Source organism: Cololabis saira, chromosome 17 (genome assembly GCF_033807715.1).
Source record: "Cololabis saira isolate AMF1-May2022 chromosome 17, fColSai1.1, whole genome shotgun sequence".
NCBI classification, from domain to species: Eukaryota; Metazoa; Chordata; class Actinopteri; order Beloniformes; family Belonidae; genus Cololabis; species Cololabis saira.
This window is the reverse complement of record NC_084603.1, coordinates 1,719,915-2,008,272: the sequence shown is the minus strand read 5'-3', so window position 1 is coordinate 2,008,272 and position 288,358 is coordinate 1,719,915. Positions and strand designations below refer to the sequence as shown.

Genomic DNA, 288,358 nt, shown 5'->3' with positions numbered 1-288,358 from the left:
CTGAGTTGCTGAGGGGAGACCACTTTATATATGTTAAAGCAAGAAAAAAACACACTTTATAAATGTTAAAGCAAGAAAAAACCTGGTTTTCATTATAGGTCTCTTTTAAGGTTCTGCGTTAAACCAACGGCGTTGCCATGACGCCGTAGCCTTGACATGGATGCACGGATTAACGGAGCTGTGAAGACGGCTTTTTCCATTATGACATTTTCGTCCGGTAAACTTTAATCCCAGCAGTCACGGCATTTAATTCACACATGCGCTGTTGAGCTGTTGCAATTTCTTTCTTTTTTTGTACTTTAAATGGATATTGAAAGGCATATTTGAGTTATTTATTTCTTAGTTATTTATTTCATACAAATAACTTTTTTTTTTGTTTTTGCCCAAAAAATTTATGTTTTCTTGGACACGAGAATAACTACTGCCATGTACTATATTATTCTTCTTTCATGTGCAATATTCGATTAACCCGGTTCTGTCTGGTTCTGTTTCTCCTCCAGGGGTTTGGACCCAGAGACCCAGTGAGACGGACCAGATATTGTGATACCAGCCTGAGAACCAGAACCCGTCGTCCCTCCGTCTGAAGGTTCTCCAGGACCGGGTCGTCCTCCAGGACCGGGTCGTCCTCTGGGCCAGAACCTGCCGTCTAGACGGCTCTGCTCCGGCCCGGTTCTGGTTCTGAGTCATCGTCCCGCTGCAGGATGGCAGGTCTTTGCTGTCTGGCTGTGACGGCTGCTCTGCTGCTTTTACCCAGAACTGATGGTACGACACACACACACACACACACACACACACACACACACACACACACACACACACACACACACACACACACACACACACACACACACACACACACACACTAGCGTCTGCCAGCAGCTGATCAGTCACCAGTTCAGTTTGAAATGTAAACAACCAGGAGCCTCGTAAACTAAGGGCAAGTTTCCACATATCCGGGTATTTACAAAAACAGATATTTTCCCCTCTACGTTTATAAAAATCCCATCATTTCCAGGAACCTGCATAAATATCTGTTAAGGTGCTATGATCATCCAAACCTACAGGGGGCAGTGTAACGAGAAGATAAAGTCATGCTAGCCAATCAGAATCCTGGAAAAAAACATCAACAAATGACACGAGTAACTTCCAGTTACTTCCAAGATGAACCAGAGTCTTTGGTTTGGAGTGACAGAGAAGTGGAGTTATTTTTAAGTGTGACTTTAGAATATAAAACAGGTAAAACACAAGAAAATATTGACGGTTACAAACTAATTGTAACCACAGGTGTCACTCATGACGCTGGTGACGTTTCTGTCTCATCATGTGACGTTCTGAAGAATAAATGTCCGTTTCTCTCCGTTTACAAGCAAACGTGAAGACGGAGGTTTTAAAAATCTGCACTTTGGAGACTTTGAGCTTCGTTTTCGTGTATACGAACGAACAAAACGCATGAAAACACCACCGTTTTTGCTACGTGGAAACGAGGCCTGAGAGTGTGGCGCACAACAATCGCGCTTACGCCACTTTCTGCGCTACTTTCGGACGTTTTTCATCCACAAACTTAAGTTCTGGTGTCGGTTCTTAAAATACAAACATGATAAAAGAGTGTAACGCTGAATATTAACAAACCCTTACGAACTTAATAATAGAGATGCACCGATAGCTGGTCCAGAACCAGCACTGGAACCAGTTTGGTGGGAAAGGGCTATAATTGGCCGTGATCTGGTGGATTATTGTTGTTTGGTTCTGTGATTGATCCCTGATTGGCTCGTTGTTTCCTCGTTTCCACCTCCTGTGAGGTGATGATGAGGTCTTATCTGAGGTTCCTGTTGGGACAGGAAGCAGCTCCTCCCAGCTGCCAATCACTGCCCTTCCCAGGCTGATAGGAGGTGGGCGGAGCTACGACTAGCTAAAACCAGCTTAGAGCAGCCGCCGGTGATGGAGCCAGGAATCTGTGCAGGAAACAGAGACTGGTCTTATCGACTGGTTCCCAGCAGCTCTCACCTCTGAGGCGTTAGCGTTTAGAAGGTCAGGGATCAATAATCTGTCCTTAGAAACACGACATGGACCAGAAAAGGTTTGGGAATCACATTCAGTGCCTTTACATGGGAAGTTTAATTCCTCTTCAGAATTAAAATGAAATCCCATTTAAAATTAGTAAAAATGACCATGTAAACACTTAATTCTGAATGTAAATGGCCATTCTGAATTAAACTTAATTCCGAAGTAAGTGGCTGGTTTATTCCGATTTTAAATCTGAATAGAATAATTACAGATCATGTATAAACTCATTCCTCTTTAAATTAATTCCGGTCTTTCTTTCTGCTCGTTCCCTCCCCCATCTGTCTCCATGATCTTATATTCCACTGGGCTGGTTTTCCTAACAAAGTTTCAAGATGCAGCAGCAGTAAACGCTGGTCAAGAGCAGAGAACATTTATTTAATAAATAGAAATCATTAAAAGAACAGATGGAAACAGGAAACATCAAAATTATGAGCTTTTCAAAGTTGTAGCGGCTAAGTTAGTTTTTCTTCCGGTAGTTTAACTTCCGGTCCCCCCCCTATCCAATCAGAACCTTCCCAACCCCCAGACCTGTAGGGGAATTGGAGAAAGACCATCAAACGTGTTTCCATGGAAACCTCCATTCACAATTACTATTTCCATGTAAACTCCTAGGAAAATATTTTAATTCTGAATTATTTAATTCCGAATAATTAATTCTGAATTAAAAAACATCATGTAACCGTGGCCGTTGTTGACATCAGAGGAGAATCTTCCTGCAGCTGAAGGTTAAACCTCTTCCCAGCATGCAAAGCGTCTGCAGATAACAGTCCAGTTTGAGGTGTTGGTTCTCTGCTACAGAGCTGTCAGCTGAGTTTCCTGTAGCAGCTGATTATGAGTTTCCCTGCGAGCCCTCGGCCCCTCGTCCCCCTCGTCCTCCAGCAGGAAGCTGTTGGAGCGATTGTTGCCACTCTCACTTCCCCTCCTCTCATAAACCACTTCCTGTATCACATAAAGCACTTCCTGTATAGCTGCTGCCGGCGGCGCTGACTCCAAACAACCATTGTTCTCCGGACGTTTCCCTGCTGTATCTCTGCTGTTTCCCTGCTGTATCCCTGCTGCTCCTGCTGCCCTGGAGACCCAACGCTTTGAAGCTGCTGCTCCGGGACGGATCTCAGGGACCGGTGGGACCCCGACCCGGGACCGGCAGGTCCACACCGGATTGGGGGGTCTGCTTGAGACCTGGGGCCGGATTCACCAATATGTTCTTAAGAACGATCTTAAGAAATGTCTTAAGACAGTTAATAAGAAAAGTTCATAAGAAAGTTCTTAAGTCCAATTCCTCAATATTTTCTTAAGAACGTCTTAAGAACTGTCATTTATTACGAATTTCTTATTTTTCCCACTTAAGAACTTCTTAAAATATGGCTGTATCCGAAATGGCATACTAAGAACTACATGCTACATACTGCAAAGTAATTACTGCATACTAAATGAAGGATTCAGTAGCCGCTCCAGCAGACCGTTCACACAGAAGTAGCAGCCAAGTAACCCAGAATTATATCATATTTATATTATATTAATAATATTATTATTCATTTCATTATATTCAGTCGATGCACCAGAAGCGAGACTTCACAATATTGCGGGTCTTTGTTTGTGCAAATGTGTTGAAAAAGATGATATTAGAGGCTTATTATTATTATTATTATTATTATTATTATTATTATTATTACCTTTTCACACAAGAAATTTTAACACAGGTCAAGATTGTCTTAAAGTTAAGAAAAAAGTCAAGAACAAATTTGAGAATTTCAAGAATACCATTTATTTTATTAAGTATTTTCTCAACTTTCTTCTTAAGTTTCTTTTTTGGAGAATATGACTTCTTCTCTTTTTTCTTCTTAAGACTGAACTTAAGAAAAATTGACACTTAAGAAGATTTTTTTCTTAAGAATGTTTTGTGAATCCGGCCCCTGGTCTTAGTCTCCGGGGTCTTCGGCCCAGACGGGCCCGGACCTGCAGTCTCCTGCAGCTCCGAGTCGAGGTCGTTTGAACCCACAGACTAGTTTGCACCATTTAATTAGCAAAGCAATAAAGATAAGAGTGAGACACAGAAGGAGAGGAAAATAAAAATAAATAAAGTACATAAAAATAATAACAGAGTGACTATTTGCACCAGGGTACAAATATCAGCCCCACTAGCTGAACTATTCACTCCCTGTTGACATGAAAACAAATGCGCATGTGCACCTAAAATTGGAACCATGTCAAACAATAGAGCCGGGAAAACGTCTGCTCTCACACTTTTGTACAAACAATTTTTGCTTTTTTGTCATTGTAAGATATTTTGAAGAGATTAATTGAAGTTTATCCAAAGTGGTGTGAATACCTGTCACCACTATTGAGCTGATGGATTTATTTTTTTTATAAATATTTTTTTTTCCTAATACATGGGTGCAATAGCATACATTGATATTGGTATCAGGGTTTTAAATAGCCTAAGCCAAATAATAAATATGAATAAATAAATAAAGGGGTGGGGTTAGTGTGTGTGCACGAGTGTGTCTTATGTATCACTCAGAAAGCGTAGGAGAGTCCATATATTGCGTTAACGCTGGTTAAACCGCCGGTCGGTGTCTGGTGGAAACGGGGGCGGAGTCAGGCCGTCACATGACCTGGACTCAGAGCTGTCAGTCAAATATGAGCCGCAGGTCTGTTATCGTTATGGATGACTGATCTAATGTTGCATCTAAAATTAGAAAAGATCAAACACACTAAGAGGGTCCAAAGAGCGTTTTTTATAATGTTTGGAATCCATTAATAACATTTTGAAAAGCTCAAGACACTTCCTGAGAGTCCCTGAGGGGACCTGGACCTGAACCTGGTCCAGGTCCAGACCTGAACCTGGTCCAGGTCCAGACCTGGACCTGAACCTGGTCCAGGTCCAGACCTGAACCTGAATCTGGTCCAGGTCCAGACCTGAACCTGAATCTGGTCCAGGTCCAGGTCCAGACCTGAACCTGAATCTGGTCCAGGTCCAGACCTGAACCTGGAGGAACCACCTACTGAGAGTTGCCACTTGGTTTAGATTAGAAATTTAGAAATTTGGAAGAAGTTTGGTTGCTATGCAGGAATGTATTAATTTATTTATTTACTCCGTGTTTTTTTTTTTTTTTTTTGTATTGACAGATAAATACAAAAAAAGGTACAAAACTTCCGGATAAAATGCAGTTACAAATTAAGGACAGTAAATTATATATCAAAATAAAATAGAAGGCTTGAGGTTTAAGGAGGAAAAATAAATAAAAACAGAAGATCAGAAAATATATCTTTCACATAGGCTTCTCATTTTAACCACTTTGGGGTTTATGTGTTTAAGACTGAATACGATATTAATATTGCTTTGAGAACAACTATATGTATATTTATCCTTCCAAATACAAATATAAAACTAAAATTTCCTCGTGTTTTGTCAGATAAACAGCGTGTGACGTCGGGGTTTCTGGTAAACGGCAGATGAAGAGTCTGTTCTGCTGACTCAGGTTTCAGTCTGACTTCATCACGGGAGGAGGAACTTACCGGCAGGGCCGTCGCCACGGCAACCGGGGGGGGGGGGGGGCTTAGTTCAGGTCCAGACTTGAAGACGTGAGTCTGTGTTTCACTCTGAGGAAGAGGAGGGAGAGGAGTCTGGCTCTTTTTGCTGTTCTGTCGATCCTTCTTAGTACCGTAGTTTCTGCACTATAAGGCTCTTAAAACTTTATCTAAAATCATCAGTGCACCCCATGTATGAATGTTGTTCTCACTGACCTGGAAGTTTCATGTCTCTGAGCTCAGAAATCTGTCATCATGTTTTACTTTGGTAGTAAAGTTGCTCCGCTGGATCGATGTCGGAACGTTCAGACACGTTAAAGTCAGTCCTCGGTTGGATACGGTTGTAACCCCAGTTTTCAAATCTATATAATCTAGTTATAATCAAATGTTTGAATCCAACGTTGTTCCAGCCTCAGACTAACTTCAGGTGACCGCTATCGCTAGCAACGATGGACCAATCAGAGAACAGGACTCTGGATTAGTGGAAGACTAAGGATTTAAAATGTGAAAGTAGAAAAGCCCTGGCTTTAGTTCTTCTTCTTCTGAGGAGACGAGCAGCAGCAGCAAGGAGGGTCCATGAAATCCTCATGAAGACAGGATTGGGGGGAAAACAGGCTCGTGCACTTTTAAAAACACCTGGTGTGTCCAAATCCTGGGAGATTTCTCTGCACTTATGTCCCTTCTTATTGAGTTGCAGTCTCGTATCCCACAGCTCCTCACAGACTCACAGCCAAGATCGTTCTTTCCTCCATGTTGATCGTCTCTGATCATCAACCTGCACGTTTTTTTCACCCTCCACCTCCTCCAGACAGGAGGACAGTTTCTTCCCCCAAGCTGTTGCTCTGATGAACTCTCAAGATTAATAGAATCTCAGAGAATCAATCACCGTGCAATAATAACAATAATAACAGTAATTATAATAACTCTTTCACGTGCTGTAACAATGCACCTTCCAACAATAATCATGTCTGCCTCATTCTGCTGCACCTATCACTTTAAAAAAAATGTATATATGTTTTATTTAGAGCCGTCATTACATGTGTACCTCAAACTGCTGCACCTTTCACTTTTTTAGTTGTATATATGTTAATAAGTGCCACATTTGTTTATTTACTGTTGCTACTTTTTAAATCTGGGTACAGTGACTACGTTTACATGCAGTCAAAATTCTGGTTATTGCTAATATTCCGGTTACTGAAACATTCGGAATATTCCGTTTCCATGGTGATTAATCATTCAGGATATTTGGATCAAACCAGCGACGCACGGAGAACATCATGGCGCAATTACCGTCATTTCCGATTCTTCTTCCTGTATCCAAATTCAAAACAAATCCTGCTTCACGCAACTTTTCATGATGTCGTCACAGGGCGGCACGGTGAAATTAAAAAAATTTAAATTCGCCGCGGCAGGCGCCCTGTTGCGCGGTGCTGAGCTCGGCGGCAGCACATACACATGAAGGGGAAAGCCGGCGGCGGCCGCCACTTTGCGCGTTCTATGTGAAAGGTGCTTTCCACCTGTACTTTGGGTTATTTGTGTAAACTAAACTCTCCTCTTCGGGCGCCGAGCTCGGCAGCAGAGCAGTCTGGTCCTGGCAGTGGTAGCACATAGACCAGGGGTCAGCAACCCAAAATGTTGAAAGAGCCTTAGAATGAAGGCAGCACATGCTGCATGTTTCTATATTAGTTAGAACTGGGGGAAGATTTATTTTCATTATGCACTTCGAGAAAAAAGTCGAAATGTCAAGAAAAAAGTCGAAATGTTGAGAAAAAAGTCGAAATGTGGAGAAAAAAGTCGAAATGTGGAGAAAAAAGTCGAAATGTGGAGAAAAAAGTCGAAATGTCGAGAAAAAAGTCGAAATGTCGAGAAAAATGTTGAGAAAAAAGTCGGAAAATGTCGAGAAAAAAGTGGAAATGTTGAGAAAAAAGTCGAAATGTTGAGAAAAAAGTCGAAATGTCGAGAAAAAAGTCGAAATGTTGAGAAAAAAGTCGAAATGTCGAGAAAAAAGTCGAAATGTCGAGAAAAAAGTCGAAATGTCGAGAAAAAAGTCGAAATGTTGAGAAAAAAGTCGAAATGTCGAGAAAAAAGTCGAAATGTCGAGAAAAAAGTCGAAATGTCGAGATAAAAGTCGAAACGTCGAGAAAAAAGTCAAAATTTTGCAAAAAAAGTTGAAATGTTGAGATTAAACAGGAAAGGAAAAAGGAAGAAAAAAAGAAAAAAACGAAGAAAAAAATGAAGAAAAGAAGAGAAAAAAGGGGAAAAAAAAGGTCAAACATGTTTGAAAAAGCTCCAGGAGCCACTAGGGCGGCGCTAAAGAGCCGCGGGTTGCTGAGCCCTGACATACACATGAATGGGAAAGCCGGCGGCTGCTTTGAGCGTTCTATGTGAAAGTTGCTCTCCACCTGTACTTGGGCTTATTTGTGTTTGTGTAAGTTGAAAGTACCACTAAACTAAACCCTCCTCCTCCTGTCCCGGTTCCAGCTGCGGGCCAGAACCCGGACCACGTCCTGCAGGGGACCGGGGTGAAACCCGAGGCCCGCTGGCCCAGTGAGGACTCCACGGTGGCCCCGGAGGATCTGCCCCGGTTCCTCAGCTGCTACTGCTCCGGTCACTGTCCTGATGACAGTACCAACAACACCTGCTGGTGAGTTCTGACCCGGTTACAGTACCAACAACACCTGCTGGTGAGTTCTGACCCGGTTACAGTACCAACAACACCTGCTGGTGAGTTCTGACCCGGTTACAGTACCAACAACACCTGCTGGTGAGTTCTGACCCGGTTACAGTACCAACAACACCTGCTGGTGAGTTCTGACCCGGTTACAGTACCAACAACACCTGCTGGTGAGTTCTGACCCGGTTACAGTACCAACAACACCTGCTGGTGAGTTCTGACCCGGTTACAGTACCAACAACACCTGCTGGTGAGTTCTGACCCGGTTACAGTACCAACAACACCTGCTGGTGAGTTCTGACCCGGTTACAGTACCAACAACACCTGCTGGTGAGTTCTGGTTCTGACCCGGTTACTGTCCTGGGATAGGCTCCAGGATAAAGCGGGTATAGATAATGGATGGATGGATGAAATCTTTATTTCGAGCATGAAATAATTATAAAAACAGAAAACAATTACACAAAACATTCAACAAAATCAAAAAGAAGTAAACCTTCATGCCCGAAAGGGAGTAGCAGGAACTATAAACTTCTACCCCTGGTTTCTATTTCAATTTTACTCTAATACAAAATAAAAAATATATATATAACAGCAAACTTTACTTTATCAAAAAAAATATTACAGCACTTCATTACAATCTTATACCTGAGCATTATGAATAATATACATATACAACATACCGTATTTTCTGGACTATAAGCCGCTACTTTTTCCATAGGTTTTCAACCATGCAGCTTATACCAAGGTTTCTATTCTGTGGATTTTTCTTCCACCGCAGGGTGCTCTAACCGGAATTAGAATCAAAACTAAGACAAAATAAATGCAAAGAAGAATACGCTACTTCTTCTTTAGCAGATAGAAGTAGAAGCAGATTTCAAACAGATAAATAGATAAATAAATAGCGGTTATTTTCTCTTGGTTCTGTCCCGTTTTAATCAGCAAAGTTGCTGCCGTGTTAAAAGACACTGTTAGGAAAGATCTATTTAGGTACAAACATGTACATCATTTACAGTTCAGAATCCTTCTGTACATGTAGTAAATATCTAATCTAACAACATAAATATCTGCGGCTAAATATCTTTTCTTTTTTTTTTAAATAGAGCGGATGCGGCTTGTATGCAGGTGCAGCTTATAGTCCAGAAAATACGGTATATATATCTTATCATAAACAATATACCTGATAGAGCTGAACAAATAATTGCATTTGTGATAATATCGCGATGTGATAAAACGAGATTTTCTAATCGCAAAGGCTGCGATTTGACCAGATCACGTGATCGGGTCACGTTGCCGGCAGAGAAAAAAAGTCAACAGTGTCCGCGTGTCCGCCTGTAACCTACTGTATCTACCATGGCCTCAGTGTGAGGGCTCGGTCAGGCGGGGCTTTATAAATATATTAAATACAGGACTGTCTCAGAAAATTTAAAGTTCTTTATTTTCTGTAATCCAAAAAAAAAAAAAAAATGTCATCCATTCTGGATTCATTACAAATCAACTGAAATATTGCAAGCATTTTATTTTAATATTGCTGATCATGGCTTACAGCTTAAGAAAACTCAAATATCCTATCTCAAAAAATTTGAATATTCTGTGAATCTTAATCTTAAACTGTAAACCATAATCATCAATATTAAAATAATAAAAGGCTTTAATATTTCAGTTGATTTGTGATGAATCCAGAATGTATGACACTTTTTTTTTTTTTTTTTGGATTACAGAAAATAAAGGACTTTATCACAATATTCAAATTTTCTGAGACAGTCCTGTATGTATGTATGTATATATATATGTATATATGTATATATATATATATATATATATATATATATATACACACATATATACACATATCTTATCATAAACAATATACCTGAGCATTATAAATATTACACCATCATTACTATGCCATATACATATAGAATCCCAGTCCCTAAAAAAAAAAAAGGTTGTGGTTCCTGTTGTCATGATCTCACATCACATTCAGCCTCACAAACATGAGAAACAGCAAATAAAGACGGAAACATCTTGAAGTAAAATAAATTAAAAATTAAAATTTAAAATTTAAAATATATAAAGGTACTGGTACCTTTTGTCTTTATACCTTTATACCTGTACTCAGGTATAAAGGTATAAAGGTACCAGGTACCTGTGTGAAGCCCCGCCCTCTCGGGGCAGGAACATCATCAGATCTGCTGATGATAAACTGAGTTTCTGGTGGAGCGTTGCTGCCCCCTGGTGGAGGGAGCAGGTCAGACACAGCAGTGATGGAGTTCTGCTGTTTCCATGGTGATTATTGATGCTGACGGGTGGAGTTTTTGTCAACCTGTTCTAGTTTTAGTCGTGTCTTTGGGTCCAGCTATCATTTCAGTTTTTATTAGTTTTAGTCTCGTTCATTCTCCTTTTAGTCGTGTCAAGTTTCAGTCGACTAAAAGTCTGAGCATTTTAGTCTTATTTTAGTCAGAATTGTCCAGGACTATTTTAGTCTAGTTTTAGTCAAAGATTCTATTTAGCCAAACCCATTTTACAACTAAAACAAGGTTATCTTATTATTATATTATTGTTACTTTATTGTTAAGATCTAAAGACTAAACCAGAGGAAACTACTGAAAACATGAACATTAAGGATCTTTGGTAGAACATTTCGTCTGGTTTTGGTCAACGGAAATGAAGACACATTTTAGCAGAGTTTTTATTTTGTAATCTACATTTTAGTCTGGTTTTTATTCCTCTAGGATATTGCATTATATATTTAATTATCGTTATCGTCACATGACCAGCGTTTTCGTCTCATTTTCCTGGTGATAAAGGTTCGTTGACGACGATATTTAGACATAATTTTCGTTGACGAAAACAACTTTAGTCTGAGTGAGAAGTAGAACAAGAACCTGCTGAGTCAGCTCCAGGTTGATGTATTGATCAGGACCAGCTGCTGAGTCATGTTTTCTCTGTATTGATTGTATATTGATCTCTGTATTGATCAGGACCAACGGCCAGTGCTTCGCCATCATCGAGGAGGACGACCTGGGAGAAGTTCTGCTCACCTCCGGCTGCATGAAGTACGAGGGGTCCGACTTCCAGTGCAAGGTGGGATCCTATTAATATTTAATTTATATTATATATGCAGATGCGGCTAGCGAGCCGCGGGTTGGCGTGTTTATCCGTGTTTTTGAAACCTTGAGTGTAAATGTGATGCAGCTGCTTCAGTCCTGGTTCTGCTCTCTGATTGGCTGCTGCTGTGATTGACAGTTCTGGTTCTGCTCTCTGATTGGCTGCTGCTGTGATTGACAGTTCTGGTTCTGCTCTCTGATTGGCTGCTGCTTTGATTGACAGGACTCTCCCAAGGCCCAGACCAGGAGATCCATCGAGTGCTGCAACACGGACTTCTGCAACCGGGACCTGCAGCCCACGCTGCCCCCGGAGGACCCCTCGGGTAAGAACCAGAACCAGACTAGTTCCTGGGTAGGAACTGGTCCCGGTGAGACCTGGTCCCTGTAAGACCTGGTCCCGGACCAGCTGATGTTAAGGTTGGGGGTCTAACACCTCTCTCTCTCTCCAGAGGGAAGCCCCCACTGGCTGGCCTTCCTCATCTCCATGACGGTCTGCTGCTGCACGCTGGTCTGTGTCACCGTCGTCTGCTACTACAGGTACCACCAGGGACCAAGAAAGGGGTCCTAAAGTCTTACAAAGTCTACATTTATTAAAATAGGGCCTTTAAAATGTCCTAATTAGTCTTAAATCTCCATCCAAGGGTCTTAATTTCAAACTCTAGAAGGAATGTATCCAGTCATCAAAGTTTACTTCATCGTTTTGAGGGGAATCTCCTGCAGAGGTTCTAAATCTGTGTTGCCAGGTTGGGCAGGTTTCAGCCCAATTGGGCTGAAAAATATATATTTGCTTTTCCTGGTTTTTACTTAATATTTAGGAGAAATTATTAACTAAAAAGTTTCCATTACGGCAGAGAAAAGTAGAAACATACACAATAAACTCACTGATATTTTACTTTCTTTAATCTGCTCAAGTTAAATATATACGATTTGTTTGGAGCCTGAACTTTTTTGGGGCTATTTAGTGGTGATGTGAAGCTTGAAATGTATTACACATTTAATAATTTATGGTTTTAACATAGAGAATGTTTGATTTGAGCTGGTTTTTCATTATTTCGGCGGGTTTTACATCTCATTTGGGCAGGAACCTGTCAGATCTGGCAACCTGGACCTCAGCTCTGGATTTCTTAGGGACTGTTGGTCTTAAATTTAGTTTGAAAATTGTATTAAAGGTCTTAAACTTACCTCTGTGTGTGATTTCAGGTACAAGTGGCAGGCGGAGCGGCAGCGTTACCCCAAAGATCTGGAGCAGGAGGTTTTCATCCCGGTTGGAGAATCTCTCAGAGACCTGATCCACCAATCACAGAGCTCCGGCAGCGGCTCGGGGCTCCCCCTGCTGGTAGGAGGATGCACAACCGTACTGAGTGTCACAAAACATCAGAAAAAGAATACAAATAAACAGTCATTAAACAAAATCAAAAATAAATAAACCTTCATGCCCGAAAGGGAGTAGGAGGAAGTAAAAACTTATGAGGTCCTACCCCTTGTTTCTATTTCAATTTTACTCTAATACAACATAGAAAAATAAAAATAAAAACAAATATAACAGCAAGCTTTACTTTATCAAAAGAAATATACCTATTATTACAAATATAAAAATATTACAGCACTTCATTACAATATTATACCTGAGCATTATAAATAAATGATATACCAGAGCAATTATAAATAATATACATATTATATACACATACAACATATATATATATATATATATATATATATATATATATATATATATATATATATATATATATATATATACATATATATACATATCTTATCATAAACAATATACCTGAGTATTATAACTAGGGTTGTCCGGATCAGGATTTTTTAGCTCCCGATCACTTGAGTTTGAGTATCTGCCGATCCGATCACTTTTTTTGGCTCCCGATACATTTCCAATACTTTTTCCCGATCAGATACATTTTGGCAATGAATAATAAAAAAAAAAAACAGGACTAAAACTAAATAATCCCAAGTTTCTTTTATTGTCCATTGGAAACAACATGGACATTTATTTCAACAAAGCTTATCAGCTCTGGTGCCAGAAAATGTAAAAACATGAAATTGTAAAGTAAAACAAAAAGTGCAGAATAGTGCAATAACAAAATAAATAAATTTAACTTCCAAAGAGGTAGCTGAATGACATTCAGTCAAACTCACAAACACAAGAAAATTAAAATACTTTTTGTCTTAACCTTAGTGCAACATTCTGAATGAATGAATGAATGAATGAATGAATAGCAGCAGTTTAATGAACATGAACAAATGGAACATTTCACAATTCAAACATTAAACCATGTTAGTTTCGTGCCGGCCGGAAGTGACGTTAAATGCAATGATATATAAAACGATTTAAATTTATATTAAAAACATTAATAACTAGGTTTGTTCCCTTACTTTTTTGTCCGATACCGATGTTTTGAAAATGACGTGATCGGGCGGGCGATTTATCGGGACAACACTAATTATAAGTATTATAATATTATACCATCATTACTTTGCCATATACATATAGAATCCCAGTCCCTTTATACTACAATACTATAAGTTACTATACATTAATACAGCGTATGTTGCCTTTCCCAGATAATTACTATATATTAATACTAACTATCAACCCTATAAATGTATAAAAATATATAAAATAATAAAATAAGTGTTCTGACCCGTTCTAACCCGTTTCCCCCCCCAGGTCCAGAGAACCATCGCTAAGCAGATCCAGATGGTGCGTCAGATCGGTAAAGGCCGGTACGGGGAGGTCTGGCTCGGCCGCTGGAGGGGAGAGAAAGTGGCCGTGAAGGTTTTCTTCACCAGGGAGGAAGCAAGCTGGTTCAGAGAGACGGAGATCTACCAGACGGTTCTGATGAGACACGAGAACATCCTGGGTACGGAACCCACTCCTTATGTCCCAGAGATCCTAAAACCTCTTAGAAATAAGGCCTTTAAATGTCTGAATCTGTCTTAAATCTCAATCCAAGGGTCTGAATTTTAGAGGGAATGTATCCAATCATCATTAAAACGTTTATTTAATCGTTTTGAGTAGAATCTCCTGCAGAGGGTCTAAATCTGTGTTGCCAGGTTGGGTTGAAAAATATATATCTGGGCTGCTTCTCCTGTTTTTTTGTAATTATTTAGGATGAATTATTAACAAAAAGTTGAAACATACACAATAAACTCACTGATATAATATTTAATCTACTAAATGTAATAGTAGTCTTTGTTTGGAGCCTGATCTTTTTTTGGTTCATTTGTTTATGACTTGAAATTTATTACACATTTAATAATTTAGGGTTTTAACATAGAGAATGTAGGATTTGGGCTGTTTTTGTCATTATTTTGGCGGTTTTTACATCTCGTTTGGGCTGGAACCTGTCAGATCTGGCAACCTTGAACTCATTGCTGGATTTCTTAGTGACTTTTGGTCTTAAATTTAGTTTAAAAATGGTATTAAAAGGTCTTAATTTTAGAGGGACTGTATCCTGTCATTGTTAAAAAGTTTATTTAATCGTTTTGAGGAGAATCTCCTGCAGAGGGTCTAAATCTGTGTTGCCAGGTTGGACAAGTTTAAGCCTAATTGGGCTGAAAAATATATATCTGGGCTAGTTTTCCTGGTTTTTACTAAATATTTAGGGGAAATTATTAACAAAAAAGTTTCCATTACGGCAGAGAAAAGTGCTGAAAAATATATATTTGTCAGCCAGATCTGGCAACCTCGGATTTCTTAGATTTCAGTCTTAGATTTGGTTTGAAATGGCATTTAAAAAGTCGTAAGTCTCCTTTAACTGCTACTCCCCCCCCAGGCTTCATCGCGGCCGACATCAAGGGCACCGGCGCCTTCACGCAGCTCTTCCTCATCACGGACTTCCACGAGCACGGCTCCCTGCACGACTACCTGAAGCTGACCACGCTGGACACGGCGGCGCTGCTGCGGCTCGCCTTCTCGGCCGCCTGCGGCCTCTGCCACCTGCACACGGAGATCTACGGCACGCAGGGGAAACCGGCCATCGCCCACCGCGACCTGAAGAGCAAGAACATCCTCATCAAGAAGAACGGAACCTGCTGCATCGCTGACCTGGGGCTGGCCGTCAAGTTCAACAGGTTGGTAGTACGACTCTGGTCTGTAGAGAACCTGCAGGTCTGGATCCAGGCTTTTTGAGGGGTTTTTGTGTGTTTTTATTATTTTTTTATTGGAAGTAGTTTCACCAGATCCAACAATAGTACAGCAACATAAGAATCAGAATCAGAATCAGAAAGGGGTTTATTGCCAAGTTTTCACACGAGGAATATGTTATGGTGATTGGTGCAACACAATACAAATATAAAAACAAATATATAAGAGATAGAATAAAATAGAATGAAATGTATAAACAATAAAAAGTATAAACAGTAAAATAATAAAATAAAATGTACAAAATGAGGTTTTAAAGTGCCGGGTGAGTCTGTACAAAAGTGACTTAGAAACTTAGGATAGGTAAAAAGTATAAACAGAAATGTACAATGAGGGAATGTACAACAGGGAATACTTCCATCTTTTTACCCCCCCCCCCCCCATGTTCCCATCGAGTCCCCGGCATCACAACAGACTAGTGGTGGGAAAAAAATCGATATTGCAATATATTGTTGCGCTCTCTGTCGCAATAAATAATCAATAAACTGACGGCAAATATGGATATTTTATTCCAACACACATAATGGATTTATGCGGTTGTCACCGCACTATTGTTCATGTACTTTAATTTGTCCAGCTGTGTTTACATTTACCAGACTAGGAGGCAGTGAAGAAATATACAAATGCACTTTCTTTGTACATTGTAGGAAGTTTTGGCATTGAATAAATGCATCACTACAGACGTTTTGCTTTTTATGGGTATTTTTTCTTTTTTAGTCACATATATCGTGATATATCAATGAAATTTCTTACAATATATGGAATATGGTAGATATGGTGTATGGTGATATTATTGTTATCGTGGGCCACGTATCGCCACAGTGTTGAATCATGAGTTACCGTAACGTCCCAGCCCTACAACAGACCCGTAGACAAGAAACACAACCAAATATAAAGAAAAAGGGAAAAAATACATAAAAAATAATAATAAGAAAAAAGAAAACAAAAATTAATAATTAAAATGAAATAAATGGGGGGGGGGCTCAGTCAACACATCCACACAGAGACTCAATATGACTCAGCAGACGTTTCCAGGTCCTTTAATTCCTTTTGTTATTGATATTGTTATTATTGTTTATATTGTTAATATTATTGTTATTAATATTATTATTATTATGTTGCCGTAGCGACACCAACGAGGTGGACGTCCCCCTCAGCACCCGCGTGGGGACCCGGCGCTACATGGCCCCTGAAGTTCTGGACGAGTCGCTGAACAAGAACCACTTCCAGGCTTACATGATGGCCGACATGTACAGCTACGGCCTGGTGGTGTGGGAGATGGCCCGGCGCTGCGCTACGGGGGGTACGCTAACACGCTAACACACACACAAACACACATATACACACACTAACACACACATGTACAGCTACGGCCTGGTGGTGTGGGAGATGGCCCGGCGCTGCGCTACGGGGGGTACGCTAGCACGCTAACACACACATATACACACACACACACACACACATGTACAGCTACGGCCTGGTGGTGTGGGAGATGGCTCGGCGCTGCGCTACGGGGGGTACGCTAGCACGCTAACACACACAAATACACACATATACTAACACACACATACACAATAACACACACACACACATGTACAGCTACGGCCTGGTGGTGTGGGAGATGGCCCGGCGCTGCGCTACGGGGGGTACGCTAGCACGCTAACACACACATATACACACACACACACAGTAAATAACCCCCAGTAAATGCTATAACTGTTGAATGGTTTGACATAGAGAGTCGTATGTGGTGTCATCGGACTTAGTTTTGAGTCCTTCACCTTTATTGCCGAAAAATACAGCAATGTACACAAATGGGCAGCAGCCCGCCGTGGCACTCTCAAAATTTCTACGAGGAATTTTTCTAGTTAGTGCCACGGGGCATGCGCCCCCATTCAAAGCGGATGGGAGAACGTAAAAAAAAAAAACGGAAAATCTCCTTTTTTCTGAGTCACTTAGCTTTCTCATACCTGCACGTAGAAATGTCATTCAAACTTCAAAACGGGGGAAAACTTCTCTTCTCTCCAAAACACCAAACAGTTCTTTCCTAAGATGTACACTTTCCAAGATATGAGCACTCAAGCGAGGACTGGAAATCACTTTTTCGTCAAATCTAGAGTGTGGAATGTCTGTTGGTAGAGTGGGAGAAACAGCAAAAAGTAACCCAAATTTTTATTTGTAACTCGAGCTCACGGCCAAACCGTAAAAAAGGAGACAAATAATCTTTTGTCAGAATGTAGACATAGGTGTTGGGATTCATAAAATGTGACTTTGACAGGCGGGGTATGCACAAAATTTAAACGGGGGGGGGGGGGGGGGGGGGGGGGGGGCTAGAGCGGCGCCAATACCTGTCTCAGTCCCCATTCACTGTAATGTAATCAAAAGTTTTCTTCAAAAGAATCTCACTCTGTCTTCGCACTGAGCTTACTCACTCATTTTAAGGAATATCTGAATAAAATTAAGATTGTCATATACACATATACGGGCAAGCTAGCACGCTAACACACGCTAACACACGCACACACACACACACACACACACACCAGGACCACGGTTCTACAGAGTTCAACACATTTAAAACAACATAAATACGTGACAATGAAGCTTCTGGTCGTTTATTTGTTCTGATCCGGTTGTCATGGTAACCGTGTCTCCCTGGTCGTCACAGTAACCGTGTGTCTCCCTGGTTGTCATGGTAACAGGCCTGGCGGAGGACTACCAGCTTCCCTACTACGACCTGGTTCCGTCTGATCCGTCCTACGAGGACCTGCTGGAGGTCGTCTGTGTGAAGGAGCTGAGACCAACGCTGTCCAACCGCTGGACCGGGGACGAGGTGAGGCCCCGCCCCCTCAGCTCTGGGCCCCGCCCCCTCAGCTCTGGGCCCCGCCCCCTCAGCTCTGGGCCCCACCCACTCGGTCTGAGTGGGCGGGGCCTGGCTAACCCTGCCACTTGTCTCTTCTTTAGTGCCTGCTGTCGGTGCTAATGCTATGTGTCTCCTCCTCCAGTGCTAATGCTACATGTCTCCTCCTCCAGTGCTAATGCTAACACTACGTGTCTCCTCCAGTGCTAATGCTAATGCTACGTGTCTCCTCCTCCAGTGCTAATGCTAATGCTACGTGTCTCCTCCTCCAGTGCTAATGCTACGTGTCTCCTCCTCCAGTGCTAATGCTACGTGTCTCCTCCAGTGCTAATGCTACGTGTCTCCTCCAGTGCTAATGCTACGTGTCGTCTCCTCCAGTGCTAATGCTAATGCTACGTGTCTCCTCCTCCAATGCTAATGCTACGTGTCTCCTCCTCCAGTGCTAATGCTAATGCTACATGTCTCCTCCAGTGCTAATGCTACATGTCTCCTCCAGTGCTAATGCTACGTGTCTCCTCCTCCAATGCTAATGCTACGTGTCTCCTCCTCCAATGCTAATGCTACATGTCTCCTCCAGTGCTAATGCTACGTGTCTCCTCCTCCAGTGCTAATGCTACGTGTCTCCTCCTCCAGTGCTAATGCTAATGCTACGTGTCTCCCCAGTGCTAATGCTAATGCTACGTGTCTCCTCCTCCAGTGCTAATGCTAACATGTCTCCTCCTCCAGTGCTAATGCTACGTGTCTCCTCCTCCAGTGTTAATGCTAATGCTACGTGTCTCCTCCTCCAGTGCTAATGCTAATGCTACATGTCTCCTCCTCCAGTGCTAATGCTAATGCTACGTGTCTCCCCAGTGCTAATGCTAATGCTACGTGTCTCCCCAGTGCTAATGCTAATGCTACGTGTCTCCCCAGTGCTAATGCTAATGCTACGTGTCTCCTCCTCCAGTGCCTGCGGTCGTTGCTGAAACTCATGTCCGAGTGTTGGGCCGTCAACCCGGCGTCCCGTCTCACCGTCCTGCGGGTCAAGAAGACGCTGGCCAAGATGGTGGAGTCGCAGGACATCAAGATCTGACCAGGACCCTGAAGGGGGCCGGAGGACCGGACTGGAGAACCGGACCGGAACCAGGACCCGCTCTGGAGGGGGCGGAGCCAGGACCCGGGACTCCGCCTCCTCCTCCACCGCCGGCGCCGCCACGCTTTCTGTGAAAGCCAAACAAACTATGCTAGTCAAGTGGGAGGGAAGGGGGCGGGGCCAAGGGAGATAAGCCCCGCCCCCTCGGGAAGAAGCCCCGCCCCCAGCAGCCTCCTCTCCAGGACTGAGTTGCTGCCATCCGGACCCGAGTCCTGATTCTGGTCCTGACCTGGACCCGAGTCCCTGTAGCTCCTAGAATGTAGTAATTTCCTGAAAATGTAATAAAACCCAATAATGTAATAAAATATCCTGACTGATATTGTAATAACATTTTTACCGACAATATAATACCTTATTACTTTATTGGGAATTTATTACATGGAACTCAAAGTCGGAAATTTAACCCAATATTCATTCTGGTGTTTAAATCCAGCGTATAAAACATTATTAGATAATTAAAACACAAAATGTAGAACTCTGGACTGAAAATTAACATATATATTACATTATTTGTCAAGTATTACATTATCAGTTTTGGAAGAAAAAAAAGACCCACCTGAAAATGTAATAAATTCCCAATAATGTAATAAGGTATTACATTATCGGTAAAAATGTTATTACAATATCAGTCAGGATATTTTATTACATTATTGGTGAAGTTATTACATTATTGGATTTTATTACATTTTCGAATGAGTTAAGTGCTAATTTTATTACATTTCCAGACTTTATTCCATCACAGGAGCTACAGTTCCCCCTAGTTAACCAACGGTACTATTCTCATGTGAATCTAATGTGTAAATAAAGTTCGGGCTACGCCGCCGCTAGGCTAGGCTAAGCCGCTATGCTAGGCTACGCTAGGCCGAGGACCTGGACCCGAACCCGTCACCGTGAAGCCCCTCCCCCGGGGTGGTTGCCATGGAGACGTCTGCCGTCCTGTTGGACCGTCTGTCCACTTCCTGTCCGTCTGCCTGTCGTCACGGAGCGTCTCATTGGCCGGGGCTGCTGCTGGTGGGCGGAGCCTAGTCCTCGTAGCTCCTCCCACCGAGGCTCGGCCCGTCCAATCAGAGCGGCGCTTCATTTTAATTGTTGACTTTTTGATTCTCATTTATTCAGAAATTTAAAGACGATTTTTCGCTGAAAAAAACTGGAAGTTCATGTTACACGCAGCAAGGGGGCGGAGCTTATGTGTGGCCCCGCCCACCCGGCCTGCGGCGGTCACAGGCGGAGGAACCGGAACCAGAACCAGAGGAACCGTAGGAACCAGAACCAGAGGGAACCGGTTCCAAAGTTGGTGTGAAACCTGGAAGAGAAAAATGTTTTTTTTTTGTTTTATTTTTTACCTTTTGGAGGTTTTTTATCGTCACCAGATGTGGAGTTCACCGTGTTGCCATGGAAACGTCATTTAACGGTTTAATCAGCTGTTTGGTCTGTTTTATTTTATTTCTTTATTGAACAAACGTGAACAACGGAAGAGATTTAAGTCGTTTGTCGTAAATGTTGAACTTTGAAGGTTCTGACCCAAGTGGCATTTTATGTCTCCATGGAAACGGGATTTCTGATAACTGATCGGACCTGAAAATGCAAAAGTATCGAATTATATTATCTATATATATATATATATATATATATATATATATATATATATATATATATTATGTGATAAACTGCAGATGGAGGCGGGTTCGGACCCTCGTCATTCATGACGTCACGCACATTCAGAAGTGAAACGACATCACATAACAAACATTTAAATTCATTTAAGTTTATTTTTATTTCCAAACTTCTGAACCACAAAGTCTTGCTAGAACCTTAAAACCTGAGAAACGTGTTCTGGTTCCACCGCCTGTAGCCGGCCGCTCCGCGGTCATGTGACCCGCCTCCCAGCGTCGCCGTGGTAACCCTCACCTCTGAGCGTTGCCGTGGTAACCTGGTAACCCTCCGATCCGGGGCGTTGCCATGGTAACCCTCACCTCTGAGCGTTGCCGTGGTAACGGCGCCTGTCCCCCGTCATGTTTCAGTGTTTGTTATTTTGTACAGCATCCGGTCTTGGAGCCTCAAACTCAGTAAACCGTCTGTTAATGTACCGATTTTTAAGTAAATAACCTTATTTTAGTAAACAAACCTCCGAGTCGACTCTTTCTTCATTTATTTTGTCTCTTTGTGTTTAGAGTTTATAAACTTTTCAGTTCAAGTCTGGAGACTCAACAAGGTTTGTAAAGATCTATAAATGTGGTTTTTAACATACAGTACAAACAAAAGACGACATCGAGTTACAATGATGTATCTAGCTGTGTGTGTAAATGATATAATGAAAGTAAATAAATAAGTATTAATTATAAAAATAAATAAAAATATTTATCATATAGAGTTATATAATATAAAGTAATATATGTAATATAATAGCATATAATAATATAATATCCTAATATAACAATTTTTATAATAAAATGATATCACCATACTATACTATAACATCCCATGAGATCTCATAACAATATACACTATAAAACATATCTTTAATGCCAAGAATAATTAGAATTAGTAATATATATATATATATATATATATATATATATATATATATATATATATATATATATTGCAAAGAGGGGCGAGGTTGGACCGGGGCATATAAATATAAATAACTGGTTTGCTGTTTTTCTTTTCATATCAGGACATGAAACAGAAGCTCAAATCTGTTCAAAATTTACTTCTGAACTTTTTAAGTATTACTTGGAATTAAATGTTTTAGGCCTTCAGTGTGTCCGAAATGCCACACTAAACAGCATATACTCAAAAAGTATAGTTAAGTTCAGCACACCTTTAAGGAAGCCCATTTCCACCAGTAAAAGAAAAAGATAAGATGAAATCTCAGCCTTAAAGATAAAAATATCCCCACGGTAATTCATGACATAAAAAGTCGAAATGATGGGATAGAAAGTCGAAATGTCAATTTTATATATTATATGGATAGTTCATACTATTGTGTATGTACTAATGTTTTGGATACACTAAGAAAATCTCACTGTTTTTGCTCCTCATTAGGAAGGATGGGATTTCAGGTATTTTCTTTTATTCTCACTTTCCAAAGCATGTCTAAATTTATATAATACACCAATTAAATTTTCCCATTATCAATAAAGCTAAAGGTTTTAGTTGTAACATTTTGACACATAAAAACGTTTGAAATGTATAGAATATAAAGCGAACCCTTTAATGGAGCCAGTTATCAGTTTTCCATCAGCTCTGCAGCTCCACCTGCTGGTGACTCGGTGAAACTGCAACATCCGGGACTTTCAGATATTTATATCCATTACAACACAAGTTTTTCCAGAGACCCGGAACATAAACCCCATAAATATATTAGAGATTATGAAGCCCAAAGTCCTTAATAGTGATGTATTTGACTTCTGGACACTCCCACTAAATAAACATCTTAGATTAACATCTTAGGGTTCATACACATTTTAACCAACACGTTTCCATGACTATACATGACCTCTAAAACAATGTATGAATAAAGAAATAAAACTGTCAAGTCCATGAGGAACTGTGACTTCAATAAAAAGGGACAAAAGTGGAGAGAAATCTCTCAGAATTTGGACACCTGGTGTGTTTAAAAGTGGTAGAAATTTGATATTCTTTTGCTCTTAATAAAATGAGCTAAAAACCAGTTCAGAAAGGTTAATAAAATATTTTGTTAACTATTTACAGTGCATGACTTGCAGAAAAAATGGAAGAACTTGAGGGACGGAGATAAAGCCAGGGCTTTTCTTTGAACCAGGACAGATACAGGACTGCCTCAGAAAATTAGAATATTGGGATAGTTATTTTCTGTAATGCAATTAAAACAAAAATGTCATACATTCTGGATTCATTACAAATCAACTGAAATATTACAAGCCTTTTATTATTTTAATAATGCTGATTATGGTTTACAGTTTAAGATTAAGATTCCCAGAATATTCTAATTTTTTGAGATAGGATATTTGAGTTTTCTTAAGCTGTAAACCATGATCAGCAATATTAAAATAATAAAAGCTTGCAATATTTCAGTTGATTTGTAATGAATCCAGAATGTATGACATTTGTGTAATTGCATTACAGAAAATCACAATATTCTAATTTTCTGACAGTCCTGTAGTTTATCCAGGTCTCAAACTCCAGCATCAGACACAAGACAAAAATTGGGGTTATAAACTATGAAGCTTATGCTGCGTTCCATTTACCTCGGAAGTCGGAACTGGGAATGACGTCACAGCCGAGTTATCAGCGTTCCAGTTACAAAGTAGGAAAACAAGTTTGTAGTTCGCATATACCACATGAAAAATGTAAATTACACTATAGCAGCATATATAAGCCGAACAATACTTGTATACGACTGATTTAGTGTGACCAAAACTAGAATGAAGTGCTACGAATTTTTACAGAGCTCTCTTCTACTGTTTACAACCGGGGCCAGCGCCGTCGTATAGGGGGGAAAGGTGGTGACAATTATAAGGGCCCACAGCCCACAAGGGCCCACACAGGGCCCCCCAGTAACCTATGAAAAAATTATTATGCATACATAATACACAATATATACTCATACTAATTGATCCAAATTCAAACAGAGCCACCAGTCACACAATATTCTCTAATTTAAATCACTTTGATAATTCCTTTTGCCCCTTCCCTTCTTAAAAATGGTTTGGTCCACCCAGCTCTGTGCGAGTGAGCAGCGCGCTGAGGCGAACGTGAGACTGGACTAGATGTGTAGACAGCTGGATGCAAGGACGGATTATCATGACCACGGGCCCTGGACACAAACTCGCTATGGGCCCCTACCTACAATAATATCCTACGTGCACGGTGCATGCCCTCCCCAATCACTCATTTTGGTCACACAATGGCACAGAGAATCCACAATCACACCGTGTGATTGTGATGGCGGAGTGGCGGAGCGTGGGTCTCAGTACAGAGGGGGCGGAGCATTCTCCATGGCCCTTATGATAGTCATTTTAACGTTCAACAACATCTCATCCTACCCATCAAACTACATTTATTCTCACTTTTATTGAGCCAAGCATATAGGCCTATGCTGCAGAAAGCAGAGTAAAGTCACAAACTTGTTCAGAAGAACACACACACACACACACACACACACACACACACACACACACACACACACCGGCCTGACAGCTGTCAATCACACGCCGCTGACTCGGACTGACTCAGTTCCATCTTTGATACAGTTTAAATACAAAAAAAAACCATTACACATATTTAGAAAGATAGACACAGCGGTCTATAACATAATTTCTGAGCTCTATAATAGAGAATAGACTCGGCGGTCTCGTTGACAACAACACAAAGCTCATTCAAATAAGTAGGTGGTCAAGAATACCACAACTTTCTGATAAAGAAATTATTTATGAAGGTTACACTGACTCACCAATGGTAGTTGACTCTTCCATAAAACTTTGTACATGCTTAGTCCTCTTTTAAAGTTTAGCGCTCATCTCTTTCATGGCCGCAAATTTGCCGAGTCGGCAAATTGGCTCTAACTGTTAAGGCTGATTTATGGTTCCGCGTTACACCAACGCAGCGCCTACGGCGTAGGGTACGCGGCGATGCGCGGAGGCGATGCGTCGATTTAACGCGGAACCATAAACAGGCTTTACAGCAAATCAGCGTTTGCTCACGGCCCTGATGCGTTCAGGACAGTTGTAAAGTAAGAATTAGTCTACACTGACCGCACAATGCACATTTTATCGTAATAATAGCCTACAATTTACGATTATATATGAACGTATCACACAAAACGGGGCCCTATCATTGGGCCCTATGAGTTTGTAAATTTATTTTAATTTACACATAAAAAAAAAAAAAAAAAAAATGTTTGAAAGCCGAGGGCCCCCATTGGCTCCAGGGCCCTGGGCACTCGCCCACTTTGCCCATGCGGTAATCCGTCTATGGCTGGATGGTGGAAAGTTATCATGCCCCCCAAAAAGCACAAATCCGGGCACCAGAAAAGGTTAGAAAAGGAGGCCCGAAATAAGAGCAGCAGAGCAGGGGCCCAGGACATAAAACTGTTCTTCAGTTTATGTGTTTGTCTGCATGCTCAGTTAAAAAGACGAAAAGAAAACTGGCAAATGGGCGAGCCTGATTTATGGTTCCGCGTTAAATCGACGGCGTAGTCTACGGCGTAAGGTACGCGGCGACGCGCACTGTACGTCGCGTCCCTGCGTACCCTACGCCGTATGTTCTGCGTTGGTGCAACGCGGAACCATAAATCTGCCAGTGTCCGCCACTCATTTGCTTCCAGCAGTTTCCTGCAGCAGCAAGACGCTGCTCTCTGCTGCTCCGTTAACAAAGTAACGATGGATATTCAGAAGTGGTTCAAGCACAACCACGCCAGCAAGTTTACAGGACTGTCTCAGAAAATTAGAATATTGTGATAAAGTCCTTTATTTTCTGTAATGCAATTAAAAAAACAAAAATACATTCTGGATTCATTACAAATCAACTGAAATATTGCAAGCCTTTTATTATTTTAATATTGCTGATTATGGCTTACAGTTTAAGATTAAGATTCCCAGGCTATGTTAATTTTTTGAGATAGGATATTTGAGTTTTCTTAAACTGTAAACCATAATCATCAATATTAAAATAATAAAAGGCTTGCAATATTTCAGTTGATTTGTAATGAATCCAGAATGTATGACATTTTTGCATTACAGAAAATAAAGGACTTTATCACAATATTCAAATTGGCTGAGACAATCCTTTATATTTGTGGTTATATTTATTTTTGTTGCTATGTTTTATTTTCTGTTGCTAGATTGTCTGATGGGTGAGGTAGTCCAGACTAAATGTAGCATTTTCTTTGTTCTGCAGCGATATTGCTGCAATAAAGCATTTGAAATACACTTTAAATATTGTTTGACTGGTATCATTCTACTTGAAATGACTGTCATGTTTAGTGATGGTTTTGAGCTGTATAGATAAAATTAGTTTGAATTTCTATGTTTTATTTTCAGGGTGAGAAACAACTGTTTCTAGATTGTCTGATGGGTGAGGTAGCCCAGACTAAATGTAGCATTTTCTTTGTCTGCAGCAATATTGCTGGAATATAGCATTTAAAATACACTTTAAATATTGTTTTGCTAGTATCATTCCGCTTGAAATTATGGGAAAATGCATAATTTAGTGTTGAATAACGTGCCAGGCATGTGCACCCCCTCTGATCTGAGATGCAGACTAGTCATCATTTACTAGAACCGGCCCTGGTTGAAACTATTATCTTACCCTGATGAGCCACAGCTGCAGCTACTAGCTCATCCGGCTGGGCTACACTCAGGACTGGACCAGTCATGAATAAAAAAAGTCACTAACTGAACGTTACTAATAACGTTGCTACTACAGTGACTGTCTCTGTCTGCAGTGGATTGTATTATGACACATTTAAGCCTAATCAGTAATTATTTTTTTAGCCTAATCAGTAATTATGAGCATCAAACGAACGTCCGTTACGTTATCATGATGTGTTCAATGTGGTCTTGTAAAGATGTTAGTGCGACATTTGAGTAGCCAAGAACAAAACAAGTTTTGTTAGATTTGTTGTTACAGCAATAAAAAAAAAAAAGGGGCCCACGGCAATATTCTTTAAGGGGGCCCAGAATTCCTAGCAATGGCCCTGACCGGGGCAGCCATCTTGGAATGTGAACTCGGGGTGGTGAAGACTCTCCCACTTTCCCAGTGGGAAATCCCACTTCGAGGGGCATTCCAGTTGAAAATTCAGACTAGGAACTGGGAAATCCCCACTTCCGAGGACAAATGGAACACGGCATTATTCTCTACTTGTCCTCGGGCTTGTTGAAGCAGGTTTATGGATCAGAACCACTCAGACTCAGGTTGGGGTTTATCAATCACGTTTATTGATCATTTATTTATTTATCCTCGGGCTTGTTGAAGCAGTACGTGAGGCAGCACTTCCCGCAGTAATGACGGTCAAAGTGACTGGCCATGAACACGCCGGCACCGCACTCGTCAGCCGGACACTCGCGCCGCAGACGGTGGATCTTCCCGTTCTCGTCCACCTGGAGATAGAGACGGGTTTAGATTCTCAGACCCACCAGGACTGAACCAGAACCGGGCCCAGGTTCCCCCCACCACGTACCTTGTAGTACTTGAGCACGGCCAGCTTGACCTTCTTCCTCTTGTGCTTGTTCTTCTTGGGGGTCGTGTACGACTTCTTCTTCCTCTTCTTGGCTCCACCACGCAGCCTCAGAACCAGGTGGAGGGTGGACTCCTGGAACAGAGAAGAACCGGGTCAGAACCAGAGGAAACAGAACCGGGTCAGAACAGACATGCATCAATGACCCTTTTCTAACCGGAATATGATCAATAACCCGGTTCCACGGCCATGTAAACACCAATAACCCCTTTGAATAACCAGAATTTGCTCATATTCCAGTTTTTAAAACCCCAATATGAGCCCTGGGTTACTCCTTTTAAAACCTGAATATTGGGTCATGTAAACACCAAATGTGGAAGAGTATCAGGGCCAGGCAGGAGAAAAATTTAAATATTTTAGAGGGAGATTTCTTTCATTATATAAAAGTCGAAATGTTGAGAAAAGTCAAAATTTCATGAATAAAGTTTAAATGACGAGAAAAAAGTCGAAATGTTTTTCAACTTTATTCTCGAAATTTTGACTTTATTCTTGAAATTGTACTTCATTTCGATCTTTTTCTAAAAGTGCACTAATATATATATATATATATATATATAAAAACTTCAACTATTATTTCTCCTGCCTGGCCCTGATTCTCTTCGGTAGATTTCCCCACCAAAAGGAACCGGAATCTGTTTTCTGTTCTGTTCACAAGGAATCCTGGTCTTTTGAGTCCAGGAAGTTCTTCTAAACACGGAGAAACAAGACCAGGAGGAGACTAATCACTTCATAAATGTAATGAAGGATATGAACATTTCTGCATTTGTAGACGGTAGAAAGTACCGGGATAGAAGATTTACAAGAAGGAGAGAGAAAAGTTGAAGCAGCATTTGTTTTGAATTTGGATACAGGAAGAAGAAGCAGAAATGACGGGAATTGCGTCATCACGTCGCTGGTTTGATCCACATAAATAATTAATCACCATGGAAACAGGGGTAACCCTGTTAGCTCAGCATGGAAACACATTATTCCCAATGTTTCAGTAACCAGAATTTTGACTGATGGAAACGTAGTCAGTGACTTCCTGAAACTCCTTCAGCCGATCGAGTCACATCAAGACCCAGAAACTACAAACTAGTCTTTAATATTCATGACAGAAAATGTAGTAACGTTTGTTAATTCTGGCTACAAACACGGTGGAGGCCCAACATTTAAAGCCCCTAAAAAAAAATATATATATACACCACTTAAATAAAAACTATACCATTGAGCAAAAGGCCCTTCAAAACTGTCATCTCTCCGTCCAATTCCGTTGTAAAAACAGGGTTTTACGTCACTTTATTAATAATTATTGGACCAAAGAAAAATCAGCAGCAACTAGATATAAATAAAAAGTACTTCAGGTACCGTGGAGGGAGTTTAAAAACTGAAGTTTTCTGCAAAAACGAGCTCTTTTGACTAGTTTAGCTGATAGTACGGTTGAAGGTGGAGCCGTCCACATTTCTCCAAAACAGCCTTTTTTCATAATTTATGGTTGGTTTTGGGATGAATTGTATTCCAATTTTTAGAAACCGCTTAACCATTTAAAAATGAATAAATAAATGCTTCCACGGTTGGAACTGCTGCCGAACTGACTTTGTTTTGGAAGTACAGGATTTCTGCCGGTTTGGGGATAAAAATACGCTGCACCTTCACGACACTACAGGTGTTCATTTTACTAATAAAGTTTTATAAATAATCCAGTGATTTAAATATTGATACAAGTAGAAACTTGGCTTTTTCCATTGATGTGAACGAGAGACGGATAAACTGGATATTCTGACCCGGATGTTTCTGATTGGTAGGTCAGGGACCAATCAGAATAAAGGCTGCTACTAGTTTAACTAGTGATGGGTTAGAAGAAGAACCTTTCAGTGTTTCCATGACGATTAAAGATGATTATTGTAAGTGAATCTGACCTTCTGGATGTTGTAGTCGGACAGCGTGCGTCCGTCTTCCAGCTGCTTCCCAGCGAAGATCAACCTCTGCTGGTCGGGAGGGATTCCTGGAAAACAGAGACAGAGTAAAGACCTAGAACCAGAACCAATTTAAACCTCCAAACTACAGGGTTCCTACACATTTTCAAGGTCAAATTCAAGCATTTTCAAAATCTTCCAGCGCCTTAATCGCTGGGGTAAAAAATCTACAGGAATATATAAACTCATAATTATTTTTTCTGCTTTTTATCACATGTACATTGTATCGTGCTGTAAACATCTAGTTATGTTTCATCTGACTGATTTTATTTCTCCTTGTAATAACTAAACTATACAGTCAGATCCCAATTTGGTGAAAGACAGTTATAATTTCAAGCACTTAAACTACAATTAAAGCACTTTCCAGGGCTTGAAAAGATGAATTGTCTTTACCATCTAGTCCTATTTGGAATAAGCCACTGTTAACAGCAGGAAACTAACAATACCTGCAACAACATTACCCAGGTGGGGCAGGTTGGAAGGGATGGAGATATTGTGCCATTTAATGAGATTACAACAGTTTGGTCTGGACGACCGCATATTTTCAGTTAAAATCTATTCTTAAACATTTTAACCTGATCCAGCTCCTGTAAAAGCCGCCTAAAACATCTATCCAAGTTAAACCCAAAGTAAATGTAAAGCTGTTCTTGAACCATTTGAAGTTCATGGATGGTTCTGGTTCTTTTGAAAGGTAACGCTCTGAAGTTTTTCCCCCAACTGCCAGAATCTGTAACTATAACTAGAATTCAGTAATCTCAGTTTGAACACACTGAAATAAGGTTTTTATTTGTTTGGTAATCAGATGAATCTGTGACTTATTAGCTGGAAAACACAATGGCACTTCATCATGAAGCCTTACTTAAGTTCAAATTTGATAATACCGTCAAAAATGAGTATTTTACACATGTTTTATTAAGATTATGTCTAAACCTTTCCAGAAATGGCCATGAGACGCCAAAATGCCCTAAATGTTCTGCTGGACTGGACTCACCCTCCTTGTCCTGGATCTTAGCTTTCACATTCTCGATGGTATCGGAGGGTTCAACCTGGAAACAGAACAACCAGGTCAGCGACACAAACACACAGAACTAATCATTTAACCCGTATTTATAAATAACTATAATTATACTCACACGTAACTGATTATATATTTGTACACACATGCCCATATAAATATACTTATTTACACCATATTACACTTATACATAAATACATACACACATAATTATCTGCCCATTTCTGTACATAAATATAAATAAATCTACCAACTGATTTTAAACACGTGTTTACCGTGCAGCAGTTAGCTTAGCCACTTAGCATCGCTCAAACAGTTAATTTAACACCAGTTTAACACCAGACAGCCGGAGTTTTAACACCCACACTGCGTCTTTTTACTCTTTAGCGGATAAAACCGTGATAAAAACTAAAGTTAACCGACATTAGAGTAGTTTATTCATCACGAACCTCGAGGGTGATGGTTTTCCCCGTGAGGGTTTTCACGAAGATCTGCATCTTTGCACCTGCAGAGAAACAGAGAGGCCGTTAAAGTCTCACCTGGAGGATAAACCGCACCTACAGGTGCAGATTTACCCGGTATTAATCAGGTTTTTGAGGGTTTTTTAGGGGTTTTTATCGGGTTTTATGGCGGAGCTTCTCACCGCCGCCTCGCTCCGGTCGCGGGTCCTGAAAAGAGAGATTTCAGCGGCGGCCGCGGGGTTTCCTACCCGCGCTTCCACGGGTCAGGGTGGCCGCGGCGATGCCTGATCGAAAATAACAAAAATAATAAAACTCGGCTAAAGAAGTTGCTTTTTTTGTGCATTTTTTAGAAAAATAAAAGGACAACAACAGAATAATATGAACAACAAAACACACATAAAAAAAACATTATACATATATATCACTTTGTCTTTGTCAATACATATAAGATTTCATTCACTACATGGACAGAAGTACAGACGTATTCAGAGAAAACATACACAAAAATGATGTTATGGGTCATTAGGGCTGTTGTTTGTTTTTAACTCACCCATTTTTTCCATCTTTCTTCAAAAATATAAACTTGAGTCTCATTGTTTTTTTTCATTTACAAGATCCTTCCATTGAGAATTAATGAAATGATCATCCTTTAACCAATTTCTTGTTATTTGTTTCATTAATGCTGCTCTTAAAACTAAAAACAAGTGAGTTTCTTTCCTCTTCATTTCTTCTGGTGTTGTTCCAAGTAATAACACCAGTGGATTTTTATCAAAAGAAACAGAAAATATTCTCCAATAATATAATATAGTTTTCCCAAAATTCACTTCTAACTAAACACGACCAGAATACACGACTGTGGTGTTTTATCTGCTCCTGCATTTTCTACAACAATTTGAATTTAGATCACATTTGTACTTTGAATTTGGGGTGTCCTAAAATATCTGATTTAAATCTTCCACGCAAACTCCTTCCAATAATTTGAATTAGTTGTTTCATATGTTTTTACACATTTGTTCCCAATCAACAGAAGAAATATTACAAAGAAGTTCATTCTCTCATCTATTTTTAACATTAAGATCAATTTGCTTAGCTTTATGGTCGATTTGTATTATCTTAACTATTTTACTTAAAAAAATTGTTTCAGCTCCACAGTCATATATTTTAAGCATATATTTTATCAAAGGGTTTATATCTTTAGTAGATTTCCAAAGTCGCTTTTATTTGGATGCAATATTTTACTGTTTTACAATTATATTTTGTTTTATTATTATCAGTACAGTTATCAACCAAAGGTTTTGTTTACATATATATATGAAGGTCAAAGAGTTTACATGAGGTAAATGTACGTATTGGTTCTATTGTTGTCAACCGATAACTTGTGCGGATGGTGTACCAAATAATTATTTTATTTTATTTTATTTTATTTTATTTTATTTTATTTTATTTTATTTTATTTTATTTTATTTTATTTTTTCTGGAGGGGGTTATTTGACTTCTCAGAATGTTTGAGAGACGAAAGTGAAAATCCCTTTTTTTTATCCCCTTACAAATGCATCTTCTTTTTGATTTCTTCTTGATTTATTTATTTACTTGGTATTAGTTTTGGATTGACTGCACATCGGATTTTGGTTGATGATTTGTTTTACTTATTCATTGATTGATTGATTTTTTATTTTCTCCTTCTCCTCCTTTTTTTATGAAAAACAATACCTGATTGATACTGTAATACTGTGAATCTTGTATAACTGACTTTATTTCTTTAATAAAAAGTTTAATAACAAAATAAAACTTGGCTAAAGTCGCTTTTATTTAACACATAATTTCATCTCATCCCCCTCGGTTTCCTACAGAAATTAAATCTTACAGTTTTACCCCGAACATAAATATCATCACCATGTTACGAACAAAATACTTAACATTTCCAATTACTCCCAAAGCAAAAGAACATTTTAAAACCTGAAATGGTGTAAACCATCCAGTGATTTGGTATTGAAATTAATAACTGTGTATTTTGTGATGAATGTGAAACCACTGATCATTTATGTTTTAAATGCTTATATTCTAATAATCTTTGGCAGGATATTCATGACTGGCTTCCCCCAAAGGTTTTTGATCTGCAGGATTTCTCACCAAAATATATTATTTTTGGACTTTCAATGGACAAAAATAACCAACGATGACGTTCTGATTAATAATATCATAATTCTGAGTAAATTCCACATCCACAAATCCAAGTAAATGAAAGTGAAACCTCGATTTTGTGTTTTCCATAAGGAATTCCTTCACTTTTCTAACGCCCTTAAACTCATGACAAAAAGAAATGCAAAATCAAACTTCAAAAATCAACTTTTGAACATAATTGTTGAATATAATTTATTGGATAAGCCCCTTTCATTATTTTCATTTTCATTTTATTTATTTTCTTTTCCTTCTGTTTTCTCTCAAATGCATCTGTTCCTTGAAGCATTTTGATAAAGTTTGATGGCTTGTTGTTTGTATATAAAGATATTTTTCAATAAAAAAAAAATCACACATTCACGACAAGTGAATTCAGATTAATATTCAAAATATTAAATAAGACTTACTTTGAATGAATTAATGAATGAATTTTTTTCGAACATGTATATAAAAAATAAAAATAAGAATAAACAGTAACATCTTCATATGCACAAATGTTCTAAAAAGGAGTAGGAAGAAGTTTACACTTCTCCTAGTTCCTACCCCTTTATAACTCTATGAATTTACATTATTGCTATTATTATATCTACACAATATCCATATATATAATCTATATAAATACTATGTAAACATGACTATTACTACATAATTATCCATATAAGTATATAGAAAATATAAATATTACATAAATATTAAATCAATATCTAGAAAATACAAATATTATATAAATCTATATAAATATACACTATATAAACTACATAAATATCCCTATAAATATATATATGCTACATACATAATAAATATATAAAATATATTACATAATTGTAACTATCTCTCTCAACATATAATATATACTACATAAATATCCACATAACTATCTAAACTTATCTTAAGCAAGTATAATATACAATTTTTCCCTATTTTATTTGTTCATCACTCTCCTCGTTAACCCATAACTTTATTTTATTTTTATTTTTTTAAACAAAAACAAGCTCCTTTTCGCGGTTTCCATGGCGACGTCAGTAATTCAGTGTGACATTAACGGTGTTATTAATACACATCTTACAGTTTATAATTGAGAACTGAGAAAAACACTAGAATATTCGGAGATAAAGAGGGAGATTTCTAGAAAGTTCCCTCGACGTCCAGCAGAGGGAGCCAGAGATCCCACCATGTGGAGCCTGTTGTGATTTATTTATGGTTTTATTTATTTAATTACTGACATAAATCACTGACATAACCGACGCTAAGTTATTAAATTTGGGCCTCGTTAAGTTTCCAGTGTCGTAACTGAGTCTTAAATGCCAGGAATGTTTAGATGAGACAGGAATGTGTTTCTAACTGGATAAAAGGATTTATTTTTTTAACTTAATTAGCAAATCTTGCCAAACAAACACCAACATGGTAATAGTGTGGAACAGAAATACAATGATGGAGAAATTATAAAAATATCTAGTATGAATAAGAAGTCATAATATAGATAATGAAGGTAACAGGCATAATAATAATAATAATAATAATAATAATAATAATAATAATAATAATAATAATAATAATAATAATAATAATAATAATAATAATAATAATAACAATAATAATAATAATAATAATAAAAAAATAATAATAATAACAATAATAATAATAACAATAATAATAATAATAACAATAATAATAATAATAATAATAATAATAAAAAAAATAATAATAACAATAATAATAATAATAATAATAATAATAATAATAATAATAATACAAACAATAATAATAATAATAATAATAATAACAATAATAATAACATAATTAATAATAATAATATAATAGTAAATATATTGCTTTTTATGTTGTTTATCAAATAAAGAGATTTAATGAGAGAATTTAATTCTAGTAGAAAAGGGTCAAGTTTAGGAAATAGCACCAGCAAATCTTTGTTTGTGAATAAAGAATTTTGCATAAATAATGATAAAATTCAATAGGTGTTCAAGAGCACGATCTTTAGGATAATCAAAGTAACAAATAATGCAGGTCCTCTACAGACCACTAGGGTCCAGATCCAGACCTGCAGGTCCTCTACAGACCACTAGGGTCCAGATCCAGACCTGCAGGTCCTCTACAGACCACTAGGGTCCAGATCCAGACCTGCAGGTCCTCTACAGACCACTAGGGTCCAGATCCAGACCTGCAGGTCCTCTACAGACCACTAGGGTCCAGATCCAGACCTGCAGGTCCTCTACAGACCACTAGGGTCCAGATCCAGACCTGCAGGTCCTCTACAGACCACTAGGGTCCAGATCCAGACCTACGTCGCTGCAAACATCAGTTAATAAATATTATTAAAACGGATGTTCTCTTCCTGTTAGAGTTCTCATAAATTACGACTTTATTCTCATATTTTGAGAAAAGTTTGTCCTTTTGTTCTTTCTCCCTCTCATTTAACTCTCTATTATAGTTTAATCTTCCCTCATCTTAATTACTGCAACATTGTTTGGGCTTCGACACATTCAACATATATTAATAAATTACTGATAATTCAAAAAAGGTTTCTCAGAATGAATCACATGCAAACAGATATGAGCGTCTGCTCCCCTTTTATTAAATATTAATTATTATCTGTCAATAAAATTAACATTTTAAAAAAATGTTTATTTATGTTCAAATTTAAAAAATATATACAAGATCTTCCTTCTTCTTCTCATAATTTCTTTTGTGTTAATTCCGATATTCATTCTTATGCCACAAGGAAAAGATGATTTTAATTTACCGTTTAGTAGAACATTAAACATCAATCTTTCCACTTGTGGAATTCACTCAATAAATCTCTTAAATCATCACCATCCTTGCCAATATTCAAAAAACATTTAAAGAACTTTCTTATTGTTTCATCTTTGTAGTGTTTATTATTTAATCTGAGTTACATTTTCTTGTGTTTTTTTAGTTTTTTTTTTACTCCCCCTTGTGTAGCTTTTGTTGTGTTTTTTATTCATATATGGAAAAGATTCTATATAAGCCACCAGGCTTCTTCCTTTCCTTGCATGTTATTTCAATATTTTCATATTATTACTACTTTATTCTCATATTATTATGACTTTATTCTCATAATATTACTACTTTATTCTCATAATATTACTACTTTATTCTCATAATATTACTACTTTATTCTCATATTATTATGACTTTATTCTCATAATATTACTACTTTATTCTCATATTATTACTACTTTATTATCATATTATTACTACTTTATTCTCATATTATTATGACTTTATTCTCATAATATTACTACTTTATTCTCATAATATTACTACTTTATTCTCATATTATTATGACTTTATTCTCATAATATTACTACTTTATTCTCATAATATTACTACTTTATTCTCATAATATTACTACTTTATTCTCATATTATTATGACTTTATTCTCATAATATTACTACTTTATTCTCATATTATTACTACTTTATTATCATATTATTACTACTTTATTCTCATATTATTATGACTTTATTCTCATAATATTACTACTTTATTCTCATAATATTACTACTTTATTCTCATAATATTACTACTTTATTCTCATATTATTATGACTTTATTCTCATAATATTACTACTTTATTCTCATAATATTACTACTTTATTATCATATTATTACTACTTTATTCTCATATTATTATGACTTTATTCTCATATTATTACTACTTTATTCTCATAATATTACTACTTTATTCTCATATTATTATGACTTTATTCTCATATTATTATGACTTTATTCTCATAATATTACTACTTTATTATCATAATATTACTACTTTATTCTCATATTATTATGACTTTATTCTCATATTATTACTACTTTATTCTCATATTATTACTACTTTATTCTCATATTATTATGACTTTATTCTCATAATATTACGACTTTATTCTCATATTATTACTACTTTATTCTCATATTATTATGACTTTATTCTCATAATATTACTACTTTATTCTCATAATATTACTACTTTATTCTCATATTATTATGACTTTATTCTCATATTATTATGACTTTATTCTCATAATATTACTACTTTATTATCATAATATTACTACTTTATTCTCATATTATTATGACTTTATTCTCATAATATTACTACTTTATTATCATAATATTACTACTTTATTCTCATATTATTATGACTTTATTCTCATAATATTACTACTTTATTCTCATATTATTATGACTTTATTCTCATAATATTACTACTTTATTCTCATAATATTACTACTTTATTCTCATATTATTATGACTTTATTCTCATAATATTACTACTTTATTCTCATAATATTATGACTTTATTCTCATAATATTACTACTTTATTCTCATATTATTACTACTTTATTCTCATAATATTACTACTTTATTCTCATATTATTATGACTTTATTCTCATATTATTACTACTTTATTCTCATAATATTACTACTTTATTCTCATAATATTACTACTTTATTCTCATATTATTACTACTTTATTCTCATATTATTATGACTTTATTCTCATATTATTATGACTTTATTCTCGTAATTTCCAAATTACATCTTAGTTTGGCCCTAACACTCCGTCGTAGTTTTCAGCCTGTTTTAGTTCAGTTCCCATAAAGATCAGAATACGAGTGAAACCTCGGAGCGTCCGAGTCCGTCCCAGTCTACCCGAGTCTTTCTGGAGTCAGAGTTTGATAAGTCCTGGAGGAAGCAGCTGGAGAAGAGAGGAAACGCTCCCTCAGCTTCCTGCAGGTCCTTGTGACCCTGACGGGGGTCATGAGGACCTGCAGGGTCCTCCAGAGACCTGCAGGGTCCTCCAGAGACCTGCAGGGTCCTCCAGAGACCTGCAGGGTCCTCTATAGACCTGCAGGGTCCTCCAGAGACCTGCAGGGTCCTCTATAGACCTGCAGGGTCCTCCAGAGACCTGCAGGGTCCTCCAGAGACCTGCAGGGTCCTCTATAGACCTGCAGGGTCCTCCAGAGACCTGCAGGGTCCTCTATAGACCTGCAGGGTCCTCCAGAGACCTGCAGTGTCCTCTATAGACCTGCAGGGTCCTCTATAGACCTGCAGGTCCCTCCAGAGACCTGCAGGGTCCTCTATAGACCTGCAGGGTCCTCTATAGACCTGCAGGGTCCTCCAGAGACCTGCAGGGTCCTCTATAGACCTGCAGGGTCCTCCAGAGACCTGCAGGGTCCTCCAGAGACCTGCAGGGTCCTCCAGAGACCTGCAGGGTCCTCTATAGACCTGCAGGGTCCTCCAGAGACCTGCAGGGTCCTCTATAGACCTGCAGGGTCCTCCAGAGACCTCCCGGGTCCTCACAAGTCCACCTAACCCGCCACCGCTCACACTGGCCGGTCCAACAGAGGAGTCTTTGTTCCGGAGGTTTTGGTCCAAACCACATCAGACTGAACAAACAAACTCCCACCAGTCTATCAACACACACTGATTACCCAGCATGCTCTCTGGCAGCGCTCTGTTTGCTTCACTCTAGGAAACAACTCCCTCCTCATATCTGTTCTCTGTCTCTGTCTCTTTGTCCCGCTGGAACCGACTCTTTAGACAAATGTTTTTGTGTGTAAAATAAACTAAAATCTGTGGTTGTTCTTAGTTTTAGGCAACAATGTCCTTTGGAAACTGGTACCAACTCTTTACTGGACCAGAAGAACCGGTTCCAAGGTGTTCCACCTTCCACCTGCCTGCTGTGCTGTTGCCGTCCCCAACCCCCAGTCTGGCCTTCAGCAGGAGGGTCCCCCCTTATGATCCAGGTCCTGGTCCAGGTCTCTTCCCTCCTAAAGGGGAGTTTTTCTTGCCACTGTTTGGTTTAAGGTTTTTCTCCCACTAGGGGAGTTTTTACCTGCCATTGTTTATGTAATAATTGCTCGGGGGTTTATGTTTATGTTTATGTTCATGTTCATGTTCTGGATCTCTGGAAAGCGTCTAGAGATAACTGTTGTATTAGACGCTATATAAATAAAATTTAATTGAATTGAATTGTTTCCTGGTGTTGTTGTAACGGTGTTGTAGTGACAGTGTGGTTTTAATTGTGTTTTTATGATGGTGTTGTTGTGACGGTGTTGTTTTTGTGATGGTATTTTTATGATGGTGTTGTTGTGATGGTGTTGTTGTTGTGATGGTGTTGTTGTGATGGTGTTGTTGTTGTGATGGTGTTGTTGTGATGGTGTTGTAGTGACGGTATTGTTTTTGTGATGGTGTTTTGATGATGGTGTTTATATGACGGTGTTATTGTGACGGTGTTGTTTTTGTGACAGTGTTATTATGATGGTGTTGTAGTGACGGTGTTGTGATCGTGTTGTGATGGTGTTGTTGTGACGGTGTTGTTTTGATTGTGTTTTTATGACGGTGTTGTTGTGACGGTGTTGTTGTGATGGTGTTTTTGTGACAGTGTTGTTTTTGTGACGGTGTTGTTTTTGTGATGGTGTTGTGACGGTGTTATTATGATGGTGTTGTTGTAACGGTGTTGTTTTGATTGTGTTTTTATGACGGTGTTGTGATGGTGTTGTTGTGACGTGTTGTTTTTGTGACGGTGTTGTTATGGTGGTGTTTTGATGGTGTTGTAGTGACGGTGTTGTTATGACGGCGTTGTTTTTGTGATGGTGTTTTCATGACGTTTTGACGGTGTTGTTGTGACTTTGTTGTTTTTGTGAGGGTGTTGTTGTGATGGTGTTGTGACGGTGTTGTTGTTGTGACGGTGTTGTTATGACGGTGTTGTTTTTGTGATGGTGTTGTTGTGACGGTGTTGTGATGGTGTTGTGACGGTGTTGTTGTTGTGATGGTGTTTTTATGACGGTGTTATTGTGACTGTGTTGTGAAGGTGTTGTGACGGTGTTGTTTTCGTGATGGTGTTGTGACGGTGTTATTATGATGGTCTTCTTGTGACAGTGTTGCTGTGACAGTGTTGTGACGGTGTTGTGACGGTGTTGTTGTGACTGTGTTGTTGTTGTGAATTTGTTGTTTTTGTGATGGTGTTGTGACGGTGTTGTTTTGATTGTGTTTTTATGACGGTGTTGTGATGGTGTTGTTGTGACGGTGTTGTTGTTATGACAGTGTTGTGATGGTGTTTTTACGACGGTGTTGTGACGGTGTTGTGACGGTGTTGTTGTGATGGTGTTTTTGTGACGGTGTTGTTGTGACGGTGTTGTTTTGATGGTGTTGTTGTGACGGCGTTGTAGTGACGGTGTTGTGATGGTGATGTTGTGATGGTGTTGTTATGACGGTGTTGTGACGGTGTTGTTGTGACGGTGTTGTGATGGTGTTGTTGTGACGGTGTTGTTGTTACAGTGTTGTTTTTGTGATGGTGTTGTTGTGACGGTGTTGTTGTGACTTTGTTGTTGTTGTGATGGTGTTTTTATGACGGTGTTGTTGTGACTGTGTTGTTGTGATGGTGTTGTTGTGACAGTGTTGTGATGGTGTTTTTACGACGGTGTTGTTGTGACGGTGTTGTTGTGACGGTGTTGTTTTTGTGAGGGTGTTGTTGTGAGGGTGTTGTTTTTGTGATAGTGTTGTTTTGACGGTGTTGTTTTTGTGAGGGTGTTGTTGTGAGGGTGTTGTTTTTGTGACGGTGTTGTTGTGACGGTGTTGTTATGATGATGTTGTAGTGATGGTGTTTTCATGACGTTTTGACGGTGTTGTGTTGACTTTGTTGTTGTTGTGACGGTGTTGTTATGACAGTGTTGTTTTTGTGACGGTGTTGTGATGGTATTGTTTTGATTATGTTGTTATGACGGTGTTGTGACGGTGTTGTGATGGTGTTTTTATGACGGTGTTGTTGTGACGGTGTTGTGAAGGTGTTGTTGTTACGGTGTATGTTGTGATGGTATTGTTTTGATGGTGTTGTTATGAAGGTGTTGTTTTTGTGACGGTGTTGTTATGACGGTGTTGTGATGGTGTTGTTGTGACGGCGTTGTAGTGACGGTGTTGTGATTGTGTTGTTATGACAGTGTTGTGACGGTGTTGTGATGGTGACGTTATGACGGTGTTATGACGGTGTTGTGATGGTATTGTTATGATGGTATTGTTGTGACTGTGTTGTTGTGATGGTGGTGTTGTGATTGTGTTGTTATGACAGTGTTGTGATGGTGTTGTGATGGTGTTGTTGTGACGGTGTTATGACAGTGTTGTGATGGTGTTTTTATGACAGTGTTGTGATGGTGTTTTTATGACAGTGTTGTGATGGTGTTTTTATGACAGTGTTGTGATGGTGTTTTTATGACAGTGTTGTGATGGTGTTGTTTTGATTGTGTTTTTATGACGGTGTTGTTGTGACGGTGTTGATGTGATGGTGTTGTGATGGTGTTGTTGTGACGGTGTTGTTATGACAGTGTTTTGACGGTGTTGTTATGACGGTGTTGTTGTGACAGTGTTGTGACAGTGTTGTTGTGACGGTGTTGTGATGGTGTTGTGACGCTGTTGTGATGGTGTTGTGATGGTGTTGTGATGGTGTTGTGATGGTGTTGTGACGGTGTTGTGATTGTGTTGTTGTGACAGTGTTGTTGTGATGGTGTTGTTGTGATGGTGTTGTTGTGACTGTGTTCTTGTGATGGTGTTGTGACAGTGTTGTGACGGTGTTCTTGTGGCGGTGTTGTGACGGTGTTGTGATGGTGTTGTTGTGACGGTGTTGTGACGGTGTTGTGATGGTGTTGTTGTGATGGTGTTGTTGTGGCAGTGTTGTGATGGTGTTGTTGTGATGGTGTTGTTGTGGCAGTGTTGTGATGGTGTTGTTGTGGCAGTGTTGTGATGGTGTTGTTGTGGCAGTGTTGTGATGGTGTTGTTGTGATGGTGTTGTTGTGATGGTGTTGTTGTGATGATGTTGTAGTGATGGTGTTGTTGTGATCTTGTTGTTGTGATGTTGTTGTGACGTTGTTATTGCGACGGTGTTGTTTCCTCATCAGGGTCAGATTCAGGGGAACGATAGAGCTTTGTGTTGGTAAACGAGTGGAAAGAGACGAGGACAGACGAGCTAAAGATGGTTTGCTGACTCACGGTGTCCTGGCTAACGCCATTGATCTGTGTGTGTGTGTGTGTGTGTGTGTGTGTATGTATATGTGTGTGTGTGTGTGTGTGTGTGTGTGTGTGTGTGTGTGTGTGTGTGTGTGTGTGTGTGTGTGTGTGTGTGTGTGTGTGTGTGCGTGCGTGTATTAGAGTGTTAGAGAGAGAGAGAGAGAGAGAGAGAGAGAGAGAGAGAGAGAGAGATGCTATCCCAGCATGATGCAGCTTCTTTCCATAAACACAGGAAAGAAGGATGTTGAACTCATCATGAACCCGTTAATTACTTTATCTTTATTTATTTATTCTTTATTTCATTGATAAAATAAATCAACAATTTAATATAAGCACAAACGTTTTTAAATTCTGAATGAAAGGGAGCAGAAAGAAGAATCTTATTTAATCTGCCCCTTTTTCCCAAGAAATCAATTTACAAAGAACGTAAATTAAAAAACAACAACAAAGTAAAGAAAAAACTAAACTAAAATATCTGCCGACAGACACAGACACAAACATTCCTTTTTAGTTACAATTCAGTTAATCCCATTCAACACCAACAAACAATGTTTATACCTTTCATGACGATGAAACGTAACTAACATATTTCATTTTATTTCTTAACATACTGGCTTTAATTGTTCTTTTGAATGTAATGTTTGATTTGGATTCTTTGTTTTTTTATTCAGATTGTTCCATAAACTGATTCTTTCACAGAAACACAACGTTCCATCAGTTTAGTCCTGAATCTTGGTTTTTAAACATCTCTGTTCCTTTTAAATTTTACTTGCTTTCTCTTCTTTCAAATCTTTTCTGAATGTTGATTGTTAAAGTTTTCTTATGAGCTTTAAACATAATTTGCAGAATACTTTAATCTACTAGTTTATGAAATTTCAACAGTTTTAGCTGAAGGAATAATGGATTTGTTGGATCTCTATATCGTTTGTACTGATTATTCTTATGGCATATATTCTTATAACGTGTTATTAACCCCATTAACAACAGAAAGAGCAGAAAACATCCCTCCCTCGTCCTCGTTCTGTCGTCCTCAGCCGAGCTCGCTGACCCGAGTCGATCAGGGAAGTTCACGGTCCGGTTGTCCTGAATACCAGAACCAGAACCAGAACCAGAGACGCTGTTAGACTCCAGAGGAGCTGCAGGTCTATAATAAAATACATCTAGATGTAGATCTAGTTATAGATCTACATCTAGATGTATTTTATTATATTTTATATATATATATGATTGAGAAAACTCCATTAACTACTTTTGACAATAACTATTTAGTCTACAACTCTACATAAATGATTCCATGACGTGAGTCATGTGACTAATGTCAACTTTAGAGCGGAAAAACCAGCTAGCTAGCTGTTTAAGAAAATAAAATTCATTGCAAAATTGACTTGGCTATTTCATATTTAACTAGTTAGACCTGAAGGATAAATTAGTGACAATAATGAAGCCTAAAGCTGGAGATTGTAATGTTCCAGCTCGGCCTAACGTTACTCCTTCCACGTCTGACGAGGACAAAGTTTCATCAACCGTTAACACGTGTAGCTAAAAACCCAGTCAGGAAATGGTTAATAAGGTGATATAAGCAGAATAAAACACTTTCAAAAGTTATTATTATAATAACCCAGTCAGGAATTGGAGAATAAGGTGATAGAAGCAGAATAATTCACATTAAACATTTATTATAATCCAGGTTTAAAACTTGACACATTAAAAACAAAAGGAAAAGAATAAGAATTCCAAGCGGGACCTCCTCTGTTTTTCTCTCATCCAAGGGATAAAAAAGGTTGAAGACGTCTGGTCTACAACACGCTGTAAACAGTCAGACTGTTGCCAGGCAACCGCTGCAGCTGCTAGCCCCCCCCGGGCTAAAGATAACCCTGAACGGGCCACGACTACTGAGACGCATTTTGTAATAAACGTCCCAAATGTAATGACTTTTTCATTTCATTTTGTAATAAAGCCGCATTTTGTAATAAATTTTGTTATTGCATTTTGAGAACATTATTATAAAATGCACTTTCAACTTTTTGTGAAATTTGGAAATGTAATAACATGGTGCATTATGTAATAATACCTATTATTGTTGTTTGTCTAACAATGAATTTGAGTGAGTTTTGTTGTTTTTTATGCAATTTCCCTCAGAGCTATGTAGCCCAATAAATCTATGTATAAAACTCCAAATATAACTTTAGTTTCCTATTTGAAGTTTGGAATTATATCGGACAATAACAAACGAATAAACTAACTAATTGTTTTAATTGTTATTACATAATGCACCATGTTATTACATTTTATAGAGAATAAAAAAGTTGCAAGTGCATTTTGTAATAATCTTTTCAAAATGTAAAAACTTATTACATAATGCGGCAAAATTTATTACAAAATGCGGCTTTATTACAAAATGAAATGACAAAGTTATTAAATTTTGGACGTTTATTACAAAATGCACCGTTATTACCAAATGCGTCTCAACAGCCCGTTCTTTCTGCCGTCTCATGAATGCTGGTGTCAGGTTTTCCCAGGGGCCCTGAACGCATCATTTCCCCACAACGATGATGGTGTTGTTTCTAAACGAGCTATTACTCATGATGAGTAAATAGCACGTTTAGAAACCAGTATTACTCATCTGTAGCTCTGCTGCCGCCCAACGTGGAAACTTACACCATGGATCAACAGGACTTCCTGTTTAAGGAACTTCAGCTTCTCTAAAGTTTTAATCTGATAATCTGACACCCCTTTTACACCAAAACCGGTTCCAGACCTGGTTCTAGTTCTGGTTCACGGAGAACCGGTTTACTTTTCCCGTTAATAACACGTTACTAACATGTTAATAACCTGTTATTAATGGCATGTTATTAACATGTTAAGGGGGGTGGGCCGCAGGCAGGTGGAAGCAGCAAGGGGATGACCAGAGGGGGTGGGGGACTGCAGGCAGGTGGAAGCAGCAGCGGGATGACCAGGGGATGGGGGGGGGGGCGGGAACGCAGGCCAGCACGCAGCTCCCGAGGCTCCGGCCTGCAAACATGCACAAAAGAGAAAAAAGGGGGGCCGGCACAAGAAACTACAGGAACGATGGACAAAAATGATAGCTATGAGATATTTATAATAAATAAAAATGGAAATGGAGAAGAGAGGAAGGGAAGAGGAGAGGAGAAGAAGGGTGAGAGGCACCGCCCAGTGGATCATGTCGGTGCCCCCTGCAGCATAAGCCTATAGCAGCATATCTACCACCAAGCTATATTTGAGACTAACTATTATAGTCTTGTTCTATAGCTGCAACTATGACTACTGACTCTAACACACTAGAGTTTACACTAACTAGAGATTTACCAACACCAGCTAGAGATTTACTAAACACTAACTATAGATTCTGGTCCAGAACCAGAACCTGGAACTGGTTTGGTGTAAAAGGGGGGTCAGATTATCACATTAGGACTTTAGAGAAACTGAATTCCCCTAAACAGGAAGTTCTGTTGATCCATCATGTAAGTTTCCATCCGTTTCTTCAGATTTGGTTTTATAAACCTGAGTTTACCTAATTATTCTCCCGGCAACCAGGACCGGTTCTGCTGGTTCTGCTGGTTCTGTCGTGTACTTTAACGTGTACTGTAACGATCTCCTGGAGGAGGTTATGGGTCCAACTCCCACTCAAACCTCCAGCAGCAGGAAGGGGGTACTTAGGTTTGCCCACGTGGTTTTTTTCTCTTTTTTACTTCCTTTTTCCTCTTTTGCCACGTGTTTCCTCTGAAACTTGTGTTTTCGAAGCATCCGGACCCAAACGGGCCGTTTTTATTAGTTTCTATCAGACTGGATTAAACATTTTATTAATATTCAAATATTTTTATTGATTTTTTCACATAAAACATTCAAACACGAAGCAGCACAATAACACACAGAGCCTATGGGGGGGAATAAAATAAGTAATGTGATATTGATAAGTAAAATAAAAAAAATAAATAATAATAAAAAATAAATAAATACAATAAAATCTAAAATAAATAAATACAAAAATTAAATTAAAGTATAAGAAAAAACAAACAAAAAAACGTTAAATTATAATTAAATGGATTGCACATTTGAATGCAATTTTTTCTGATTTTTCTGATTTTTTTCTGATATGTAAAGTGTGGAAATAATGAGTAAAAATAGAATAGAAGAATAGAATAGAATAAACTTTATTGATCCCCCAGAGGGGAAATTCACTTTTTCAGCAGCAAACACACACACGCTCAACAATTTATACAAAAAATACACAACAGTATGAAAAAGGTATAAAAACAGTATATCCTAAAAAAAAACACAATAAATAGCTAAGTAATTAAAAAGAGCAATATAAAAAAAAGAGCAATGTGCAAAAGAAATATTAAACCTGAAAAAAAGGAATAATATATACATGTGCAAAGAGACAAAAATACCAGTATTTAGAGAGAGAAGGTTATTGCATCAATAAATAAAAATATATCAATAAATAAATAAAAAAAATAAATACATAAAAAAAAATTCAACAAAAGAAAAAAAACAACAAACAAAAAAATAAAAAATAAAAATAGAAAAACAAATAATATATACATGTGCAAAGACACAAAAATACCAGTGAACTATTTACTAAATAACACACCAACACCGTCACAAAAAATAAATAAAAATAAAAAAACGAATATATATATATATATATATATATATATATATATATATATATATATATATATATATATATATATATATATATATATATATATATATACATATTATATACATACAAAATATATATATATTTTATGGTCAGCATTTAATGTAAATTGCTTTTCTTCAAGTAATGCCTCATTTCACTCCACAAGTTCAGTTTAAAAGTGCAATAACTTTTAAACTCTTTAAACAGAGCAAAACATATTTTAATTCACATTATTTGTCTCTGATATGTAAAGTGTGTAAATAATGAGTGAAAACAAGTGTAAACCTTGTAGTTTTAGTACTCAGAAGTGAGTATTCTGGTAAAAGTACAGCGTGTTTTTAGTTATTAAAGATCTTACATCAGAGCAGAAGTTTGTGTCTGGTATTTAGGTGTCGGGTTACAAGCCCCGCCCCCTCGCTCTCTGATTGGCTGTTACCTACGTCACTCAGGGCCGGGGCCGGCGCTGATTGGCTCCGCGGTCCTGGAGGAGAAGAACCGGAATCCCCGGCCCCAGCTGGAGCCGCAGAACCAGAACCATGGCGGAGCCGGAGCAGCAGGTTTCCTCCACCGAACCGCTGATCCAGCTGGACTCGCACCACTACGAGCCGGAACCGGACCCGGAACCGGAGCCAGAACCAGCACCGGTACCAGGGCCGGTACCGGACCTGTTCAGCCTGGACGACATCGTGGACCTGGTCGGGGGCGCGCAGGACGCGCTGCAGCGGCACATGGCTGCAGATTCTGCAGAACTAGAGCCGGAACCGGGACCAGAACCAGGACCAGACTCAACCACAGGCTCCGGGGCCCGAACCGAGCCCGGAACCGAGCCCGGTACCGGGCCCGGGACCCCCCCCGGACCCGGGACCGGACCCGGAGCAGAGCGGCCCGCCCCCGGGCCGCGCGCCGCAGCTTTCGCCCCCGCCGAGGATTCTCTGCAGGATCTCTCTGCGGCGACGCTCCGACCTGCAGCCCCGGTACCGGGTGAGTCTGTCCGAACCGAGCCAGAACCAGAACTCACGCTTTAATCACGTTTTAATTAAAAATGTTCCGTAAAAATCAATTTATTTGGACGGTTTTATCTGCGTCCGATAATGGAACTGGGCCTGGTTCCGTTATCGGACAAACGCGTTCCTGTCACTGTTTACGCCTCGATTTCTGTTTATTGGTTTTATGTATTGATTTTTATTGATTGTTTTATTTTGTCTCTTCTTTCTTTTCTTATTTTATTTAAATTTTTAAATTTTTCTATATTTTTTCATGGCATCTGATAAAGTGAGGAAGGGGCAGGCCTTAACTGTTTCCTCTCCAATACATTATTTTGCCGTTGTGCTTTATTGTTGATGGGGTTTTTTATGTTCGAGACGAAGCCAACATAAATTAAATTAAATAAATTAAAAGAAATAACAATAAATAAACGGAAAATGCCGTTAAAACGGATTTCTGGTGACCGTTAACCCTGGTTCCATTATCGGACAACCACGTTACCGTCTGTGTTTACGCCTTTATCTTTGATTATTGGTTTTATTTATTGATTTTTTTTTGATTGTTGTTATTTTTTCTCTTCTTTCTTTTTCTTATTTTACTTAAATTTTTAATTTTTTTTAAATATTTTTCATTATATATGATCATATATAAAGAGGAAGGGACAGGCCTTAACTGTTTCCTTCTCCAACACATTATTTGGCCGTTGTGCTTTATTTTTAATGTTTTTTTGTGTTCGAGAAAAAGCCAACAATAAATAAATATAAAAAAATAACAATAAATAAACGGAAAACGCCGTTAAAACGGGTTTTCGGTGACCGTTAACCCTGGTTCCATTATCGGACAACCACGTTCCCGTCAGTGTTTATGCATTTATCTTTGCTTATTGGTCGTTTTTATTTATTTTTTATTGTTCTTTTATATCTTCTTTCTTTTATCTTCTTTTATTTTATTTTTATATATTTTTTCATGGCATATATATGATATAGTGAGGAAGGGCCAGGCCTTCACTGTTTCTTCTCCAACACGTTGTTTTGCTGTTGTGCTTCATTTTTGGATGAGACTGTTTAAATTGTTTTGCTTTTTTGATATTTCGACGCTTTTAATTTGATTGTTTTTGTTGTGTTCGAGTTAAAACCAACAATAAATAAAAGTAAAACGCGTTAAAAGGGTTTTTAACGTGTCCGATAATTGAATCAGGGCCGCTCCTCCTTGTGTTAACGCGGTGGCAGCATGATGGTGCAGTAACAGTAACGTGGCTGCTGGTTTTGGGCTTATAAAGACGTGGGGAGGGATTTTGGTGAGTGTTTAGCTCTGGCTGTCGGGTTATAAAGATGTCGGGGGGTTAGAATGACATTTTGGGGGAGAAATAAACAGTATTTAGGGTTTTATGGGGGTGGAAGAAGTGGAAGTGAGAAGTGGGCGAGGCGTCTGTCCGATAATGGAAGCAGGAGCCGCTGCTGCACCAGAGATTAGTCACAACAAAGGAATCCGCTGCGTCCACTCCCAGCAGACCTTTAACACCATCATCCTCCACCTCCATCTTCCCCTAAAACCTCCATCATCCTCCATCTACCTCCACTCCCAGCAGACCTTTAACTCCTCCATCTACCAGCTCCTTCCTCCACCCAAACCTCCATCCTCCACCTCCACTCCCAGCTAGCAGACCTTTAACACCTCCATCCTCCACCCAAACCTCCATCCTCCACCTCCTCCACCCTCCAGGGCTCCTGGGGGGGTTGTTGCTGATTAATGACGGTTTTAATGACGGGGTAAATGAAGCTGCAGGGCCGGTTCTGTTGTTCTGCAGGTTTAAAGGCCCAGGAGAGGTTGGAGAGGTTGGCAGAGGCAGGAGAGGTTGGGAGAGGTTGGGAGAGGTTGGGTGGGGCGGCCTGGCGGCGCCGGAGGGTGGAGGATGAGGGTGGAGGAGGGTGGAGGCTGATGGAGCCGGAACAAAGAGACACATGAGAGTCAAAGAGAGAGTCGTTCGTCTCCTGGTGTCGGGTCTCGTTACTGTGACGGAGGAGGGTTGTCGGGTCTAAACCGCTCTGCCAAGGCCCCGGGGGGTCCTGTGGTGGGCCTCGTAAAGGCCCCTGGTACCCTAGTAGCAGGGTACCAGGGGCCTTTACGTGGTCTAGCTGGACCAGGGAGCGGTCCAGCTATACCACGTAGAGGCCCCTGGTACCCTGGTATCCTAGTACCAGGGTATACGGTTTGATGTACATGAACGAAAATCGGTACACACCTGTATCATGTCGCAACTAAAAGAAAAGTCTCTTGGCGCCATGGCCGAAACCGAACAGGGAGTCGGCCATTTTGAACATTCTGAATTAATCGCATAATTTTGGAGCAATATATTTATATCAAATTTATCGCCAGGCCTGCCTTGCATGCAAAATTTGGTGACTTTTGGGGAACTATCAAATATGGACCAATCAGAGGAAGGGGGGTGCGCTTTTTGGCGTCTATCGTCGCCACGGTAACACTTTTGAAAGAGAAAAGTAATGCGCGTAGTCGCAGGATGGAGACGCACATTTTGATGTATAACACATCTGGGTGCACGTTACGGTTCGGGCAGTATTAACTCTCAAAGGAATGGCATAGGGTACCCTGGTACTAGGGTACTAGGGTACCAGGGGCCTCTACGTGGTCCCGCTGGACCACAACAAGGCCCGTGGTATCAGTCAAGCTAGGCCACGTAGAGGCCCCTGGTACTAGGGGTGTAACGATACTGAACTGAATAGTTTCTCTCATGTATGACTTGACTTTTTTCTTTTCCAGAAATTTAACAACTAAATTTAAATAAATAAATAAAAGTAAATTAAGGGCCAATCCCAATGTTCACCCTACTCACTACCACTAGCCCTCAAAATGAAGCCACTTGGGTAGGGCTTTATAGTGTTCTCTAGGGATTGGGACACCACTTGCTCTGTCACTGCATGGTTTATATTCGGGTACGTAAGCGGCCCTGGGCATTTCATAGATTTTTGTGAGATCAGGTTGAAAACGTTGCAGCTTCACATTATGGCGGACATTTCTCATTTTATAGTGAATAAAATCAATATTTTGAGTTAGTTTCTGCATAGAAATGCGTTTTGATTACATTTCTAGCGAGAAATATATATTTTACTTTCATAATATTCACTCAGTGAATGTACATAATCACTCGCTTGCTTGTTGTTAAATCGAGGCACAGCCTACGGCTTAGGGTACGCGGCGACGCGGACCGTACGGCGTAGGGTACGCCGCGCGTCGCCGCGTACCCTACGTGTTGGTGTAACGCGGACCCACGCGGAACCATAAATCAGCCTTTATTCTGGCGAGATCTGAAAAAACTTTGCAACAACGAGCAAGCGAGTGATTATGTACATTCACTGAGTGAATATTATGAAAGGACTCAATACCGAGTCCGATGACACCACCATGAGCCTTTATGTCAAACTATTCAAAAGTTATGGCAGAAAGTAGGAACTTACAAATATGGACCAATCAGAAGAAGGGGTGATAAAATCCCTAGGACTAGTTCGTTCAAATATGATGTGACAACGGTGAACAATCAGTCATTTGATTCAAGATGGCCGACTTCCTGTTGGCGTTAGGGTTTCGGTCCAGGATATAATTGTATAAATTTTCAGGGGGCGCTACAGAGCTGTTAGGCCACGCCCATTAATGCAAACCATTAAATATCACATTTTTGGCTTGCATGCAAAATTTGGTGACTTTTGGGGCACGTTTAGGGGGAAAAAAGGCCCTCATTTCATCGGAAGAAAAATTCCTACAGATACAATTGGGCCTTCGCTCTGTCAGTGCTCGGGCCCTAAAAATAAACTATGAAAAGTCCCAAACTCCAAATGTTATTTATCTTCTGCCAGAGCTAAGAGCGTCGTGATCGGGACCAAAACGGTACTAGTTTCTTCTGAGCGTAGTCAGATTTTGGTAAAACGGTACTAGTTTCTTCTGAGCGTAGTCAGATTTTGGTAAAACGGTACTAGTTTCTTCTGAGCGTAGTCAGATTTTGGTCGGCGGGTCGAGGTCGTCACGTAATCCCGCTGCACCAATAGGATGTTACTAGTAAACACAATATATTCATATTAATAACCCAATATCAGCTACAGTTTGTCACCTCCACAACACGGATCGTGACATTTTTGTATCGCGGCAGATATATTGTTCCACCCGTATGTGGTACCAGTTCCCCCGCTGACGTCTGTCCACCAGGGAAGGTTTCATCACGTCTGCAGATCCACAGGTACAACCCTGAAATATTCCCCTCCTGTCGTCTGATTGGTCGGATGCCTGGAGGCTTTCCAAAAGGGGGCGGAGCTAAAGCTTGGAGTCTCCGCCTCCGAACCGCTGCATCAGCAGACGTTGTTGTTGGGACGTTTTTGTGGCTTGAATTGATCTTTTTCCTGCCGCGGTGACGAGGCTGTTACGTACGTACGTGGTGGTTGCCATGACGACACCGACGGTTCTTTTATAGTTTTTTTATTATTCCATCTTTCATAACGTGTCTCCAGAAAACCCGGGTCTGCGTTTCCTGGTCCGGAAGAACCAGCTAGTGGGCGGGGCTTGTTCCCAGTGACATCACAGGGGGCGTGGCCACATCTCCTGGTACGGTTGTGGTTTAGCCACAACGTACGACTTTGGTTTTGTGATCAATGGCCACGGTTACATGATGTTTTTTAATTTGGAATGAATGAATTAAACTATTTTCCTTTAACAGACTATCACACTAAATTACATATTTTTATTACATTAAAAAAAGTCTAATCAAGAAAGGACATTTTCTATTGTGGGTGGAACTAAAAAAACAACAGTTGTTTTCGGTAGGAATGATTATCCGGTGGCACTTTAGCTTCTGCTAACCGCTAAAAAACATTTTTCATGCTGGTAAATGGAGTTATAGCCACAAAACATCAAATGTAGGAGCTGATACAGACCATAATGTGGTCATGTGACCTTTGTTTTTATAGTTATTGTTGTCTCTGGCTCGTTAATCTTCACGCTGGTTTTAGAGGAATTATTGCTATGAAGTTGGAGGAAGTGACATCACGTCTGTAGCCCCTCCCCCCTCCGAGCCGGAGGCTGATGTCACGGTGCCGTCGCCGTGGAAACGGTGTTAGCTGGGGTTAGCTAGCCGTGACGGTGCCGTCGCCGTGGTAACGGTGACAGACAGACGGGCTGCTGACTGGAGAGAACCGTCGGGTCAGAACCAGCAGCCGCCGGGCCTCGTTTCTGGGTCACCGACATCAGTCAGGTGGATTAACCTGAGACACACACACACACACACACACACACACACACCGGGAGGATCAGAGCTCAGTGTTTTCACCCGTCGTCTGCTCCTCCGTCTGTCCTCACTGGAACGGGTCGGAGACGACGTCCTCATCCGGCTCAGCGGAGAGATCTACGGTCGTAAACATGTTTACCTGGAAACATGTTCACTCCTCGTCACCTGTATCTCCTCCAGTCCTCTGGAGGTGAAACCAGAACATCTGCTGTCTTTTTTAGCCATTTTCTTGGACCAGAATCAGAATATTTCAGGTTGTTTGAGGTGGAGCCTGAGATTCCCCTCAGGCTCAGATCAGACCGGTTACAGGTCCAACCCAGTTACAGGTTCAGTTACAGGTTCAGACCAGTTACAGGTTCAGTTACAGGTTCAGACCAGTTACAGGTTCAACCCAGTTACAGGTTCAGACCAGTTACAGGTCCAGACCAGTTACAGGTTCAGACCAGTTACAGGTTAAGTTACAGGTTCAGACCAGTTACAGGTTCAGACCGGTTACAGGTTCAGACCAGTTACAGGTTCAGTTACAGGTTCAGACCAGTTACAGGTTCAGACCGGTTACAGGTCCAACCCAGTTACAGGTTCAGACCAGTTACAGGTCCAGACCAGTTACAGGTCCAGATCAGACCAGTTACAGGTTCAGACCAGTTACAGGTCCAGACCAGTTACAGGACCAGATGGGGCCAGATCAGAATCAGAATCATCTTTATTGGTTTCCAGGTTTGAACATTGTCCAACAAGGAATTTGACTCTGGTTATTTCGCTGTTTACACAGTAAATAAACGACTAAGGTGCAGCAGTTTGAGGTAGAAAAGAATGACAGCTCTGAATAAAATAACATGTATACAATTATACAAAACTAATTATACAAAAAATTATACAAAAAATACAAAAAAGTGAGAGGTGCAGTAGAGTGAGGCAGACATGATTATTACCGGAAGGTGCTTGTTACAGCGGTAACTGATATTGCTCTTTTTATTGCACGTTAGGGCTGGGCGATATATCGAGATTTTAATATATATCGATATATTTTCAAATCTCAAATATTTTCAAATATCGTTTATATCGATTTCTAAAAAAAAAAAAAATTTTTTTTTTTTTTTTTACATTTTTTTTTTAATGATTTTGATAAAGCTTATTTTGTGACAAATTGACTTGAATGTTTTATTTGAGATTGTCACAAATGTTTTGTTATTTGCACAACTGTCAACCTCAGTGGAAAAGTCTGCCTGTTACTGTCTACATTGTATTAATTACAGTGTATTTTAATGTAATTGTTATGCAGGAAAGGGATATTTGTTTTATTTTATTCAAGAAGCATTTTTATTCTATATATGCAGGCAGTTTATTTTTATTTCATTTGTTTTATACATGTTGATATTGTGCAGACCTCTGTTAATAAAGGAACCTGTGTGACATTTGGCACGAGGCTTTGTATTAAAACTGACTGTTTTTTTAAGGGTTTGCCTCAGAAAAAATGAAGCTAACAGAGATGCTAACAGAGATGCTAACAGAGATGCTATGCTATAATGCTTTGGGGGAAACCCCAATTAAGGCACAGAAAAAATATCGAGATATATATCGAGTATCAACATTCAGCTAGAAAATATCGGATATGACTTTTGGTCCATATCACCCAGCCCTATTGCACGTGATTGGTTGGTTACTCTGAGACTCTAGTTGTGAGAGTTCATCAGAGCTGGAGGTTTTAGTGTCCAGAGCTCTGTAGATCCGTCCAGAGGGGAGGAATTGGAACAGTCTGTGTCCTGGGTGTGAGGGGTCTGACTAGGGCTGGGCGATATGGACCAAAAGTCATATCTGGATATTTTCTAGCTGAATGTTGATACTCGATACATATCCATATTTTTTCTGTGCCTTAATTGGGGTTTCCCCCAAAGCATTATAGCATAGCATCTCTGTTAGCATCTCTGTTAGCATCTCTGTTAGCTTCTCTATTAGCTTCTCTGTTAGCATCTCTGTTAGCATCTCTGTTAGCTTCATTTTTTCTGATCAAACCCTTAAAAAAACAGTCAGTTTTAATACAAAGCCTCGTGCCAAATGTCACACAGGTTCCTTTATTAACAGAGGTCTGCACAATATCAACATGTATGAAACAAATGAAATAAAAATAAACTGCCTGCATATATAGAATAAAAATGCTTCTTGAATAAAATAAAACAAATATCCCTTTCCTGCATAACAATTAAATTAAAAGACACTGTAATTAATACAATGTAGACAGTAACAGGCAGACTTTTCCACTGAGGTTGACAGTTGTGCAAATAACAAAACATTTGTGCAAATCTCAAATAAAACATTCAAGTCCATTTGTCACAAAATAAGCTATATCAAAATCATAAAAAAAAAAAAAAATGTAAAAAAAAAAAGAATTTTTTATTTATTTTTTTTTTTAAATCGATATAAACGATATTGTCTCGTACCATATTGTGTTTGAAAATATATCGATATATATTAAAATCTCGATATATCGCCCAGCCCTAGGTCTGACCGATCGGTCCAGATCGGTCCAGATCGGTTCAGATCGAGGGGGTCAGACTGAGGTGGACCCTGAGATCCCCCCAGGCTCAGATCAGACCAGTTACAGGTCCAGATCTGACCGATCAGACCAGACCGGGGGTTCAGACTGAGGTCCAGGTCGTCCCAGTCCTCCAGCTCCAGGCCAGTTTCCCTCTCTCTCCTCAGACAGGAACATACGGGTCAGCAGGTTCTGATGTCTGACACATTCATCAATATTGTTGTTGTTGTTTTTGTTGTGTAACGGAGGAACGAGAGAGAGAGCAGGCTAGGGTCTCTACAGGGTACATATATAGGTATATTTATATACATATTGATGTATAGAGGGTCTGCATTTATGATTTGACCGTTTAACGTTAGCTACCCAAAAATCCAACATTACCTGGTACAAAATGGGAACCACAAATCCACGTTTCGGTGTCTGGAATCCAGTTGTTTCTGTGAATTGCAGAGATCCATTTGTCTCTTAAGCTTATTTTTCGGCAGTCTGTAAAACGATAACTCTGATTTCTTGCTAAATCTATGAGTACAGTCGATCGCACAACAGCTCTTTCCCATTTTAGGTGTTTTCCAGTTGCTCAAACTGAAAGTTTACGCTGACACTCAGTCTTTCTGACACTCAGTCTTTCTGACACTCTGTCTTTCTGACACTCAGTCTTTCTGACACTCTGTCTTTCTGACACTCAGTCTTTATTCACTCAGTCTTTCTGACACTCAGTCTTTATTCACTCAGTCTTTCTGACACTCAGTCTTTATTCACTCAGTCTTTCTGACACTCAGTCTTTATTCACTCAGTCTTTCTGACACTCAGTCTTTATTCACTCAGTCTTTCTGCCACTCAGTCTTTATTCACTCAGTCTTTCTGCCACTCAGTCTTTATTCACTCAGTCTTTCTGACACTCAGTGGTTTAACCCGCCGTGAAGTTGCATCTGTGACGTCATGCACAATCCCTCTATATGTTCTGTTAGTCGTTAGAACAACCCTCAGCAGTAACAGCTGAAGTGTTGATGAGGGGCGGAGACAGCCGTCGGACCAGAGTTCCCGGAGTTCCCAGGGTTCCTGGAGTTCCTGGAGTTCCTGGTTCCTACAAACAGCTGGTGATTGTTCCGTTTCAACATCAGAGCTACTTTTAGCTCAGCTGAGCAGCAGCGGGTCAGAGTTCAGGGTCCGAGACCCAGAGAGGAGGCCGTCGGCTGCAGCTAACGAATATCCATTATTCTATGAAATATTCCATCAATTAATCGGATAGAATAGAACACTTTATTGTCACTATTCATGGGGACAGTGAGATTAAAAGCAGCATCACCTTTCCAGTGAAAAGAGTGTTGAATTATATATACAAGAAATATAAAATAATATAAAAAGGTTAAGGTGCACATGTGGTGGAATATTGCACAGATAAAGTATTGCACAGTAAAAACAGTAATTGCACATGAAGATAAAACTTACTTTTGCTTCATTAAAGCCCAATTATAAATATACAGTAGAAAACAAGACTGTTTTCTATTTCTAAGACTGTTCTTTTATGAGAATAATTGACATTTATTTACATATTATGCAAAACTAGTTTGTTACATTTTCCAATAGAAATAAATAAAATCATTTAAAATTAAACATTTCCTGAAACATAAAAAGAAAATTTCTAAAAAACATCTTAAGTATCAAAAATAAAAAATAAATTAAAAAACAGATAATTAACATTAAAACAAACTACACCAGTTTAAGCTGGTTGTGATAACAGTGTTGTTCCTCCAATAGCCAGGATTTAAAAAGGTTGGTGAAAAAGGTCAGAGGGGGAAGTTCTCGTATCCTGCTTCATTCCAGGTGTGAGAGAACTGAAAAAGAGGCTCGACTAAAAGCAACTTTTTCTAAAAGGAACTTCCTCTTACCTTCGCTTTGCTGCGTTTTCTCACCGTCACTGTTGTCGGTCCGTCTGCTGAACTGAAGACGTCGTCTTCTTCCTCTTTATAAGGGACACGTGTGTTAGTGAGTTGTGTCACGTTAAAAAGAACCTGTGCCAAACGTGAAGTTTAAGTGTATTTTTTATTTAAACGAGGCTTTGAGGCCGAGGAAACTCCAGTAAACGCCAGACTGAGTCCCGGTTACGATTAAACTGACGTATATGTCCACTTTAACTTCCTCGTCTCATAACTGGTACCTTAAAGATGTTAAAGCCTCTCTGTAAATATGTGGTCAACGATTTCCCAGAATCCCCCAGACTGTAGTCCATGTTGGAGGAAGATTTAATTTGGAGTGGCTGCAGGAATAAAACAGTAAACGGTAAGAAAACATACATACATACATACATACATACATGCATGCATGCATGTATGCATACATTGCATACTGTATATACATACATACATACATACATATACATACATAAAAAATTAAGGGGAAAACATCAGAAACAGTAATTTTTCTAATCAGCAGATCTCGTTGATCTGAAAATGTGATTTTTCCTTCACGTCGACCTCTGAACGTCTCAGCAGGACTGACGTCCTCGGAGACGTCCGTTAGCTTAAATAACCTGGTTTCTGATGGAGGTCTGGTGTCATGGCAACCGTAGATGATTGACAGCCCTGCCCTCCGCTAATGTCTGGAAAAACTACACTAAATAGAAAATGCTAATAAATAAAATATCACAGCAGTTCTTCAATTCACTTGGATGGTTTCTTTTCTTTTAGGACGGTATGAACCTAAAATATTATGATGTTTCTCATCATCTTAATTTCATTTGTTAGCAAACCTTCCTCTGTCACTTTACAGAAATCAACGACAGTTTTTCCTTGGTTGAAAGTTGTTTATAAAAATGATGATTTTCTGCTTTAATAACGTGGTAATGAGCTGGAACAACCTCAAAACTCCAAAATCTGGTTTCTGGACTGGTTTCTGTACTGGAGTCTGGACCGGTTGATGACTCTGATTATTGATCTTTAGTCTGGAGCTCGACTTTTCCCTAAAAAGGGTATCGTTTACTGATTGGGAACATAAATCAGTGTGTCATCAGCGTATAAACTCACACTTGTATTGCTCAACACCAGATGACAATGATTTGTTATGTAGAATAAAAAGAAAAAAAGCAGCAGGGGTCCTCATCCAGAACCCTGTGGTACTCCAGTTAGTACAATCCATGGTTTCCATGGTGACGGTCCTCACAGATGCCCCCTCCTCTGGACCGGGGTTTTCCATGGTTTCCATGGTAACCCCAGTCCATGCAGCTCTTTCAGCGGTTGATAAATGTTGGTTCTTGGAGCGTTGGGGGGTCAGGGGTCACGGGGTCACGGGGTCACGGGTTCCAGCTCAGACTGGTCTTTTACTCCCACAGATGGTTTACTGATATTCTGAACCAGCAACCCCCCGATCTCTCTAGGAGTGACTTTATGTTAATAAATGTCTCTGTCTAAGGACATTTAATATCAGCATTTTAACTCTGGTTTACCGTTCACTCATTGAATCCATTCTTACATTCAACATCTCATTTGCTCACCAGCAAACACAAAACCAGCACACACAAAACCAGCACACACAAAACCAGCAAACGCAAAACCAGCAAACGCAAAACCAGCAAACGCAAAACCAGCAAACGCAAAACCAGCAAACGCAAAACCAGCAAACACAAAACTACCAAACACAAAACTACCAAACACAAAACCAGCAAACACAAAACTAGCAAACACAAAACCAGCAAACACAAAACCAGCAAACACAAAACCAGCAAACACAAAACTAGCAAACACAAAACTAGCAAACACAAAACCGGCAAACGCAAAACCGGCAAACGCAAAACCGGCAAACGCAAAACCGGCAAACGCAAAACCGGCAAACGCAAAACCGGCAAACGCAAAACCGGCAAACGCAAAACCGGCAAACGCAAAACCGGCAAACGCAAAACCGGCAAACGCAAAACCGGCAAACGCAAAACCGGCAAACGCAAAACCGGCAAACGCAAAACCGGCAAACGCAAAACCGGCAAACACAAAACCAGCAAACACAAAACCAGCAAACACAAAACTAGCAAACACAAAACTAGCAAACACAAAACTAGCAAACACAAAACTAGCAAACACAAAACTAGCAAACACAAAACCACCAAACACAAAACCAGCAAACACAAAACCAGCAAACACAAAACCAGCAGACACAAAACCAGACTCTCCCGATTAATACACCAGGCCAGCTAAATATGCAGATCAAACACACTGATTAGTATTTCTTGGTTTTCTATTGTAATGTGTCTTGATGAATGTGTGAACGTGTTTGAGCAAACCCGTCAAAGAGGAATTTCCGTCACCATTGGGACAATAAAGTATTCTAATCTAATCTAAAACATTCTGATGGTTTTTGTTGATAAAGATCCTCGGTTCCTCGTCCCTCAGAGACTCGTTCCTCCCGGTTCTGCGGACGGCGTTGAACCGGTGACTCTGTCATCACAGGACTGACGTTAGCAGCCGGCGGCGGCGCTGATCCGATCTGATACCGAATACCGTTCCGCTCTAACTGGACCCCCCACTGGCTCCGTCTGAAGGAAATGCTACCAAACCGTCCAGTCAGTTCAGTCAGACCTGCAGCTCTTGGGCGTCAAACCCGAGCGTCTGAAGACCCGGTTTCCACGGTGGTTTCTGTTGGTCTTATTTCTTTATTTAACCAGATAAAAGACCCATTGAGATCAATATTCTTCCACCAGGGCGACCTGGCCGAGGAAGCAGCAGCAACACGTCCACAAATAACACACAGATAACAGCAATCACTAAATAAACATTAAAATGAGAGTGCAAACTGTTTTAGCGATTAAAGTGCAGTAGTGATAACTTCAGTAACATGTAGGAGAAAACAACAACTTCCGTAATAATTAAAAAACACAGGCACTGCCTGTCTGAAAGGATTCTCGTTGTCGGTCTTTTAGGAAAGAGCAAAGGCTTCAAGTGAAACAAGTTCAGGCATTTTCAGTTTCAGAATTGGCCCCAACACTGAGCCTTGAGGTACACCCAACTGAACACATTGCATTCTACATGCCAAGCAATTCATAAACCAAGTGGTGGCTTGTTTGGAGATTCCCATCTTAAGAAGAGTTTTTAACAGACAAGGTAAAAAAAAAGAAGAGTTTTTAACAAGAGACTTTGGTCCACAGTGTCAAATGCCTTGGACAGGTCAATGAACGGCACAAAACGTTTTGGTATCCAATGCCTCAAACACATCATTAAAAGCTTTTAGGGCAGCAGTAACAGTACTGTGCTGCTTCCTGAAACCTGACTGAAAGGGGTTTAAAATGTTGTTTAAGTCTAGAAATTCCCTCAGTTGATCACAGACCAGTTTTTCAAATATTTCTGCCAAAATGCATAATTTTGAAATTGGCCTGTAGTTTTTCACAACAGTGGGTTCACCTCCTTTTAGCACTGGGAGGACGAACGCAGATTTCCACATCTTAGGGAGTTTGTTTGTGCTGAGGCTTAAGTTAAAAATACTACTTAAAGGTTCAGCAATTAAGTCAGGGGTCAGTTTTAAGAAAAATGGGTCCAAATCATCAGGACTGGCTGATTTATTTGGAGTCCAACTTCTTTAACGCATTACAACCTTCAGAGGTGACACAGATACGAAATGAAAAGAAGAATCAACCGAGGGACGGCTTTCAATTACTGGTTCTTTTGTGTGGCTGAAGTTTTTGGAAACATGATTCGATGATTCAATAGTGTCCTGCTCTGATAAAATCTTCATTGAAATAGTTTAGCAGGCGTCTTTGTCGTCGGGTTTGAAGGATGTTTGACCAAAGAATGTGTCAGTTCACTAGAGGACGTAGTTCCAGAAACATCTCACAACATTCCACAACTTCTCCGGATCATTTAGATTCTTAGTGGTTTCTCTCATGAAAAATTCTGATTTGGTTTCTTAATTAGGGATAAAAGTAAATCCTATCAGCCTCTGTTTTAGTTCTTCCTGCTTTGGCCCAGGCATGATCTCTCTTTTTAAGGAGGTTTCCAATTTCAGCGGAAAACCAGGGATTACCTCGGCCCTTTATCCTAAACTTACGTAAGGAAGCATGTTTATTGATTATCTCCAAGAATTCAGCGTGAAAGAAATTCCAGGTCAAGGGAGTTTGGCATTTTTGACCAGTGCTATAACACAGTGGTCACTCAGGTCATTCCCTACGTCAGTAAACTTGCAGTATAACGCCCCTCACAGTAAACTTGTGAGGGGCCTTGTTAAGATCAAGGAGAGTTGATCTTGAAGGAGATTTAATGTTAGGCCGAGTTGGGCTTTCAATTAATTGACTTAGGGTGATTTCACCTCTGTCCTGTTTGAGTCCCAGTTGTTCCGGAACAGGGAGCGTTTCCCCCTAAAGATCGGATCGTTTGGTACATGTGAACACAGCAATCGCGCTCTGAAACGGCACGAAACAAGCGAGCCGAGATCCTAGGAGAGGTTAGGGTTCGGTTCTCGGCTCGCTTCCATTCCAGACCTGGAGCGGTTCATTTGTAGTGAGAACATAATCCACACAGAAACCGATACAACTCCATTCATGTGTATGTGCGACCGCGGCGCAAGGAGAAGAGTCAGCGCAGCCTCCACCACCTTCTCTCCTATTGGACGTGCCGCGATGTCGTCAGCACGGAGAAATTAAAAGATGTTCAATTCGGGCAGGGAGGCGCGGCGCAAACGCCACGGCAGAGCAGTCTTGCGCCGGTAGCACATACATGAATGGGATCGGTGGCGGCGGTCTGCGCTTTGCTATGCGTGTTGTTTATCCCGAGGTACGGAAGAGGAAACTCCTTCCGGGTTCATTTGACCAATCGGAGAACAGTTGGTTCATGGCATTTGTTAACAGCTTTGAACCGCTACAGACGTTTGCCTTGTGAACACAAACGTAAAACGGAACAACTGTATCGATTTAGCCCCTGAATCGGAACAAAACAAACGGGCCACAGGTCTGAAAGCATCCTTAGAGCAGTGAGTTGCAGATGGATTTTAGGCCGTCAGAGGCTGATGATAACCAATCCAGGTTCAGATCCCTTACTAAGACAAACTCATCTGAGTTTAACCTGACGTGGTTGTTCAGAGCTGAGGGGGGGCTATAACAGCCAGAACTGTGAGGGACTGGCCCTGAGGAAATTAGTTTTAATGCCAGAAATTCAAACTTTTTGCTAATCTTGGTGGACTTAATGGTCTTGGTGGTTCTGGTGGTTCCTGGTATCGATGTTGATGGTTCCGGCTGGGAAAACTGGATGTTTGTCTGAAGACTAGACTGACATGAACCCCCAAATCCTCCCAGGGGGGTCTCCCGTCCTCCTCTAATCCGTCTGCTGATCTCTTTCTCTCCTCAGATGAACCTTCACCCTCTAAAGCTCAGCCTCCAGTTCTGATGCAGTTCCCCACAGGTGAGTCCTCTGGTCTGGTTTACGTCTGCACCCCCCCATCATGACCCCCCCGTGACCCCCGACCCCCCCCTCGTCTCTGGTCCCCCGTCCTGGAGACAAACCTGCATGAGTTTCCTCTGGATGTTTGTGGTGTTGAGTCTCGTGGCTTGTGTTTGTGCATCGTGGCCCCTGATCCTAGTCTGTGGCCCCCCCTGCTAGTCTGTGGCCCCCCCTGTAGACTAGACTCACCCCTAGACTAGATCCTTCTTGGTAACCAAGAGATTTCTTGGAGTTTTTCTGTGTGAAAATAATTTCTATGGTTATTTGGGAGGAATCATGTCCCGGCGCTGCTGGTGGTTGGATCCCCGGGTACCAGGGCCCTCGGGTCCCCGGGTACCAGGGCCCTTGGATCCCCGGGTACCAGGGCCTCGGATCCCCGGGTACCAGGGCCTCGGATCCCCGGGTACCAGGGCCCTGGGATCCCCGGGTACCAGGGCCCTTGGATCCCCGGGTACCAGGGCCTCGGATCCCCGGGTACCAGGGCCCTGGGATCCCCGGGTACCAGGACCCTGGGATCCCCGGGTACCAGGGCCCTCGGATCCCCGGGTACCAGGGCCCTTGGGTTCCTGGGTACCAGAGCCCTTGGGTTCCTGGGTACCAGGGCCCTTGGATCCCCGGGTACCAGAGCCCTTGGGTTCCTGGGTTCCTGTCCTACAGAAGAGTATCAGGGTCAGGCAGGAGAAATAATATTTGAGAGGGGAAGATTTTCTTTTATTGTCAACTTCGACAAAAAAGTTGAAATGTTGAGAATAAAGTCAAAATTTCGAGAATAAAGTTGAAATACATTTCAACTTTTTTCTCAACATTTCGACTTTATTCACGAAATGTTGAGTTATTTCTCGACATTTCGACTTTTTTCTCGATTTTGACTTTTTTCTCGACATTTCGACTTTTTTCTCGAAGTGCATATTGAAAAAAAAATCTTCCCCTCTCAAATATTATTTTTATTTTTCTCCTGCCTGGCCCTGACACTCTTCCGTAGTATCCTGTTAGGCTGTACATGACCAAATATTGGGGTTAGAAATGGACTAACCGACGGTTCCTGGGTTAACGGGTCACCGGCACCAGACCGGTACCGGCAGGACGGTCTCCATGGCAACCAGACAAACGCTGCGTCGCTGGACAAATGGAGCTCAGATCTCCACTTGACGTCTCTTCAGATATATTTTTTGATTGAAAACGTGAACCGACAACTTTACATTAGTCAGGTTCTTCAAAAATACTTACGATGTTTTCTGGACGTCTGTTTCCTCGGCTCGGAGTCGGAGCTGCAAACCAGCTGATCGGTTGACGGGTCCGAGTTCGGCCGGCACCATGAACAGTCTGGAGGTCTCGATTAATAACTACACGCGTCTCATTACCACGTGTGAGGCTACGACGCGGCGAGGCTATTTAGCCTGTTTTTAAACGTCTCCAGCGACAAATTTAGCAACTTTATTCACATTATTTTTGCTCGTTTCTCAGTGAGCAGACGGTGCTGCCGCAGCTACCGCTAGCTCAAGGCAGCACCCCCAGCTGCAGTCAGGGTTTCTTGTTGCAGTAAACGGTGGTCAAGAGCAGAGACCATTTATTTAATAAATAGCTTGGAGGACCTGGAAATAATTAAAAGAACAGATGGAAACAGGAAACATCAAAATGGTGATCTTTTCAAAGTTGTAGCAGCAAAGTTAGTTTTTCTTCCGGTAGTTTAACTTCCGGTCCCCCCCCTATCCAATCAGAACCTTCCCAACCCCCAGACTTGGAGAGGAATTGGAGAAAGACCATCAAACGTGTTTTCATGTAAAGCCTGGATTATGGTTCTGTGCTACGCCAACACAGAGCCTACGCCGTCGCCGTGACGCCGTCGCCGTGACGCCGTCGCCGTGACGCCGTCGCCGTGACGCCGTCGCCGTGACGCCGTCGCCGTGACGCCGTCGCCGTGACGCCGTCGCCGTGACGCCGTCGCCGTGACGCTGTTGTGAATCCATCTTTTCCTGAATGGTTTATCCGACAAAGAAAGGAGCGCTGAAAGTTCACGACTGCTTCACGAACCGGAACCAAAAATGCGTCGCTACCAAGCATCGCGGCGCAACCTGCAGCGTAGGCTCTGCGTCGATTTAACGCAGAACCATAATCCAGGCTTAAACCTTAATTCGGAATTACTATTTCCATGTAAACTGGAAGGAAAATAGTTTAATTCTGAATTATTTAATTCTGAATAATTAATTCTGAATTAAAGAACATCATGTAACCGTGGCCATTATGATGCTAACGTCCATCAGCTAGCAGCGTTTGTCTGGAACCAGGGCCGGGCCGTGTGGGTGTCTCTCGGGTTGGAGCATGACTTTGACGTGTGCTGCGTTCTCCCCCCCCCACCCCCTCTCTGAAGAGCTTGGGCAGGGTGCCCCCCCCGGTGCCCCCCCCCGCCCCCGTGTCCCCCCTGTCCCCCCTGCACTCCCCCGACTCCCTGGAGGAGCTGTCCCTGACGGAGAGCCCCAACCAGGCCCCGCCCCCCCCTCCGGGGGGCCCCGCCCTCTCCCAGCCCCCCCCCGGGCCGGGCCGCCCCCAGACCCGGGACCAGGACCTGCTGGACTCGCTAGCAGGGCCGTACCTGAGCCTGGGCAAGGACCCGGGGCCGCCCCACAACAACGAGGACAGCGGCGTCTCCGTCTCCCCCGAGGACAAGCTGGGCCCGTCCCCCGTCAGGGCCGGCCCCACAGAACCCTGGGAGTCCCCGTTCCCGGCCCCCCGGGGCCCCCTGGACCCCCGGGGCCCCCCGGCCCCCCCCCCAGAACCAGGACAAGGACCAGGACCAGGACCTGTCCGACGAGGAGGACCTGATGTCGGAGGTGAAGAGGAACCCGTTTGAGTTCCAGGGGTCGGAGTCCCCGACGCCGGACCTGGTCCAGTACGGGACGACCGCGGGGCCCCAGGAGGGCGTCCCGCCGGCCCTGGAGCCTGAGCCCTTGAGCAAGGCGGCAGCTCCCACCGCGTTCAAAGACGAGGAGGACGAGGAGGACGCGGTTCTGCCGCCGTCGCTGCCCGACATCCTGAAGTCGTCCCCGCTCAACCCGGACAAGCTGGACTCGGGCTCGTCGGAGGGAAGTCCCGAGCAGAGCCCGGTGTTCGAGAGGAGGATGATGGAGTCGCCCAACCCGCCCATCAACCTGTCGGCCAACAACCCCTTCGCCTTCGAGGCCAAGGTGTCGCTGCTGAAGGAGATGACGGAGCAGATGGAGGCGGAGCGGGACTCGGACCAGGTCCGGGTCCAGGACCAGGACCAGAACCTGGGCACCTTCGACCTGGTCAAGGAGGCGGAGCCGGTGCCGGTGCCGGCGGCGCCGGCCCGGGTGGAGCAGCAGGACTGGTTCTCGGGCCGCGGCGACGCCCCTCCGCCCCACCGGGCGGCGCCCGAGCCCTTCGAGCCGCTGGACTTCCTGGAGAAGAAGAAGAATCCGACGGTGGTGGAGGACTCGGACTCGGAGTCGCCCACGGCCGACTCGCTGTCCCCGGTTCTGGAGGCCATGGCTAAAAACCCGGCTAGCTTCCAGGTGGAGGCGGAGCTAAAGGGGGCGGAGCTAAAGCAGGAGGAGGTGGAGCCAGAGGAGGAAGTGTCGGAGCACGAAGTTTCGTCCGAGGAGTTCGAGTTCATCGAGCGGCCGCCGCGCGGCGTCATCGACGACTTCCTGGAGGCGCTGGACACGTCCAAGTTCGCGGCGGCGGCGCCGCCGGAGATCCCGCTGGACGACGACGAGCTCGGGTTCGAGGCCAAGGAGACCACACCCACTAAAGAGCTGGCCACGCCCCCTAAAGACCTAGCCACGCCCCCTAAAGAGGCGGAGCCAGAAGAAGACTGGGCCTCGTACCGCCTCCTCACCCAGGCCCCGCCCCCCCAGAAGAGCAAGGCCGAGCTGGAGACGCCCGAAGCCACGCCCCCCGCCAGCAAGGTGGCCCCGCCCACAACCAGCCAGGTGGCCACGCCCCCAACCCTCGCCGGCCAATCAGAGCAGCCGACGGCCCCGACGAGCAGCAGGAAGGGCTTTACGATGCCAAACGTGAACCTAAGAAAAGGTAAACGACATCGTCGGGGGAACCGTCATCATCCATCCATCTGTCATTCCTCCATCCATCATCCCTTCATCCATCCATCCCTCCATCCGTCCTCCGTCCTTGGTTTCCTCGGTTACCTTCTTCCATCCAGCCAACCAGCAGCTTTTATTTTCCATCCCATAATTCCCTCCACGTCTCTTTTCTTTTGCATCTTTAGTTTTTTATTTGAACATTAACTTCTGCATTTTGTAGCTAGTTTGGTTTTCGTGCTCAAGTCTTGTCTTGGTTCTGTTGCATTTTGTGCGTTTGACTCATCATTTATCATTTTCATCTTTATGTTTTACAAATGTGTCAAATGTTTTTATGATTTTAATGATCTGGTGACATTTCAACGTTGCTGAGGTGATAATTATCAATTAATAATTATCACTCCATCGTTAACGGAGGACTAGAACAGGTGAGAAAACCGGATTCCTGGGGCGGAGTATTGGGGGCCTGGCCTCGGTTATACTGGGGGCGTGGTCTCTGTTGTGGGGGGGTCCCCGCACAGTACATCCAAGTGATCGCCATCTGGCGCTCGAACCCGGAGACTGTTAGGGGGGGCTGATAAGAGGGAGGAGCAGAGGAAGGCGTTTGAATTGAGGGAATTGTGTGTGCTTATCAGTAAGTGTCTCTGTGAAGCGATGAGTCCGTCCGTGAACCCCCGCCCAGATCTGCCAAATGTCCTTGATGTTATCAGGCGGCTCGTACAGTTCTGAGACAGGGATCCGCAGGTGTTCGTGGGAGAGGGGAGGGTTAGTGGGGGCAGAGTCACCTTGTTTACATTCCACCAGGGAGATTGTGACCAGGAGCGATCGGCCCAAGACCGCTCTGTCAAGAGCAGATTATAGAATCAGCAATTATTTTGAAAACAGGCAGCGCAGTAATTTTCCGTCTGCCTTCCAGTCTCTGGTTCATCAGCGGCGACTCCAATCAGACGAATTGTGATCAATTCCGGCCAAGCTGAGCTCCCAACTTCTCCAGCCTGCGGTTCTGTTCGAGAATCGCATCCAGCTTACGGGCCTGCTCCCCAAACGTAAAAGTCAGAGCGCTGATCGCTTTGCTTGATCCATCTGCCACGTCCGGCAGCTCTGAAAGAGCCAAAACGGCTGCCGATGACTTACGCGTTTGTCGATACATCAGGAAACCCCCTCCTCCGATCATGAGGATAATCAGGAGAAATCCTGCTATCATAAATCCAATTATGAAGCATCTTCTACGTCCTCGATGGACATGATCGCCAAGCACAAAGGCTTCCAATATTTGTAAGAGTCCATTGTATATCCAGAAAAAAATGTCCCATCCAGGCAAGAGGGCTCCCTTACCCCCTGACTTCTTGTTGCAAAAATTTGGTCAATTGTGCTGAGAGACCAGTTAATCAATTCCATAATTGTAATTTCGGAGGAGTGAAAAGAAAAGAACTCTGAAGACGAGACAAGCAAGCAGTAGCATATGTATGTTTTCTGTGTAAGTCCATTTAGTTTAGTTTTTTTTAATCAATACTTTAAAAGCTCAGGGATGTTCAAGGAGCAACCTGTTTGTGAACTTTCTGAAGATTATCTGCACTGTGAATTTGCACTGTCAGTTCTGTTTTCGAATGGTTGCAATTTAATGCTTTTTTTGTTTTTGTTTTTTTATCCGATTAATCGAAAAAATACTCGACAGATTAATCGATTATTAAAATAATCGTTAGTTGCAGCCCTAGAAACGACCATAAAAGGAAACTGGTCCTGTGTGATGTCATGAAGAGCCGACGGTAGAAAAAACTCTCCAGAACGAAGTGACTCAGCAGAAAACCTGGTGGTGCAGGAGAGTATGTGTGTGTGTGTGTGTGTGTGTTTGTGACGTTACCGGAGCCTTCGGCCGGGTCTGAGTTCTGGATCAGAACCAGAACCGTTTCAGAGTCCTGCAGAACCTGCAGAACTGCTGAGTCATGAATAACCTCCAGCGTCGTTGGTGTAGCGAGTGATTCCAGGATTTGTGTTTGAGCTGCAGACGTGTGTGTGTGTGTGTGTGTGTGTGTGTGTGTGTGTGTGTGTGTGTGTGTGTGTGTGTGTGTGTGTGTGTGTGTGTGTGTGTGTGTGTGTGTGTGTGTGTGTGTGTGTGTGTGTGTGTGTGTGTGTGTGTGTGTGTGTGTGTGTGTGTGTGTGTGTGTGTGTGTGTGTGTCCTCCTGCACTGCGACACTGCAGATCCACTAAAAGGTTCTCAGACCAGAAACTCAGCAGATCTTCAGTTACAGCAGCTGGAGCCTCGATCGGTTATGGATTATTGATCCATTATAGATTAGTTATAGGTTATAGATGGGTAATAGGTTATAGATAGGTTATAAATGATGTAGGCTATAGATGGGTTATAGTTTATAGAATGTAAAATGGAAGAGCAGCAGCGCCCCCTGGTGTCCAGAACCAGAACCAGAACCAGAGTTTATCTTTAGGAGGAGATAAACAGCTGTTTTATTCTGGGCCCGCCCCCAGGGGATTATGGGTAATCAGAGCAGGGCGAAGGTTTCTGTCTCAGATGGAGGTGAAGAGTCACTGACACCAAGGAGCAGGACACTCCCAGAACCGGGACTAGGACCAGGCTCACGGTCCTGGTTCCTGGTCCTGGTCCAGTCTGGTTCCTGTCTCCAGGATGTTTCCAGAACCAGAACATGAACATAAACCCCCGAGCAATTATTACATAAACAATGGCAGGTAAAAACCTGGACCAGGACCAGGTCCTGGATCATAAGGGGGACCCTCCTGCAGGAGGCCAGACTAGGGTGGGGGCCGGGACTGCAGGCCAGCAGCAGCTCCTGAAGCTCCTGAAGCTCTGGCCTGCAAACACGCACAAAAAAGAAAAGGGGGCCAACACAAGAAACTACAGGAACGATGGACAGAAACGATAGCTATGAGAAAGTCCCGGCTCCGGGCGGGTCTGGGCTGGCGGGGGAACTCCTCGTCGGTCCTGGGGTGGAAGTAGGTTCGGGTCGGGCCAGTCCTGGGTCTGGGAGGGGGAACTCCTCGCCGTCGGGGGTCCTGGGGTTGAAGTGGGCCGGTCCTGGTCCCGGTCCTGGTTCCGGGCCGGTCCTGGTTTGTGTTTCTGGACAGGTCCAGGCCAGTGCTGGTTCTGGATGGCTCCTGGTCCTGGTTCTGGTCCTGGTCCTGGTTCCGGACCCCCTGATTGGTCCTGGGTCTCAGGGGGCGGGTCGTGTCTCCAGAAGGATCTGAAGCGTTGGTGTCATCTGCCTCGTCAGCAGGAGGGGGAGAAGAGGGGGGGGGGGGGGGTGAAGGGGAAAGAGGTGAGAAAACCCTGGGGGGGGGTGAGGAAAGGGGGCGGAGCCTGGAGAGCCAAGTTAAAGGCGCTGCATCAGAGCAGCAGCAGACGATCAGCTGACTCGTCATTCCCTAACCCCCCCCCTCCCAGAGGAATCCTGCCCCCCCTCGTAGCTCCTCCCCTTCATTAGCTCCTCCCCCTCTCTAAGCCCCGCCCCCCGGCTCCCCCCTCGCTCGTCCTCCTGCAGACTCTCTCTCCCTCCGACTGCTGGATGAGCTTCTCCTGCTGAACCGTCATGGACAACGACTCGGCGGAGAGGAAGGAGCCCCCCCAGGCCTGGAGGGCCCAGGGTAGGACAATACCCCCCCCAGAACCAGAACTGGACCCGGGACCCCCCCTGGTACCGGGTCTGGTCCCGTTCTGGTTCTGCTTTAGAGTTAATGAGTGTCTGAGGATCGGAGTGTGTAGCTGCAACTAGAGCCGGGTAGTTATTCCCCCCCCTGTAACCCCCCTGTTAGAGGGAGGTTACAGGGGGGGGGGGTTCTGGATCAGGTCCTGGTCCTGGTTCTGGTTCTGGCCCAGGTCCAGGTCCAGAACCAGGTGTGGTTCTGCAGCTATAAGGACCTTTAGACCGGTGTGCTGGTGAGACCAAAGGTGGACTGGAGGGATGACATCACCATCTGGCAGTGCTGTGATTGGCTGACGGGTCGAGGGGGGGAGGGGGGGGTGACGTGTGTGTGTGTGTGTGTGTGTGTGTGTGTGTGTGTGTGGGGGGGGGGATAGGGGTGGGGGGGGGGGTGATGACATGTGTGTGAGAGCTGCAGCAGCTGATCTTTCTGGGGGGTCTGGTTCCACATGGGTCCACATTAGTCCGTGTGCAGGATCAATACGAAGATTTTCTGCTGACTGATTGATTGATTACCTGCTGACTCAGCGGGGCTCGGTGCCAGTACCGGTACCGCTGGTCCGGACCGGCTGCTGCTGCAGCTGCTGCTGCTGCAGTCCCGTAGAGGCGTCTCTGCAGCAATCACAGCTATTGATCAGCAATCAGAGCCATCGCCTCCACGCCGCCGTCAGCTGATAGTCACACTGTTGAGTCATCAGACGCCTGGAGGGTGTGTGTGTGTGTGTGTGTGTGTGTGTGTGTGTGTGTGTGTGTGTGTGTGTGTGTGTGTGTGTGTGTGTGTGTGTGTGTGTGTGTGTGTGTGTGTGTGTGTGTGTGTGTGTGTGTGTGTGTGTGTGTTTCTATTTTATTTTTAAAGGAAAAGAACATATTAATAACATTTTCATGTAAATATGCTAGTTATAGCCAGTGGCTAATTAGCATCTTTAGTCCCAGGTTGATGTAAAAGACTCACACACAGTCAAGAAATGATGACACAGCAGTAAAATACAGAGTCTAGCGTGCGTGCGTGCATGCGTGCGGTTGTGTGTGTGTGACTATGTGAGCGTGTGTGTGTGTGTGTGTATCTGCCTCCGTGACCTTCAGGAAGCTGCTGCTCAACCCTCTTGATTGATGGGTGCAGGTAGCCGGTTGCCATGGCAACGCAGCGGCCCGGGCAGCTCCAGCTCAGACGTCGGGGTGAAAGGTCGTCCGTCCTGTTGCATCATCTATCTCACACGGTGGCGTTGTGGGCGGAGTCGGGGGTGCAGGGGGCGGGGCTTCAGCTCCTGCAGGGAACACTGAGGCGTTCCCAAGCCGGTTCCCAAGACGGTTCCCAAGACGGTTCCCGGGGCCTCGGCCCTGTTGGACACGCCGGGAACCTTCTCCCCAGGGGGGTAGAAGGTTCCTAGTCAGAGGAACCATCTCACTGCTGGTTCCTCCGTCTGGTTCCTCCGTCTGGTTCCTCCAGACCACCTGTGGCCCCCACAGGTGGTCCCCACAGGTGGGACCACAGGTGGGGACCAGGTGGGGACCAGGTGGGGACCACAGGTGGTCTGTGGGGGCCAGGTGGGGACAGGAACAGGAACACGGTCCACTCATAAACCCGGGTGTGAATCTCGTTGTTGGCGGTGAAACCACATCTTTGTTTCTGGCGTTGAAGCTTCTAAATAAAAGGTATATTTTTTCAGACTTGATCGCAATGTTTGTAGCAGATTCGGTTATTAGGTCTTTATTTCTCCAGTGTAGATGGTCCTATAAGCAAAACCTACATGTAACAACTGTTAATCCCCCAACTTCTGATCATGATAACGTTAAACACTTTACAAGGGACATAACCGAACTTGATCAATAGTCATATATACTATGTAGCTTCTCTCTTTTCTGAATTTTCAATGTAAAAAAAGCTGTCACTTTAAATTTTTCAACAACCCTGAATTGGTTTTAAATTGTTTGACTTTCAAGTATTTTAATTAATAAAGTAAATAATAAAATAAATAAAATTTTTAAAAAAGGTTAATTTATTGATAAACAATTATTATAAAATGTGCCACTTCCTACCGAAAAAAAAAAAAAATCGTCCAACCAGGAAGCAGATCACACTTTGCCATTACACACTTCTAATACAATATTTAAAGTTTTACCTAGACTTACTTTAAAATTTCTACCCTTCAGCGGAGTAAAAAGGTCACATAATTTACGTAATGTCATACAAATTAACTCATGAATAAAAAAAAATATCTCTTGAAATAAAAGAAAGAAGTTTCTGGCGTTGAAGCTTCCCTGGATTCTGCTGATCTCCCAGCATGCACCTGGGCTAGCCTGTAGCTCCTTATATGGGCAACGAGCTGGAGCAGACGTTTATCTTTTTATTTCAGCAGTTTGGATTTGAATTAATGACTTTTATCTGGCGTGGAGGCGCCGTGTTCACCACGTCCTCCGTGACCCGGCTCCCTTTCAGAATCAGAATAATTATTGTGTCCAACAAAACATTCCTTTTTTGGGCATAAACCAAAAAATACCAAACATCTTTAGACGTACGAATCGATTTTTAGGAATTTAAATGAGAATCGATTTAGAATCAGAAAATTAATTTTTTTCAACACAGGCCTATCATCCGTGGTCCTGGTACCATATGAATCCGCCTCCGTTGCTCTGCAGGAAGTTGCTCAGTGATTTCATAAAATAAAAATAAATAAAATATATTTTTTTATAATAATAATATCAAAACACAAAATAATACAAAACAGGTAGTCGGTGGGTATTTTAGGAGAGAGACAGCAGCAAAAAAATGAATACAAATAAATAAATAAAATTAAATAAGGACAAAAAAAAATGTTATTTAAAAAAAAAAAGTTTTTTTTAAATAAATATTATTAATGCATATTTTATTCCATCTCCTAAATCCAGGAACAAGGTTTAATCCTAATTATTAATGTTCCTAACATACTTAACCTTCCGGTATTTTCTTACAAGTTGTCTCTTTATCTGTTTATGTCCTTCTGGACATAAACAGATAAAGAGATTATTCAATAAATTATTCATTTATTCATGAATAAATAAATAAGGAAAAATGATAAATGTTTTTTTTAAATGACATTTTTTTTAATAAATATTATTATTACATATGTTAAGAATAGAATAGAATAGAAGACTTTATTTATCTCCCAGAGGAGAAATTCAGTCCCGCAGCAGCCAAAAAACACACACGCTTTATACAAAAAATGTAAAATAGAAATGACCAATAAATAGTTAAATAATAAAAAGAGCAATATAAAAAGTAGAAAGAGTATGTACAAGAGAGAAAAACATTAGTAAACACCACAAAAATTGATATTTACAAAAAAAATTACAAATATTTTCAAAAATATTTTAAGATAAATAGATTATTCAATACATTATGAATGTATTTGTAAATAAGTGAATAAATAAATAAAACAATTTTTAATACATATTATTAATACATATTTTATTCCATCTCCTAAATCCAGGAACGTGTCATAATCCAAGTTATGAATCATCAATCAATGTTCCTAACGAACCTTTTTACAAGTTGTCTCTTTATCTTTTTATGTCCTTCTGGACATAAACAGATAAATAGATTATTCAATACATTATTATATTATTCAATAATTTATTCCAGGAATCCAGGAACGTGGCAGTCCTAGTTATTAATCATCGTTATCGGTTTATCTTGTTTATTTCCTCCGACATTCCTGCTGAGTCACGTGGGCGGGTCTCGTTCGTTCGGGGGGTGTGATGACGTCAGCGCCTGGAGCAGAGGCGTTGACGTCACCGCGCATGCGCCGTCCCGGTCAGCTGCAGGCTGCTCAGCGGAGCTGCAAGATGGACGCCGAGCGCGGTCAGTTTCTGCTCAGTTTCTGCTCTTTAATCTCCGCGGGAGCGGGGATTCCGGTCCGGGTTCGGGGGGGGCGGTTACCGGGGGGGTTAGCGGGACCAGACCCGGGACCTGCCGGCGGGTCCGGGGGCAGGACGGGTCCGGAGCGGAGGTCATGCTGGACGGGACCGGGGGGGGATTAGGGAGGCGGGACCACGTGACCACGTGACGGTATTTTTAGCCGCTAGCCCAACATGCTACCATAAGTAGCCACGCTCCGCTTTTGGACCAGGACCCCCTCTGCGCATGCGCGGTGGTCCCCACCAGGGTCTCCTCCCGTCCCTTAAATAAGGAATTGTTACGTAATTTGGAATTAAAACCAATACGTATATTTATTATGCTCTTATTTATTGATGTCATAATACAGGACTGTCTCAGAAAATTAGAATATTGTGATAAAGTTCTTTATTTTCTCTAATGCAATTTAAAAAAAACAAAAATGTCATACATTCTGGATTCATTACAAATCGACTGAAATATTACAAGCCTTTTATTATTTTAATATTGCTGATTATGGCTTACAGCTTAAGAAAACTCAAATATCCTATCTCAAAAAATTTGAATATTCTGGGAATCTTAATCTTAAACTTTTATCACAATATTCTAATTTTCTGCGACAGTCCTGTAATTGGGAATTAAAAGTCCCGTATTGAACCAATACGGACACATATTATGCTCTTATTTATTGATGTCATAATAAATGAATGAATTAACATTTTCTTGAACTTGTAGATAGAACTTCACATTTTTAGGTCGTTGTCACAACTATTCCATATTTCTCTTGCCTTAATTGATGTCCAGGCCTGTCTCAGAAAATTAGAATATTGTGATAAAGTTCTTTATTTTCTGTAATGCAATTAAAAAAAACAAAAATGTCATCCATTCTGGATTCATTACAAATCAACTGAAATATTGCAAGCCTTTTATTATTTTAATATTGCTGATTATGGCTTACAGTTTAAGATTAAGATTCCCAGAATATTCTAATTTTTTAAGATAGGATATTTGAGTTTTCTTAAGCTGTAAGCCATGATCAGCAATATTAAAATAATAAAAGGCTTGCAATATTTCAGTTGATTTGTAATGAATCCAGAATGGATGACATTTTTCTTTTTGTAATTGAATTACAGAAAATCACAATATTCTAATTTTCTGAAGCAGTCCTGTATATTATACTCTTATTTATTGATGTCATAATATATGAATGAATGAACATTTTCTTGAACTTGTAGATAGAACTGCACATTTTTATGTCGTTGTCACAACTATTCCATATTTCTCTTGCCTTAATTGATGCACATCTCTTTTTAATATTAGTTCTTGCTGTCGTCGTCTCAAACATGAGTTTCCCCTCAGGTCATAGTTTCTTTTATCTGGAACAAATCCTGAATGCAGTTTGGAAGCAGTTTCCGCTGGACTTTAAAGGCAAATAAAACAGTTTTCTGCTCTGCTATATCATGGAAGAGTATTAGAGTATTATATTTAATAAAGAGATTATTTGTTGGTTCATATTAGTCAGACCTATTAATTATCCTTAAAGCTCTTTTCTATGGCCGTTTTAACATTAAAGGCTAAGTTTGACTATCCAGAATTAACATTACAGATATTTACAACTGCATTGTGACTAGTCTGAATCGTATGACAAGCCGTTTTAATATTCAACAGCTAGACTGGATATGTGTTGCAGATATCCCCAATTCCTAGTCAAAAAGAGCATTTCAGATATCTACAGTTACATTCTTCCTGTCCACAATTGTTATTTCAGATATCTACAACATCATTCTGGAGGTTTCTAATTACAGATATCTACTATTCAGTTGCAGATATCTGTAATGTGAATTACGGATATCTGCAACTGAATTACGACTAGCTGTAATTCCTGTTTCAGATATCTACAGTTTAATTCTGACTAGTCATAATTCCACTTCAAGATATCTTTAATTCCCCTCAATTCAAGATATCTACATCGTCCTTTCTAGATATCTTAAATTAAGTTTTGACTAGTCAGAACCAAGTTGTAAAATAAAAAAAACTGGAATTACGACTAGTTAAAATGACGTTGTAGATATCTCAAACTGGAATTACGGATAGTCATAATTTAATTGTAGATATCTGTAATCAAGTTATAGATATCTTGTAATGAATTTTAATTAGAGATATCTCAAATTGGAGATATCTTTAACTTCCATTCTGCCTAGTCACAATGTAATTCAGACTAGTCAAAATGCAGTTGTAGATATCTGCAACGTTAATTCCGGATAGTCAAACTTAGTAATTAAATATTAAAATGTATACTTGTATACTAGCGTCGACTCGCCACCCGTCCCTTGAAATACGGAATTGTTACCTAATTGGGAATTAAAAGTTGCGTTCCGTATTGAACCAAGTATTTATTGATGTCATAATCTACAGGTGAAGGTCGGAAAATTCAATCAATACAGTGATAATTAGTGATGCACCGATTGTTCGGTAACCGAAATTGTTCGGCCGAAAATGGCAAAAAAACACTTTCGGTGTTCGGTGGAATAAGTGGGAAAAAACGAACAATTAATAACGGCGTTGTAATATAAATAGACTGGCCGCTCCGTAACTGTTGCAACACAAACATAAATCGTTGGCCAACCAAAAAGTAACCACATAAGAATTTTACCAACATTCACCAGCAGGTGGAACCAAAACAACATAAATCAATCTATTACAGGTTTAGATGAGGAAATCAAACAGGAAGAGCGTGGAGTGAAGTGGTGCAAACATGTCAGCAGTGTGGAAGTATTTTAGAGTGGCAAAGAATAAAACAAGAATGGCTGTTTGACATGAATGTTCTGCTCAAATATCTAGAGGGGAAACATCTGCAAAGTCTTTCAGCTACAAGTTTGATTTATCATTTGAAATGATAAAAAACCCTGAGCGCTTTAATGCATTTTTATTGTTTTAAGGCCTATGTTACAATGTTCAGTCAGTTAAGCCTAACGTAAGCTCAAAGATGGCCAAAAAATTTATTTTGCTAATTTATTTATTTTAAGTTATTGTTCTTTGCTGGTATAATGTCTGCTGGAATATTTAAGAAATGCTGGAAATTAAAAAATGTTCAGTTTTTTATGTTCAACAAATGTTTTCTAGCTTGTAATTTTGTAAAAGATATTTTTCTTTTAAAAGCCTAAATCAAATGTATTTGATTTATGCAATGGTGAAAAAATTGGCTAAATAAATGAAAAACTGCGAAGAACCATGTTCGGTATTCGGCCAAGTGTTTATTATTATTTTCGGCTTCGGTTTCGGCCACAAATTTTCATTTCGGTGCATCACTAGTAATAATAACCTCACTCAGTGCACTAATTTGATTAAACCAAAAAAGTATAAAGAAAATCAAACATTCATAACTCCTAACAGATTACAATTCACTGACAAAAACATTAGTCACATTCTACAACAACCTCTTTCTGCTTTACAGCTCTTCTGAGTATTTTATTAAAATCAACTGTATTGGAAATGAAAACTAAATGTTGTGGAAGTTCCAGTTTGTGATTATTGATCTGCACATCAGTGTTTCTGAAGCATCAGTTTTAGGTTTAAAGGTGAAAACATGAATCTCCAGGCTCGTCTAGTGACTGAGCTGAGAAGAGACTAGTAGTTTACGTGACATAGAAATGTTTTTCAAAAATCTAATAATGCTACAACAAGTCTCTCACTGACTCATCCATGACAATTGATTGTGCATTTTTTCCACGCTGTAATGCAGAGCTAATCTATAACTGGATTACAGATATCTACAATTAAATTATGACTTCCGTAATTCCAGTTCAAGATATCTACAACTTGGTTCTGACTAGTCAAAACTTAATTTAACGTATCTAAAAAGGACGATGTAGATATGTTGAATTGAAGGGAATTAAATATATCTTGAACTGGAAACATGACTATAGTCAGAATTAAATTGTAGATTTCTGAAATGCTCTTTTTGACTAAGAAGAATTGGATTGCAGATATCTGCAACACATATCCAGTCTAGCTGTTAAATATTTAAACGGGTTACCATATTCCACCCGTCCCTTGAAATACTGAATTGTTATGTAATTGGGAATTAAAAGTTGCGTTCAGTATTGACTCAATACGGACATTTATTATGCTCTTATTTATTGATGTCATAATCTACAGGTGAAGGTCGGAAAATGTGAATATATTGCAAAACTTCATTTGTAGTAAATTCAACTAAAGGTGAAACAAATATATTATTTCCCACTACATTCAGAGTGAGATATTTCAGGTCCCTGGACCTGGACCTGTGGGCGGGGCTAAGCTCACCTTGATTGACATGTGCTGGTCTAATATTGTCTCTTTGACCTGCCTGGAATCTGGTGAAATCTGAGCATGCTCAGTAGAGCTCGGATCAGCTGTCCGTCAGGAGACCCCCATGAAACGGGTCTTTAGTTCTCGTCTCCTGAACCAGAACATTTAAGAACCCAGAACTTACAGGTTATAAAGTCACTATTTCATTAAAAAAATTAATTAATGAAAACTTTCTACATTTTTGAGTTCCTAAAGGCAAGGCAAGTTTATTTATATAGCACAATTCAACACAAGGTCATTCAAAGTGCTTTACATCAACATTAAAAGTGGCAAGACACAATTAAACCTAACAAAATAAATAACAAATAAAATGATAAGAAAAGAGGTAAAATAATAAAAGCAGCAGTTGTTAGTCAGTAAGGGCAGTAGATCCAGCAGGTTCATCTCATTCTTAAAATGGCAAGAATTACGTTTCTATACGGTCAAAACGTACAAAAACCGGGTCAAATACAGGATTACAAAAGTAATCTATAACAATTCGTACGGTGAATTAAACCAATTTGACAATTCTACGCCACAATGCCTGTATTCAGTTCTTATTTCACACAACTTACAAGAATTATGTTTCTCTAATTTCTAAACGAGTGTAAAGTCAGTTTTGTTTTCTTGTGTATTTTCAGGGTCCCGATTTAATTTAATTATTTTATTTTAGGCACATTTACAACAATTCAGTCCAAAAATACTTTATTAATCCCCCAAAAATAGAGATGCATCGATCAGAATTTTGAGGGCCGATCACAACGTGAAATCCATACATTTTCATGTTCAACACTGACATCGTATTATTAGGTATAAAATGAGGAGATGGGAAAGTATCAGGAATTGTTTTATTGCAGGCTGATGTGCAATATTTCACTCTAGAGACGACTATAAACCTTAGTTTTCCTGTGGAAAAAGGAATCAATCTTAAAATTAAAAACCAATTATGAATTATTATTGTCAAAGCTTTAGCATCCGCTGCATGTGAGGAAACTGTTGTGGGTGAAGCAAAACTCTTCACACTAGAACTCCAAATGTCTAACTCCGGTGGACATTCATCAGTGAAATATTTACGACTCTGCAGAATGTACCGGGGTCCAAGCAGCTAACGGCGTGTTTAAACCCGACGTCTGCTACAACAGAAATGATGATCAAGACGCATGAATCCATCACCTGACGATGTAGTTCTTTATGTTTCTTACTGTTGCTGCTGTTGGTTATAGGTCTCTGTTACAGCGGCGTTAGCGGCGTTGCTGCTGTTGTTTCTGCCTCAGCGGCAACTTTGAAAACTCAAAATGAGTTGTGAAAAACATGTGAGAAACTTTCAAATGTCTTATCAGCTTCGTTATGTTGAAATTCTTCTGTAACATACGGGGGTTGGTAGTCTAGTATATACAGAGGTTCAAGCCAAGAATGGTAACCTAGATGAACCAGCTTGGGCCCCTCAGCAAGGCATTAACCCTAACTGCTCCACGGTGTGTATCTCAGATTTAAGTCTCTTTGGATAAAAGCGTCTTCTAAATGACAGTATTGTAGCGGCTAACAGCCTGTCCTAACTGCATGCGAGCGTCCGACTGTCGCGCCGCACTGCGTGGCATCGGACGCGCTCTGTCCACACTGAACGCGTTATCGGCCCCACGTTCTACCACGTTGTTTTGATTGACAGCGGAGACTCGCCTTTTAAAATGCTGATTTATGGTTCCGCGTTACACTAACGCAGACCTTATGGCGTAGGGTACGCGTCGCCGCGTACCCTACGCCGTAGATTTTACGCGGAACCATAAATCTCCCTTTATTCACCCGCCCGAGACTCGCCTTTTATTCGCCCCACCAACCGCCCGTGTGCTCCCTTTGCAGCTCTCTGTCCATCTCCCTCCAGCAGCTGCCACTTTATTGAGGTTTTTGTAGTGAAATGAGGAGGAATCATAGAGATAACTTCTCATTTCAACTAACTGGATCAGCCGTTCCTCATCATGACTGTTTCCTGCAGCGCTTTCAACCGACTTTTAACGCAGGCGGCAGGAAGAAAATATAAGCAGGTCTACCGTCCGACCAAAGTGGGGAAAAAAAACGAACAAAATAACGGAGTGTGGTGACGCAATCAAACAGCGAACAGCGTGAGTGACCGGCGTGTTCGTGGTGTTAAAGCAGCAAACATGTCAGATCATTACTGGGATGTGGGAAAAAGCAGAGGACACGAGAAATGATCAAATAGGTACCAGATCTTGTTGGATCCGGCACAAATTAAGCCCTAATAAGATTAAGATAAGATTCTTATTATATCTTATTATTTTATCAGAACCTTCCAGCCTGGCGATCTCCCTCTAGCAGCTGCCACTTTATTGAGGTTCTTGTATTGAAATCACTGTTTCCTACAGCGCTTTCACTTTTTTTTTCAACTTTCAACCGGCTTTCAAAGCGAGCGACGGGAAGAAAATAGAATCAGGGCGTGCGACAAAAGTCCAGCTCAAAACGACGCCGCGTCGCTCGCAACCAGTGTAGACAAAAAATAAAAAATAAAGCAATGGAATTGTTTTTGACGCTGACGCTCGCTCGCGTCGCATGCAGTGTGGACACGGTGTAAGCCTAAAACTTAAAGCCACTGAGGGGCTGCATAGAAAGGCTAAATTTAAGAGGAGGTCACGCCCCCTTTAGATGTGACCACGCCCCCTATAGCGGCGGCCACGCCCCCTCGGGAGACCTGAGTCTCACGCCCGGGCGGCAGTTTGTTGTTGTAAACGTCATCAGATCGGCTTTGAATGATTATTTAGAGAACTCTGATCAGATGGTTCAGATTCTCCGAGGTTCTGATCCGGGTTGAGGACTCTGGGTCGGGTTTCCTGGACGTGGAACCAGCAGACCTCAGGTCCTCAGGTCTGGTCCTGCGTGTTTGGGATGCTTCTCAAATGTGTTGTTTTACCGTCTCCGTGGCGACAGCGCCTCCTCAGCGGGTTTTGATGCAGTAACTGGTCCCTGGGACGTCCCTGAACGTCTCGCCCCGTCTGACCCATGTGACCCTTTCTCCCCCCAGTGGTGGAGCTGCTGTACTGGCGGGACGTGAAGACGACCGGCGTGGTGTTCGGCGCGGCGCTGCTGCTGCTGCTGTCCCTGACGCTCTGCAGCATCGTGAGCGTCTGCTCCTACGTGGGTCTGGCTCTGCTGTCCGTCACCATCTGCTTCAGGATCTACAAGGGAATCCTGCAGGCCGTGCAGAAGTCCGATGAAGGACACCCGTTCAGGTACGAGACCACACCCCTAAACCCCTACAGGTGAGACCACACCCCCCTCTGGCCACACGCCGGCCGACTCCGTGCTCCCAACTCCGTGCGCCTAACAGTTTCCTCCCTTTGTTGAAATGTCCGTATTGCAAGTCGCCCTGTTGTCGTCCTTTTTGGTAAAATGTTACCAAACTTTCGAGCGTTTCTGCCGCTTTGTCCCCGTGTTTCCACTGGAATCGATAAGGGAATCGTTTGCAAAAAAGGCAAACGACTCCAAGGAAGTGAAACACTGGGAACTGGTTCTCAACAAGAACCGGTTCTCGATTTCCATCCCTAATCCTGGTTCCTGTTTCCCTATTTATTCTGGTTCCTGGTTCTGATCAGACCTGCAGACTGCAGCTGCTGCGTCGTCTCTTGGTGGTTTCAGAGAGGCAGCTTTGGTTCAGTCCTCCTTAACGGGTCTTAACGGACCTGAACGGACCTTCAGGGGTCTTAACTGGTCTGAACTGGTCTTACTGGGCCTCCTGATCCGTTTCCATCCGATTAATTAGTTGAGATCAGAAAGTGAGCAGCTTTTAACAGTTTACAACGTTTCTGACTCTAATCTGCTCAAAGCTGTTTGAGGTTGGAGTTGAAATCCAGCTCCTCTGGTTCTGGTTCTGGTTCTGAGGAACCGGGTCGTCCAGAAACTCTGAGGAGTCTGATTGAGTGCGTTTACATGTGTAATTCCTCTTTAACTCAGAATTAAAATTAAATCAGATTTAAAATGAGTAAAAATGACCATGTAAACACCTGATTCCAAATGAAAATGGCCATTCTGAATTAGACTTAATTCTGACGTAAGTGACTGGTTTATTCTGATTTAAATCTGAATAGAATAATTCCAGATCATGTTTACACTCATTCCTCTTTAAATTAATTCCGGTCTTTCTTTCTGCTCGTTCCCTCGCCCGTCTGTCTCCATGACGCTTAAATTCCGCGCTGGGCTGGTTTTCCAAACAATCCCGGCACGGTGCATCCGAGTGATCGCCGCGGCTTCGTGGCGCTCGAACCTGGAGACCGTGTTGGGGGGGCTGATAGGAGGGAGGTGTGGTTATCAGTAAGTGTGTGTAGCGGTAAGTCTGTGAACTTCGCCCAGAGCTGCTCTCAGCCATTGACGGCCTGGTGCAGTTCTGATACAGGTCCACAGATGTTCCTGGGAGGGGAGGGTTAGTGGGGGCAGAGCATCTTGTTTTCATTCCACCAGGGAGATTGTGACTGGAGCTGCCTGCCAGGCTTCTCTGTCAAGGTCAGATTATAGAATCAACAATTGTATTGAAAAAACAGACAGACTCCAGTAATTTCCCGTCTGTCTTCAGTCCCTGGTTCATCAATGGCGACGCCAAACAGACGAATTTATGATCAATTCCCGCCAAGCCGAGCTTCCAACTTCTCCAAGGTCTTATCCATCTTCCCAATGAGCTCAAAGACACCGCCAGCCTGCGATTCTGTTCAAGAATCACATCCAGCTTGCAGTTTTGCTCCCCCAACGTTAAAGTCTGAGTGTTGGTCCAGAGTTTATCCCCTCAGCCTCGTCCGGCAGCTCAGAAAGGGCCAAAGCAGCTGTTGATGCCTTACGCGTTTGTCGGTAGACCAGGAATCCCCCCACTCCAATTAGCAGAAATCCTGCTATCATAAATCCAATTATGAAGCGTCTTCAATGTCCTCGACAGACAGAATCGCCAAACACAACGGCCTCCAATGTTTCCAGGAATCCATTGTGTATCCAGCAAAAAATGTCCCATCGGGGCAGGAGGGCTCCCTTACCCCCTGACTTCTCGTCGCAAAAATTTGGTCGATTGTGCTGAGAGACCAGTTAATCAATTCCATGATTGTAGAGTTTCAGAGGAGTGAAAAGAAAAGACTCTGAAGATGAGACAGGACAAAAGCAGTAGCAGGGCAGATTGATAAGGGAGAGGAGCAGAGAAGCGTCCGCCTTCGCCGAGAGCCGGAAGCGGCTAAGTTAGTTTTTCTTCCGGTAGTTTAACTTCCGGTCCCCCCCCTATCCAATCAGAACCTTCCCAACCCCCAGACCTGGAGAGGAATTGATTTAATTCTGAATTATTTAATTCAGAATTATTCATTCTGTCCCCCACAGGCAGTACCTGGACCAGGAGGTGGCTCTGTCCGAGGACACGGTCCACTGGTCTGGTTCTGGCCTGGTTCTGGTCTAGTTCTGGTCTATGTCTGGTCCTGGTTCTGGTCTGGTTCTGAGTGTTTCTGAGTGTTTCTGTCCCCCACAGGCAGTACCTGGACCAGGAGGTGGCTCTGTCCGAGGACACGGTCCACAAGTACAGCGACCTGGTTCTGGCCAAACTCAACAAGACCATCTGTGAGATGAGACGCCTGTTCCTGGTGGAGGACCTGGTGGATTCTATCAAGGTACTTCCTGGTTCCTGCTGGGGGCGGGGCTAAGCTGGGGGGCGGGGCTAAACTGTTCCTGGTGGAGGACCTGGTGGATTCTATCAAGGTACTTCCTGGTTCCTGGGGGGGCGGGGCTAAGATGAGCTGTCAATCACCGGGCCACGCCTTTAGCAATAATGTAATAAAATCATGAGCGAATAATGTAATAATGGCTTTGTGCATAATGTAATAATGTAATAACTTTTTACATTATGAGCTTTAAAGGGGCCGCTCATAATGTAATAACAGCTCATATTGTGATAAAATTGTGATGGTGACATAGCCTATAGAGGCTATTTATTTGCACCAGTGTTTATTTTAATGTGCACCTTTTGCTATAAAAAACAAAACAAAAAACAGTCAATGAAAAATGAACAATAGGAAGCCAAGAGGTTTATAATATTACAAAGTTCACTCTCACTCAATTGACATAATTTGGATGGGTAAATTATTCACAAAAATGAATAGTAAATGGAAAATAAATTGAGTCTAAAGAATAAATATATATTTTTTAAATTATTATTGTTTTTCATTTACAATTTCACGGACCGCCTGCAATACCACCACGGACCACCAGAGGGACAGGTTGATAATCCCTGCATTAAGCAAATAGGCTTCTCTTCCTGTTAATGTGGCCCGCCGCGTATTGGGGGCGGAGTTATAGCATCTGAGTTTTCCAATGAGCCGCCACGTGTTGCAGAAATACATTACATTATGCGCAAAGCCGTTATTTTGTTATGTGCTCATGATTTTATTACATTAGGAGTTGTTATTACATTATGAGTTATTACATTATGAGCTGTTATTACATTAGGAGCTGTTATTACACTATCAGTTGTTATTACATCGTTGTTCCACGCCCCCGACCGTCAGCTGACTGTGTCGTCTCTCTCCAGTTTGCTGTTCTGATGTGGATCCTCACCTACATCGGAGCTTTGTTCAACGGCCTGACGCTGCTCATCCTGGGTGAGTTTCCCAGCATGCACTGGGGCACCGGACCTGCGGCGCTGGTTCTGCTCCGTTAGCATGTTTCTGCTCCGTTAGCATGTTTCTGCTCCGTTAGCATGATTCTGACGTGTCTTGTTTTCCTCCAGGTCTGGTCGCCGTGTTCAGCTGCCCCATCGTCTACGAGAAGCACCAGGTAACCGCCGTCCCACAATGCACCTGTCTGGGGGGGAGGGGCTGCTGTTAGTGACGCTAACTTTTGTGTGTGTGTGTGTGTGTGTTCCAGACCCAGATCGACCACTACGTGGGGATGGTCAACAACCAGGTCAAGGACGTGATTGGAAAGTGAGTTCTGTGACGTGTTTTTTATTTATTTTTATTTATTTATTTTTAATATATATATATATATATATATATATATATATATATGTGTGCGTATTTAATTTTTTATTTAAAAAAAAAAATATTATTATTGTTTTTATATATATATATATGAGTATTTTATTTTTTTATTATTTTTATATATATGAGTATTTTATTTTTTTATTATTATTTTTATATATATGAGTATTTTATTTTTTTATTATTATTTTTATTTATATATGAGTATTTTATTTATTTTATTTTTTCACCATTGATGTTTCATTGAAGGTTTGCAACAAACAATGTACAACAATCAGTCATTTCAGTTCACGACCTGTGCAACATCAGCAGCTCAGTCCTGCATCATCAACATACAACAACAAATGACAGTTAAAGAAAAAGTTAGAAACATAAGAAAATAAATATTTGATTTATTTTGAAATATTTATCTGTGATATAAACGCTGCTGCTGTTGTTGTTGTGGCTGTGATGTCATCACGTGGCCCCGCCCCCTGACTCCGCCCCCTCTCTCTCTCTCTCCTGCAGGATTCAAGCGAAGGTTCCCGGCATGAAGCGCAAGGCGGAGTGAAGAGGCCGGAGGAGGATTCAGGAAGTCCTGACAGACGGACGGACGGACAGAGGGGGGACTGGGGGGGCGTCTTATTATTGTATTTGTCGATTAATAAAAAAAACTTTATCCAGTTGACAATTCCTTTTTTTTTTTTTTTCCTGAGAAAATCGTCGCCGCGGCAACGCTCGGCTTCGTTTCGAATGTTTTGTTTCTGCGAGCGACGTGAAAACTTCATCTAGAGCTGGATTAGGCCCCGCCCCCTCCTCCCACTGCATCATGGGAGATCTGGAGCTCCTCCCCCAACTGGTTTCTGTGGTCTATATTTTGTTATTTTAACTCGTTTCCCGTCTGCGTTAGCGTCGGCGGCGTTAACGTCTCCTTCTTCATCTCTTTTCCCGCTCGTAAAAGTATTTTTTGTGAATTTTTCTTCGTCCACGAAGCTACGTTTCCTCGTTAGCGGTGAGGGACGACTCCTGGGGGAGGAGCCACCGGGGAGGGGCGGGGTCAACAGGGAGGGGGCGGGGTCAACGGGGGGGCGGGTACTAAACTAAAACCTTCATTGCTTCTCAGTAACTGTAGCTAGAAACATCTAGTAACGATGTTGGCTCATCGTCGTAACTTCAGCCGCCGCTAGAAAAACCCGGAGGATTGTTTACGTTCATCGGAAAAGAGAAAAACCTTTTCAGCATTTTCTGCTCGCGGAGAAACTGGCGGCGACTCCGGGAAACCTCGACGCATCTGTTTGTTCTGCAAGTTTAATTGTGAATGATCAACTTCTTCTTCATACTTCAGTGGTGACGACTTAAAGCTCCCGGCCGGGACAAGTGTTTGTGGAATGCTTTGTGAGATGTAAACAGTTATCAATAAAGCTTCTAGACAAAGACAAGCCCCGCCTCCTGGTCTCTCTAAGCCCCGCCTCCTGGTCTCTCTAAGCCCCGCCTCCTGGTCGCTCTAAGCCCCGCCTCCTGGTCTCTAAGCCCCACCAGAGATGTTCAATAAACATATCTACCATGAACCTGTTCCCAGCAGGACTGGGGATCGTCTAAGGTCAAAAGGTCAGGGTTCAGATTTCTCCTTTTTCCAGGTTAAAGTATATGAAGTCTGTACTGACTGGGTCATGTGACTAGTCCTGGCTGAATGAGTCAGCAGCTGACTGCTGGTTGCCCCGGCAACAAGAACCTTGCACTTCAGGAACATTCCGGGTTGGCTGTGAGAAAAACCCAGAGTTTTGCCTTGTGACAAGTTCTCAAAGAACTCTGATTTGTGAGAAAACCATAGCTCCTAGCAGAAAAATAAAGATATCGTGAGAGACACAGAACCCGCCAGATTCTGGCAATCTTATTTTTATTCAGATATTCCTTAAAATGTCTGAGTAACGGCAGTTCGAAAACAAAGTGAGATTTTTTTGAAGAAAACTTTTTATTACATTGCAGTCAATGGAGACAGGTGCAGGAATTCACGTGGCCGTTAGCCCCCCCGTTTGAATTTTGTTCCTACCACGCCTGTCAAAGTCACATTTTATGAATCCCAACACGTATGTCTACATTCTGACCAAAAATTGTCTACCTTTTACGGTTTGGCCGTGAGCTCGAGTTACAAATAAAACAAAATCAAGTTATTTTTTCACTCTAACTGCCACTCTAATAACTGAAAGCCGCACTGTAAATATGACAAAAAAGTGATTAACTGTCCTCGCTTGAGCGCTCATATCTTGAAAAGTGTACATTTTAGGAAAAAACAGTTTCAGATTTTCTTCAGTTTTGAAGTTTGAATGACATTTCTACGTGTAGAGTATAGAGTATCTTTGGCCCCGCCTCCTGGTCGCTAAGCTCCGCCTCCTGGTCTGTATTGATAAAATAAAAATAAATACATAAAAGAAACAAAACTTTGGTGTGACAGACTTCATAAGAAAAGAAAGATTCCCTTAGTACTCCCACAATGGGGAAATTCTTTATCTCTGCATTCTCTCCCATTTTCTAGTTGAACTAGAAGCAGTGGTCGCCATGCAATGGCACGGCGCCCGGGGAGCAGTAAGGGTTAAGGGCCTTGCTCAGGGGCCCAAGGTGGTTTGACCTCCCCTTCTCTGTAACCACTAGGCTACCACTCCCCCATAATATACGGAAGAGAATCAGGGCCAGGCAGGAGAAAAATAATATTTTAGAGGAAGATTTTTTTTATTGTGCACCTTGAGAAAAAAGACGGACGGACGGACGGACGGACGGACGGACGGACGGACGGACGGGTGGATGGATGATGGACGGATGGATGATGGATGGAAGGATGGTTGGATGGATGAATGAATGAATGGATGGATGTATGGATAAATCAATCATTCTGTTTCTCAGACATCAACTAATAACTTTACACCGAAATGGTGACGATTATCTTGTATGAAATACAAAAGTGTGAGTTGTTTGAAATGTAAATAAAAATAAAAACTCCAATAATGAGAAAAGGACCAGAGGAGACACAAATTAACTTAGATAATAAAACATTGAATAAACCACAGCAGGCCGCTGGCGCCCTCTGCTGGTGGAACCTGGAACAGCCTTAACATCTGCAGGAAAAGTTAGAAGTGTTTTAATCCTTTTATGGGGTTTAAAGTGCAACCATCATTTCAGTTCGTGTCAGTTTAATAAGGAATCAGCTGAGTTATCCTCATGTCACAACCTGCAAGTATTGCAATCTGACGTCTTCCTGAATTCAATCTATCTGAGATGAAACGTTGAATTTGTGGCATTTTCCTGATATTTGTGGCATCGGTCCTGAGGCTGCAGATAAACTACGGACGTTCTCCTGAATCTGCATCATTTTACCGATCAAAACACTGAAGTTCAGGTGTTGAACTCTACAGAAATTAATCTTGGAAAAACTTTTTTTGGGAGGAAAACTCGAATAAGTTTATTTATTTATTTGCTAGTAAAGATATTGAATAGATGATGGAAAACCATCCACCTCTGACCTTCTTGTCTTCATTCACTGGTCTTTACTCACTGTTATTTATTCACTGTTATTTATTCTGGATATTAATGGAGTGAGACGATGGAAGAGACTGAGAGAAGCTGCGTGAAGAAAATCTAACTTCCTCCAGACACAAGAAATCAATTTATCGTATCGATTTATGGTTATAGTACCAGTAATACCAGTAATAGTACCAGTCTGGTCTGGTCCTGCAGGTTCTAGACCTGGTCCTGCAGGTCTTAGACCTGGTCCTGCAGGTTCTAGACCTGGTCCTGCAGGTTCTAGACCTGGTCCTGCAGGTCTTAGACCTGGTCCTGCAGGTTCTAGACCTGGTCCTGCAGGTTCTAGACCTGGTCCTGCAGGTCTTAGACCTGGTCCTGCGGGTCTTAGACCTGGTCCTGCAGGTTCTAGACCTGGTCCTGCAGGTCTTAGACCTGGTCCTGCAGGTCTTAGACCTGGTCCTGCAGGTCTTAGACCTGGTCCTGCAGGTTCTAGACCTGGTCCTGCAGGTTCTAGACCTGGTCTTGCAGGTCTTAGACCTGGTCCTGCAGGTTCTAGACCTGGTCCTGCAGGTTCTAGACCTGGTCCTGCAGGTTCTAGACCTGGTCTTGCAGGTCTTAGACCTGGTCCTGCAGGTTCTAGACCTGGTCCTGCAGGTCTTAGACCTGGTCCTGCAGGTTCTAGACCTGGTCCTGCAGGTTCTAGACCTGGTCCTGCAGGTTCTAGACCTGGTCCTGCAGGTCTTAGACCTGGTCCTGCAGGTTCTAGACCTGGTCCTGCAGGTTCTAGACCTGGTCCTGCAGGTCTTAGACCTGGTCCTGGTCCTGCAGGTTCTAGACCTGGTCCTGCAGGTCTTAGACCTGGTCCTGCAGGTTCTAGACCTGGTCCTGCAGGTTCTAGACCTGGTCCTGCAGGTTCTAGACCTGGTCCTGGTCCTGCAGGTTCTAGACCTGGTCCTGCAGGTCTTAGACCTGGTCCTGCAGGTTCTAGACCTGGTCCTGCAGGTCTTAGACCTGGTCCTGCAGGTTCTAGACCTGGTCCTGCAGGTTCTAGACCTGGTCCTGCAGGTCTTAGACCTGGTCCTGCAGGTCTTAGACCTGGTCCTGCAGGTTCTAGACCTGGTCCTGCAGGTCTTAGACCTGGTCCTGCAGGTTCTAGTCCTGGTCCTGCAGGTTCTAGACCTGGTCCTGCAGGTTCTAGACCTGGTCCTGCAGGTTCTAGACCTGGTCCTGCAGGTTCTAGACCTGGTCCTGCAGGTTCTAGACCTGGTCCTGCAGGTTCTAGACCTGGTCCTGCAGGTTCTAGACCTGGTCCTGCAGGTCTTAGACCTGGTCCTGCAGGTCTTAGACCTGGTCCTGCAGGTTCTAGACCTGGTCCTGCAGGTCTTAGACCTGGTCCTGCAGGTTCTAGACCTGGTCCTGCAGGTTCTAGACCTGGTCCTGCAGGTCTTAGACCTGGTCCTGCAGGTTCTAGACCTGGTCCTGCAGGTTCTAGACCTGGTCCTGCAGGTCTTAGACCTGGTCCTGCAGGTTCTAGACCTGGTCCTGCAGGTTCTAGACCTGGTCCTGCAGGTTCTAGACCTGGTCCTGCAGGTCTTAGACCTGGTCCTGCAGGTTCTAGACCTGGTCTTGCAGGTCTTAGACCTGGTCCTGCAGGTTCTAGACCTGGTCCTGCAGGTCTTAGACCTGGTCCTGCAGGTTCTAGACCTGGTCTTGCAGGTCTTAGACCTGGTCCTGCAGGTTCTAGACCTGGTCCTGCAGGTTCTAGACCTGGTCCTGCAGGTTCTAGACCTGGTCCTGCAGGTCTTAGACCTGGTCCTGCAGGTTCTAGACCTGGTCCTGCAGGTTCTAGACCTGGTCCTGCAGGTCTTAGACCTGGTCCTGCAGGTTCTAGACCTGGTCCTGCAGGTTCTAGACCTGGTCCTGCAGGTTCTAGACCTGGTCCTGCAGGTTCTAGACCTGGTCCTGCAGGTCTAGAACCTGCAGGACCAGGTCTAGTTATAGTACCAATAGTACCAGTTATAGTACCAGTTGTAGTACCAGTTGTAGTACCAGTTGTAGTACCAGTTGTAGTACCAGTTGTAGTACCAGTTATAGTACCAGTAGTACCAGTTGTAGTACCAGTTATAGTACCAGTTGTAGTACCAGTTGTAGTACCAGTAGTACCAGTTGTAGTACCAGTAGTACAAGTTATAGTACCAGTTATAGTACCAGTAGTACCAGTTGTAGTACTAGTAGTACAAGTTCTAGTACCAGTTATAGTACCAGTAGTTCCAGTTATAGTACCACTTGTAGTACCAGTAGTACCAGTAGTACCAGTTATAGTACCACCCTGTGTGTGTCATGGTGTTTCCATGTACCTTGGTGAAGTTGTGCCAGAAAATCCTTCTACACTGTGTTGAGGTGTCACATATGGGATTAGTGTGTCTCGCGGCACATTGAACATTAACAGTAAAATACAATGATTTGTTTTTTTCTTCTCATCAATCTCATGATTCAAATGATACATTCCTTCTTGTTCTTGTGTGTTTATATTAGTTGGAGGACCAGGTGATGTGGTGAAGAGGTACCAGGAAGTCCTTGCCATTTTCCAGACGGGGAAGAATATGGCCAAATCCTTTGAGAAGTATGGAGTAGAGAGACTTACTATTGTGAGGACTGCAGCGATTGCCGAGCTCGCAATAGCTGCTCCAGAAGAATATGATCAGGTGGAGAAGGGGGAGACGGTGGCAGACTTTGCTAAAAGATGCAAGGAGGTTATAAAGGCCACTGAAGTAATTTCTGCTACAATAAATAAAATGAAGGATGATAGAATTATGCCAGCCTATCATACTGTGTTATTGTATTATGTTACTAAATAATGTTTGTTCAAAGCTCTCCTCTGTGAATTGTTGTTACGTATATGTTATCACAGATATATATATATATATATATATATATATATATATATATATATATATATATATATATATATATATGATGTATACATATAACAAATGTTATCTGTTAAAATCTGTTTGATTTTGTTTTAAATAAAAAGTGTAAACTTTTTTACATGTGATTGCTTCATTTACTAATGGTTAACTATGGTTAAGTAATGCTTATGAGGCAGTTAAGCATTAATAATGTGTTACCTAAGGGATAAATGTGTTACACTTTACAATAAGGGTCCAGCAAGCCTTTACTAATGGTTAAGTAATGGTTATGAGCCACTCCTATACATTTATTAAGGTTTATGTCAGGTTACCGTTCATAAGGTCAGGTAAGCTACCTGATAACATACACAGCACCATTAGGAAATGATTACTTAAGACTCTAAATAGTTGTTTAATAATGCCCGTCCAGTAAACATGTACACCATTAGTGAATGATTAGTAGATGTATTAGGTAGCTGTTACTTAATGCATATTCACTCCAAATAAACACCATTAGTAAATGATTACTAGGGACATTATTAACGTTTTACTTATGTATTAACTAATGTATTAATTAATACTAAGTAATGCATACATGAGGATAAATAATTACATCATGTAACATTTATTAATGCTTACTAATGTATTAATTAACTCTGAGCAGTAGGCATTAATTAACTGCTTATTAATGCATTAACTAATATGCTAATTAATGTTAAGTAATACTTAATAATGGTTATTTAACTATTATTACACTGTTAATTAATGCTTAATAATGGATTAACTAACTGTTTATTAATGCATTAACTAATATGCTAATTAATGTTAAGTAATACATAATAATGGTTATTTAACTATTATTACACTATTAATTAATGCTTAATAATGCATTAACTAACTGTTTATTAATGCATTAACTAATATGCTAATTAATGTTAAGTAATACATAATAATGGTTATTTAACTATTATTAAACTGTTAATTAATGCTTAATAATGCATTAACTAACGTTAATTAAGGGACCCTTATTGTAAAGTGTTACCACCAGTTGTAGTACCAGTTGTACCAGTTATAGTACCAGTATTACCAGTTATAGTACCAGTTATAGTACCAGTAGTACCAGTTATAGTACCAGTAGTACCAGTTGTAGTACCAGTTATAGTACCGGTTATAGTACCAGCAGTACCAGTTATAGTACCAGTTGTAGTACCAGTAGTACCAGTTGTAGTACCAATAGTACCAGTTGTAGTACCAGTTATAGTACCGGTTATAGAACCAGCAGTACCAGTTATAGTACCAGTTATAGTACCAGTAGTACCAGTTGTAACAGTTGTAGTACCAGTAGTACCAGTTATAGTACCAGTAGTACCAGATGTAGTACCATTAGTACCAGTTATAGTACCAGTAGTACCAGTAGTACCAGTTGTAGTACCAGTAGTACCAGTAGTACCAGTTGTAGTACCAGTAGTACCAGTTATAGTACCAGTAGTACCAGTTATAGTACCAGTAGTACCAGTTTTAGTAACAGTAGTACCAGTTATAGTACCAGTAGTACCAGTTTTAGTAACAGTAGTACCAGTTATAGTACCAGTAGTACCAGTTATAGTACCAGCAGTACCAGTTATAGTACCTGTTATAGTACCAGTAGTACCAGTTATAGTACCAGTAGTACCAGTTATAGTACCAGTAGTACCAGTTTTAGTAACAGTAGTACCAGTTATAGTACCAGTAGTACCAGTTATAGTACCAGCAGTACCAGTTATAGTACCAATTGTAGTACCAGTAGTACAAGTTGTAGTACCAGTAGTACCAGTTATAGTACCAGTAGTACCAGTTATAGTACCAGTAGTACCAGTTATAGTACCAGTTATAGTACCAGTAGTACCAGTTATAGTACCAGTAGTACCAGTTGTAGTACCAGTTATAGTACCAGTAGTACCAGTTGTAGTACCAGTAGTACCAGTAGTACCAGTTGTAGTACCAGTAGTACCGTTATAGTACCAGTATTACCAGTAGTAGTACCATTAGTACCAGTAGTACCAGTAGTACCAGTTATAGTACCAGTAGTACCAGTTGTAGTACCAGTAGTACCAGTTGTAGTACCAGTAGTACCAGTTGTAGTACCAATAGTACCAGTTGTAGTACCAGTTATAGTACCAGTAGTACCAGATGTAGTACCAGTTATAGTACCAGTTATAGTACCAGTTGTAGTACCAGTAGTACCAGTAGTACCAGTTATAGTACCAGTAGTACCAGTTGTAGTACCAGTAGTACCAGTTGTAGTACCAGTAGTACCAGTTGTAGTACCAATAGTACCAGTTGTAGTACCAGTTATAGTACCAGTAGTACCAGTTGTAGTACCAGTTACAGTACCAGTAGTACCACTTGTAGTACCAGTAGTACCAGTAGTACCAGTAGTACCAGTAGTACCATTAGTACCAGTTATAGTACCAGTAGTACCACTTGTAGTACCAGTAGTACCAGTTATAGTACCAGTAGTACCAGTTGTAGTACCAGTAGTACCAGTTATAGTACCAGTAGTATCAGTAGTACCAGTAGTACCAGTTGTAGTACCAGTAGTACCAGTTATAGTACCAGTAGTACCAGTTGTAGTACCATTAGTACCAGTTGTAGTACCATTAGTACCAGTTATAGTACCAGTAGTACCAGTTGTAGTACCATTAGTACCAATTATTGTACCAGTAGTACCAGTATTACCAGTTATAGTACCAGTAGTACCAGTTGTAGTACCAGTAGTACCAGTAGTACCAGTTGTAGTACCAGTAGTACCGTTATAGTACCAGTAGTACCAGTTGTAGTACCAGAAGTACCAGTTGTAGTACCAGTAGTACCAGTTGTAGTACCAATAGTACCAGTTGTAGTACCAGTTATAGTACCAGTAGTACCAGATGTAGTACCATTAGTACCAGTTACAGTACCAGTAGTACCACTTGTAGTACCAGTAGTACCAGTTATAGTACCAGTAGTACCAGTTGTAGTACCAGTAGTACCAGTAGTACCAGTTATAGTACCAGTAGTACCACTTGTAGTACCAGTAGTACCAGTTATAGTACCAGTAGTACCACTTGTAGTACCAGTAGTACCACTTGTAGTACCAGTAGTACCAGTTATAGTACCAGTAGTACCAGTTGTAGTACCAGTAGTACCAGTAGTACCAGTTATAGTACCAGTAGTACCACTTGTAGTACCAGTAGTACCAGTTATAGTACCATTAGTACCAGTTGTAGTACCAGTAGTACCAGTTGTAGTACCAGTAGTACCAGTTGTAGTACCAGTCGTACAAGTTGTAGTACCAGTAGTACCAGTTGTAGTACCAGCAGTACCAGTTGTAGTAACAGTAGTACCAGTTGTAGTACCAGTAGTACCAGTTATAGTACCAGTTATAGTACCAGTAGTACCAGTTATAGTACCAGTTATAGTACCAGTAGTACCAGTTATAGTACCAGTTATAGTACCAGTACTACCAGTTGTAGTACAAGTGGTACCAGTTATAGTACCAGTTGTAGTACAAGTTATAGTACCAGAAGTACCAGTTGTAGTACCAGTAGTACCAGTTATAGTACCAGTAGTACCAGTTGTAGTACCAGTAGTACCAGTTGTAGTACCAGTAGTACCAGTTGTAGTACCAGTAGTACCAGTTGTAGTACCAGTTATAGTACCAGTAGTACCAGTTATAGTACCAATTATAGTACTAGCTGTAGTACCAGTAGTACCAGTTATAGTACCAGTTGTAGTACCTGTTGTTGTAGTACCAGTAGTACCTGTTATAGTACCAGTAGTACCAGTTGTAGTACCAGTAGTACCAGTAGTACCAGTTGTAGTACCAGTAGTAATACTTGTAGTACCAGTAGTACCAGATGTACTACCAGTAGTACCAGTTATAATACCAGTAGTACCAGTTGTAGTACCAGTAGTACCAGTTATAGTACCAATAGTACCAGTTGTAGTACAAGTTATAGTACCAGTAGTACCAGTAGTAGTACCAGTAGTACCAGTTGTAGTACTAGTAGTACAAGTTATAGTACCATTAGTACTAGTTATAGTACCAGTAGTACCAGTTATAGTACCAGTAGTACCAGTAGTAGTACCAGTAGTACCAGTTGTAGTACTAGTAGTACAAGTTATAGTACCATTAGTACCAGTTATAGTACCAGTTATAGTACCAGTTGTAGTACCAGTAGTACCAGTTATAGTACCAGTAGTACCAGTTGTAGTACTAGTAATACAAGTTATAGTACCATTAGTACCAGTTATAGTACCAGTTATAGTACCATTATTACCAGTAGTAGTACCAGTAGTACCAGTTGTAGTACTAGTAGTACAAGTTATAGTACCATTAGTACCAGTTATAGTACCAGTTATAGTACCAGTTGTAGTACCAGTAGTACCAGTAGTAGTACCAGTAGTACCAGTTGTAGTACTAGTAGTACAAGTTATAGTACCATTAGTACCAGTTATAGTACCAGTTATAGTACCATTATTACCAGTTGTAGTACAAGTAGTACCAGTTATAATAACAGTAGTACCAGTAGTACCAGTTATAGTACCAGTAGTACCAGTTATAGTACCAATTGTACCAGTTGTAGTACCAGTAGTACCAGTTATAGTACCACTTGTAGTACCAGTAGTACCAGTTATAGTACCAATTGTACCAGTTGTAGTACCAGTAGTACCAGTTATAGTACCAGTTGTAGTACCAGTAGTACCAGTTATAGTACCAGTAGTACCAGTTATAGTACAAGTTATAGTACCAGTAGTACCAGTTGTAGTACCAGTTATAGTACCAGTAGTACCTGTTATAGTACCAGTAGTACCAGTTGTAGTACCACTAGTACCAGTAGTACCAGTTGTAGTACCAGTAGTACCAGTTGTAGTACCAGTAGTACCAGTTATAGTACCAGTAGTACCAGTTATAGTACCAGTTATAGTACCAGTAGTACCAGTTATAGTACCAGTTATAGTACCAGTAGTACCAGTTATAGTACCAGTTATAGTACAAGTTATAGTACCAGAAGTAACAGTTGTAGTACCAGTAGTACCAGTTATAGTACCAGTAGTACCAGTTGTAGTACCAGTTATAGTACCAGTAGTACCAGTTATAGTACAAGTTATAGTACCAGAAGTACCAGTTGTATTACCAGTTATAGTACCAGTAGTACCAGTTATAGTACAAGTTATAGTACCAGTAGTACTAGTTATAGTCCCAGTAGTACCAGTTGTAGTACCAGTAATAGTACCAGTTGTAGTACCAGTTGTTGTACCAGTTATAGTACCAGTTGTAGAACCAGTAGTACCAGTTATAGTACTAGTAGTACCAGTTATAGTACCAGTAGTACCAGTTGTAGTACCAGTTATAGTACCAGTTGTAGAACCAGTAGTACCAGTTATAGTACTAGTAGTACCAGTTATAGTACCAGTAGTACCAGTAGTACCAGTTGTAGTACTAGTAGTACCAGTTATAGTACCAGTAGTACAAGTTGTAGTACCAATAGTACCAGTTATAGTACCTGTTATAGTACCTGTTATAGTACCAGTAGTACCAGTTGTAGTACCAGTAGTACCAGTAGTACCAGTTATAGTCCCAGTAGTACCAGTTATAGTCCCAGTAGTACCAGTTGTAGTACTAGTAGTACAAGTTATAGTACCATTAGTACCAGTTATAGTACCAGTTATAGTACCAGTAGTACCAGTTATATTACCAGTTGTACCAGTTGTAGTACCAGTAGTACCAGTTGTAGTACCAGTAGTACCAGTTATAGTACCAGTAGTACCAGTTATAGTCCCAGTAGTACCAGTTGTAGTACCAGTAGTACCAGTTGTAGTACCAGTAGTACCAGTTATAGTACCAGTAGTACCAGTTATAGTACCAGTAGTACAAGTTGTAGTACCAGTAGTACCAGTTATAGTACCAGTTATAGTACCAGTAGTACAAGTTGTAGTACCAGTAGTACCAGTTATAGTACCAGTAGTACCAGTTATAGTACCAGTAGTACCAGTTATAGTACCAGTAGTACCAGTTATAGTACCAGTAGTACCAGTTGTAGTACCAGTAGTACCAGTTATAGTACAAGTTATAGTACCAGAAGTACCAGTTGTATTACCAGTTATAGTACCAGTAGTACCAGTTATAGTACAAGTTATAGTACCAGTAGTACCAGTTGTAGTACCAGTTATAGTACCAGTAGTACTAGTTATAGTCCCAGTAGAACCAGATGTAGTACCAGTAATATTACCAGTAATAGTACCAGTTGTAGTACCAGTAATAGTACCAGTTGTAGTACCAGTAGTACTAGTTATAGTCCCAGTAGTACCAGTTGTAGTACCAGTTATAGTACCAGTTGTAGAACCAGTAGTACCAGTTATAGTACCAGTAGTACCAGTAGTACCAGTTGTAGTACTAGTAGTACCAGTTATAGTACCAGTAGTACAAGTTGTAGTACCAATAGTACCAGTTATAGTACCTGTTATAGTACCTGTTATAGTACCAGTAGTACCGGTTGTAGTACCAGTAGTACCAGTAGTACCAGTTATAGTCCCAGTAGTACCAGTTATAGTACCAGTTGTACCAGTTGTAGTACCAGTAGTACCAGTTGTAGTACCAGTAGTACCAGTTATAGTACCAGTAGTACCAGTTGTAGTACCAGTAGTACCAGTTGTAGTACCAGTAGTACCCGTTATAGTACCAGTAGTACCAGTTATAGTACCAGTAGTACAAGTTGTAGTACCAGTAGTACCAGTTATAGTACCAGTAGTACAAGTTGTAGTACCAGTAGTACCAGTTATAGTACCAGTAGTACCAGTAGTAGTACCATTAGTACCAGTAGTACCAGTAGTACCAGTTATAGTACCAGTAGTACCAGTTATAGTACCAGTAGTACCAGTTATAGTACCAGTAGTACCAGTTGTAGTACCAGTAGTACCAGTTGGGTAACACTTTACAATAAGGGTCCCTTAATTAACGTTAGTTAATGAACTATTAAGCATTAATTAACAGTTTAATAATAGTTAAATAACCATTATTATGTAATACTTAACATTAATTAGCATATTAGTTAATGCATTAGTAAACAGTTAATTAATGCCTACTGCTCAGAGTTAATTAATACATTAGTAAGCATTAATAAACGTTACATGATGTAATTATTTATCCTTATGTATGCATTACTTAGTATTAAGTAATACATTAGTTAATACATAAGTAAAACGTTAATAATGTCCCTAGTAATCATTTACTAATGATGTTTATTTGGAGTGAATAAGCATTAAGTAACAGCTACCTAATACATCTACTAATCATTCACTAATGGTGTACATGTTTACTGGATGGGCATTATTAAGTGGAGAGTGCTAAATTCAAGCCCTGCACGCTGATAGTGGGATGTACCAGAAGGACCAGTACGGTCCAAATGAATGTTCATTTCCAAAAATGATTCACCCCAAATGTGTCCATTTTTATTTAGCATTTTCCCCTCTTTTCTCCCAATTTAGCCTTGATAATTCCCTGTGTGTGTCATGGTGTTTCCATGTACCTTGGTGAAGTTGTGCCAGAAAATCCTTCTACACTGTGTTGAGGTGTCACATATGGGATTAGTGTGTCTCGCGGCACATTGAACATTAACAGTAAAATACAATGATTTGTTTTTTTCTTCTCATCAATCTCATGATTCAAATGATACATTCCTTCTTGTTTTTGTGTGTTTATATTAGTTGGAGGACCAGGTGATGTGGTGAAGAGGTACCAGGAAGTCCTTGCCATTTTCCAGACGGGGAAGAATATGGCCAAATCCTTCGAGAAGTATGGAGTAGAGAGACTTACTATTGTGAGGACTGCAGCGATTGCCGAGCTCGCAATAGCTGCTCCAGAAGAATATGATCAGGTGGAGAAGGGGGAGACGGTGGCAGACTTTGCTAAAAGATGCAAGGAGGTTATAAAGGCCACTGAAGTAATTTCTGCTACAATAAATAAAATGAAGGATGATAGAATTATGCCAGCCTATCATACTGTGTTATTGTATTATGTTACTAAATAATGTTTGTTCAAAGCTCTCCTCTGTGAATTGTTGTTACGTATATGTTATCACAGATATATATATATATATATATATATATATATATATATATATATATATATATATATATATATATATATGAGTTTGAGTTTATTTTATTTATAACAGGGACAATACATATTAATGAACATATACATGTAAATATGCAAGATTATAGCCAACGGCTAATTTTCATCTTTAGTCCCTTATATATATATATATATATATATATATATGATGTATACATATAACAAATGTTATCTGTTAAAATCTGTTTGATTTTGTTTTAAATAAAAAGTGTATACTTTTTTACATGTGATTGCTTCATTTACTAATGGTTAACTATGGTTAAGTAATGCTTATGAGGCAGTTAAGCATTAATAATGTGTTACCTAAGGCAGGGGTTCTTAACCTTTCTGACCTTGGGGCCCAATTTCTTCAGTACAGAGTGGCCCGGGGCCCATTAAATATTAAAATTGTATAGCGGGGGTATTCAACTAAAACTTTGTATGTATGTATGTATATATATATATATATATATATATATATATATATATATATATATATATATATATATATATATATATATATATTATGTGTGTGTATATATTCAAGTAGCCTCATAGTTGTATCAACATCTGCACCTGACTGTTATATTAAAAAAAGTACATTTCAAAAATATTTGCCATGTGTAACTTGAATTACACATATTTTTTTCTCTTAAAAATAAAATTGATTTTATTTTATTTTTCAAATGCTATCTTATTTTATTTCTCTACCAGCAGTTTGAATTTCCCCTTTTCTTTGTTAATTGTCTCAACACATTTTATAATAAATGAATATAAACACATTTTAGCAATTGAACAGTTTTGTAGTTTGTCTTTCTTCCCCTTAATCTTATGCCCCCACTTTCTGTCGTTCAGTGAGAGAACTGAGCTCTAATTTCTCCTGCCAGGACTTTAAATCTGGGCTGGATGGTGTCAGGTTCTCATACACATGTGAAGGTGCTGGTGAACCTGGAACGATATTTAGTTTTAATTATGTTCATTGTGGAGAAAGCTGCTTCACAGCTGTATCTGGACTCAAACATGGGTGTTTTAAGATTTTATTTATTTAAGATATTAAATTAATCAGTTGTCTCAGCGTGTCAGGCTTCATCCGAGCCTGATCAGCTGCGCCCACAGCTCTCCGCGCTGCAGCCCAGTCACTTTCCGATGCTTTTGTAACAACAGTCCAGTCCAGCAGACACCCACGCATCTACCATCCTTCAGCAGTAACGACGGAGCCCGCTGCTGCCCGAGCGGCAGCGGGCTCCGCGGCCGCGGGGACGCGTCGGCTCCCGCTCAGCCGGGCGGCTCCTCCCGCTCTCCGGCCCGCCTCTGCGGGCAGCTCCCCCGGGAGTCTCGTCTCCTTCTCGGCTGCGAGCCCCAGGTCTCGCCGTCCGCCCCAGGTGTCCGCCACGGAGCTGCCGCCGGGCAATCACTGGCAAATCACGCCCCCCTTCCCCTTTCTCATGGTGGCTTCAATTACGTCCGCCTTAAGCCTGAATAATGGTTCCGCGTAAATCGACGCAGAGCCTACGCTGTAGAATCCCTGATCCTGGTGGATCTAAACGTACTCTGTGCAAAATAAATGATTTTTTCTGTAAATACACACCATTTCTCTTACTATTACACGTACAGCTAGCTGAGTGTCTTCTCCTCATTTGGTCGGGAGTTGCTATGCAGTCCCACGGCCCTCGCGGCCCACACTTACAAAACAGAATTTTTTTTGCGGCCCTCTAGAGGGCGCTCGCGGCCCAACGTTGGGCCGCGGCCCTATGGTTAAGAATCACTGACCTAAGGGATACATGTGTTACACTTTACAATAAGGGTCCAGCAAGCCTTTACTAATGGTTAATTATGGTTAAGTAATGCTTATGAGGCAGTTAAGCATTAATAATGTGTTACCTAAGGGATAAATGTGTTACACTTTACAATAAGGGTCCAGAATAGTATTTACTAATGGTTAATTATGGTTAAGTAATGCTTATGAGGCAGTTAAGCATTAATAATGTGTTACCTAAGGGATAAATGTGTTACACTTTACAATAAGGGTCCAGAAAAGTATTTACTAATGGTTAATTATGGTTAAGTAATGCTTATGAGGCAGTTAAGCATTAATAATGTGTTACCTAAGGGATACATGTGTTACACTTTACAATAAGGGTCCAGAATAGTATTTACTAATGGTTAATTATGGTTAAGTAATGCTTATGAGGCAGTTAAGCATTAATAATGTGTTACCTAAGGGATAAATGTGTTACACTTTACAATAAGGGTCCAGCAAGCCTTTACTAATGGTTAAGTAATGGTTATGAGCCACTCCTATACATTTATTAAGGTTTATGTCAGGTTACCGTTCATAAGGTCAGGTAAGCTACCTGATAACATACACAGCACCATTAGGAAATGATTACTTAAGACTCTAAATAGTTGCTTAATAATGCCCATCCAGTAAACATGTACACCATTAGTGAATGATTAGTAGATGTATTAGGTAGCTGTTACTTAATGCTTATTCACTCCAAATAAACACCATTAGTAAATGATTACTAGGGACATTATTAACGTTTTACTTATGTATTAACTAATGTATTACTTAATACTAAGTAATGCATACATAAGGATAAATAATTACATCATGTAACGTTTATTAATGCTTACTAATGTATTAATTAACTCTGAGCAGTAGGCATTAATTAACTGTTTATTAATGCATTACTAATATGCTAATTAATGTTAAGTAATACTTAATAATGGTTATTTAACTATTATTACACTGTTAATTAATGCTTAATAATGCATTAACTAACTGTTTATTAATGCATTAACTAATATGCTAATTAATGTTAAGTAATACATAATAATGGTTATTTAACTATTATTACACTGTTAATTAATGCTTAATAATGCATTAACTAACTGTTTATTAATGCATTAACTAATATGCTAATTAATGTTAAGTAATACATAATAATGGTTATTTAACTATTATTACACTGTTAATTAATGCTTAATAATGCATTAACTAACTGTTTATTAATGCATTAACTAATATGCTAATTAATGTTAAGTAATACATAATAATGGTTATTTAACTATTATTAAACTGTTAATTAATGCTTAATAATGCATTAACTAACGTTAATTAAGGGACCCTTATTGTAAAGTGTTACCACCAGTTGTAGTACCAGTAGTACCAGTTATAGTACCAGTATTACCAGTTGTAGTACCAGTTATAGTACCAGTTATAGTACCAGTAGTACCAGTTATAGTACCAGTAGTACCAGTTGTAGTACCAGTTATAGTACCGGTTATAGTACCAGTAGTACCAGTTGTAGTACCAATAGTACCAGTTGTAGTACCAGTTATAGTACCAGTAGTACCAGATGTAGTACCATTAGTACCAGTTATAGTACCAGTAGTACCAGTTGTACCAGTTGTAGTACCAGTAGTACCAGTTATAGTACCAGTAGTACCAGTAGTACCAGTTGTAGTACCATTAGTACCAGTTATAGTACCAGTAGTACCAGTTGTACCAGTTGTAGTACCATTAGTACCAGTTATAGTACCAGTAGTACCAGTAGTACCAGTTGTAGTACCAGTAGTACCAGTAGTACCAGTTGTAGTACCAGTAGTACCAGTTATAGTACCAGTTATAGTACCAGTAGTACCAGTAGTACCAGTTATAGTACCAGTAGTACCAGTTGTAGTACCATTAGTACCAGTTGTAGTACCAGTAGTACCAGTCATAGTACCAGTTGTAGTACCAGTAGTACAAGTTGTAGTACCAGTAGTACCAGTTATAGTACCAGTAGTACCAGTTGTAGTACCAGTAGTACCAGTAGTACCAGTTGTACCAGTTATAGTACCAGTAGTACCAGTTGTACCAGTTATAGTACCAGTAGTACCAGTTGTAGTACCAGTAGTACCAGTAGTACCAGTTGTAGTACCAGTTATAGTACCAGTAGTACCAGATGTAGTACCATTAGTACCAGTTACAGTACCAGTAGTACCACTTGTAGTACCATTTGTACCAGTTATAGTACCAGTAGTACCACTTGTAGTACCAGTAGTACCAGTTATGGTACCAGTAGTACCAGTTGTAGTACCAGTAGTACCAGTACTACCAGTAGTACCAGTTGTAGTACCAGTAGTACCAGTTATAGTACCAGTAGTACCAGTTGTAGTACCATTAGTACCAGATGTAGTACCATTAGTACCAGTTATAGTACCAGTAGTACCAGTTGTAGTACCAGTAGTACCAGTTGTAGTACCAGTAGTACCAGTTGTAGTACCAGCAGTACCAGTTGTAGTACCAGTAGTACCAGTTGTAGTACCAGTAGTACCAGTTATAGTACCAGTTATAGTACCAGTAGTACCAGTTATAGTACCAGTAGTACCAGTAGTAGTACCATTAGTACCAGTAGTACCAGTTATAGTACCAGTAGTACCAGTTATAGTACCAGTAGTACCAGTTGTAGTACCAGTTATAGTACCAGTTGTAGTACCAGTTATAGTACCAGTTGTAGTACCAGTAGTACCAGTAGTACCAGTTGTAGTACCAGTAGTACCGTTATAGTACCAGTATTACCAGTTGTAGTATCAGTTATAGTACCAGTAGTACCAGTTGTAGTACCAGTAGTACCAGTAGTACCAGTTGTACCAGTTATAGTACCAGTAGTACCAGTTGTAGTACCAGTAGTACCAGTAGTACCAGTTGTAGTACCAGTTATAGTACCAGTAGTACCAGATGTAGTACCATTAGTACCAGTTACAGTACCAGTAGTACCACTTGTAGTACCATTTGTACCAGTTATAGTACCAGTAGTACCACTTGTAGTACCAGTAGTACCAGTTATGGTACCAGTAGTACCAGTTGTAGTACCAGTAGTACCACTTGTAGTACCATTTGTACCAGTTATAGTACCAGTAGTACCACTTGTAGTACCAGTAGTACCAGTACTACCAGTAGTACCAGTTGTAGTACCAGTAGTACCAGTTATAGTACCAGTAGTACCAGTTGTAGTACCATTAGTACCAGATGTAGTACCATTAGTACCAGTTATAGTACCAGTAGTACCAGTTGTAGTACCAGTAGTACCAGTTGTAGTACCAGTAGTACCAGTAGTACCAGTTGTAGTACCAGTAGTACCAGTTGTAGTACCAGTAGTACCAGTTATAGTACCAGTTATAGTACCAGTAGTACCAGTTATAATACCAGTAGTACCAGTTATAGTACCAGTACTACCAGTTGTAGTACAAGTGGTACCAGTTATAGTACCAGTTATAGTACCATTAGTTCCAGTTGTAGTACCAGTAGTACCAGTTGTAGTACCAGTAGTACCAGTTATAGTACCAGTAGTACCAGTTGTAGTACCAGTAGTACCAGTTATAGTACCAGTTATAGTACCAGTAGTACCAGTTATAATACCAGTAGTACCAGTTATAGTACCAGTACTACCAGTTGTAGTACAAGTGGTACCAGTTATAGTACCAGTTATAGTACCATTAGTTCCAGTTGTAGTACCAGTAGTACCAGTTGTAGTACCAGTAGTACCAGTTATAGTACCAGTAGTACCAGTAGTAGTACCATTAGTACCAGTAGTACCAGAAGTACCAGTTGTAGTACCAGTAGTACCAGTTATAGTACCAGTAGTACCAGTTATAGTACAAGTTATAGTACCAGAAGTACCAGTTGTAGTACCAGTTAAAGTACCAGTAGTACCAGTTATAGTACAAGTTATAGTACCAGTAGTACCAGTTATAGTACCAGTAGTACCAGTTATAGTACCAGTAGTACCAGTTGTAGTACCAGTAGTACCAGTAGTACCAGTTGTACCAGTTATAGTACCAGTAGTACCAGTTGTAGTACCAGTAGTACCAGTAGTACCAGTTGTAGTACCAGTTATAGTACCAGTAGTACCAGATGTAGTACCATTAGTACCAGTTACAGTACCAGTAGTACCACTTGTAGTACCATTTGTACCAGTTATAGTACCAGTAGTACCACTTGTAGTACCAGTAGTACCAGTTATGGTACCAGTAGTACCAGTTGTAGTACCAGTAGTACCGTTATAGTACCAGTATTACCAGTTGTAGTATCAGTTATAGTACCAGTAGTACCAGTTGTAGTACCAGTAGTACCAGTAGTACCAGTTGTACCAGTTATAGTACCAGTAGTACCAGTTGTAGTACCAGTAGTACCAGTAGTACCAGTTGTAGTACCAGTTATAGTACCAGTAGTACCAGATGTAGTACCATTAGTACCAGTTACAGTACCAGTAGTACCACTTGTAGTACCATTTGTACCAGTTATAGTACCAGTAGTACCACTTGTAGTACCAGTAGTACCAGTTATGGTACCAGTAGTACCAGTTGTAGTACCAGTAGTACCACTTGTAGTACCATTTGTACCAGTTATAGTACCAGTAGTACCACTTGTAGTACCAGTAGTACCAGTACTACCAGTAGTACCAGTTGTAGTACCAGTAGTACCAGTTATAGTACCAGTAGTACCAGTTGTAGTACCATTAGTACCAGATGTAGTACCATTAGTACCAGTTATAGTACCAGTAGTACCAGTTGTAGTACCAGTAGTACCAGTTGTAGTACCAGTAGTACCAGTAGTACCAGTTGTAGTACCAGTAGTACCAGTTGTAGTACCAGTAGTACCAGTTATAGTACCAGTTATAGTACCAGTAGTACCAGTTATAATACCAGTAGTACCAGTTATAGTACCAGTACTACCAGTTGTAGTACAAGTGGTACCAGTTATAGTACCAGTTATAGTACCATTAGTTCCAGTTGTAGTACCAGTAGTACCAGTTGTAGTACCAGTAGTACCAGTTATAGTACCAGTAGTACCAGTTGTAGTACCAGTAGTACCAGTTATAGTACCAGTTATAGTACCAGTAGTACCAGTTATAATACCAGTAGTACCAGTTATAGTACCAGTACTACCAGTTGTAGTACAAGTGGTACCAGTTATAGTACCAGTTATAGTACCATTAGTTCCAGTTGTAGTACCAGTAGTACCAGTTGTAGTACCAGTAGTACCAGTTATAGTACCAGTAGTACCAGTAGTAGTACCATTAGTACCAGTAGTACCAGAAGTACCAGTTGTAGTACCAGTAGTACCAGTTATAGTACCAGTAGTACCAGTTATAGTACAAGTTATAGTACCAGAAGTACCAGTTGTAGTACCAGTTAAAGTACCAGTAGTACCAGTTATAGTACAAGTTATAGTACCAGTAGTACCAGTTATAGTACCAGTAGTACCAGTTATAGTACCAGTAGTACCAGTTGTAGTACCAGTAGTACCAGTAGTACCAGTTGTACCAGTTATAGTACCAGTAGTACCAGTTGTAGTACCAGTAGTACCAGTAGTACCAGTTGTAGTACCAGTTATAGTACCAGTAGTACCAGATGTAGTACCATTAGTACCAGTTACAGTACCAGTAGTACCAGTTGTAGTACCAGTAGTACCAGTACTACCAGTAGTACCACTTGTAGTACCATTTGTACCAGTTATAGTACCAGTAGTACCACTTGTAGTACCAGTAGTACCAGTTATGGTACCAGTAGTACCAGTTGTAGTACCAGTAGTACCAGTACTACCAGTAGTACCAGTTGTAGTACCAGTAGTACCAGTTATAGTACCAGTAGTACCAGTTGTAGTACCATTAGTACCAGATGTAGTACCATTAGTACCAGTTATAGTACCAGTAGTACCAGTTGTAGTACCAGTAGTACCAGTTGTAGTACCAGTAGTACCAGTTGTAGTACCAGCAGTACCAGTTGTAGTACCAGTAGTACCAGTTGTAGTACCAGTAGTACCAGTTATAGTACCAGTTATAGTACCAGTAGTACCAGTTATAGTACCAGTAGTACCAGTAGTAGTACCATTAGTACCAGTAGTACCAGTTATAGTACCAGTAGTACCAGTTATAGTACCAGTAGTACCAGTTGTAGTACCAGTTATAGTACCAGTTGTAGTACCAGTTATAGTACCAGTTGTAGTACCAGTAGTACCAGTAGTACCAGTTGTAGTACCAGTAGTACCGTTATAGTACCAGTATTACCAGTTGTAGTATCAGTTATAGTACCAGTAGTACCAGTTACAGTACCAGTAGTACCAGTTATAGTACCAGTAGTACCAGTTGTAGTACCAGTAGTACCAGTAGTACCAGTTGTACCAGTTATAGTACCAGTAGTACCAGTTGTAGTACCAGTAGTACCAGTAGTACCAGTTGTAGTACCAGTAGTACCAGATGTAGTACCATTAGTACCAGTTACAGTACCAGTAGTACCACTTGTAGTACCATTTGTACCAGTTATAGTACCAGTAGTACCACTTGTAGTACCAGTAGTACCAGTTATGGTACCAGTAGTACCAGTTGTAGTACCAGTAGTACCACTTGTAGTACCATTTGTACCAGTTATAGTACCAGTAGTACCACTTGTAGTACCAGTAGTACCAGTACTACCAGTAGTACCAGTTGTAGTACCAGTAGTACCAGTTATAGTACCAGTAGTACCAGTTGTAGTACCATTAGTACCAGATGTAGTACCATTAGTACCAGTTATAGTACCAGTAGTACCAGTTGTAGTACCAGTAGTACCAGTTGTAGTACCAGTAGTACCAGTAGTACCAGTTGTAGTACCAGTAGTACCAGTTGTAGTACCAGTAGTACCAGTTATAGTACCAGTTATAGTACCAGTAGTACCAGTTATAATACCAGTAGTACCAGTTATAGTACCAGTACTACCAGTTGTAGTACAAGTGGTACCAGTTATAGTACCAGTTATAGTACCATTAGTTCCAGTTGTAGTACCAGTAGTACCAGTTGTAGTACCAGTAGTACCAGTTATAGTACCAGTAGTACCAGTTGTAGTACCAGTAGTACCAGTTATAGTACCAGTTATAGTACCAGTAGTACCAGTTATAATACCAGTAGTACCAGTTATAGTACCAGTACTACCAGTTGTAGTACAAGTGGTACCAGTTATAGTACCAGTTATAGTACCATTAGTTCCAGTTGTAGTACCAGTAGTACCAGTTGTAGTACCAGTAGTACCAGTTATAGTACCAGTAGTACCAGTAGTAGTACCATTAGTACCAGTAGTACCAGAAGTACCAGTTGTAGTACCAGTAGTACCAGTTATAGTACCAGTAGTACCAGTTATAGTACAAGTTATAGTACCAGAAGTACCAGTTGTAGTACCAGTTAAAGTACCAGTAGTACCAGTTATAGTACAAGTTATAGTACCAGTAGTACCAGTTATAGTACCAGTAGTACCAGTTATAGTACCAGTAGTACCAGTTGTAGTACCAGTAGTACCAGTAGTACCAGTTGTACCAGTTATAGTACCAGTAGTACCAGTTGTAGTACCAGTAGTACCAGTAGTACCAGTTGTAGTACCAGTTATAGTACCAGTAGTACCAGATGTAGTACCATTAGTACCAGTTACAGTACCAGTAGTACCAGTTGTAGTACCAGTAGTACCAGTACTACCAGTAGTACCACTTGTAGTACCATTTGTACCAGTTATAGTACCAGTAGTACCACTTGTAGTACCAGTAGTACCAGTTATGGTACCAGTAGTACCAGTTGTAGTACCAGTAGTACCAGTACTACCAGTAGTACCAGTTGTAGTACCAGTAGTACCAGTTATAGTACCAGTAGTACCAGTTGTAGTACCATTAGTACCAGATGTAGTACCATTAGTACCAGTTATAGTACCAGTAGTACCAGTTGTAGTACCAGTAGTACCAGTTGTAGTACCAGTAGTACCAGTTGTAGTACCAGCAGTACCAGTTGTAGTACCAGTAGTACCAGTTGTAGTACCAGTAGTACCAGTTATAGTACCAGTTATAGTACCAGTAGTACCAGTTATAGTACCAGTAGTACCAGTAGTAGTACCATTAGTACCAGTAGTACCAGTTATAGTACCAGTAGTACCAGTTATAGTACCAGTAGTACCAGTTGTAGTACCAGTTATAGTACCAGTTGTAGTACCAGTTATAGTACCAGTTGTAGTACCAGTAGTACCAGTAGTACCAGTTGTAGTACCAGTAGTACCGTTATAGTACCAGTATTACCAGTTGTAGTATCAGTTATAGTACCAGTAGTACCAGTTACAGTACCAGTAGTACCAGTTATAGTACCAGTAGTACCAGTTGTAGTACCAGTAGTACCAGTAGTACCAGTTGTACCAGTTATAGTACCAGTAGTACCAGTTGTAGTACCAGTAGTACCAGTAGTACCAGTTGTAGTACCAGTAGTACCAGATGTAGTACCATTAGTACCAGTTACAGTACCAGTAGTACCACTTGTAGTACCATTTGTACCAGTTATAGTACCAGTAGTACCACTTGTAGTACCAGTAGTACCAGTTATGGTACCAGTAGTACCAGTTGTAGTACCAGTAGTACCACTTGTAGTACCATTTGTACCAGTTATAGTACCAGTAGTACCACTTGTAGTACCAGTAGTACCAGTACTACCAGTAGTACCAGTTGTAGTACCAGTAGTACCAGTTATAGTACCAGTAGTACCAGTTGTAGTACCATTAGTACCAGATGTAGTACCATTAGTACCAGTTATAGTACCAGTAGTACCAGTTGTAGTACCAGTAGTACCAGTTGTAGTACCAGTAGTACCAGTAGTACCAGTTGTAGTACCAGTAGTACCAGTTGTAGTACCAGTAGTACCAGTTATAGTACCAGTTATAGTACCAGTAGTACCAGTTATAATACCAGTAGTACCAGTTATAGTACCAGTACTACCAGTTGTAGTACAAGTGGTACCAGTTATAGTACCAGTTATAGTACCATTAGTTCCAGTTGTAGTACCAGTAGTACCAGTTGTAGTACCAGTAGTACCAGTTATAGTACCAGTAGTACCAGTTGTAGTACCAGTAGTACCAGTTATAGTACCAGTTATAGTACCAGTAGTACCAGTTATAATACCAGTAGTACCAGTTATAGTACCAGTACTACCAGTTGTAGTACAAGTGGTACCAGTTATAGTACCAGTTATAGTACCATTAGTTCCAGTTGTAGTACCAGTAGTACCAGTTGTAGTACCAGTAGTACCAGTTATAGTACCAGTAGTACCAGTAGTAGTACCATTAGTACCAGTAGTACCAGAAGTACCAGTTGTAGTACCAGTAGTACCAGTTATAGTACCAGTAGTACCAGTTATAGTACAAGTTATAGTACCAGAAGTACCAGTTGTAGTACCAGTTAAAGTACCAGTAGTACCAGTTATAGTACAAGTTATAGTACCAGTAGTACCAGTTGCAGTACCAGTTATAGTACCAGTATTACCAGTTATAGTCCCAGTAGTACCAGATGTAGTACCAGTAATATTACCAGTAATAGTACCAGTAGTACCAGTTGTAGTACCAGTAATAGTACCAGTTATAGTACCAGTAGTACCAGTTGTAGTACCAGTCATAGTACCAGTTATAGTACCAGTAGTACCAGTTGTAGTACCAGTAGTACCAGTTATAGTTTATATATATAGTCGGTCCTGATGGAACTCTCCATGGTCCTGATGGAACTCTCCATGGTCCTGATGGAGCTCTCCATGGTCCTGATGGAACTCTCCATGGTCCTGATGGAACTCTCCATGGTCCTGATGGAACTCTCCATGGTCCTGATGGAACTCTCCATGGTCCTGATGGAACTCTCCATGGTCCTGATGGAACTCTCCATGGTCCTGATGGAACTCTCCATGGTCCTGATGGAACTCTCCATGGTCCTGATGGAACTCTCCATGGTCCTGATGGAACTCTCCATGGTCCTGATGGAACTCTCCATGGTCCTGATGGAACTCTCCAGGGTTAATGCAGTAACTTATATGTCCACTAGAGGGCAAATAAGCAGTTGTAGTACCAGTTATAATACCAGTTATAGTACCAGTAGTACAAGTTATAGTACCAGTAGTACCAGTTGTAGTACCCGTTATAGTACCAGTTAAAGTACCAGTTATAGTACAAGTTATAGTACCAGTAGTACCAGTTATAGTACCAGTTATAGTACCAGTAATAACAGTTATAGTACCAGTAGTACCAGTTGTAGTACCAGTTATAGTACCAATAGTACAAGTTATAGTACCCGTATTACCAGTCGTAGTACCAGTAGTACCAGTTATAGTACCAGTAGTACCAGTCGTAGTACCAGTTATAGTACCAGTAGTACCAGTTGTAGTACCAGTGGTACCAGTTATAGTACCAGTTATAGTACCAGTAGTACCATTTGTAGTACAAGTAGTACCAGGTATAGTACCAGTTATAGTACCAATTATAGTACCAATTATAGTACCAGTTATAGTACCAATTATAGTACCACGTATAGTACCAGTTATAGTACCAATTATAGTACCAGTTATAGTACCAGTTATAGTACCAGTTATAGTACCAGTTGTAGTACAAGTTATAGTACCAGTAGTACCAGTTATAGTACCAATTATAGTACCAGTTATAGTACCAGTTATAGTACCAGTTATAGTACCAGTTATAGTACCAGTTGTAGTACAAGTTATAGTACCAGTAGTACCAGTCGTAGTACCAGTTGTAGTACCAGTAGTACCAGTTGTAGTACCAGTAGTACCAGTTGTAGTACCAGTAGTACCAGTTGTAGTACCAGTAGTACCAGTTGTAGTACCAGTAGTACCAGCTATAGTACCAGTAGTACCAGTTATTGTACCAGTTATGCCGCTTTTGCACTAGTATCGCTTCTCCACGGTTCTACCCGCCACGGCCCCATTCTGCGCTTTCGCACTAGGGCTGAGACGGGTAGAGCCGCTCCAAGTCGATACTTTTTTCTGTAACCATTTCAGCGAGGTTCTATGGATGTCACCACATGTATGTGTCCACTTCTTCTTCTACGGTCCTCCTGCTGCAGTTCTGCATCTCCTCCAGGCTCCGGCAGGGGGCGGTGTTGAGCTGCGGAGCTTCGTTTATAAACCTCCTCCGAACCGAGAAGAAGATCCGGACTGTTTTGGTTTATTTTCCTCTTGCAGCTGTTTTTCTGTCAGTTTGTCCTCTGCTGTCTCCGTTTTCCTGCAGTGTTTTTTTATCTGGTTTTATCCGTTATAATGTCGGAGGATCTGCGCGCGCAGCTGGAGAAACATCTGCAGAGTTTAAACATCCAGACGAGCTGCGTGGAGCATCCGCCGGTACGCCGGACTCCGTTAACGGGACCGTGTATTTAAGGGTGTCCTTCCTATTATGGCTCATTTAAGCAATTATTAATGTTTTTAAAGGTCGTTCCTGATTCAGAAAGGGACATTCTATTATTCGGCCTCGTTTATTGGAATAAAAAACCCTTACAAGTGTTGTAATTTATGTCTTTTTCTTTTTAACTTTTGACCGATAGCAGACACGTGGCCACATATACAACCTATTTTTTTAAAGTAAACAAATGTTTTATAAACATTTACCTTAGCCGAACTTTTCTGCAAGTTGAATTGAGCTTAAATCGGTTGAAGAAGCTTCTAAACTTATTTCCTTTTAGTTTCATAAGTGTTTTTGGACGTTAAGACGTCACAGTCTGGCAAAGTGCTGCTGGTTTAATTATGAGCTGCACTGCTGATCAATTATCCTACATATCTGCATTTTTATAAGGGTTAACACAATTTAATGATAGTTTTGGTCAGGTTTTCTTAAACTTAAACACAGTTTTAATAACTGGTCTGACAGGTTTGCTTGATTTACCTGCAGAGGGCGCCAAAATACAACTTATTGGTTTGACAATTACAGGAAACTTAAGAAAAAACAGTTTATTGTACAGGGTTCCTACACATTTTTCAAGGTCAAATTCAAGCACTTTTTAAGCACTTTCAAGGATTTCAAGCTCCCGTAGGAACCCTGTCAATAAGATGAAACATGACTAGATGTTTACAGCACGATACAATGTACATAATTGTGATAGCATTAAAAATAATGAGTGTATATATATCCTGTAGGTATTTTACCCCAGCGATGAGATGCTTGAAGATTTTGAAAATGACCCTTGAAAAATGTGTAGGAACCCTGCCCTAACCTTAACCCACAAAACTCAGGTGTTCTTGCTCCTCAATTCAATTCAATTCAATTTCATTTTATTTATATAGCATCTAATACAACAAAAGTTGTCTCTAGACGCTTTCCAGAGACCCAGAACATGAACATAAACCCCCGAGCAATTATTACAGAAACAATGGAGGTAAAAACTCCCCTAGTGGGAGAAAAACCTTAAGCCAAACAGTGGCAAGAAAAACTCCCCTTTAGGAGGAAGAAACCTGGACCAGGATCATAAGGGGGGACCCTCCTGCCGAGGGCCAGACTGGGGGAGTCGGGGACGTCAGCAGCACAGCAGGCAGGTGGAAGCAGCAACGGGATGACCAGGGGTGGGGACCGCAGGCCAGCACGCAGCTCCCGAAGCTCCGGCCCAATCAGCAAGTCCCAGGTTGGGGTGCAGGGTCGGGGAAAGGTTGAGAAGGGCCAGGGAGAGGAGTCTTGACGGACAAACCTCTCCCCCGCCTGACCGGGCTGTTACCCTGACCGGGCCGTTACCCTGCCCCTCTCACTCCCACGCTGCAGGATCTGGTGTTGTGCATTCAGAGATGCTCTTCACCACCAGCAGAGGATGCTCCTCTGTGATGTCACTAAGCCCCGCCCTCTCCCCAGGTGTTCACCGTGGAGGAAATGATGCCTCACCTCCAGGAAGTGAGCGGTGTCGTTACCAAGAACCTGTTCCTGAAGGACAAGAAGAAGAAGAGCCTGTGGCTGGTGTCGGTCCGTCATGACCGCCAGGTGAGCACGTTTTACCTGTAGCTGTAGCTCCTCCCACTTAGCTCCCGAGGCCACTCCCACCATCACCTGAGGCCACGCCCCCTCCCTTCCTGTCTGCAGGTGAACCTCAACGACCTCGCCAAGAAACTGGGCGTCGGCAGTGGAAACCTGCGCTTCGCCGACGAGGCGGCCATGTTGGAGAAACTGAAGGTATGAAGGGGGACGTTAGCTGGTTGGTTAGCTCCTCCCCCCGTAGCTCCCCCTCACCTGCTGTGGCTCCTCCCCCTCAGGGGGGCTACAAACCAAGCCAGAAATCTGGGTGTAATTGACTCAGACCTGAATTTCAACAGCCGTCTAAAGTTTAGTTAAAGAAACTTAAAGAAAAGTCTCTTGGCGCCATGGCCCAAACCCAGGAAGTCAGCCATTTTGAATTAATCGTGTAATTTTGGCGCAATTTATGCCATTCCTTCGGCCGTTAATACGGCCCGAAACATAATGTGCACCCAGGTGTGTTATACATCAAAATGTGCGTCTAGATCCTGCCACGATGCAAATTACTTTTCTCTTTCAAAAGCGTTACCGTGGCGACGCTAGACGCCAATGATGAGGGCACAGCAGCTTGGCCTCGTTCAGCTTCGGGTCGGTCCGAAGGCGTTCACGTCGAGGCTGCAGGGTCCCTAGTTCTCTGGGCTCGGAACCGTGTGGGTCACTCGTGCAGCGCTGCCAAACGGACACTCCTTCGGTCACGAAAGGAGAAAGCCGGCCCTTGGCTGGTCCTGGTGCTACAGCAGACCTGTAGGGTCATGATCCTGGAGGAGGGACGTCCTTGGCTGGTCCTGGTGCTACAGCAGACCTGTAGGGGAGAGGAAAAGGCAGAGAAAAGACCAGAGAGAGGGGGAGCCTTCTCTTTTATATCTGCGCCCAGGAAGTCCATGCTCCTTCCTGCAGCTTGGGGTCCTTGTCCAATCACAGTGTGGTTCCTTATCACCAAGGGGCCACATATGCAAATCCTGACTGAGCTTCGTGTCCAGGGGTTTTTCCGTTGTTCCAAGCCGTGTGGCCACGGTGTCGTAAAACTTTAGGGTGGTCGAAGGCCCGAAATCCGGCCTGGTAGCCTGGTAGCCTGGTAGCCTGATCTCACATTTCATATGAGTTCATATCAATTCATAATTCCCATGAGTCCAGAATCATACATGAATTCATAATCACATGGGCGGTAGCCCAACATAGTTATGATGATGAGTTTTATTTGAACAGCAAAGGCACTTTTTATAGTATTATTGACCTAGGAATGTGGGGGGAACCCAGGGGGGGGGCGCATGAGTGCGAGGGCCCGTTCATCACTGCATGCAGCTTTAATTGTGTCTTGCCGCTTTTAATGTAGATGTAAAGCAATTTGCTTCGTGTGCTTTACCTCATTGCCTCATTACCTCGTGTTGAATTGTGCTGTACTAATAAACTTGCCTCCCCCTCACCTGTAACTCCTCCCCTCACCTGTAACTCCTCCCCCCAGGTGGGGCAGGGCTGCTGCTCCGCCCTGGCCGTCCTGTTTGACGTGGACCGGAGCGTGAAGCTGGTCCTGGACCAGGACCTGGTCCAGGGAGACCACCAGCTGGTCTGGTTCCACCCCATGACCAACGCCGCCTCCCTGGGGATCCGGCCAGACGACCTGCTGCTGTTCCTGAGGGGGACGGGACACGAGCCGGTCCTGGAGGGGTTCCAGTAGACCTGGACCTGGGTCTGGAACTGGGCCTTGAGCTGGACCTGGACCTGATTAAAAACTGGACCTGGACCTGATTAAAAGCTGGACCTGAACAGGAACTTTGTTCTGCGTTACAAGCGTTTGTGTTTGCAGTGAAACGTGAATCTGCAGTGGAGGCGACCGGGATCTTCTTCTGTTCCAGTCCTTCGTGACCCGGATCAGAAACAGGTCTGGTCCTCCCGGAGTCTGAGGGAAACCTGGAATATTGATTAAATGTTTTATTAAAGTCTCAGACGTCCCTGTCGTGTTGAGTGGTTTATGTTCCAGATGACGTGTTGGAACCATAACCAGAACCCTAGTGGTCTCAAACGTTACTGATGTTCCACAACCTCCTGATTGGTTTTAACTTTTCAACAGGAAACCAGACAGAAGCAACAACAATCAATAATAAATGCTAATCAATAATCATACATAATACATGCTAATCAATAATAAATGCTAACCAATAATAATAAATAAGCCCAAAACGGCTTAGCTCCGCAGGCAAGACCTGATAGTGCCTTATGTTCCTGGCAGAGCTCTCCGTTCTCAGAGTGCAGGTTTACTCGTAGTTCCTAGAGTATCTAAATGTAGATTTGGAGGGCGGGCGTTCTGCTATCAGGCACCATTACTATGGAACCAACTTCCAATCTAGGTTAAGGAGGCTGACACCACCTCCACCTTTAAAACTAAACTTAAAACCTTTCTGTTTAGTAAAGCCTATAGTTAGTGTTTAGTAAACCTCTAGCTGGTGTTGGTAAATCTCTAGGTAGTGTAAACTCTAGTGTGTTAGAGTCAGTAGTCATAGTTGCAGCTATAGAACAAGACTATAATAGTTAGTCTCAAATATAGCTTGGTGGTAGATATGCGGCTATAGGCCTATGCTGCAGGGGGGACCGACATGATCCACTGGGCGGTGCCTCTCACTCTTCTTCTCCTCTCCTCTTCCCTTCCTCTCTTCTCCATTTCCATTTTTATTTATTATAAGTATCTCATAGCTATCGTTTTTGTCCATCGTTCCTGTAGTTTCTTGTGCTGGCCCCCCTTTTTTCTCTTTTGTGCATGTTTGCAGGCCGGAGCTTCAGGAGCTGCGTGCTGGCCTGCAGCTACCCCCCCCCCCCTCTGGTCATCCCTTTGCTGCTTCCACCTGCCTGCCTGAATTGAATAAATGCTAACCAATAATAATAAAAAATGCTAATCAATAATAAATGTTAATCAATAATAAATGCCAATCAATAATAATAAATGCTAATCAAAAATAATACATAATAAATGCTAATCAATGATAAATGCTAATCAATAATAATAAATAAATGCTAATAAATAATAAATGTTAATCAATAATAATGCTCAATAATAAATAACACATGCTAATCAATAATAATAAATGCTAATCAAAAATAATACATAATAAATGCTAATCAATAATAAATAATAACTGCTAATCAATATAATACTAATCAATTATATAATAATCAATAACTAATAATGAAGACCAGATCTCCAGTTTTCCAGTAAATGTTTTAATCTCTTTATTCTACAGCATCGTAGAAAAATAAGCTTCAAAAATACCAAAAACTCAACAAGATCAAATCTGGCAAAGCAACAAGTCAAAGACCCCGCCCACATCTAAGGCCACGCCCCCTCCGGGCCGCCAGGGGGCGGAGTCAGCTCAAGGTCCGTTAACGAGGAGCAGAACCGACGGAACCGGTGGAACCGACGAGGAGAACTAGGCAAGAAGCAAAAGAAAAACTAGCGTAATCAGTCCAGAAATCCAAAAGGCCACATTTGTGAAGAACCACGTGACGTCCGGGTCGAAGAGTCGGAGTTAGTTCTAATCAGAAACCAGTTCAGTCCGGTTCTGGTTCTGATTCTACTCCGGAAACTCCGGCCCGAATAAGACCAGAACCTAAACAGAACATTCACCCGTCAGAACCAGTTCACTCAGTTCTCAGAACTTTCTCTGTAAATTATCTCTAAAGTTGTAAATTCAGGTTTTTTTCTCCCAAATTTAGCAAATGAATAAGTTCGTAAATTCAGGAATTTAAGAAGTTTTATAAAATCTGATAGAAAATAAAATCTTGAGTTTCCTCTGAAAAATCTGTTTTAAAGCTTTTTAAAGTCTGAACTTTTTATATCGTTTCGTAACATTAAAGTCGGAGTTTTCACTTGCAAATTTACGAATTTCGTACGTTTTTAAAGTTGATAAATGAGTTTTATCTCACATATCTGCATCCATCCATCCATTTGCCGCTAACTTAAGCAACATTTATTTAGCTACATTTATTTTTCTTTCATAAATTTAAATTCAACTTTTAGATTCATAAATGTAGCTGTTTTTCCAAGTTTAAACCTGGAACTTCCAGTTAAGTTTGGTGGCTCCCAAAAGGGGGCGTGGTTTCATGCAACTTCCAGTAAAAAAAGCTAAATTTATTGAGCTACGTTTATATTTCTTCCGCAATTTAAATTTATCTTTTAGATTCGTAAATTTAGCCATTATTCTTGTTTAAACCTGGAACTTCAAATTACGTTTGGTGGCTCCCAAAAGGGGGCGTGGTTTCATGCAACTTCCAGTAAAAAAAACAAAAGTTATTTAGCTACGTTTATTTTTCTTTCGTAATTTAAATTAAACTTTTAGATTCATAAATTTGGCCGTTTTTCTAGTTTAAACCTGGAACTGTCAAATCAAATTTGGTGGCTCCCAAAAGGGGGCGTGGTTTCATGCAACTTCCAGTAAAAAAAACAAAAATTATTTAGCTACGTTTTATTTTTCTTTCGTAATTTAAATTAAACTTTTAGATCCATAAATTTGGACGTTTTTCTAGTTTAAATCTGGAACAAGCAAAATGTATTTAGCTACGTTTATTTTTCTTTCGTAATTTAAATTAAACTTTTAGATTCATAAATTTGGCCGCTTTTCTAGTTTAAACCAGGAACTTCCAGTCAGATTTGGTGGCTCCCAAAAGGGGGCGTGGTGTCATGCAACTTCCAGTAAAAAAAGCAAAATGTATTGAGCTACGTTTATTTTTCTTTCGTAATTTAAATTAAACTTTTAGATTACTATATTTAGCAATTTTTCTAGTTTAAACCTGGAACTTCCAGTCAAGTTTGGTGGCACCCAAAAGGGGGCGTGGTTTCATGCAACTTCCAGTAAAAAAAGCTACATTTATTGAGCTACGTTTATTTTTCTTTCGTAACTTAAATGTAACTTTTAGTTTCATAAATTTGGCCATTTTTCTAATTTAAACCTGGAACTGTCTAATCATATTTGGTGGCACCCAAAAGGGGGCGTGGTTTCATGCAACTTCCAGTAAAAAAAAGCTACATTTATTGAGCTACGTTTAGTTTTATTTCATAATTTAAATTAAACTTTTAGATTACTATAGCTGTTTTTCTAGTTTAAACCTGGAGCCCAAAGGGGGGCGTGGTCTCATGCTACGGCAGAGTAGCCAGGTGTAGAGTCCCAGACGGCGTTGATGACGTTTGTTTGGGAACGCTAGCAGAACGCTAGCAGAACGTCGGTTGGAGATAAAGTTTCTGAAGTTGGAACGACGGGAAGTTTCCAGCTAACGCTCCAGGGGCGCTACATCCTAGCGCCCCTGCGCTACGTCCTAGCGGGCCTAGCGCTCCTGCGCTACGTCCTAGTGGGCCACAGCCGGGCTACGTAGGCGCTGCAGGCTAAGCAGTGGGGGCGGGGCGTCGCGGCGGGGAGCCGCTGGCACAGCGAGCAGGGCGGGGCCCCGAGGGGGAGGGGCCTGAGGGCCCGCTGGTGGGGGGCGGAGCCACTCTGGCGGGGGGCGGAGCCACGCGGGAGCGTCCGGTAGCCGGCGTCGCGGCGCCAGTCGCCGTCGGGGGGGACGTCCAGGCGGAGCGGCTGGGCGGGGCCTTTGGGAGGGGGCGGAGCCTCAGCAGAGAGCTGGCGGTGGAGGTGGCCGTTGGGGGCGGAGCTGGTGGGGTGGTGGGCGTGGCCCCGGCGGCCCAGGGTCCCATACAGGCTCTGCTGGTCCAGCAGGAGACCCGGTCCAGCCCTGGAAAGGGGGGGCGGAGCCTCGCCGGAGCCGGCACAGCGGTGGGCGTGGCCTGGAGGGGCGTGGCCCCGGCGGCCCAGGGTCCCGTACAGGCTCTGCTGGTCCAGCGGTGGTCCCGGTCCGGACCCGGACCGGGGGGGCGGGGCCCGGCGGGGGAGGGTCCCGTAACTCAGGGCGACGCTGCGGAGGCTCGGACCCGGAACCAGGACCTGGTGCTGGTGGGGGGGGCCGGACCCTGGGGGGAGAGAACGGTCAGTTACCATGGCAACCAGAACCAGAGACAGAGGGAGGAGGACCAGTTACCTGAGCGGCCCCAGGTGTAGGAGGACCCCCCCTCGGGGGGCCGGTGGAGGTCTGGGGGTCTGAGGGTCCGCGATCTGCAGGGGTCCTGGAGACGGAGAGGGGGGGGAGAAACCGTTAACAGGATGAAACACACCCGAAAATAAACCCGAAAAAACCCGAAACACACCCGAAAATGAACCCAAAAAAAACCCAAAACACACCCGAAAAAAACCAAAACAAACCCGAAAAAACCCAAAACAAACCCGAAAAAACCCGAAACACCCGAAAAAAACCAAAACAAACCCGAAAAACCCCCCGAAAAAACCCAAAACAAACCCGAAAAAACCTGAAACACACCCGAAAATAAACCCGAAAAAACCCAAAACACACCCGAAAAAACCTGAAACAGACCCGAAAATATACCCGAAACAACCCAAAACAAACCCGAAACAAACCCGAAATAACCCAAAAAAACCCCGAAACACACCCGAAAATAAACCCGAAAAAACCCGAGACACACCCCAAAAAAACCTGAAACACACCCCAAGATGGAAACAGGAAAAACACAAGTTTGAGGTTCCGGACCAAGTTGTCGCTGATTAATCTTTCGTGAAAATCTCCAATAAAAAGCACGAACAAGAGCAAAAATTCAAACCGACTAGTTTCCCGGGGAAAACCTGGACTAAACTAGACCTGGACTGAAGTGGACCTTCTTCTTCCGGCTCTCGGTGAAGGCGGACGCTTTTTCTGTTCCTCTCCCTCCCTATCTGCCCTGCTAGTGCTTTTGTCCTGTCTCGTCTTCAGAGTCTCTTCTTTTCACTCCTCCCAAACTCTACAATCATGGAATTGATTAACTGGTCTCTCAGCACAATTGACCAAATTTTTGCGACGAGAAGTCAGGGGGTAAGGGAGCCCTCCTGCCCCGATGGGACATTTTTTGCCGGATACACAAGGGATTCATGGAAACATTGGCAGCCGTTGTGTTTGGCGATTCTGTCTGTAGAGGACGTTGAAGATATTCATAATTGGATTTATGATAGCAGGATTTCTGCTAATTGGAGGGGGGGGATTCCTCGTATATCGACAAAAGCGTAAGTCGTCGACAGCTGTTCTGGCCCTCTCAGAGCTGCCGGACGTGGCTGAAGGAATAAGCACTGCGACTAACACTCTGACTTTAACATTGGGGGAGCAAAACTGCAAGCTGGATGTGATTCTTGAACAGAATCTCAGGCTGGCGGCGTCTTTGAGCTCATTGGCAAGATGGAGAAGACCTTGGAGAAGTTGGAAGCTCGGCTTGGCGGGAATTGATCACAAATTTGTCTGTTTGGAGTCGCCATTGATGAACCAGAGACTTAAGGCAGACGGAAAAATACTGAGTCTGTCTGTTCTTTGCAATACAATTGTTGATTCTATAATCTGGCCTTGACAGAGCGGTTTGGCCGATCGCTCCAGTCACAATCTCCCTGGTGGAATGTAAACAAGTGACTCTGCCCCCACTAACCCTCCCCTCTCAGGAACATCTGTGGACCTGTTTAAGAACTGACCGAGCCGTCTGATAACATCAAGGACATTGGCTGAGGAGCAGCTCTGGGCGAAGTTCACGGACTTACCGCTCACACACACAGACACAATGATAAATACACCTCCCTTCATAGTCAACGCCTTCCTCGGCCCCCCCCTCTTATCAACCCCCCAACGCAGTCAACAGGTTTGAGAGCCGCGCCACTGGCCGCGGTGCTCACTTGGGGTACTGTGCCGGGACCCCCCCCGCCACTAGATCCCCCCCCCCCCCCCCCCCCCACACACACACACATGTGCAAGCCTTGTGATGATGATGTTAAATTTTTATGTTGCTTTCTGTGCTGAGGTGGTTTTTTTGCACTTTCACACTGTGTATTTATACACAGTGTGAAGAGGCTTTTTTTCCCTCCCCCATCCCAGTGTCATCCTTTCTCTGATCTGATCTCGCCAGTTGACTCATGTTGTTATTGTTTTGTCTGTTGTCTTGATGGTTGTACTGGTCGAATTTCACTGTGCTGGGACGCCAGCTCAGCGATAATAAAGGCTATTCTATTCTATTCTATTCTATAGACCTGGACTGAACTGGACCTGGACCCAGCAGGACCAGGACCAGAGTGCTGGGAGTTTTTCCAAACAATTTACCGTATTGGCCGAATATAAGACGACCCTGATTATAAGACGACCTAGGGTTGGCGATATATCGAGATTTTAATATATATCGATATATTTTCAAACTCGAGACAATATCGTTTATATCGATTAAAAAAAAATATATATATATGATTTTGATATAGCTTATTTTGTGACAAATTGACTTGAATGTTTTATTTGAGATTTGCACAAATGTTTTGTTATTTGCACAACTGTCAACCTCAGTGGAAAAGTCTGCCTGTTACTGTCTACATTGTATTAATTACAGTGTATTTTAATTTAATTGTTATGCAGGAAAGGGATATTTGTTTTATTTTATTCAAGGAGCATTTTTATTCTATATATGCAGGCAGTTTATTTTTATTTCATTTGTTTTATACATGTTGATATTGTGCAGACCTCTGTTAATAAAGGAACCTGTGTGACATTTGGCACGAGGTTTTGTATTAAAACTGTTTTTTTAAGGGTTTTCCTCAGAACAAAAAGAAGCTAACAGAGATGCTAACAGAGATGCTATGCTATAATGCTTTGGGCATTCAGCTAGAAAATATGGAGATATGACTTTTGGTCCATATCGCCCAGCCCTAAGACGACCCCCTCTTTTTCAAGACTCAAGTTTGAACAAAAGACTTTTTGAACACCAAATTCAATTTTAATATAGAAAATAATTACAGTACATCTGAAACAAATGATTAGAACAATATATTGGTGAGAAATATTGGAGAGAAAAAGCACTTACGTCTCTCGCCCCGATGTTCGTCCCACTCAGACTGCGGGCCAGGCGGCGGATGTTTTCTGCGCTGTAGTTCAGGTCTTCTCCTGCAGGGGGCTGCAGAGACACAGGGACATCAGAACCAGAACCTGCAGCTACTTCCTGTCGGAACTACTTCCTGTCTGAACAACGTCCTGTCTGAACAACATCCTGTCTGAACAACTTCCTGTCTGAACAACTTCCTGTCTGAACAACTTCCTATCGGAACTACTTCCTGTCTGAACTACTTCCTGTCTGAACAACGTCCTGTCAAAACAACGTCCTGTCAAAACAACTTCCTGTCAAAACAACTTCCTGTCTGAACAACTTCCTGTCTGAACAACTTCCTGTCAAAACAACTTCCTGTCTGAACAACTTCCTGTCAAAACAACTTCCTGTCAAAACAACTTCCTGTCAAAACAACTTCGTGTCAAAACAACTTCCTGTCAAAACAACTTCCTGTCGGAACAACTTCCTGTCGGAACAACTTCCTGTCGGAACTACTTCCTGTCGGAACTACTTCCTGTCGGAACTACTTCCTGTCTGAACAACTTCCTGTCAGAACTACTTCCTGTCTGAACTACTTCCTGTCTGAACTACTTCCTGTCTGAACTACTTCCTGTCTGAACAACTTCCTGTCTGAACAACTTCCTGTCTGAACTACTTCCTGTCTGAACAACTTCCTGTCTGAACAACTTCCTGTCTGAACAACTTCCTGTCTGAACTACTTCCTGTCTGAACTACTTCCTGTCTGAACAATTTCCTGTCTGAACAACTTCCTGTCTGAACAACTTCCTGTCTGAACAACTTCCTGTCTGAACAACTTCCTGTCTGAACAACTTCCTGTCAAAACAACATCCTGTCAAAACAACATCCTGTCAGAACAACATCCTGTCTGAACAACTTCCTGTCTGAACAACTTCCTGTCTGAACAACTTCCTGTAGGAACTACTTCCTGTAGGAACTACTTCCTGTCTGAACAACTTCCTGTCGGAACAACTTCCTGTCGGAACTACTTCCTGTCGGAACTACTTCCTGTCGGAACTACTTCCTGTCGGAAAACAACTTCCTGTCGGAAAACAACTTCCTGTCGGAACTACTTCCTGTCGGAACTACTTCCTGTCGGAACTACTTCCTGTCTGAACTACTTCCTGTCGGAAAACAACTTCCTGTCGGAAAACAACTTCCTGTCGGAAAACAACTTCCTGTCGGAACTACTTCCTGTCTGAACTACTTCCTGTCTGAACTACTTCCTGTCGGAACTACTTCCTGTCGGAAAACAACTTCCTGTCGGAAAACAACTTCCTGTCGGAAAACAACTTCCTGTCGGAACTACTTCCTGTCGGAACTACTTCCTGTCTGAACTACTTCCTGTCTGAACAACATCCTGTCTGAACAACTTCCTGTCTGAACTACTTCCTGTCTGAACTACTTCCTGTCTGAACTACTTCCTGTCTGAACTACTTCCTGTCTGAACTACTTCCTGTCTGAACTACTTCCTGTCAAAACAACATCCTGTCAAAACAACATCCTGTCAAAACAACATCCTGTCAAAACAACATCCTGTCTGAACAACATCCTGTCTGAACAACATCCTGTCAAAACAACATCCTGTCTGAACAACATCCTGTCTGAACAACATCCTGTCTGAACAACATCCTGTCTGAACAACTTCCTGTCTGAACAACTTCCTGTCTGAACAACTTCCTGTCTGAACAACTTCCTGTCTGAACTTCCTGTCTGAACAACTTCCTGTCTGAACAACTTCCTGTCTGAACAACTTCCTGTCGGAACTACTTCCTGTCTGAACAACTTCCTGTCTGAACAACTTCCTGTCTGAACTACTTCCTGTCTGAACTCTTCTAACCGGTACCTTGTGCGCGGGTCCGACCCGGCTCCTGTAGGCGAATCTCTCCAGCTCCGCCGTCGGGGTTTTGGACCGACCCGGTTCTGACGGCGTTCTCCTCGGACCTGTGGATACAGGAGGTTCATCAGGGTCAGTACCGGCACCAGAACCAGAACAGAACCAGCACCGGTACCAGAACCAGCATCGGCACCGGTACCAGAACCAGAACAGAACCAGCATTGGCACCGGTACCAGAACCAGAACAGAACCAGCACCGGTACCAGAACCAGCATCGGCACCGGTACCGGTACCAGAACCAGAACAGAACCGAGCTCCAGAACCAGCCGCCGTACGACTTTTCTGCTAGCTTAGCTAACTTAAGCAAAATCTATTTTTCCTACGTTTATTTTTCTTTCGTAACTTAAATGAAACTTTTCAATCCATAAATTTAGCCGTTTTTCTAGTTTAAACCTGGAATTGTCAATCAAATTTGGTGGCACCCAAAAGGGGGCGTGGTTTCATGCAACTTCCAGTAAAAAAAGCTACATTTATTGAGCTACGTTTATTTTTCTTTTGTAATTTAAATTAAACTTTTAGATTACTATATTTAGCCGTTTTTTCTAGTTTAAACCTGGAGCCCAAAGGGGGGCGTGGTCTCATGCAACGGCTAGCTACGTTTATTTTTCTTTCGTAACGTCTGTAAGAAATGTCCAAAACTGGTACTGCAGTCACTTTCAAAATATTGTTGAGCGGCGTGTACCCTCCCCCTCCTCCCCCCGACCAGAGGTTGCCAGGTCGGCTGCAGAATGCAGCAGGAACGTAGGCTGCCATGGTTGCCATAATTAGAGCCGAGCTGGCAACCCGGATGCCTAAACAATACTGACTTGGTGATTGGGAGATAGGTGGAGGGTGGAGCTTCAGAAACAATACTGACTTGGTGATTGGGAGATAGGTGGAGGGTGGAGCTTCAGAAACAATACTGACTTGGTGATTGGGAGATAGGTGGAGGGTGGAGCTTCAGAAACAATACTGACTTGGTGATTGGGAGATAGGTGGAGGGTGGAGCTTCAGAAACAATACTGACTTGGTGATTGGGAGATAGGTGGAGGGTGGAGCTTCAGAAACAATACTGACTTGGTGATTGGGAGATAGGTGGAGGGTGGAGCTTCAGAAACAATACTGACTTGGTGATTGGGAGATAGGTGGAGGGTGGAGCTTCAGAAACAATACTGACTTGGTGATTGGGAGATAGGTGGAGGGTGGAGCTTCAGAAACAATACTGACTTGGTGATTGGGAGATAGGTGGAGGGTGGAGCTTCAGAAACAATACTGACTTGGTGATTGGGAGATAGGTGGAGGGTGGAGCTTCAGAAACAATACTGACTTGGTGATTGGGAGATAGGTGGAGGGTGGAGCTTCAGAAACAATACTGACTTGGTGATTGGGAGATAGGTGGAGGGTGGAGCTTCAGAAACAATACTGACTTGGTGATTGGGAGATAGGTGGAGGGTGGAGCTTCAGAAACAATACTGACTTGGTGATTGGGAGATAGGTGGAGGGTGGAGCTTCAGAAACAATACTGACTTGGTGATTGGGAGATAGGTGGAGGGTGGAGCTTCAGAAACAATACTGACTTGGTGATTGGGAGATAGGTGGAGGGTGGAGCTTCAGAAACAATACTGACTTGGTGATTGGGAGATAGGTGGAGGGTGGAGCTTCAGAAACAATACTGACTTGGTGATTGGGAGATAGGTGGAGGGTGGAGCTTCAGGCCAAAACAAAAAATGACAACATAAACATCAGTTGAGGGCTGCAACTCCTCTTTTTAAACTGTAATATCCTGGCTTGAGTGCTGTTGTCAGTGACATAAGTATTTGAAATTAACATGATTTTTAAATGTCTGTTGACATATCGGGGTCATTTTATGATTCGTTTTATTATTGCTCTTACATACAGCTCCTTTAAATTGAGCAACGTTTATTTGTCTTTTGTAACTTAAATTAGACTTTTAGATTCATACATTTTGCTGTTTTTCTAGTTTAAACCTGGAACTTCCAGTCAAGTTTGGTGACTCCCCAAAGGGGGCGTGGTCTCATGCAACGGCTAGCTACGTTTATATTTCTTTCGTAATTTAAATTAAACTTTTAGCTACATCGTATCTGATGTTCGTACCTGTCGTTCCGCCACCCGTTGGGCCGGCGCCACGGTTGCCCCGGTGCATGCTGGGAGGAGCTAGCAGACTAGCCTGGTACAGCGTCTCCAGCTCCGACATGTCCTCGCCAGGCCCCGCCCCCTCCACAGGCCCCGCCCCCCCGAACCCCCGGGAACTCTGGGAGCCGTAGTATCGGTTGACGTTCTCGGCCCAGCGCTCCACCGGCAGAGCGGGGGCGTGGCTCCGGACGGAGGGCGGGGTTAAGGTCTCAGGGGGCGGGGCCCAGGTCTCAGGGGGCGGGGCTAAGTGCCGGTCCGGAGGCGAGTAAAAGGGCGACGACATCGGAGGAACGGGGAAGTCCACGTCGTCGGGGGGGTCCAGGTCTAAGCGGGACCGGTTCCTGTCGTCGGGGGGGTCCAGGTGGGACCAGTTCCTGGTCGGGTAGGAGGGGGCGGGGCTAAGAGAAGGGGCGTGGCTAGCAGAAGGTGACGTTGACTCTGGATAACCGCCGTAATACGACTCCTGCTCCGTCATTGGACGACACCTGCCGTCAGTCACGACGGGCGACGGGGTCCGGGACCTGGCGGGGGGCGGGGCTTGTGCTGATGCTCCGCCCCACCGGGCGGAGAGCTCCACCTCCTCCCCAAAAGGGGGCGGAGCCAAGTTCTCCCCAAAAAGGGGCGGAGCCAAGTCCCCCGGGGACACGCCCACACACAGAGCAGGGAGGGACCTGGAGCTGCCGAGGGGTTTCCCGCCCCGAGAGCAGGGGCCCCCGTTGGTGGAGGGGGCGGGGCCAGACGCAGGGGGGAGGGGCTTGACCAGGCAGGTGACCGGAGGAGGCGGGGCCACCATGTTGGAGGAGGAGCCAATGGTTGATGGAGGGAGGGGCTTAATGCGGTGAGCCGAAGGAGGCGTGGCCTGCTGGTCCACGCTGGCAGCTGATTGGTCCCCGGGGCTGTCAGTCAGAAACACTCGGACCGGGAGAGACTCTTCACTGGGGGGGAGAGAGAGAGAGGGAAACTTATTATGGAAAGTGTTAAACGCTTTTATGTTGTGTGTGTATATGTCTGTGTGTGTGTGTGTATGTCTGTGTGCATGCGTGTGTATGTGCATGTGTGTATATTATATTATATATATATATATTTATCTATTGTCTCTTTGCTTTGTTCTGATCTTTTACTTATTTTCTCTTTTTCTTTACTAATTTTTATGTTTATTTTTATTTTATGTGGAAACAGCTGCTACAACCTGGAACATGCACAAGATTAATGTCTTATTGTGCATCGTCCCTGGTTTAAAATAAATAAATACATTACAATTATATGTGTGTGTGCATGTGTATATGTGTGTGTGCATGTGTGTGTATATGTGTGTGTGTGTGTGTGTGCATGTGTGTGTATATGTGTGTAAATGTGTGTGTGTGCGTGCGTGTGCGTGCGTGCGTGCGTGTGTGTGTGTGTGTATATATATATATATATATATATATATATATATATACATATATATGTGTGTGTGTAGCCCAGCAGTCTGTCTGTAACAGATGGTTCAAGCGCTGACCAAACAGTCCTGTGTGAGTGTGTAGGCGTAAACGTGTGTGCATGTGTGTGTGTATATCTGTGTGTGTGTGTGTGTGTATATACATGTATATGTGTGTGCATGTGTATGTATGTATGTATGTGTGTAGGCGTATACGTGTGTGTTTGTATATGTGTGTATACGTGTATATGTGTGTGTGTATATCTGTGTGTGTGTGATTGTGTATACGTGTGTGTGTGTGTGTGTGTGTGTGTATATCTGTGTGTGTGTGTTTGTGTATATGTATGTGTGTAGGCGTATACGTGTGTGTATACGTGTATATTTGTGTATATGTGTGTGTATGAATGAGGGTACGGGGAGTGGGGGGTAAAGGGGGATTGTTTCTTTTCTCTTTTTAATGTAAAGCACTTCATGTTGCATTTTATCTGCATGAAAGGTGCTATATAAATAAAGTTTAAGTGTATATGTGTATATGTGTGTATACGTGTGTGTGTGTGTGTGTGTGTGTGTGTGTGTGTGTGTGTGTGTGTGTGTGTGTGTGTGTGTGTGTGTGTGTGTGTGTGTACGTGTGTGTGTGTATAATGTGTATCTACATGTGTGTGTGTTCTGGTGATGTCAACAATCTCAGCAGGTCGTCACTCTAACGGAGCCGGTCGTCACGACGACAACGATCAGCAGAATCTTCAGGTTAAAGCTCCGATTCTGCAGCTTTAGAGACTAAAACCAGTTTATGTGAGATCAGGGGGCGTTTCCATGGAAACGGCAGCTGTTTTCACAGCGGCCGTCGTCGCTGAAGCGCGAGGTCGACGAGTCGACACAGAAACATCTCACTGCTGCAGAACCCGGACCACAGGGGGGCTGGAGGCCCCTGGACCGGCCGTTAGCGGGTTAGCGGGTCCGTTAGCGGGTTAGCAGGGCCGTTAGCGGGTTAGCGGTGTACCTGGGCTGTTCCCGCCGCCGCTGCTCCTCCCTCTGCTGCTGTTCCTCCTCCCGCTGCAGCAGCTGCAGCCGCTGCTGCAGGCTGCGGCTCCTCCGGCTGCAGCGCTGCAGCCGGCCGTGGCTGCAGGCTCCGCCCCCTTCCGCCGCCGCCGCTAGCTTAGCTGCAGCGGTGGTGGGCGGGGCAACAAAACAAACAACAAAAACATGACAAAAAAGGAGAAAGAAAAAGGATAAAATGACCAAATGAAAAGAAAAGATGCAGAAACTCAACATGATTCATGAAACGGAAACAGAGAAATGAAATCAGGAAAACGCCACGGAAACAAAACTGAATGGAAAACACTGGAAAAACTAGACGATCCATGTGATCCTGCTCCTCCTGCAGGTACGTGGGGTCATTAGAGGTCACGGACGGCTGGGATTGGTCCACTTCAGGGAGGTGGGAGGAGCTTATTCACAGTCTCCGCCCTGGGTGGGAGGAGCTCACGTAGAAGGGGGCGGAGCTAAAGGGGATGTTCTGGAGCAAATCGCCGCTCTGACGGGATTCTGTTCACTCGAGTTTGAGAACGTTTGATCTAAAAGATGATTCTTTTAGATGTGTATTAGATGTGTTTGTGTGACGGAGGGGAGGAGTTTTAAAGAGTGGGAGGAGTTAAGGTAAGTAGGCGGAGTTACGGAGGGGGCGGAGCTTACAGACGGCCTCGTTGACGGCCGACAGCGCGGCGGCCACCTCCCCCGCCTGCTCCAGACGCACCGATTGGTCCAGAAGAAGCTCCGCCTCCGACACGCAGCGGTCCAAGCTGTCCACTTTCCCTGCAAAAATACACACATTATATACACACACACACACACACACACACACACACACACACACACACACACACACACACGTATTTATTATTTATTTAGATCCATGTGTGTGACCTGATTAAAGAGTCTGGGCTCTGTGATGTCATCCAAGCCCCGCCCCCTCGACCTGGCCCCGCCCCTTCGCCTGGCCCCGCCCCCTCAGCGTTGCTGCTGAGTCATGCTTTGTTTTGTGAGTCGGATCAATGGGGAACATTCCTGCTGTTCAGAACTCCTGCTGACCGAGCAGACGGGGGGGGGGGGGGGGGGGGGGGGGGGGGCTGACCCCTGGTGACCCCCCAGGTCTCTGACCCCCCCAGGTCATATTTACATTACTGGTAACCGTTTTTTTTTTTTTTTTTTAGAATTTTTTTTTTTTTTAATGATTTTGATATAGCTTATTTTGTGACAAATTGACTTGAATGTTTTTTTTGAGATTTGCACACATGTTTGGTTATTTGCACAACTGTCAACCTCAGTGGAAAAGTCTGCCTGTTACTGTCTACATTGTATTAATTACAGTGTATTTTAATTTAATTGTAATGCAGGAAAGGGATATTTGTTTTATTTTATTCAAGAAGCATTTTTATTCTATATATGCAGGCAGTTTATTTTTATTTCATTTGTTTTATACATGTTGATATTGTGCAGACCTCTGTTAATAAAGGAACCTGTGTGACATTTGGCACGAGGCTTTGTATTAAAACTGACTGTTTTTTTAAGGGTTTGCCTCAGAAAAAATGAAGCTAACAGAGATGCTAACAGAGATGCTAACAGAGATGCTATGCTATAATGCTTTCGGGGAAACCCCAATTAAGGCACAGAAAAAATATCGAGATATATATCGAGTATTGCCATTTAGCTAGAAAATATCCAGATATGACTTTTGGTCCATATCACCCAGCCCTATGAGATATAATGAGCGTATACCACGGCCTGTCTGGATGACCTGCTTAAATATTCATATTTAATTTATATTATATATATTAACCTCTCCCACTCTGTTAAAAACATCCTGTGTTCATATTCATCTTCATATACTGGCCCCCCCCAGGTCCAGGTCCAGGTCTAGACCCCCCCCCCCACCTTGGATCTGCAGCTGGTCCAGGTCCAGGAACTTGCTGGGTCGAGGGTTGAATTCCAGCGCCGCCTCTCTCTCCTTCTCCTGCCGTCTCTGCAGCTCGTCCTCCCTGGCCCTCCGGAGGACCTCGTCCTGCAGGAGGTCCAGCTCAGACCGTCCACCGGGGGGCGCTAAAACAAAAACATAACCATCAATCAGCTGGTCCAGCTCCGACCCTCCACCGGGGGGGCGCTGCAGGAGACAAACAAAACCAGATCAATGATCCCGGCACAGTACATCCAAGTGATTGCCGCGACTTCGTAGCGCTCGAAACCCAGAGACTGTTGGGGGGGCTGATAAGAGGGAGGGGCCGAGGAAGGCGTTGAGTTGAGGGGGGTGTGGTTATCAGTAAGTGTGTGTGTGTAAGCGATGAGTCCGTGAACTCTGCCCAGAGCTGCTCCTCAGCCAATGTCCTTGATGTTATCAGACGGCTCGGTCAGTTCTGAAACAGGTCCACAGATGTTCCTGAGAGGGGAGGGTTAGTGGGGGCAGAGCCACTTGTTTACATTCCACCAGGGAGATTGTGACCAGAGGCAATCGGCCAAACCGCTCTGTCAAGGCCAGATTATAGAATCAACAATTGCAAAAACAGGCAGCCTCAGTAATTTTCCGTCTGCCTTCAGTCCCTGGTTCATCAATGGCGACTCCAATCAGACGAATTTGTGATCAATTCCCGCCAAGCCGAGCTTCCAACTTCTCCAAGGTCTTATCAATCTTGCCAATGAGCTCAAAGACCGCCGCCAGCCTGCGATTCTGTTCAAGAATCACATCCAGCTTACGGTTTTGCTCTCCCAACGTTAAAGTCTGAGTGTTGATCTCCTTGCTTGACCCTTCAGCCACGTCCGGCAGCTCTGAAAGAGCCAAAACAGCTGTCGACGTCTTACGCGTTTGTCGGTATACTAGGAATCCCCCTCCTCCGATCAAGAGAAATCCTGCTATCATAAATCCAATTATGAAGCATCTTCAACGTCCTCGACAGACAGAATCGCCAAACACAACGGTTTCCAGTATTTGTAAGAATCCATTGTGTATCCAGCAAAAAATGTCCCATCGGGGCAGGAGGGCTCCCTTACCCCCTGACTTCTTGTCCCAAAAATGTGGTCAATTGTGCTGAGAGACCAGTTAATCAATTCCATGATTGTAGAGTTTCAGAGGAGTGAAAAGAAGAGACTCTGAAGACGAGAAAAACAAAAGCAGTAGCAGGGCAGATAGATAAGGGAGAGGAGCAGAAAAAGCGTCCGCCTTCGTCGAGAGCCGGAAGAAGCATGGTGGATTTTAGTGTGAATGGTGGATTCACACTAAAGGGTCACAAATCACCTGACGCCTGCATCGGCATCGTCTGTGATAGGACGCTGCCTCGGCGTCGCTGCTGCTCATTTGCATAAAGTTTTCATACATTTTTCTACTTCAAATTGAAAAAAGTCAAAATGTTGAGAGAAAAGTCAAAATTTCATGAAAAAAGTTGAAATGTCGAGAAAAAAGTCAATTTTGAGAAAAAAGTTAAAATTTTGTGAAAAAAGTCGAAATGTCGAGAAAAGTCAAAATTTCATGAAAAAAGTTGAAATGTCGAGAAAAAAGTCAATATTGAGAAAAAAGTCAAAATTTTGTGAAAAAAGTCGAAATGTCGAGAAAAGTCAAAATTTCATGAATAAAGTTGAAATATCGAGAAAAAAGTCGAAATGTTGAGAAAAAAAGTCAAAATTTCATGAATAAAGTCGAAATGTTGAGAAAAAAGGCGAAATCTTGACTTTATTCTTGAAATTGTACTTCAACATTAATCTCGACATTTCAACTTTTTTCATGAAATTTTGACTTTTCTCAACATTTCGTAGCAGCTCTCATAGACATGAATGGTAGCAGCTCTCATAGACATGAATGGTAGCAGCTCTCATAGACATGAATGGTAGCAGCTCTCATAGACATGAATGGTAGCAGCTCTCATAGACATGAATGCTAGCAGCTCTCATAGACATGAATGCTAGCAGCTCTCATAGACATGAATGGCAGCAGCTCTCATAGACATGAATGGTAGCAGCTCTCATAGACATGAATGGTAGCAGCTCTCATAGACATGAATGGTAGCAGCTCTCATAGACATGAATGGCAGCAGCTCTCATAGACATGAATGGTAGCAGCTCTCATAGACATGAATGGTAGCAGCTCTCATAGACATGAATGGTAGCAGCTCTCATAGACATGAATGGTAGCAGCTCTCATAGACATGAATGGTAGCAGCTCTCATAGACATGAATGGTAGCAGCTCTCATAGACATGAATGCTAGCAGCTCTCATAGACATGAATGCTAGCAGCTCTCATAGACATGAATGGTAGCAGCTCTCATAGACATGAATGGTAGCCGGACGCCTCTGTGACATTTTCAGTGTGATTCCAGGGTTTAGAGCCGTGCTGATGTCCTTCCCCACCGGCGTTGGTGATGGAAGCAGCACCGGGGTTCTGAGGGTCCCCCTGGTTCTGGTTCTGGTTCTGGTGTGTGTGGGGTCTGAACCGGGTCGTACCGAGGCTGGAGGCGCCGACGTCCTGCAGCAACGAGCCGCTGCTCCGGGACCGGAGGTTCCTCCACGACGACGACGGAGTCGCCCTCACGCCGCCGTCCCTGGAGACGAGACAGACGTTAGCATGGAGACACTCTGGTACCAGACCGCCTGGTACCGCCCAGACGGTGTGGTACCACTAGGGTCACCACCTTTCAGAAATAGAAATTTCAGCTGCGCAGGCGCCAAAAAAAAGTCCCAAAACTTCTAAACTGCATAGAAATGTATTTATTTTATATGAAAAAAACAAAATGCTTTGATTTAAAGTTTAAAGTGCTTTAATAGCATAGAACTTGCATTACATTACAGACAGCCAACCATGTAGCATGGCAATATCCTCCTATAATAAATATAAATATAGCTACAAGTGAAGGTCGGAACATTAGAATATGGTGTAAAAGTTAATTTATTTCAATAATTCAACTAGAATATCGTGTAAAAGTTAATTTATTTCAATAATCCAACTAGAATATGGTGTAAAAGTTAATTTATTTCAATAATTCAACTAGAATATGGTGTAAAAGTTAATTTATTTCAATAATTCAACTAGAATATCGTGTAAAAGTTAATTTATTTCAATAATCCAACTTAAAAGGTGAAACTAATATATTACATAGTCTCATTACATGCAAAGCAAGGTATGTTAAACCTTTATTTGTTATAATTATGATGATTGAACTGTTTATTGATTTCATAAAATAAAATATATACAAAATATAAAAATGAATAAATAAAATATACAATTTCTTTTAGATTTTTTATTTGGGGTTTTCATAAACTGTAAGCCATAATCATCAAAATTATAACAAATAAAGACTTGAAATATCTCACTTTGAATGTAGTGGGAAATAATAATTTATATTTATAATTTAATAATAATATTTGTTTCACCTTTAGTTGAATTTACTAAGAATGAAGTTTTGCAATATATTCTAATTTTCCAACTTTCACCTGTATATCATGACATCAATAAATAAGAGCATAATACGTGTCCGTATTGGTTCAATACGGAACACAACTTTTAATTCCCAATTACGTAACAATTCCGTATTTTAAGGAACGGGTGGCGAGCCTGGGTACCGCCCAGACAGTCTGGTACCGCCCAATATTTTGGTACTGCCCAAACCGTACAGGATACTGTAAAAGTACAGGGGTGTCCAACCAATAAGAGGCTAAAAGCTGGTTACTGTGTTACTGCAAAGAGCCACATCAACTACCCATGATCCCTCACTCCCTGCTCTCTCTGAGACATAAAAACACCATCAGAAAACGGAAAGGTGGAATCCTGCAATCTGATTGGTTGTTAACTAGGGGTGCGACGGCTCAGGTAGCCCTAGGTTCGGTTTCGGTTTTTGGGCCACGGTTTCGGTTTGTGTTTTGTGCATAAATAGAGCTTTTTTTTCCAAAATGATCTGTTTATTTTGCTGTCACTTTCAAAATGTAAATTACTATAATTCTTTTAAGTCAACAGCCTCTTAATCTTGACAACTCAGTACAGATAGTACAGTACACACTATCCTAAATACAATAGTATAAAACAGAGCCATCTGGGAGATTTGCGAGGCCCTGTGCGAAATGGCATGGGGGGGCCCTCGCGCGTGAGCGTAGCGAGCGCCCAGCGAAATTTTTGGGTTTTTTTGGGTCGGATCGGGTGTCTATATGCGCAATTTTAACTCTCCAATTAGCAAAATACTGGATACCTTCCCCTGCCTCATCATCATTTGACTTGCCTCGACGGGGGGCCCCACGGCTGCTTGAGACCCGGTCGGATTGGTGATTTTTGTAACAATTTTATCAAACGAGCCTTTCAGAGAGGCATTAAACTCTTCCATTTTCTTTAGTTTTTTTTCTTTTTTCGTCCCTGATGGAAATTTCCTGAATCTGTCTCGTTCTCTCGACATTGTGTGACAGTTTGTTCCAACTCCACCGTGTGGATCAGAGCAGCTTGTGTCTGCGCTTGGTCTGATCAGTTGTATTGAACAACAGACACGTGCATCATTGCACATATATTTTATTGATATGCACAGACTACTACACATTTAGGTCTGTAATGGAATGTGACTGTTGATATTTATAAGGGAAAAAACGAAAAAAAAAAAAAACGAAAAAAAAAAAAAAAAAAAAAATTTTTTTTTTTTTTCAAAAACGGCCCATAGCGCGAGGCCCCTTGGGGCGCGAGGCCCCGTGCGGTCGCACGGTTCGCACACCCCTTGCGGCGGCTCTGGTATAAAATATCTTAAAGAAACTCTTTCAAGGGGCACGGGGGAGCAGCTGGTAGTGCAGCCGTCTCACAGCAAGAAGGTCCTGGGTTCGATTCCCGCCGGGGACGCTGTGGGCGCTGAAGTGCGTGTTAGTTCCCCCATGACTTCAGTGCCCACACCCTGGGTGGGGTTGGCGAAAGGATCTTTCTGTGTGGAGTTTGCATGTTCTCCCCGTGTTCCCCTGGGTATCTAATGTTCTCTACCCTCACAAAAACATGCAACAGTCCTGGGCTCTACTGCCCCCTCTGGCCAACCGGGGCGCCAGATGGGGTGGGGAGGATCCGGCCGGAATAACGTGATCCTTCCACGCGCTACGTCCGGCCGGAGAAACCCCACCCTGTCTGGTGAAAAGATGATGCTCACTCCTCAGGTTTAGGAGGAGACCTGAGCTCAGTGCGGGGCCCTCCCGGGGTTGGTAGAGGGAGCCATGTCCAGGACTGTTAGGTAGGAGCACTGGGTGATAAAATGGGGAAAAAATCGGGATAAAAATATTTAAAAAAAAAAAAAAAAAAGAAAAAAAAGAAACTCTTTCAAAAGTAAAACAGTTACTGAACACAACACTTTTAAATGGTAAACTGCTCTTTATCCCTTGACTACCTATATACTCTATACAGTAGTATTAAATATAGTTGAACCGTAGAGGGAGAACCGAACAGTTCGGTTTAAACCGAGAACCGTTGCATCCCTATTGTTAACTGTGGTATAATGATCTGATTGGTTGTTAACTGTGGTATAATGATCTGATTGGTTGTTAACTGTGGTATAATGATCTGATTGGTTGTTAACTGTGGTATAATGATCTGATTGGTTGTTAACTGTGGTATAATGATCTGATTGGTTGTTAACTGTGGTATAATGATCTGATTGGTTGTTAACTGTGGTATAATGATCTGATTGGTTGTTAACTGTGGTATAATGATCTGATTGGTTGTTAACTGTGGTATAATGATCTGATTGGTTGTTAACTGTGGTATAATGATCTGATTGGTTGTTAACTGTGGTATAATGAGCTTATACCACGGCTTCTATTCTAAAGCCTCATCACTGCAGATCATTCCACGTCAGGGAAGCAACAACGTTTCCATGACAACAACCAACTGGTACAGATTTGTTGACGGTTGCAGCAGGTAGCAAAAAGTAGCTGGTGTTAAAGTTTATTAGTGCCACGGCTGCGCCACGAGGCACGACTCCTCCAGAGCTCCGCAATGTGCGCCTTAATCGGGAATCGATTGGTATGACTTTTATTAGCGATTGGCGTGCACGTTTTTGCGCAACGTGCACAAACGTGCGCTTTTTGCGCCATCCGGAACGCATTGCAAGAACTTTGGGGCCTCACCACTCGCACACCGTTACTCGAAAAATTCTGAACCGATTTAGAAAGTTGTAGGCTCTGAATTTACCTACAGTCCTGTGGATTTTCAGAGCGATGGCACAAATAGTTTTTGCACGAAGTGCAAAAACAATTCCAAATTTCCAAACTAATGGGGAGATTTTCCCATGTATTTCTATGGCACCATTCAAAGCGGACGGGAAAATGTCGAGAAAAAAGACAAAATTCACCTTTTTTCTGAATCACGTATCTTTCTCATACTTGCACGTAGAAACGTCATTCAAACTTCAAAACGGAGGAAAACTTCTCAGTTCTTTCCTAAAATGTACACTTTTCAAGATATGAGCCCTCAAGCGAGGACTGGAAATCACTTTTTTGTCAAATTTACAGTGCAACTTTCAGTTGCTAGAGTGTAGTTAGACTGAAAAAAAACCATGATTTTTTATTTGTAACTCGAGCTCACAGCCAAACCGTAAAAGGTAGACAGATAATTTTTGGTCAGAATATAGACATAGGTGTTGCGATTCATAAAATGTGACTTTGACCGGCGGGGTATGCACAAAATTTAAATTGGAGGGCTAACAGCCACGCCAATTCCTGCCTCGGTCTCCATTGACTGCAATGTAAAAAAAAACATTTCTTCAAAAAAATCTCACTTTGTTTTCAAACTTCCGTTACTCAGATATTTTAAGGAATATCTGAATAAAAATAAGATTGTCAGAGTATTCCGGGTTCTCTGTCTCTCACGATGTCTTTGTTTTCCTGGTAGGAGCTACGGTTTTCTCACAAATCAGAGTTATTTGACAACTTTTCACAAGGCAAAACTCTGGGGTTTTCTCACAGCGACCCTTCCTCAGGTTCGAGGTTCTTGTTACCGCGGCAACCAGAGCACAGCTGCTGAGTGATTAGACTGAGCATGACTGGTCACATGACCCAGTAAGTAAAGACTTCATATAATTTAACCTGGAAAATGGAGAAATCTGAACCCTGACCTTTTTACCTTAGATGATCAGCACTCCTGCTGGAACTGGTTCATATATATATATATATATATATATATATATATATATATATATATATATATATACATATATATATATATATATATACATATACATATATATATATATATATATATATATATATATATATATATATATATATATACATATACATATATATACATATACATATACATATATATATATATATATATATATATATATATATATACACACACACATTTGTATATTATATATACAAATTAGCCCCGCCCCTCCTTCTGATTGGCCGATATGTTATAGTCCAATATGCTTTTGAATGGTTTGACATAGAGATACATGGGTGGTGTCATTGGACTCTGTATTGAGTCCTTGACCTTCATTGGTGCAAATTAGCCCCGCAATCATCCGGCAGTAGTCCCGTGGCACTTCAAAATTTCCCGGGAATTTTGTCTAGTTTTATTAATTATGCACGTTGACGGTTCTCACCTGTCTGTCAGGTCCAGGCTGACGGGACTGCTGCTGTTCCTCTCGCTGCTCTCGTAGCCGCTCTCCATCCTCTGGATGAGCCTGGGGGGCGGGGCTGGGGGGCGGGGCTCCGGCCGGCTCCTCCCCCTGGAACCCGGAGGGGGGCGGGGCCTCCCCGCCTCGGGGGGCGGGGCCAGAGGGGCCCCGGGGTCGCCCAGGGGGCTGTACCCCGCCTGCCGCCGCCGCTCGCGGGTGAAGATGTTGTCGATGTTGAGCGTCTCGCGCCGCGGCTTCCAGGCCGGGCGGAACCTCGCTGGCCCCGCCCCCGCTGGAGGCCCGCCCCCCCCGCAGACCCGGATCTGGACTCGCCGGACCTGGACTCGGTCTCCCAGTCTTGGAGGCGGGGCTCGGAGGAGGGGCGGAGCCCGGCAGAGAGTGGGCGGGGCAGGGGGCGTGGCCTCGGCTGTGATGCAGGATGCTGCTCATGGTCTCCCTGAAGTCCCGCAGGCGGTGGGAGGATGATGAAGATGAGGAGGAAGAGGAGGGTTTGGGAGGGAGATGAGGAACCGGCTGCTCCCTGGAGGAAGTCTCTCCTGGGGGGGCGGAGTCAGGGTCAGGGGGTGGAGTCAGGGAGAAGAGGAGCAGATGGGAGGAGACAAACATCATCATCATCACGGTTCAAACGCGTTAGCAGAGACGTAACTGATGTTAGAGACGTAACTGACATTAGCAGAGACGTAACTGACGTTAGCAGAGACGTAACTGACGTTAGCAGAGACGTAACTGACGTTAGCAGAGACGTAACTGACGTTAGCAGAGACGTAACTGACGTTTGCAGAGACGTAACTGACATTAGCAGAGACGTAACTGACGTTAGCAGAGACGTAACTGACGTTAGCAGAGACGTAACTGACGTTAGCAGAGACGTAACTGACGTTAGCAGAGACGTAACTGACGTTAGCAGAGACGTAACTGACGTTAGCAGAGACGTAACTAGCCACACAGACATATACACACACAGCCACACACACACACACACACACACACACAGCCACACACACACACACACACACACAACAGCCACACAGACATATACACACACCACACACAGCCACACAGACATATACACACACACACATAGCCACACAGACATATACACACGCAGCCACACAGACATATACACAGACATATACACACACATATACACACACACACACACACACACACACACACACACACACACACACACACACACACACACACACACACACACACACACACACACACACACACACACATATATACACACACACACACACACACACACAGCCACACAGACATATACATACACACACACACAGCCACACAGACATATACATACACACACACACAGCCACACAGACATATACACACACATACACACAGCCACACAGACATATTCACACACACACACAGCCACACAGACATATACACACACACAGCCACACAGACATATACACACACACAGCCACACAGACATATACACACGCAGCCACACACAGCCACACACACATATACACACACACACACACACACACACAGACATATATACACACACACACAGCCACACAGACATATACATACACACACACACAGCCACACAGACATATACATACACACACACACAGCCACACAGACATATACACACACACACACACAGCCACACAGACATATTCACACACACACACAGCCACAGACATATACACACACACACAGCCACACAGACATATACACACACACACACACACACACACACACACACACACACACACACACACACACACACACACACATATAGGACAGATACACCGGCTCTTTTGCAGTGATGTAATGACGTAGCTCCCGTTAGCACCCGAACTGTGGAAAAGCAAACCCCCCCGGTACCTAGGGTATCCAGGCTGCAGAGCGAGGCGTGGAGCCCGCCGGGCCGTCGGTGCTGAAGGTTCCTGGGAGTCTGACGGGTCACCGGCCAGGGCCTCATGGCGGGCGGGGTGTTGGGGGGGCTGACGGCCCGAGTAGCTCTCCGTCGACGAGTCGGTGCGAGTGTCGCTGGAGATGGAAGGCTCTCGGCCTGTAGGGGGAGAGGGGGGGGGGGGCAGAAATGTGTTCAGGTACAAACAACCGTAACAACAGAACTGCAGACGCAGCTGCTCCTCCACCAACAGCTGCAGGGGCAGGTGTAGTTACCTGAGCGGGGGCTGCTGTTGCTACTACTACGACTCCTAGCTGTGTTGTAGTTACCCGAGTCTTCGCTGCTGTCGTAGCAGGTCTTGCTGAGGCGGTGCAGGTCCAGGTCCTGCCCCGCTACCGGCACCGGCGTCCCCCGCGGGTCGGCGTACAGCAGCAGCAGCGGCTGGTAGCGTCCCCTGATGCAGCGAGACACCACGTCCTTCCACTTGGGACCGATCTGGGGACGGAAAAAAGATCTGAGGACGGAAAAGATCTGAGGACGGAGACCAAGCTAAGAGAGACGCGAGGACGAGGACGTCCCACAACCTCAGACCTGAGGCGATGGAGGCGGGACGACCACCTGACACCTGTGATCCTCCTCATAGCTACAGCGCAGCTGAAACCGGGCCACGTGACAGGAAGTGATCCCAAACACAGCAGCAGATCTACACCACAATGACGACATATAGACTAGGGCTGCAACAATTCGTCAATGTTGTCGACAAAATCGATAATCAAAATTGTCGACGATGAATTCCATTGTTGACAATTGTCGGCAGACATGTTTTTTCCCAATGGAGTGAGGCGTCTCACTTCAATAGCGTCAATTTGAAGCCTTGTACTGTATAATAATTGTAAAAACAAAAGAAAAAAAAAGGTTGCTACTTCGCGGATTTCACTTATCACGGGTTCTTTTTGAGAAGTGGAGACGTGGACGTCCAACCTCAATAAACTGAAGCAACGTGTTCGTATGACACAAACTCGACAAGGTCCAACGTGTGTCCGTTTTCATGTGTAGGACAGATAAAACCTAACGGACCAAACTTCCTCCGCAGCTTTGAGAGACAGGAAGTCGCTATATCTAAGGTGGATCTACAACTGTTCCCAGCATCTCTATTGTCTTCATTATTAGGCCTGTGTTGAAGAAAAATCAATTTTCCGATTCTAAATCGATTCTCATATTAATTCCTAAAAATCGATTTGTATGTCTATAAGATGGATTTTTTTTATTTTTTCATCGTTGCATTACAACTTTTGGTATTTTTTTGTTAATGCCCAAAAAAAGGAATGTTTTGTTGGACAGGAAAAATAACTAGTGCCATGTTTTACGTCTGTGGACCATGTGACATCCAACAGGAAGTGACACAAGTCTGACGTGTAACTTCCTGTTCAGTCTCCGGGTGGGAAGCAGCTACAGGTGAGCTGTTGGAATGGAACCTGCGGCAGGATCCTTATTCCAGGAAACAACAATAATAATTATTATTATTATTAATATTATTATATTAATAATAATGACAATAATATTATAATAATATATATTATTATTAATTATGAATATATTACTCATATTATTATAGTAATATGACAATATAATAATGATATTATTATTATTATTATTATTAATAATATCATATGATCATAATATTAATACATTAATAATTATAACAATATAATAATAATCATGTTATAATAATAATATATAATATTAAATATTAATGTACTATTAATAGTATAATAATATAATATTAATAATAATAATACTAATATTAGGAATAATAATTATAACAAAAACGTTAATAATAATAATAATAATAATAATAATAATAATAATAATAATAATAATAATAATAATAATATCAATAATAATGATAATAATAATAACATTATTATTATTAATAATAATAATAATAATAATAATAATAATAATAATAATCAACCTTATTATAGATTTAAGGAAACGGCTGAAGAGTCATCAGGTCAAAACAACGATGGAGCAGCAGCAGAACCGAGTCCCCGGTCAAAACAGTCCAGGTCAGAACAGAACCGAGTCCCCGGTACCAGTCCCTGGATCGGAGGTCTGGGTCGTTAGCTGGAGTCCCGGTTCTGGGCCGACGCCCCGGAAAGACCGGAAAGGCCCCTCAGAAACAGCACACGCTCCTTTACCGGCCTGGAGGCCGGAGCGACGGCGGTCGACACGTTTGAGCCCGACCCGGTCCGGTCCTGGAAAAATCCTGTTTTCCCTGGTCGATGTTGTTCCAACTCTTCCTCCCTTTCCAGAGCGGCGCTGACCCGGTACACGCCCCGATAGGTCGACCCGGTTCCCCCGACACGCCCGATACGCAGCGGCGTCCCGGCGGCAGGACGGACAGAGAATGACAGTCAGCAGTGTGTGTGTGTGTGTGTGTGTGTGTGTGTGTGTGTGTGTGTGTGTGTGTGTGTGTGAGTATTTCCATGTGTGTGTGTGTGTGTGTGTGTGTGTGTGTGTGTGTGTGTGTGTGTGTGTGTGTGTGTGTGTGTGTGTGTGTGTGAGTATTTCCATGTGTGTGTGTGTGTGTGTGAACACTCCCTCCCTCGTCCAGCTGCTGGTCAACAATAGCGGGAAATCCTTGTTTTCACAACCAGCAGCAGAACCAGGTTCAGAGTTATTAAAGGGGGGGCTCATGTTCATCACTGACGTCGTATTATTAGGTATAAAAATGAGGAGATGAGAAATTATCATGAATTGATTGTTTTATTGCAGGCTGATGTGCAATATTAAACTATAGAGACTCATGTAGTTTACCAGCTTCAGCTTCCTAATAATTATGTAACACATACACAGCAGATATTTCACTCTCTCAGGCCCCGTTTCCACGTAGCTTTGTATTTACAAAAACGGATATTTCCCCCTCTACGTTTATAAAAATCCCATCATTTCCAGGAACCTGCATAAATATCTGTTAAGGTGCTATGAGCAGCCAAACCTACAGGGGGCAGTGTAACGAGAAGATAAAGTCATGCTAGCCAATCAGAATCCTGGAAAAAAACATCAACAAATGACACGAGTAACTTCCAGTTACTTCCAAGATGAACCAGAGGAAGTGGAGTTACTTTTAAGTGTGACGTTAGAATATAAAACGGGTACGGGTGCTCCTGCTCGCGTCGGCGGCTGGGGCGGCTCTGTCTCTCCGGGCAGGCTGGCCCCTCGCCAGGTGGGGGTCGTTGGCCTGGAGGGCGAGGGCCTCCTGGCCACATGTCTGGCCCGGACCGGGTGGCCGGGGATTGCCTGGGTCGCGGTCCGCTGCTGCGGGATCTCTGGCTGCCTCTTCCCGTAGTCGTGGGGGGATTCTTGAACAGAGTCGCAGGCTGGCGGCGTCTTTGAGCTCATTGGCAAGATGGAGAAGACCTTGGAGAAGTTGGAAGCTCGGCTTGGCGGGAAGTGATCACAAATTCGTCTGATTGGAGTCGCCATTGATGAACCAGAGACTAAAGGCAGACGGAAAATTACTGGAGTCTGTCTGTTTGCAATATAATTGTTGATTCTATAATCTGACCTTGACAGAGCGGTTTGGCCGATCGCTCTGGTCACAATCTCCCTGGTGGAATGTAAACAAGATGACTCTGCCCCCACTAGCCCTCCTCTCTCAGGAACATCTGTGGACCTGTTTCAGACCTGACCGAGCCGTCTGATAACATCAAGGACATTGGCTGAGAGCAGCTCTGGGCGAAGTTCACGGACTTACCGCTACACACACACTTACTGATAACCACACCTCCCTCATTCTCAACGCCTTCCCGGCCTCCCCTCTTATCAGCCCCCCCAACAGTCTCCGGGTTTCGAGCGCCACGAAGGCGCGGCGACCACCTGGATGTACTGTGCCGGGATCCCCCCCCCAGTAATCCTCCCCCCCCATACCCACATGCAAGTCTTGTGATGATGTTTGTTGCTTTGTTTGCCGAGGTGTTTTTTTGCACCTTGACACTGTGTATTATACTCAGTGGGAAGTTGTTTTATTTTTCTCCCCCCGCACTTTGAGATTTTCAGTAATGTAAAAAGCATTATAATAAAAAAAGTTATTATTCATATTATTATTATGAATCCATTACCTGATGATGTAGTTCTTTATTTTTCTTGCTGTCGTTTATAGGTCTCTGTTAGAGGTTGAGTTAGCGCCGTTGCTGCACCTCCTGTTGTTTCTCTGCCTCAGCAGCAACTTTGAAAACTCAATATTCTCCTTCATGTGAGAAACTTTCAAATGTTTTATCAGCTTTGTTGTGTTGAAATTATTCTGTAACATTCCTCCCCGGGGTATCTCTATATCTATTTTTGCACATGTAAATTAAGATATCAAGTGTTAAAGTATGAAATTCTTTGTTTTGTTGTTTTGTTTTCTTATCTTCTCTTGAATTGTTGTTTTTTACATGTACAAAATAAAATAAAATAAAATATCCTTTAAACACCTCGCAAACTGCAAATTTGTTGTTCTTTTCGGACATTGTAAAACTCCCGGCGAGGCCACTTTCAGTGTTGATGCTTTGTAGAGAAGGCCACGCCCCCATATGACACCTGGGTCTGAGGTGTGGGAACACACGCCCCGGCGGCGGTTTGTTGGTGTAAACGTCATCAGATCAGCCTGATTTGAAATTATTCTGAGAACTCCGATCAAAAACCGATCGGGGCATTATTGATCGATACCGATCGATCGGTGCATCTCTACCTGACGTGCGCGTGTCCCACTGACCTCCTTGACATGCGCGTCGTCAAAGTACATCCAGCGGCGGATCCTGGTCTGGAAGAAGAAGGTGGAGTAGTGTTTCCCGTAGTAACAGACCACGCCCACCAGGTAGAGCTCCGTCCTCCTGGCCTTCTCCTCCGTCACCCGGTAGAAAAGCTGGAAACGGAGAGAAGAGACGCTGATACTTCCTCCCTAATGAGCAGCAAAAACGTGCGTCCCAAACATTAGTACGTACTCAATAGTATGTACTATCCATACTCAATAGTATGTACTATCCATATTCATTCTGGAGAAATGTATTAGTGTGGATTTATGGACACTAGCTAAGCAGAAACTTCCCACAATGCAATGCAGCGGTGTTTGGTTGCTAAGTGCTGCAGATACTTAGCAACTACAGCTGGGTATCATCACTGACCTCCCAAGTCGATACGATTTCCGATATGATATTGATATCGATATTCTAGTTACAATAACAATTTTGCTTTGGCAATATATCGTGAATATATCGTATCGTTGGCCGAATATCGTGATATATATCGCATCGTGATATATATCGTATCGTTGGCCGAATATCGTGATATATATCGCATCGTGATATATATCGTATCGTTGGCCGAATATCGTGATATATATCGCATTGTGATATATATTGTATCGTTGGCTGAATATCGTGATATATATCGTATCGGTGGCTGAATATCGTGATATATATCGTATCGTTGGCCGAATATCGTGATATATATCGTATCGTTGGCCGAATATCGTGATATATATCTCATCGTGATATATATCGTATCGTTGGCCGAATATCGTGATATATATCGCATCGTGATATATATTGTATCGTTGGCTGAATATCGTGATATATATCGTATCATTAGCTGAATATCGTGATATATATCGTTGGCTGAATATCGTGATATATATCGTATCGTGAGCAGAATATCATGTATCGTATCGTGAGATCAGTGTATCGCTACAGAATAAAACACTTTAAATCAGTTATATGAAGTCATTTTTTTCCCTCTTGAGTCACTAAAGAATTCGATACGATTCGATATTGATATTCTAGATACAATACCAATTTTGCTTTGGCAATCGAAGAGATTCTCAAAAAAACTAACGGTTGGTAGAGGGAGCAATGCCCAGGACTAAAAAAAAATACATTTTTTTAACTCGATACTTGGATTTATGTATGGATAATCGTTCCTACACACGTATATCGATAAAATATTGATATATCGATATTTCTAACCCACCCCTATCAGCAACCAACAAAAATGGAGGACAACGTTAGCGGTACCAAGCTAAGCTGCAGCAGCAGCTACAATTCAAATGTGAGGAATTAGCTGTGATTTCACTTTGGTTTCCATAAGATATTAACCAGATGATTCAGCATTTATCACATTATTGTGTTTACGAATGAGCTAGCTACAGGCAGCCAATGATAGCTAGTGCTAATGTTATTGTTTTATGGCATAACGTTAACGTTGTGTGTGTGACAGGAGTTGTTACCATGGTAACAACTCCCCCTCCCAACGCCAGGAAGTGGCGTGTGGCTCTGAGTAGTACTTCCCAATTAATGCTACTACTGATATTTACTCAAAAGTGTGCCGAACTTGAGTATACTTTTTGAGTATATACTGTTTAGTGTGGCATTTCGGACGCAGCGAGGGTGAGGCCCCGCCCCCAATAGGGGGCGTGGCCTCGGTACTCACGTCCCCCAGCCGCAGACACGTCCCCAGCGAGTGGATCACGTCCTCCGCCAGGTCCGAGTTCTCAGAGTCCCAGACCAGACCGATGGTGACGATCTCCGGGGTGTTGAGCAGAACCCGGGCGATCCGGAGCTGCTGGCCGCACTGGCTCTGGGGGAGGAGTCAGAGGTCAGGGGGAGGAGTCAGAGGTCAGGGGGAGGAGTTAGAGAGTTAGGGGCGGAGTCAGGGCGATCCAGAGCTGCTGGCCACTCTTGGGGGGGGGGGGGGGGGGGGTTAAAGGTGAGGAGTCAGGTCTAAGGGGGAGGAGTCAGGTCTAAGGGGGAGGAGTCAGGTCTGAGGGGGAGGAGTCAGAGAGAGGGGGAGGAGTCAGGGCAGAGTCAGGGGGAGGAGTCAGGTCTGAGAGGGAGGAGTCAGGTCTAAGGGGCGGAGTCAGGTCTAAGGGGGCGGAGTCAGGTCTGAGGGGGCGGAGTCAGGGCGGGACTTACGGGGCAGCGCCGCAGATCCCCCATGCTAGCGTTGCGCAGCAGCTCCCCGAACATGCTGGGCGTCGCCTTTTCCCTCGACTCCAGCATCTGCACCGCCTGGTTGCTTTAGGTAAAAAGTAGAAGAAGTATGAAGTAAAATAGTACAAAATAAAATAGACTAAAACTGTATATATACAAAAAAAAAGTGCAACAGTGCAAACATATAGATGGAAACGATGGCATCACGTAAAATGTATGTTCTGAAGTTTTCTTTTGAAAATCCCCAGAACTCTACACCATTCTGATGACTTCCTGTCAGCGACCTGCCGCCCTGGTTTATTTTTTGATTGGTTGATCGATCACAGAAATAACTGATTAATCAAAAACAACTGGACCTCAACTTAATGATTGACGACCTTCTGATGACCTGCAGTCATGTGACTTTTGGAACTGGACTGAGAGTCTAACGTCTGGTTCTGGGTCAGAACACGGGTCCTGACCCAGAACCCGGTTCAGAACCCGGGTCAGGACCAGGACCCGGTTCAGAACCGGGTCAGGACCAGGACCCGGTTCTGCAGCAGGAGAGACTCACCACAGCGACGTGGTGGAGATGTAGTGAACCATCTGGACGAAGGGGAGAGGATCTGAGGAAACTCCACAGCTGCTGCACACACACTGGAGGATGTACACACATATATACACACACATATATAAATATATACACACACACACACATATATATAAATATATACACACACACACATATATATAAATATATACACACACACAAAAACATCAGTCACATTTGCAGTACAGCTGGACAAAAAATATATTGATACAGAAATTTATCACGATACTTTGCCAGCCGATTCGATATCGATATTCAAAATTTGAATATTGATTTTTTTTTTCAAATGTATTTATTTTAAATATAATAAATCATGTTTCATAAAGGTTGTAAATCCAGAACGACTTTATTGTAAACATGGGCTTAAATAATATTGTTAGTGTTAATTTAATATCATGTACATATGAAACAAATATGCAAATATGTTGTAACTCTAGCTTCTATAGTTACAACATTATATTATAAATGTTTATTTTTCATAATCTGTTAAATTTTCTGATTCTGGTTCAGCAGCAGTGACGCATCCATGTTTACATGTGAACTCTGAAATGTGGATTTCCTGATTCATTTAGTATTTCATAATTTTCTGTTAATTTGCAAACAAACTATTTTAGTGGATTCAGTCAATAAATTCTGAATTGTAACGTGTTGTGGATGAAATGTCCTGCAACATATCGATTATTGCTGTATCGTGATATTATCATCATCGTATCGTGATATTATCATCGTCGTATCGTGATATCATCATCGTATCGTGATATTATCACCCTCTTATCGTGATATTATCGTCATCGTATCGTGATATTATCACCCTCTTATCTTGATATTATCACCATCTTATCGTGATATTATCGTCATCGTATCGTGATATTATCATCATTGCATCATGATATTATCATCATTGCATCGTAATATTATCATTGCATCATGATATTATCATCATCGTATCGTGATATTATCATTGCATCATGATATTATCATCATCGTATAGTGATCTTATCATCGTATCTTGAAATCATCATCGTATCGTGATATTATCATCATTGTATTGTGATATTATCATTGTATCGTGATATTATCACCATCTTATCGTGATATTATCATATCGTGATATCATCGTATCGTGAAATCATCATCGTATCGTGATATTATCATCATTGTATTATGATATTATCATCATATTGTGAAATCATCATATTGTGAAATCATCGTATTGTGAAATCATCATCGTATTGTGAAATCATCATCGCATTGTGATATTATCACCATCTTATCGTGATATTATCATCATTGTATTGTGATATTATCATCGTATCGTGATATTATCACCATCTTATCGTGATATTATCATCATTGTATTGTGATATTATCATCATATCGTGATATTATCACCATCGTATTGTGATATTATCATCGTATCGTGATATTATCATCATCGTATCATATTATCATCATCGTTGGCAGAATATGGAGATAGTATCGTATCTAGGAACCTGCTGATACCAGCCCTGTAAGACGTTTAAATGTTCTTCTTAGTGACCTGAATTATGGGATGTTTTGGAGAAGCCCATACTCTGGCTGCACTTTTTCCTCTCTGTTGTTAGATAATTGTACTTCTGCACTTTAATTACTTCAAAAGCTTGTTAACTACAGTTTCACTGCTTCAATAACTAATTTTCTCAACACATCTCTGATTAATTTTGTCCAGCATCTGTAGCTGTAGAATCTGTCCAATCAGAGACATGTATGTTGTGTAATTGATGTTTTTAGTTTCCAGTTCCATTAATTCAATCGAAGTAAATAAAACATCACAATATGTCACCAAAACATCTCTGTCCCTTTTTAGGGATATAGAACTGTATCGGATTATATCGAATCCTATCATTGGCTGAATATCGTGATATATATCGTATTGTTGACTGAGTATCGTGATATATATTGTATTGTTTGTCTGAGTATCGTGATATATATCATGTCATGAGCTGAATATCGAGATATATATTGTATCGCCGGAGGAATATCGTGATATATTGTACCGTGAGCTGAATATCGTGATATATATCGCATCGTTGGCTGAATATCGAGATATATATCGTATCGTGAACTGAATATCGAGATATATATCGTGTCGTTGGCTGAATATCGTGATATATATTGTATCGTTGGCTGAATATCGTGATATATATCGTAACGTGAGCTGAATATTGTGATATATATCGTAACGTGAGCTGAATATCGTGATGTCGTATTGTTGGCTGAATATCATTTTATATATCGTATCCTTGGCGGAATATCGTGATATATATCGCATCGTGAGCTGAATATCGTGATGTATATTGTATAGTGAGCTCAATATCGTGATATCTTATAGCTGTCTGAATATCGTGAAATATATCATATCATTGGCTGAATATCGTGATATATATCGTATCGTGAGCTGAATATCGTGATATATATCGTATAGCTGTCTGAATATCGTGATATATATCGTATCGCTAGCTGAATATCGCGATATATATCGTATCGTGAACTGAATATCGTGATATATATCGTATCGTAGGCCGAATATCGTGATATATATATTGTATCGTTGGCCGAATATCGTGATATATACATCAGCTAGATAGATATTCAACCAACGATACGATATATATATCACGATATTCGGCCTACGATACGATATATATCACGATATTCAACCAACGATACGAATATCATGATATATATCGTTAGCGGAATATCGTGATATATATCGTTGGCTGAAGATCGTGATATATATCGTGAGCTGAATATCGTGATATATATCGTATCCTTGGCTGAATATCGTGATATATATATCGCATCGTTGGCTGAATATCGTGATATATATTGCATCGTTGGCTGAATATCGTGATATATATTGCATCGTGAGCTGAATATCGTGATATATATCGTATCGTGAGCTGAATATCGTGATATATATCGTATGGTGAGCTGAATATTGTGATATATATCGTATTGTTGGCTGAATATTGTGATATATATCGTATCATTAGCTGAATATCGTGATATCATATTGTTGGCTGAATATCGTGATATATATCGTATCGTGATATTGTATCGTGAGCTGAATATCGTGAGATGTATCGTATCGTGAGATCAGTGTATCGCTACAGAATAAAACACTTTAAATCAGTTATATGAAGTCATTTCTCTCCCCTCGAGTCACTAAACAGAAGGAGGCGGAGCTTGGTGAAGGGGGCGGGGCCTTCATCCAAGTGAAGGAGGCTCCGCCTCCCCCACATAAAAGGGGCGGAGTCTCACCTGCTCGAAGAGCGTCATGGCGAACTTCTGGTGGGGGATGCAGGTGGGAGTCGTACAAACGTCCTCCTTGGTTTCCTCGGAGATGTGGAAGTGGATCCTCATCAGGATGTTCTCCTGCAGGGAGAACCGGGTCAGAACCGGGTTCCTGGATCAGAACCGGGTCAGAACCGAGCCAGAACCGGGTCAGACTTACGAAGCACTCGGCCGCGTCGTCCATGACGCCCAGCTGGAACTTCTGCTGGTCCTGGAAGGTTCTGGCCAGAGCCGAGCGGAGATGGTCGGAGGGAAGAACCTGGTCGGAGCTGAACTGGAACTGGACAAACAAACTCTGGAGACGAGACATTTAAATGTTTATTTAAATGTTCTTTATTTAAATGCTCTTCATTTAAATGTTCTTTATTTAAATGCTCTTCATTTAAATGCTCTTCATTTAAATGCTCTTTACTTAAATGTTCTTTACTTAAATGCTCTCAATTTAAATGTTCTCTATTTAAATGCTCTTTATTTAAATGCTCTTCATTTAAATGCTCTTCTTTTAAATGCTCTTCTTTTAAATGCTCTTCTTAGGGACCTGAATTATGGATGTTTTGGAGAAGCCCTGGTTCTGTGTTAATAATTGTTGCCAGACGAGATGCCTCATGTTCAGTGACGAGCTGAAAAAGCTGTCGAAGAATCTGTTCAGAACTCTGGCTGCTCTTTATAACTCTCTATTGTTCCAGTAATTGTAATTCTGCACTTTAGTCACTTCCAAAACTCGCTAACTACAGTTTCGGACCGGGCTGAGATCGGAGATCGGACCGGTGTTCTGCCAATCCTTGCTACCCGTCCACAAATGCTACTTTGTGGTTCTACAGTCGATTTTCAAAGTTTGATTGCCCATCATTTCTTGCACCAAAATTGGATAATATGGGATGTTGAGTATTTGATCCTTCAAAATAAACTACCCATGACATGAATTGCATTACACTTTGTGAACATTATACGATAAAGAGAAAAAAAAAACAATTCTATCGCTTTATTTGATATTCATTCAGTCATTGGCCTTTATTTAACCAGCAGGTCATTAAGAACATTCTTATTTACAATGAGGGCCTGGCAAGAGACATTGTAGCTCTGCATAGGTAGTAGGGCTGGCGATATGGACCAAAAGTCATATCTCGATATTTTCAAGCTAAATGGCGATACTCGATATATATCTCGATATTTTTTTCTGTGCCTTAATTGGGGTTTCCCCCAAAGCATTATAGCATAGCATCTCTGTTAGCTTCATTTTTTTCTGAGGCAAACCCTTAAAAAAACAGTCAGTTTTAATACAAAACCTCGTGCCAAATGTCACACAGGTTCCTTTATTAACAGAGGTCTGCACAATATCAACATGTATAAAACAAATGAAATAAAAATAAACTGCCTGCATATATAGAATAAAAATGCTTCTTGAATAAAATAAAACAAATATCCCTTTCCTGCATAACAATTAAATTTAAATACACTGTAATTAATACAATGTAGACAGTAACAGGCAGACTTTTCCACTGAGGTTGACAGTTGTGCAAATAACCAAACATTTGTGCAAATCTCAAATAAAACATTCAAGTCAATTTGTCACAAAATAAGCTATATCAAAATCATAAAAAAAAAAAAAAATTCTAAAAAAAAAAAAAAAAAAATTTTTTTTTTTTTTTTTTTAGAAATCGATATAAACGATATTGTCTCGTACCATATCGCGTTTGAAAATATATCGATATATATTAAAATCTCGATATATCGCCCAGCGATATATCGAGGGTATATATATATATATATATAATAGGTAGAAAACCATTAGGTAGCATTTTTTTGATAGGGTAGCAAAAATCAACGGGTAGACACTATCGGTTTATGCAGCGGTAGCATTTTTCGACTAAGTAGCAGAAATCGACAGAACACCTGGTTTGGACCGGGCTAATTTCGGCCCGGGCCACCGGGTCTCACCTTGAGAGCACAGAAGATGCAGGATTCCTCCAGGCACTTGTGGGTCGTCAGCTGACGGAAACTCCGGCGGAAAATGTCCAGGTGCCACAAAACCTGCAGACCAGGAGACATGTGGTGAGGCTACGGGGGGGGGGGGGTGACACCTGGAGGCTGCTCTACCCAGCAGTCCCCCCTCTGACCACGGGGGGGCAGCACATCATAGTTCCTGTAGCAGCTTCTACACAACATCTGGGGACAAACATCTGGCTTCTAGTGGAGATGCAGTTCCTCTCCTGACCACTAGGAGTCTCCAGGTCCAGGTCCAGAGCTCGTACCCGAGCATCAGGCCAGTACTGGCGTCGCTACGGCAACCAGTCATTTCATTACAGCAGCAGAAGCTGCCGTCCTCCGGGGGTCATGTGACCCTGATCCCAGGATTCATGAGGATCTAGAACTCTGCAGGAGTCGAGACCCCCTCGGAGTCCCCCCCTGACCTCGACCCCCCCGGGGCGCAGGAATCCAGACGGACAGGAAGTTCTGGTATTTAACAGATATTTGAAAATCCTGCATGAATCCTTCAGCCTGAGCTGCTTCTCTAGACCATCACTGATGTCTGTCCCTGCTGGCGTTGGGTTAGCCCTGACCGTAGCGTCTCTCTAGTTCCTGGAGGCAGTGGGGGGGGTTTAGTGGGGGGGGGGGGGGGGGGGGGGGGTTCTCATTGTCGCCTCAATTTAGTTAAATGAAGCAGAAACAACAACAACAACAACCAGCAGCAGCAGAACAAAACCCAGCGTGAGCAGAGATTCCTCTACGTCCTCCTTCCTGCCCCCCCCTAACCCCCCTAACCCCCCCCCTGGTTCCATATGTTCCTCCGGACGGCGCCGCAGCGCTCAGGTGACACCGTATGGACGGGCCTGGGGGGGTGACGTCAAATTACGGTGTAGAACTAGAGTCTGCAGGATGAGGAAGAGGAGGATGAGGAGGAAGAGGAGGATGAGGAGGAAGAGGAGGATGAGGAGGAAGAGGATGAGGAGGAAGAGGAGGATGAGGAGGAAGAGGATGAGGAGGATGAGGAGGAAGAGGAGGATGAGGAGGAAGAGGATGAGGAGGAAGAGGAAGAGGAGGATGAGGAGGAAGATTGACTCAGCTCGGTTCAGGTCCACCGGCACAGGTCTGGTTCTCTTTAAGGAGAACTTCTGCATCTAGTGAGATGCATGCACTTACGGCAAGATGGAGTCTTCTTAGACGTAGCTTTCTTAGTATTAATAGTAGTAGTAGTACTAATAGTAGTAGTAGTTCCGTAGTAGTAGTTTCCCTTATAAATATCAACAGTCACGTTCTATTACAGGCCTAACTGTGTACTAGTCTGTGCATATCAATAAATATGTTCAATGATGTTCAATACAACTGATCAGACCAAGCGCAGACACAAGCTGCTCTGATCCAGACGGTGGAGTTGGAACAAACTGTCACACAATGTCGAGAGAACGAGACAGATTCAGGAAATTTCCATCAAGGGATGAAAAAAGAAAAAAACTAAAGAAAATGGAAGAGTTTAATGCCTCTCTGAAAGGCTCGTTTGATAAATTTGTTACAAAAATCACCGATCCGACCGGGTCTCAAGCAGCCATGGGGCCCCGCGTCGAGGCAAGAGATGATGATGAGGCAGGGGAAGATATCCAGTATTTTGATAATTGGAGAGTTAAAATTGCGCATATAGACACCCGATCCGACCCGAAAAACCCAACCCCATCCATTTCGCACAGGGCCTCGCAAATCTCCCAGACGGCTCTAAGTACAGGACACCCCACACACATACGGGACCCGGTCCTGACTAGCGAGTCCCCGATACCATTTTTTTCACAGCGAGTACTAGTATTTTAATTTGTGTACTTGCCGATACCGAGTACCGATACGATACTTCTAACTGGGCTAAAAATGCAATGAAAAATGCAATCAATTGGAAGACAGGTTTTATTTGCGGCGTATTCTCCTTCCCTCTTGTTGACACCTTAGCATTAGCACGTAGCTTCAGTCTGTCTTGCTTCTGTCGTCATCCCTTATTTTGAAACATGTCCAACTGCTGACGTCCTGCTGGGATTAATTGTCACTATCTTTCCTGAAACGGCGCTGCCATTCTCACTCACGTATCAATCTCTTCTCATCACCACGCTAAGCTAGCGTACAAATTTATTTTTTTCTTCCGACGAAATGAGGGCCTTTTTTCCCCCTAAACGTGCCCCAAAAGTCACCAAATTTTGCACCAAGCCAGGCCTGGTGATAAATGTGATATTTAATGGTTTGCATTAATGGGCGTGGCCTAACGGCTCAACAGCGCCCCCTAGAAAACTTTGTGCCTCAAGCCCCACAATACGGTTTGACGTACATGCACGAAAATCAGTACACACCTGTATCATGTCACAACTTAAAGGAAAGTCTCTTGGCGCCATGGCCCAAACCCAACGGGAAGTCGGCCATTTTGAAGATTTTGAATTAATCGCGTAATTTTGGCGCAATTTATGCCATTTCTTCGGCCGTTAATACGGCCTGAACCGTAACGTGCCCCCAGGTGTGTTATACATCAAAATGTGCGTCTCCATCCTGCGACTACGCGCATTACTTTTCTCTTTCAAAAGCGTTACCGTGGCAACGCTAGACGCCAAAAAGCGGACTCACCCTTCATCTGATTGGTCCATATTTGATAGTTCCTACTTTCTGCCATAACTTTTGAATGGTTTGACATAAAGAGTCATGGTGGTGTCATGGGATTTGGCCCCGATACCAATACTGGTATCAGTATTGGTATCGGGGCCGATACTGATATCGGTACCCCCCCCAGGTCTGCCCCCCCCTCTTACCTGCAGGGCAGAGTTCAGGAAGCAGCTGTTCTTCCCCGGTTCGTTGCTCAGTCCCTTGCTGGGGGGGAGGGAGGTGGAGGTGGGCGGGGCCAGGACTGGGGGCGGAGCCAGGACCCCCCCCACGCCACTGCCCCCCCCCACCGACGAGAAGTAGTTCCTCTTCCAGGACATGGTGGCCTCGCTGGTCCGGATCAACTTCCTGTAGTCCGGTCCCGTATCCGGGGAAACGGGATCATTAGTTCCTGGTGACCATGAAACGGTAGCAACTAGTTCCCAGAACTGGTGGGGAGTTTGGGTCCGGTCAGAACTGGGAGTTGATCAGAACTCTGTCCGGTCCAGGTTCTGCTTCAGTCTTCAGGTGACGGTAGGAACCTCTTCCTCATCCTCGTCTTCATCACGTAGCAGGAGCTTCAGGACCTGCAGAAGAAGAAGATGTTTAACTAGACACAAAATTCCCTGGAAATGTTGAAGTGCCACGGAAATCACTCCGATTTGTGATCAAACCGTAGCTCGTAGCAGAGAAACAAAGACATCGTGAGAGACACAGAACCCGGCAGATTCTGACAATCTTAATTTTATTCAGTTATTCCTTAAAATGATTGAATAAGCTCAGTGCGAAGACAGAGTGAGATTCTTTTGAAGAAAACGTTTGATTACATTACACTGAATGGAGACTGAGACAGGTATTGGCGCCGCTCTAGACCCCCCCCGTTTAAATTTTGTGCATACCCCGCCTGTCAAAGTCACATTTTATGAATCCCAACACCTATGTCTACATTCTGACAAAAGATTATTTGTCTCCTTTTTACGGTTTGGCCGTGAGCTCGAGTTACAAATAAAAATTCAGGTAATTTTTAACGGCTTCTCACACTCTACCAACAGACATTCCGCACTCTAGATTTGACGAAAAAGTGATTTCCACTCCTCGCTTGAGTGCCCATATTTTGAAAAGTGTACATCTTAGGAAAAAACTGTTTGGTTTTTGGAGAGTAGAGAAGTTTTCTTCCGTTTTGAGGTTGAGGTTTGAGGTTTTTCGTGTTTTCTCAAAGCTGCAGGACTAGTTACGCGTCGAAATTTAAACGGAAGAATAAACTAGAAAATTTCCTCTGAGAAATTTCGAGAGTGCCACGGGGGGCTGCTGCCCATTTGTGTACATTGCTGCATTTTGCAGGCAATAAAGGTGAAGGACTCAAAACTAAGTCCGATGACACCACCCATGACCCTCTATGTCAAACCATGTAAAAGTTATTGGACTATAACATATCGACCAATCAGAAGAAGGGGCAGGGCTAATTTGCACCAATGAAGGTCAAGGACTCAATACCGATTCCAATGACACCACCCACGACTATGTCAAACTATTCAAAAGTTATAGCATTTACTGTGTTTGTGTATGTGTATAAGGGGGGGTATTTGATATATATATATATATATATATATATATATATATATATATATATAAATATATATATATATATATCCATCCCATGAACCGGTTCCCAGCAGGACTGGGGATCGGCTAAGGTCAAAGGTCAGGGTTCAGATTTCTCCATTTTCCAGGTTAAAGTATATGAAGTCTGTACCGACTCAGTCATGTGACCAGTTCTGGGTCAGTCTAATCACTCAGCAGCTGAGCTCTGGTTGCTAGGGGCAACAAGAACCTCGACTTGAGGAAGGTTCCAGGTTGGCTGTGAGAAAAACCCACATTTTGCCTTGTTACAAGTTCTCAAATAACTCTGATTTGTGATCAAACCGTAGCTCGTAGCAGAAAAACAAAGACATTGTGAGAGACACAGAACCCGGCAGATTCTGACAATCTTCATTTTATTCAGATTTTCTTTAAAATGTGTGAGTAACGGCAGTGCCAAAACAAAGTGAGATTTTTTTGAAGAAAACTTTTGATTACATTACAGTCAATGGAGACCGAGGCAGGACTTCGCGCCGCTTTAGCCCCCCCCGTTTAAATTTTGTGCATACCCCGCCTGTCAAAGTCACATTTTATGAATCCAAACACCTATGTCTACATTCTGACCAAAAGTTATTTGTCCAGCTTTCACGGTTTGGCCGTGAGCTCGAGTTACAAATAAAAATTCAGGTTCTTTTTTTACTGTTTCTCCCGCTCTACCAACCGATACCCGCACTCTAGATTTGACAAAAAAGGGATTTCCAGTCCTTGCTTGAGTGCTCATATCTTGAAAAGTGTACACCTTAGGAAAAAACTGGTGTTTTGGAGAGAAGAGAAGTTTTCCTCCGTTTTGAAGTTTGAATGACATTTCTACGTGCAAGTATGAGAAAGTTACGTGACTCCGAAAAAGGTGAATTTTGGCTTTTTTTTTTACGTTTTCCCATCTGCTTTGAATGGGTTTTTTTGGCCTGTTTTTTGGGAATAACTTTGGGAAAAATGGGAATTTCAACACCAAAAGTCATAGCAGACTAATCCCGATTGAGCCGCATATTTTGATATATGATGCGCCTCGGTCGTCTGAAATCTGTAGGAGGAGTAGCGAACCGAAATCTGTCCGGAAAATGAATAATAAACAGATGAGCGCCAGAGGCAACTGCTCCTCCATTGCTATGGCATAGCTGTGGAGGAGGAGCCTCTGGCGCAGCCGTGGCACTAATAAAGACTAAAGGCACCGCAGGAGCCTTTTACACTAGGAACTCTTGACACTGGGAACCGTTCCTACGACAAGCCGTTCCCAAGGGAACCTTACAAGTCAGCAAACTAACAACTAACTAACTGAACTAAATGTTTCTACCGGAAACCGCCCACCACAGGCCCCGCCCACCGCAGGCCCCGCCCACCGCAGGCCCCGCCCACCGAGCGACCAGGTGATTCTGATCTTTCAGTATTTGTACAGTTAGACCAACACAATGTTCTCTTTTTCTTTGGCTTCTTCTCATCAAATAAAGGACGACAGATTCAACAAGGTTGTATTTATGTAACAATAAAACTAACTTGATAAGATGAAGTTTATCTTGTTTTACACTAAAGAAACTTTGGAGAGTAAATGTGTTTACAGTCAACAGGGAGGAAAAACTGATGACTCTGCAGGAAAAGAGAATGTGAGTGTGAGTGTCAGGGAGAGTGTGCATCAGTGTTTGTATGTGTGTACATGTGTGTGTCAGAGAGAGAGTGTGTGTGTGTATCAGTGTGTGTGTGTGTGTGTGTGTGTGTAGGTGTGTGTGTATCAGTGTGTAAAGAGCAGGTCAGGAGGAGGTGAGGATGGATTAGTCTGATCAGACCGTCTGGACAGATTACAGGTCTGTGTGTGTGTGTGTGTGTGTGTGTGTGTGTGTGTGTGTGTGTGTGTGGATCAGCTGTTCCACGTCGTTTATAATAAACGGTCGACTGATTATATTGATTATCTGTAAATCTGTTGATCCTTTAATTCACAATAAGTGACACTTTCAGTCCAAGACTGTCATTTACACACACACAGACACACACACACACACACACACACACACACACACACACACACACACACACACACACACACACACACACACACACACACACACACACACACACACACACACACACACACACACACACACACACACACACACACACACACACACACACACACACACACACACACACACACACACAAATGTATCACCAATGTCAGGCTGGATAGACTTTACAACAACATATATAGTCCATGTTATACTTATTTCCTTCTTTATGTGCATTTTAAGTTCATACAATATCATGATTGGTCTGATCTGTTTTTATTTTACACCATAACTGAAATAAGACACATTGAAGTGTGTGAAGGTCGAGCCTCGTCTATGACACGAGACACGACAGTCTCTCCGGCCTCTCCATACACATAAGGAATGGGTGATATTTTACCGTTCACGATAAACCGTCAAAAAAATTCCCCACGGTAAGAATTTGTATCTCACGGTAAAAATGATAAATTCATGTTGATGATGTTTTTGTGTAAAGCCGGATTTAAGGAAGGAAGGAAGGAAGGAAATGAGCAAGAAAGAAAGAAAGAAAGAATAAATTCCCGTTGATGATGTTTTTGTGTAACAAACATGGTGGATCTGAGAGTGAGATAGATTTATAGTTACAAAGGTGGAGTTGTATTTTTTCTATCGTCATTTTTATCGTTATCGGGATAAATGCCAGAAATTATCGTGATACATTTTTTAGTCCATACCACCCATCCCTAATATATATATATATATATATATACATATATATATATATATATATATATATAGTGGGGCAAAACAGTATTTATTCAGCCACCAACTGTTCAAGTTCTCCCGCTTAAAAAGATGACAGGTCTGTAATTTCCATCATCAGTAACTTCAACTATCAGAGACAGAATGGAGGGAAATAATCCAGGAAATCACATTCTAGGATTTTTACTGAATTAACTGGTAAATTTGTGTTTGCGTTGCGTTTACAGAGACCTGAGTTCTCCTTCACGTCTCTACAGCTCTGTCTGTTTTTATTTTGTCTCAGGTTGGAGACGCTGACGTTCACCGATCGATCCATCAGACCGATCGATCAGATTGATCGATTGGGGAACGGATCTCTGCAGGTTGGATCTCCTTTCTGTTGAAACTGGTTATGTAAGAGCAGCTGCTGCAGACACAACAACACACACACACACACACCCTCTAATCACCTCTAATTCTCTGCAGGGCTGCCAGAGACACCGCTAGGAATTCTGGGAGACGGAGGCGGGTACCGGGTCAGTACCGGGTCGGTTCTGATCCGACCCAGGGAGCAGAACTAGGTATTGGTATTAAAAAGGTCCGGAGGAGACCAGGACCGGTCCAGGTGGAGTTCTGCTGGAACCGGGTCCAAATGTCTGGTGGTGACCCACTAGACTAGACAGGAGACTCAGACACCTGTGATGACATCACAGGGGGCGGGGCAGTGTCGGCGCCATGGGGGGGCACTAGGCATGGGACGATATGAAAATTTCATATCACGATATTAGTGGACAAAAATATCACGATTACGATATTATCACGATATTAGCGTGTCGCTTATAAAATTCTTAAAATGCAAGGAAAAACACTAACCGTGGATCCACTGGTTCCTTCAGAACATTTATTCTCAAATCATTCTCAACACAGTGACACTTGAGGTAGAGAACAAATAGTGTACTGTAAATGTTATGCATTACAAAGTGTAAACTATAGTACCGGTACCGGTACTTATTTGAACTTTCTTTTTTTGTAAGAAAATACTTCCCTGAGAGTCGAAAGAAATAAGTGACAAATAGAAATAAATTGACAAAGTAGAGCCAAATGCACACTGATTGTATTACTCTCTGAAACTTTAACAGTGGCTGGCTGCCTGCTACTTAGTACGGCTCTCTGGAAAAATAATAAAATAAAGGCACTGCTCTGTAGTATACAAAACAAAAGCTGCATGGCCAACACAAAGATTGAGTGAAAATAAAGTGCCACAGTAGTCAAATGCACACGGATTGTACTACTCTCTGAGAAAATATTAAATAAATAATAATAATAAATAATATTAATAAAATACATGAAAAAAGTAACACTGGCTTCTACCTGGCTGGTAGCCTTGTGTGACCAAAAAAATAAAAAAAATAAAAATAAAAATAAAAAAAATAAAAAATTGGCGATAATTACAGTACCCCACGATAACGTTATCGCGGCCGTTTTTCATCGCGATATACGATAATATCGTATATCGCCCCATGCCTGGGGCACCAGGGGGCAGTGCCCGCTTAATTCAGTCACTGTGCCCCCTCACTTTTCTTATTTGGCAGTAAACAAATTTCCCGAAAGCTAACTATTGCGAAGCCGGAGTGCACTGTGGCAAAGAAGTACGTTGCTAGAGTGATTGAGCAGACTGATGGGAAGATGACCGCGTCACGACTCCTCTCAGCACCACCAAGTGCTTCAGGCCATGCCCGCGGTTTTGCTTGCCCTCAAACTCTCACTGACACTGGGTGCTTCCACCGCCATGTGTGAGAACTCGTTCTCAGTTCTCAAGAACATTTTTACCCACCACGGGCGGACAATGACGCACGCTTGCAAGGCTCATCTCATACAGCTGCTTTGGAACGAGACCTGACGAGGAGGCTGAGTGGAATTCAGCACCTGGAGCCGCAGACTGCAGCTTTTCTAAGCGCACTTTCTCCAGTGCGACTCAAAATGTAAATATAAATCAATGCATAGTTGTTCTTGTTCTATATGCTATATTGAAAACATGTATGTGACCTCGTGTGTTACGAGTAAAACGTTTTCAGTCAAAGTAAAATGTGCGCTTCCTTGCATTATTTACACCTAAGTGATTTGATTTCTCCTCATGTTTTAGACAGATTATTAATAGGAAAGCAGTGAGAATGCACTTTTTTCTTTAAAGTGCTTTTCCTACACGACTGATTTTGTGCCCGCCCTAATAAGCCTCGTGCCCCCTCTGAATATTTGCTCTGGCGCCGACCCTGGGGCGGGGCCAGTTCTTCAGACACCTGTGGTGACATCACAGGGGGCGGGGCCAGTTCCTCTGGTCCAGGTGATGGTCTTACTGTCTCCTCCAGAACCTCCAGACCCAGAGGAGGAACCGGGAGACGGAGTGGATCAAACCGGGCCAGTTCTGCTGCCCCACATGTCCAGATACAGAACACACGTGTATTACTGACATCAAGCAGCGGTCGGCACGCAATGTTTTACATTTAAATGAGGACAAAACGGAGAGCGTTTTGTCTGGAGACGCTGTGACGGCGGATCTTTGGCTCTTCGTCCGGATCTTTCAGGCCCAAAGTTAGAATTTGACCGACGATGTTGTGAAGACGAGTTTTAGTTTTTATCAGTTACGTCTTTTAGGCAAAGTGAGAACATTTTTGAGAACCCACCAGAACCCCAGAAACTGGTTCAACTGGAGGTCTGGTTGGTTCTCTCTTCCATTCAGAACCTCAAACAAAGACCCTAAAGGTTCCAGGAACCTCCAGGAGAACCTGCAGCCTGGCCCGGGTCCAGACCAGGTCCCAGACCAGGTCCTGGACCTCCGGCCCCCCATTGTTTTTTTTTTTTGTCTAATTATGTCTTGCTGCTTTTAATGTTGGTGTAAAGCACTTTGAATTGTGCTATATAAATAAACTGGGCGGAACCAGCCAGCCCCCCCTTGGTCCTGCCCCCCCCCCCGAACACATTCCTGCCCCAAAATCCTGCTGAATAATCTCCTTTCAGTTAAAGCTCCAAGCACCCCCGAACCGAACCTGCAGGTTCGTGCATGTGCATGTTCACCAGCCCCCCCTTATCAATAACCCCCCCCCCCCCTGATCAATAACCCCCCCGCCGCGGGAGCGCGCACATGTGCAGCTCCATAGAAACTTTCTCCATGCAAACCTGCAGAGATGCAGCACCGGTTCCGCTCAAAAACCGCCGGTTCCGGAGCCGTAAAAACACCCCGAACCGCAGCCGAATTCCAGACCCGGCTCCGACCAACCCGTCTGGGCTGAATGAACGCGGATAAACGAGCCCGGAACCGGTCCAAACGGCCGGAGCAGAAACAGCACCGCTAGACGCGGCGCAGAAACGCAGGTTTTGTGAACGGAGTCTGGTGCGGGACTAACGGGACGCAGGGACGAGCTGAAGCCGCAGAAAGAGACGCGGAGGCGGGGAGGAGACTCACCTGAGTCCCGGTCTGGTCTGGTCCTGGTCTGGTGGTCCAGGTCCCGGTCTGGTCCCGGTTCTACTCGGTCCCCCAGAACACCAGACGGGTATTGTGTTTAAAGCGGCAGCTTTGGAGGGGGAGGAGCAGGGTTGCCAGATCCCGCGTCAAAAACGAGCAAAAAGGGCGAATTTCCAGAGTGCTTGAATTTCAATGTTGTGTTTTCAAGGCCTGAAAAGTGCTGGAATTTTAGTTTAAGTGCTTGAAATTATAACTGTGTTTTTCACCAAATTGGGATCAGACTGTATAGTTTAGTTATTACAAGGAGAAATAAAATCAGTAAGATGAAACTAGATGTTTACAGCACGATACAATGAACATAATTGTGATAAAAAGCAGAAAAAATGATGAGTTCATATATTCCTGTAGATATTTTACCCCAGCGATAAGGTGCTTGAAGATTTAGAAAATGACCCTTGAAAGTGCTTGAAAAGTGCTGGAATTTGACCTTGAAAAATGTGTAAGAAACCTGATTATTACAAAATTCATACGGTGAATTAAAAAAAATTGACAATTCAATGCCACAATTCCTGCATTCAGGGCGTACGTACATGTCCATTACCTTCTGGTATTGTAGTTCTTACCATTGCTGCTATGTATTATTATAAGTTAACAGTTAACCGTCACCGTGGTGATAATATACACTGTTCCTAATTTTACACACATTGTGGTTAGAAATGCAAATACTGTAGAATCATTTTATTATAGGTGGAGGGGGGGTGGAGCTGAACTAGTTTTGTTCTCTGGTCCTGGTCTGGGTCTAGTACGGGGATCAGGAACCCGCGGCTCTTTAGCGCCGCCCTAGTGGCTCCTGGAGCTTTTTCAAAGATGTTTGACCTTTTTTTTTCCATTTCTTTCTCTTTTTTTCCTTTTTTTTCTCTTTTCTTCTTTTTTTACTCTTTTTTTCTTCCTTTTCCTTTCCTTTTTAATCTCGACATTTCGACTTTTTTCTCAACATTTCGACTTTTTTCTCGAAATTTCGACTTTTTTCTCGAAATTTTGACTTTTTTCTCGAAATTTTAATTATTTTCTTGACATTTCGACTTTTTTCTCAAGATTGTACTTCAACATTAATCTCGACATTTCGACTTTTTTCTCGGCATTTTGACTTTTTTCTCTAAATTTTAATTATTTTCTTGACATTTCGACTTTTTTCTCGATATTTCGACTTTTTCTCGATATTTCGACTTTTTTCTCGAAACTTTGACTTTTTTCTCGAAATTTTGACTTTTTTCTCGAAATTTTGACTTTTTTCTCAACATTTTGACTTTTTTCTCGATATTTCGACTTTTTTCTCTAAATTTCGACTTATTTCTCAAGATTGTACTTCAACATTAATCTCGATATTTCGAAATTTTTCTCTAAATTTTAGATTTTTTCTCGACATTTCGACTTTTTTCTCTGAATTTTGACTTTTTTCTCGACATTTCGACTTTTTTCTCAACATTGTATTTCGACATTAATCTCGACATTTCGAATTTTTTCTCTAAATTTTCAATTTTTTTCTCAACATTTCGACTTTTTTCTCTAAATGTTTGACCTTTTTTTCTTTTTCTTTCTCTTTTTTCCTTTTCTTTCTTCTTTTTTCTCTTTTTTCTTCTTTTTTCCTTTTTTTCCTCTTTTTTCTTACTTTTTCCTTTCCTTTTTAATCTCGGTATTTCAACTTTTTTCTCAAAATTTGGACTTTTCTCAAAATTTGGACTTTTTTCTCAACATTTTGACTTTTTTTCTCAACATTTTGACTTATTTCTCGATATTTCGACTTTTTTCTCTAAATTTCGACTTATTTCTCAAGATTGTACTTCAACATTAATCTCGACATTTCAAATTTTTTCTCTAAATTTTTCGATTTTTTTCCCGACATTTCGACTTTTTTCTCTGAATTTTGACTTTTTTCTCAACATTTCGACTTTTTTCCCAAGATTGTATTTCAACATTAATCTCGACATTTCGAATTTTCTCTCTAAATTTTCGATTTTTTTCTCAACATTTCAACTTTTTTTTCTCTAAATTTTTGATTTTTTTCTCGACATTTCGACTTTTTTCTCTGAATTTTGACTTTTTTCTCGACATTTCGACTTTTTTCTCAACATTGTATTTCGACATTAATCTCGACATTTCGAATTTTTTCTCTAAATTTTCAATTTTTTTCTCAACATTTCGACTTTTTTCTCTAAATGTTTGACCTTTTTTTCTTTTTCTTTCTCTTTTTTCCTTTTCTTTCTTCTTTTTTCTCTTTTTTCTTCTTTTTTCCTTTTTTTCCTCTTTTTTCTTACTTTTTCCTTTCCTTTTTAATCTCGGTATTTCAACTTTTTTCTCAAAATTTGGACTTTTCTCAAAATTTGGACTTTTTTCTCAACATTTTGACTTTTTTTCTCGACATTTTGACTTTTTTCTCAACATTTTGACTTATTTCTCGATATTTCGACTTTTTTCTCTAAATTTCGACTTATTTCTCAAGATTGTACTTCAACATTAATCTCGACATTTCAAATTTTTTCTCTAAATTTTTCGATTTTTTTCCCGACATTTCGACTTTTTTCTCTGAATTTTGACTTTTTTCTCAACATTTCGACTTTTTTCCCAAGATTGTATTTCAACATTAATCTCGACATTTCGAATTTTCTCTCTAAATTTTCGATTTTTTTCTCAACATTTCAACTTTTTTTTCTCTAAATTTTTGATTTTTTTCTCGACATTTCAACTTTTTTCTCTGAATTTTGACTTTTTTTCTCGACATTTTGACTTTTTTCTCAACATTTTGACTTATTTCTTAACATTTCGACTTTTTTCTCAACATTTTGACTTTTGTCTCAAGATTGTACTTCAACATTCATCTTGACATTTCTAATTTTTTCTCGAAATTACGACTTTTTTCTCGACATTTCAACTTTTTTCTCGAAGTGCATAATGAAAAAAAATCTCCCCCCAGTTCTAACTAATATAGAAACATGCAGCATGTGTCTCGTCATTCTAATTCTGATACAAGACTTTTCATTTTTTGCAGCTCCAGCAGAGCAGCTCAAAAGTTCTGGTTTAATGTGAATAAAATAGAGACAGAACTGAGATTAACTGGACCGTTATTTCAGCGTTCGTTGAATTACAAAAAGGGACATTTTAATTACTTGATATAAAGTTGTTCAACAGTTTAGAAAAATATGAACAGTTTTGCTTTGGTTTGTGGCTGTTTAATTCACATTCTGAGATAAACTAACGTACTTACTTTAAGAATGAGTTAAAGTGTAAAAATAGAGTTACATTTCCCCTAAATATCCTGGAATAGAATCATTCCTGCAGTGTGATTTAAAGTGGGTGTAACTGGCTCAAACCGGTTGTTAACGAGTAACAATCCTGCAGTAAATGCTGGTTTATTCTGCTCTAAATGCTTATTAGGACCAAACACCCGTATTTAAACACCAGTATTTAAAAACCCGTAATTAAACACCCGTAATTAAACACCAGACTGAAGCGGCTGTAAAAACAGACCTGGCAACCCAGCAGAGACTACAGGACCTGCAGTAGAGCTGCAAATACTGTAGTACAAATACTATAGTACAAATACTACAGTAGCTGCAGTAGAGCTGCAAATACTGTAGTACAAATACTACAGTATAAATACTACAGGACCTGCAGTAGAGCTGCAAATACTGTAGTACAAATACTATAGTACAAATACTACAGTAGCTGCAGTAGAGCTGCAAATACTGTAGTACAAATACTATAGTACAAATACTACAGGACCTGCAGTAGAGCTGCAAATACTGTAGTACAAATACTATAGTACAAATACTACAGGACCTGCAGTAGAGCTGCAAATACTGTAGTACAAATACTATAGTACAAATACTATAGTACAAATACTACAGTACAAATACTACAGTACAAATACTACAGGACCTGCAGTAGCTGGAGAAAACTATAGTACAAATACTATAGTACAAATACTACAGGACCTGCAGTAGAGCTGCAAATACTACAGTACAAATACTATAGTACAAATACTACAGGACCTGTAGTAGCTGGAGCAAATACTGTAGTACACATACTATAGTACAAATACTACAGGACCTGCAGTAGAGCTGCAAATACTGTAGTACAAATACTACAGTACAAATACTACAGTACAAATACTATAGTACAAATACTGCAGTATAAATACTACAGGACCTGCAGGAGCTGGAGAATACTATAGTACAAATACTATAGTACAAATACTATAGTACAAATACTACAGGACCTGCAGTAGAGCTGCAAATACTATAGTACAAATACTGGAGTACAAATACTACAGTATAAATACTACAGTACCTGCAGTAGAGCTGCAAATACTGTAGTACAAATACTATAGTACAAATACTGCAGTATAAATACTACAGTACCTGCAGTAGCTGGAGAATACTACAGTACAAATACTATAGTACAAATACTACAGTACAAATACTATAGTACAAATACTACAGTACCTGCAGTAGCTGGAGAATACTACAGTACAAATACTATAGTACAAATACTAGAGTACAAATACTACAGTACAAATACTACAGTACAAATACTAGAGTACAAATACTACAGTACAAATACTACAGGACCTGCAGTAGCTGGAGCAAATACTATAGTACAAATACTACAGGACCTGCAGTAGAGCTGCAAATACTGTAGTACAAATACTATAGTACAAATACTACGGTACCTGCAGTAGAAGCTGGAGAATACTATAGTACAAATACTATAGTACAAATACTATAGTACAAATACTATAGTACAAATACTACAGGACCTGCAGTAGCTGGAGAATACTACAGTACAAATACTACAGTACAAATACTATAGTACAAATACTACAGTACAAATACTATAGTACAAATAATATAGTACAAATACTACAGTACAAATACTATAGTACAAATACTACAGGACCTGCAGTAGCTGGAGAATACTACAGTACAAATACTAGAGTACAAATACTATAGTACAAATACTACAGTACAAATACTATAGTACAAATAATATAGTACAAATACTACAGTACAAATACTATAGTACAAATACTACAGGACCTGCAGTAGCTGGAGAATACTATAGTACAAATACTATAGTACAAATACTACAGTACAAATACTATAGTACAAATACTATAGTACAAATACTACAGTACAAATACTATAGTACAAATACTACAGTACCTGCAGTAGCTGGAGCAAATACTATAGTACAAATACTATAGTACAAATACTAGAGTACAAATACTACAGTACAAATACTACAGGACCTGCAGTAGCTGGAGCAAATACTACAGTACAAATACTACAGTACAAATACTACAGTACAAATACTAGAGTACCGGCATTAGGAGCTTATAGTACAAGTACTACAGCACCTGCACTTCAGGGGGGAAATACTATAGTACAGATACTAGAGTACAAATACTACAGTCAGCACTGGCCCAGAACCAGGAACCAGGACCAGGAACCAGGACCAGAACCAGGACCAGGACCAGGACCAGGACCAGGACCAGGACCAGTCCTGGAACCGGTCTGGTGGAAAAGCGTTACCAGTGGGGACTTTTTGTCCAGCAGGATCTTTTCCATGACCTTAAACGTTTCAGACTTGTTGCCCCGGCGACCGACCCGGAACATCGTCGGGGTAATTAATTACGAGGTCGTTAGTCGATCGACCCGATCAGGACACGACCGGGCGATCGAGGGCTCTGATTGGTCGAGGGGGGAGAGAGAGAGTCTGCATTGATCAGAGTATTGATCATTCAACCCCTGGGGGGGTTGAATGATCAATACAGTCAGCTCTCTGCAGCACCGGAGGACCCGGCTGGACCCGGCTGGACCCGGCTGGACCTGCAGGTCCTCTACAGACCACCAGGGTCCAGATCCAGACCTGCAGGTCCTCTACGGACCACCAGGGTCCAGATCCAGAGGTTCTACTCCTCTCCTGGTTCTTGTGACGGACTCTGGTTCTGACCGATGACATCACGGCCCCAGGAAGTGTCTTCCTGGAAAAAGAAAGGTGGCGACCCTAACCACACCTGACCCCCAGCAGGGTCTTTTCCAGACCCCCCCCCCCGGTGGGACGTTCCACTGCTGGGACAGGAAACACTGATGGTTCTTATCGCCGTGGCGACAGCTGCTGGAATCAAAACAAACGGGTGGATGTTGGAGTTCACACTCATTTATCTACGTTTAAACTTCCCACGATGCACTGCTGCTCCTGTTTCAGGTCCTGGTTTAGGTCCTGGTTTAGGTCCTGGTTTAGGTCCTGGTCTCAGGATTGGACCAGTCTAGACCGGTCTGGTCTAGTCTGGTCCAGGTCCGGGTCCTGAGACCAGTATCTGGTCGTCATGGTGATTCTCAGTTTTCTCCGACTTGTTTCCATATTTGTATCTGTGTTGAGTGTTTTCTCGGTTCAGAGATTACAGACAACAAAACCTCCCGTGGGAACCGGGTCACCTTGGTTAGGGGCTGGGGGCGGGGCTTAGAGCTGGGGGCGGGGCTTAGGACTGGGGGCGGGGCTTAGTGCAGGGGCGGGGCTACACCCCGGCTTCAGGCTGCAGAAAAAGAACTGGACAGGGTGGCCACCTTTCAGAAATAGAAATAAGGAACGCCTGATTTCAGCAGCGCAGGCGCCAAAAAAGAGGGACATCCCCAAAACTTCTAAACTGCATAGAAATATATTTATTTTATATAAAAAAACAAAATGCTTTGATATAAAGTTTAAAGTGCTTTAAAGGAGCTTGAGGCTCCTTTTAAGAAATGAGACTCTCTAGCGCCACCCTTCACCACGACGGCCGTCGGGGGTACTGCAGCCAACAGTGAAGCCGGCACGGGAGAACGGGGAGAACGCACATGCAGAGGGGGAAAAGGAAAAAAGAGGAAAAAAAGGAAAAAATAGGAAAAAAAGGAAAAAATAGGAAAAAAATAGGAAAAAAAGAGAAAAAAAGAGGAAAAAATAAGAAAAAAAAGCAGAAAAAGAGGAAAAAAGAGGAAAAAAGAGGAAAAAATAGGAAAAAGAGGAAAAAAAGATAAAAAAATAGGAAAAAATAAGAAAAAAAAGCAAAAAAAGAGGAAAAAGAGGAAAAAAGAGGAAAAAATAGGAAAAAGAGGAAAAAATAGGAAAAAAGGAGGAAAAAAGGAGGACAAAAAGGAAGAAAAGAGGAAAAAAGAGGAAAAAAGGAGGAAAAAAATAGGAAAAAGAGGAAAAAAAGAGAAAAAATTAGGAAAAAAGAGGAAAAAATAGGAAAAAATAGGAAAAAGAGAAAAAGGAGGAAAAAAAGATGAAAAAAGAAGAAAAATAGGAGAAAAAAAGAGTGATAAAAAAGGAAAAAGGATAAAAGAGGAAAAAAAGGAAAAGGGAGGAAAAAAAGAGGAAAAAAGAGAAAAAAAGAGGAAAAAAAGAGAAAAAATAGGAAAAAAAAGGAAAAAAGAGAAAAAAAGGAAAAAAGACGAAAAAATAGGAAAAAAGAGAAAAAATAGGAAAAAAGAGAAAAAAAAGAGGAAAAAAATCAAGAAAAATACAGGGAAAAAAGGGGAAAAAGAAGAGAAAAAAAAAGGTAAAAAAGAGGAAAAAAGAGGAAAATATAGGAACAAAAGAGAGATGACACTACAGCCAACAGTGAAGCCGGCACGGGAGAACGGGGAGAACGCACATGCAGCGTCATGTGACGTCACATCCACAGGACAGCGCGGGAAATTGCTGCTCTAGCTGTGAATTGTGAATTGCAGCACATTTTGCAGCAACAGCCTGTTCAAGGCAAAGGAGAGATACACTAGAGGAAACATTCTTTTTGGTTTGGAACGCTTCATCTGACATTATTACTAGAAAACTTAAAACGTATACACATTTTTTTCATAAATCCTGCCTCAATCTCCTTTAATAGTACTGAACTTGCATGACTGTACAGACAGACAACCATACTAGCAACTGAAATAACCTCCTATGCTACGATGGTAAATATAAATATAACTACAGGTGAAGGTCGGAACATTAGAATATGGTGTAAAAGTTAATTTATTATTTATTATTATTGTTTTTGTAATTGCATTACAGAAAATCACAATATTCTAATTTTCTGAGACAGTCCTGTATTAGATAGTTTCACAGTCTTACATGCAACGCAAGACATGTTAAACCTTTATTTATTACAATTTTTATTATTGAATTGTTTATTGATTTCATAAAACATTCTAATTTTTGTAGATTTTTTATTTGTAGTTTTCATAAACTGTGAGTCATAATCACCAAAACTATAACAAATAAAGGCTTGAAATATCTCACTCTGAATGTAGTGGGAAATAATATATTTGTTTCACCTTTAGTTGAATTTACTACCAATGAAGTTTTACAATCTCAAACATCCGGTCATGTGACGCCAAACAGCTGTTAGGATGACATCATCACTCCCATCATCCCGCAGGGCTGGTGTTTACTCTACACACACCACACCACACGCACACACACACGCGCACACACACACGCACACGCACACGCACACCACACGCACGCACACGCACACGCACACGCACACGCACACGCACACCACACCCACGCACGCACGCACGCACGCACGCACGCACGCACGCACGCACGCACGCACGCACGCACGCACGCACGCACGCACGCACGCAGGTGTGTTTATACTGAGTCACCTGTTCAGACGAGGAAACAGGAAACTTTGTTTACAGTTAAACGTCTAGAAAAGTTGCTGAATCGTCGTTTTAAATCCGTCAGGAGTAAAAGTCTCTGGACAAACAGAAGCTCGGTAATTTAACCGGTTCCTTCCTGTTTCCTGTTCCTGCCGTCGCTCCAGACAAAGTTAGTTTTTATTGTAAAACACGTCGTCATCTGCAAAGAACCGATGTGCAAATAAGCCCCGCCCCCTTAGTTACTGTTGCTAACGCACAATCCCTTTGTCCGAAGATTTTTACGACTTATTTCTGACACTAAAGGACCAACTTTCCTGGAGGAATGTTCAAACCTGAGATAAACTCAACCTGAAATAAACCTAAACTGAGATAAAAAGATGGGGAGAAATTCGGCCACAAAATCACAGGAAAAAATGTTGTAAACTCAAATGAGAATCTTCTGTATTCTTGAGTCTATAAGGTAACAATAATATAATAATAAGATAACCTTGTCTGAATTGTAAAATGGGTTTGGATAAACACAATCTTTGACTAAAAAAATAAGTCCTAAGAGCAAAATGCGCTGGAAACGTTACGACGATTGATGTGTTAAATAAATCTGCACTAGGGAGCAGAAGTGTCTCCTCTGTAGTTTTTTACTAAAATAAGACTAAAATGGACAATTCTGACTAAAATAAGACTAAAATGGCTTTTAGTCGACTGAAACTTGACACGACTAAAAGGAAAAGAACGTGACCAGCGCCGTCGTATACGGGGGAAAGGTGGTGACAAAGGGCCCACACACGGCCCCCAGTAACCTATGAAAACATGATTATGCATAAATAATACATAATACATACTCATACTAATGAATCAAATTCAAACAGAGCCAACAGTCACACAATATTGTTTAATTTGAATCATTTCGATAATTCCCTTTGTGCTTTCCCTTCTTAAAAATGGTTTGGTCCACCAGCACGGTTCCCTGTGTGGAGTGAGCAGCGCTAACGTGAGACACCGCTGGATTAGATGTGCAGTAGCTAGTAGGGATGGGCGAGCAGCGCTGCGCTAACGTGAGACACAGCTGGATCAGATGTGCAGTAGCTAGCAGGGATGGGCGAGCAGCGCTGCACTAACGTGAGACACAGCTGGATTAGATGTGCAGTAGCTAGCAGGGATGGGCGGTATGGACTAAAAAATGTATCACGATCATTTCTGGCATTTATGCAAAAATGACGATAAAAAAAATACCAATTCACCTCCACCTTTGTAACTTTAAATCTATCTCACTCTCAGATCCACCATGTTTGTTACACAAAAACATAATCAATGGGGATTTATCTTTCTTTCTTTCTTTCAGGCTCATTTCCTTCCTTCCTTCCTTCTTTCCTCCTGCTCTCTCCTTCCTTCTTCCCTTCCTCTTTTCTCCCTTCCTTCCTTCCTTCCTTCCTCCCTTCCTTCCTTCCTTCTCCCTTCCTTCCTTCCTTCCTTCCTTCCTCCCTTCCTTCCTTCCTTCCTTCCTTCTCCCTTCCTTCCTTCCTTCCTTCCTTCCTTCCTCTTTTCTCCCTTCCTTCCTTCCTTCCTTCCTTCCTCTTTTCTCCCTTCCTTCCTTCCTTCCTTCCTTCCTTCCTTCCTCTTTTTTCCCTTCCTTCCTTCCTTCCTTCCTCCCTTCCTTCCTTCCTCTTTTTTCCCTTCCTTCCTTCCTTCCTTCTTTCCTTCCTTCCTTCCTTCCTTCCTCTTTTTTCCCTTCCTTCCTTCCTTCTCCCTTCCTTGTTTCCTTCCTTCCTTCCTTCCTCTTTTCTCCCTTCCTTCCTTCTTTCCTTGTTTCCTTCCCTCCTTCCTCTTTTTTCCCTTCCTTCCTTCCTTCCTTCCTTCCTCTTTTTTCCCTTCCTTCCTTCTTTCCTTCTTTCCTTCTTTCCTTGTTTCCTTCCCTCCTTCCTCTTTTTTCCCTTCCTTCCTTCCTTCCTTCCTTCCTTCCTCTTTTTTCCCTTCCTTCCTTCTTTCCTTCCTTCCTTCTTTCCTTGTTTCCTTCCTTCCTTCCTTCCTTCCTTCCTTCCTCTTTTTTCCCTTCCTTCCTTCCTTCTCCCTTCCTTCCTTCCTCTTTTCTCCCTTCCTTCCTTCCTTCCTTCCTTCCTTCCTTCCTTCCTCTTTTTTCCCTTCCTTCCTTCCTTCTTTCCTTGTTTCCTTCCCTCCTTCCTCTTTTTTCCCTTCCTTCCTTCCTTCCTTCCTTCCTTCCTTCCTCTTTTTTCCCTTCCTTCTTTCCTTCCTTCCTTCCTTCCTTCCTTCCTTCCTTCCTTCCTTCCTTCCTTCCTTCCTTCCTTCCTTCCTTCCTTCCTTCCTTCCTTCCTTCCTCTTTTTTCCCTTCCTTCCTTCTTTCCTTCTTTCCTTCTTTCCTTGTTTCCTTCCTTCCTTCCTCTTTTCTCCCTTCCTTCCTTCCTCTTTTCTCCCTTCCTTCCTTCCTTCCTTCCTTCCTTCCTTCCTTCCTCTTTTTTCCCTTCCTTCCTTCCTTCTTTCCTTGTTTCCTTCCCTCCTTCCTCTTTTTTCCCTTCCTTCCTTCCTTCCTTCCTTCCTTCCTTCCTTCCTCTTTTTTCCCTTCCTTCCTTCTTTCCTTCTTTCCTTCTTTCCTTCCTTCCTTCCTTCCTTCCTTCCTTCCTTCCTTCCTTCCTTCCTTCCTTCCTTCCTCTTTTTTCCCTTCCTTCCTTCTTTCCTTCTTTCCTTCTTTCCTTGTTTCCTTCCTTCCTTCCTCTTTTCTCCCTTCCTTCCTTCTTTCCTTCCTTCCTTCCTTCCTTCCTCTTTTTTCCCTTCCTTCCTTCTTTCCTTCTTTCCTTGTTTCCTTCCTTCCTTCCTTCCTTCCTTCCTTCCTTCCTTCCTCTTTTTTCCCTTCCTTCCTTCCTTCTCCCTTCCTTCCTTCCTCTTTTCTCCCTTCCTTCCTTCCTTCCTTCCTTCCTTCCTTCCTTCCTTCCTTCCTTCCTCTTTTTTCCCTTCCTTCCTTCCTTCTTTCCTTGTTTCCTTCCCTCCTTCCTCTTTTTTCCCTTCCTTCCTTCCTTCCTTCCTTCCTTCCTTCCTTCCTTCCTTCCTTCTCCCTTCCTTCCTTCCTTCCTTCCTTCCTTCCTTGTTTCCTTCCTTCCTTCCTTCCTTCCTTCCTTCCTTTCTCTTTCTTTCAGGCTCATTTCCTTCCTTCCTTCTTCCCTTCCTCTTTTCTCCCTTCCTTCCTTCCTTCCTTCCTTCCTTCCTTCCTTCCTTCACGTACGTTGTGCGTGGATTTAACACAGAACCATAAATCAGTTTTACACAAAAACATCATCAACAGGAATTTATCATTTTTACTGTGAGATACAAATTCTTACCGTGGGGAGTTTTTTTGACGGTTTATCGTGAACGGTAAAATATCACCCATTCCTAGTAGCTAGATGGTGGTAAGGCTGTCACGCCCCCCAAAAAGCACCAATCCGGGCACCAGGAAAGGTTAGAGATAAGAGCAGCAGAGATGGTGAGTGAGCAACAGAAACACTATCGGCTGTTTTACTTTATTAGTGAACTGCTGCACAACTGGCAGTTACTAAGACATTAATCAACACCTTTTTGGAATTTTTACTCGTGAGGTGGTTAAATGCAAAAGAAGAAGAAGAAAACAAATTGGGTTTATTACACTATTGACCACCGAAAAGACATCGTAAGTGTAAAAGCCCCACGGGTATTTTCTTTTAGGGGGGCAGGTAGGGCTGGGCGATTTTGGACAAAAATAAAATCCCGATTTTTTTCACTGAAAACCCGATTTTCGATTTTGATTTTTTTGGTAAAACTACAAAAGACAATGGAATAAATTGTTTCAAATATTTTATCTTTATTTTTAAAGAAAAATAGCAAACAAATGTCCCTATTGGGAATGAAGTGCAATTGAAAGATACTGTAAATCCTCCTTGAGTTTAGTAAAGTGACAACATTAACCATTTTCTTGACCAAACAAAGATGACTAGACGGGCTCTGTCTGTAATGCAGCTGCAAAAAAGGAACATCCATTTTCAGATTTTCCTTTTTTTAACATCGATTGTGATTAATAAATCCAATTTAGATTTAAAATCGATTAATCGCACAGCCCTAGGGGCAAGAATTCATAGCAACTGCCCTGAACGAGACTAAAACTAATAAAAACTAGAATGATAGCTGGACCCAAAGACTAGACTAAAAATAAAACTAAAATTGAAACAGGCTGACAGAAACAAGTCAATCTAAGATAAACTAAACCTGAGATAAACTAAACCTGAGATAAAGTCAATCCTCTGCAGGTTGATCTGATATTTCAGCTGCAGATTCACAGATTGTAGAAACATTTTCTCTCTTCACTCTCACCCTCGTATCCCTGTAACAGCAGGTCCAGTCCTGCAGGATTCTGGACCCCCCAGGGTTCTGGACCCCCCCTCCTCCAGGACTCACCTTGATGAACCTCCACCTGCAGCTCCAGCTCCTGAACCTCCTCCTCCTCCCTGGTCTCCTGCTCTCCTGCTCCTCCGGGGATTCTGCAGCTCTTTTCTTCTCTTCTCCTCTTCTTCCTCCTCTTCTTTATCTCAGCTCCGTCTCTCAGGTGACTCAGCTGGGAATGACATCATCCCTCTCTCACTCACACCTGTTTCCTCTTCAGGCCCCGCCCCCTCCCACCTCCTGCTCCCGGCACTTCCTGGTTCTCTTAAAGGGCCAGTAGCACCATTAACCAGCACAAACAGGTGCAGAAGCTTCTAGTGTAAGGAGGATTTTTGTGCCAAAATTAAATAAATAAATACGTCATCATTAATTAATTAAAATGGGAATAAAATATATCATTAATTAATTAAAATGGGAATGAAATATATCATTAATTAATTAAATGTGTCATTAATTAATTAAATGCAGTTTTACATTTCATGATTCACACGCAACACAAAATCATTAATTAAATGTGTCATTAATTAATTAAATGCTGAAATAATACATATATTTTTACTTAAAATGAATTGTATTTTAATTAATTAATGACATATTTAATTCTAATTTTAATTAATTAATGACACATTTAATTCATTAATGATATATTTTAATTCCCATTTTAATTAATTAATGATGTATTTATTTATTTAATTTTGGCACAAAAATCCTCCATACTACTGGAGTCGTTATGTTGGTTTTTTTAATTTTTTAAAATTTATTTTCTCATTGAATTTACAAAAAAACAAGGCACATTGTACATTCCAGAAAAACATTTTCATCAAAGAAAACTGAGAGACCAATGAGTAAAACAAAACCAAGAAACACAGCAAAAAAGAAAAGGAATTAACAAACAAACCAAAAGAAAGAAAGAAAAAACACAAGTGCCAGGAATGAGAGAACAAAGATAATTCTGAACATGCTGGGCTTTTTGAATCATGCAAGATTTTAAATATTTTTTCTACTGAATTATTTCGTTTAGATATGCAATAAAGATTGGATTAATTTTATTTTAGGAATAAAAAATGTAGCCAATATAATGAAATTATTAATTCCAAAGTTTATTTTTTTGTCCTCCTGGTATCGTTATGTTATTTAAAAGTATGACGGGACAGAACTTGAATTTAAATGTGTCTTTTGATCCGACCAAACTTGAAATTGGTGAGATTAGTTTTTTCCTCAAAACGTAATAATAATCTTCATTTACGTGCGTTGTTTCAGAAGGATGTCGTATCAGTTCCATATGTGGTTTCTTATTGGAATAACTTTAACAATCTTGACTGGAAATAGATTTGGTCGTTACCTGCAAAATACTTAATTACTAATAAAATGAAGGAAGTATCTTTCAAAATAATAAACAGAGTCTAACCATGTAAAGTTTTTCTTCGACGTTTAAAAAAAAGACACACACACTGTCTGTTGTATTAATCGTATTATATTATTGGCAAAAGGGTTTATTCACAAATCCCGTCAAGGCCTTAAGTTTGTGTCTCTGTTTCATGTATTTCTAGTTCATTGTGTCCTGATTTTCCTCCGCTGAGTGATTGAGTGTTTGTCGCCCCCTGGTGGTGGATTGTATGTTTGCAGTTTGTCTTTCAATTAAAAACACAAAGGTGGAGCTGCTTCTGCTGACGGAGCAGCTGAAGCTGCTGATTCAGGGGGGAATTATGTTTCCCTGAGCTAAATGTGTTGTTTTGGCTTCAGTTTTGTAATTATACACCAGAAAAATGTTGATCGTTGATCAGGGGCCGGATTCACAAAACATATTCTCAAGTCATATTCTCCAAAAAAGTTCTTAAGTATGTTCTCAACTTTATTCTTAAGTTTCTTCTTAAGAAAAAACTTAAGGATAAATGGTATTCTTGAAATAAAAGTTCTCAAATTTGTTCTTGACTTTTTTCTTAACTTTAAGACAACCTTGACCTGTCTTAAAATGTCTTCTGTGAAAAGGTAATAATAATAATAATAATAATAATAATAATAATAATAATAATAATAATAATAATAATAATAATAATAATAATAATAATAATAATAATAATGATAATAATAATAAAAAAATAATAATAATAATAACAATAATAATAATAATAATAATAATAATAAGCCTCTAATATCACCTTTTTCAACACATTTTAGACAAGTTTAGACTAGTAGGTCATAGTTTGAGGATATACTTTGTAATTGTAATAATTACACAAAGAGCCTGTTAACTTTTAGTTAGCATGTTAGTTAGCGTGGTAGTTAATTATTATTAATTTTCCCCAATAGTATTTTTTTTCACACATTAATCTCATCCATAACCTTGAAAAGTTCATGCATCTCTTTTTCTCCTTCTCCATGTTTAGTGCGTGACTGACGGTTAAGACCAAACTACCTGTATATATGATATATATATATATATATATATACATATATATATATATATATATATATATATATATATATATTTTTTTTTTTTTTTTTTTTTTCATATTTTAAGTTCTTAAGTAGGAAAAATAAGAGATTTGTAAGAAATGACAGTTCTTAAGACGGTTCTTAAGAAAATATTGAGGAATTGCACTTAAGAATTTTCTTATGAACTTCTTAATTTTAGATCTTAAGACATTTCTTAAGATCGTTCTTAAGAACATATTGGTGAATCCGGCCCCAGGCTGTCGGGGGGCGGAGCCTCGGAGCTCCTCCTCCCTGCAGGAGTTAATGTCAATGTCAATTTTATTTATATAACACATTTAAAAACGACCAAAGTGCTGTACAGTGTACATTTAAAATGAAACAATACCAAAAGAAAATACAGTCCAAAGTGTAGAAACAATAAAATCACTAACGTGCTAGGATGATCAATAAAATAGTAATAAAAAATAGAAAATAGACGGCTAAGAACAGACACACAAAGTCACCATCACTCCTCACAGATTCAGACACTATTTACCGTCATAGAAAAGTTCATGAGCCGAGGTGAGCAGCAGAAAAACAATTACATCATGAAACATCTCTCACAAACATCTGGTGAGTTTATTTCTGGCTCGTCTCCCGTAGCAACCAGACGGCTCAGTCGCCACGGCGACAGATCTCCAACGGTGGGAGGTCGTCGTCAGGTGAGTGAGGTGGAGATGCCTTCAGTTCAGCCCACGGCAGCGGAGGTCAAAGGTCAAAGACATCCCATAATTTCACCTCCAGGACTGATACATCCCATCGTCGTCATAGTTACATATACATTTTAAATTCCATCAAAACGACTGTAAACACACACACACACACACACACACACACACACACACACACACACACACACACACACACATACACACACACACACACACACACACACACACACACACACACACACACACACACACACACACACAAACGTGTGCACGTTACTTTCATTCATATGTTAATTTTATGTAAAACTGCTACAATGACGTCATTAGAAATATAGAGGTTTTTTTCAATTTGGAAACAAAGTTTGAAAACTTTTTAAAATTCATAAACTCAACTTTTTTACATTGATATGTTCTTAAGGTGGTATTACGCTGACTTTGCTTATGTTCTTAATGTTACCAGTCGTTCTTAATCGTAATTGCAATTCCCGTCTTTGTCCAGCAGATGGAGCCAGAGGAATTTAAACCTCCTCTCAATCATACTCCTTATTACACCAAGCTGGTTCCAGGGCTGGTTCTGGTTCCAGGGCTGGTTCTGGGCTAGAGCCAGACTTAGCACCAGTTCTTTGGTTTTACACAGCCTAAGCACCGGCTCCTGGCTCTCAAAACGGGTGCTACGCCAGCCCCTTTGAGCTGCTGGGCCAGCGTTAGAACCAGCTACGTCGGGGGCTGGGGGCGGTGTTACTGAACAACCAGAGCAGAATAAACACGGAAGAGCTCCGTTTTTAAACAACGGAGCGTTGAAGACGGCAGTTAAGTTAGCAGACTCTTTTATTATTACATCCATTTATTTAATAATGGATGTAAAACAGAAGCAGCAGTGGTCTACGGTACAATCCATCAACAGTAACAGCTCCATCGGCGGGCACGGAGCCCGCCGATGGAGCGGCAGCCTCGCGTCCGAGCCCGCAGGGGAGCGTTCCAGCCCTGGGACGCTTGGACGCGAGGCTGCCGCTGCATCGGCGGGTTCCCTGCCCGCCGATGCTCGATCCATTTATTTAATAAAAATTCCTGGCCCGCGGGGACGCCTCCCAGCCCGCACCCAGCCTGCTCCCAGCCTGCGGTTCTGGCTCCGCGTTACCAACGCAGAGCCTACGGCGTAGGTTATGTAACCTACGCCGTAGCCTCTGCGTTGATGTACGCGGCGACAGGCGCTGTACGCCATCATTTCTTAACAGGCGTAGCTACAACTGATAGATTTCATCTATTAAACCAACATTTATCTTCCTAAATGATTTATTTCATCCAGCGTAATTGTCAACAGAGCTGCAGGTTTCTCCCCCGGGAGGACGGCGCAGGTTGAGCCAGCTGAGGAGCTGCTGTGCTCCGGGGCTGCCGGCTCTCCAGTCATTTCTTAACAGGCGTTATTTGGATAAACTGAGCCCAGGTTGGGGATCTTAACGGTTACTTTACCTGAAAAAAATATTAAAACTTAATAAAGTGCCATATTAACAGCGCTACAGCTGAAATTAAAACAGCTTTTGGCTCTCAGCTTCCTGATCAGGGTGGGGATGAAAACGAGGGGGAGTGGTGACGTGATGACGTGGCTCTCTGGCCAGCTGCAGGCTAGCACCAGCTGTGTAAAAGCAAACGGTTCTTACTTAGAACCAACCGCGAACCGGCTCTAGCACCAGCCCTGGAACCAGCTTGGTGTAAAAGGGGTAATAGATTTTGCTGGACCACTAGAGAACCACATGTTCTTAGTGGTAGTCGACGCCCACAGTAAATGGCCAGAAGTGTCTATAATAAAGAGCACCTCTTCAGAGAAGACCATTGAAGAGCTAAGATCCATCTTCAGCCGTTTTGGTCTCCCACAACAACTCGTCAGTGATAACGGCCCACAGCTAGTGTCGGAATAGTTCAAGACGTTCATGGAAGAGAACGGTATTCAGCACATTAAGTCTGCACCTTATCACCCCGCTACTAATGGGCTCACGGAAAAGATTTGTACAGACTATGAAGCAAGCTCTCAAATCCTCTCAAAGCACGCAGTCCCTCAACCGACGCCTTAGTGCATTTTTGTTGTCATACAGAAATACACCTCATGCTACAACAAAGGTGTGTTACGGCCCCCAGCCGTTACTGCTTTTGATTTAGTGTGTAACTGTACTTAATATTTTGTTTCTGTATTTTTTGGGAAAGTGAGCACTCCTGTTTTAATCCATCTTGTTCTTCCCACTGATCAGTTCAGATTGACAGGTCCTGCCGCAGCTATTGGTCCTCCGCAGCTGGGGCAGATGAGACTGACGAGCTGACACCAAGCTGCTGGACCAGCTCAAAAGCAGCACACCTCAGTCAGCATGTTGATTTGAATTTTGAATGTTGAACCTTGAGCTGTGCAAAAATAAATACAGCCTTTTTGTTTTGAACCATCTCTCGCTGCCTCCTTCTTATGTTGCGCCTCTGTTCCCCTAGCCTGGGACGTAACAGGTGTCTCCTGCTTCGTCTATGTTTAAGAGACAGCTCCGCACTCGACTTGACCTTCTGAGACCACAGAAGACTAAAGAGGTTGTTCACCTTCAACAGAGAGCTCAAATGGAAAGACGAGCAAAAGCAAAGTTCAGGAGCTTCACAGCAGGAGATAAGGTGCTCGCCCGGAACTACACCAGTGGTGTTAAGTGGACCCCTGCAACAATTGTGGACAAAACAGGTCCTGTGTCATACACAGTGGAAACCGCCGACATCCATGCTGGCCAGCAGGGGGCGCTGTTACCACGTTCTCATGTTTATCTCACTTTTCTCATATTTAACACACTTAAACACACACACACACACACACACACACACACACACACACACACACACACACACACACACACACACACACACACACACACACACACACACACAAATTTCTTTACCTGCCATTGTTTATGTTATGTTTCTATAATAATTTCTCGGGGCTCATGTTCATGTTCTGGCCTCTCGAAAGAAACGACTTCTGTCGTAATAGACGCTATATAAATAAAATTGAGTTGAATTGAATTGAATTGTTAGCTGCTGTGAGCCGTAGCCGCTGGTGAGCTAAAGGACCTTCTGGAGGTTTTGGTCCGGCTCCAACAAACGTTCCAGAGTCAACTAACCGTCAGCCGAGCGGCTGCCAATCACAGGCCACGCCCCCTTTTATACTAATTCAATTGTTTTTTTACCAAATGAGGATCATCAATTCTCCAGTCATCACGGAGATGGATCCAACTCTGAGATCCATGTTGAACATTTAAACCTGGATTCAGCGGAGGTTAACCTGCTGGATCTGGACCCTGCAGGACCAGAACCGGGACCTGGATGTCGGCAGAATAACCGCAGGGCGGACTACTAGGACTACTCGGACCACGGTTGAATTAATTAACTCCTTGGTTCCGTTGGTGAAAGTCTTCAAACTTCTTATCACAGAAAATCAGCAGACGTTCAATAAAAGAGAGGTTTTATTTCAGAAAACCTCCAAACATCTCATAAAAACCAGTTGCTGTGACTTCATAGGCGTCTTACAGGAGGTTCTGCAAACTCCCCGGAACCACGACCAGATCCTTGAACCACCACCAGATCCTGGAACCACGACCAGATCCTGGAACCACCACCAGATCCTGGAACCACGACCAGATCCTGGAACCACGACCAGATCCCGGAACCACCACCAGATCCTGGAACCACCACCAGATCCTGGAACCACGACCAGATCCTGGAACCACGACCAGATCCTGGAACCACGACCAGATCCTGGAACCACCACCAGATCCTGGAACCACGACCAGATCCTGGAACCACGACCAGATCCTGGAACCACGACCAGATCCCGGAACCACCACCAGATGCTGGAACCACCACCAGATCCTGGAACCACCACCAGATCCCGGGTCCCAGAAGCACAGGGGGGGGGGCCTCAGTAGAGCTGGATGGTGCACCAGTCCTCCAGGGCCCGAGCGCAGAGGTCGGCCTGCTCGGAGGTGGCGCCGATGGCTTTCTTCAGCCAGGTGGTGAACCTGTCCGTGTCTCTCCTCAGCCACACGAACTGACCCAGAACCTTGTAGGCCTGAGAGACGGAGACCAGAGAAAAGTTCAGGACCAGCACAAAACCACGGGGAAGTGTACCTGGGGGGGCAGGGGGCTCACATTGTAGAAGCCCCGTTCCTGCAGCCTCCTGCCCAGCGTTTCCTCGATCCCCGGCAAGTCTGTCACCGGCTTGTCCCCCATCGGCTCACGCACGAAGACCCGGTATTCCTTATCAGTGGTTGCCATTCTGCTGCAGGAGACAGGTTCAGCGTCAACAAGCAGCTGTCAAATAAGACGCCGGCTCCGCGAGTCCTCTGTCCTGCTGCCATCCGCTCAGTCCCAATTTAAGCTGGTTGGCGAGGAGCGTGGCTTCAGAACACACCTGTGGGTGTGGCGGGTGTTATTCATAATTTAATTATGTGTCACAGCCAGACGTCATCATGTGGTGCGAGTGGAAATATCAGGAAATTAGCTGGATATAAAGTTCTAAACAATCAAGCAGGTATGACCCGCCAGGCGGCCACTGAGAATGCAGAAGAGCAGATAATTAGGAGGGCGGGTCGGCTGGCTGTCTAACATGACACCAAGATTCCTGGCAGAAGACGTGGGCACAAGTTCAATTCAATTAAATTTTATTTATATAGCGTCTAATACAACAAAAGTTGTCTCTAGACGCTTTCCAGAGACCCAGAACATGAACATAAACCCCCGAGCAATTATTACATAAACAATGGCAGGTAAAAACTCCCCTAGTGGGAGAAAAACCTTAAGCCAAACAGTGGCAAGAAAAAATCCCCTTTAGGAGGGAAGAAACCTGGACCAGGACCAGGCTCATAAGGGGGGACCCTCCTGCCGAGGGCCAGACTGGGGGTTCGGGGACGTCAGCAGCACAGCAGGCAGGTGGAAGCAGCAGCGGGATGACCGGGGGTGGGGACCGCAGGCCAGCATGCAGCTCCTGAAGCTCCGGCCCAATCAGCAAGTCCCAGGTTGGGGTGCAGGGTCGGGGAAAGGTTGAGAAGGGGCAGGGCCAGGGAGAGGAGTCTTGACGGACAAATCTCTCCCCCACCTGACCGGGTCGTTACCCTGACCGGGCCGTTACCCTGACCGGGCCGTTACCCTGACCGGGCCGTTACCCTGACCGGGCAGTTACCCTGACCGGGCCGTTACCCTGACCGGGCCGTTACCCTGCCCCTCTCACTCCCACGCTGCAGGATCCGGTGTTGTGCATTCAGAGATGCTTTTCGCTACCGGCAGAGGATGCTGCACCATGAACAAAAGAGAAAAAAGAGGAGAAAAAGGGGGGCCAGCACAAGAAACTACAGGAGAGACTCTAACACACTAGAGTTTACACTACCTAGAGATTTACCAACACCAGCTAGAGGTTTACTAAACACTAGGGCTGTAACAATATATCGTGCCACGAAATTTTGCGATACAAAAACGTCACAAAACGTGTCGTGGAGGTGACAAAGTGTATCGCGATATTGGGTTATTAATATTAATCTATTGTGTTTGCTACAAAACGCGCATCCGAGCGCGCGTGCCGACCGCACCTCGACCCGCAGACCAAAATCTTCCTCAGCTCAGAAGAAACTAGTTCTGTTTTGCGGTCCCGATCACGGACTTTTAGGGTTTTGAGCTCTGAACCTTTAAGTCTGGTGTAGAGTTAAGCCTTACCTTATTAAATTAAACCTTTTTCGGGTCGGGGAAAACTTCTTCAGACTTCGAGAGTACTTTACTGTCCGCTCAACAGTGTAGGATTTTAGAACATCAACACAGCACCTAGTGCCGTACTGTGGCGTATCACTCCGCCCAATCTAAAACAGACTAATCACTACAGATAAACTGACTAGTGTCATTATAGTCCCTGATTTACATCAGAATATCAAGAATAGATTTATAAAATAATGAAATAACCTTCTTAACAAAAATAAATCTCCTCTTACACTTATAAGGCGAGCATGAATCAATCTTTTTTATCATGTAAAATTGTATGTATTTGTTTACTTTTATTTATTTACTTAATTTTAGTTGTTACATTTCTGGAAAAGAAAAAAGTCAAATCATACATGAGAGAAACTATTCAGTTTGTGTCTAAATATTTGTACTTAACTTAACTCTTAACTGAAGATCATAATGCAAACCTGACATTTACATTTAGTTCAGTTTGTGGAAAATGGTTGGCCTGGCTTTCTCTTTAAAACTTAAACAGTTATAAAGCATTACAAACTGTAACAATAGGGCAAACGTACAGTATTGTTTTGTATTTTGTGTCTTTCAAATAAAAGACCATTTTTTTCCAGTCATATGTTCCTCATTCAAGGTTGTTAAAAAATACTGCTATAATATCGTATCGTTATCGTGACCTCAATATCGTGTATCGTACCGTATCGTGAGATTAGTGTATCGTTACACCCCTCTAAACACTAACTATAGGCTTTACTAAACAGAAAGGTTTTAAGTTTAGTTTTAAAGGTGGAGGTGGTGTCAGCCTCCTTAACCCAGATTGGAAGTTGGTTCCAAAGTAATGGTGCCTGATAGCAGAACGCTATCTTTCTAAATTCAATTTAAAATTTTAAATTGGATTCTGAATTTTACGGGTAGCCAATGGAGCGACGCTAACACTGGAGAGACGTGGTCTCTCCTGCTAATTCCTGTCAGCACTCATGCTGCTGCATTCTGGATCAGCTGGAGCCTATTCAGCAAATTACTTGGACATCCTGCTAACAACACATTACAGTAATCTAGTCTAGAAGATACAAACGCATGAACTAGTTTTTCTGCATCACTCTGCGAGAGGATTTTCCTAATCTTTGCAATATTACGGAGATGGAAAAAGGCTATTTTACAAACCTGATTAATATATGGTTTAAACGACAAATCCTGATCAAAAATAACACCAAGGTTTCTCACAGTTGCACTGGAAGCCATCGCAACACCATCTAATCCCTTCCTAAGATGCTCTGGACCAAGAATGATAACCTCTGTTTTATCTGAATTTAGAAGCAAGAAATTTCTGGACATCCAGTCCTTGATGTCCCTAAGACATGCGAGTGTCTGACAAGTGTGGTGGAATCCATCTGAGGGGTTGAGGAGTAACTGATTTAGCTGAAGTTGACAGTCCTTAATCCATGCAGAGATATCAGAAAGCGGTTGATATTCACATTGAGACGGTCGTGTCACCAGGTGGGAAGGAGAGGAAGAGCTGGTTGAAGAGGTGTATAGTGAAAAAAGAAGAGGGCCCAGCACCGATCCCTGTTGCACTCCTGTTGCCAGATCATGAGATCTGGACACTCGTCCTGATTCTCTGAAGGATCTTCCTGCGAGGTCAGACATGAACCATAAGAGGACAGATCCTGAGATGCCGAGCTTTGACAGCGAGTAGAGGAGGATGTGGTGGTTAACTGTTTCAAAGGCAGCAGACAGGTCAAGAAGGTTCTCAGCGCTGTTGCTAGGCAACCAACGTTATTAACGTACAGGAAGTGAAGAGGGGAGACTGTTTAGCCAATCAGCATGCAGAACACAATTTTTGGTCCACAGTCCAATGTGAACTATGTGACTATGTGATAACATGAACAGTGAAGGCCCTAAATGAACTTAAGGGCCTTTAAGGCCTTGTTCTGAGACCAGCCTTGGTTTTCCTTACAGCTGACCGCATGTTTGGAACAAAGGAAACCCCCATGGACTCAAAGCTCAAGCAAGATTTGCATTATGTGGCCCTTTAGTGATAAGGAACAGCCCTCTCATTGGACATGGACCTCAAACTGCAGGAAGGGTTCCTGGGCTCAGCTATAAAGAGTAAAACCCCCCTCTCTTCTTTCTCCTCTCTTCTCTTCTGCTCTTGCCTTCTCTCCTCTCTTCTAGGTCACAACTCCTATTTCAGTGTTGTGCAAGTTCATACTTCTCATGAACTAGTTCAAAGTTCAGTTCACATAATTTAAAAATGAACAGTTCACGTTCATAGTTCACCATTTTCATTTTGAACTAGTTCAAATTCAGTTCATTTCAATATTTTTAGGTGAGAAGTACGAAGGAAACGCCCCCCTATCCTAAAAGTGTTCACCGTATACCAGTGGTCTTCAACCCTGGTCCTCAGGACCCTGTCCCCTATGTTTTAGATGTTTCCCTGCTTCAGCACCCTGATAAATCCCGAGGACCAGGGTTGGAGACCCTGCTGTATACTATAATGAATTGTCCTAGTGGCGTTTCAACTTTACTCAGAGGCTGTAAATCTCCAACATTGTTGTCCATTATCAGTTTGTCTCCCTGTTGCAGGTAAATCAACCCTGAAGGAGCAGCAGTGGGACTGGGGTTGTTCGGGGCTGTTGGGTCTTCTTGGTCTTTCTGGGAACTTATTTGATTGTTAAGGACTTGCAGATATTTCCGCCCACTGGACGGATGCTTTAACTGCATGACGTTTCAAATTTGAAGTTGACGAGGCAGACGCTCGGACTAGTTTTCTCAGCGCAGGTGGACATAATTTGTTCTTTATTTGTAAATATGTTGCGTTCAGTTCAACGTTCTCACAGAAATGAACGTGTTCAATGAACGCGTTAATTTGAACGCGTTCATGCACAACACTGTCCTATTTTAGCATGAGGAGCTACTAGCTACGGACCGGCCTCCTCCATGATCGTGACTGAAGAAGCGTCTGCAGCTGCAACGAGTGACCCACGAGGTTCCGAGCTCCAGAGGAGCCGAACCAGGGACCCTGCAGGCCTCGACGTGAACGCCTTTGGACCGACCTGAAGCTGAAGGAGGCCCAGCTGCTGTACCCATAATGCACCACTCATCCACAGGGAGATGAGTACCAGGAGAGAGAGAGAGACATTCTTTATCAGGATCCCCTGCTGAGGGTAACCACCTTTTTGTTCACCAAGGAACGCTGACCGGCCGGACCAAACCACCTTTTTCTTCACTTACAAAGATGCACGGAAGAGGCTGTTTGTGTCTGGGCAGAGAAACTTAGTTAACGCAACTGTGCTCATTAGTTTAAGTGTGTTTCTTTATCTTATAGCCATCAGAATTTATCCGAAGTGTTGTTTTACCATCTTCTTGACACTTGTGTAATGATGAAGCATTGTGACAGCACGTGGCCCCCTGCAGGGACAACGACGCCTTGCAGGTTGCCCCAGCCTCATACCTCCGCTTGACCCATTGTCACGCAAGTTCCAGCTTCCTGAGGACCCCTGCAGGGACGAGGACTTGCAGGCGGCTCCAGTCTCATTCAATGATTGAGACACATTGTCCCGCAAGTTCCGGCGTCTTGAATCCCTGCCGAGATGGCACCGTGGAAGTGACTTTGACTTCCAGCTCCTGCAGAGACGAGGACTTGATACCATATATGGACTTCCTGACTCCTCAGGGGGTAGTCCCAAACTGGAAGATCACAGGCTTCTTGTATTAAAACCCTGTTGTAAAATCTCTCGGGGTCAGCACACCGACCAAGACACTGCGTCTGTGTAGGTCCTGCTCACCGCCGGCTGAATAAAAACTCACTATACCCCAAGCGGACTTATGAACTGATTTTGATAAAATTCCTCAACAGTAAATAAATTCTGATCCATTTGAATGACAGAAGTTGTTTGTGCTTATTTTACACATATTTGTCACAACTGCTGGTTTAAAGGTCTGAGCTCGGACTCCTTCCTTCTCTATAATTCTAAAGAATAACTTACCTTGACTTACCCCGACTCGCCCTCCTAATTATCTGCTCTTCTGCATTCCCAGTGGCCACCTGACGGGTCATACCTGCTTAATTGTTTACGGGATTAAAACTTTATATCCAGCTAGTTTCCTGATCTGGCTGTGACACATCAATAAACTATGATAAACTATGAATGACACCCACAGGTGGCTGAGGAGGCCACGCCCACCCACAGGTGTGTTCTGAAGCCACGCCCCTCGCCGACCAGCTTAAATTAGGACTCGTGGAGCCGGACTCTTATTTGACAGCAGGTTGTTGTTTCATAGCGAAACAGAAAACACGCTGCCTTCATCCAGGATGGCAGACACCACTGAGAAGCACCGGGCCTTTGTGACCGAGCCGATTGGGGAAAAGCCGGTGACGGCGCTGCCGGGCATCGGGGAAACACTGGGCCAGAAGCTGACGGCCCAGGGCTTCGACAAGGTGAGCCCCCCCAGTTACACCTCCCTGTGGTTCTGTGCTGGTCCTGAACTTTTCTCTGGTCTCCGTCTCTCAGGCCTCCGCGGTTCTGGATCAGTTCATGCAGATGAAGAGAGACACGGAAATGTTCAAGACCTGGCTGAAAGACACCACCGGCGCCAACGCCTACCAGGCCGACTGCTGCGCTCAGGCCCTGAAGGACTGGTGCGAAACCTTCCCAACCCCCACACCTGTAGAGGAATCGGATAAAGCCCATCAAACGTGGTTTCAATGGAAACCTTAATTCTGAATTACTATTTCCATGTAAACTCGAAGGAAAATAGTTTAATTCTGAATTATTTGATTCAGAATAATTAGAGAATAATTAATTCCGAATTAAAAAATATCAAGTAACCGTGGCCATTTCAACTTTATTCACAAAATTTTGACTTTTTTCTAGACATTTCGACTTTTTTCTTGTTTTTCTTCCGGTAGACGTAACTTCTGGTAGACGTAACTTCTGGTAGACGTAACTTCCGGTAGTTTAACTTCCGGTCCCCCCCTATCCAATCAGAACCTTCCCAACCCCCAGACCTGGAGAGGAATTGGAGAAACACCATCAAACGTGTTTCCATGGAAACCTCAATTCGAAATTACTATTCTCCAAGGAAAATAGTCCAGGACCAGGACCAGCTGGACCTGGTCCAGGTCCTGACCCCCCCTTGTCTCCACAGGGATGTCCACCACGTGGCAGAAGCACCGGGACTTTGTCACGGAGCCGAAGGGGGAGAAACCGGTGACGACCCTGTGGGGCATCGGGGAGACGCTCAGCAGGAAGCTGGAGGACCCGGGCTTCAGCAAGGTGCCCCCCCACCCAGGTAACCCCCCCTGGTCCTGACCCGGTCTGGTTCCGTCCAGGCTGCTGGTTCTGACCCCCCCTCTCTCCTACAGCGGGACGTCCACCACGTCTCAGAAGCACCGGGACTTCGTGGCCGAGCCGATGGGGGAGAAGCCAGTGACGGCCCTGCCGGGCATCTGGGAGACGCTGGGCAGGAAGCTGGAGTACAAGGGCTTCAGCAAGGTGACCCCCACCACCCACCCCCCAGGTAACCCCCCCTGGTTCTGGTTCTGGTCCTTACCCGTCTCTGACCCCCCAGGCCTACGTGGTTCTGGGTCAGTTCCTGCTGCTGAAGAAGAACCAGGAGATGTTCACCGATTGGCTGAAGGAGAACAACGGCGACAACGCCAGGCAGGCGGAGGCCTGCGAGCGGTGCATGAGGGAGTGGTGCGACACCTTCCTGTAGGCCCCGCCCCCTTCCAGAGGCCCCGCCCCTCCTCCTAGATCCAGCCTCTGCATCTGGTACCACCAGGGTTTCCACCTTTCAGAAATAGATATAAGTGACGCCCCAATTTCAGCAGTGCAGGCGCCAAAAAAAAGGAACATCCCCAAAACTTCTAAAATACATAGAAATGTATTTATTTTATATCAAAAAACAAAATGCTTTGATTTAAATTTTAAAGTGCTTTAATAGCATTGAACTAGCATGACTGTACAGACAGCTATACTAGCAACTGAACTAGCCTGCTATGCTACGTACGTCCACATCAGCCCAGATGTAGAATATGGTGTAAAAGTTAATTTATATTTAACTTAAAAGGTGAAACTAATATATTACCTAGTCTCATTACATGCAAAACAAGATATTTTAAGCCTTTATTTGTTACAATTTTGATGATTGAATTGTTTATTGATTTCATAAAATATTCTAATTTTTTATTTTTTTTTAATTTGAGGTTTTCATAAACTGTGAGCCATAATCATCAAAATTATAACAAATAAAGGCTTGAAATATCTCACTTTTCATGTAGTAGGAAATAATATATTTGTTTCACCTTCTCTCTGGTTCCATCCTTCCATCTCTGATTAGTTGTTCCAAGTTGAATTTACTGAAACGTTTTGCAATATGTTCTAATTTTCCAACCTTCACCTGTAGATTATGATATCAGTAAATAACTGAGAGTGAACCAACAAATGTTGCTGTCTTTAGTGTATCCTGTCCTTTATTTTGTTCATTATTGTTAGTTTGTTGTTCATGTCTGTGACAGACATGCATGGGACAATTGTGAAATACGGAATCAACTGCGTTCCGTATTGGTTCAATACGGAGCGCAACTTTTAATTCCCAATTACGTAACAATTCCGTATTTCAAGGGACGGGTGGCGACGCTGGAGGCCACGCCCCTTCCCTTGAGGCCCCGCCCCCTCCCTTGGACCTGGATCCGGTCCTGGTTCTGGTTCTGCTCCTCCTGCAGGATGTGATGTCACAGCGTTCCGGCTGGTGTTTATGATGTTTGGAGGTTTTGTGAAATAAAAGTTCTGCTGTTGAACGTCTGTCGACTTTTCTGTGATGAAGTTTCACCGACGGAGTTGATCCAGTTAATTTCCATGTCAAGTTTCCCGTTTTGGCGGGAAACTACCGTATTTTACCTCGTTCCCGCTTTCCTCCCGTATTAGTATTTACCCGTAAATTTGATAACAATACCACAAAAAATGAGTATTTTACACATGTTTTTGTAAGATTGTGTCTAGACCTTTCCAAAAATGGCCATTTTGGAGACGCCAAAAGCCATTAAGACTTGAGAGAGTCTCACACTCGATAAAAAAATGAAAAATCGTTTCAGGGTGACCACAAAAACGGGTAGGCGTTTGACACAGCTGGGTCCATAACAGAGACCACAGTGTTGCAGGCAATGGCACCATGTAAAACCCTCCATTGCAGGTCTGCAGTCTGCTCTTTGACTGGGATGGTATAAAGAATCTCCCAACATGGAGTTTCTCCATCACCAAACCTCCTGCTCCATGCACACTCTGTCCTTTTCTCCAACTCCTTCCTGCAGATCACTTTCACACACTTGTTGTATAATGTCTTTTTGATGTAGCTGTGTAGAGACATCGTTGTCGCCCTCTCCAGCAACGGGCCAGATGCTTCACCCAGCTGGGGGGTCAGTCGGAGGTCTGGAAACGGGTCCCCTTGTATGGGCTCTGTCCCTCTGCTGTATCTTTTAGGGAGGATTTTCCCCTTGTTTAGTCTCTCTCTCCACAGTTGAAGGGCCCTCTGTATGAGCCTGGTAGACCCCCAGATGTGTGGCTAAGGCCTCTGCTCCTTGTAAATCAAGTCTCTTCTTGTCGTGATCTTGGGTCAAATCGAAATTCCCCAAATGGCAAAACCTTAATTTTCTCGAAAAAGTATTTATCTTCATTATTGTTTGTTTGTTTTCAGAAAAAAAAGGTTTATTTATTTATTTCAGTGTGTGTTGTTTGTTGCTTGTTTTTTTATTTATTTATTATATCAGTGTGTATCATATTATTGTTATTAATATATTTACTTATTTTCCAGATATTAATTAATCATTTACGTGCGTATGTGTTTTTTGATTAATCTGTTTGTCTATTTATTTTTAGGAATTTTTTATTAATTTATTTTATTATTTTGAAAGATTAATGTTACCAGTCGTTCTGTGAGCAGAAAAAAACAATCACTATTTACTATTTGTATCAATTAATTGCAATTCCCGTCTTTGTCCAGCAGATGGAGCCAGAGGAATTTAAACCTCCTCTCAATCAGGGAGTTTGTTGCAGCGGAGTCTTGATGTGATTTGTTCTTTGTCCACCAGATGGCGGTGTTCTAAACATAAATGGATTTCTTTTCACTTCATGCACACATTCATATATATATATAGCCAAAGCTATTTATACTGTACATAAATGATATATGTGATATATTGACAAATATGAAATGTGTTCTGTTCGCAGACGACACAAGTCTGTATTGCTCAGGGAAACACCTGGAGCAACTCCAGGTAACAGTTGAAAAAGAGCTTAAAACTCTGAAAAAATGGTTTGACATCAATAAACTGTCATTAAATCTAAGCAAAACAAAATACATCATCTTTGGAAACCACAAGATTGACAAACAGATCAAAATCAAGTTTGACGGTGTTGAAATCGACCAAGTGCATGAAAACACATTTCTGGGCATCATAATTGACAGCAAACTAAACTGGAAACCTCACATTAATAACTTAAGATCAAAATTATCCAAAACAATAGCTATACTGTACAAAATGAAAGCAAATTTGGACCAGAGCTCACTGTATCTACTGTATTGTTCCCTCGTACTTCCACACATCAGTTACTGTGTGGAAATATGGGGGAACAACTATCAAACAAACATAAACCCAATATTTCTACTCCAAAAAAAAGCAATCAGAATTGTCAACCATGCTAAATACTACGCACCAACAAATCCACTTTTCATCCGGTCAAACACCATAAAATTATACGATTTAATCAAATTCAAGACAGCAATAACAATGTACAAGGCACACAACCAGATGCTCCCACACTGTATCCTGGAGTTGTTCCAGGTGAGGGAAAGCAGGCACAACCTAAGGGGCTATGGCATTTTTGAGCAGAAATGGCCAAGAACAAAAAAAATGTCAAGGTGTATCAGTGTCGAAGGTGTGAAACAATGGAACCGCCTGGATGAGGAACTAAAAAAAAGTAGCTCAATTTATAAATTTAAAAAAAATTATAAATCTAAAATAATGGATAAATATAGAACACAAATATAAATTCTCTTCATATTAAACTGTCTAAATTATGCAACTGTCCTCCTGCAGCTATCCTCAAACCGTGAGTGACCACATTTATTTTCTTCTCTTCTTTGTTTATTTTCTTTGTTTTTTTCGTTCGTTTCGTTTTCTTCTTATTAGTATCTTTTGTTTCTGAAGTTCTGCCTTTGTTGAAAAGGATAGGCAAAATAAGCCAAGAGGCTTCAGCTTATACCTTTTTGGTCAAAAAAAAAAAAAAGGAAATGTGTACATATATATATTTATACCTGTGTGTATACTGTACATATACAGTGTGTATATGCAAACATCTTAAAATGTAAATGACCAAAACAAAATAAACTAAACTAAACTAAACTATATATATATATATATATATATATATATATTTACATATATGTAGCTACACTCCTCCCTGACCAGGAACCAGGAACTCCTCCCTGACCAGGAACCAGGAACTCCTCCCTGACCAGGAACCAGGACCTCCTCCCTGACCAGGAACCAGGAACTCCTCCCTGACCAGGAACTCCTCCCTGACCAGGAACCAGGAACTCCTCCCTGACCAGGAACCAGGAACTCCTCCCTGACCAGGAACCAGGAACTCCTCCCTGACCAGGAACTCCTCCCTGACCAGGAACCAGGACCTCCTCCCTGACCAGGAACCAGGAACTCCTCCCTGACCAGGAACCAGGAACTCCTCCCTGACCAGGAACCAGGAACTCCTCCCTGACCAGGAACTCCTCCCTGACCAGGAACCAGGAACTCCTCCCTGACCAGGAACCAGGAACTCCTCCCTGACCAGGAACCAGGAACTCCTCCCTGACCAGGAACCAGGAACTCCTCCCTGACCAGGAACTCCTCCCTGACCAGGAACCAGGACCTCCTCCCTGACCAGGAACTCCTCCCTGACCAGGAACCAGGACCTCCTCCCTGACCAGGAACTCCTCCCTGACCAGGAACCAGGACCTCCTCCCTGACCAGGAACTCCTCCCTGACCAGGAACCAGGACCTCCTCCCTGACCAGGAACTCCTCCCTGACCAGGAACCAGGAACTCCTCCCTGACCAGGAACCAGGACCTCCTCCCTGACCAGGAACCAGGACCTCCTCCCTGACCAGGAACCAGGAACTCCTCCCTGACCAGGAACCAGGAACTCCTCCCTGACCAGGAACCAGGAACTCCTCCCTGACCAGGAACTCCTCCCTGACCAGGAACCAGGAACTCCTCCCTGACCAGGAACCAGGACCTCCTCCCTGACCAGGAACCAGGACCTCCTCCCTGACCAGGAACCAGGAACTCCTCCCTGACCAGGAACCAGGAACTCCTCCCTGACCAGGAACCAGGAACTCCTCCCTGACCAGGAACTCCTCCCTGACCAGGAACCAGGACCTCCTCCCTGACCAGGAACTCCTCCCTGACCAGGAACCAGGACCTCCTCCCTGACCAGGAACTCCTCCCTGACCAGGAACCAGGAACTCCTCCCTGACCAGGAACCAGGACCTCCTCCCTGACCAGGAACCAGGAACTCCTCCCTGACCAGGAACCAGGAACTCCTCCCTGACCAGGAACCAGGACCTCCTCCCTGACCAGGAACCAGGAACTCCTCCCTGACCAGGAACCAGGACCTCCTCCCTGACCAGGAACCAGGAACTCCTCCCTGACCAGGAACTCCTCCCTGACCAGGAACCAGGACCTCCTCCCTGACCAGGAACTCCTCCCTGACCAGGAACCAGGACCTCCTCCCTGACCAGGAACCAGGAACTCCTCCCTGACCAGGAACCAGGACCTCCTCCCTGACCAGGAACCAGGAACTCCTCCCTGACCAGGAACCAGGAACTCCTCCCTGACCAGGAACCAGGAACTCCTCCCTGACCAGGAACCAGGACCTCCTCCCTGACCAGGAACCAGGAACTCCTCCCTGACCAGGAACCAGGAACTCCTCCCTGACCAGGAACCAGGACCTCCTCCCTGACCAGGAACCAGGAACTCCTGCGTAGCGACTGTTGCTGGTTTCTCTCCGTCCACATCTCTGCTGGATTGTTAGAGCGAGGGATCGTGTCTGTATTTGCTCCACCAGCCACTTCCAGCTGTCAAACACGTCAAACTGTTTCCAGCTCCTCGCAGCTCCAGAACAATCCTCGGAAATGACCCCCACCCTCCCAACCGAGGGGCCGCCCACCCCCCGACTCCAGCGGAAAATCCCCCGGCTCATGGGCCGGGGCAGGAACAGCCCGACACCCTCCTCCTCCTCCGCCTCCTTCTCCTTTGCTACTTGACCTGGGAACGAGGGAATCGGGCGGCGAGGTCACAGCCAAGACCTGCCCTCCCAAACTGCATCAGTTTGGTTTCAAGGTTAAGATTTGAATTGAATTGAAATCTTTATTTCAAGCATAAAATAAACAAACAAAAAAAAACAAACAATTTACACAAAACATCAGAAAAAAGAATACAAATAAACAGTCATTGAACGAATCAAAAAGAAATAAACCTTCATACCTGAAAGTGAGTAATTCAATTCAATTCAATTCAATTCAATTCAATTCAATTCAATTCAATTCAATTCAATTCAATTCAATTCAATTCAATTCAATTCAAGGTGCAGGCAGGCGGAAGCAGCAACAGCAGACATCCACGTAGGCAGGAGTAGGAGGAAGTAAAAAATTATGAGGTCCTACCGCTTATTTCTATTTCAATTTTACTCGAATACAACATAGAAAAATTAAAATAAAAAAATATAACAGCAAGCTTTACTTTATCCAAAAAATATAGCTATTATTACGTTATCACAAAAAATATTACAGCACTTCATAACAATATTATACCTGAGCATTCTAAATAATAAATGATACACCAGAGCAATTATAAATGATATATATATTATATACATATACAACATATATATATATACACATATATACACACACATATACATATATACACACACACACACACATAAATAAATACATATCTTATCATAAACAATATACCTGAGCATTATAGTATTCTAAATATTATACCATCATTACTGTGCCATAAACATATAGAATCCCAGGCTCTATAAACTACAATACCATAAGTTACTATTAATACAGCATATGTTGCCTTTCCCAGATAATTACTATATATCAGTACTAACTATGAACCCTATAAATGTATAAAAAAATATATTTAAAAAATCCATTATATACCTTTATATATTATATATTACTATCTAATACTAATAATAATATTATGCTGAATCCCCACAATCACTACCTCATGTCTCTTCCCTGTATTTGGCACAAATCTTTTCTTTGTATTTGCTAAAAATCAGTGGTTTGATTTGATTTGATCTGATTTAATTTTTATTTGTCTCAAACATGCACAAGCATAAAATAAACGGTATATATAATAATATAAAAAAATAGCACATTACGACGAAGTGCAAGTTCGAGACGGAGCTGAATGAAGCAGAGCTTATCAAGTTCAGCCCTTACATTGTCATATAGTATATAATGCCATTATAATATATAAATATATAAAATACAATTACATATACATATACATACATATATACACATATATATACAGACATAAACACATACATACACATACATGTTTGATTTTCTTTATACTTTTTTGGTTTAATCAAATTAGTGTGCTGAGTGAGGTTATCATTACTATATTGATATATGTCGGGCCCCACGTTGGGAGCCAGTGTAGCACGGCGAGTGCCACTGGGCCCGACCGCCAGGATGGAGAGGACACGGAGTTTAGTGCAGAATCCCTTTTTATTTGTCACCACACGCCCAGGACACAGTGCACAAGCACCTCACGCCAGCAGCACCTCACGATCAGCATTCCAAGCCCCCAGTCTCAGCAGCAGCTTCTCCTCTTATAAGGCTAGCAGGGTGGGGCTGACGGAACACACCTGTGTCCCATCAGCCTGAGTGGCTGCACCTCCTCCACCCTGCCACAGTATCATATCGTATCATATTGTATCATATCGTTTTGTATCATATCCTGTCGTACTGCATCGTATCGTACCATATCGTATGGTATTGCATCCTGTCATATCGTATCATATTGTATCGTATCGTTATGTATCATACTATATCGTATTGTATTGCACTGTTTCGTATCATATCCTGTCGTATCGTATCGTACCGTACTGCATCGTACCGTACTGCATCGTACCGTATTGCAACGTATTGTATCGCATCGTATCCTGTCATATCGTATCGTACTGTATCATATCGTACCATATCGTGTTGTATTGTATCCTGTCATATCGTATCAAATTGTATCGTATGCTGTCTTATTGTATCGTATCGTACCGTACTGCATCGTATTGTATTGTATCGTATTGTATTGTATTGTATCGTATCGTACCGTACTGCATCGTATTGTATTGTATCGTATTGTATTGTATTGTATCGTATCGTACCGTACTGCATCGTATTGTATTGTATCGTATTGTATTGTATTGTATCGTATCGTACCGTACTGCATCGTATTGTATTGTATCGTATCGTATTGTAAAGTATTGCAACGTATCGTATCGCATCGTATCCTGTCATATCGTATCATATTGTATCGTATCGTGTTGTATCATATGCTGTCTTATTGTATCGTATTGTATCATACTGTATCGTATCGTATCATATTGTATCGTATTGTATTGTATTGTATTGCAGTGTTTCGTATCGTATCCTGTCGTATTGTATCACATCGCATCGCATCATATCGCATCGTATCGTATTGCAATGTATCCTATCCTGTCGTATCGTATCAAATTGTGTCGTACTGTATCGTATCGTATTGCATCGTACCGTATCGTATTGTATCGTATGCTCTCTTACTGTATCGTATCGTACCGTACTACATCGTATTGTATTGTATCGTATCGTATCGTATTGCAACGTCTGGAGGTCCGTTATCTCTCCAATAACTGAAGAGAAAACAACAGAGATGCTACGAGAGCAGAGACGTTACTGTTGTTGAATTTGACTTAAATCAATAATGAAACAGTGAAAACGTGTAAATGTTGTTGATCTGAGGTCGTCTGAGACTGAGGCCACGTTTCCACATAGCCGGGTATTTACAAAATATTTCCCCCTCTACGTTTATAAAAATCCCATCATTTCCAGGAACCTGCATAAATATCTGTTAAGGTGCTATGAGCAGCCAAACCTACAGGGGGCAGTGTAACGAGAAGATAAAGTCATGCTAGCCAATCAGAATCCTGGAAAAAAACATCAACAAATGACACGAGTAACTTCCAGTTACTTCCAAGATGAACCAGAGTCTTTGGTTTGGAGTGACAGAGAAGTGGAGTTACTTTTAAGTGTGACGTTAGAATATAAAACAGGTAAAATACAAGAAAATATTGATGGTTACAAACTAATTGTAACCACAGGTGTCACTCATGACGCTGGTGACGTTTCTGTCTCATAATGTGACGTTCTGAAGAATAAATGTCCGTTTCTCTCCGTTTACAAGCAAACGTGAAGACGGAGGTTTGAAAAATCTACACTTTGGCCGGAGTTTTCAGAAATTATGGTTTTTGGAGACTTTGAGCTTCGTTTTCGTGTAAACGAACGAACAAAACGCAGGAAAACACCAGCGTTTTTTGCTACGTGGAAACAGGGCCTGAGAGATGATGAAGTCATGAATCCTGACGGTCCTCACAGAGGTGGCAAACAACGGCAGCGTAAACCGAGGAGGAGGAAGGAGGTTGGTTGGTGGACTTCCTGTCCTCTTATCACCTCAGGACTGAACTACACACACACACACACACACACACACACACACACACACACACACACACACACACACACACACACACACACACACACACACACACACACACACACACACACACACACACACACACACACACACACACACACACTCTTATGTAAGAGTGTTTACACTGGTGAAATCTTGCGATCGTCAGATTAACCGCCGGGTCTGTGGAGACACGAGAGACAGAAACATCATCAACAAGAAGGAAATTTAACCATAAACTGATGTGAAAATGTCCAAATGAGACAAAATAAAAAACCTGATACGAGTAAAAAAGTAAGAAACTAAAAGAAGGTTCCAGGATCATTCCAGGAAACTTCCCAGTCGACTAACGGGACCACAAGCCAAAGTTCTGCCAGCGTTTCTGATTTTGTTTCAGTTGTGACTCTTGAAATCAGGATGTTTGGACAGATTTGATCTGAATTAATTTAAAATAATATTCACTGACATCATAGATTGGCATAAACTTCTTCCAAGAAAACCTATGGGGGGTGACAGGGGGTGTGTCCGGTTCTTTTCTATTTATCCATCTATCTATCTATCTATCTATCTACAGTTGAGGACAATATTATTTGCCCCCCTATGGAATTTTAAGTTTTTTCAAGTTTCTGGCAAGATCCTTTTTAGCAGAGCAAGGCGGTTCTAACAGAGCATTCCGGAACATACAATTTGTCATTATATGGGCCAAAACATTTATATTTGTGCACCAAAACATTATTATGTAAGAAAAAGCTAAAATGACCAGGGACATTATTATTAGCCCCCTTTAAGAAATTACCATTTACAGTTGAGGACGATTTTATTAGCCCCCTTACAAAATAGTGCTTGTTTTCTAAGTGTTTTCCAAGTGATATTAACCAGAGCAAAATAAACTGAACACAGCTTTTTGTAGACTTTGTAGTTTTATTTTGGATGCTTACACTATTTTATATTCCACTCAGAAATGAAGATATTGTACAAAACACAAAAACTACCAGGGTCAAAATTATTAGCCCCCCACACCCTAATAGTCAATCGTGTATCCTTTTTGCTGTATTACTGCCTGCAGACGTTTGTTGTAGTTTACAACCAGTCTCTCACACTTCATTTGAGGAATCCTGGCCAATTCTTCTTTGGCAAATCTCTCCAGTTCCTCTAGATTTGATGGGTGCCTGGCATGGACATGTTTCTTTAGGTCACCCCACAGATTTATATTGGATTTAAGTCAGGGCTTTGTGCAGGCCATTCAATGACATTCACTTTGGTCGTCTGGAGATAGTTCTTCACCAAGAGGGAGGTGTGTTTAGGATCCTTGTCATGTTGGAAGATGAAGTGACGTCTCAGACCCAGTTTCACAGCCGACTGCCTAAGGTTCTCTTTCAAAATAGCCAAATATTTTTCTTTATTCATGATTCCATCCACCTTGACAAGATTTCCTGTTCCAGATGCACTGAAGCATCCCCACAGCATAACACTCCCACCACCATGCTTCACTGTGGGGATGGTGTTCTTTGGGTTGAATGCCTGTCCTTTTATTCTCCAAACGTAAGCAGTGTCCCTGTGGCCAAAGAGCTCTAGTTTAGTCTCGTCAGACCATAAGACACGCTTCCAGTATGAATAATCTTTCTCCAGGTTGTCTCGAGCATACTGAAGTCTGGCTTGAAGGTGCCTCTTCCTCAAAAGTGGGTTTTTCTTGGTCTGCACCGTCGTAGGTCATTCCTGTGCAGAGCTCTAGTTATGGTCTTCTTCGAGACAATGATTCCTGATGTGGCCAAGTCATTTGCCAGCGCCTTGGAAGTTAATCTGGGGTCTCTAGACACGTCTCTCACCAGTTTCCTCTCCAGTCTCTCTGAAATCTTTCTCTTTCTACCTCTGCCAGGCTTGTTCTGCACTGTGTTGCTGTCTTTGGAGCGTTGATAATGCCTCTCACTCCAGTCCTTGACACCTGGAAACGGTTGGATATCTTCGTATATCCCTCCCCTGCTTTGTGGGCATCTATCATTCTTATTCTGAGGTCCACACTGATCTCCTTTGTTTTTGGCATGTTGCTTCCTCAACTGCCAGCTCCATAATGAGGCTTTTATACCATGTTTTGGCTTGAGTTAATTAACTTAACTGAATTGAGTGCAATCACCTGTTTGACCTGATTACCTTTATGCACATCACCTGTGAAGGTTAAGCACATCACTGCATAAAAGTGGCTTGTGTGATGACTTAATACAGTATTAGTATCCGGAAAAGGTTTCCCTTTCCTTCTTCTTCCGCACGCTTTTTTCGTCCATTAATGCTGCCTGAACCCATGCATAGCAAACATCGTTGGATGCGTCTCCATCGTGGCTTCGATGGGCATTACTTTTCTCAGTCAGAAGTGTTACCGTGGCAACGCTACATGCCAAAAACCAAAAAAAATGGCGCTTATTGCTCGGCCGAACTTTGTCGTAGAGACATCGTTCAAGTTCATTGTTCATGGTTCATCTATCCATCCGTCCGTCCGTCCGTCCATCCGTCCATCCATCCATCATCCATCCATCCATCCATCCATCCATCCATCCATCCATCCATCCATCCATCTATCTACACAGTGAATGAATTGTTTTGTCTTCACTTGTCATTATGAACAAGTCTACGTTAGTTTGACCCGGTCAGAGCAGGAGGTCTGAGCAGCAGCAGCAGCAGCAGCAGCAGCAGCAGCAGCAGCAGCAGCAGCAGCAGCAGCAGCAGCAGCAGCAGCAGCAGCAGCAGCATTAACAGCAGCATTAACAGCAGCAGCAGCAGCGGGGCGCGGGGGGCTAGCGGGGGGTTGGTCCTCCTCCTCTCCTTCCCTCCTCTCCTCCCCATCCTTCCTCTGCCCCTCCCTCCTTTAAAGCATTCAGGGGGCTGAGTGAGACTCCAGTCAGCCATGGCAGTTGTGGGAGCAGGACTGGTGCTGCTGCTGGGATTACTGGTTAGCGCCCACTGTGCCGTCAGGGCCCGGGACCCCGGGGTGGGGGAGGAGGAGGGGGGGGCCCGGCACCCCGGGGAGGATGGGGGGGCCCGGCACCCCGGGGTGGGGGAGCAGGAGGAGCCGGGACCAGGAGGAGGACCAGACACCCCTCTGGGGGGGACGGGGAGTCACCCAAACACCCGGATCGGGTGAGTCTCACACTACAACAGCAGCCGACACTTCAACGATCAATCACTCAGTATTATTTCTGGTCATTTTTCATATCCTGAACCTTCTGGAATTTTTTTTATACTTCTTTGGTGTTTAGCATCTGTACATTTTCACTTTTTGCTATTTATTTTGTCTAAATGTCTCAGTTTCTGCTCGCCAAGCATCTTTTTTGACTCTTGTTAATTTATTTCCACTTTATTCTGATAATCTCTGTCGTATGACGACATCCAGCAAACTTCCTGGTAACTGCACGTTTGGTTTTCTGTGCTACTTTTCTCAAAGAGGATTTTCTTGGTTTTCTGAGATGATTTTCACCCCTTGATGTTGGTCTGTCTCTTTAGAGGGATTTTGCTTCCCCTTTTTAGTCCCTTCTGTCACTTTGTGGTTCATCTGTCAAATAAAGACACTTTGATCTCCTAATTTCAATCAAGCCTTATCGATCCATGTCCCATTGAAATGTAATCATTTTGGATCCATTCATTGCCTTTTAGCTTCATTAGTTATTTAAAAAAACATTTAAAAACGGTTTTAAGGTTATTTTGTGTTTATTTCCAATGATTTTGATATCCTACTGTTTGTATTATTCAGTATTTGGTATTTTGCACCTTGTGTAGCCATTTGGTGTCCAATTATATATATATATATATATATATATATATATATTATAGTATATATAATAGTATATAGTATAGATATTATAGTTGCTTGGTATTTTATGTTTAGTCTTTGCTCATCTGGCATCACCGTTGACCTCTATGGAATAATTTGGGATGGATTTGGGTCCAATTTTCCCTCCAGCTGGTAATTCCATATAAGTATTTAGCTAGTGAATGTTTTGTTGGATTATAAACTGAATCTCTGGTCATTTCACATCTTGAAGACCGGTTTGGTCCAGTTTGTTAACTTTGCATCCTCTGTTATGGAAATTGTTTCAATCTGACTGGAAATGTTCCGTCCAGTTGTTTGAAGCGAGTGATTGGACTTTGGTCGGGTTTCAAAAGGTTCTTTAGTCATTTCGCATCGGTTTTGACTGGTTTGACCCATTTGTGATGATTTTGGATTTTACCTCTTCAGGATTATTTTTATTTTAATTTCTGTTTTTTTAGTCTTGTAATTTTGCATCACTTTATTGTTCAGGATATTTATCGGCTCTTGTTTGGATTTTAAAATGATCTTTGATTATTGGGCATCTCTTGTTGGTTGGTTTTGACCAGTTTGAGGTGTTTTACATCCCTCTACTTTTTATTTTCTTTTCTTTTCTTCCAAGTTTTGGTTGGATTTTTTTTATCCTTAAACCATTTTTGGTTTAAGGATTGACCAGAAATTAAGGATCTTTCATTTTTATTCAGCATCACTTTGGGTTTGGACCATGTTGTGGTTGTTTTGCATCTATCTTTAGAATTTCAGTTATTTTTTCCTCTAGATACTTATTTGAACCTTTCCATGAAGAAAAATCTCTGAAACAAGTTGAACCTGATCAAAGTTCATGGTGTTGGTCAGGGTTTGTCTCAGGAGTGAAGACGTTCCTCCACTGCAGTTTTTACATCTTTCAGCAGTTTTTAATGCCTTCGTCCTGTTGGAGGAACCTGGAGCTTCCTGACTCTTTACCCATCAAACCAGCAGAAAGTGAACATAAATATAATTATATAAAAATAAACTGACAACAATCATAAGACAACAAAAGAAAAAAATTTACTCTGAAAAGCTACAAGCTAGTAAAAACAATATGCAAAAAAACTTGGAAAGTAATAAATCATATAATTAAAAATAAATCCACACAAATTGAATTTCCAAATTATTTTTGGGATATCAGTGGCTCAAAGGTTGAGCAATTAAAGACAATAACGAACCATTTTAATGATTATTTTGTTAGTGTTGGACCAACCTTGGCAAATAAAATTATTGTGGTCAATCAGAAAACGTGGAAAGTAATAAATCAACCTTTTTTTAAAGCTTTTTTTCTCCCACTTGACACCGTGTATTGTTTAGCTTCAGTTGTATAGTAGCATTAATAAGCTCTGCTTCTGCCTGAGCCTTTTTCAGTCAAATTGTAAAATTTGTCTCTTCCTTGTTGCCTTGAAAGGTTTATATGACTGAAATAAACTTAAACTAAACTAAACTAAACGTCTGAAACGAGGATGTTTGGACACATTAGATCAGGATGAATGAATGAAGGGTTTTATTAGTTAGCTTAAGCTAATCCAGCCAAGCTAAACCCCCTAACTGGGGGTTAGTTTAGTTTTAGTTTATTGTTTTGCACAGTTTTAAAGGTATACAAGAAAATATAAAAGATAAATACTATACGGTGCAGGAAGAGGCAAAAAACCTAATAGGTTTATTTGAAGCCTCCGCCGAAGTTATTAACATTCCACATGTTATAAAGAACACAAGATTAACATACAAAAACAAAAAGTATAACTACATAAAAGTGATGGCAAACTAATAATGTAATATATAGATAATAATAAAGAATAAAGCATAAGTGTGTGTGAGTGCATGGGATACTGTTTTTACAACTTGTATTGACTCCTGAGCAAATAAGACTAATGTTAGAAATGATCACGTCACTATGAGTGAAACACACAAACAACTAAACATGGAAACATGTACAACAATACGTTGGAAAAACAGTTACAAAACAGCAGTCAAGTTCCTTTAAACGTCTTTTATAGCATTTCAAAGAGGAAGAGTCTTTGCCATGAGGAAAAATCATTCCACAATTTAGTCCCTAAATCTCATCGAACATTGACCTGAAATTTAGGAGGATGAAGATCTGAGGATTGTCCAGTTGAATAAGAAATTCATTTAAAGTAAGTCTTGAACTGTCCAGGAATATTCCCTTCACTTGAGTTTATCTTATATATAAAAACGCATATCTGAAAAATATTGATATCATAAATAGTAAGAATGTGGAGTTTCTGAAATAAAGGAGCAGCGTGTGAATCTGATCGAGGTGCAACCCTAACAAAACGTTTCTGTAGGACCAGAATTTTGTGAAGAGTTGTAGGAAAAGTATTTGCCCAAACAATATACAACAATATAATAACAATATGAGAGATAAGGATAAATTAAACTAGTCACAAAATTCCCTGGAAATGTTTAAGTGCCACGGGACTACTGCTGGATGATTGCGATTTTGATGACATTACCTATATCAAACCATTCTTTAGTTATTGCAGAAAATAGGAACTATCACATATCGACCAATCAGAAGAAGGGGCGGGGCTAATTTTCACCAATGGAGGTCAAGGACTCAAATCCGAGTCCAATGACACCACCCACGACTCTCTATGTCAAACCATTCAAAAGTTATAGCATTTACTGGGGATTATTTACTGTGTGTGTGTGTGTGTGTGTGTGTGTGTGTGCGTGCGTGTACCGTAGCTCGTAGCAGAAAAACAAAAACCTCGTGAGAGACACAGAACCCGGCAGATTCTGACAATCTTAATTTTATTCAGATATTCCTTAAAATAAGTGAGTAAGGTCAGTGCGAAGACAGAGTGAGATTCTTTTGAAGAAAACGTTTTATTACATTACAGTCAATGGGGACTGAGGCAGGTATTGGCACCGCTCTATCTTTCCCTGTTTAAATTTTGTGCATACCCCGCCTGTCAAAGTCACATTTTATGAATCCCAACACCTATGTCTACATTCTGACAAAAGATTATTTGTCTCCTTTTTACGGTTTGGCCGTGAGCTCGAGTTACAAATAAAAATTCTGGTAATTTTTTACGGCTTCTCACACTCTACCAACCGATATTCCGCACTCTAGATTTGACGAAAAAGTGATTTCCAGTCCTCGCTTGAGTGCCCATATTTTGAAAAGTTTACATCTTAGGAGAAAACTGTTTTGGAGAGAAGAGAAGGTTTCCTCCATTTTGAAGTTTGAATCATATTTCTACGTGCAGGTATGAGAAAGCTAGGTGACTCAGAAAAAAGGTGATTTTTTTTTACGTTCTCGCATCCACAGTAGGCTTTTGTGACAGATTTTCCCACACATACATGGGAAAATCTCCCCATTAGTTTGGAAATTTGGAAATGTTTTTGCACTTCGTGCGAAAACTATTTGTGCGATCGCTCTGAAAATTCACAGGACTGTAGTTAAATTCAGGGCCTACAACTTTCTAAATCGGTTCAAAGTTCTTTCGAGTAACGGTGTGCGAGTGGTGAGGCCCCAAATTTCTCCCAATGCGTTTCGGATGGGCCAAAAAGCGCACGTTTTCGGATGTTGCGTGAAAACCTGCGCACCAATTGCTAATAAAAGTCATACCACTCGATTCCCGATTAGGGCACACGTTTCTACGTCTTTACTTTTTGCGTTTTCTCAAAGCTGCGGGACTAGTTACGTGCTGAAGTTTATACGGAAGAATAAATAATAAGCCTGAGCAATAATAAGAGTGCCTCGTGTGCTCCTCCTCCATAGCTATTGCATAGCTATGGAAGAGGAGTGCCTCTGGCCCAGCCGTGGCACTAACTATAATAAAGTGTAAAGAAACAACTCGTCGCGACAAGACAACTAACACGCCTTATGATGCCAATGGATTTATTGATTTTTTTTTGGTAACCCAATCAATTTGTTCTCTCCAACTCAAACTCTCACCAACAGTAAAACCCAGGAATCTTGAATTGACAACTCAGGAATATTAACAGACTCAATAGTAATTTTGCATGAATCCTTAGGGCACGTGTCAAACTGAATCCCAGAAGGGCCGGTGTCCTGCATGTTTTAAATGTTTCACTGCTCTAACACACCTGATTCTAATTAATCATCATCACCAGCTTGTCATCAAAGTCTGGATAGTTCCGTTAATGACACAGTCACTTGTATCATGGTGCAATGAAGCAGGGAAACATCTAAAACCTGCCACTAAAAATTATGAAATTAGATTTCTTTATATTCAAGGATAGTTTATTTAATCGGAACCACTTAGCATAGGCAGTTAAACCAGCATTGGCGTCCTTAATCAGTGAGCTGAAGTTTGAATGAGAGAGCACTAGGGTTGTGTCATCTGCAACATTATTGGAAAAGGGAAATTTGAAACATTAGACAAATCTTTATTATAAATAAGAAATAATAATGGTCCAAGAATGGACCCCTGCGGAACTCCACAAAGTAATCTGGCCTTATTGGAATAGCAACAGGGGGTTACAGAGTTAAAGTGTGTTCTGGCCGGCTCCCAACTGATACCAAAACTACAACGTGAACAATTTTCTCCTCTTAAACGGCCTGAAAGGTGATTAAAGTTACGAGGCACTTGAAAGAAAGAGCCGTTTTCTGAGGGTTTAGATGTTTTTGTTGTAAGGCCTCCTTCATCGCTCCGACCCGGCAGATCTGCAGGTCCCTCATCAACGGTTCCTGAGGGCTCTTTAGCAAAACAACCCTCCATTACCGCCGGACCCCCTTAACCCTTAACTATAAACGCTTTAATGACAGCGCTAGACCCTCCAAACCCCCCCTTATAAACGCTTTAATGACGGCGGCCACAAACCACAAACCGGGCTCTTTGTGCTCTAATGGGAAGCAGCTTTCAGGTTTCTCTGAGGTTTTCAAACTTCAGTTGTATCTGTGGATGATGTTTGGATGGCTGGTGTTTGGATGAATGGAAGGGTCCAGGTGTTTGGACGGCTGGTGTTTGGACGGATGGAGGGGTCCAGGTGTCGGGGGGGTCCGGGTGTCGGAGGTCAACAGGTACTTAAACTCGCACGAAGGAGAATGTTTTCAAAGAAGATGAGATCAAAACTGAAAGGTGTGTTGTTTAGTTCTCAGTTGCATTAAAGCCAAAAATGAGCGTGTAGGGATCCAATCAGGAGACAGATGGTCATACGGGCCGACAAAGGGATGCAAAATAAGTTTAAAAAAACAAAAAATAGTTGTAAAACCATCATCAAAACTGTAAATTGTCCAAAAGAATCAGAAAAGCACCCGAGAAGATGTACAGGGACAACAAAATTACATCATAGATATTAAATCAACACAGTAATCCAAAACAACTAGAAAAAAGGTCTAAAATGATCACAAAGTGGCCAAAAATAGGGATGCAAATTTACTACAGCGATGTCAATTGAAGACGAGAGACACAAACAGTGAAAATAGGTTTGAAAAGTGAGTAAAAACAGAGATATTAGTCACCGATGTAAAAAGGAGACAGATGGTCAAACGGGCGAACAAAGGGATGAAAAATGGCTACAGACACAGACGGAGGTCAAGGGGATGCAAACTGAAGCAGTTTACAGGTCAAAAAAAGACAATAAGGAGATAAAAATGGTCATGGCGGGGTTAGGAGACGGATGGACAAAAAGGGGACGCAAAATGGGAAAAAGTGTCCACTTTAGATGAAGATGGCTGGACAAAACAGGCTGGACAAAAACTGGACAAAACAGCATTCAAAATGAAAGAAAGTAAACTAACAAAGACCGAAATCAAATAAAACCTCATCATGTTCTAATTCTAAAAAAAAACAGAATTGGGATGCAAAATGGCTACAAGGACGCAGAAAAAACGAGTCCTTATTGGTTTTAAAACAACTACAATGGCATGAAAAAATGCCATTGTAATAAGAGCAAACAAAGGTAACGATTTTCGTCCTTATGAGAATAACTTTCATTTATGAATCATTTCCTTCCTGCAGAAATAACTTTAAGGTGCTAAATGATGAAAGGGAGCCAGAAACATTTAGGGGAAGTTACTAAAGAGCCCAGAAGGCAAAAGAAGCATGCATCCGAATCAGAACCGGGTCTGTTATCGAACCTGGACCAAACCCAGACAAACACAGAACGACTCCTGGCGGGCCCGGGAGTGGAACCAGGAACCTCAGTGCTGTGAGGCAGCCGCCCTGCTGCCCGGTCCAATGACCTCCAGGATCAAACGTTCGGCTTTACTGCAGAAATAAACATGTTTACAGTCTGGGATGGAACCGGTTCTGGTTTCCATGGTTACGTATCTCATCCCCAGGTCCAGCACCAACAGCGCTCCGTTCAGGTGTCGTTTCAGCGACAAAACCGGAACAGAGTTACGACCAGATGGTTTTTACTGTTTTGACAGAAAGACAGTGCAATAATTTCTCCACATTAAGATCTACAAAGATACAGAAAACCCTGCTTATGTAAGCGGTTCTTTCCTCTAGTCCAGCAAAGAGTTGCTGCTACCTTGGAACCGGAGCCAGTTCTTTATTGGTGGAAACAGAAAGCTCGGTTCCAGACTCAGCACTGGCCCAGAACCAGAACCAGAACCAGAACCAGAACCAGCCCTGGAACCGGTTTGGTGGAAAAGGGGTGTAATATTCCCAGATGAGATTCAGGACGACATGAAAACTATCTGAGGAGCTTCTTGCTAGCGTCTCTTTAGAGCCCCAAGCGTAAGGACCCGTGTCCAGAGAAGATCTCAGCAGCAACGTCTCCGTTGGTCCAATGGAGGTCCATCTGCCTCCTGCCACCTATGCGACTGACGTTGTCCTATTTCCGCCTGAGACGAGTCAAGGTCTCCCCCAGAAACACCAGGATCTGCTTCTTCAATCCGCCCCTACACCAGTTCTGGTGAGCGAAGCGGCTGAAAGTGCTGGTTTGATCTCGGCAGTACAGAGAGAGAAAAGCTCAGGTTCTGGGGAAGTTTGGTCCAAAAAGAGACGTCCTGTTTGAACAACATGACTGACGGAGCTAAATTAAACCACATGGTGTTTGTGTTGGACGGGAGGGAAACGAGGGAAAAACACGTCCGACACAAACCAGCCGGGCTTTTCCCACCACGAACGACGGCGACACAAAGAAACGACTAAAACAGTAGCACAACGGGCAGAAGTAGATGAACAACGAGAGGGATGGAAGTTCCCTGGAGGTGGATCGGCTACCTGAAAGAGACGGACGAAATAATGACGCCAAGACAAACTACACAACCAAAATCTTTCTAAATAAGGACAGAAACTCCTTCATAACTATCTTCAGAGGTGGCATGAAGAATGACACCAAAATAATGACAAAGGGATGCCAAATTAGAAACATGTGGAGTCTAAAGACATGCAGAGACATACAAATCTGCTTCAGGAAATAATAATCTTTATCACAAAACATTCAAAAGTTATGGCAGAAAGTAGGAACTATCAAATATGGACCAATCAGATGAAGGGGGGGCGCGCTTTTTGGCATCTATTGTCGCCACGGTAACGCTTTTCACTGATAAAAGTAATGCGCGTCGTTACAGGATCTAGACACACATTTTGATGTATAACACACCTGGGTGCACGTTACGGTTCGGGCCGTATTAACTGCCGAAGGAATGGCATAAATTGCGACAAAATTACACGATTAATTCAAAATGGCCGACTTCCTGTTTGGTTCCAGCCATGGCGCCAAGAGACTTTTCTTTAAGTTGCGACATGATACAGGTGTGTACTGATTTTCGTGCATGTACGTCAAACCGTATTGTGGGGCTTGAGGCACAAAGTTTTCTAGGTGGCGCTGTTGAGCCGTTAGGCCACGCCCATTAATGCAAACCATTAAATATCAAATTTTTCACCAGGTCTGGCTTGGTGCAAAATTTGGTGACTTTTGGGGCACGTTTAGGGGGGAAAAAAAGGCCTCATTTCGTCGGAAGGAAAAAGAAGAAAGAAAGAAAAAATAAAATTCATACAGATACAATAGGGCCTTCGCACTGTAAGTGCTCGGGCCCAAATAACGATGCAACATCACCAGATGGAGATGAACCACTGAGGGATGCTAAATGAGTGTTCATGAGACCTCTGCAACACCGACACGATGACAACCGGCAGGGCGTGCAAACAGGAACAAGGGACACAAACGGAGGTTAAAATGGAAAAGGGGAATAAGTGAACTTAGAAGTAGACTTGTAGTCAAGACCGCCGAGACCAAGACCAGAGAGTATCAAGACCAGAGAGTATCAAGACCAAGACCAGAGAGTATCAAGACCAGGACCAGAGAGTATCAAGACCAGAGAGTATCAAGACCAGAGAGTATCAAGACCAGGACTAGTTCAGACCGAGACCAGAAACATACCTAGTAATGTCCTGATCCTGCGTGATTGTAGAATCATCCTGGTTCTAGTTTCCATATGAGCTTGTTTTCAACTGCAGCTCAATAACACAGAGAAGTGGATGATGATGTTGAACTCACTAGAAATGTTTCCATCCATCAGCTGAGATCAGATTGTTGCGGTCTCCACACAAATAACATTGAAATAATATGGCTCGAGAATGGAAACCACAACATCAGGAAGGACACCAACAAAAGAGCACAAGTTTAACAGCTTTTATTTAAGCAAACCTCCCAAAATAAATACACTGAGCAGAAATCATAATACTCACTATAAGGAAAAAGGGACCTGGAGATGCCAGCTGAACTAAGGAGGATGGGGGGGGCACAGCCCACCCCTTTAAAGGGACGTCGAGGCTGGACCCCCCTCCCTAACTCAAAACCCAACTAACTACAAACAAATGAGCAAACGACCTAAAATAAAGACTACCGGCCATCTCCAGGCCCAAACTAAACTAAGGATCAAATTAAACAAAAGCTAACAAAAGAGCATCCAGTTTGGTGTTGCTTGGTCTGCGTCTCCTGGCACACTGAGCAGAGAGGAGCTTTATAGGCTGATGGGAATCAGTTCAGGTGTGCCAGCCCAGGTGTGGTATTCTGAGATGGGAGGAGACAAGATTAATTAGATTATTGAGAATGCTGTGTGTTGAGAGAGAGAGAGTCAAGGCCACACGCAACACACATATGTGAGATCAGATCTGTGAGATCAGATCTGTGAGATCAGATCTCTGTGGCGACTGTAACCAGATGATGGAAGTCCAGGTTTCCCATCAGTCCAAAATCATATTGTGTGTCGTCTAAAACAACAAAGTCATGTGATGTAGTTTCCTTTAGTTTGGTCTAAGCGGAGGAAGAGGAGGATGAGATGGAGAGATGGAGAGATGGACATGGGTTACCATCGGCTCTGGACACTCACCAGGAAGTAGTGGTGGACCCCCGCAGGAAGTGACACAACAGGAAGTGATGAAACAGGAAATGACTCAAGTGGTTTTCTGAGTCTGTTGTTGAAACAATGGAAGTTTTATTTATCCATCCCTTCATTTCCAGTCTGTCACCGGGTCGTGGGAAGGAGAAAGTTGAAACCTCCACCTCCTCCTCTATGGAGTAAGATAACTTTCGAAAAGTGTCCAAAATGTGTCCATGTTATAACTATTGGTAATGATAAACATTTGTATGTAAATAAAAAAGTTTTACCCAAAATTCTGCTGTCACACACGAGTCTGATAAATGATTAGGGTTAGGATTGTTTTTATGCGAGTATGAATCTAAAAGCTGTGAGTGCAAAGTCTTGTGAATACAACTCTAATTTCTACGACTACGAGTCTTCACTGTGAACACGAATTCAAGTTTATGGGTACGAGTCGAAAAACTGTTGAAATGACGTCACAGGCAGAAACAGGGGAAAGCAATCGAACCCCGAATGATGCGCCAGAGCAGCCATGGACACCGCTAACGCTAACGCTAATGCAGGGGAAGCACCATCACAGCTAAATAACTCATCCAACATTTATTTATTTTTATTTAGTTATTTATTTCATTAAATTGTACTGTTTTTAATACTATACAGAAAAGACAGTAAAGACATACTGCTTTAGCTTACAAGCTAGCGACAAGTTAGCAAGTTAGTGCTTGCATTAGCTACTAGCATTAAAAGTTGGCTTACGTTAACTAATTAGCACTAATGAAGACAAAAACTAAACTCATTTGAGATATAGTGTTGACCAAAATGTGGCTTTTAATGAGTTAACATTATAACTTGTGGCAATTGGCGTATAGATCAGTCAATTTTGTATATTTATAATATATATAACGTTAATTGTATAAGTTCGGTTTCAATTTGTCTTTGCTGACTGTTCTCGGTCGGTGCAGTTATTTACAAAAAAGACCTATCAGTAGTATGTTTTTACGTCCATAAACTGTATAGTATTTAAAACAGTACAATTTAATGAAATAAATAACTAAATAAAAATAAATTAATGTTGGGTGGGTTATTTAGCTGTGATGGTGCTTCCCCAGTGTTAGCGTTAGCGTTAGCGGTGTCCATGGCTGCTCTGGCGCATCATTCGGGGTTCGATTGCTTTCCCCTGTTTCTGCCTGTAACGTCATTTCAACAGTTTTTCGACTCGTACCCCCAAACTTGAATTCGTGTTCACACTGAAGACTCGTAGTCGTAGAAATTAATCTAAAAGCTTTTAGATTCATACTCACATAAAAACAACCTTAATAATTTATCAGACTCGTGTGAGACAGCAGAATTTTGAGTACAACTTTTTTATTTACATACAAATGTTTATCATTACGAATATGAATAGTTATAACATGGACACATCTTTTTGAAAGCTATCTTACTCCATACTCCTCCTCCCCCCACGAGATCTGGACCCTAGTGGTCTGTAGAGGACCTGCAGGTCTGGATCTGGACCCTAGTGGTCTGTAGAGGACCTGCAGGTCTGGATCTGGACCCTAGTGGTCTGTAGAGGACCTGCAGGTCTGGACCCTAGTGGTCTGTAGAGGACCTGCAGGTCTGGATCTGGACCCTGTAAAGACGTGAAGGAAGTGACTCGTCCTTTTCACCACGTAAACCTTTGACTCCAAAGTCTCTCTTCTTCACCAGGAACCAATAAAACCAGGATCCAAGTATCTGGGACCCGGATTGTTCCTCAAATCGACCCGGAATAAAGTCTTTAGCTTCCTGGGTCCAAATAAAACAACCTCAAAGTCCAAAACCACTGCGGGGGAGGTTTAACAACAATAAACCGCTGCTAAATTTCCTCCTCCAGATTAAAAATGGCCTCAAACATGAAAAAGAGACCGAGACAGCGTCTCCCTGGGGAGGAAATCATCCCAACGAGGATGGAAATAACCTGAGGAAGAAGCCAAACAACACAGAGTCTGAAACAGGGCTCGTTGGGGGGGAGGACTAAAACAGGGAGGTCGGGTTTCCACAAACACTGAGGTGATAATAATAATAATAACTAGAACACTAGAGTATCAAGACCAAGACCACATCAGAGCTGTTCACCCGCTGGTGCAGGGGGACTTTTGCACCTTTAGCTTGTTAGCAAAATGCTAGCAACATTGTCCTTTGGGCCGTTCTGGACGATTGTGATGACCATCTATCTATCTATCTATCTATCTATCTATCTATCTATCTATCTATCTATCTATCTATCTATCTATCTATCTATCTATCTATCTATCTATCTATCTATCTATCTATCTATCTATCTATCTATCTATCTATCTATCTATCTATCTATCTATCTATCTATCTATCTATCTATCTATCTATCTATCTATCTATCTATCTATTTATCTATATATCTATCTATAAACAACATTTTAAAATCAATGCGATATGGAACAGGAAGCCAGTGAAGGAACGACAGAATTGGAGTGATACGTTCAGATGTTCTTGAGGCAGCGATCACACGAGCAGCGGCGTTTTGTACCTACTGAAGGCGTTGGAGTGATGTAGAGAAATACCGGCGTTACAATAATCCAGGCCAGACAGAATCAAAGCAGGGACAACTTTGTGGAGATTATCAGGAGATAAAAAAAGATTTGATTTTGGAAATCAGCTTCAGCTGGTAAAAACACAACTTTCTTAATTTGTTCATTAAAACAAAGCCGGAGTTAAATAAAACACCCAAATTCCTAGCAGTTGGTTTGATGTAGAGTGACAGGGTTCCGAGGTTGGCAGCTATCTGTCTGGAGGATCTGGGAGTGGCAAATAAATTCATTTCTGTTTTATCATCGTTTAATTTGAGAAAGTTTTGGGATGTCCAGGAATTGATGTGGGAAAGACAGGCGGTGAGTCGGGTGAGACGGCTCTGATCGGTGGCTCTCAATGGAACATATAACTGAGTGTCGTCGGCATAACGCTGGTACTGTATGTTGTGTTTCTTGATGACTTGACCCAGGGGCAGCATAGAAATGGAGAATAGAGGGAATGTTCATGACCTCACAGATGAGACTTCACAGCGGGTTTCACCCAGTGAGTGTCAGAAAGACTGAGTGTCAGCGTAAACTTTCAGTTTGAGCAACTGGAAAACAGCTAAAATGGGAAAGAGCTGTTGTGCGATCGACTGTACTCATAGATTTAGCAAGAAATCAGAGTTATCGTTTTACAGACTGACGAAAAATGAGCTTAAGAGACAAATGGATCACTGGAGGAAGTCACGTGACCTTTGACTCCCAACAGGAAGGACAGCCTGTGTGTTTGTGTACCTGCCTCGCTGTGGACGGGTTTTCCCGCTGCGTCCTGACTCCGTGTTTCTGTTTTACCAGGAACTGGTGTTCGTTCGAGCAGAGGCGTGTGGTGAAGGTCCCGGAGGTTTCTGGAACAGAAACATTCGTCATGAAGTCTCAGAGTCTGTGTCCCAGCGGGGCGCCCGACTGCAAGCTGGACATGTGAGTATCTGTGTTTATGAGGACGTCCTTTAAACATGTTCCCTGAGAATCAGAAACCCTAGAAACTGCTGAATGGCACATTACAAAGCTCTGAGATTAACTGATCTGTGGCTTTCGGGACAAAAAGATGAGTGACGACCGCAGACTGGTTGAGAAGGGATGGATCCTATGGTAACCCAAGGTAACCCATGGCAACCCATGGTAACATATTGTATCTTATGGTATCCTATGGTATCCTATTGTAACCTATGGTATCTTATGGTAACCTATGGTATCCCATGGTAACCTATGGTAAACTATGGTAAACTATGGTATCTTATGGTATCTTATGGTATCTTATGGTATTTTATGGTATCTTATGGTAACCTATGGTAACCTATGGTAAACTATGGTAAACTATGGCAACATATGGTATCTTATGGTAAACTATGGTAACCCATGGTAAACTATGGTAATTTATGGTGTCCTATGGTAACCTATGGTATCCTATAGTATCTTATGGTAACCTATGGTAACCTATTGTATCCTATGGTATATTATGGTAACCTATGGTAACCTATGGTATCCTATGGTATATTATGGTAACCTATGGTAACCTAGGGTATCCTATGGTATATTATGGTAATCTATGGTAACCTATGGTAAACTATGGCAACATATGGTATCTTGTGGTAAACTATGGTAACCCATGGTAACCTATGGTAATTTATGGTGTCCTATGGTAACCTATGGTATCCTATAGTATCTTATGGTAACCTATGGTAACCTATTGTATCCTATGGTAAACTATGGCAACATATGGTAATCTTTGGTAACCTACAGTAACCTATAGTAACCTATGGTGTCATATGGTAACCTATCCTGTTCACACTTTTACATTTTTAAACTTCATTTGATGATTTTTCTAATTTATTTTTTTTGGTCTCAATTAACACTAAACTGTTTTCATCCCAGGTTAAAAGAACGTATCATAATTTTGTCTTTTTTAATGCTGAGTCGTGTTTTCCGTCCGCAGGTACAAGATGTCCACCCGGCCGGTCTACAAGCACAAGGAGAAGGTGCTCAGCGCTCTGCTGTGGCGTTGCTGTCCAGGACACGGAGGACCCAACTGTGAGGACTCAGGTGGGTCAGCATCGGCGTCGTCACGGTAACGGTCGCTACGGCGGCAGGGATGGAGACATTCAGACAAACCCATTATTGTTCCTCCAGCAGAAACATTCTGCACTCTGGAACTAAAGAGTTTAAATCAGCCAGATAAACTTGTTTTGTCCCTTTTAAAGTTTAAATTCCAGGTTTAATCTGAGATCATCGTGAACTTGCTTTCATCTATTTACGTAAAGTTCCTCAGCCTTGTTTGTTCTGTGTTTAGTTCCTCAGTTGAACCTGTTGTGTGTTTTCTTGGCAGATCCAAAACTGGACTCTGAAGGACCTGAACTGAGGAGGACTGACGTCCACAGGCCAGGTACCGGTACCGGTCCGGCTACTTGATATGACACAATACGCTGATGATACTCACCGGTTAACCAACAAAACTTTGATTGAAATCTTTATTTCGAGCATATTAAATAAAAAAGAAAAACAATTACACAAAACATCAGAAAAGAATACAAATAAACAGTCATTAAACAAATCAAAGGGAAATAAACCTTCATGCCTGAAAAGGAGTTGGAGGAAGTAAAAAACGTATGAGGTCCTAACGCTTGTTTCTTTTTCAATTTTGCTTGAATACAAAATAAAAATAAATATAAATAAATATAACAGCAAGCTTTACTTTCTCAAAAAATATACCTGTTATTACATTATAAAAATATTACAGCACTTCATTGCAATATTATACCTGAGCATTATAAATATTAAAAAACTTAAACCCAAAAAATAACAAATAACGGCTACTTGATATGATCAATACGCTGATGATACTCACCGGTTAACCAACAAAACTATGTGGGGAAATACCGGACCCACAGGGCTTTGTTTGGGTTCCCAGAATTCCCCTTTCCAAGGTCCTTGTGAGTCATCCTGAGGGGAAGGGGGTGGTCAAAGAGCTACTATGATTAAATAATGTGTCTGATGACCTTTAAGAGACAAAAGGTGACATTTGAGGCTGGAAGGTTAAAATAACACGTAAACAAGGGCAGGAAGTACAAATAAGTGCAGCGAGACGACGTGAGCAGACCGAAATAAACGCGGACTTATCACAGTACACCAGGACGAGTGCTGATAACTGGACCAGACCAGCTCCAGGAGGTCCAGGAGGTCCAGGATAGGACACCCAGGTCTCCTGATTTTCATTTCAGTGCTCAGCGTGACCCGGTGACGTGCCGCTGGGTGGTACTGCTGCAGGATACGGGCCTGGTACATGAAGTTCTGGTCCACGTGGAGCACCTGGACCCCCTGGAGCTCCAGGACCAGGCGGGGCACCGAGATCTCTGAGAACCTGCACCTTCTGGACAATAAGAGTCAGGCTGAAATAGCTCCTTGACCTTCAGACTCCGGCCTCAACAAAGACGTGGAGGGTTCGATCTCCACGCGCGCGGCCCGGTCCCACCACGCCTCCGGTTAAACCCACTTCCTGCTGGGCCCAGGCCCGTAGCATGACATCATCAGCGTAGCTGGACACAATTCCAGGAAGTCAGGAGAGGCTGGGCCGCTGCAGCCTGTTCTGATTCCGGTTCTGATTCCGGTTCTGAGGCCGGTTCTGAGCCGTCCTGCAGGGGTTGCAGGTTTGAGGGTTGATCGCTGCTCCTGGAACCTGAGACACCAGTTCTCTTCCTGAGTCCCTGACGGGACTGTGTAGACCCCCAGCAGCTTCAGCCGGGGCGGTTTTTCCTCTGCTGTGGTGTGTGTTTGGGTGTGTGTTTGGGTCCCACCCTGGAAACTGGTTCCATCTCCGAGTCCCCGGAGAACCGGGACTCAGCGGGGAGGGTGTTGTTGATCCGTGTGGGTGTGGGAAGTTCCTCCTCACGCTGTTTCTGTTCCTGCCCAAGCAAATTATAACTCAGATTTTCCCACCGGACGACCTCAGCGCTCCTCTGTGAGATCTTCACATGTCCTGTTTCTAATTCAGACAAGTTATGGATATTAAAAACTAATTTTACCTATTTATAAATATACGTTGTGTTTGGAATTTCAGATCTAATTCATATAACATAAAATCCATAAAACATTAGTCTGGTACCTTGTGGAGTACCACAGGGCTTTGTATGAGGACTTCTGCTGCTTTAGTTCTACATGCTCCGAATTATACAAGTGTTAGTTTATATGCAGATGACATTCTTATTTATGTTCTCAATAGGTACCGTATGGGCCCGAATATAAGACGACCCTGATTATAAGACGACCCCCTTTTTTTCAAGACTCAAGTTTAAAAAAAGCACCAAATTCAATTTTTATACAGAAAATAATTACAGTACATCTGAAACAAACGATTATAACAATATATTGGAGAGATAAAGCATGTTATTTTGCCTTCCGGATGAAAATAATGTTGATATACAATTTCGAGAATAAAGTTGAAATTTCGTGAATAAAGTCGAAATTTCGCCTTTTTTCTCGACATTGTATTTCAACCTTAATCTCGACATTTCTGTCTCCTAAGATGCAGACGAGGCTGGCTCCGTCCCCCATGCTGCTGGCTCCGCCCCCCACGCCGCTGGCTCCGCCCCCCACGCCGCGCCCTCGTACGACCCCGGCGTCCTGGCCGTCCCCCACATGATGACGCTGCTCATGTCCAAGCTGGAGCACCTGAACCGGCAGGTGGAACACCTGGACCAGCAGGTGGGGGTCCTGACCCACGACGTGGCCCAGCTGAAGAGGGGCCACCCTGGGGTGCAGCAGCACCCGGGGGTGCAGCAGCACCCGAGGGTGCAGCACCCGGCGGGGGTCCCGGACGGGCCCCCGGACGGGCCCCAGCGGGACGAGGGAGCACAGCACCCCGACCCGACGCTCAGCGGCCTGTTTGAGCAGGTGCAGCAGATCCGGAGGCAGGTGGAGGAGCAGCAGGTCCAGGTGGACGACAGGTTCCACTCCCAGCATGCAACGCTGCAGCACAACCTCACCAGCCTCAAGATGGACGTCGACCTGAAGCTGGAGCGGCAGCAGGAGATGCTGCTGGTGAGTGGCTGCACACCTGAAACAATTACACCTGTCAATCACACCTGTCAATCACACCTGAAACACACCTGTCAATCACACCTGGAACACATCTGTCAATCACACCTGGAACACACCTGTCAATCACACCTGTCAATCACACCTGGAACACACCTGTCAATCACACCTGGAACACACCTGTCAATCACACCTGTCAATCACACCTGTCAATCACACCTGCCAATCACACCTGTCAATCACACCTGTCAATCACACCTGTCAATCACACCTGTCAATCAGACCTGTCAATCACACCTGCCAATCACACCTGTCAATCACACCTGAAACACACCTGTCAATCACACCTGGAACACACCTGTCAATCACACCTGGAACACACCTGTCAATCACACCTGTCAATCACACCTGTCAATCACACCTGTCAATCACACCTGTCAATCACACCTGTCAATCACACCTGTCAATCACACCTGAAACACACCTGTCAATCACACCTGGAACACACCTGTCAATCACACCTGGAACACACCTGTCAATCACACCTGTCAATCACACCTGTCAATCATACCTGTCAATCACACCTGCCAATCACACCTGTCAATCACACCTGTCAATCACACCTGTCAATCACACCTGTCAATCACACCTGTCAATTACACCTGTCAATCACACCTGGAACACACCTGTCAATCACACCTGTCAATCACACCTGAAACACACCTGGAACATAAACACACCTGTCAATCACACCTGTCAATCACACCTGGAACATAAACACACCTGAAACGTTACCTGTCCTCCTCAGGCTAGCCTGCAGGCCATGAACGCTACGCTAGCCGACGTCAGGTCGGACCGGGACCAGAACCCGGACGCCGGGTCAGGTGACCCGCCCCCGACTCCGCCCCCAACTCCGCCCCCATCAGACTCCGCTGCGCTCTGGTTGGCCTTCGCTCGTCTGGACGACATGGTGGTCAACAACACGGTGAAGGTGCGTTTACGACACACCTGGCTCAGGTGAGGGGGGAGCTGACTGAGGCTAGCTGAGCTAGCAGAAGCTAGGGAGACTAGCTGAGGTAACTGAGGTGCACCTCACCTGTCTCAGGGGAGAGTTACCTGCCTGCTCTGCAACGATGGAGGAGTTTATACGACGATCCGGGGAGAAGTTCATGTTACACTTTAAGAAGAAACACAGGCGACGTTTGGGAATCTAGCTGAGCTAACTGAGCTAGCTGAGGCTAGCTGAGCTAACTAAGCTAACTGAGCTAGCAGAGACTAGGTGAGGCTAGCTGAGCTAACTAAGCTAACCGAGCTAGCAGAGACTAGGCAAGGCAAGGCAAATGTATTTATACAGCACAGTTCAACACAAGGAAATTCAAAGTGCTTTACATTGACATTAAAAGCGGCAAGACATAATTAGACAGTAAATAATTCGACTAGCTGAGGCTAACTGAGCTAGCTGAGGCCCATTAGATCCACTTAAGAAAGAAAGATTGTGAGATTGTGGTCCAGGTGAGAAGGAGGTTACAGGTGTGCCTCTGTGGAGGTGGGGGGGCTGGTGCTAACTGAGCTAACTGAGCTAACTGTGTGCAGGTGGGGGGTTGATGCTAACTGAGCTAACTGAGCTAACTCCCTGCAGGTGGACGGGCTAGCGGAGGACGTGGACGTGACGTCGGGCGACGTGCAGCTGCTGCGGCGCCACCTGCAGGAGCTGGAGCAGCAGATCAACCAGACAGCGCGGACGGGCCAGATTCTGTTCATGGAGACGGGGCTGGAGGTGGAGGCGTCCCGCGAGACGGTGCTGCGGCAGCTCGACCAGCTCGCGGCTAACGTGTCGCAGCACGAGCGCCGGCTGCTGGACGTGGACGTGGACGTGGACTATCTGTACGACAACCTGTACCGCCGCAACCTGTCGTCGGACTGCGACTGCGCCGCAGTGAAGGCCGCCGTGGCCCGGCTGGAGAGGGGCGTGGCCAACGTGACCGAGCTGGCCAATGAGAACAGGATGACTCTGGACGATAACGGCCAGGGGGCGGAGCCGTGGGGCGGGGCCAGCGACTGGACGCTAGCGGTGGAGTCGCTGCAGAACGGACTCCAACAGGTACGGAAACACACCACCATGGAAACGCAGCGGCCAATCAGCAGTGACCCTGTAGCTCCACCCCCCTTATCCAAGATTGCAATGTCAAGAAAAAAGTTGAAAAGTCGAGATTAATGTTGAAATACAACTTTGAGAAAAAAGTAGAAATTTCGTAAATAAAGTAGAAATTTTGAGAATAAAGTTGAAATGTTGAGAAAAAAGTCGAAATGTCGAGATTAATGTTGAAATACAATTTCAAGAATAAAGTTGACATTTTGTTAATTAAGTCGAAATTTCGAGAATAAAATTGAAATACAATTTCGTTAATAAAGACGAAATTTCGAGATTAATGTTGAAATACAATTTCGGGAATAAAGTTGAAATTTCGAGAATAGAGTGTAAATGTCTCCTCTGGCCCATCAAATCCAGTTAGGAGAGCGACTGATAGTTCTGCAGCAGCAGCCCTAACTAACTAACTAACTAACTAACTTACAACCTTGGAGTGGAACTTTAAGGATACGTTTCTGAAGTTATTCAACTGCATATGTGTGCATAAGTGTATTTCAAATCAATATCGTCATCAAATTTTGACTTTTTTCTCAACATTTCGACTCTTTTCTCGAAGTGCATAATGAAAAAAAAATCTTCCTCCTCTAAAATATTATTTTTATTTTTCTCCTGCCTGGCTCTAATACTCTTCCGTACTATTTAGATACACATGATATCCTGGAACCTTTCCCCTGTGGTTTTAAAGATCTGAATCAGCGCTACTTAAGGTGTTTTATGAAAAGGTTTAGATCCTACCTACCAGACTGGAGGATCGGTATCCCCCTCTGCTCCGCTCCCCTTAGGCGTCCCTCAAGGGTCTATTCTGGGGCCTCTACTCTTTTCCCTACATGCTCCCCCTGTGATCCATTCATAGAAAATATCTCCATTCACTGCTATGCTGATGACACGCAAATCTACACGCCATTAAAAAATAACGTCTCATCTTTCATTCTTAAATTTTATTTTTTTATATTTCATTTGATGCAGTGCACCAGTTAGCCTTAGGCTAATTTGCGTCTGCAATCTTAAAACTCATTTTTACTCACTAGCATTTAACTCCACCATGATTGTTGTATTTCATTTATGTGTTTTATGTTTTACGTTTTCCTGTTTTGTTTTTATTTTCCTTTCCCTTGTCCAGCACTTTGGTCAGCTGTTGTTGTTTTTAAGGTGTGTTATAACTAAACTGGACCTGGCCCTGTTCCAGGTGCGGGAGTCCCAGTCCTCGGAGGAGTCCCGGACCACGGTCCTGGAGCTGAGCCTGACCCGGGTGGAGGCGTCTCTGGCCGGGCTCCAGCAGGCCGACTCCCACCTGGGCGAGCAGGTGAAGCTGCTCTCCGCCTCGTTCCGGGCTCTGCTGGAAGACGCCATCCGGCACAGCGAGGTTCTGCAGCTGCTGCTGGGGGAGGAGGTGCTGGAGTTCCTGGAGTGGCCCGTCCAGGACCAGGAGGCCCTGTCCATCCCGGCCCTGAGGGAGGAGCTGCGGGGCCTGCAGGAGCAGCCGCGGGGGCGCAGGGGTAACGACGCACAGAAACACCACCAGACCACCAGAAACACCACAGAAACACCACCAGAAACACCACAGAAACACCACAGAAACACCACAGAAACACAGCAGAAACACCACAGAAACACCACCAGAAACACCACAGAAACACCACAGAAACACCACAGAAACACCACCAGAAACACCACCAGACACAAACACAAAGTAACACTAACTTCAATCAAAAAAGTTGCTTCAAACAAAAAAACTTCACTTCTATCAAAGAAAAAATTTCCAATCAAAGAAAAACTGTTCAAATGCATTTTTCTGAGTCTCAAATATTTATTTGCATTTAAACACTTTTTTTCTTTGATTGAAATACATTTTGTGGATTGAAGTTAATTTTTTTTGATTGAAAATATATTTTTTTGTTTTAAGCAATCTTTTTTTGATTGAATGATTAAGAAACAAATCTACCTCCATACATTTAAATCACTGGATTATTTTATAAAACTTTGTATTAGTATAAAAGAACGAAGGTGCTGCGTATTTTTATCCCCAAACTGGCAGAAATCCGATTTGTACTTCCTAAACAAAGTTGGCAGCAGCTACAACCCATAGCTACGACCACCAAAGCTTTTATTTACAGTATTTATGTTAAAATGGCCAAGCGGTGTGTTAAAGTTGTAAAAGTGACACCCACTACCCAGAGAGAATCACAGGTAAACATTGCATCCCAAAACCAAACATAAACTACGATAAATCTATGTGGACGGCTGCATATTCCACCGTGCTAAATCAGCTAAACTCATCAAAAGATCTCATTTTCACCGAAAACGTCAGTTTTTTAAACTCACTCCATGGTACCTGAAGTGTTTTTATTTATATCTAGTTGCTGTTAATTTTCTTTTGTACAATAATTAGAAATAAAGTGATGTAAAACCCTGTTTTTACAACGGAAGTGGACGGGAGCAACGGGGGCGGAGCTTGACAAAGGATCAATTAGGTTTTTTCCTCCAACAACAAAACCAGTGAAATATCAGAAGATACCAAAAATAAACAGTTAAACTTCTCTGGAGTCGCTCTAATGCTGAAGCGCCTTGGTCACCATCTAGTGGCCGATTATGGGAACTACAACCAGACTGAGCTTTTACCTCCATCTAGTGGCAGAAGAAGGAACTAAGATAAGATAAGATGAGATAAGATAAGATAAGATAAGATAAGATGGGTAAGATAAGATAAATAAATAAATAAATAAATAAATAAATATAGATAAATAAATAAATAAATAAATAAATAAATAAATAAATAAATAAATAAATAAATAAGTGTAATATAAACATAGTAAGCACAATATAATAAATAGTTGGTTAACTACAACCAGACTGCGCTTTTACCTCCATCTAGTGGCAGAAGACAGGAACTAAGATAAGATAAGATAAGATAAGATAAGATAAGATAAAATAAGATAAGATAAGATAAGATAATCTCCATCTAGTGGCCGAAGACAGGAACTACAACCAGACTACGCCTCCATTCAGCTCTGCAGGAAGTTCCTTCTTTAGTAGGGGTGTAACGCTACACTTATCTCACGATACGGTACGATACACGATATTGAGGTCACGATAACGATACGATATTATAGCAGTATTTTTTTAACAACCTTGAATGAGGAACATATGACTGGAAAAAATTGTCTTTTATTTGAAAGACACAAAATACAAAACAATGTTGTGTGTTTGCCCTATTGTTACAGTTTGTAATGCTTTATAACTGTTTAAGTTTTAAAGAGAAAGCCAGGCCAACCATTTTCCACAAACTGAACTAAAAGTAAATGTCAGGTTTGCCTTATGCATCTTCAGTTTCATACAAGTACAAATATTTAGACACAAACTGAATAGTTTCTCTCATGTATGATTTGAGTTTTTTCTTTTCCAGAAATTTAACAACTAAAATTAAATTAAATAAAAATAAATAAATAAACTATGAAAAGTCCCAAACTCCAAATGGAACATTACTGTTATTTAGCTTCTGCCAGATAGGGACCGCAAAACGGTACTAGTTTCTTCTGAGGAGTCAGATTTTGGTCCGCAGGTCAAGGTCGTCACGTCCTCCCGCTGCACCAATAGGATGTTACTAGGAAACACAATATATTAATATTAATAACACAATATCGTGCTACTGTTTGTCACCTCCACGACACGGATCCGGACGTTTTTCTATCGCCAAATTTCGTGGCACGATATATTGTTACACCCCTAATCTTTAGCATCTAGAAAAGGTCCCCGGACAGGTGAAGCAGGTGTAGGCGGAGCTTCAGACAGGTGAAGCAGGTGGAGGCGGAGCTTCAGACAGGTGTTTGGATGTTGATCCAGTTCCTTCAAATAGGATTACTGACCTCCAACATGAAGCGAGCTGGAATTAACTCCCATTAAACTAGTATTATACAATCAGATCTGAACCCAAACTGCCAAAACAAACAAACAAATAAATAAATAAATAAATAAATAAATAAATAAATAAATAAATAAATAAATAAATAAATAAATAAATAAATAGTATATTTGTTCGTCATATGCCACATTTAATCGGTGCGTGATTGTGTGTCTGTGTCGGTGAGAATGCGGTGTGGAAGGGTCCTGCCATGGAGGATTTGAGCCTCCATTGGCAGGACAACAAAACGTAATAATTTATCAATATTATATTATACAAAGATGGTTATTATTATTATTATTATTATTATTATTATTATTATTATTATTATTATTATTATTATTATTGTGAATAGTATATCATATTATTATTAGTATAGATATCGGATAGGTGAATGGATGAATGAATGGGATGCCTGGGTCTGGGGCCCTCCGTTGTCGGGCCTGCGCGGATGTCGCCTTGTTGGGGGGTTCCCTCTCTCCGGGCCCGTCTCCGGTCCCCCCCGCTGCCTCTGCGGCGGGGCGCCCCTCTGGTCTTGGAGGGCCACTTTCGTGGGGGGCGGCTGCACCTGCCCGCGGTCGGCGGCCGGGGCGGCTCTGTCTCTCCGGGCAGGCTGGCCCCCTGCCGGGTGGGGGTCGTTGGCCTGAAGGGTGAGGGCCTCCTGGCCGCGTGTCCGGCCCGGACCGGGTGGCCGGGGATTGCCTGGGTCGCGGTCCGCCGCCGCGGGATCCCTGGCTGCTTCTTCCCGCGCCGTGGGGGCCCCGCCCGCGGGCCCCCTCGGCCGCTGCCGGGGGGGGGGGGGGGGCTCGCAGGCGGTGGGTTGGTCCCCCCCATCCCCCACTATAGATACACTTCAGGTGGAGCTTTGTTTGGTTTATTACACACACACACACACACACACACACACACACACACACACACACACACACACACACACACACACACACACACACACACACACACACACACACACACACACACACACACACACACCATTCGGGGTCTAGACATTATACCCATTCACAACGCCAGATGGAGCCAGATATCTGTAAATGCTGAACTTAACTCCCCAGACACACACACACACACACACACACACACACACACACACACACACACACACACACACACACACACACACACACATAGACATACACACCGGCTTGTTCACCTGCATGCTGGCTCTCTAGTTTTGGGGTTAGGTAGCGGTAGCGGTAGCTTAGCTCAGACTGCGATCAGATCTCAAGATTTGGGTCGATTGCTATTCATGTTTTGGTTGGCTCCGTGCCGGTTTCGTGTTCTGTTTGTGGTTAAAAAAAAAAAAAAAAAAAAAAAGAAACGGACGGTCGGGACCGTAGACTCCAGGTCAGGTCAGACAAGACATGGAATGGAATTTGGTTGTTTTCACTCACTGTACAGTAAATAGGTAATAGACAAGTGACAGCTCTTATTAACATATATAAAAACATTTTAAAGTGAAAGGTGCAGCAGAATGAGGTAGATATGATTATTGGAAGGTGCATTGTCACAGCATATGATTGTGTTATTATAATTATTGTTATTATTATTATTATTGCAAAGTGATTGATTATCCGAGACTCTATGAGTGATGAGGTTCATCAGAGCAACAGACAGAGGTAGAGGATGACTCTGCAGTCTTTCTCCGTAGCTCCTCTTTGCTCTTCTGATCTCCCTCGTCAGAGTGTTCCTGGCCTGCATGAACAGATCACCACTTCTGTAGGCCTCCTCCTTGGCTCGGTGCAGCTTCCTGAGGTTCGATGTGAACCAGGGCTTGTTGTTGTTGTATGTGCAGAAGGTCTTATCACAAGGAGAGTGGGGACACCTACATGTGACCAGGTGAAGGGGAGGGGCTAGTGGAGGAGGGAGGGGCTCTCGAGACCACTTCCTGTGTCCAGGCCAATGAAAAACCTTAACGACTGATTTCTGTCCCCAGGAGGCCTAGAGGAGGTTCCGTCTGCCGACCAGCCCTGGCCACGCCCCATGCCGGGATGGCCGCCTAGCGGTGGTGGCGTAGCAGCGAGGGAGCACCATCAGGTGCTCCTCCACCCTGACGACAGACACCACGCCGGAGACGGCGGCGACCTGTGGAGGCTGGAGAAGACGGTGGAGAAGCTGGAGGCGCGGCTAGCCCTGGTGGAGGCGGGGCTTAGCAGCGAAGGCCCCGCCCACGAGGAGTCGGGGCTACAGGCACAGGTGACAGCGCTGAGGGCGGAGCTGGAGGAACACCTGACGGTGTTCAGGCACGTGTTCAGCAACGCCGACGTGCTAGCGGTGTCGGATGCTACGCTGGAGCTGGACAAGCTGTGGAGGCTGATGAAGAGGAGGGAGAGGAAGAGAGGAGGAGGAGGAGGAGGAGGAGGAGAAAGAGCAGCACTCCGCAGCAGGAGGAATCCACCAGGTGAGATCTCGTTCGGCCCCGAACACGTTCCCTGTGGCGCTCCGTCAAACGTTTTGTCCGTTGTTTCTTTTCCCTAGTTGCTGTTTTTAATTGTTTTATTCTCTTTTTTGCCATGTCTTGAATTTTTATAACTTTTATCTAGGTATGCCCCGATACCGATACTGGTATCTGGGCTGATACTGATCTCATAAACTCGTAATCGCAAAAATTCTCCAATACCTCGCACCGTTACTTCATTGTTGTTGTAGTTACTGATTGGCGACTCTAGGGGGAGATGTTGAACCGCAGTCAGCGGTGATGAGAAGAGAGTACGCGACCTGCAGTCGACGCACTCGAGCCGCGATATGATGTTTCATTGATATGTTACCGTATCGTCCCGAATATAAGACAGTGTTAATTTCATTGAAATCAGACTAAAAAAGTGGGCGTCGTCTTCCATCCAAGTGCTAGACGTTATACCCATTCACAACGCTAGATGGAGCCAGATATCTGTAAATGCTGAACTTAACTCCCCAGGACAAAGCAAACTCCCGTCACGGAGAATGAAAAAGAAAAATAGCGATAAGAAAGAAAAGAGAAGAAAATAAGACAAGAGATAACAGAAAATGGAGAAACGTAGCAACAATCTGGAGAAAAGTGGGTGGAAGATTGGCAGGTAAACCGGCACCTGAGGAGAAGTTATGATGTCGGCGCGGCGTGTGGCCAGGGGGCTAACAGGCCACGGAGGAAAGCCCAGTGGCTACCGGGCCACGGAGGAAAGCCCAGTGGCTACCGGGCCACAGAGAACAGCCCAGTGGCTACCGGGCCACGGAGGAAAGCCCATCCGGCTGAGTCCCAACAAATGGTGATAAATGAGGCAGTCTTCAAACAATTGCAAAGCGGCTGTGAAATATGGTGTAACGGATGTACTGTAATTATTTTCTGTATGAAAATTTAATTTGGTGTTCAAAAAGTCTTTTTTCAAACTTGAGTCTTGAAAAAGAGGGGGTCGTCTTATATTCGGGTCAATATGTTACATGTTTGATATTTTCTTAAATGAAAAGACGGTGCCAGTGTGGAAACTTTTTATTTGCACAGAAAGATAGTTTTTTGTTTAAAATAGTTATTCTACTCATTTTATTTATTTTTATTGAATTTATCTGTTGCAAATAAAACCTGTCTTCCAATTAATTGCATTTTTAGCCTAGTTATTTTTGTGGTACAAGTATCGTATCAGTACTTGGTATCGGCGAGTACACAAATTAAAATACTCGTACTCAAAAACTGGTATCGGGGCATCCCTACTTTTTTCTCTTATCTTGATTTTATTATTTCTGTTTCCTTTTAATTATAAAACTGTAGCACTTAAAGTAAAGTGCATTATAAATAAATGGTATTATTATTAATAACCCCCGTCCTGCTTGTGTTCCAGGTGCGGCGCTAACCGGTCGGTCCGACGCCGCCCTGATGTTCGTGGGTCGGTCTCCTCGCCGCGTCTCCGGCCGCGTCTCCAATCGTCCAATCAGCTGACCGATCAGCTGACCGATCAGCTGACCGATCAGGCGGAGACCTTCCCCCGAAGCACCTTAGAGACGGACGGCGTCAGACGCTGTACTTTATTCTTATTTACAAACTGAACCTTCATCTGCTGAAGTTCCAGCTTCAATTTCCACCTAAACGGTTCCAACGCCGAGCAGCTCCGAGGACACGCCCCAAAAGAGAGGACACGCCCCAAAAAAGAGAGGACACGCCCCCAAAAGACAGACACGCCCCCCAAAAGAGAGGACACGCCCCCAAAAGACTGACACCGTCAGCCCTTATGGGTTTTTTTGGTTCCTCCCGCACATTTTCTGATATATTGTATTTCTTTTTTTATTTCCTTTTTTTCTCCATACTGTTCGTCTGTACTTTTTAAAACTGTTGTATATTTTTATGTGAAAATAAACTCAAACTAAACTAAAAAACTAAACACCGTCACCGTGGGGACCAGCAGGAACAACCGTGTCCACCATGAAACTAGGATGACTCGGCAACTCTCGTTAGCATGGCAGGTTAGCGTAGCTAAGGTGGGCGGAGTCCCGTCTCGGCGCTGTCCAGGGTCCTGACAGACTCCAGGAAAAAAGGCTTTTATTTTGAAAGTTTGTGAGACTTTATTCAACCATGAAATGTTGTAGACTCAAATTTGTCCCAGATCTGAACTTCTAAGGAAGAGTATCAGGGCCAGGCAGCAGAAAAATAAAAGTAATATTTTAGAGGAGGAAGATTTTTTTTTCATTATGCACACAAAAAGTCAAAATGTCGAGAAAAAGTTGAGATGTCGAGATTAATGTTGAAGTACAATTTCAAGAATAAAGTTGAAATGTTGAGAGTAAAGTCAAAATTTTGACTTTATTCACGAAATTTCTTGAAATTGTACTTCAACATTAATCTCAACATTTCAACTTTTTTCTCTACATAATAAAAAATCTGCATAATAAAAAAAAAATCTTCCCCTCTCAAATATTTTTTCTCCTGCCTGGCCCTGATACTCTTCCGTAGAACTTCAGACTGAAGAAAGATGTTTGTTTTATCTGTACTTTGAAGCATCAAAAATACTTTTCTCTGATTCTTGCTCTAATATTAAAAACAATTGTGAACTTCTTGTATTTTTAACTGTTTATCTGTATTAATTTGTAATTAAAATATGTGATGAAGAGTAGTTGATGTGCTTGAGATTGGACAGACGTGTGACGTTGTTTAAGCATCGACCGTCAGGAAGCTAATTTAACATCTCCTTTCACTGCTATGCTGATGACACGCACATTTACATGCCATTAAAACACAACTCGTTTTTTAAAAGTTTACTCCACTGCCTGGAGGAGATCAGAGCCAGGATGGCTTTAAACTTTAATGAAAATAAAATGGAGGTCCTAGTTTTTGGTCAGAAAATGACACAGCCTTTTATCTGTTTGGTTTTTAAACGGACGTTGACGTCCCCGGAGCTCAAACCGGTGTGGGCCAGCAGAGGGCGCCGTCGGCCCCCAGGAACCGATGTGGGCCAGCAGAGGGAGCCGTCGGCCCCCAGGACACCCAGTGTTTTAGTTGGTTCTGCTGAACCTGGAGATTCAAGACCTTCAGGGAACTTTCAGAGTTTAGAACACCCCCCAACTGGACTGCACTTCTACTCAGAGGGGAACAGTTCCCGGTTTTGACTTATTTTAGGTATATGGGAATGGGTAGGACATGACGGATCATTGGAATCTAGTAAAATGAAAGACAGGAAACCTGACCGGTCATTCAGGGGACACTGTGGCCCCTGCACCCAAAAGAATATTTAGTCAGCCACAGATTGTGCAAGTTCTCCCACTTAAAAAGATGAGAGAGGCCTGTAATTTCCATCACAGGTAACTTCAACTATGAGAGAGACAGAGAGACAGAATGGGGGAAACAATCCAGGAAATCACATTGTAGGATTTTAAGAGGCTCCTCTGTCCTCCACTCGTTAGCTGTAATAATGGCACCTGTTTTAACTGGTTATCAGTGTAAAAGACACCTGTTTTAACTGGTTACCAGTATAAAATTCAGATTCAGATTCAGAAAAAGCTTTATTTATCCCCGAGGGGCAATTGCAAGACAACTGAGCAGCAAGACGTTGAAAATATCAAATAAAATAAAAAATTAAATAGAATAAAATGAACAGATAAATGGGGCATGTCTCGTTATGTACAAAAAATATATAAATATAAGAGTGTCAAAAAAATTTACAAAAAAATTTACAATAGAGTGACTGTAGTGGTATAAATAAAGTATAAAGTGTCAGTGTAAAGTGTCGACAGTGGATGTAAACAGTCTAACCGGAGCATGGAGGGGAGGGGGGGGGGGACTCTGTGGATGTGGGGGGTGTGTTTAGCAGCTGGAATTAAAAAGCAGGGTAGCTTTGGGGACAAAAGTGTCTCTCCTCCTCTCAGTCCTGCAGGCGATGCAGCGGAGGCGCCTCCTGGAGGGGAAACACTGGAATGCAGGGTGGAGTATGTGGGAGGGGTCCTTCATGATTTTAGCTGCCTGGCTGAGGGCCTGCTGGTTGAAAACCACAGACAGAGTTCTGACCGGCAGGCCGATGACTTTGGAGCTCAGTGATGCTCTGCAGTCTGTTCCTGTTCTGGATGCTGAGGGAGTGGAACCAGCAGGTCATGGAGAAGGTCATGATGCTTTCCAGGAAGGCGTAGTAGAAAGTCATCATGATGTGTGTGCTGATTCTAAAGGAGCTGATTTTCCTGAGGAGGTACAGCCGTTGGTGCCACTTCCTGAGAATCTCCTCTGTGTTGGCAGATAATTTAAGGAGATGGTTTCAAAAGATGGTGCCCAGGTATTTGTACTCCACTACTGTTTTAACACACGACTGTTTTAAAAGACACCTGTATTAACTGGTTATCAGTATAAAAGACACCTGTTTTAACTGGTTACCAGTATAAAACACACCTGTCCACAACCACGAACAGTCACACTCCAAACTCCACTATGGCCAAGACCAAAGAGCTGTCAAAGACCTGGACCTGGACCAGGACTCAGACCTGGACCAGGACTCAGACCCAGACCAGGACTCAGACCTGGACCAGGACTCAGACCTGGACCAGGACTCAGACCTGGACCAGGACTCAGACCTGGACCAGGACTCAGACCTGGACCAGGACTCAGACCTGGACCAGGCTGGAAGATGAATCTGCAGCTTGGTGTGAAGAAATCAACTGTGGGAGGAATTATTAGGAAATGGAAGACATACAAGACACTGATAATTTCCCTCCATCTGGGGCTCCAAGATCTCACCCCGGGGGGTAAAAATGATCCTAAGAACGGTGAGTAAAGATCCCAGAACCACACGGGGACCTAGTGAATGACCTGCAGAGAGCTGGGACCAGAGTAACAACCATCAGTAACACACTACGACCAGGGACTCAGATCCTGCAGAGGTCCTGTCCAGTCTAGTCTAGGGGGACAGACGTGGACCAGGACTCAGACGTGTCTCCCTGCTGAAGACAGTACATGTCCAGGCCCGGCTGAAGTTTTGCTAGAGAGCATTTCGATGATGCAGAAGAGTATTGAGAGAATGTTATATCGTCAGATCAAACCAAAATAGAACTTTTTGGTAGAAACACAACTTGTCGTGTTTGGGGGTGGAAACATCATGGTTTGGGGATGTTCTTCCGCAGAGGGACAAGGATGACTGATCTGTGTAAGGGAAAGAATGAATGGGGCCATGTATGGTGAGATTTAGAGTGTAAACCTCATTCCATCAGCAGGGCATTGAAGATGAAACATGGCTGGATCTTTCAGCAGGACAATGATCTAAACACATCACCTGGGAACGAAGGAGTGGCTTCATAAGAAACATTTCAAGGTCCTGGAATGTTCTAGCCAGTCTCCAGATCTCAACCCCATAGAAAACCTTAGTTGCCCAGCGACAGCAACAAAAACATCTCTGCTCTAGAGGATCTGCATGGAAGAACGGGCCAAAATACCAGTGTTAAACAGTGTTAAAACCTGAAGACTTGCAGAAAACCTTTGACCTCTGTCATTGCCAATAAAGGGACTATAACAATGTATTGAGATTAACTTTTGTTATTGACCAAATACGTATTTTCCACTATAATTAGCAAATACATTCTTTAAAAACCAGACAATGTGATTTTCTGGATTTTTTTTTATTTTGTCTCTCATAGTTGAGATATACCTGAGATGAAAATTACAGGCCCCTCTCATCTTTTTAAATGGGAGAATTTGCACAACTGGTGTCTGACTAAAAACTTTTTTGCCCCACTGTATAGCCCTTTCATCTGCATCTATGCCTTTTATACCCCCATCTTATCATCCCTTATCATTTCTCGCAGCTTTCTGGCCTTTTAGTTGGTATCTGCATTTACACAGCTTAGATTCCCCAGCTCCCCACAGCTGTTTGACCCTTTGTTATAAAGCATTTCATGTTGGAATTTTTCCATGACAAGTGACTACCCGGTCACTATTGGCGCTTTTGCACTAGTCTCACTTCTCCTCGAGGCGACTCGCGGCGATTTTATTATAAAGCGCAAAACGTCTGTTTGGTGATCCAACTCTGAGGTGCAGATGTTCATAAACCTGGTGGCTGTCGAGAAAAAAATTAAAAAGCGATGTAGACGGGCTGTTTTACTCTCAGCCGCTCGCGGCTCCAGCTGATTTCTGATCAGCGCCGACATGAACAAAGCGGTTGCGCAATCGAGTACGTCACAGCAGCTTCACCCAAACCTGCCCACTTCTCCCCTGGCTGTGGAAAAACACACGTGTGGAACCGTGCCGTACCGCGCCGATACTAGTGCAAAAGTGGCTTATGGGTTTCTCCACACCTAGGAGTTAATACTGCTGTCTACTCTCTCTCCCCTTCCCCTTGGTTCCTCCTCCACAGGCTGACAGTCAGTTAGACATCAGGGGGTTGGAGATACAGTCAGTTAGACATCAGGAGGTTGGAGATACAGTCAGTTAACAATCAGGAGGTTGGAGATACAGTCAGTTAGCAATCAGGAGGTTGGAGATACAGTGAGTTAGACATCAGGAGGTTGGAGATACAGTCAGTTAGACATCAGGAGGTTGGAGATACAGTCAGTTAACAATCAGGAGGTTGGAGATACAGTCAGTTAGCAATCAGGAGGTTGGAGATACAGTGAGTTAGACATCAGGAGGTTGGAGATACAGTCAGTTAGACATCAGGAGGTTGGAGATACAGTCAGTTAACAATCAGGAGGTTGGAGATACAGTCAGTTAGCAATCAGGAGGTTGGAGATACAGTGAGTTAGACATCAGGAGGTTGGAGATACAGTCAGTTAAACATCAGGAGGTTGGAGATACAGTCAGTTAAACATCAGGAGGTTGGAGATACAGTCAGTTAAACATCAGGAGGTTGGAGATACAGTCAGTTAACAATCAGGAGGTTGGAGATACAGTTAGCAATCAGGAGGTTGGAGATACAGTCAGTTAACAATCAGGAGGTTGGAGATACAGTCAGTTAAACATCGGGAGGTTGGAGATACAGTCAGTTAAACATCAGGAGGTTGGAGATACAGTCAGTTAGCAATCAGGAGGTTGGAGATACAGTCAGTTAAACATCAGGAGGTTGGAGATACAGTCAGTTAGCAATCAGGAGGTTGGAGATACAGTCAGTTAACAATCAGGAGGTTGGAGATACAGTCAGTTAGCAATCAGGAGGTTGGAGATACAGTCAGTTAGACATCAGGGGGTTGGAGATACAGTCAGTTAGCAATCAGGAGGTTGCAGACACAGTCATTAGACATCAGGAGGTTGCAGATACAGTCAGTTAGACATCAGGAGGTTAGAGATACAGTCAGTTAACAATCAGGAGGTTGGAGATACAGTTAGCAATCAGGAGGTTGGAGATACAGTCAGTTAACAATCAGGAGGTTGGAGATACAGTCAGTTAAACATCAGGAGGTTTGAGATACAGTCAGTTAGACATCAGGAGGTTGGAGATACAGTCAGTTAAACATCAGGAGGTTGGAGATACAGTCAGTTAGCAATCAGGAGGTTGGAGATACAGTCAGTTAAACATCAGGAGGTTGGAGATACAGTCAGTTAGCAATCAGGAGGTTGGAGATACAGTCAGTTAACAATCAGGAGGTTGGAGATACAGTCAGTTAGCAATCAGGAGGTTGGAGATACAGTCAGTTAGACATCAGGGGGTTGGAGATACAGTCAGTTAGCAATCAGGAGGTTGCAGATACAGTCAGTTAAACATCAGGAGGTTGGAGATACAGTCAGTTAGACATCAGGAGGTTGCAGATACAGTCATTAGACATCAGGAGGTTGGAGATACAGTCAGTTAGACATCAGGAGGTTAGAGATACAGTTAGCAATCAGGAGGTTGGAGATACAGTCAGTTAGCAATCAGGAGGTTGGAGATACAGTCAGTTAAACATCAGGAGGTTGGAGATACAGTCAGTTAACAATCAGGAGGTTGGAGATACAGTCAGTTAGACATCAGGAGGTTGGAGATACAGTCAGTTAGCAATCAGGAGGTTGGAGATACAGTCAGTTAGACATCAGGAGGTTGGAGATACAGTCAGTTAGACATCAGGAGGTTGGAGATACAGTCAGTTAGCAATCAGGAGGTTGGAGATACAGTCAGTTAACAATCAGGAGGTTGGAGATACAGTCAGTTAGCCATCAGGAGGTTGCAGATACAGTCATTAGACATCAGGAGGTTGGAGATACAGTCAGTTAGCAATCAGGAGGTTGGAGATACAGTCAGTTAACAATCAGGAGGATGGAGATACAGTCAGTTAGACATCAGGAGGTTGGAGATAAAGAGGAGGAGGAAGGTCTCTCTCTCTCTGGGGCAGCAGTAGCAGGGAAGGTTTGTTTTTTATTTCTGGGGAACAGGTAACCCTTATTTTTCCTCTGTCCATAATGGCAGAATTTTCTTATTTTAGTTTTTTATTTTAGTTTGAGTTGGAGATTTCCCCAAGTCCTGTTTTGGCGGTTTTGTTTTAGGTTATAGGTTTACCTGGTTTTTCTTATTTAGTGAGGAAAGTGCAAGGTCCGACTTAACCCCCTCTTTTGTTCTTGTTGGCTGGGATCTCCATCTCCTTTTGGTTAATTACTTTTGGGTTCACCTTTTTCTATTGGTACAGAATACCATATGTTCATGGTATTCTGTTTATTTTCTCCCCTGCAATTTAAAAACCACAAATCAATAAAAGTTGTTCTTTTTCATCCTTAAAATCTTTGTGTGGCGTACTTAATATGTTGTGGTCTCATTCGGCCTAATTGTCCACCTTTTATGAGGCCGTAACATAAATGGGGCTCGTCCACTTTTGATGCGCTCTGTAAGCTATTGCTGATTTCTTTTGATTCGCTGCTGCTGTTTTTCTTCTTCATGTAGTACCGCAGTCAAGTGTTATCTTAGGTAAAACACAAAGAGGCTATTGTGTTGAAAACTGTGTCAACAGTTACATTGCTGCTTGACACTTTCTTTTGTTTTGCTTTATTTCCTGTTGTGTCTTTCAGCGCGATTAGGCTCCTAGGCTGGAAAAGGGAAACGTTATCAATGGTAATTTTTACGCTCCAACTGTTTTCGATCGCGTATGGTGTCCTACTATTTTGTTTCTCTCTGTCTCTCTGTTGTTGTCTTGCCTAGTATTGAGTGTGGGGGTGTGCTGGTATACGTGGACGCTGCATAGCTGCTGCTGTTTTGATTTGTTTGGTGTGTGATCAGATTGTGCCTGAAAATTGACTTTAAATTGTCAGATTTTTGTAGAGCAGCCAACGCTGGATTTATATCATCGCTGCACGAAAGAGCAGTTGGTTGAAATTGCCGAACATTTTAATGTAGACATTTCCAAACAGTTGCGGAAAAGTTTAGTTTAAATCCGAGCTGTGGTCTGCTTTAACAGATAGTGAGGTTTTACCTCCTAAACCGGTCTCTCCCTCTAAGGAGAAGACATTTGAAACGCTTCGTCTTAGAGAGTTAGATCTGGATTCTTGACCATCTCTTTCTTTAGATCCATGCAATTAACCACTCAGTCAGACGGAATGAACGAGTGTACACGTGTTGAAGTTAGAACGACGGTAGAAAACAGTGTGTTGTCTTTAATAAAGATCTCTTGATATGACAAACACACAGCCGTTTTTCATTGTTCAGCATCAGTTCCTATTGGCTATTCATTCTAACAAATTCCAAGAAGTAAACTGAATGCAGATTAAACTAAAAGGAAATAACAATGCAATTATAACGAAATCATAGATATTCTATAATAAACAAATACTAAATATATCCGAAAATAATAACTAAATATGAACATAAATTATTGAACAGAAAATGGCACCAACACGCAGGTTAGAGATTAAAGAAAGGGAGTTTAACAATAATAAATGAAGGAAGAAACAAAGTGACAAGTTAAACTAAAATAACTTGAATTACAAAATTCATCCTGTTTTCTAACTCGTTCTGAATTTGACATAAATTGTTGTTTTCGTTTGGTCCCCCCATTTAGCAATAGAGATGTGGATAAATATTTCATTTCATTTGAGCGTGTTGCCACAACATTGAAATGTCCTAAATAAATGTAGCCGTTTCTCCTGCAATGTGGTTTTACAGGTAAAGCTCAGGATGCGTCAATTGTCACCACAAGCCAGCCTTAACTATGATCACATTAAAATAGCTGGGCTAAGAGCGTACGAGCTTGTACCTGAAGCGCATCGTCAGAGATTCCACAAGTTAAAAAAAAAACATAAGTTGAGTTTGGCAGAGAGGCCACGGGTGGGTCGGGTTACCCGGGCCTGGCGGGGCCCGCCGTGCAGCCTGGGGTGCCTTCTGGCGGTGCTGGACCCCCCCGGGGAGGGGGAAACGGTGCGTGATTGTATGTCTGTGTCGGTGAGAATGCGGTATGGAAGGGTCCTGCCATGGAGGATTTGAGCCTCCATTGGCAGGACATCAAAACTTAATAATTTATGAATATTATATTATACAAAGATGGTTATTATTATTATTATTATTATTATTATTATTATTGTTATTATTATTATGTATAGTATATTATATTATTATTAGTATAGATATCGGATAGGTGAATGGATGAATGAATGGGATGCCTGGGTCTGGGGCCCTCCGTTGTCGGGCATGCACGGGTGTCGCCTTGTTGGGGGGTTCCCTCTCTCCGGGCCCGTCTCCGGTCCCCCCCGCTGCCTCTGCGGCGGGGCGCCCCTCTGGTCTTGGAGGGCCACTTTCGTGGGGGACGGGTGCGCCTGCCCGCGTCGGCGGCCGGGGCGGCTCTGTCTCTCCGGGCAGGCTGGCCCCCTGCCGGGTGGGGGTCGTTGGCCTGGAGGGTGAGGGCCTCCTGGCCGCGTGTCCGGCCCGGACCGGGTGGCCGGGGATTGCCTGGGTCGCGGTCCGCCGCCGCGGGATCCCTGGCTGCTTCTTCCCGCGCCGTGGGGGCCCCGCCCGCGGGCCCCCTCGGCCGCTGCCGGGGGGGGGGGGGGCCTCGCAGGCGGTGGGTTGCCTCCCTCCTACTTCTCCCCTCTGTGGGGTTGCCGGTGGCCTGGGTTCCGGGCTCTTCCTTGTCGGCCTCTGGTCTCGCGGGTGGCGGGGTTGCTCCCCCCCCTCCCCCACTATAGATACACTTCAGGTGGAGCTTTGTTTGGTTTATTACACACACACACACACACACACACACACACACACACACACACACACACACACACACACACACACACACACACACACACACACACACACACATATAGTCACTTAGTCACATGCATATACACACACACACACACACACATACACACACACACACACACACACACACGCATGATCATATACATACACACACACACACATAGACATACACACTGGCTTGTTCACCTGCATGCTGGCTCTCTAGTTTTTGGGTTTAGGTAGCGGTAGCGATAGCTTAGCTCAGACTGCGATCAGATCTCAAGATTTAGGTCGATTGCTGTTATTGTTTTGGTTGGCTCCGTGCCGGTTTCGTGCTTTGTTTGTGGTTTAAAAAAAAAAAATACACGATCGACAAGTACCGGCTCAAACGGCTCCCCTACCACAGGAATGGGATCTAAGTATATGGTGGAATAACCTGAAAAAAACAAGTTTCTGTCAAGTTGTCAAAAAACTGTCAAGTTCTGTCAAAAAAAAAAAACACTGGGTTTGTATGTGTATATTTATGTATGTGTACGCATATGTGTGTGTATATATATGTATATATATTAAATATAGTAATAATGCACATATATACACTTTTGGTTTCTACCGTCATGGTATCAATCAATAATATGTGTGCAGACAAGGTAAAAAGAAAAAAAAAAAAAAAAAAAAGAGTTTGGCAGAGAGAAGGAAGCCTTGTTTCATCGCTGGTGCCAGTCTAAGAAGGAGCAGGATTTTGATAAACTTAAGGATTTGATTCTTAGAGTATTTCAGAAACTGCTTACCTTATAAAATCTCTACCTATATTAAGGAGCAGAATGTTGTTGATGTGTCCCAGTCGGCTGTCTGAGCTGATGAAAACGTCCTCACACAAAGGGAGTCATTTGAAAAGCCCAATCATCTTCAGAAGTTTTCGTTCTTTAGGCCCCTCTGTTCCAAGACGGATATCAGCAAATTCAGAGGATGGAAGTTGAGGGTGAAAGAAGGTGATAAAGCAGTTTGTGTGTATTGCAAAAAGCGGGGGCATACTATAAAAACTTGTTTTGCTCTTGAAAGGAAGAATAAAACTTCAAAGGCTGTTAACTTGCTGTAAACTGATCCACGGCCCCAACAGTCAGATTGTTCTTTACAGCAGGTTTCAGTAAGACCAGAACTTGAGGTGTATTCTCCTTTCCTGATGAAAGGGTTTGTTTCCCTGTCAGATGGAAGCAGGGCTGGACTGGGACAAAAAATCGGCCTGGGCATTTTGAGCCTAGACCGGCCCACCAGGTATTGATGGAAAGAAAATGAAGCCTATGAATGAAAACAAACGTTCTTGTGACACCGCTTGTACACTGTCTTGTTGGTGTGTATGTTCTTGTCTAATAAACCTAAACCTACACCATCCCCTCCAGTCCCGTTATAGATGTACTTAGTACTGTTTCTGAGTAGACCAGCAAACTTGTATGGCAAGCCGTTTTAACATTTAATAGCTAGACTGGATATGTGTTGCAGATATCTGTAATTCAATTGTTCCTAGTCAAAAAGAACATTTCAGATATCTACAATGATATATTAACCCATTTTAAACAGCAGTATTTCACGCTGTCAGAATGCGTTCCCCCTCTGTTTATCATGAAGGGATGCTCACACATCTTTCAAATTCATACTGCTGACTTCTTTCACCACCACAGATAAGTCCTGTGATTTCCAGGCTGATATCATCATATTTGACCATTTTAAACAGGGGGAATGCAGCCCTGCCTCTGTTTTTACTAACTAATGACCTTGAATTGCCTAAACAGTGGGTTCTTTTTTTTGGGTTTTTCGGGTCGGATCGGGTGTCTATATGCGCAATTTTAACTCTCCAATTAGCCAAATACTGGATACCTTCCCCTGCCTCATCATCATTTGGCTTGCCTCGACGCGGGGCCCCACGGCTGCTTGAGACCCGGTTGGATCGGTGATTTTTGTAACAAATTTATCAAACGAGCCTTTCAGAGAGACATTAAACTCTTCCATTTTCTTTATTTTTTTTTTCTTTTTTCATCCCCTGATGGAAATTTCCTGATTCTGTCTCGTTCTCTCGACATTGTGTGACAGTTTGTTCCAACTCCACCGTCTGGATCAGAGCAGCTTGTGTCTGCGCTTGGTCTGATCAGTTGTGTTGAACAACAGACATGCGCATCATTGCACATATATTTATTGATATGCACAGACTAGTACACATTTAGGTCTGTAATGGAACGTGACTGTGGATATTTATAAGGGAAAAAAAACGAAAAAAATTTGAAAAAAAAAAAAAAATTTGAAAAAAAAAAAAACGCCCATAGCGCGAGGCACCTTGGGGTGCGAGGCCCCGTGCGGTCGCACGGTTCGCATACCCCTTGCAGCGGCCCTGACTCCAGCCCATAACCAATCTAACTCATCATAACCAATCGGCCAGTGGTACCAGTTGTTGTCAGGTAAAAAACAAAATCAAATGGGCCGATGGGCCTGCCCGGGCCCAAAAGAAAAAAAAATAAAAAATATTAAAAAAAAAAAACAAAAAAAAAAAAAAACATTTTTTTTTTTTTTTTTTTGCCCGGCCCGGCCCAAAATCACCATCGGCCAACCGGGCAAATGCCCGGTATGCCCGATGGCCAGTCCACCCCTGGATGGAAGTCCAAAAGTTCCGGTAACCATCTTGAGGGACGGTAATCAGTCTGTACTTCTTGACAGGGTTTTTTGTCGTTATTTGAGGATTTCTCTGTAAATACGCAGCTTGGGTGCGTGGTTTTGGGATGTGGGTCGGTGTGCCACTTCACTCCGTTCAGCTGGACTGGGACCTGGTTAAAGGTTAAAGGTTAAAGGTTAAAGGTTAAAGGTTAAAGGTTGTGTTGTGGTGGGTGTGAGTCCTCAGTTTCCCACTGATGGTGCAACACTTATTTTGGGAACCGATCTAGCTGGGGGTGAGGTACTGCTGAATGTATTATATGTTTTATAGCTACCTTATGAAATGTGCATTTTTTGCGCTGAAGAGTAAAGTGTGAGTATTTGATACTGCACAAAAAATAATAATGCATGAAAATCAATGTTGCTACTCATCATTGACATATCCCAGGCTGTAATAATCCAAAACAAAAAAATCTACTTTGCATGTAGTATATTGAAATAATTCATCAGTTCATTCAGTTTTTTTTAAATCTAAAAACATGGTGGCATCGTGACAAAAACCTGGCATTTAAAGGGTTAAAATCACACACACATGGAGGGTGTAGAGCAAATGCAAGTTTTCCTTACCTTTATTTATCTGTAATATGTACCTTGTGTGTGCCCGTGTGTTTTTTTGTGAAGAATGCTGATGAGATATGAAATAACCAGTAGCCAATTGAATAAGCTACACTTTTTGGTTTATATATTTGTAAATCTGACACTAAAGGAGAAGTGTTGTCCCGCAAGCATTCCAGCACGAAATTCTTATGTTGTCACATGATAATCCTCTTGCTGGTTATTTAGGGGTTAATAAATGTGTTGCACTGTTTTTTCTGGCCTGCGTTGAGAAGCGATCTGCGTCAGCACTGCAAAAACATGTCATGTCTGTCAAGTTGCTGGCAAGTTGCTGGAAAACCTTCGGTTTGCCAGCAACTTGACAGAAACTTGTTTTTTTCAGGTTATTCCACCATATACTTAGATCCCATTCCTGTGGTAGGGGAGCCGTTTGAGCCGGTACTTGTCGATCGTGTATTTCTTACTTCCCTGCACAAAATCTGGAAACAACTTTCTCCCAACAGTTACGTGCTCTGCTACGGGGTTTCCTGAGGCCGTTCCCATGCATAAAATCACGCAGTTGTAAAAGCCTTACTGAAGTTCTTTTCTATTTCTGGGTTGCCAAAAGCGTTACAGACTGATCAAGGGTCTAATTTTATGTCACGTATTTTTGCTCAAGTTTTGAAACAGCTTAACATCACTCACTGTCACTCTAGTACATACAGTATCATCCGGAGAGTCAGGGGGCGATGGAAAGGTTCCATCAGACTTTGAAATCCATGCTCCGGACATGCTGTTTAGAGTCAAATAAAGATTGGGATGACGGTGTTCATCTTCTTCTGTTTGCAGCTCGTGAGGTCGTGCAGGATTCTCTAGGCTTCAGTCCGGCTGAGCTGGTTTTCTCTTATAGTCCATGTTCCAGACCAGATATCAGCACCACTCAAGGTGACCAAACTTGCATATGATTTTTGAACAGATCCATGTCTGTAGATGATATTCTGGTCTGATAACCTTCCTGAGTGGCAGCTGGATCACAGTTATCAGCTCATGAAGTTAAAACCCCCTTCAGAAAATTACATTTTAGATGCTTGTTTATAAAACTAATCTGGTTCCTTATCTCATTGGTGTTTTTAATGTCCTGTATTTGCATGATAAAGAGCAGTTTGTGACATCAGCCTAGTGGCTGTTATAGTTTCATAGGAGCCTAATGATGCTCTTCTAGTTTAAGGCTCACAGTGACCTGTAACAATGATATAGTATATTATACATTTCCTGAATCCTTATGGTCCTGTGAGTATTCCAGTTTTTGTATTTTGTGTCTCTGTTGTTCCTAGATGACACAGGGATAAAAGATAGTATATCATTTAGGCGAAAATGGTGTAAAAATGTGTGTTGTTTCTAGTTTAAAGAGCTGCAGTTTCCTCTATGTTGGTCAGAAAGATTCACATCTTAGCTTGAATGAATGCTTAAAAGGTCCTCTTTAAAATGATACCAAATACCAAAAGCAGCGATGAACGGGCCCTCGCACTCACGGCCACCGCCCCCCATAAGCATATCAGAAACGATACCACCCACGACTTCCTATGTAAAAACATTCAAAAGTTATAGCAGAAAATCGGGACAACCAATCAGAAGAAGGGGCGGGGCTAATTCAGGCCAATGAAGGTCAAGGACTCAATCCCGAGTCCGATGACACCACCCACGAGTCTTTATGTCAAACCATTCAAAAGTTATGGCAGAGAAAAGTTTTCTAGGGGGCGCTGTTGAGCCGTTAGGCCACGCCCATTAATGCAAACCATGAAATATCACATTTATCGCCAGACCTGGCTTGGTGATAAATTTGGTGACTTTTGGGGAACTATCAAATATGGACCAATCAGATGAAGGGGGGGCGCGCTTTTTGGCGTCTATCGTCGCCACGGTAACGCTTTTGAAAGAGAAAAGTAATGCGCGTAGTCGCAGGATAGAGACGCACATTTTGATGTATAACACACCTGGGTGCACGTTACGGCATAAATTGCTCCAAAATAATGCGATTAATTCAGAATGTTCAAAATGGCCGACTTCCTGTTCGGTTTCGGCCATGGTACCAAGACACTTTTCTTTAAGTTGCGACGTGATACAGGTGTGTAGTGATTTTCGTTCATGTACGTCAAACCGTATTATGGGGCTTGAGGCACAAAGTTTATTCTGTCTGAACCAATCAGATGAAGGGTGGGCGCGCTTTTTGGCGTCTAGCGTCGCCAAGGTAACACTTTTGAAAGAGAAAAGTAATGTGTGTAATCGCAGGATGGAGACGCACATTTTGATGTATAACACACCTGGGTGCACGTTACGGTTCGGGCCGTATTATTTGCCGAAGGAATGCCATAAATTGCGCCAAAATTACACAATTAATTCAAAATGGCAGACTTCCTGTTGGGTTTCGGCCATGACGCCCAGAGACTTTTCTTTAAGTTGCAACATGATACAGGTGTGTATCGATTTTCGTGCATGTACGTCAAACTGTATTGTGGGGCTGGAGGCACAAAGTTTTCTAGGGGGCGCTGTTGAGCCATTTTGCCACGCCCATTAATGCAAACCATTAAATATCAAATTTTTCGCCAGGCCTGGCTTGCATACAAAATTTGGTGACTTTTTGGGCACGTTTAGGGGGGCAAAAAGGCCTTCCTTTTGTCAGAAGAAAGAAAAAAGAAAGAAAAATTCCTACAGATAAAATAGGGCCTTCGCACTGTAAGTGCTCGGGCCCTAATTACTACTTCGTGGGCTGATAACTATGATCCAGCTGCCACTCAGGAAGGTTATCATACCAAAATATAGTCTATAGACATGGATCTTTTAAGGAGAACGTTAAAACTGTCCGGTCGTTGTCCAGTGCTGACTCCGTTGATACGAGTTTTGATTAAAGTGATTGTCACTGGTCCGTCCACTGCTGTCATTCAGGGACGGCTTAAGGATTCAGAAATGTTGTCAAAACTTGATGGGAGTTTTTCTCATTTGGATGAGCCGAAATGTGAGGATGTGGTAAAATTAATGAGGTCTCATGTTTCTTTGTTTTCAGACGTGCCTACACGTACAGGTTGAAGAACAAGAAAAGGTTGACTACCGTAGATGACCAAATAGTCGCCCGCGCGCAAATACGCGCCTGTGCTCTAATAGCCGCCAGGGTCCGAGCCCATTTGGCATAATAAACGCCGGTTCAATTAAACGCCCGGGCGACTACCGGTAATAACCTGGTAATAACACTGTATTTGCATTGTACTGTGTACAGTATCGTTGATACTGCTCTGATCAGCTCTGATCAGCTCCAGTTCATCAGTTATGGGGATTCTTTATTATTTATAATTTTATTTTTTTATATATTAAAATCCCAAAATATCTGTACCGTTTCTGATTGGGTGGGCACTGCGAATCATTTTTAGATACAACAAAGAACGCATACCGTAAAAGTTGTGTCTCGGCGGAGGAACCGACGTCCCAGCAAAATGAGAAGAGAAAAAAGAGTTCAGCAGACAGCGCACACACTGAAGGCTGATTTATGGTTCCGCGTTACACCAACGCAGAGCCTACGGCGTAGGGTACGCGGCGACCTGCACCGTACGTGGAAATGCGCTCTTTTTTTGCTATTAAAACATGATTTGTAATGTGAATTTGCAAAACTTAAACTACAAATAATAGTTTTTGACGTAACATCAGAGATTGTACATGCTCTCTGTGAAAGGATGAGTCAAATCGGGTCGTAGCTGCTTCAACTGTGCGATTCCTTCACAAGGAGCGACCAGGATTTCAAACACGCTTGATTTTCTTGCGACCTCACGATTTGTGATCGGGAGCTCGTCGTGAGGTGTTGTGTTGTGTACAGTGTGTACAATTTTAGTTCCAGTGGTACTATGGTGATCTCATATGTTCTTTGTAAGTAATGGTCTGGTGCTGCTCATTGCAAAACTAAATTGTAGCCTGGTGCAAATACCCGCCTGGTTCTTATAAACGCCTGGGGTCCAAGTGGATTTAGCATATTAAACGCCCGGGCTACTAAATGGTCATCCACGGTATATGGTGGAAAATGGTATAGAAGCTGTAGCTCTTGGAGTTCACCATGCCTTTTAGCTGGTAAATCAGATGGGTCTGATCGATTCTGAACCATCTTTCGCAAAGTCAATGGGGTCACAATTCCTGACCGTTATCCACTTCCCCGAGTGGAGGATTGTGTAGACAATGTTGGCAGCACCAATTTTGTGTCCAAACTTGACCTTTTAAAGTGCAGCTTACTCCTCGGGCGAGATAAATGTGTACGTTTGTGACACCCCATGTCTTCCTGCAGTATACCATGATGCCATTTGGCACGTGTAATGCTCCGGCTACGTTTCAGCGCCTGGTCAATAAAGTTCTTTGTGGGGTAACCGGTTGTGAGGCTTATCTTGATGACATTGTGGTATATTCTAGCACATGGGAAGAACACATTTTTGGCAGGGTGGAGGAGCTGCAGCCACTCAGGCTGACGGGACACAGGTGTGGCCCGTCAACCTCTCCACCCTGCCAGCCTTATAAGGGAGAGACAGAGAAGCTGCAAAGGAGGACTGGGAAGCTGCTGAGCTGTGTGATGCTGTGCTTGTGCACGTGTGGCGGTGTGTGGAGTAAATAAAGGGTTCTGCACAAAACTCCGTGTCCTCTCTTCTCCTACCCGTCGGGCCCCACGTTGGGCGCCAGTGTAGCACGGCGAGTGCTACGGGGCCCGGCCGACAGGATAGAGAGGACACGGAGTTTAGTGCAGAACCCTTTTATTTGCCAAAACACACTCACACATGCCCAAGCACCTTCTCCCACAGCAGCAGACCACCAGTCTCAGCAGCAGCTTCTCCTCCCCCTTATAAGGCTGGCAGGGTGGAGAGGTTGACGGGCCACACCTGTGTCCCGTCAGCCTGAGTGGCTGCAGCTCCTCCACCCTGCCACAACGTTGAACAAGCATGCTGTTTTTAATAGACTTCAGGCCGCTAGCTTGACGCTCAATCTGGCTAAATGCGAGTTTGGCCAAGCTACAGTCACCTATTTAGGAAAGATTGTGGGTCGTGGGCAGGTTAAACCAGTTCAGTCTAAAGTCGAGAACATTTTGTTGTTTCCTGCACCGTCCTCCAGGCGCGAGTTGCGTGGCTTTTTGGGGATGGCAGGGTTTTACCGCAGCTTTTGTAGGAACTTCTCGGCTGTTGCAGCTCCAGTCACTGATCTCCTTAGCCCAAAAAGGCGTTATCACTGGTCTGAGAGCTGCCAGATGCGTTTGATTCCATTAAAGCCTGGATGACTCATGAGCCGGTGCTTGCCGCTCCGCAATTTGATAGGCCGTTTAAGCTGTCTGTGGATGCAAGTGATGCAGGGGCAGTCTTACTCCCGGACGGAGGAGATGGTGTGGATCACACAGTTTCCTATTTCTCTAAGAAATGTAATAATTATCAATGGGGGTATTCCACCTTCGCGAAAGAAGCCTTGTCTCTTGTGTTGGCACTGAAGCATTTTGAGGTTCACGTACGTTCTATTGGTGACCAAAGTATTTACGGACCTCAATCCTCTTGTTTTGAAGGTGTCACAAGGTGGGAAGGAGAGGAAGAGCTGGGTGTCGTCAGTATAGAGGTGGTAGGAGAAGGAGAGGAAGAGCTGGGTGTCATCAGCATAGAGGTGGTAGGAGAAGGAGAGGAAGAGCTGGGTGTCATCAGCATAGAGGTGGTAGGAGAAGGAGAGGAAGAGCTGGGTGTCATCAGCATAGAGGTGGTAGGAGAGGAAGAGCTGGGTGTCATCAGCATAGAGGTGGTAGGAGAGGAGAGGAAGGGCTGGGTGTCATCAGCATAGAGGTGGTAGGAGAAGGAGAGGAAGAGCTGGGTGTCATCAGCATAGAGGTGGTAGGAGAGGAAGAGCTGGGTGTCATCAGCATAGAGGTGGTAGGAGAGGAAGAGCTGGGTGTCATCAGCATAGAGGTGGTAGGAGAGGAAGAGCTGGGTGTCATCAGCATAGAGGTGGTAGGAGAAGCCGTAAGAGCTTGTGATTTCACCTGGTGAACAGGTGTGTATTGAAAAGAGAATGGGGCCCAGCACTGATCCCTGTGGCACTCCTGTTGACAGATCATGTGATCTGGACACTCGTCCTTGTCCTGATTCTCTGAAGGATCTTCCTGCGAGGCCAGACATGAACCATAAGAGGACAGATCCTGAAATATTAAGCTTTGGGAGTTTGGAGAGGAGGATGTGGTGGTTGACGTGTCAAAGGCAGCAGACAGGTCAAGCAGTAGACTGAGGACAGACCAGCAGACAAAATGTTTCATGTTAAGTGTTTGTAATGTGCTATGTTGTATGTAAGTGGTACTCTAGTATAATGTGCATGTTGTTTTGTTTGTTTTGTGTGTATTAAGCGCAAGTGTATGTATGTATTCCTGCCTACTGTATGTATGTTCATTGGCTCCAACCATAAGCTTTCGATAGCTTCTCCAGGAGACTAATTCACATCCGTGAGTGTGAATAAATAAATAAATAAATAAATAAATAAAAAATAAATAAATAAATCTGGCAACCCGTAGTGTCTCAGTAACTGACAGAAGAGCAGTTTCAGTCGAGTGGCCTAAAGCCAGACTGATGTGGATCATACAGGTTCTAGAAGTTTAGACAAGAACGGGAACAGTGAGACCGGCCGGTAGTTTCTCTTGTGTATTTATTGTTTCTGTGCTTCAACCTGTTAAACAGCATGTTGCACAAGTTGGAAATAAAAAGAGCCGTTTAGATAAAGCTTGATTGAAAGATGTGACGGTTGAAGGTAAGGTTGAACCGGGTCAGGTGACAGAAAGTTTTCCCGACCCGACTTCCTGCTCTGCTTCATTCCCAGTTGACGTCTGGCTGTTGGGACATCAGTAAATTATGAATAACACACCGACAGGTGGCTGAGGAGGCCACGCCCACCCACAGGTGTGTTCTGAAGCCCCGCCCCTCACGACCAGCTTAAATTGGGACCGAGCGGATTCCAGCGGGACAGACGACTCGCAGAGCCGGCATCTGATTTGACTGTTTGATAGCAAAAGAGAAAACACGCTGAACCTTTCTCCTGCAGCAGGATGGAAGACAATACTCAGAAGCACAAGGACTTTGTGAGTGGGCCGATGGAGGACAAGCTGGTGACGGCCCTGCCGGGGATCGGGGAGGAGCTGGGCCAGAAGCTGGCAATCCATGGCTACAAGAAGGTGAGCCCCCCTACCCAGGTACCTCTAACTGTTGTTCTGTGCTGGTCCTGAACCTTTCTCTGGTCTCCGTCTCTCAGGCCTACAAGGTTCTGGCTAAGCTCCTGGTATTGGAGAAAGACGCGCAGAAGTTCAAGGACTGGCTGAGGGACGACATGGGTGCCAACGATGAACAGGCGTACCTCTGCCATAACGCCCTGTGGGTGTGGTGCGATACCTTCCTCTGAGCCCCCCCTGCTGTGCTTCTGGGACCCGGGATCTGGTCGTGGTTCCAGGATCTGGTCGTGGTTCCAGGATCTGGTCGTGGTTCCAGGATCTGGTCGTGGTTCCAGGATCTGGTTCCGGGGAGTTTGCAGAACCTCCTGCAAGATGCCTGTGAAGTCACAGCAACTGTTTTTTTATGAGATGTTTAGAGGTTTTCTGAAATAAAACGTCTCTCTTATTGAACGTCTGCTGAGTTTCTTTCTTCTTTTTTTGTCTCTAACATTCGGAGGTTCCAGCACTGACAGCCCAGAAGTCTATAAACCAGTTTTATCATCATTGTATGAAGCTTTTTTTTTTTTAAACATATACTGTGTTGTGCCACAAAGGGGGTGCTGGTTCAGTTATAAAAGAGTTATTAATGGTTGTCCTTTGACAATTATTAATAATTAATAAAGTAGATTATTTATCAAATGAATTAATATACTGTGTTGTGCCACAAAGGGTCTTATATTTATATTATATATATATAATAGTAAATAGTGATACTTTTTCTGCTCACAGAACGACTGGTAACATTAATCGTTCAAAATAATAAAATAAATTTATTTAAAAAAATAATAATAAAATAAATAGACAAACAGATTAATCAAAAAACACACACGCACACAAATGATTAATTAATATCTGGAAAATAAGTAAATATATGTATGTATAAAGCAGAACAAATTAAGAATTAAAGCGTAATTTATCTTATGATATTAAAGAAAGGAATCTACGGAGCCCCTAAAGGGACACAGATTTTTTTTAATATATATAATGAGTTTTTTACGCGCGCCCCTAAAACCTTTAAAGGGGACATATTATGAAAAACAATTTTTTTCTTGTTTTAACATATATAAAGTGGTCTCCCCTCACCCTGCCAGCACAGGGGAGACAAAATACCATGAATTTCTGCAAGCTCTTTGACCCCCGCCGGACAGAATCCCCCAGTGTCACGTGATTTTTTTTTAGCCGATGAAAATTTGCGCCTAGGGTGACGTCACCCGAGGTTTGGCCTCCGCTGCTGAAACCACGCCCACAACCAGCTCTCTACGCCGGCTGGAGCGGTCCTTCCTTGAGCCAGTCGGACACAGCGCCGCGGCGGAGCGGATCCAGGTTAAATCATCCAGGTTCCCGGGTGGTTTGGGAGCTGGGTCGTCGGAGGTCCGTCCCAGGTCGGATCAGCTTCACCCTCCGAGATTTTCAGCCAAATCTGTCGGTTTGATCCCCGGTAACCGACGGTGCGCAGAGGATGCGCCCCGGAGCCGATCTGTGCGCCGGGCGCCCGCCGTGGGGTTGCGGTTGTATGATCTTTGCAAGGGCTAAGTATTTAGCTTAGCTCCGGAGCCCCGGCGCCGCATACGGAGCTGCGGGGGCTGCTCACGGACCGGACCATCGAGGAGCCCCGGGCTGGGAGCTCTATTAGTACCGTAATACATTTTTCTTCTGTGGTTTCAGATCTTTCAAGCACCTGGAGCTGTTCAAATTCAGAAGACGCGCGGCCCTTCCATGAGCCAGCAATAGTGCATACATTTTATTTATATATTTTAACAATAAAGTTGCCATTTGTGAAAATTCAGTGTTGTGATTTCTTTACAGTTAACATGATTAATTTGTCTTGTAACATAAGAAGTGAAATGATGAGGAATCTGAATAAATAACTGTGGTGTAACTGTTTAGAATTAAATTCAATCTTCCTGTATGAATTAGTGTGAAGACGAGGTGACTAAAGGCTGATTTATGGTTCCGCGTTACACCAACGCAGAGCCTACGGCGTAGGGTACGCGTCGATTTAACGCAGAACCGTGGACACGCTTTGCTACGCAGCCGCTGCTCTTCTGCCCGGAGCGACGCTTTGTCTCCTCCCCTGCTACACGTCATTCAAGCAGCCAATCAGCGCAGAGCCTCATTATCATAGCCCCCACCGCCCTGAAAATGAGCCACAGAAAAAGGCTTTATTATCTGTAAAACTATAGACATGGCCCAGAGGCTGAATTTCTGATTTAGGTAGAAAAAACAAGCTTTAGATTGTTTTTAAGACACTCAAGGCCTGTTTAAGTTTCAAGTTTCAAGTTTATTTGAGACACATCATTGCATAACAATATGAATAATGATGTTTATTACACTTTGACACAAGAGGACCGCTCTTATTGAGAAAAAAATAAAAAATAAACATCAACTGTAAGACAATGCTAAAAAAGTTCATTTTACTTCTGATAAAGCTTGTACGCTCTCGGGAGGAACGATATATACATTAAATGCCATAATATGTCCCCTTTAAGTGAACACGTAAAACGTTTATGCACTCACTAAAAACTTTCACACGCTCTCGCAAAACTTATAAGTGAGCGCCTAAAAATTGTTCTACGTGAGCGTGTAAAAACAAGTACATGGGAGTAAAAACAAGTACATGGGAGTATTATGGTACTATAAGTACTATTGCTGGAACAGGAGACTAATCCAGTTCCTGCTCTGTTTATGAATGGAAATGACATTACAGGATTTAGCTGAGCTATATTTTAACCTGGGACTCCTTTATAAAGACATTACCACTTTGCTTGCAAGTAAACAACTTTACGTGCTCACTTAAAGGTTTCACGCGCGCGTAAAACTCATTATATATATAGAAAAAATCTGTGTCTCTTTAGGAGCTCCGTAAGAATCATGTAAAAGACTATATATATATATATATATATATATATATATATATATATATATATATATATATATATATATATATATATATATACATATATATGAACGTGTGCATGTCGTGAGAATAAATCCTTTTATTTTTATTTTTTATTTTTATTTATTTATTTATTTATTTTTCTTACCTTGTCTGCACACATATTAATGATTGATACCATGACGGTAGAAACCAAAGGCATATATATGTGCATTATTACTATATTTAATATATATACATATATACGCATACATATGCGTACACATACATAAATATACACATACAAACCCAGTGATTTTTTTTTTTTTTTTTTTGGGGGGGAGGGGGGGGGTGACGACATCCACAGCCAATCCAGGAAGCAGGAACACACGGAAACACACGTCAAGCACTGGAAATCTGCAACAAAAAACCACAAACAAAACACGAAACCGGCACGGAGCCGACCAAAACACGAACAGCAATCGACCCAAATCTTGAGACCTGATCGCAGTCTGAGCTAAGCTACCGCTACCTAACCCCAAAAACTACAGAGCAAGCATGCAGGAAAACAAGCCAGTGTGTATGTCTATGTGTGTGTGTGTGCGTGTATGTATTTGATCATGCGTGTGTGTGTGTGTGTGTGTGTGACTGAGTGGCTATATGTGTGTGTGTGTGTGTGTGTGTGTGTGTGTGTGTGTGTGTGTGTGTGTGTGTGTGTGTGTGTGTATGTGTATGTGTTTGTGTGTGTGTGTGTGTGTGTGTGTGTGTGTGTGTGTGTGTGAGTGTGTGTGTGTGTGTGTGTGTGTGTGTGTGTGTGTGTGTGTATGTGTGTGTGTCTGTGTGTGTAATAAACCAAACAAAGCTCCACCTGAAGTGTATCTATAGTGGGGGAGGGGGGGGACCAACCCCGCCACCCGCGAGACCAGAGGCCGACAAGGAAGAGCCCGGAACCCAGGCCACCGGCAACCCCACAGAGGGGAGAAGTAGGAGGGAGGCAACCCACCGCCAGAGAGCCCTCCCCCCCCCAGCGTCGGCCGAGGGGGCCCGCGGGCGGGGCCCCCACGGCGCGGAAAGAAGCAGCCAGGGATCCCGCGGCGGCGGACCGCGACCCAGGCAATCCCCGGCCACCTGGTCCGGGCCGGACACGTGGCCAGGAGGCCCTCACCCTCCAGGCCAGTGGTACCAGTTGTTGTCAGGTAAAAAACAAAATCAAATGGGCCGATGGGCCTGCCCGGGCCAAAAAAAAACAAAAAACATCCCCATCGGCCCACCGGGCAAATGCCCGGTATGCCCGATGGCCAGTCCACCCCTGGATGACAGGACTCCCCCCGGTGAGCATTACACTGAACTTTTTTGGACATGGACAATTCGTCCTTTATTCAATACAAAACTGCTTGAAATCTCAACAATCTAAAACGGACAAATTACCCAATCAACATGACAAGTGGCATGCGGCGAAGCTGGTATTCCTCCTTATTCTACTCGCTGTTGATATCCAACTGAATCCGGGTCCACCTGTGATCCAACAACCCATTGACAACAATTACATCACGCTGGAGCACAGACCTCCAGCCGGGGTGACTGAGGCTCTGGTCGGGGCCGGTGCGGTGCCTGACCTGAGTGGGGACACCTTCGGTCCGGTGCTCCGGGGCGGTGCGGCTGGGGCTCCGGGCTGCGCTGCGGTGCTTGACCCGAGGGGGACTGCATTTGGTCCGGTTCTTCGTGGAGGTGTGGAGCGAGATGATCCGGTTCTTTGCCTGGCTGAGGGTGTTTCGATCGTGGATCCTCACTTGCAGGTGGAGCAGGTGCAGCGGGAGCGGGGAGTGACACATGTGGACGGCCGTCGGCATGCGCTCCGGGCAGACTGCGGGCGGACGGGTGAACCAGGACGCGTACAGGAGATGGCTGAGCCCGGCGTCGGGGACATAGGCTACATACAAAGGGTGACGGCCCCACCAAGCCACGACGAGGTAAGGTGGGTGTCAAGCCCACTGACTGTCGAGCAGCGTATAAACAAAAACAATACCATTTCTTTCAAACAGTAAATCACGCCAAAGTGATATGGGACTCACATTTAAAGCCAAAGGGGATTTTTGGTGGACACCTGAATATACGAAGCATCATCACAAAAGGAGATCAGATTCACACATTACTGACAGAATCCAACTTGGACTATCTCTGTCTGAGTGAAACTTGGCTGCATAATAATATCCCCACGAATATGATAAATATCCCTGGCTACGCTTGCTATATGTAGCCCTGTGGATATTTTATTGTTAAAAGGCAATTAAGAATATTTTCAAAATAAATAACCTTTTGAGATTGGAAAGAAAGAAAAAAAGGTTAATGGTTACGTTATGTCAAATGTTTATTTGTGTTATAAAAAAGTGCATTTATTATGTTTTTTATGTCATTATTGTGAATGTCATTCGGGCATTTTGCTGATGTTGAAGGTACAGGAGTAAATGTATGTATTTTATTTTGAAAAGTCGGGTACGGATGTTGGTCGGGTTGAGAAAAAAGACGCGAAGAAGACGCAGGGGAGACACGAGGGGAAGGCGCAGGGAGGACGGAGAGGAGAGACGTAGGAGAGACGACACGAGAGCGGAGGAATGACGGTTGGCAGGAAAGCAGACAAAACGTGGACAACTTTGGCTAAAAGTCTGTCGAGTTTTCTGTCTGTTTCACCAGAGTCGAGCAGGAGTTCGACCAGGACTCTGAAAAGACGTGTGGTGATGGTCGTGTGCGGTCCAGTGGCAAACTGAACCCGAGAACGACCATGCAGCAAAGCTAGAGGCTAGTCCAGCCGCACGTGGTTTCCCGGGACTTGGTCGAGGGCGCGGCCAGCTACCTGGACGGCAAGGACCGGGAGAAAAGCGGGCGTGGAGCCGAGCAACGTGGGATTGGCAGTGGAGTTTCCTCATGGCGGGTCCTCTTCGCAACACCTCATCTCTCCTTTGGGCATCAGTCTGTGTGTGCGTGTCTGTGTGTGTGTGTGGATACGACACTCGGGGGGTAAGGTACCTTTTTTCTTTTGTCGCCATTTCATGGTGAAACAGCCATTTTGTTTTGGGCTTCAACGCACACGAGCTACATTCAGGCCTGCAGGAGTGCTCAATGTAATTGGCACGTGTTCTATTTTTGAGTTTATGGAGACCCTTTAAAGTGGGATTATATTCTTTCATTTTGTGAACGGACTGTTTTTGTTTTATCTGTTTGAAACCAAGTTTTGAGTAAACGATTCATTTTTTGGAAAACTGGTTTGGTTATTGAATGTAACAGGTGGTATTTTTTTTTTTTTGGATTTAAATTGAGAATTTTTTTTTTTTTTTTTTTTATTGATCTTTGAAAACATGGAAATCTGTAGTCAGCACACGCATTATACATTGTCTCCTTTTTTTTTTTTTTTTTTTAAAACACACAAAACCTAACTAAGGAACAGAGTCTCTGTAGCGTTAAATGATAAATAAACAGATGAGCAAGAAATGATCAAAGGAGGAAAGTAATGTATGAGCAAAAATGCATACAAAAAACAAATGCAGTGGTGAATGTAGATGCCCATAAGTGATATCCCATTAACTGGAAATAAATAAAACATAAAAAAAACAAATTAAGGAGATGAAAAGAAAATTAAGGGAGGGGGGGGTCAGTCGGTGGGTAGAGTCTTCAACGCGGTAAAGTGGTCTATGAAAGATTGCCATTTGCGAACGAATTTAGCTGCGTTGCCTTTTAAAGAGTATCTCACCTTCTCCAATTTAAGAAAAAACATAACATCACTAAGCCAAATAGAAATAGACGGGGACTTGGGGGATTTCCATAGAAGTAAGATACGACGTCTTGCTAAAAGGGATGTGAAAGCCAATACTTCTGACTGTGTGGGGCTGATATGTGAGGAGTCAACAGTGAGTCCGAATATTGCTAAGAGAGGGGCCATAACAACTTTTTTACCCAGAACTTTAGACATGATCACAGAATAATCACTCCAAAATTTCTGTAACCTAGGACAGGAGAAAAACATATGACTTAAATTGCAGGGAGAACCCTGGCATCTGTCGCATAGGTCTGCAACATTCGGGTATATTTCCGATAATCGGGATTTTGATAGGTGGGCTCTATGCAGCACCTTAAATTGAATAAGTTCAAATCTAGCGCAAGGCGTGCTAGATCGTATGCTACGGATAGCTTTATCCCACAGCTCCCCTGTGAAGTCAAGGCCCAACTCTCGTCCCCAACCCTCCCGAGCTTTATCTACAGAATGATCATCAAATGTCATACACAGTGCATATATCTTAGATATCAGAGACTTTTGACTGAGTTTCATTGTTAGAAGATCATCCCACGGTTGGTTAGCAGGAAGGGAAGGGAAGCATGGAAACAAAGCAGAGGCGCAGTGTCGAAGCTGGAAGTAGCGAAACAAATGGGAGGCAGGCAAATTGAACTTTGACCTCAGATCTGAGAATGTGGAAAAGATACCATCCTTATATAGATCCCTGAAGTGCTTAATGCCCCGGTTGTACCAAATCATAAAAGTGGTGTCTATTAGTGATGGAGGGAACAGATGATTCTTAGTAACAGGTGTATAGATGGATGGAGAAGCAAATTTAAAGTGGCGCCTAAACTGTGACCAAATCTTAAGGGAGGAAAGCACCACAGGGCTATTTGTAAACTTAGAGGGATTCAATGGTAAAGAGGAGGAGAGTAGGGCCGTTACAGAGGATGAAGAGAGTGACTGAGCCTCCAATCTGCACCATAATAACTCAGGAGACTGAAGCCAATAAATTAGTTTGTGAATATGCGCTGACCAATAGTAAAGCATAAAGTTTGGTAGTGCTAGACCCCCATTAAATTTAAATTTTTGGAGAAGCGAATACCTCACTCTGGGTGTCTTACCGGCCCATAAAAAGTTGGAAACAATTTGGTCAAGTGATTTAAAAAAAGATTTTGGTAGAAATAAAGGAGTGCATTGGAACAAAAAAAGAAATTTAGGCAATACAGTCATTTTCACTGTGTTAATTCTTCCTATCAGTGACAATGGTAGGGAGTTCCACCTCTGTAAGTCCGCCTTCACTCGAGTTACCAGTGAGGAAAAATTAGCGGTGAAAAGAGAGGGCAGAGTGCGGGTCACATTAATCCCTAAGTATCTAAAGCCCGACGGGCTGAGTTTAAAGGGGATATCAGATTGTTTGAGTTGTAAAGCAGAGGAGTTTATGGGGAAGCATTCACACTTGTGAAGATTGACCTTATAGCCGGAGAAGGATCCATAATTCTTCAACAGAGATAATATTGGTGCGATGCTGGTTAAAGGGTCAGATACATATAAAAGGAGGTCGTCTGCATAAAGTGACAATTTAAGTTCCACATTGGACCTAGAGACTCCGCGAAATAGAGGAAGAGTTCTTAAAGCAATTGAAAGTGGTTCGACGGATAGAGCGAATAGCAAAGGGGAGAGAGGGCAGCCCTGTCTCGTGCCACGTGATAATGTAAAATAAGTGGAGTAGTTGTCATTGGTGTGAATGCTGGCCTGAGGGGAAGTGTAAAGAAGTCTAATCCACGATATAAACCTGTGTCCAAATCCGAATTTATGAAGTGTTGCAAAAAGATAGTTAAATTCGACATGATCAAAAGCTTTCTCAGCATCAATTGCGATAACAACTTCAGGGAGTGGAGAAGAATCTTTAGAGAGAATCACATTAAGAAGTGTACGAACATTATAGAAGAGCTGGCGTCCCTTGATGAAACCATTCTGCTCCTCAGATATGATGCTAGGAAGGATCTTATCAAGACGAATTGCTAGTGCTTTGGCTAAAATTTTGACATCTACATTCAGTAAAGACAAGGGCCTATAAGAAGTGCATGATTCAGGGTCCTTGTCCTTCTTCAAAAGGAGGGCAATAGACGCCTGCATTAAAGAGGGAGGCAATGAGCCATGATCAAGGGACTCATTGTACATTGAAAGTAAAAGGGGGGCTAATTTGTCTTTGAATTTTTTGAAAAACTCAGCTCCGAACCCATCGGGACCAGGGGCCTTGTTGCTTTGCGTAGCTTCAATGGCGGCAGCAATTTCTTGCAAGCTGAAAGGAGCATCGAGGCCATTAGCCACATCCAAATTAATAGTAGGGACAGTGATATTATCAAGAAAGGAGGTCATTTCTGCTGTGTCAAGTGGAGATTCTGACTCATAGAGAGAGGAGTAGTATGATTTAAAAATTGTGTTGATGGCGATTGGATCGGTGGTAAGTGTGCCAGTAGAATCTCTAATGCTGGGAATCAGTCTTGACGTTGCTTGCCTTTTTAATTGGTGAGCCAATAACCTGCTTGGTTTATCGCCGTGTTCATAATAGTTGGCATGAGCGCGTAATAGGAGCCGTTCAGAATCGGCTGTCGCTATAAGATCGAATTTTGACTGCAAATCAAGCCGTTGTTTCAGTAAACTCGGACTCGGGTTAACTGAGTTTAGTCTGTCTGTGTCCTGAATTTTAGATGTGAGCTCCTGTAATTTAGCCCTGCGGATTTTACTGGCGTATGCTGAATAAGAGATAATCTGTCCTCGCAAATATGCTTTGAGTGATTCCCATACTAGCGAAAAACTGGTAGAATCTGTTTTGTTTAATGCAATGAAATCATCTATTGAAGCAGATATAGAAACATTAAATGCATCGTCGGATAAAAGCAATGGATTAAACCTCCAGGGAGAAGAAAAACGGGGGCGCTCAGACCATGTTATATTCAAAGTTAGAGGGGCGTGATCCGAAATAACAATTGGGTGGTATACGACAGAAGTAACTTTGGGGAGAAGAGAGCCATCAACAAAAAAATAGTCAATACGTGAATATGACTGATGTACTTGTGAAAAAAAAGAGAATTCCTTATCTCCAGGATGTGAGAACCTCCACGGATCAACAAGCCCGTTCTTGACTGTAAAATCGGTAATAGATTTTGACATAGAGGATTGAGTCAAAGTACGAGGATTCGAACGGTCCAAAGAAGGATTAATAACACAATTCAGATCACCGCCCAGTATTGTAATATGCGTATTTAAGAAAGGGAGGTTGCCAAACAGCCTATCCGTAAAATTGGGGTCATCAAAATTAGGGGCATATATATTCACCAACAATACAGGGTTACAGTATAGAGTGCCCGCAACAATAAGATATCTACCATTCTTATCGGATATTGTCCTGGAGACGGAGAAATTGACTCTTTTGTTGATCAAAATTGCTACTCCTCTAGACCTAGAATCAAAATTTGAATGAAAAATATCACCCACCCAAGCTCGTTTGAGTCTGAAATGATCTTTATTTCGCAAATGAGTTTCCTGAAGGAAAGCTATGTCAGTGTCCAAGCGTTTCAAATGTGAAAAAATCTTTGATCGCTTAATTGGATTATTCACACCTTTCACATTCCAGCTAGTGAATGTAATGTTTGATCCAGTATCAGGCTTGCGCAGATTACGATCGTTCATAGGCATTCTCTGAGAGAAAATAAGACCGACTCACCCACCACCAGAGGAGATATAAGGAAAAGAGGTAAAAGGGAAAACCAAAACAAACAAAACTCAGGAGTATATACATACCTACAGAGACAAAAAGCCAACATCCCATAACCCCCGCCCACCCACCCAGCGCACATTAGATGATCCCATCCCCAAACGATGGAAACAGCCGTGCTGGCTTCAAAGGAAGCCATTCTCGAAAAGAGATGCTTTCGACTATAAAGCTAAATACAAAAACAAAAACAAAATTAGCTCCTGCAGAGTTAAAACCTTAAAAAAAAAATAAAATAAAATATGAGGCATATGAAACCATCAATCTGAGCCATTCTGACGATCGCTGTCTTGTCAGGGTAACAACAAACGTAAATTAAGGAGATCTTTGGCCTATAGAACAATGATATATACATATATGCACTCACACACCCACACAGACACGCACACACATGCACACAATTTAAGAAAAAACAGGGGTGCGTGCATATTTTCTTATCAAGGCATCATACCAGAGAAATGATTAGGCCATCAATTTAAAACGGTGTTGTTCCCATTGATAGTTAGAAGAGAAAAGAAAAAAAAATTAATAAATAAATAAAAAATAAAAAATAAAAAATTACGACATAAAGTCCCATTTTCTGAATTGACTCAGTCACTCACCCCGGGCCAGAGTCCCGCACGGACATCAAGCTGGATAAATCGTTCCAGAAAACTAGCTGGTAGTCACTTTTTTTATTTTCCTGATGAATGCCAGGGCTTCATCTGGCGACGTGAAGTCACGCTGCTGGCCGTCATGGGTTACACGCAGCCGTGCGGGATACAGCAATCCATACCGGACTCCTTCAATCTCCCGCAGCTGACGGCGCACGTCATTAAAGGCAGCGCGCGCCCGCGCTGTCTTGGCTGTGTGGTCCGGGAACACGGAGATGCTCATACCCCGGACTTTTATCCGCTGCCGCTCTCTCGCCTTTCTCAGGATGTCAGCGCAGTCGGTGTAATAATGGAGCCTTGCCACTATTGCGCGGGGCCGCTCCCCGGGCTTCGGTCTCGGCATGAGGGTGCGGTGGGCTCTGTCCACCACCGGCTCTGCGTCGAGGGAGAAGGCTTCCGCCAATAGCCTGGAAACACCGGCTGCAGATGAAGAGTCAGGATCCTCCTCCGGGACGCCAATAATCCGTACGTTCTGCCGACGAGACCTTGACTCCAAATCCTCGCATCTGTCCTCCAGCCTCACATATTCTTTCGACAAGTGATCCACTTTTTTCTGGAGAGCAACGATGTCGTCTGAGCAGCTTGAGACGGACAGCTCCATCCCAGCGACCGTGGTCGCGAGACCCGCGACGTCCGCCTTCGTGGATGAAATACTGCCAGAAAGATCGGCTTTAAGAGAAAGCAGCTCGGACTTAATGGACGTTAAATTCTCGGTAAGTGCTGCCTGAAGCTCTGACCGAAATATAGCTGCAACATCATTGCGGAGAGCGGAGAGGAGTTCGGTTTTAAGCCGACTGAACTCCGCAGCTGGAGCCTGCGCAGCGCAGGTGCTCTCCGGAGGAGGGGAATCACCGCGGGGCGAGGAGACAGCATGAGCAGCAGGCCGCGGGTTAGCTGGAGGGTTATTCCCCGCTTTGATGGACTTTGGAGGCATTTCCGTGGTAAGTTGTCGAAGTAACCGCGTTGAAAATAATTTAGTTAAAACCAAAGCCGTGGGAGTGATGCAAAAAGTGCCTATAAATGTTGAATTAAAATTAACTCTGCAGGAGCTCCGCTAATCACGTCTCACCCCATGTACAGCTAAGCTGGAAGCCACAGGTGGTATTTTTTAAGTTTATTACACAAACCCCACTTTTTTGTTTGGAGGAAAAAAGAGCTCAGGTTAGCCACCTCTCGCTTATAGGTTTTCACCCTAGAGAGGCGCTACATATAGGAAAGATAGATCTTCTGGTAGGGGAGGGGGTGTTCTGATTTATATCAGAGAAACGATTAAATGCAAAGAAATACAACTGGACTCCTCTCTCGAATGTCTTGCTTTGAATGTAGTTTTGTCACCTCAGTCTAATTTCAGTATTGTGGTTCTGTATAACCCACCATCACACAATGTCTCGTTTTTTAATGATCTGCTAGATGTAATGAAATTTCTTAACTGTCAAACGGAGACTATTTTATATGGGGACTTCAACATTAATTGGATGGATACAAAAAGTAAAAAGAAACTGAAAACTATCATGTCTAAGTATAATTTTCAACAAATGGTTAAAACCCCGACCAGAATAACCAGAAATAGTAAAACCTTAATCGATCTCATTTTTACTAACCGAGAGGAGCGGATAATAAAAACATATAATCTCATAACTGGATTATCAGATCATAACATGACTTTGGCTGTAAGGAAATTATCAAAAAAACGCCTTCAAACATATTCCTGTAAAGCATCTGCTGATGTAAAATCAGGAATCCCAAAGACAAAAATTAAACAGTTGGAAAATGAAATTAGAAATATTAATTGGGATAATACACTGCAAATGGATGAAGTTGACATGTGCTGTAAATCATTGACTGATAATATAAGTAGTTTGGTAGAGAAATACATGATAAAAATGAAACCTCTGAAAAAGAAACCTCGCCTTCCCTGGTTAAATGGTGAAATTTTCTCACTCATGAAAAAGCGAGATTTCGCACTAAAAACTGGATTGTCAGGTGGTTTGTCCACTGATTTTCTTATCTACAAAGGATTTATAAATAAAGTGACGTTGATGTTAAGAAAGGCAAAGGCCTCATATTTCACTAAACTTATAGAAGAGGCTAAAGGTAGCTCTGCATCCCTTTGGAAACATTTAAATAAATTGACAAATAAAGAAGACAAACATAATATTATAAAAGAGTTGAAAGTTGGTGGACAACCCACTACAGATAGTGCACTTATTGCTAATGAGCTCAATAATTTTTTTATTCAATCAGCAGAGGATCTTGCTCAGAATTTGGAGCCTGTAACATTAAATACTATTGAAAGGAAAGATTCACCTAACTCATTCTACATCAGAGAGGTGCTCTCATCTTCTCCCGCTTTATCCGTTACCGGGTCGCGGGGGCAGCAGCCTCAGCAGGGATGCCCAGACTTCCCTCACCCCAGACACCTCCTCCAGCTCTTCCGGGGGGAGTCCGAGGCGTTCCCAGGCCAGCCGAGAGACATAGTCTCTCCAGCGTGTCCTGGGTCTTCCCCGGGGTCTCCTCCCGGTGGGACATGCCTGGAACACCTCCCTAGGGAGGAGGGACATGCCTGGAACACCTCCCTAGGGAGGCGTCCAGGAGGATCCGGTACAGATGCCCAAGCCACCTCAGCTGACTCCTCTCAATGTGGAGGAGCAGCGGCTCGACTCCGAGCTCCTCCCGGGTGACCGAACTCCTCACCCTATCTCTAAGGGAGCGTCCAGCCACCCTGCGGAGGAAACTCATCTCTAAGGGAGCGTCCAGCCACCCTGCGGATGAAACTCATCTCGGCCGCTTGTATCCGCGATCTTGTCCTTTCGGTCACTACCCAAAGTTCATGACCATAGGTGAGGGTAGGGGCGTAGATTGACCGGTAAATCGAGAGCTTCGCCTTTCGACTCAGCTCCCTCTTCACCACGACGGTCCAGTACATCGACCGCATTACTGCGGTCGATGTCAGAGAGGTGGATGAAATCAAAGTTAACGAAATATTAAAGAAGTTATCAAATTCAAAAGCCAAAGACATGTTCAATTTAGATACAGCTTTTATAAAGCAGCATAGTTCCTCAATCATAAAACCACTTACTCATTTACAGTTTTTCACAATTGTTTAAACACATTTCCTGATAGACTACCTCACTTTCTCAAAACTCTAAACAAAAATTAAAAAACTCACACAAAATGCAAAATCCTACACTTCTCTTGCAAAAGCACACTCTACCTTCAAAACAGTGTTAACTCTTCACTAAATGGTATTTCCTTCTCAAATGTCAATCACATACATCATTTGAGTAGACGTTTCTAAGCACCCACTGAACACTGATGTGCAGAATGGAAGACACTATAGTATGAATGGAAAACACTACATGAATGAATGAATGAATGCCTCAGTAGAATCATGCATTTGTATGTTCAGTGTTTCACCTTCAGCTGTTGGATGTAATTTATCACCATATAGTATTCTTATGTATAGGCTACTCAAATAGAAAACACACAATTCTTTACTGTAACAACAAATAATATTTTTACAGTACAGTATTTGGACTCAAAATGTGCAGTCCACTGGACATCACAGCAAGCTGTGGATGAAAACTTGACAGAAAATAGAAACAGAACAAAAGTATTAGGCTGCATCCTGCCTTTCATCCCTGGCTGGCCACAGGACCTCGTCCACGTCAATGTTCTCCCTGGCCAAGCAGCGGGGGAACAATCTCCTACAACGCCGCATGAAGCCTTGACAGGCCTCAGCAGTGACATCGCCACATGTGTCCTCCGTGGCCTGCAGCAGTGGGATCCGTGTCTGAGGATTTCTCTCGTATACCTTCCATCTCCAGGCAGAGAAAAACTCCTCAATTGGGTTGAGGAAGGGAGAGTATGGAGGGAGATATAGGACATCAACTTCTGGATGGACCCTGAACCACTCACGGACCAGAGTAGCCCGGTGGAAACTGACATTGTCCCAGATAACAAGGAACCTGACCACCTCTGTGTCCTCCATCTGGTCTAGCTGGACAATGATATTGTGGAGCTGGTCCAGGAATGCTAGTAGAAGTGCAGTGTTGTAGGGGCCAAGGGTGGCATGGTGATGGAGGACGCCGTGGTGATTGATGGCAGCACACATTGTTATGTTCCCTCCACGTTGGCCAGGGACCTCTGTGATGGCACGCTGGCCGATGATGTTCTTCCCTCGGCGCCTTTTTTTTACAAGGTTGAACCCCGCTTCATCAATGAATATGAATTCAATGGCAAATTGCTGATTGCATATTGCACAACAGCCTTTGGAGTTTAGAAATGTGACTGACTGTGTGTTCTGTGTGAACAGCAAGAGAGGGAATTCAGGAAGAGTGTGCAGGATATTGGGAATTGTGTGTAGTGTTGTGAGAAATGTGTGGTATGGAATGGGAATTTGAGTCTAGAGCAGTAAATGTGCTTGGAGTTCAGCAGGATTGGTTCAGCCACCTGAAAAATGAGTTGCAGGTTGTGCACATTGTGTCTGATGTTCCAATAAATGTGTTTAAACAATTGTGAAAAACTGTAATTAACCTTTCCATCTCATCTGGTAAATTTCCAGATCAATGGAAAAAATCTATAATTATACCAATTTTCAAATCAGGGGATCCTGACCAAACATGCAACTATCGCCCAATCTCTATTCTCCCTGCATTGTCAAAGGTTTTGGAAAAGGTTGTGACAGAACAACTGGTTGACTACTTAGAATCAAATCAACTTTTACATCCAGAGCAGTTTGGCTTTAGACGTAAACACTCAACAGAAACAGCAACTTGCTTTTTTGTTGAAAATCTGAAGTGTTCTATAGACAGGGGCTATGTCGTGGGGGCAGTGTTTCTTGACCTGAAGAAGGCGTTTGACACTGTCAGCCACGACATCCTTCTATATAAGTTGTCTAAATTTAATTTCTCCAAACAAGCTTCTGGTTTGCTTCATATTTACAATCAAGAGAGCAATGTGTGAAAATCAACTTGGAAAAATCTGCCCTTCAACCAAATAACATGGGCATTCCACAGGGTTCAATCCTCGGGCCGTTGCTCTTCAGTCTTTACATTAATGACTTGCCTGAAAGCTGTGTGGGGGCTGGTTGTCAGCTTTACGCGGACGACACAGTCATATATGCATCCGCTAAGACACCAACTGAGGCATCTGAGATACTATCCTCATATATGAACAGGGTCTGTCACTGGCTTCACCAAAACAGGCTTACTCTGAATATGAAAAAGACAGTTTCTATGTGTTTTTCTATTAAAAAAACATCACAAACAGAAAATCTCAGAGTGACAATGCAGGAAGAAGAAATTGAGAAGGTAAATTAATTTAAATTCTTGGGTGTGGTACTGGATTCAAAACTTACATTTAGTAAACATGTAAAAAAAATATCAAAAACAATAAAAAGTAATCTAAACTGTTTTAAATTGATCAGACATCAGATCTCATATAAAGCAGCACAGCTTTATATGCATGGAATGATTTTCTCCCATATGTCGTATTGTGTTACAGTGTGGAGCCAAACTTGTGTAACTGTGATTAAGCCTATCTCATCTCTATATAATCAAGCCTTAAAAATAATGGATAAAAAACCGATGAGATGGCATCACTGTCACATATTGAAACAGTACAACATGCTTAGTTTTGATAATTTTTTAAAGTTTTCTACACTCAAACTGGTTTTAAGTGTCTACAGAACCTAGCACCAGATGTTTTATGTAAGTTAGTTAGCAGGCAGAATAGTGGTAGGATCACCAGGGGAACAACAAGTGGTAACTGTAAGGTTGAACGCCGTAAGACCTCCTTTGGGCAGTCAGCGTTCTCTATAAAGGGCTCTCAAATGTGGAACACACTGCCAACTGAGATAAAAACAACTCAAGATTTTAAGGTTTTTACAAAAAATGTCAAAGACTGGTTGAAGCAAAATCCGAAATGTACGCATTTTTAATCACCTGTAACCGCTAATAGGGTGCTCTCTTGCAAGCTGAGAATTGTAAATAGGATATAGCTTTGCATGTTGAAAATTGAATGTATTTTTGTATTCTTTTTCTCCTTTCTTTCGTTTTCTTTTACTAAAAGCCTAACTAGGGACAGGAGATGGAAACTAGCAATAGCTACAATCTCTGTATGCAGAACATCAGTCACATTGGCTTGTTTGTAATGAGTGAATGTGATCACATGTAAACCTGCATTGTCCCTATTAAATAAAATAAATTAAATTAAATTAATCTAATCACCAATTAGTGAGAGAGAAAAGAAAGAGAAAAGAAGAAAGATAAATTTGTACTCATCTTTTAGAAGAGCCAGGGAGTAATGTTGGGGTCGCGGTACAGTTGTCCGTTCACGTACAGCTTGTCGACGGTGATGACAGCCTGAGCTCCCTCCGTCATGAGCCTCCTCCGGACCAGGAAGAGGACTCGGCGACGGTCCAGGATCTCCCGGGGGAACTAGTCGTTCACGGAGAATGGCAATCCGCGTAGCTGTGGTCCACGCCTCCGAACCTGCTCCTTTTGCTTGTAGCGTTCAAACTTGGCAAAAATGGGCCTGGGTCTCTGGGCTTCCGATCTTCTTCCTCCAAGGCGATGCACGCAGTGAAACGTGATGGAATTCGCCATGTCTTCCGGAAGCTTCAGGTGGTTCCGGATGAAATCCTGAACAGTTTCCTCAGGATCCTCATCAGGTTTTTCGGGGATCCCAGAGAACACTAAATTAATTATTAATTAAATTAAATCCTTTTATTTTTAGAACACCCCCATCTGGTCGACAAAGAACAAATCACATCAAGTCTCCGCTGCAACAAACTCCCCGATTGAGAAGAGGCTTGAGTTCCTCTCTAAGATTCACATCTTAGCTTGAATTGATGCTTAAAAGGTCCCCTTTAAAATGAAGGGGACAATTACTACTTCATGGGCTGATAACTATGATCCAGCTGTCACTCAGGAAAGTTATCATATCAAAATATCATCTACAGACATGGATCTTTTCAAAAATCATAAGTAATTTTGTCACCTTGGAGCCTGGACTATTAGGCTTCTCCAGGAAAAGTGGCTGAGTGAGGAAAAACATCAAAATTTGTGTGACTGTCAGTAACTTTCGTTTTAAACTGCACCATGCTTGTGAGTTGGTGAAGAGAAACATTGCTATTGTGAAGACAAAAATGAAGACATGGTTTGATGAAGACACACGGCTGAGGAGTTTCAGTCCAGGCGATAAAGTGTTGGTATTGCTGTTCCTGGTTCAGCTCTACAGGCTCGATGTAGCGGCCCGTATGAGATCCAAGAGAAGCTGAATGATCGTGATTATATTGTTAAAACACCAGATCGCAGGAGGCGGAGCAGGTTGTTTCCATATCAACAAGATTAAGCCGTACTTGGAGAAAGTGTCCCTTTGTCTTCTAAGGAGAACATTAAAACTGTCCTGTCGTTGTCCAGTGCTGACTCCGTTGATGCGAGTTTTGATTAAAGTGATTGTCACTGGTCCGTCCACTGCTGTCATTCAGGGACGACTTAAGAATTCAGAAATGTTGTCAAAACTTGATGGGAGTTTTTCTCATTTGGATGAGCCGAAACGAGAGGATGTGGTCAAATTAATGAGGGCTCATGTTTCTTTGTTTTCAGACGTGCCTACACGTACAGGTTGAAGAACAAGAACAGGTTGACGATATGTTGGAAAATGGTATCGGTGAACAAAGCTGTAGCTGTTGAAGTTCACCATGCCTTTTAGCTGGTAAATCAGATGGGTCTGAGCGGTTCTGAATGGACTTTCGCAAAGTCAATGGGGTCACAATTCCTGACTGTTATCCACTTCCCCGAGTGGAGGATTGTGTAGACAACGTTGGCACCAATTTTGTGTCCAAATTTGACCTTTTAAAGTGCCGCTTCGGGCGAGAGAAATGTCTGCGTTCGTGATGCCATTTGGCACGTGTAATGCTCCGGCTACGTTTCAACGCCTGGTCAATAAAGTTCTGTGTGGGGTAACCGGTTGTGAGGCTTATCTTGATGACATTGTGGTATATTCTAGCACATGGGAAGAACACGTTTGTGGCAGGGTGGAGGAGCTGCAGCCACTCAGGTTGACGGGACACAGGTGTGGCCCGTCAACCTCTCCACCCTGCCAGCCTTATAAGGGAGAGATAGAGAAGCTGCAAAGGAGGACTGGGAAGCTGCTGAGCTGTGTGATGCTGTGCTTGTGCACGTGTGGCGGTGTCTGGAGTAAATAAAGGGTTCTGCACAAAACTCTGTGCCTCCCTTCTCCTACCCGTCGGGCCCCACGTTGGGAGCCAGTGTAGCACGGCGAGTGCTACGGGGCCCGACTGACAGGATAGAGAGGACACAGAGTTTAGTGCAGAACCCTTTTATTTGCCAAAACACACTCACACATGCCCAAGCACCTTCTCCCACAGCAGCAGACCACCAGTCTCAGCAGCAGCTTCTCCTCCCCCTTATAAGGCTGGCAGGGTGGAGAGGCTGACGGGCCACACCTGTGTCCCGTCAGCCTGAGTGGCTGCACCTCCTCCACCCTGCCACAACGTTGAACAATTGCATGCTGTTTTTTAATAGACTTAAGGCCGCTAGCTTGACGCTCAATCTGGCTAAATGCGAGTTTGGCCAAGCTACAGTCACCTATTTAGGAAAGATTGTGGGTCGTGGGCAGGTTAAACCAGTTCAGTCTAAAGTTGAGGCCATTTTGTTGTTTCCTGCACCGTCCTCCAGGCGCGAGTTGCGTGGCTTTTTGGGGATGGTGGGGTTTTAACGCAGCTTTTGTAGGAACTTCTCGGCTGTTGCAGCTCCACTCACTGATCTCCTTAGCCCAAAAAGGCGTTATCACTGGTCTGAGAGCTGCCAGATGCGTTTGATTCCATTAAAGCCTTGATGACTCATGGGTCGGTGCTTGCCGCTCCGCAATTTGATAGGCCGTTTAAGCTGTCTGTGGATGCAAGTGATGCAGGGGCGGGGGCAGTCTTACTCCCGGAGGGAGGAGATAGTGTGGATCACCCAGTTTCCTATTTCTCTAAGAAATGTAATAATTATCAACAGGGGTATTCCACCATCGAGAAAAAAGCCTTTCTCTTGGCACTGAAGCATTTTGAGGTTCACGTAGGTTCTATTGGTGACCAAAGTATTTACGGACCACAATCCTCTTGTTTTGAAGGTGTCACAAGGTGGGAATGAGAGGAAGAGCTGGGTGTCATCAGCATAGAGGTGGTAAGAGAAGGAGAGCGGGGTGTCATCAGCATAGAGGTGGTAGGAGAAGGAGAGGAAGAGCTGGGTGTCATCAGCATAGAGGCGGTAGGAGAAGCCGTAAGAGCTTATGATTTCACCTGGTGAAGAGGTGTGTAGTGAAAAGAGAAGGAGGCCCAGCACTGATCCCTGTGGCACTCCTGTTTTGGGAGAAATCTCACTTAGGTTCTAGAGGGGTCGGCTGTGCAAAAATGAACCACACACACTCGCTTTTGCTATAAGATATGAAAACATTTATTAGCAAGCAGTGCATATGGACCCCAGGAAGACTAGTTGGCGTTTTGCGTCCGCTAATGGGGATCCAAAATAAAAAAAAAAAAAAAAAAAGCATACCAAGAAGACTCACACACAACTGCCCTTTGCTAATATAACTCTGTGTCAAGTTATCCCCCGCAAATGACAAAGCAACAGACAATTACACAAGGCTTGGCATAAACTCTTACTTTAACACAGAAGGACTGGGAGAGCCGGAACAGTCCAGGCAGAGTAGCCATCAACCCTAGCTGGGCGTCGCGCACAAACCCGCAGCTGACTCTGCTGAATTTCCGGCTTCCCCCCGTCTTTATACGACATCTCGCGGAGGGGGTTGACCCTTCAACCCCCTCCTGCCAGTTCTCACGCTAAGTTTAAGTCGTGGTTCACACGGGAGTTCTCCCGTGTGAACAAGCGCTTTTCTCACAGTTTACAATAATACTAAACAGCAGGTGCATAGCTGATATGACTGTTTTGAGAATCAAGGACATTTCAGGACACAAAACTTATTTTTTCTTCCTTCATTCCACCTCTTGGCCTGAAAATGTCCTAATTCAAAACAAGCATAATACATGAGAAACAAGCATAGCATAATTAATATGAAAAGTTGAATTAAGGGCATTCCAGGACACCAAACATATTCCGCCTCTCATTCCACCTCTTGGCCTGGAAATGTCCTTAATTCAAAAACAAACATCCATTACCATGGTAATCATCAAAGGTGATATCCTCCTCTTCTCCCCTACGTCCACTATACCTGTACCATCTACATGCATTTTGAATATAGTGGCATGCAAAATTTATTACACATGGTAAGCACACACAATACAACAACCAATATTAACAGTGGAGGCGCCACATGTGTTCTAGCTGTTGCAGACATTCCTTAAAAGATATCCCACCAATGATGTGCGCTTTTCTGCTCTATCACCTTAGCGGCATGTACCACCTTTCCACCGGTGATGAGGGTCGACACGAGGAGTCTGGACACGTTAGACCCAAGGGACTTAATAATTTGTTTTAGCTCCGTAGACTGATTCAGTGGCCACCTGAACCTGTCCAGGGAGATAGTCCAGGGCAAACTCAGTGCCTTCCATTGAACCCCCGTCAGATGGTGTTCTGACATGAAATTCGTAAGTCTAAAGGTCTGGTTGTTCCAGTACCAGGTGTACGCATCCCTCAAACATCCAGAGAACAGTGTCTGCGGCAACCTTGGGTGAGCATGCATAGTGGCTAAACACAGAGTATGAGGTCCAGTCTGCCACAAAAGATCAACATACCACTCACATAGCACTGTGTCCCCAGCAAAACATGGATCATGATATCTATTCTTAGTCATACAGGCAACCTCCTTATCTGTCCTATCATAAGCTTTCAAATCATAGGTGTCATTAGTCACTGGGCTATACCAATCACCTTGAGTCTTCAAAAACCAGTACACATTATTGGCTATTATTGGCAAAACATAAAACTTACAGATTGGCACGATATCAGTCACATTCATCTGGACCCATTTAACTGTACAGGTGGCATGGTTACAGACAGTTTTTTCAGGATATATGCGGATCCAGAGAGTATTACTAATGTTAAACAGTCTCTTTAATTCGTTAGCATTGGGTGATGTAATCACTCTAATGAACTGTTCCTGCTGCAATCTAGCATGCACAGTTTGTAAACCACATCCAGTAGTACTGATAGCATTAGAAATGTTTACAAACACTTCACTAGACATATCAGACAATTCAACATTCCATTTATTATACTGGCAGTCTCTTTTCGTCCTGTTCCTCCTCGTCTTCCTCCTCCTCATCACCTTCAGCATCCACTGTCCAAGGGAATGGACGGCGCCTGAGGTTGACCTCCCAGCACTCGACAACACGGTTCCGGTCATCCCCCCATCTACACCGTTGGGAACGCCCAGAACAGCGCCAGCTCCTCCAAGGAGTGTATTACACCATGCGCGTCTCCGTTGTGTGTGATGGCATGATGGCAGGACTGGCATCCTCACCGCCCACACAACACCCGTGTGCACCAGAGCCTCAGCCGAACCCTGACAGGTGGCGATTACAGGACCCAGAATCCGGCACCACCACGTCTTAGGCGGAACCCGTAGTTCAGAGCCATCTCCAGTTGGTCTGGTTCCCATCAGCAGTCTCCACCAGGTCACTCCTGCATCATACAGAACTTCATAAGACACACAAGATTAGTTTTCACACAAATAGCATTTGCTAACTGGGATCGTCACCCAGTTCTGCTCTCCAGTGTCATCACAGTGCATGTTCCATCATCGCCCTGGGCAATCAGTGCAGCCGGCCTAGGTGGACCATAGCCTCGTTGCTGGAATCAGCACGGCTGCTTGACCCTACGTCGAGCCGACCCCATACGACCGAACGTATAACAAACAAAACAAAAACAAACCCAAATTAACTGTCAGGATGCACTGGAACACTGAGAAAAAAAAACAAATCAGTCAGGGGGTACTTAGGAGTGCCTGCTTGATCAACATTTCCTTCGTGGAGAAAAAAAAAAGCTGTTTTTTTTTTTTTTTTTTCTTTTCCTTGGCAACAAAAAGTGAACAATTATTATCTCCCACGAAACTACAGCACAGCCGTCCAAAATACTGGACGATGATCAAAGTAATTAAATCTGATCAAATGTAATAACCATCATTACAATAAAATGAAAAACAAGGTTCCTGTGCCTACCAGAGCCACCGCTTTTTGTACAGATTTATTCCAATAAATATCAAGGTGACATGGGGGCGTATGTCATCAGACCATTTTTGAGTTCTAATAAGTGGGGCTCGGCCAAATTCCTAGTAACATTCCTCTGGCAAATCGGGCCACATCCCGTACTTTCTCATTTTGGACTCTTTTTCCTCTCAGAACAATTAAAAAAACTTGGTTTCTGGGTTGAGACTCTACATCCTAAACATACCCGTCACTCATCACACTCATCTTCTTCAGAGCTTTCCCCCTCAGCTACTAAGACACGCCCAATACTAGTCCAGCGCTCACACAGGAGACTTTAATCAATTTTCTGCGATCAATCTCAACAGAGGGGACTCCAGCTTTAATCAGAGCGCCCCAAACAACCTTTCCAGAGGGCCCTGTCCTGGTTCCCCCCGGACCCGTTGAGGCTGCTGCCTCGTTGGGGATACGCCCCTCTGTGGGCGTGTTACCGCTCCCCAGTCAGTCAGACTGTCTAAATCTTTAATCATGATTTTCAATACCAAAGCTGGCCTACCTGCGGTATCAAAATTCAACATCAGGGCTCGATATCGATCAGCCCACTTTTCAGGATTCCACTGATCGTAATCAGTACGGGCTACAAACGCTCGCACATGAGCCTCATCCATTTTCCTCACAGGCAGAACTCGGCTCTTCGAGCGGACCACCTGTGTCATTACTTTGGTCAACCATTTCTCACTGCACTCTTTATCAGCATGTGGACGTTTGCACAGCGCTGCACACAGCTCAATCTCTGCCTGTGCCTGCAGCTCCTGCTCAATTCTGAAGTCATGTTGATGTTTCCACAGCACCGCCACACAAATCACAGTTTCAGGCGACCCGTCAACAATCTTTGCTTTCCAGGACTCAGGGCGTCCCCCTCCATCCCGCAGGAAAACAAATTCACACTTATCTTTATGCTTAAACATTTTTGCTCCACAGCCACTAAAACATCAATCAGTTTTCTTTAATCCTGAGTCTTAGACATTTTTACACCGCAGCCACTCAATAAAACGTAAATCAGTCTTCTTTTATCCTGATCAGTTTCCTTCTATCCTGCCGACAACGCCAAATGTTTTGGGAGAAATCTCACTTAGGTTCTAGAGGGGCCGGCTGTGCAAAAATGAACCACACACACTCGCTTTTGCTATAAGATATGAAAACATTTATTAGCAAGCAGTGCATACCAAGAAGACTCACACACAACTGCCCTTTGCTAGGATAACTCTGTGTCAAGTTATCCCCCGCAAATGACAAAGCAACAGACAATTACACAAGGCTTGGCCTAAACTCTTACCTTAACACAGAAGGACTAGGAGAGCCGGAACAGTCCAGGCAGAGTAGCCATCAACCCTAGCTGACTCTGCTGAATTTCCGGCTGCCCCCCGTCTTTATACGACATCTCGCGGAGGGGGTTGACCCTTCAACCCCCGCCTGCCAGTTCTCACCCTAAGTCTAAGTCATGGTTCACACGGGAGTTCTCCTGTGTGAACAAGCGCTTCTCTCACAGTTTACAATAATACTAAACAGCAGGTGCATAGCTGATATGACTGTTTTGAGAATCAAGGACATTTCAGGACCCTATTGCCAGCTCATGTGATCTGGACACTCGTCCTTGTCCTGATTCTCTGAAGGATCTTCCTGCGAGGTCAGACATGAACCACAGGAGGACAGATCCTGAAATGTGAAGCTTTGAGAGTGTGTAGAGGAGGATGTGGTGGTTGACTGTGTGTAAGGCAACAGACAGGTCCAGCAGTAGGAGGACTGAGGACAGACCAGCAGATCTGGCAACCCGTAGTGTCTCAGTAACTGACAGAAGAGCAGTTTCAGTTGAGTGGCCTAAAGCCAGACTGATGTGGATCATACAGGTTCTAGAAGTTTAGACCTGAACGGGAACAGTGAGACCGGCCGGTAGTTTCTCTTGTGTATTTATTGTTTCTGTGTTTCAACCTGTTAAACAGCTTGTTGCACAAGTTGGAAATAAAAAGAGCCGTTTAGATAAAGCTTGACTGAAAGATGTGAGGACAACGTCTGACGGTTGAACCGGGTCATGTGACAGAAAGTTGTCCCGACCCGACTTCCTGCTTTGCTTCATTCCCAGTTGACGTCTGGCTGTTGGAACATCAGTAAACTATGAATAACACACCGACAGGTGTCTGAGGAGCCAACGCCCACCCACAGGTGTGTTCTGAAGCCACACCCCTCACGACCAGCTTAAATCGGGACCGAGCGGATTCCAGCGGGACAGACGACTCGCAGAGCCGGCATCTGATTTGACTGTTTGATAACGAAAGAGAAAACACGCTGAACCTTTCTCCTACAGCAGGATGCCAGACGATACTAGGAAGCACCGGGACTTCGTGCGTGAGCCGATAGAGGACAAGCCGGTGACGGCCCTGCCGGGGATCGGGGAAGTGCTGGGCGAGAAACTGGTGAAGAAGGGCTTCACCAAGGTGAGCCCCCCTACCCAGGTACATCTAACTGTGGTTCTGTGCTGGTCCTGAACTCTGGTCTCTGTCTCTCAGGCCTCCGCGCTTCTGGGTCACTTCGTGCAGATGGGGAGGGACCCGGAGAAGTTCAAGGCCTGGCTGAAGGAAACCTCCGGCGCCAACGACTACCAGGCCGACCTCTGCACTCGGGCCCTGGTGGAGTGGTGCGAAACCTTCCTCTGAGCCCGCCCTGCTGTGCCTCTGGGACCCAGGATCTGGTGGTGGTTCCAGGATCTGGTTCTGGGGAGTTTGCAGAACCTCCTGCAAGACGCCTGTGAAGTCACAGCAACTATGAGATGTTTGGAGGTTTTTTCTGAAATAAAACGTCTCTCTTATTGAACGTCTGCTGAGTTTCTTTCTTCTTTTTTTGTCTCTAACACTCGGAGGTTCCAATGACAGTCCAGAATCCTATAAGCCAGTTTTCTCATCATTGTATGAAGCTTTTTTTTTTTTTAAACATACACTGTGTTTTGCCACAAAGGGGGTGCTGGTTCAGTTATCAAAGAGTTATTGATGATTGTCCTTCGACAATTATTAATAATTAATAAAGTAGATTATTTATCAAATGAATTTATATACTGTGTTGTGCCACAAAGGGTCTTATATTTACATTATATATAGATATAATAGTAAATAGTGATTGTTCGTTCTGATCACAGAACGACTGGTAACATTAGTCGTTCAAAATAATAAAATAAATGTATTTAAAAAAAATAAATAAATAAATAGACCAACAGATTAATCAAAAAACACACACGCACACAAATGATTAATTAATATCTGGAAAATAAGTAAATATATTAATAACAATAATATAATACACACTGATATAATAAATAAAAAAACAAGCAACAAACAAAACACACTGAAATAAATAAATAAAATTCCGGTTTTGCCATACATTTTAAAATTATTTAATTTAAAAAAGAAAATCCAGAAAATCACATTGTATGATTTTAAGTAATTAATTTGCATTTTATTGCATGACAAAAGTATTTGATACATCAGAAAAACAGAACTTAATATTTGGTACAGAAACCTTGTTTTCAATTACAGAGATCAGACGTTTCCTGGGGCCTGAACTACGAAGCGGGATTTGGGGTTAGCGAGGTAACTTCAGGTTTAACCCTGGGTTTTCAGGACTACGACGGTGGTTCACTTCTCACCGGGGTACATCGCCATGGTAACTTATGCTGAACAGCTAACCTGCTCCGGAGCAGGTTATGTTCGAGATACAGATCGCCGGGTATAAAAGCACCGCCCACTGACCAATCAGCTCTCTTGGAAAATGACATGCCCTTTCCAAGAGAATCCAGTGGAGCTTGGTGCGCGGATCGTGAGAGGATCCCTCCGAAGAGAACGCGTATTCAGGGACCACCAAAACCCCTTTGCTTTCCCTGATGATTACCTGTATGAACGATCCAGAAAAAAAGAAAAAAGAGGTGGAGGAGAAAATAAAAAATAAATCAATCAATGAATAAATAAAACAAATCATCACCCAAAATCCGATGTACAGTCAATCCAAAACTAATACCAATTAAATAAATAAATCAAGAAGAAATCAAAAAGAAGATGCATTTGTAAGGGGATAGCAAAAAAGGGATTTTCAATTTCGTCCCTCGAACATTCTGAGAAGTCACTTTAAAATACTAAATACCCCCCTCCTGAAAAAATAAAAAATAAAATAAAATAAATAAATAAACCCAATTATTTGGTACAGCATCAGCACAAGTTATCGGTCAACAACAATAGTTATAGAACCAATATATACAGACTGTCTCAGAAAATTAGAATATTGTGATTTTCTGTAATGCAAACACAAAAACAAAAAATGTCATACATTCTGGATTCATTACAAATCAACTGAAATATTGCAAGCCTTTTATTATTTTAATATTGCTGATCATGGTTTACAGTTTAAGATTAAGATTCCCAGAATATTCAAATATATGTTTATATCCCTATGAACTTACGCATTTATACAGTCAGCGATCTTTTGCCAGCTGTCTTTCCTGCATTTTGCAGCTGCAACTGTGTTGCTTTTTGCCTGTATTATATGCCTATACTCATCATATTTCCGTAAAATTATTGTTTGCTCTTCGCTACTGAAATGAGCGGCTCTGACAGCGGACTTCTCCATGCTTGCGATTGGTCATGCGCTGAAAACACCGCCCCTTTTATGTGCACGCGCTCATAGTCCAGATTGGAGAAACCTGGGTTGATATACCGAGTTGATAACCACCGTCGTGTGACCGCTTAGCGTGATTGCAATTGTCCGGGTTAGTGAATCTGGATAAGGAAAAGATATCCTGGGTATGTTGAACTTGCTTCGTAGTACAGGCCCCTGTAGTTCTTGACCAGGTTTGCACACACTGCAGCAGGGATTTTGGCCCACTCCTCCATACAGATCTTCTCCAGATCCTTCAGGTTTCGGTGCTGTCGCTGGGCAATACGGGCTTTCAGCTCCCTCCAAAGATTTTCTATTGGGTTCAGGTCTGGAGACTGGCTAGGCCACTCCAGGACCTTGAAATGCTTCTTACGGAGCCACTCCTTAGTTGCCCTGGCTGAGTGTTTCGGGTCGTTGTCATGCTGGAAGACCCAGCCACGACCCATCTTCAATGCTCTTACTGAGGGAAGGAGGTTGTTGGCCAAGATCTCGCGATACATGGCCCCATCCATCCTCCCCTCAATACGGTGCAGTCGTCCTGTCCCCTTTGCAGAAAAGCATCCCCAAAGAATGATGTTTCCACCTCCATGCTTCACGGTTGGGATGGTGTTCTTGGGGTTGTACTCATCCTTCTTCTTCCTCCAAACACGGCCAATGGAGTTTAGACCAAAAAGCTCTATTTTAGTCTCATCAGACCACATGACCTTCTCCCATTCCTCCTCTGGATCATCCAGATGGTCATTGTCAAACTTCAGACGGGCCTTGACATGCACTGGCTTGAGCAGGGGGACCTTGCGTGCGCTGCAGGATTTTAATCCATGACGGCGTAGTGTGTTACTAATGGTTTTCTTTGAGACTGTGGTCCCAGCTCTCTTCAGGTCATTGACCAGGTCCTGCCGTGTAGTTCTGGGCTGATCCCTCACCTTCCTCATGATCATTGATGCCCCACCAGGTGAGATTTTGCATGGAGCCCCAGACCGAGGGAGATTGACCGTCATCTTGAACTTCTTCCATTTTCTAATAATTGCGCCAACAGTTGTTGCCTTCTCACCAAGCTGCTTGCCTATTGTCCTGTAGCCCATCCCAGCCTTGTGCAGGTCTACAATTTTATCCCTGATGTCCTTACACAGCTCTCTGGTCTTGGCCATTGTGGAGAGGTTGGAGTTTGTTTGATTGAGTGTGTGGACAGGTGTCTTTTATACAGGTAACGAGTTCAAACAGGTGCAGTTAATACAGGTAATGAGTGGAGAACAGGAGGGCTTCTTAAAGAAGAACTAACAGGTCTGTGAGAGCCGGAAGTCTTACTGGTTGACAGGTGATCAAATACTTATGTCATGCAATAAAATGCAAATTAATTACTTTTTTTTTTTTAATTTATTAATGACCACACAGCCAGGCTGGTGGAATTTGTTTCTCTGCATTTAACCCATCTCTAATTAGACTAGAGAGCAGTGGGCTGCCATATAAACGGCCCCCGGGGAGCGGTTGGGGTTGAGGGCCTTGCTCAGGGGCCCAGGGTGGTTGACCTGGGTTGCATTCTGGGGGCTTGAACCTGGTCCTCCAGACTCCAGTCCACTTCTGCAACCACTAGGCTACCACTTAAAAATCATACAATGTGATTTTCTGGATTTTTTTTTTTAGATTCTGTCACTCACAGTTGAAGAGTACCTATGATAAAAATTACAGACTTCTACATGCTTTGCAAGTGGGAAAACCTGCAAAATCGGCAGTGTATCAAATACTTGTTCTCCCCACTGTATATATGTATGTATAAAGCAGAACAAATTAAGAATTAAGGCGTAATTTATCTTATCATATTAAAGAAAAGAATCTACGGAGCCCCTAAAGGGACACAGATTTTTTTTTATATATATATATAATGAGTTTTTTACGCGCGCGCGTAAAACCTTTAAGTGAGCACGTAAAACGTTTATGCACTCACTAAAAAGTTTCTTGCGCTCTCGCAAAACTTATAAGTGAGCGCCTAAAAGTTGTTCTACGTGAGCGTAAAAACAAGTACATGGGAGTAAAAACAAGTACATGGGAGTATTATGGTACTATAAGTACTATTGCTGGAACAGGAACCAACCAGTTCCTGCTCTGTTTATGAATGGAAATGACATTACAGGATTTAGCTGAGCTATATTTTAACCTGGGACTCCATTATAAGGACATTACCACTTTGCTTGCAAGTAAACAACTTTACGTGCTCACTTAATATATATAATATATATTTAAAAAATCTGTGTCCCTTCAGGAGCTCCGTAAGAATCATATAAAAGACTATACTGTGTATATATATATATATATGCAGGGGTGCACACAAGCCGGGACTCGAGGGCCAGTCTACTGCACGTTTTAGATGTTTCCTCAACACAACCCTGATAGACAAGGCTGTGTCACCAGACCTGGACCTGGTTCTGGTTCTGGTTCTGGTTCCTAGCAGATCAAGGCTGTGTCACCAACAGAGTTGTGTAAACCTTGATGATGTTGATGACGACCAGTGATGAGAATCAGGTGTGTTGAAGACAGGGAAACATCTAAAACATGCAGTAGACTAGCCCTGGAGTCCCGGCTTGTGTGCACCCCTGTATATATGAACGTGTGCATGTCGTGAGAATAAATCCTTTTATTTTAGAACAGCGCCATCTGGTGGACAAAGAACAAATCACATCAAGACTCCGCTGCAACAAACTCCCTGATTGAGAGGAGGTTTAAATTCCTCTGGCTCCATCTGCTGGACAAAGACGGGAACTGCAATTACGATTAAGAACGACTGGTAACATTAAGAACATATCAATAAAGTCAGACTAATACCACCTTAAAAATATATCAATAGTCAGTCTAATACCTCCTTAAGAACATATCAATAAAGTCAGACTAATACCACCTTAACAATATATCAATGTAAAAAAGTTGAGTTTATTACTTTTATAAAAGTTTTCAAACTTTGTTTCCAAATTGAAAAAAATCACATTTTGCTTTTGTTTTCTCAAGTTTAAATTAATGTTGTTTTTTTGCTGTAATATGTGTGTGTGTGTGTGTGTGCGTGCGTGCGTGCGTGCGTGCGTGCGTGCGTGCGTGCGTGCGTGCGTGCGTGCGTGCGTGCGTGCGTGCGTGCGTGCGTGCGTGCGTGCGTGCGTGCGTGCGTGCGTGCGTGCGTGTGTGTGTGTGACTCCTAAACACTCTTCAGATAAATCCAGGTGAGTCCTGCACATTTATGCTCGTTAAAACCTGATAAACCCTGATATAACCTTATAAAACCCGATAAAACGTGATCAAACCTTATAAAACTTAATAAAACCTTATAAAACAAAACCTGATTAAACTTGATAAAATCTGATCAAATCTTATAAAACGTAATAAAACCTTATAAAACAAAACCTGATTAAACTTGATAAAACTCGATCAAACTTTTTAAAACCTGCAGAAATTATTAAAAAAATTCTGAAATAAAGAAAAGCAGTTACAGATTTAGTTAATTTAGTTTAGTTAAAAAATAGAAAATAGTGTGTTCATCATAGTAAAAGTTCACATGTGGAGTTCCGCAGGGGTCGCTGCTCGGCCCACTGATCTTTAATCAGGGACCCCAGAACTGCGATGTAAAAGAAAACTGATCATGGATTAAAATGCTCAGATACTTGTAAGAGGTCAGAAGGTCAATATTACACCGTTGGAATGACAGAATCCTGGGAGGAGACGATACTTCCTGCTGCTGGAGAGTATCATCAGTTTTATCATCAGTTTAGTTCCCCTTAATAAGCCGCCGTTTCCACAAGGTTAAAAGCTACTTACTTCTTACTACTAACTTACAGTATTAACTAGTGATGTTCGTTACCACCGATATCCTCTCTCATGCTGGTATCAGTGATACTGATTAGATACCGATCTGTGCAAATACACCTAATGTCCCCGGGAAATCTAAAAAAATGAGTGTATTTTAGATATTTTAGATAGATAAATGACAGAGTCACTTTTTTAGCTATTAATTTAAAGTCAGAAGTATAATTAAAATATATATATATATATATACATATATATATATATATATATATATATATATATATATATATAATATAAGAACACTGAAGTAGCGGCCTCTTTCACGATACAGCCGAGCTTTTACAACTATAAAAAAAGTGTTTGAAGAAGGTGTTTCCATCACTAAAAAAAGATCCTAAGTAAAATGATCATATGTGAGAATAATAATAATAATAATAAATGAGAATAATAAACAAAAATAAGAACTAAAAAAGTAGTTTATACCAGCATCGTGTCATTTAGACTAAATCTGAATAGTTTAGTTACTTTCCACCGTATTACTGTTAATGATAAACATCACCACGAATGACTGAAGTATCAAAAATATTGATATTTTAGTTTGAGAATCGGTTTCAGATCGATCGATCGAAGAGGAAACCAGTGAAAAGGTTCTTCATCTGAAAACTAAAACCCCTTCCAGCTGTTCTGCATCCTCCTGCCGTCGGTATAAAACGTTTTAATCTCATTATTCAGGAAACTCAAGAGACAGTTTGACAGTTTTATTAGGTTTAATTTGACATTTTCCTGAATTTAATCACTTAACACAAGATTGTTTCATTATTGATTAATCTGTAAAATGACGACATCTGTAACGGTGGCGAAGCGTCTCCGGAGGTCAGAGGTCACAGCTGGAGGTGTGACGGAGACGACCCAGAACCAGAACCAGAACCAGGTTCTACCCGAACAGTCCTCCCAGAGCGTTCTTCACATCCACTCCTGAGGAGAGAGAACAACAGCAGTCAGGACCTGCCAAGGGCCACCAGGGGCCGCCAGGGGCCACCAGGGGTCCACCAGGGGCCACCAGGGGCCACCGGTAGCCACCAAGGGCCACCAGGGGGCCACCAGGGGCCACCAGGGGCCACCAGGGGCCACCGGGGGGCCACCAGGGGCCACCAGGGGGCCACCAGGGGGCAGCAGGGGGCCACCAGGGGCCACCAGGGGGCAGCAGGGGGCCACCAGGGGCCACCAGGGGCCACCAGGGGCCACCAGGGGCCACCAGGGGGCACCAGGGGCCACCAGGGGCCACCAGGGGGCCACCAGGGGCCGCCAGGGGCCACCAGGGGCCACCAGGGGCCACCAGGGGCCACCAGGGGCCACCAGGACAGCACAAGAAACTACAGGAGCGACTCTAACACACTAGAGTTTACACTACCTAGAGATTTACCAACACCAGCTAGAGGTTTACTAAACACTAACTATAGGCTTTACTAAACAGAAAGGTTTTAAGTTTAGTTTTAAAGGTGGAGGTGGTGTCAGCCTCCTTAACCCAGATTGGAAGTTGGTTCCATAGTAATGGTGCCTGATAGCAGAACGCCCGCCCTCCAAATCTACATTTGGATACTCTAGGAACTACGAGTAAACCTGCACTCTGAGAACAGAGAGCTCTGCCAGGAACATAAGGCACTATCAGGTCTTGCAAATAATGCGGAGCTAAGCCGTTTTGGGCTTTATACGCAAGTAATACAATTTTAAATTGGATTCTGAATTTTATGGAATGATCTGCTGTGATGAGACTTTAGAATAGAAGCCGTGGTATAAGCTCATTATACCACAGTTAACAACCAATCAGATCATTATACCACAGTTAACAACCAATCAGATCATTATACCACAGTTAACAACCAATCAGATCATTATACCACAGTTAACAACCAATCAGATCATTATACCACAGTTAACAACCAATCAGATCATTATACCACAGTTAACAACCAATCAGATCATTATAGCACAGTTAACAACCAATCAGGTTGCAGGATTTCACCTTTCCGTTTTCTAATAGTATTTTTATGTCTCAGAGTAACCCGCTGGTTCCCCCGCGGACCAAAGGTGGGACCCACCTCCTCCTCCTCCGCTCCCCTCGCTCTTCCCTCCGACCAATGAGAGGGCGTCTCCCACGCCGAACCCGCCCTTGTCCTCCTCCTTCTTCCCTCCGACCAATGAGAGGGCGTCACCGATGCCGAACCCGCCCTCTCCGGAGCCCTCGGCTCCGCCCTTCTCCTTCTCCGCCTCCTTCTTGTCGTCTCCACCCAGAGCTTTCTTCAGGGTGTCCTCCACCATCTCCCCTGCAGGACGACACATTTATTCATATTAATACCACGGTCTGTGTGAATACTCCATTCTGATTGGCTGGCGGGGTGGAGGTTATCACTTTTAACCTCCACTACTAGAAAACAAGGTGGGTCAAATTGCCTGATAACTTTAATGTCATTGCGCTGGATCAACTGCCAGGTGGTAACCACGGCAACGGAGATTCAGAGAAGAAGAGCCGGCTACCGCAGGACGGACACATGAGGGATTTGGTCATTTCCTTTAATTTATTTGGTGAAACGTTTATTTATTTTAATGGTTGATAATATTTGTAGCTTCATAAAACGGTTTAGGAAACTATCTGTGGACTTTGATTGTTTGAAACAAATCTATTTCCTGTTTGTTACTGTAGCATAGCCGAGCGGAGCTGAGCGGACTAGAATATCTCCCGTTGCTGAGTCGTATCTCAGGTCCGTCCTAGTTACTGGAGAATCAACACTGTGTCCATTAAGGAGCTTATGGGACGGTAGTGATTGTTCCAGGTATTAGTCAGACCCTCAGGTGTTAAAAACTACCAGGTTCTTATGGGACGGTAGTGATTGTTCCAGGTATTAGTCAGATCCACAGGTGTTAAAAACTACCAGGTTCCAACGGCTGCGGATGAGAGATTAAATATCTGCTCAGCTGTGGCTTGTTATAAAACTAATGATTTACACTGAAAACACATTAAAGCATGAATAACTGATTTAATATTTATGTTTTTTGGTAAGTGACTGTGGTATAAGCGGGATTATGCCCTTCCAGGTGACATTAACATAAATATACTTTGCGGAGGCAAACCGGTTCACGCCCCACGTCGTCCATATATTTATGTTAATTTACACCTCATCGGGCATTATCCCTTACT

At 42.6% G+C, this 288,358-nt stretch overlaps 11 protein-coding genes across 16 annotated transcripts in view; 7 read left to right on the top strand and 4 right to left on the bottom strand.

Moving 5' to 3' along the window:
• The window catches only part of LOC133463519 (bone morphogenetic protein receptor type-1A-like), a 66,311-nt gene extending 44,651 nt beyond the window's left edge, over positions 1-21,660 (top strand). Inside the window, exons 3-13 of one of the 2 annotated variants that reach the window (XM_061745090.1) lie at positions 501-762; positions 8,077-8,239; positions 11,251-11,353; positions 11,600-11,699; positions 11,826-11,913; positions 12,577-12,712; positions 14,075-14,267; positions 15,183-15,480; positions 16,678-16,853; positions 18,253-18,383; positions 19,357-21,660. In XM_061745090.1, coding sequence (XP_061601074.1) covers positions 702-762; positions 8,077-8,239; positions 11,251-11,353; positions 11,600-11,699; positions 11,826-11,913; positions 12,577-12,712; positions 14,075-14,267; positions 15,183-15,480; positions 16,678-16,853; positions 18,253-18,383; positions 19,357-19,482 — 1,575 coding nt within the window. In that variant the 5' untranslated portion in view covers positions 501-701 and the 3' untranslated portion in view covers positions 19,483-21,660. Of the gene's footprint in view, positions 1-500; positions 763-8,076; positions 8,240-8,576; positions 8,600-11,250; positions 11,354-11,599; positions 11,700-11,825; positions 11,914-12,576; positions 12,713-14,074; positions 14,268-15,182; positions 15,481-16,677; positions 16,854-18,252; positions 18,384-19,356 lie in introns of those variants that run through there. The other variant, XM_061745091.1, reaches the window with a different exon arrangement.
• Positions 21,661-27,441: 5,781 nt separating this feature from the next.
• Positions 27,442-31,468, bottom strand: rps27a (ribosomal protein S27a). The gene is made up of 6 exons (XM_061745447.1): positions 31,377-31,468; positions 31,183-31,238; positions 30,710-30,764; positions 29,662-29,747; positions 27,707-27,838; positions 27,442-27,626 (listed from the first exon to the last, which is right to left on the bottom strand). The coding sequence occupies exons 2-6, from the start codon at positions 31,228-31,230 to the stop codon at positions 27,477-27,479; spliced, it is 471 nt and encodes a 156-aa protein (XP_061601431.1). The 5' UTR covers positions 31,231-31,238; positions 31,377-31,468; the 3' UTR covers positions 27,442-27,476.
• Positions 31,469-47,595: 16,127 nt separating this feature from the next.
• rtn4a (reticulon 4a) lies at positions 47,596-87,657 on the top strand. Of its 4 annotated transcripts, XM_061745691.1 has the most exons (8): positions 47,596-48,067; positions 63,210-63,263; positions 82,264-82,471; positions 84,733-84,871; positions 85,789-85,858; positions 85,987-86,033; positions 86,124-86,182; positions 86,747-87,657. In XM_061745691.1, exons 1-8 carry the CDS (start codon positions 47,623-47,625, stop codon positions 86,787-86,789), a joined length of 1,065 nt encoding a protein of 354 aa, XP_061601675.1. In that variant the 5' UTR covers positions 47,596-47,622; the 3' UTR covers positions 86,790-87,657. The 4 variants fall into 4 exon arrangements, with proteins under 4 accessions (XP_061601675.1, XP_061601674.1, XP_061601677.1 ...); XM_061745690.1 differs by lacking the exons at positions 47,596-48,067; positions 63,210-63,263 and adding an exon at positions 65,985-67,352; XM_061745693.1 differs by lacking the exons at positions 47,596-48,067; positions 63,210-63,263 and adding an exon at positions 70,823-70,976.
• Positions 87,658-113,752: 26,095 nt separating this feature from the next.
• On the top strand, positions 113,753-117,537 carry LOC133463544 (prolyl-tRNA synthetase associated domain-containing protein 1-like). The gene is made up of 4 exons (XM_061745137.1): positions 113,753-113,946; positions 115,439-115,564; positions 115,664-115,753; positions 117,057-117,537. The coding sequence occupies exons 1-4, from the start codon at positions 113,866-113,868 to the stop codon at positions 117,267-117,269; spliced, it is 510 nt and encodes a 169-aa protein (XP_061601121.1). The 5' UTR covers positions 113,753-113,865; the 3' UTR covers positions 117,270-117,537.
• A 1,261-nt stretch (positions 117,538-118,798) lies between these two features.
• Positions 118,799-179,082, bottom strand: LOC133463405 (inactive ubiquitin carboxyl-terminal hydrolase 54-like). Its single transcript, XM_061744934.1, is given in 22 exon segments — positions 118,799-121,547; positions 121,616-121,700; positions 124,506-124,595; positions 126,391-126,488; positions 128,536-129,509; positions 130,992-131,151; positions 131,684-131,803; positions 132,923-133,087; positions 135,474-135,571; positions 140,591-140,907; positions 140,910-141,162; positions 142,493-142,679; positions 142,796-143,015; positions 147,280-147,429; positions 148,992-149,138; positions 149,474-149,576; positions 150,045-150,127; positions 153,384-153,497; positions 153,577-153,711; positions 155,355-155,447; positions 158,192-158,608; positions 178,937-179,082. Coding segments are annotated over 21 exon segments (4,392 nt in total). The 5' UTR covers positions 158,363-158,608; positions 178,937-179,082; the 3' UTR covers positions 118,799-120,918.
• Positions 179,083-186,004: 6,922 nt separating this feature from the next.
• Positions 186,005-186,360, bottom strand: LOC133464071 (barrier-to-autointegration factor-like protein). Its single transcript, XM_061746039.1, has 2 exons — positions 186,235-186,360; positions 186,005-186,154 (listed from the first exon to the last, which is right to left on the bottom strand). Exons 1-2 carry the CDS (start codon positions 186,358-186,360, stop codon positions 186,005-186,007), a joined length of 276 nt encoding a protein of 91 aa, XP_061602023.1.
• A 5,758-nt stretch (positions 186,361-192,118) lies between these two features.
• On the top strand, positions 192,119-193,524 carry LOC133464070 (uncharacterized). The gene is made up of 5 exons (XM_061746038.1): positions 192,119-192,244; positions 192,318-192,445; positions 192,955-193,098; positions 193,172-193,301; positions 193,378-193,524. The coding sequence occupies exons 1-5, from the start codon at positions 192,119-192,121 to the stop codon at positions 193,522-193,524; spliced, it is 675 nt and encodes a 224-aa protein (XP_061602022.1).
• An 11,992-nt stretch (positions 193,525-205,516) lies between these two features.
• mmrn2a (multimerin 2a) lies at positions 205,517-234,662 on the top strand. The gene is made up of 10 exons (XM_061746037.1): positions 205,517-205,749; positions 219,104-219,226; positions 220,242-220,348; positions 220,632-220,688; positions 222,825-223,339; positions 224,145-224,327; positions 224,976-225,437; positions 226,672-226,981; positions 231,338-231,802; positions 233,214-234,662. Exons 1-10 carry the CDS (start codon positions 205,517-205,519, stop codon positions 233,309-233,311), a joined length of 2,553 nt encoding a protein of 850 aa, XP_061602021.1. The 3' UTR covers positions 233,312-234,662.
• An 18,523-nt stretch (positions 234,663-253,185) lies between these two features.
• Positions 253,186-253,848, top strand: LOC133463602 (barrier-to-autointegration factor-like protein). Its single transcript, XM_061745207.1, has 2 exons — positions 253,186-253,404; positions 253,482-253,848. The coding sequence occupies exons 1-2, from the start codon at positions 253,279-253,281 to the stop codon at positions 253,626-253,628; spliced, it is 273 nt and encodes a 90-aa protein (XP_061601191.1). The 5' UTR covers positions 253,186-253,278; the 3' UTR covers positions 253,629-253,848.
• Positions 253,849-278,766: 24,918 nt separating this feature from the next.
• On the top strand, positions 278,767-279,552 carry LOC133463678 (barrier-to-autointegration factor-like protein). 2 transcript variants are annotated; one of them, XM_061745357.1, is made up of 3 exons: positions 278,767-278,904; positions 279,047-279,176; positions 279,249-279,552. In XM_061745357.1, the coding sequence occupies exons 2-3, from the start codon at positions 279,051-279,053 to the stop codon at positions 279,393-279,395; spliced, it is 273 nt and encodes a 90-aa protein (XP_061601341.1). In that variant the 5' UTR covers positions 278,767-278,904; positions 279,047-279,050; the 3' UTR covers positions 279,396-279,552. The 2 variants fall into 2 exon arrangements, with proteins under 2 accessions (XP_061601341.1, XP_061601339.1); XM_061745355.1 differs by lacking the exon at positions 278,767-278,904 and having other exon boundaries at positions 278,947-279,176.
• Positions 279,553-285,910: 6,358 nt separating this feature from the next.
• The window catches only part of LOC133463771 (uncharacterized), an 8,212-nt gene continuing 5,764 nt past the window's right edge, over positions 285,911-288,358 (bottom strand). Inside the window, exons 2-3 of the mRNA XM_061745484.1 lie at positions 287,262-287,486; positions 285,911-286,137 (exon numbers count right to left, since the gene is read on the bottom strand). Of these exons, the coding sequence (XP_061601468.1) occupies positions 286,097-286,137; positions 287,262-287,486 (266 nt within the window). The 3' untranslated portion in view covers positions 285,911-286,096. The remainder of the gene's footprint in view (positions 286,138-287,261; positions 287,487-288,358) is intronic.

Coding starts and splice junctions, on each gene's coding strand:
- rps27a (XM_061745447.1), bottom strand. CDS start 31,230: ATGCAGATCTTCGTGAAAACCCTCACGGGGAAAACCATCACCCTCGAG. Junction 30,765..31,182: donor GGAAAACCATCACCCTCGAG/GTTCGTGATGAA, acceptor TTCTGTTTCCAG/GTTGAACCCTCCGATACCAT. Junction 27,627..27,706: donor CCGTGCTCAAGTACTACAAG/GTACGTGGTGGG, acceptor CTCTATCTCCAG/GTGGACGAGAACGGGAAGAT.
- rtn4a (XM_061745690.1), top strand. CDS start 66,122: ATGTCGGAGGTGAAGAGGAACCCGTTTGAGTTCCAGGGGTCGGAGTCC. Junction 67,353..82,263: donor AAACGTGAACCTAAGAAAAG/GTAAACGACATC, acceptor TTCTCCCCCCAG/TGGTGGAGCTGCTGTACTGG. Junction 86,034..86,123: donor TCGTCTACGAGAAGCACCAG/GTAACCGCCGTC, acceptor TGTGTGTTCCAG/ACCCAGATCGACCACTACGT.
- LOC133463544 (XM_061745137.1), top strand. CDS start 113,866: ATGTCGGAGGATCTGCGCGCGCAGCTGGAGAAACATCTGCAGAGTTTA. Junction 115,565..115,663: donor CGGTCCGTCATGACCGCCAG/GTGAGCACGTTT, acceptor TCCTGTCTGCAG/GTGAACCTCAACGACCTCGC. Junction 115,754..117,056: donor CCATGTTGGAGAAACTGAAG/GTATGAAGGGGG, acceptor TCCTCCCCCCAG/GTGGGGCAGGGCTGCTGCTC.
- LOC133464071 (XM_061746039.1), bottom strand. CDS start 186,360: ATGGCAACCACTGATAAGGAATACCGGGTCTTCGTGCGTGAGCCGATG. Junction 186,155..186,234: donor AGGAACGGGGCTTCTACAAT/GTGAGCCCCCTG, acceptor TCCGTCTCTCAG/GCCTACAAGGTTCTGGGTCA.
- LOC133464070 (XM_061746038.1), top strand. CDS start 192,119: ATGGCAGACACCACTGAGAAGCACCGGGCCTTTGTGACCGAGCCGATT. Junction 192,245..192,317: donor CGGCCCAGGGCTTCGACAAG/GTGAGCCCCCCC, acceptor TCCGTCTCTCAG/GCCTCCGCGGTTCTGGATCA. Junction 193,099..193,171: donor CAAGGTGCCCCCCCACCCAG/GTAACCCCCCCT, acceptor TCTCTCCTACAG/CGGGACGTCCACCACGTCTC.
- mmrn2a (XM_061746037.1), top strand. CDS start 205,517: ATGGCAGTTGTGGGAGCAGGACTGGTGCTGCTGCTGGGATTACTGGTT. Junction 219,227..220,241: donor CCCGACTGCAAGCTGGACAT/GTGAGTATCTGT, acceptor TTCCGTCCGCAG/GTACAAGATGTCCACCCGGC. Junction 220,349..220,631: donor ACCCAACTGTGAGGACTCAG/GTGGGTCAGCAT, acceptor TTTTCTTGGCAG/ATCCAAAACTGGACTCTGAA.
- LOC133463602 (XM_061745207.1), top strand. CDS start 253,279: ATGGAAGACAATACTCAGAAGCACAAGGACTTTGTGAGTGGGCCGATG. Junction 253,405..253,481: donor CAATCCATGGCTACAAGAAG/GTGAGCCCCCCT, acceptor TCCGTCTCTCAG/GCCTACAAGGTTCTGGCTAA.
- LOC133463678 (XM_061745357.1), top strand. CDS start 279,051: ATGCCAGACGATACTAGGAAGCACCGGGACTTCGTGCGTGAGCCGATA. Junction 279,177..279,248: donor TGAAGAAGGGCTTCACCAAG/GTGAGCCCCCCT, acceptor TCTGTCTCTCAG/GCCTCCGCGCTTCTGGGTCA.